Below are 288,358 nucleotides of genomic sequence, written 5' to 3'. Positions count from 1 at the left end.
GCTTTGAATACGCTGCCATAGGATCTGTAACAAGAAACCCAAACTTGAAACTCAGAAAGAATAAAATAAAAGAAGCTTGATCATTGTGCTGGAATGGCTCATGTCAAATCTTGACTCCTGAAAAGTGCCATGTAGTCCTCAACTTGAATCAATGGATTCATTCCTCAATAAATCAATGAAAATCAATGTTCTGACTCATTTAATTGGGTTCTTTTTATTTAATGTTATGTGGAGAACAGATTATATCATAGATCATATATGCAGAACTATTGAAAATTAAAAAGGGTTCACCAACCTTTAAGTCCTAGTGTATATGAGAAGCATTACTGGAATAAGCTGTTTTAATACTCCTAATATGGAAAATATATATTTGGAGGAAAAACATAACTTTTGTTCTCAAAAAGCTGACTTTTTAGTTTTTAGAAGCTAAAAGTGAGACTATCATAAATATTCATCATTAATCAATATCTTTATTTAGTGGGATACAGATTATGTACCAGTGACATTACTTCTTTAAATGTGCCAAAGATTAATTGATTTGTTTCATTACTAGAAATGAACTGTGGAGTATATTTTGCATGCTTAATCTCACTTTTGAAAAGAGTGCAATCTAAGTCATGTAATAATAATAATAATGATAAAGTTGGAAGGGACCTTGGAGATCATCTAGTCCAACCCCCTGCTCAGGCAGGAAACCCTATACCATTTCGGACAAATGGCTGTCCAGTTTCTTCTTAAAAACTTCCAGTGTTGGAGCAAAATTTTGGAATATTTACAGCCTTGTCTCATTCTTTTAACTCAGACTGAGAAAGTGAGGCTTTGCACACAGCACAACTTCCTCAATTGCTAGAAATGGATAACCTGCAGACATAGCAGCCCCCCCCCCCCTTTGGAACCCTTCTAACCACTACAGAGTTTCCTACTGCCCTGAGGCAGGAAACTTGCAGAACCTAAAATAGGCTAAACAAACAAAACACCAGAACTTGGGGAGAAGGGAAAAGCAAACAAAAAACAATAAAATATTATGAAATCATTTTAAATGCTACTAACTTGATTCATGTAAAAATGTTTACTTTGTTTTGGAAGACAGGAACTAAAATATTTATCTTCTAATATATGTCTGTGCACTTTCAACCACTACGGCAGTATGGAATATTTGACATTACAGGAGTAGCAGCAGAATAATCTTTAGGTCACATATTGCAAAAATGAAGATAGTAACAAATGACAAAATCATTTCATGGACCTCACTAATAGTACCCTTTTAGGCTTTTTTCCCCTGACCATGCTAGAAAAATCTTAATGGTTTCCTGGCCGGTTTAGAAACATAGTCTTCAGAACAATAGGGATGGAATCTTTGACAGAATTCTGCATGTATATAGGTAGTCTTGAGTTACGATGGCCACCTGTAGCAGAATTTCTGTTACTAAGCAATGCAGTTGTAAGCAGTCGTAACTTTGGTAACTAAATGACCATAAGTCAAGGATTACCTATACCCAAAAGCACACAATCATAAACATCATCGGGCAAAAATAATGTACTAATTTAACAAATGTACTAATTTAACAAAGAAAATCACAGTAACTAAAGTAACAAAAGTGTAAAGTAAAACAATGTTTTTCCTACATATCAAACTCATGAATCTATTTTAATTGGTAGCTATCTCCCCCAGTCCCAATCTAACAAGGCATGCCCCAGAATTAAGTATCATTTAGCTAGGTCAAACACAGAAAAACTTTCTGTAATTCCATAACATAAAGATCATTATGGTCAATTTTAGACTGGCAGTTGCTCTATTCCTTTACAAGCTTAGAAAGCTAGTTAAAATGATCCAGCCCAGTTCTTCTTTTGCAATGGTTTGGGTCCTGCCTAAAAGTGGTACTGGAGGAATTACTTTTCAACATCTGAATCACTTATCTATGGTGTTCCATAAGCTTCTGTCTTATCTTCCATGCTGTATAACAGAGGTCCCCAACCTGTGGGCCATGGCTCACTACCGGGCAGCGGCCGCTTGGCCACCAGGTTGCGTGGAAGGATGGCCAGTGCACAAACCAGCCTACCCCAAGTGTCCCATCAGTGCTAGCGTCGCCTCGCCCGAGCATCCCACCGGCACTAGCACCGCCCCAAGCATCCCGCAGCGCTAGGGCCACCCTGCCCTTGAGTGTCCCACCTGCACTAGTGCTACCCTAAGCATCCTGCCGGTGCTAGCGCCACACCAGCCCCAATCATCCTACAGGACTAGCGCTGCCCTGTCCCGAGCATCCCACCGGAACTAGTGCCATTCATAGCATCCAGCCAGCGTTAGCGCCGCCCCATTTGCAGCACTCGCACCCGCGCTACCCCATTTGCATGTGCTCATGTGCTCACATGCAGCGGTTTGCTTGTGCGCATGCACTCATGCATTGTCCATTTGTGCACACACACGTGGGGCTCATTTTTGTGTGTGCAGGTGCGCAGTCCATTTGCACGCACACACACAGTGGTGCCTGCCTCCCTTTCCGGGCCACCAAACCAAAAAGGTTGGAGACCTCTGCTGTATAACATCTACAGGAAATTAGTGGGGAAGTTTTGGGTTCTGGAATGGAGTGCCATGTATTTACTGATGACACCAGGCTCAATTGTTCCCTACCAATTAATTTCAAGGAAGCAATCAGTATCCTTGGATCCCTTCTAATCTTAATAGTGGACTAGATGAAAGAGAACCACCTGAAATTAAATCCAGATTAAGAGAAAAGTACCATTCATAGGAAAAAATAGACTGTAGGATTGAAACAAACATTCCCAGAAAAAGCAAATTCAGAGTTTGAGGATGCTTCCTGAACCTCACTGAGTTTGCATGTGCAGGCAAAAAATTATGTATGCATAATTACAGTTCATGAAGCTATGTGATCTTTCCTCAGTGGGTAATTTAACCTCTCCTCATTACAATCTCTCTTGACTGTTTGGATGGGGCTACCCCTGAAACATGTTTGGAAATTATAATTCAAATAAATTAGGGCAGCCCCGCTAGATATGTGGTGCAAGATATATGGAACATTTGATGCTACAATAAAACAGCTTGACATTTCCTGTCTCCTAGAGTACAAGTCACTCTATAGTTAACTTTCTCTACTGCAGTCTATAAAACAATGTTTTGCTCCGAAATAAGCAGTCTGGTTTATTTAGTCTTCAAAATGACTTGCTGTTTCAATAGTTTAGTTTGACAGTACATATCAGGAAATGACATCAATCCTATATGCACAATTATCTATGGCAACATTATATAGGCTGCGATAAGGATATTTGTGAGGTTTACTTACCCTTCTCCAAGTTTTTCCAACACATCAAACACTTCTTCAGGCTGTTTTGTACCCTTCTCCAAGTTTTTCCAACACATCAAACACTTCTTCAGGCTGTTTTGTCAAACTATCTTCATCTAATTTTCTTAGCTGCCTGGAATCAAATAATTAGATATGTTATCAGATTTTGATGGCTGGACCTTCAATATCAACTTAATTCCCAGCAGCAAATATAGTTTATTAACAAATTATGTTACCAATACTGAGCATATTCCATACATATACAAAACTGCATTTTTTAAGGACAGACAGAAGAGAGATTCTCAAAGTTCTCAGGCAGCCTGACATTTGCATCAGCTGCATCTCTTGTACTAGGAAGTATTCTAATTCATAAAATATTTTTCATCCAAAATGCACAATTAATTATGAAATGTTTTCTACAGTTTCCTGAAAACTAAGTATTCATTTTCTGAATGCAAAAATATAAAAAAAAAATCAGCAGCATATGCAAAACAGATAATGATTTTAAAAGAGGAAATATTACTAAGGTTCTATTCAGGAAATGGTGAAACACAAAAACAAGTCTTAATGATAAAGCTTTAAGATTATAGAATATAATCTGGTTCAGAATAAAAAACAACAAATACACTATCCTTCTCAAGTTACTATTTGGGTAATTGTTAGCCCAATTTTTAAACAAGCCATAATTAGCTATTTTCATATATCACAGTGTGAATTCAAATGTATTAACCACTATAAGCAACCAGTTAATTCATTTCTAAATGTTATCATAACACGTTTAGCAGCTACCTCTATTAGGAATTTTTAAACTCTGTAATTTTATTTATTTGATAAGTTTATACAGGTAATCTTTGTTTAGCACCACAATTGGGATCAGCACTAAGTAGGAAATGACAATAACTGTGTTTTCTGGCTCAAAATTGACAACACTAATCAGTTTCACACTTTTCACTTTTGTTTGCCTCCTACTCACTTCCATACCCTTTGGAATGTGTATCCCAGTGCTAGGATAATTAACAAGAAAGGAATTAATATTTTCATTTATACTCATTGTAGATAAAGATTATAAGAGAGTAAGCAGGCACACAAAGGGGGAATATCCATCAAAAGCAATGTGCTAGCATCAGCAGCTGGGAACATACTATCTGTTGTTTGCCTGATTATTCTCTTGTAATCCCTTCTTCTCCAATCTCTCCACTCTGCAGGAGAAGGGGGACAAGCAATTTCTCCTTTGTCTGATCCATTCCCACTCCTCACAAAGAGGAGAAACTGGAAAGTAAACAACATAGTGCTTTTGATGTGTATTTCCCACTGTGTGCCTGTTTATTCTCTCATAATGTTTTTCTCTTCAATCTCTCTGTTCTACAAGGGGGGGGGGACAACAGCTCAGGAACAAGATGCCTACTAATTCTAATGGCGATCACATAACTGTGACGATCATATGACTGAAGGATAGCATGGCTGTAACTTTGAGTGGTCACTGAATTAGGCAAGTCAGTGAGGGTTACCTGTGTAGATGCCCATTTCACAAACATGACTCTCTAGTCTAAGTGGCCATCATCAATTTTAGAATCCCTCATATACACTCTTTGGGTATTACTTCATTGAATAATTGCCACAGATGAAATATTCACCAGTCAATTCACATATTAGAGCAGACATGTCAAACACAAGGCCCGGGGCTGTGGTTTTAACATTAATAAGTGATTGGGTTAATTTAACAAATGTAGAAATACTCCTCTTGGAGGGTTGGGATTTACTTTTTGGATGGCATGCCTATTTAATTAATAAAAAGGTCAATAGGGTTTTTAAATCTCACATTATAAGGATTTCTTTACTTCGGGTTTGGAGGAAATATTATAGAAGTGATTTTAAAATTCCATTATGGGCTATACCATGGCATGCGATAGAAGGGATAAGGAGAGGAGTTAAGATGGATAGTGTTTCTTACGCACAATTACTTAGATGGGATGGTAAAAATTGGCAGTTAAAATCTTTGGAAGATTTAACACAAGAAAATATTATTTACTCATGGTTCCAGTAAAGACAAATAGTGGATAGGTGGAAGATAGATCGTAATGTGGGTTTGCTTAGAGAAGATAAAAACTTGTTAAAACAAATAAAAGATCAAAGACGAACTCACATTAAGAGAATTTATGGGGTGTTAGTAGAATTGGATTCAGAAGCAGAATTAGTCAAAGAATGTATGATTAAATGGGCACAAAATTTTGGTGAACCAGTTCTACTAGATACCTGGGAAATTATTTGGGTGAGGAATGTCAAATTTACACAAGCCCAAAACTTAAGGGAGAATTTTTACAAATGTTTTATAGATGGCACCTTGATCCACAAAAACTGTCTCGCATGTATCCTGACTTACAGCCTAAATGTTGGAGATGCGGATGTTTGGATGCTACCTACTATCATATCTGGTGGTCGTGTAAAAATATAAAATCTTTTTGGATTAAGATATGGTGGAATATCCAAAGAATTTTTAGAAGGAGGGTAAAATTTACCCCACAATTGTTTTTGTTAGGTATTGTTACTGATTGTGATACTAAAGAGACCACATTGATGTTAAATTTAATTACAGCCGCAAGGTTGTTAGTAGGGCATTGTTGGAAGAAGGAATCTTTGCCTATTTTGCAAGAGTGGTTTTTTAAAGTTTCTTATTTGGCGGAAATGGCAAAGATTTCGGCTTTTTTGAAGGATCAATCGCAAGAGAAGTATTTTGCGGTATGGAAAAAATGGATAGATTTTATACAATATAAGTTGGATATAAAAAATATTATTTAGTTTTTCAATAACTTATATTTAAAATTTAAAATATTTTATAGACTTTATTCTTTTTTTATTTTTTTATTTTTATTATACTTTCTTTTATCTTTTTCTTTTTTCTCTTTCTTTATTCTTTTTCTTTTTAAGTATTTTTCTTTTGATATTTATGTTTTTTTATATATATATTATTGTTAATTATTTTATAATTTGTTCAATTAATGTATTTAGATTTATTCATGGTTTATATCTTTTTTAAGATTTTTTGAAGAAATTTTAATTAAGCCTATATTCAGCTCTGGAAAGGTCGGGGGAGGGAATGGGAGGGTTGGGGAGGTTTGGGGAAGGGTTGTTTTGTTCTTGTAAAATTTTAAAAAATTTTCAATAAATAAAAAAAAACCACAAGGCCCGGGGGCCGGATGCGGCCCGCAAAGTGGTTTCATGTGGACTGCGAAGCCATCCTGGAAAGAGTGAGGGAACGGCCACTGCTGCCTTGGCCCTGGCCCAGGCCAGCCAGGAGCCAATGTACAATTTTGTGGTGGCCATCTATGCTGAAATGCATTCAGTCTTAGCTCCACAAGGGCATCCAGAAACAGCAAGGAACCAGCCCCTACTGCATTGGCCCCACCCCCTGGGTACATGCTGGGGAGGTGTCACCCTTTGTGAGGAATGAAGAAATGCACCATGCCTTGGCCCTTGCCCCAGTCCCACCCCCTTCGCCAGAGAACCTCAGATCTGTCCCACTCCTGCCCAGGCCCCCATAGGCCCCCTTGACACGAACAATGTAGAGTTGGCCATGCCCAGACAGTAGGCCACACCCACTCCATCCACACCCACCCAGTAGGCCGCACTCACCCTGGCCACACTCACCTGGCCCCCCAAGGGCAACCGCAATGCTGATGCGGCCCTCAATGAAATTGAGTTTGACACCCCTGTATTAGAGATTAGTCATTTTAACAGAAAACATTAATCCAATTTTAAAATCACTTGTGCTTATAAGATCATTGACTGAGATGGGTGGCTATAAAAATTGAATAAGTAAATAAAGTTGCTTGAAAAGTGATTACAAAGTTTCATCAGCAATCTAAAGAAATGCAAGTATATTATATGTAGGAAAGACAATTCAATGTATACAGTATAGACTAATTATGATTATAATTATCTATGTATCAAAATAGAGAAATGCTACAAACCAAGTAATACATCAAGTAATCAAAAACTAAAAAGTTTGAAAAATAATTGGCAATAAAAGAAAAAAGGGAAAGAAAATAAATTTGAGAATCCAAATTGTTCATATGCAAGTGAATATGGAGGGGCTGAGATGGTGAGACATACACACAAAACAAAGGAAACAGGTTCTTTTGCTCAGCATGTAAAATGCATTATCCAAAATTGAAAGCAGCTACAGTCTGTGATAACAAAGTTAAAGAAATTTCTGCTGATCTCAATTGTCTTTAACTTCAGATTGTTTTCCTACTGCAATGGGTAGAGTACAGGCAGTCCTCGACCATTTGTTTAGTGACCGTTTGAAGTTACAGTAGCACTGAAAAAAGTGATTTTTGATTGTTCTTCACACTTACAATCATAGCACAGTCAGAGTCACATGATCAAAATTCAGATGCTTGGCAACTGGTTCATATTTATGATTGCACAGAGGTCATGTGACCACCTTTGGCGACCTTCTGACAAGCAAATCAATGGGTAAGCCAGATTCACTTAACCACCATGTTACTAACTTAACAACTGCAGTGATTCACTTAACAACTGTGGCAAGAAAAGTTGTAAAACAGGGCAAAATTCACTTAAAACTGTCTCTCTTAGCAGCAGAAATTTTGCACTCAATTGCAGTCTTAAGTCACAGACCTGTGATGGCGAACCTATGGCACGCGTGCCACAGGTGGCACGCAGAGCCCTCTCTGTGGGCACACACGCCGTCGCCTCAGTCCTAGGCTGGGTTTTATAAAACTTTTTTGTTTTAGGCCTCTGCCACTGTGTGCAAAAATAAAAGGTTCAATCAATCAATCAATTTCAACTTCTCACAAAAAAAAAGATCCCGCAAAGTTGGAATTGATTGATTGAACTTTTTAGTCCCACTCAGTCTGCCATTACCACTGCAGCTACCCAATGGGCTATGCCCACCCAGCACCCGACGATACGTAAGTGGGTTTTGGGTTGACGTTTGGGCACTCAGTCTCTAAAAGGTTCGCCATCACTGTCTTAGACTATACTATATTTTGGTTTTCTAGATACTGAGTTACAACTCCTATTTATTTAGCTATCCGTCTGTCTATCTGTCCAATCATCCATCCAATTTAGAGGCCATTTAATTTCACAGAACGTATATATTACAAAATAAGAATAAAAATATATTGCTAAAAGCAATATTACAATTTAATGAAGAAGGGGACGACAGAGAATTAGATGGCTGGATGGAGTCACTGAAGCAGTAGGCGTGAACTTAAATGGGCTCCAGAAGATAGTAGAGGAAAAGGAAGACCTGGAGGAATGTTGTCCAAAGGGTCGCGATAGGTTGGACATGACTTTGCAACTAACAACAACAACAACTTCAGCTTTCCTTTGCATTACAGACCCGCAAAGGTTGTAAATGTTAGGATTAGTTGCAAAGTTACTTTTTCAAGCATCATAATTACAAACAGTCACTAAACAAGGCAGGTAGTAAATTAGAACTACCTGTAGTCTGGAAAATAAGAGTTCTTTTTTTCCAATATAATCTTTACTCTTTTACTTTTAGAAATATATTCATACAAACATTATATATGCTTTCAAAGGGATTTTAATAAATTCATACCTAAAATATACAGCTGGAAGACAACAATATGTTATACATGACTAGTATGAGTTAATATCAAGATGAAGCATGTGCAAGAGGTTATATTAAGACTAAAAAATTTTCAACCCAAATTAGAAGGTTGGATGAATCACAATGTATTTCTGCATCTGCCATTAAATGGTTAACATCAGACCTGTTATGATATAAACATTTAAGCAAATATGTAATATTGATATGAAATTAGCATTCTCTAACCATGCAAAATCTAATTTGACACCTGATAATCATCTTCCTAAGAACCTCTATGTTTTAAAATTAAGAATTATGATTTCAGAAATCTCATTTTCGTTTTAAGTATTAAATCTGGAAATATAGTTGCATGCAAAGATTAAGGTAATCTTTTGTACCACAGCAGAAACAACATGTCTCTTAGCATCATCAAATGTAGGTCCCGGCTGATGTAATTGGGGAGAGGTGGCTCCTCAGAAAGTTTGGTCCCATGCCACGAAAGGGTTTAAAGGTTAAAACCAGCAGCTCGGATTAGAGACAGAAACAAACTGACAACCAATTCAGCTTGAGAGGTGTAACGTGTGCTGTTCTAAGAGCACACACAACTGCCTGTGCCACTGCATTCTATACCAGTCGAAGCTTTCAGATATTCTTCTAGGGCAGCGCCATGTAGACTACATTGTAGTAATCAATTCTGGAGGTGATTAGGGATGAGTCTGTAAGCAGGGCCTGGCAATCCAGCAGCAGGTGCAACAAGTGCACAAGACAAAACTCTGCAAAACTACACCTAACCACATCTGTTACCCTATTCATCAAGCAGAAGTCATGAGTCTAAGAAGACCCCCATATTGTGTATTGCATCTGTTTGGGTCAGAGCAATCCCATCCAGCACCAAAGATGCCATAGTGCTAGAACCATACAGTCTTGTCAGGATTTATCTGAAGCCTGTTTCTCATCCAGATCCTCACAGACTCCAACTACTAGGTAAGACATTCATAGCATTGCTTGATTTGGATAGATATAATTGGGTATTGTTAGCATACTGATCATACCTCAGCCCATGGCAACAGATGAGCTCACCTAGCAGCTCACATAGATGTTAAAGAGGAGACAAGAAAGCAAATATCTTATTCTGCTTCTGGAAAATAACTTTCAAATAACCATAATTACCACTATCAAGCAGTTTGTTACAAATCTCAGGAAGTATTATATAAATGGTTCTAGACATCTTCAGATATCAAATAAATAGCAATGTTCACAAAGTACTGCCACTAACATAGCTTTTGTTACTTTCATGCCTATATTATGATCAAACTTTTTTTTTAAAAAAAGATGGGACAAAAATCTAGTAATAATTCAGGAAATTATATAATTTGCAGTCTACATATACAGAATATTTAATACTTTAAATGTTTAAGCCACTGTTTAAGCAATTAAAACTACACAAGAAACTGCCAGTATTTCAGGATTTTGACATTTTAGAACTTCCCTTTGTGCAGTTTAAGACACTGGGTGCTCCTCTACGTATTCACTTCCCCTTACTATGTTTTTAAGCAAGCAATGAGCTTTGGTAACTAAAGATACCAACTTCCTCTGTAGATGGCGTCTAAAATATCCAAAGTACATCAAAATGTACGCATGTGCGCCCATAATATTTTTAATTTCAGTTTATGCTCTACCTCCCACAGAAAAGCTATTTCTAAAAAGGCAACATATTACTTGGAAAGCCTTGCAAATCCATAAAACAAAACTTTTACTATTCACTTCTCTATTCTTCTGTTGATGGGTTAACCCCAAAACTTGGAAACCAACCTGAACTGTAGGAAGCCCTGTTTTAAACACCCAGGCAGAACTTACTTATGTCCAGGCAGAGATTATTATCTCAATCTTTGGAAAACTACTAGAGTAATCAATATGGGATTTCACCCTAGGCCACCCTCACCTAAGATGCCAAGTTCGTATCTTTAGATATCATCAGTTTTATCACACTAACGGTACCACTGCATTTCTGCTCTGATTTTTAATGAAAAATCTGTACAGTGGTACAGTGACTAAGGAAAGCAGATACTCAAAATATACATATAAGGTGACTCAATATGGTACCTAGGAATTTCAGACGGAACTTAAATCCAAATAGTTGAACTAACGCAGACCGAAGAGGCAAACAGCTGCAAAACGCAGACCCGACTCCACCAATAGGAAACAAGCTGGGCACCCAGTTTGAGACAAAGAATTACAGAAAGACGCCTGTCCTTTGAGCACAAGGTACAGGCGAACCCCGACCAGAGAAAACCAGGGGAGAAAGGTCAGAGCTTCCGCTGCAGAGAAGACCGAAGAGGAGGTCTCAGAGGCAAGAAAAAGCGCAGTGTGCACGCAACCCCCTTGCTCTATCCTCGACCATTCTTCCACCATCCTAATCGCACGGTCACGCCCTTTTCTCTGGGGGGACCCCAAAGTCCGGCTTCTCACCGGCGCGGGTGGCGCAACTGCACGGTCTCCATGGCCGCAGGAGCAGCAGCCGGTAGACAAGGGCTGGGATGATGCGGAGAATCAGAGAAGCGGCAGTCACCGGTGCTCCATCCCGCCTGCTTTCTTGCAGCTCTACTCGCTCTGACTAAAAGCAGAGGCCCCGCCCCCCAAACAGCGGCTGCACTTCCGCTTCGGAGCAGCCTATCAAGGCGATGCCCGCCGGCCTCTGCAAAAAACCCGAAGCCAATACGGACCCCGCCCACCCGGCAGCTGGGACTGACGGACGACAGCGCGGTGGGGGGGGGGGTGGATATGTAATTCACAGCCCTGCCCACGTGGTTCGCGCCAATTCTCCTGTTTTTGGAGGGCGTGGCTACGGGGATAATTAAGTCCCTCCTTTTAGTCCTCGTTTATGCACAAGAGAGGGTATGGTGGGCACGCGCTTTCCCGAAGTTTGAGTAAGATGTGGCAAACCCACTAACTTTAGAGATGGTGGATTCACACGTTGCATTGAAAGATGATTTTTCAATCATCCTGGCGGAATTAACACCTTTCGCTAATTTATATCCTTTATTACCGCGTAAGTTCGTTTTCTTGTTGTCCAGGATGTATCTATTAACACCACAAAACTAAATAAAGCACTTAAAAAAAAAGACACAAAGGACTAAAATATCCTGAAATTGTCATTTTGTAAGATCTGAGACAGGAAGTTTAAAAAAGGGGGGAGGGGGGCAGGTACAGCAATCCGCTAAGATTTTAATAATTTTTGAAAATATATGCAAACTGAAGCACCAGAGTGCAGTGCAGCCATTGGCTATCAGCGAGCCCCTGAGCATAGGTTAACAATCATTGGGCTTGTTTGGCACACAAGGACTTTTGTGGCTTATATTCCAATGTAATGTACAAAATTTTGTTAAGTCAGCATGTTCACAGTAACTGGCCCAACCTATCCCTCTAATCTACCCTGGCTGACTAAATTTTTGAGCCTACTCTTATCCAAATATATGTTAACTTTTGTACAGTGGGGATTTAACTTACATGTGGTTGCAATCTTATATCTAGGATTACTTGTGAATAGTCATGATTAGAATACTATAAGTATATGGTCGAAATATACCCAGTTCAGAAGAACAGTCCTGATTATTTGGGATTGTTATTACCTGGATTCAGTTTTTAATCCATTTACTTGGAAGAAAACTCTTGAATTAAGTGAATTGTGTTACAATTATTAAATAACACAGAGAATTAAGGATTTATATATCACAGCATGCACAGGCTTAAGTAGAATGATCTTACTGAGGCAATTCTAGCAATCCCAAGAAAAGTATTTGACATTTTAAATTACATTTAAATTCCATCAGACAACTCAATTGTCTGTGGCAGTGGTGGCGAACCTATGGCACGGGTACCAGAGGCGGCACTCAGAGCCCTCTCTATGGGCACGTGTGCCGTCACCCCAGGCCTAGGCCTTCAGCTGGATTTTATAAAATCTTTTCGCTTTAGGCCTCCGCCCCCATGTGCAAAAAAAAAAAAAAAAAAGATTCAATCAGTCAATTTCAACTTCTCGCGGGAAAAAAAAGGTTTTGCAAAGTTGGAATTGATTGATTGAACTTTTTAGTCCCACCCAGTCTGCCATTACCACCGCAGCGACGCCCACCCAATTGGCCATGCCCAGCCAATAGGCCACACCCAGACAATGGGCCACACCCACCCGGCACTCGTCGATGCATTAGTGGGTTTTGGGTTGCATTTTGGGCACTCAGTCTCTAAAAGGTTCGCCATCACTGATCTGTGGCATAAAGCTTATTAACAACAAGAGGGGGGAGAGGAAATGGTTAAGAATTGGCCCACTTTTTTGTAAGTTTGAGGAAAAATAAGAACCCAAATGAGTATGTATAAATGAAAAATTCAGCTTTGCTGAGACTTTTTAAAAATAAAATAGCTACCTTAACTGTCTGCAAAGGTTAAGGCACTCATTTTGCTTTAAGATTGGTATATCATGAAGAGTCCTGGTCTAGAAGACCTCCAAGGTTCCTTTCAATGCTACGATTCTGATTTTTTAAAAAGATTAAAAGAGGGATTATGAGGTTTAGAAAAGGCCAGGAGGGCCACTAGGAGGCTGTGTGTAGGCTGCAGACATCTGCTAGCTAGACTGTTCTTGTACTATAAAACAGAGACCTTTCACTGATGAATAGGGGCTGGGTGGCACAAACAAATAGATATCCCTAGATATAAATCTAATAGCAATTAAATAGAACTCATATTATTGTTGTGTATTTAATAATTCTCCCTTCTGTTGCATTATAAATTTCAGTAATGTAACAAATTTGGTTGGGACCACTGCAATTTATGGATATCTGTAGCAAGGCCCCTCATGGCTTAACCTTCTGTACAGAATCCACTTCCTTTTTAATAAAAATCATTCTGTCTTGGTCCAGAATTTGCACTGTCCTAGATTCCCATCCCATACTTTATTATATGCCTGTGCTAAGCTTTGCTATGGACAAAACTCAGCAGCACTTTTTCGTGTGGCTGCTGATAAAAACAGGATCGCCAACATGATCGCCAACATCCGATAACGGATATGGCACAAGAAGAAGAAAAAACCCTGATGTTATTCTCTCCCCCTTTTAATATAAATGCCACTATCTGTTGTTCACACACACACACACACACACAGAGAGAGAGAGAGAGAGAGAGAGAGAGAGAGAGAGAGACTTAAGTTAATATGTACGTTCTCTTTCTTACTGAAACTTCAGTTTCCTGTTCAGTTCATTTCTATGCAATTTTATGGGAGATTACTGTTTATAAATTTATTGACAGATTATTCCAGAATGAATGCACTGGGCTTTCCTCCCATAGAAGGAGCTCGAAATACTCAATTGGGTTCACCTCCCGGTGAGTACATGCTCGTAGTCTAATGCCCTAGCTTCATATCTTACCACTACCACTACCACCACCACCACCATTACCTAATCTGATGCATGGATTATAATGCTGAACCTTCGCTGCACAGGCGTCTTTAAAGGAGGGAGGCGGGGCGTCGGTCGCTTGCGCCGCCCCTAATTAAATCGAGCACGGAGAAAGGAAGCGTCTTCTCGTTTCTACGCCGCCAGCCGGTGCCGGCTTTTTCAGACCTCCCTCGCCTCGAGTTCATGGCTCCTGCGTCGCGAATCGCCGACCTTAAGCAAGCGGGCAACGAACAGTTCCGCAATGGGCAATACGGCCAGGCGGCTGCGCTTTACGCCCGAGCTCTGGAATTGCTGGAAGCGGCAGGTACTGGCTTGGAATTCGAAGCCCCGCAAGGCCTCGCTCGGTGTCCGGGGCGGGAAATCAGGAACGGGAGACCTCGGACTAGGACTCTGAGGCAGTCGCCTCATTGCCTCTCTTATAACCCCTTAGATAGGCATAGAAAGGGTTTTACCCTCAGCCATCGGGTCGCTCCTTGCTCGGTACCGGCTTATTTCACCAAGTCTGACTCCATTTACTATACTTGTTTCGTGTTGGAAATGAGTTGTGTGTAAGATGGGGTGGGATGGATGGATGGATGGCATTATTTACGTTTACATTCCACATTTAATTTGCAAAATCACGAAAGGCCTTTACGGATTATCTCAGAATATCTCTGGGTAATGACTTCACCCATTTCATAGGTGGGTGAAATTAAGGAGGAGAGATTCCCTGGCAGAGATGAGACTTGAATCTGTTGAATCAGCAATTGGATAGTAAAGTGTGTGGGCCATTGCCTTTAATTTTGTCAGAGAGGAGCAGAAGCTTGGAAGGACACATAATTCAGAATCGAGTCTGGCCTGGGCTTACACTAGTAATGCTATATTTCAAAACAGATTCCTGGATGAATTCCAATTTATATCAATGCATATACTCTGAGTTTAAGTCTTGCCCAGACATTTTCTTTTTTAAAAAAATAGGTTAGTGACTAATATTTTAGACTATAAAACTATAACTAAGCTTGAGAATCATGAAGTATAAATGCACAAACAACCCCACAAAGATGATTTTACCGCTACATAAATGTGGATACCCAGAATAATTTAAACAGTACCTGATGGCAGAATATAAAAACTCCATCCCATTAGCTGGGTTTGAGCGTTCTGGGCTTTTTTTTACCAACTTCTTAGGTAGATAAGAAGTGCTTTATGGTCCTCTGGATTAAAATGGAACAGCATTCTTTCTCTTGCTACATATTCTTGGAATTGCAGCCAGTGGACTACATAGACCAAACGTGGCAGATTGTGGTGGACATATAAGAAGAACTTTAGGTCTTCATAATTTCCTGGTCTTAAGTTACTGGGAGCCTCTGAAACCTCTTTCATAATAAGCTTTAGACTTATTATGTCAGCAAAGCTATCTGCTGCAGTCACAATGAGAGATTTTTGGCCACTGGCAGAAGTGAAAGTTAAGTGTGGAGTCAGAAGTTGGATAGCTCTAATGAAGCACTTTCTGTTTCTTTTCCTTTCTATTGCCCTGAGCTTCAGAGCTTTAATAGGAGTGGTTCATTTTTAAGTATTTTCTGTTTATTTCTGCTCCCTGTGTTCCTTATGGACTCTAAGGTGAGGAACAGAAATTTATCTAACTACATTCTAGCTTTAGCCTTGTCTCCCTTTGACTTATGCAATTGTAGCCTTTGTAGTTGTAGTCTTTTCCTAAACACCAGATAGTGCTTTCTAAATAGAAAGCAACATTCTATTATGATAGAACATAGGCCTAAGATATCTAGTAAATAAATGAAAGAAAGTAGAGAAGACTTAAAAGGCCTTTTGTAACATAAAGACCATTTTTAAGGACCATTTCTTTATATCTTTATAAAATGCTAATATTGTATATTCTGAGAAAAAATTTTAAGTAATTAATATATAATTATAGTTGTTTGAAAAGATCATATAAAAGTAAAGTATTTCCATAATTTGTTTAGGCATCATATTTTCTTTGTTGCTAATCATGTGTGAATAATGGATACAAACATTTACATGCTATCTTTTGAAAAATAAGGCAAAAAGTTGCTAGCTCTGTCTCTTTCCTTGAATAAATTCTACTTTAAATTGTATATAAGCATCATTTAGGTACCCAGTCTATATAAAACAGCAAAGGTAACATATGTAAGAAAACTTAATTTTTGATTGCATGTATTTCTATTTTTTGACATTTGTATTAAAAAATTATAAAGAAATCGCAGACCATATTGGTTATTTAGCCATGTTTATAGGAATATTCAACAGTACTTTGAAAGCTAGTATATAAGACTGAGTAGTGTTGAATGTCATATCAAGTGAAACCATTGGTTCAAAAAGTTTAGTAATGTCTATTCTGATCATATAGTCTTTTCTAGTCTTAGCTGGAGATGCTGATATATCTGAATCTATATAAACTACATTTCAATGATCCTTACCAAAATTATATAAAAAACGAATTTAGCTCAGTCATAGGACGGCTAGGGAGGACTAATACAACTTCCAAATAAAAAGACATTATTGATTATTGGAGTTCTTTCACAATTGGCACAAGATAAAAATGTAATATATTCAGGATAATGAAGTGATAGAGAAAATTTTGTTACTCACAAGCCACACAATTCCTTTTATTTTTTTCCCAATTAGGCTAGATAGAAATTATTGGACTTGAAGATTTATGTAGACAGCAAAAGGTATCTCAAAGAGAGGAGAGTATGCCAAACTCAACTGTACCTTACCATAGACAAATGCTGTTCTTATTCTTAGGACATGTTTGTTATAGTTTAACACTTGTCTTTATACATAGGGGATGTGAACACAGAAGAAAAAAGTGTTCTCTATTCCAATCGTGCTGCCTGTTATTTGAAAGATGGGAACTGTAGTCTTTGCATTAAGGATTGCTCTGCGTAAGTAGCTGCTCTCGCAAGAAAAGGAGAATGAAAGTAGTGCATACATCCCTGTTTTTTTTACTTTTTGGCTTTTTAATGATTGAGGTTTCTCATAATCTAGTTGGGATTGCTATAAAGAAAGTAACTAATTCTGCTTGTTCAGAACTGTGAAAAATTATCTTCCATATTTAACTTTTTTTCTATGTAGAGGCTACATATACTTCTATATATCCAGTTGTCAATAGTTTCTTATTAGAGAGAAGAGAAGACGGAAGATGGTAATCCTGAGAGTTAGATATGTATTCCTTCAACTGACAACCAGTAAATGTAGGAGAGATTTAAAAATGGATTGCTGTGCATCCTTAAGATAGCAATAGCCCTCTTAATTGATGACATGGAGTTAGCACTATACCTCTTATGTTTGGGAAATGTAAATATTAAAAAAAATGGGAATGTCATGTTTGTTATTTAGGTGCCATTAAGTTGGACATCATCCCTGGTGATTATCTGGGTAAATGCTTACCATCTTGACTTGTCTGTGCAACTGATTGAGTTGAGCAGATTTGGCATTCCAATTATTTGATAGGTGATTCAGAAGAAAAAAAATATTGTCAAAGAGTAGAAAGTTAATATTAATAAATAAATATGTATTCAGCATTAGTAAAGGTGATAAACAGCCATTTCTGGGGTGGGGAGATTTGTAATGGAGCAGCTCTTATATCGTGAGCCCAATAATTATATATCATACTCTGTTTTTATTTTCTCTTATACCTTGGAAACTTTTTCCAGAGATAAGCTGCACATAGATATTTTACCCTCTTGGATCAAATACTTAAAGCTGTTTGGATAATTCAGCCAAATTTCAAATGTTAAATTAGATGCATTTAAATATTATTTGTATTAATGGTACTTCTATGTATATAACCCTTCCAGGAATTAAATATGAATATTAACTTTTCTGCTCCCATGAACTATTGTTTTCTCCTCTGCTGATTAGCGCTCTAGATCTGGTCCCTTTTGGAATCAAACCTTTGTTGAGGAGGGCATCAGCTTATGAAGCTCTTGAACGATACAATTTAGCTTATGTGGACTACAAAACGGTACTACAGATTGATTGCACTGTACAGGCTGCACATGATGGAGTCAATAGGTAATCCCTTTCTTTGTATCTAATGAGTACACAAAAATGACTGAATGATTTGCAAATTTGATGCCATTGAGATGAATTGGACTATACTCCTACAGTCTGTGATTCTAGCCCATAATGTCTGCGAATTATGGGATTTGACATTCAAAATACTTAGCATGAATTGTAACCCTTCATACTCTAGCCTCATTTAGGTAAGGTGCATGCCATGTATAGAGGTATATAAAACGTTCTGCATTGAAAGGAAATGTTTTGGAACAAAGACTATTATTTATTTATATAATTATTTGAATTATATTCTATCCTCCAGAAACTCAAGGGGACACATTATTCTTCTTGCACCAATTTTCCCCCTAGCACACCTGAGCTAGAACCCTGTCAACACGGAGGCCATCAAATGTGGAGGACAGGCATAAACTAAATCAGTGATTTCTTGGGAATACTATATTGAAATAAACTTTCTAGAAATGGCCATAATAACTAAGAAATTATTAATCAGCCACCTGTTTGTTTTTAAGTGAATGCCATGAAATGGCTATTACAATATATGACCAATAAATCTTTGTAAACTTAGCAACCAAAATCTTTCTTCATTTATTTTCTGATAATAGACACAAATTTGTTTACCAGATAACATTTAAAAATAATTTTTCATAAATTACTTCAAAGATGGGCAGAGGATAACATGCAGCCCCAGTATCCCATTTCCACACCACCATTATGGGTTGTAAACTTCTCCCAATCTCATCAAGCATCATCTCCAAAGACCAACATCTCAAATGCAAGCGAGGGGGCAGAGAGTGCCATTATGTGTGACTGGCCTTCCAGTCAAAAGAATAATTGTAAGCCATCTAGAGTGTACCTTGGCGAAATGGGTGGCATAGAAATTTAATAAATAAATAAATAGGCTGTATTGCAATTTCTGACCTGTAAAAGTCAGATACCATCTCGTTGATACCCGACATATTTGCTCAGGGTCATTCATGGCCTCATGACCTCTCATCTGGACTGTTGCAATATAACGGTTGCCCTTCATCATTCAAAAGCTTCAACTGATGCAAAATGCGGTTGCATGGGTAATATACAGGGTATTAGATATTCGACACATGTAACATTGCTTCATGAGCTATACTGGTTGCCAGTGTGTTTCTGAGTGCAATTCAAGGTGCTGATTATTGCATTTAAAGCCTTTCATCTTAGGACCATCTTCGCCCAATTGTTTCTACCTGTTCAATTCAGTTAGGCAGGTTGGGCATCCTGCAGGTCCCACCAGCCAAGGAATGTCTACTAGTGGGAAACAGGAGATGAGCCTTCTGGGAAGTAGCCCCTGCTCTTTAGAATATTCTATTTTAAGAGATCAGGATGACCCCCAACCCTGCTGGTGTTTTGCAATGCCTTGAAGGCTTGGTTGTGTGCCCAGGCCTGGGGCCCTGAGCATATGAAAGCCCCTGTTTCCTGGCTGTATGCATCCATAGTAAAAGTTTTACTTGGTGCCATATATATTTTATACTGTTTTCATTTGTTTATATTTTATAATGTACGGCACCAAGAGTCACTAATTGGGAAAGTATTCAAGTAAATACTGACTCTTTTAAGAGCTAGTGCAAGAGACTTAAACATTTGTAAGAAGATTATTTCCTCTGGGGGTGATTCTTCATCTCTTCAAGAAGATATTGCAGCAGATAATATGCATTACAATAAGCTTAAATATAGTTCTCTTCATTTAGAATGACAAAGGCTTTATTGGAAAAAGATGGTCTTCAATGGCGCCAGAAGTTACCCCCCATCCCAACTGTTCCCGTTTCTGCTCAGAGAAGGTGGGAGCCTCCTACTGGAAGCCAGAAAGATACTCCAAGAGCCAAAGCAAGTAATTCTGGTCCTGTAACAAATCAAGGTCAGTAGCCGTCTCATCTACTAAGTGGTAAGTGACTAAAGCATCTTTAGCTCATATATACTTTTCTAAAATGTTGTCCACAGTCTCTTTCATTTTTGTTGTGTTGTGTTTCCAAGGAACCACAAATGGTATTTTGGAATGGCTGTTGGAGTGGAGGAAGAGACATTCTTTTTGGGTAGAAAATGACTGATAAAAACATGTACAAAACTTGCTATCAGCACATATCACATCAATAAATAAGCATGTGGTTATTTGTGTTCCTTAAGCTCTGCTAAACAATAGGAAACATGATTTTTTAAAGAGAATAAATAGAGTGGCATCATGTATGAATTGACTTTAGGAAGACAATTGCAAAACTTACTATTCCATGCACTACAAGTGGCTTCTAGTTCAGAGAATTAATTAATTCCAATTAACTGGAAAAACATTGAAATTGTTGATAGTTGAAGTATCATATTCTATAGCAGAAATGTTTAATTTCTGAAATGATACAGTCCGATCTTAAGTACTGTCATTCAAAGTCCTAAGCATTCAGGACTGGATTTTCGTTTTTCTCTTAGAATAATAAATATGCAATGAAATGTTTTCATTTTACTATTAGTTTGCTGTTTTTTTCTTAAATATGAATTCCAGTGCCTAATGCTGCCTCAACTGAACGAGCAAATATGCTGAAACTAGAAGGAAATGAATTTGTGAAAAAGAACAACTATAAGAAAGCTATTGAAAAATATACAGAGAGCATAAAACTCTACAAGATGGAATGCACAACTTACACTAACAGGTAATGCTTATGTAACCAAATGAAAAATAGCTTGACTGTTAAGTAATCAGATGATGCCACTGGTAGAGTTGACATCACATGTTAAATCACAATTTGATTAATTATGTGTAATATAATTCATAAGTATTATTTTACAAATTAAAATTATATTCAACTTTAAATCGGTCATAGAAAGATATACGTATTAGCTAGCATCACTATGAGCAACACTCTATGCAACTCTTATATAGCTTGCTGCAATTTTTTGAGTTATTCAAGGATGATGGCTGTTCAAATGGTGATCACTCACACTGGCCTTTGAGATTTACACATCCAGTGATATAATAAATTCCAATCTGAATTAAAAACAAAAATTACAGTCTCACTGATCTCCATTAAACTTCTACATTACTTTAGATTACTTATTAGAGATAACAAGATATAATTCAGATATGTCAATATGATGAGGAACATGAGAACTTGGAATAGCATCTCCAAACCTTACACCCCAAGGGCAAAGAATGAAATAAATGGTTTCCTTATATAAAAAGCATGGTTCAATAACAAACATACAGGTAGTCCTCGACTTATGAGGTAGTATCTCGATTGTTGAGTAAAGGGGTCATTAAGCGATACCCATATGACTGCCTTCCTCAATAATCACAATCCCAGCCCTCCTGGTTGTGGTCATTAAACAATTTCCCAGACCATTATGCAGAGAAACAGAAAGAGCTGCCGGCTGAGTTCAGCTGCCCTCCAAGTGTGGAAACGAACTGCTCTGGCAGGCTGCCGGAATGGAGCTCAGATCTTTGGGATCTGAACTCTGTTTCTGCAATCCCTGGAAGGAGTTCAGCTCCCCTCTGTGCATGGAAGGAAACTGTTCCGGTGAGTTGCAAGAACAAAGCTCAGATCTGCCTGTTTTCTATACAGGTAGTCCTCAGCTTACATCCATTTTTTGATCATTATGACAGCACTGAACGAGGAGGACTTGCAAAAAGTCCTCAAGCCACTGCAGTCCTCGATGTTGCAGCCAGCAATACTCCCTGCTGACTTCCCACAAGCAAAGTCAACAGGAAAGGGAGTCAGACGTTGTAGTCATGTATCATTGCTTAACAACAGCAACTAGAACTGCTGTTGCTAAGCGGCGCAATCACCTGGCATTGTGCTTTATCACTGTGTCACTTAGTTATGGCAATTCTACTCCAAATTGTTATCGTAAACTGATGACTACCTCTTCCATGTGGATATCTACAGTGTCATGATAGTCTGTTCCCTTAACGCAAACATTTCCAGATGTTCTGGACAGTTTTTAGTATAAATGTTTAAATGGCAAATAGCAAAATTATTTTTCAACTCCATCACATGGGAAAAAAAACCCATAGGAAGATGGAAATCAATCTCATCAGTGTATCTTATTGTATTTTATAATATAATGCTTATATAATTTCCATCTCTTACTTTGTTGTTATAATTTGAAGCAATATAATGAATATTTTTGCTATTTTGAGGCTTTCAGAAAGTTGACTGATTGATAAGACGTTACAGCTTTGCCTAATGTATGAACCAAAGTACTTTATCATAGTGTCAGGGACTGGAGATCATTTGATTGTCAGTTTAAAATTATACTGAAGGCAGATCACTTTAGTAAATATTTTATTCATGGAAAACACACCTACACATGTCCTTTATTTTTCTTCTATAGCTCTTTATTTTAGAACAGCATTTTCCTGTTCTACTTACATGACATTTATCTGTCTCTCATAACTGAAAAAGAGCAGTTCCCCCCCTCCATTTGCATTACATAGGAATAATGAATTAGAAAAGCTGCTAATAATAATGAAATAAATAGCGGTTCCCAAAGGGTGCAATGCAGTGGTGAGAATCCTTTTGGTAGAGTAAGGTTCCATTTTTGTTCTGTATGGGACTGTGAGAAAATTGCTGGTGATATTTATTTATTTAACTTATATGCCATCTATCCAAGTAAAACACACACTGGTAAAATAGCTTTGTTTTTAAGCTAGCACAAGTAAAGGGTTAAATTCAATTATACAGCATACCAAACAAAATCCAAAAAGTACATTATAACAAGGGATTTTATAGTGCTGTAAATAGTGCTGTTCTGAGAGCCAGCATGGTAAGAAGTTAAGGTGTTAAGACTAGGAGTAGGGAGATCCAGTTTCTTGTCCTCCCTTGGGCATGGAAATTGGCAGAGTGATTCAATCCTAGAAGTTGAAGAACTTCTGCCTATCAACCTGCACTGGATCAACATGATAGATTACATAACCATCAATAAAAAAGCCTTCATCCTGCAGTGGACTGATGTGGGATACTGGTTATCAAGCTTGGCAACTTTAAAATGTGTGGACATGTGCTTTCAAAACTCCACATATCTTAAAATTGCTATTATGAAAAATGTTGATGTAGGATAATAACAATAACAACAACGAAAATAGGATCAAATATTTAGTTTTCCATTTCTATTACATTTCCAAAGGGCTCAGTAATATTTTCAAGAAGACTCTGAAAATTAGATTGAAAGTTCAAAGTGCCTGTGAACAAATGCTACATGGAGGGGCTGCACTATATTTGTAAAAAAAAAAAAAATTCTAGAGAATTGTTGGCTATAAAAATTGGATTGGCTAGATACAGCATTCTACATTTTTAGAATATGTATTATCATTTATAGGCATGAATTGAAAGATGTAGCAATTTAGAGCAGCATATTGCTCAGAGTATATATAACTGCAGTATCTTCAGCTAGTAAGTGTGTAGTAACAATAAATATGTAATGGTAACAAATAGTAAGTCACTATATAAATAAAATAATACTGTACTGGTGCTGACAAATAATGCCAAATAATTACATCTATTATAATTTCACAGATATGGAAACAGATTTGGAGGACAAGCTTTTCAGAAATTGTAGATATGTTGCAAGATGTATAAAGCCTTTTGACATTTTTAACGAACTGTATTGTATAGGAGTATAATTAAAGCCAAATATTTGAAAATACAAATGGAACATTTGCACTACTAGTCTTGAAGAGATGAATCAATACTTTGAATCCTAAATTGTAACCAATTGTTTTTGAAGATATTTATAGGTTATTTTCTATATTTCAGGGCTCTTTGTTACCTGAATCTGAAGCAGTACAAAGAAGCAATTGTGGATTGCTCAGAAGCCCTTAAAATAGATCCTAAGAGCGTCAAGGCATTTTACAGACGAGCACAAGCATATAAAGAGCTTAAGGTAAAGAACTGTGGTTTTTTTTAGTTTTAAATAAGTGCACAGTCAGCATAGGGCACTCAGATTTATATTAGTTGGTAAGGAAATAATTTCATTGGGTTCTCTTAAGATTTTCAGTAAATAATATTCCTTACAATGTAGATCACTTTTATTGCATTGCATTTAAAGAACCATCCTGCAAATTTGCAGACAGCTATTGGAGCTGTTTATCATATTTTGCTGGAGGGTGGGAGTTTGTGGTTCTTCTGTGTAAGTTAAAAAGACAACTCCAAACAATTCTTTCTTTGCTTATAAAAGTGGACAGTACATACAGGGGCAGATATTATTTACAGTTAGAACAGTATGGCTTCAACAAAATCATCAAAGTATTTTAATCCATTAAAATACACCAAAGGTATTTTTCTTACAATTTTGTTTCTGTTTCTCTAGGACTATAAATCCAGCAAAGCTGATATCAACAGCCTCTTGAAAATTGAACCAGAGAACAGTGCTGCTAAGAAACTACAACAAGAACTAAACAAGCTTTTAAAATAAGATAGCTAGAACATTGTGCTTTTCTGATATGTGTTTTGTTTTTTTAAAAAGATTACTGGGATGCATTTGCAAAATCCTAGACCTGCTGATGTTTCTCTGGTTCCTTCCCTTATAAAAAGTGTCCATTCTTCCTCCTGCAGTTCTAAAAATTCTATGTTATCTCTTGAGATCTGCAAATTATTTAGAAGAGGAGCTAGGCTGCAAGTATCTCTTCTAGAGAATTGTTTTTAATTTGTCCAATGTACTCCTAGTGTGTTTGCACAGACAGAACCATTATAGTGGCTGATTGATGAAAGTCTTAGCATAACAAACAAGAAGTAAGACTTTCAAGATCCTGCTTTGCCTTAATTTTTGTCGACTAGCTTTGGTGGAGCATTTTGGTCTTCAATGTATTATTTGGAAATCTAAAAATGCTTTTGTCCTTTACTATAGAATGGCATGTTGTCCTTTCTTCATTTTATCTATACCTTTTGGCAGTTTACCTGTTCAATTCTTGGTAATTAAGCTTAATTTCACATTCTCTGAAGTTAAATACATGTTGAAATATGTTACTCTTTTTCAAAGATACTTTTTTTTCATTTTAACCTTGTTATAAGCTAAAATTCATGTGATGGAGGAGTGAAGAGAGGATCAGTTGAGAATGGCCCAATCTCAGGGATGCTTTTGCATCTGTTACGGTTGCTTATCTACAACCTAGATTCCTGCGAGCAAAACAAACCCTCAGAATAATTCAAAAAAACATCTCTGTAGAGAGGACTGAGTCATGTATGTTGGACAGCTCACAGTATCTCTCACATTGGCCATGTTTAGATGGGTTTGTTGGGCAGCTGTAATTTGGCAACATCTTCTAGGTGATTACATATTTTCCTTTCCTGCTATAGAGAATAGATAGCAGAAGAAAAAACACATTTTTTTTAGTATTCAGCCTACTATCCTGATTCTCTACTTGAGTAGGAGAATTGAACATCCACTTGCTATTTGGTAGAAATGCTATCTAAGATTTACCAATATGTCACTTTTAAAAAATCCTTACATCTTCTACAGTACCTATGCGGATGTTGCTACTCAAATTACGCTGTCTCTGCAGCTTTTCCAAAGTGGGTCTGTAGACACCCACTTAGAGCATTACTACTACTTGTCTTAGTGAGAAAAGAGCCTTGCCTTTACAGCGTAGAGACTATGCACCAAGCATAGTGAGCTGTCCATTTTGAGAAGATCCATTTTTAATGTAATGTGGAGTATGATTTGTTCCTAAAAATTTTAGAGAGAGAGGAAAAGTCTTTCCTTGGGCCTTGTTGAAAGGAATAAAGCTTGTTGCTTACAATATCAAGTTACCCTGTTATTTTTAACTTTCAAAATAAACAAGCTGTTATGGATATAAATTCAGAATATTCCAAATCTCTTCTTTTTTTGGTGTTATAATACTGGGTATCTCTTTGTTTTGAAAGAAATTTATCCTAATTTCATCCATACATTATCATTGTGTTATTTCATCCCCAAGAGGGAAAGGATCTACACCAGAAACACATCTAGCACCTATAACTGCCAAACAATACTATCCCCCCCCCCAAAAAAATAAATTTAAACCCATTAAAATCTCATAATTTGTGAAAGTTTCCACTTTGTGGGAGGTCGGGATGGGATAGTCGATCTACTTTTTCTTTGAGATATCATTGTCCTAGAAGATTTTCAACCAATCTTCCTCCCCTTTTTTTGGAAAGGTGGAGAAGGTGATCAGGCTTCAGCTTCAATGGGCCTTGGAGGAAATAAATTATTTGGATTTGTTTCAGTCAGGTTTTAGTATAGCACTGACATGGAATTAATTATCCTGGTGGATCTACATATTAAGGCAGATAGAACATCAGAAAAAAGAGCCATTACTTGTGTGGCATAAATACAGCCTAGATGAATACCCAATTTCCAGACAGGGTCTTCAGTTTTCCTTCCCTCTTTTGGAGCCAACTGGAGTTGGATCACATAAATCCCCAAACTGAGCACAAGCATAGGCCCAAATGGTAGTATGAAATATAGCTCTGGAATGATGGTACCATACTTGTCAGGAAAATAAAAGTTTATCATGAGTCTGGTTTATGGCATACAGTATGCCATAGGCTGAAAGACCCAGGGCTCTTCACAATAAACAAACTATTATCTTGCATATATATAAAACCTCAATTTCCTTTTTTGGTCACCCTCAACAGGCAAGTCAGTCAAAATATCCTAAACCAGCTCCTGGATTAGGAAGCCTACTCACAGTTACTTGTCTGGATTAATAGACCATGTTCTAGATGGGCTTCCTTGAAGGCGACTCAGAAGCTACATATGATCCAGAATTCAGCAGTTATGGGTACACCTAACTACACACATATAATATCACCCCCGCATAAGTTGCAGTGATTATTGGTATACTTCTATTATTCAAAGGGTAGGTTACTGTGTACAAAGCCCTTTATGGCACAAGGCTAGGATATTCGAAGAATTGTCTTATCTTCCTTTCTCTGCTCATCCAAGAATATCAAAAGGTTTGGCATATTCCAGGTCCCATCTATTTAACAGTGGCAGAAAGCTTGAACTATTGTAGTTCCTATTAAATAGAACATTATCCACTCAGAGATCCAGATGGTTCCAACCCTGCCAGATTTTAGAAAGTCCCCCCCCCCAAAAAAAACCTCTAGTTCTTCCCACAGTCAGCAGGTCAGGATGTTCCATGAGCCATCAGAGGGTTAATATAGGCAGTTCTCAGATTCAGCTGTTCAAAGTTACAACAGCGTGGGCAGCATGAATGGTACTTATGAAGGTCCTTGTAGTATTGGCCACCACAGCGAATTGCAAATTTAATGTCAAAATTTCTGATGTTTCCTGACAGCTTCCACAAACAAAAGTCAGTGGCGAAGCCAGCAGGAACCTGGAAGTCACAGTCGTAAGGGCCTTACTTACGGAGCCACATGGTTGTCACTAAACAATGGCAACCAGGCCTGCCAAAACTGCCATTGCTAACTGATAATGGTTGTTGATATCACACTTAGCAATAGCAATTCCAGTCCTAATAAATTTTGATTTTGGTGCGACAGATCTGTGTGCTTTTTAATGGTATTTTTTCCTTGGATTTTTATTATTTATATTCCTTTGCTGATTTCTGTGTTGTTCGTGGCCAGAATTGCTTGCAAGTGGACAGTCATATAAACTGAATAAAATAAATCCAAAAATAAGCATTTGGAAAGTTTAGAATCCACCCACAAACAAAAAATTTGGTTGTTTCTGCCATTTTTACAGTAAATGTGAAGAGTAGCATCTAAAAAAGGAGACATAGGTTGGTGAAGTGAAGTTTCAGCTATTTTTATCAAGTCAACAGCAGGAATAAATAAAATACTGGTACAGGCTCTCAAGTTTAAGATTACAAAAAAAAGAACCAGGATTGAAAAATAAATTTGCAAAAAATAACATAAAGAGTATAATTTTGTTCCATTTTTATCTTCCTACTGCATCATTGTCATATATACCAGGCTTACCAGGATTACATATGGGAAAAGTTACTTTAACAGCTATTCAGTGCAAAAAAAAGAAAACAATTCAAATCGGGCTAGATTTTTGCATGAACAACTAGTTTAAAGAGATATTAACAAAATCTCTGGTAGCATGAAGGTTTTTCCTCTCTTCAGTGGGGACTGTCCATTTTCTTTTTTTTCCTGCAATGACACATTCAGTTTTAATTGGAGAAGCCAAGGTCAATTTTTTTTTTAACAAATGCTGCTGGTTAACAGATTTTCAAGAGCTTTTTTTCCCAGCTTCACAGCCTCAGCAACAACTTCTTTTTAAATCAATAGTTCTTTCATTTCAATGTGAAAGTGAGCATTTGCATCCAATTCCTCAATTGTAAATTAAACCTGTCCTCCTAGATGGGCCTTCCTGCATTCCTTGTGCATTTTAAATCTTTTATACTATTAACATACATTTCCTGCTAAAGCTGTTTTTCTCAGTGTTATCAGCTTTAAAATGTGTGGACATCAGCTCCTAGCATTCTGGGAATGAAGTCCATGCGTTTTAAAATTGCAGTGATTGACCCTGTGCTAAAGTGTTCTATGCAATGGAAAGTAATGCTTATAAGTGAGGAAGGGGAAGGCCACTGAAACAGAATATTGACTTTGCAAAATCACAAGACACTGAGGAAATGGAAAGCTAGACTCAGCAGGTAATGCTCACTCAGCGCACCTTCATCAGGGGAGAAATGCCATTGAACTGCTCTTGTGGGTTGCTTCAGAGATCTGATGGGCTTGAAGCACAGCTACTGCTTCCTCGATCTAACAAAGGCAAAGCCAAAGACAAGATTGGAGTTTAGAACAGTCAGTTGCAGACTTTGAAATATCATTGTTTCTGCATCCAAAGAATCCAACACACATCAGGACAAAGCCTTTAAAAGGAAAAACTCCACTTGAATTTTGCTGGTACAGTAGCGCATGCTTCTCCATAGCCCTGCTGATGCTTTGATATTAGCAGTCCCAAAATTCATTGACTCCAATTCCAATTCTCCTGAAAGACCCTAAGTTGGAGAAGACTCTAATAACATATTGACACAACTCCTTTGCTACTTTTGTAAAATGGGCCCTACTCAACAGATCTGGGAAGATGTCTTTATAGTCCAGATCATCTGTTTACTTGTGGGCTCTCTCTCTCTCTCTCTCTCTCCTCTCTCTCTCTCTCAATTCTTGGCATTGAACCCAACTTCACAAGCCTTCTGATGAACAGTCTTGCTGTAAAATATTGGAAAAGGGGCTAATAATTAAGAACAATTCCACTCAAAGCCACTTTGTTATTTCTCAATGAAATTCAACGTTTTGTTTTTAATCCACACTTGAGCTTTTGAAATACATGAAACTCTTTCATGCTAATGAAGGGGAGGAAGAAAACAGATGCGACTTGGCACAGAGATAAAGCACCCAAGTACTTTTAACTAAAAAATGTTCCTGAGAACAGTGATAAGCTACGGCCAGACCATGAATTAAATTACTGTACAGGTAGTCCTTGATTTACCACCCTTCCTTTAGTGACCATTCAGAATGATAAAGGCATTGAAAAAAGGTGACTTATGGCCAGTTTTTACACTTACAACAATTGCAGTTTCCCCATGATCGTGTTATCAAAGTTTGGGCACTTAGCCATCGGAATGTATTTATGACAATTGCACTGTCCTGGCATCATGTGATCACCATTTTGTAACTTTCCCAGCTGGCATCTGACAAGCAAAGTCAATGGGGAAGCCAGATTCACTTAATGAACCTATGATTCACTTAAAAAGAGCAGTGATTCACAACTGTGGCAAAAAAAGTCAGAAAATGGGACACAACTCACTTAAAAACCCCTTGCTTAGCAATGGAAAGTTTGGGCTCAATTGTGGCTGTAAGTCAATAATTGCCTGTAGTCAATCTGTCCTTCTAGGATCAAACCTGCTTCAATACAGGTACATGAATATAGATATATAACAGATTTTCTTCCTTATCACAGTTCCTTCACACTGCCTTTTTAAACAAATCTATCATTTTCACAATCTACCATGCTTTCTTCTGACCATAGTTCTGATCCTTCTTAGAACTTATCATACTCAGAGTAGCACTCCCATATCATGCTACAATAGATCAGACCAGTAATAAATACATTATCAGTATATGCAACCACTAGATTCTAATTCAGAAATTTGGTAGCGCTATTTTGATAATGGCATCCTTTCTAGAGGCATCTGGTTGGCTACTATAGGAGACAGAACAATGGACTAGGTGAACCTTTGCTATCACTCTTCCAGTAGCCCTATGTTCATAAGGTTGAAATAGGAGTGAAGGTGTGTAGGAGTGAATACAGTTAATATTTCTAGGCTGTTGGTATGTGTTCTTCCCTCATGCTATCATTATAATGGATCACCATTGAAAAGTTAAAACAGATATGCATTTGTGGATCCATGCAATACTTAAAGGACAATTACATAACCCCAATTTTATATAGTAGCACAAAGGATAATCAGGAGATATGAAAGAACAAAGCAGGTGGAAAATCAGTCTGCTTGGTAAAAACTGAATTGAAAAACAGCCACAGACATGCTACTGAGACAAATTAACCATGCAGACCAACCTAACACAAAGTAGGACAGTTCATTCCACCTGAAAAATTTGGAATTGCATAATTAGGGCATTTTTAAGCATGGAATCCCAGTACCTTAGACTGAAGGGATTCTGGTGACTCCAGCATGAGAAGCAGATCAGAATTATCTATCTCCAACAGCATGCCTGTAATCTTTCCAGCCAGAGTGGGGTGCCTTGCATGAATTAGAGGATAGAGACGTTCACCTATGCACAGCAAAAAAAAAAAAAAAAAGATAAAATAATGTATCATGAAGAACTGTCCTGTAGGAATCACTAGATGACTTAGGCTGATTTCAAAAAACTAAGTAGACTTTATCTTGATTAAAGTCAGGTAGGAAGGCTCTTAGAAGGTATAGGCTACATTGGGAAGTTGACAAAAACATCCCAGGTGACAACTTCTGCACTGTTACCCCAAAACCTCTACACAATGTGCCTATAAAGGCATTACAAACTGAAGTTGATTGAAGTAAGCTTTATCATTTGTTTATCAAGTGATTGAAATTGGAAAACTCAAGGTTTAAGATTTACTAAGGCAATACCTCTCCCTCTTTTCTCTCCAGTACTCACTGTAACAATTTCATCTCCTTTGCTTGCTTTATTCTAAATGCTATAAAGTGCACATGGGCAACACTGAACTAACTCATGAAGCGAGATTTTTTCCTTAGCATATTTCTTGCATCTGTATTGTCCAGAAGCACTGGGGTAGAGGAGGAAAAAGCAACTAATGCTGACTCCAGGACTCAGTGTGGTGGTCAGAAGCATATAATTCAGGGTGAGACTAGAAAGCTAAGTCTGTGAAGATAATTGGATAATAATTCTCATCTCTTGCAATAGAAAAGAAGTAGTATTTTATCAGCTAAAAGATGCATCTCTCCCGATCTTTTTACTACAATTTGATTTATTCTGGTTTATTCCTATACATGTTCTACATACAGAGTTGTAGAGCATTCATTTAAGAAACTAACCTTCTAAAATACTGCATATGCCATTAGTCTATTTCAACAGCTTCCCCAAGATTTGGACGCTACCCACTGTATTAACCTTTAAGAGAACTATAAAGACTTGGCTCTTCACCCAGGCTTTGGGCTAGGATAGAAATGAACTCAGCAAATGCAAGAGCATGGAAAATTACCGTATATGACTTTGCAGCACTATGTTTGGAATATATGAACTTAATGTTTCATTTATTCTGATTTTATTTTAATGTTGTTGTGAGTTGCCTAGGATTATCTTGTATCAGATAGGCGGCCATGTGAATTTCTAAATAAATAAATAAAAGCTTTAGATAATTTGTAGAAAACATTATGACAGACAGAATTTAGAACTAGCATAATACAGGGAGTCTTTGCTTAACAATCATTCATTCAGTGACTATGATGGCACTGAATGAGTTTTCTCACTGGTCCTCATAGTTGCTTCCATTGCAGCATCTCTTCAGTCAATTGCAATTCAAGCACTTGCAACTGGATTGTAGTTACAATAGTTGTGGTGTTACATGGTCACATGTCTCAATTTGCAATCTTCACAACTGCCTTCTGACAAGGATAGTTAATGGGGAAGACAGCAGGAAGTCATAAATGGTGATCACATGACATTGCACTTAACGACCAGGAAGGATTTTGTTAATGACAGCACCCAGAATTGCCAGAACTGTAGTCATAAGTTGGTGCAGTCACATGACATCACATTGCTTAGCAATAGAGTTTTCAGTCCCAATAACTGTACTGTTGTTGAGCAGTATATGTACATCCATTGACAAGAAACAATGGATGGAAACTAATCAGAGAGAGAAGCAACCTGGAATTAAGGAGAAACTGCCTAACAGTGAGAACAATTAACCAGTGGAACAGCTTGTCTTCAGAAGCTATGGATGCTTCAACACTGGCGGTTTTTAAAGACAAGACTGGAGAGCTGCTTGGGGTTGGACTGGAAAACTGATTGATTGATGTACATCTTTTTTTAGGCAACATTGTTTTCTAAGCTAAACTGTGATAACTCAAAAGCATAAAATATTTGATTATAACTTTTTCTCTGAGAAAGTTCTGGCTGAGGGGGAAGTCCACAGTGCTGCCTATTAGAAGAGGATACACACCACTCACCAAGTATTTGTTTCTGTTCTTGAGGAGGGGCCGCAGCCAACATGGATGTGGTCAAGGGCTCCTGTCCCTGGATATGAATGATTGGTTCTACAGCCTAAAGCCCAAGAAACAAAATATACTGAGAAGAGCCCTTCCATTCCTGCTGAACAACTAATATCAATTGATGACACTCTGTGAAGAATGCATTTGTTAGAGTTTTTTTTCTTCTCTATAGCAGCTTTAATATCAGTATCTGTCCAACTCAAATCTTATCCAGTGAAAGAATCTTTTCTCCTGGCCATATTGAAGAAACAATACAATACCTTTGATTTCCATACACCATACAATAAGCATTATATACAGTAGCTTAAGTTAAATCAAAAGATGGAATGTTGTAGTATAATAGCTCCTTTTCATACAGAAAGCCATAGACCTAATCCTTAATTTCTGAAAGCAGAGTTGTCTTAAAGGATGGAAAGCTGCTGTCAATCATTGTAGCTCCAAGGTCCCCACTATGTTCTGACTCCTGGACAGATACTGAAAGTACTTTGAAGTATACTCTCAATCCTATATGTCTTTTAATGAAGATATGCTTTTGTGTAATCAAATGCAGAAGAGAACAATCTTGTATTTTAAGTATAATAATAGCACTAGGAATTTCAGGAGTGCAGTGCTCTCCTTTTCCATCTACAGGGAAACATGGGAAAGGAATGTTATTGGTAATCTGGTCACTTTACCTGGTCAACCAAGTGTGCAAACATGAACTGGATAATGATCTGGCTCACTGGTTTCTCAGTGAGTGAGTTCTCCCTGATATCCAGCTTAAGACCACTCCCAAATCAGAATCCCAGCTCTACATATCACTGCTACAATTTGCCAAATTCAGTATCTCAAAAATAACCCATCTAAGAGCAGTTAGCTTTTGCATCTAAGTGTGTATTTTCACTGTAGAATGGAAGAGTAGAGACCTGTTGCATTGGCAGAGATGTCACTGTACCCAAAGGATGGACATTCCTCACAGCTGAAGAATACTTGTACTGCGAGATACCATGTGAGAAAGTTGGAGAAGAGGATGCTCTTGCACTAATGGTCTGGGTTCCAATGTTGACTGGAATAAAACCAGAAATATTTTTGAAGAAAGGCTTTAATTGTTCCACAACATTACATGTTTATTTTAAAAAAAACGTTTAAAATAGCAGAGTTCTGCATTGCACCCAAACCTGGGAAGGTACAGATCTGTAATATCCTTGCCAGATCTCACATGCATGATACATAGTACAAAAGTGGAAAGATATACCCAGTGACACTCCAGGAAGAAAGATTACATTGGGCATAAAAACTCTTGGTGATTATTTTGTCCAAAGTAGGCACCCAAAAAGTTACATTTTCATTCGTCTGCCGTCAACACATTTAGTCCAATTAAGCCATAAATTTAATTTCTTGGGTTACACTTAATATTAATGTGTCTTATTTGTTTTAGCTTTGTGTAAACTTATTCCTTTTGGCCAACCCCCATGGGCTTGCTCGGTAAGCCAAAACAAAATCCAGATTTATATTACATGGTACTATATTCTCAGACTATATTTTCCAATCATGCTACATAGAAATAGACTTCCAAAACTTAGAATATAGGAAGGTTTTATATTTAGGTTTTATATTAAGAAATAAATAGCACATTGTAGAATTTAATGTGCAAACTTTAAGAATCATTTTCCTCCTGTTTCTGGTCAGTGATTCAAAAACCAAAGCAAGCCCATTCCCTTGAGATACATAAGTTGCATTCATCTGACGATGAGCTAACAGAAGCCCCAAACCTACCCACTCTTTGGCCAGTGGAGGGTACTCTGGGAACTTGAGTGGAGGCTTGTCTCATAGTGCTGATGTTGGAAACGAAGCGGCGAGGCGGTCCATTAGCTCTTACCATTGGCGTAGCTGCATGATAGGATGCTAACAACAATTAAATACCTTCAGTCAGAAACCTTATTTATGGATGAGATCATAGCAGGAGTTAATACCAGAATTCTGGTTCATTCTCATTACTGAACTTACAATTAAGACTACCAGTTATGGACGCTACCACATAATATGTGAATCATAGTTTGGTTGCTATTTTAAGAACATTTCTTAGTCCTATACCATGGCATTAAAGGAAGAACTTCACACATGGGCAACCTCATTTCCTTACATTCTCACACATATTTTCTGGTTAATAACATTTCAACTCACAAGGAAGCCTTGAGGATTGAGTGTTCCAGCGAGGGGCTGGGCGGACCGGGGCAACTGGGCTAGGACTGTAGAAAGTAGCTCTAGTTTGTGGCTGAGAAGAAGGAAGAGAAGGTGGCATGACAATATATATAAATGAACAATATGTTTATTTTTACTTCATTAACATTTTGAGCATATAAAGGAACCAAAATGGGGATTTTATAAGTTCTGTGATGTTTTTATTTTTGTAGTTCCAGTATTATTATAGATTGTTGCTATCCTGCACTAGGATTATAAATCTAAGCACTTTTTCCCAATCCGGTGCCTCCAGATTGGGATTTTCAGATCTAACCCAATGATTGATGAACTCATTAATGTATCCAGGCAGGTTTCATGGCAACAATATGAAAATGTTTTGCTATTGTCTTTTTATTTTCCAGTCAAGGCTTCAGTTATATGCATACAGTAACTGAATAATGTTCCTGGCTGGAGATGACTATATGAAACTGTTGTCAACCTAGTGAATTTCAAATGTATTGGACTACAGATTTCAATCAAAGCTTGGTGAATGAACAATGATGAAGCCTCTCTTTACATGCAACAATTCACTTTGTTTCTTATTTGAAACAATTCATAGCTTCTTTTTCAGACTTCTCTTATAACATTAAAATTTGAGGGCATTCAAATAAAGCTGATTAGATTTCGAAGAGCCAAAATAATACTTCTTCACAGAGTGCATAATTACCTTGTGGAAACAATGCCCATAAGAATGATGTTAGGCACTAACAAAATTCTAACTTAGTGTTACATGGTACCAAAAATCCAATTTTTCCCCATTTTTTGTTGTAATATTTTAAGGATCAAATAAATCCTTTATTTGATTAAGGAGACTGCATTTCACTCCCCATCTCTGGGCCCCAAACAAAAAGAAGCTCCCTGATGATGCCATGATATCATTGGCACACTGTAGTGCCCACAGGCAGGCACAAAGGCAAAATAGAGTCCCCAGGTTGAAAAAAAAAAGTAGTCCATCCTAATAACTTACATGCCCCAGTTATATAAATTTGATTCTGATGCCTGATGGCACATTTTAAAATATGCATCTCAAGGGAGGTGTTTTCCTATTCCTTGAGGTCTGTGCTGCCAAATGCTATTAGCTTTATTTATGTATCTTTAATGGAAGTGGTATTCTTATTGGTCTTACCTGTGGAATCGAGGACAGGAAGTAGCCTGCAGACGGTTGGAAAGAATATAGGAAAGGACCAGAAAAGGACCTCATGGTGGCCAGTCTCTGCATGTATTGGTTGGTGAGAATGGCTTTTCGCTCCTCTTTCCGTTGGGCAAGGGCAACATACAAAGGCTTAGTGCTGACGATGCGTCCATTCATTTCAGTCACAGCCTTTGTCGCTTCTTCTGGAGAAGAAAAACATACAAACCCAAAACCTTTGCTGTGTCCGCCATCTGTCATTACCTGAATGGAAAATTAAAACAAAGTCCATTGAGCCCATGACTCTCAGCACAGACAGGAATGTCCACCCTGATCAGTACGGTCAAACCAGACAAGATGGTGCTTACAAATAGTGCAATTAAATTTTGTTTTATTTAGCATATGGCATCTACAAAGGTCATGCAATCACTGATATATAACACTAATACACAAATACGCATTTACATAAAGCATCAGCGCGTTTGTGTACGTGTACAATACAATACAAGAGATAAAATATTAAATTAAGGTAAAACCATGATAAAATCTCCATAATGTGGCACCATAGAGTCACAATAGGATAGATTTTCCAATTCAATATCTAGGGAAGCTAACCATCTAACTGCTTCTGGTATGACTGCAATGAGATCATCCCAGGTGTATGAAGTGTAGACCACTTCCACGGTGGTATACCTCAGACAAGGTCCTATCCTAACAGAGCAGTTAAAAGTCTAAGCACATGGTAACAAACTGGATATTGCATCTTTACTGTCAAAAATTAAATTCTTTTGTTATATTAACAGTTGCAATTAAGAAAGTTTGGAAATATTAAAACTCTCAATTAAATTCTTGTTTTCAATTGAAAACTAACAGTTATATCCAACAATATGGAACAGATTTCTTTTCACTTTTCTTCAAGCAGAAGTCCCAGATTTTTTCCAAAACTGTAGAACAGATTTGAATATGCATCAGCTTTAGAATCTGCCTTGCTGGTGAAACAGTATATATCAGGGAAATGACGCTAATTGATTTAATTCTAAATGTCCTTCCCTGGTCCTTATTACAAGCTTCATATTATACTGTGCCCAACCTGTTACATAGTAATCAATGTATTAAATTAATTTATTATTTCAAGAGTGCATTTCAAGACTTACACACACACACACACACACACACACACACACAGAGAGAGAGAGAGAGAGAGAGAGAGAGAGAGAGAGAGAGAGAGAGAGAGAATTTGCAGAAATTTGGTTCTATTGGATAATAGAATAGATAATCTTATATATATATATATATATTAGTAAGCCATATTGCTATCCCCCTGTATTCAACAACTGTACAAAACAAGACTTGTATTTTGTGCTTTCAGGCAGAAAAAATAGATTAAAATATTTTAAATAAAAGACATAGCAATCAGAATTACTGCAGAAAATACAAGGCATAGAGGGGGTAATTAATTATAATTACATGGAGACCGACTTTGGTTATTGGAAGGTTTAAGCATATTAATAAATAAAAATCAATAAAAAATTTAAAAAGGGACAGCAGTGCAAGTGAGAGCTCCTGTGATTATTATTCCTTCCATATCATGCATCCCTACATATTAAAATTCCACTACGTTTTGGTAAAGGAAATTATGAAACAAGTTCAAACTGCATTCTGAAAGGATACAGCCCAGTACTATTTTCAGTTGGTGAGAACAGCTAGCAAGCATCCACATCAAATATGCAAAGATACTCAGATATTAGAATCTGACCTTGGCACTTGTGATGGTTCCATAGGGTGAGAATTCTTTTCTTAACTGCTCATCACCAATACCATCATCCAAGTTCTTTACATACAAGTTTACTCCCTGAAAGCAAACAAGTACAGCTTTTTGCATTCACCATAAATGATATTTAGACACGACTTTTGTAATGAATACATACATATAAGTGACATCATCCAGTATCATAAGACTGAAAGAATCTTATCTGCCATCAAGAGAAGTATCTAGGGTTTAGGATTAGCTTTATCAGACAAGTAGTCATGCTTCATCAAAAATAAAAAGTTATGCTTGAAAATAACTAGAAGACATCCGGGTCTATGTATATGTCCTCTATACATTATCTTTAAAATTTATGTAAGTGAACTTAACATTGACCTATGCTAACTTCTATTATTTGCCATTTACCCAGCACCTAAATCTAGATTACATGTTATTTTTATTGAATTTGTTCTCTAGGGTCAAAGCTACTTGCAGCCAGAAGGAACAATGCAACATTAATATAGCAATGATGATATGCAACAAAACAGAATAACAGCACCCTGAAGATCAATTACCGTATATGCCGGTGTATTAGGCGACCCGGCGTATAAGACGACCCCCGAGTTCGACGCCGGGTCGCAAGACGATCGACGCCGAGTCGCATATAAGACGACTTTCTAGGCATGCGACTCGGCATCGATCATCTTATACGCCGGAAATGACGTCATTTCCAGCGTATAAGATGACTTTCTAGGCATGCGACTCAGTGCGATCATCTTATTACGCCGGAAATAACGTCATCGGGTATAAGAATGATCGACACAGAGTAGCATGCATAGAAAGTCATCTTATACGCCGGAATAAATGTAAGTTATAACGTCTATTCGGAGATATAAGATGACTTCTAGGCATGCGACGGTGCGATCATCTTATACGCAGGAAAGACGTCATTCCGGAGTATAAGATGATCGACACGAGTCGCAGCCTAGAACATCATCTTATACGCCGGAAATAATAAATAAATAAATAAACGTTATGACTCGGCGTATAAGACGACCCCCGAGTTCGGAGGCTGTTTCATCGCTCTCAAAAGTCGTCTTATACGCCGGAATATACGGTATAATAACCAATTCACGGCAGGATGATCCCTTTAATAATCAATCTATCACCACCCTTTCAGGAAAATATTAACAGTTTGTGAAAAAACAATGAAATGGGACCAAATCTAATCTTGAGAAGAACGCTGTTCCCAAGGAGGAGGACAGCAACTGAGAAGACTCGATCTTAAGGTCCCTAAAGATGGCATTCCTTAAGAGAAAGGACCTGAAAAGACTTCACCCTTTCCAATTTTAATGAGTGGACAGAAGCCACTGGCTGAAGACAATCCATAGATATCCAAGTCCTAAGCCATCTAGCCATGTTCATATTTTATAAAAATGAGCCCCCAAATTCCTCCTGACTCCTGGATTACAATATTCTACACATACCTTCCATGTCACAAAGATAAGGAAGAGCTAATTATCAGAAAAAGTAATTAACTGAAAAGTTCCGCATTTGAGAAATATGAGGAATTTCATTTGAACCTCAACTCAGCACTTTCTGGGATTATCAGAATGTACATTTTCAAAACAGGAGTATCCATTAACCACATATAGCTAGATGATGATGATGATGATAATAATAATAATAATAATAATAATAATAATAATAATAATAATAATAGTAGTAGTGTAGTAATAATAATAATAATAATAATAATAATAATAATAGTAGTAGTGTAGTAGTAGTAGTAGTAGTAGTAAAGTTGGAAGGGACCTTGGAGGTCATCTAGTCCAACCCCCTGCTCAGGCAGGAAACTCTATTCCACCCCCCTGCTCAGACAGGAAACCCTATACCATTTCGGACAAATGGCTGTCCAGTCTCTTCTTAAAAACTTCCAGTGTTGGAGCATTCACCACTTCTGGAGGCACGTTGTTCCACTGGTTAATTGTTCTAACTGCCAGGAAGTTTCTCCTTAGTTCTAGTTTGCTTCTCTCTGCTTCTCTCCTTGATTAGTTTCCACCTGTTGCTTCTTGTCCTGCCTTCAGGCACCTTGGAAAATAGCTTTACTCCCTCTCCTTTGTGGCAGCCCCTGAGATATTGGAACACTGCTATCATGTCCCCCCTCGTTCTTCTCTTCATTAAACTATACATACTCAATTCCAGCAGCCGTTCCTTATATGCTTTAGCCTCCAGTCCCCTATTCATCTTTGTTGCTCTTCTCTGCACTCTTTCTAGAGTCTCAGCATCTTTTTTACATTGTGGTGACCAAAACTGGATGCAGTATTCCAAGTGTGGTCTTACCAAGGCATTGTAAAAACACTTCACATGATCTTGATTCTATCCCTCTGTTAATGCAGCCTAGCACTGTGTTGGCCTTTTTGGCAGCTGCAGCACACTGCTGGCTCATATTTAGGTGATTGTCCACTAGGACTCCGAGGTCCCTCTCACAAATGAATGTGAGGTCCCTCTCACATATGGATGAGCCTGACAGAATTGGCCTCTAGAAAAAGTTTTTTAAACTACTGTATTTGTTAGCTTCTGATCCAGTTATATCTTGCCAACATTTCTGGTTTTTGTTTGGGCAAAATATATACCTTAGAGTTTATACATGAGGCAAGAATCATGCAGAATAGGAAACTGGCTCCAAATTAAAATAGAGACAATACACAAAAATGAGTTTTGTCCACAGTTTGAGAACTTTTCTTGTGAAAGGACACTCTGCTTATTAACCAAAAGGCATAAAAAGAAGAGAGATATCGCTACACTTATTTTGTAACAACCCCACACTTGCTGTTCAGGAACTTTCAAATGATCTATAGTCCATTCTTCCTTCAGGCAGCCCCCATTCCCCAGCTGCCTCTTTCTGGATGAAAGCAACACAGTAGAGTGAACTTAATTGCTAGAGTCATCAGAAAACATCCAAAACATTGGATTAGCCAACAACAGTCACTTAAACTCAATCTCATCCATCTTTCTGTTCAATAGATCCCAGTACAGAACAGGAAAGGGGCAGAGTGTGAGAAGATTACTGTAAAATTACTGTTAAAAAACTCGCAATAAAATGTGTAACTGTGGGACTGAATCAAATGAGAGTCAACTATAATACAAGATGAAGAATCATTGCCAGCCATAGACAGGACATTTGAGATCATTTAGCAGAAAAGGCAATTTAATTCAATTTTTCTCCTCTCATTCCCCTCCTGGTCCCATTTCTTTCATCTGTGTCCTTTTGCCCAGCTCATTCATTCTAGTAGAGATGCATTTTGCAGTCTAAAAACAGAACTTGGGATTTCTAAAAGACATCCAATGGTTCTGTTCCAGCCACACATTGCCTTCAGCTGATATTACCTGATATCGGCTCATTCTTTCCTGCTTGAGTTGCTCAAATTTACGCTTCAGTTCATTTTGTCGTTCAATCCTCTTTTGGGCTCTGCCAACAAATATTGTTCGGTCATTGATCTTGCTTCCATCCATGTGCTCAACAGCCTGCGGTGAGAAGAGGTGACAGGCAAGGCTGTACACTTATTTCACAGGAAATCACCTCCTACTTTATCATTTCATTATAGGTAGTCCTTGACCTATAGCCACAACTAGTATCAGAATTTCCATTAATAAGCAAGGCAGCTTGTTAAGTGAGTTGTGCATCATTTTACAACTTTTGTCATGGTTGTTAAGCAAATCACTGCAGCTGTTAAATGAATCATGCAGTTGCTGAGTGAACCTTGCTTCTCCCATTGATCTTATTTGTCAGAAGCCCTTGAGAAAATCTCAAATGACAATTCTATGATCTTCGGACACTGCAACTATCCTAAAACTTGCCAATTGCCAAGCGCCCAAATTTTGATCATGTCACCACAGAGATGCTGCAACAGTCATAAATGTGAGGACCAGTTGTAAGTTACTTTTTTTTCAGTGCTGTTGTAACTCCAAACAGTCACTAAATGAAATGCTCTAAGTCACGTACTAATTGGATTTATTATTTTAATTAAGTCCTGCTTTGAACTAGCCAAAGAATGAAATGCTATCCTGCCACAGCCCGAGGAAATAATTGGATAACTAGTTCAGCCTATGACAAGATATTAGCTTTAAAAAAAACCTCTTAAATTTTTGTTATATTCCTCAAAACTTTCCTCCCACCATTACTCTTTAACAGAGAAAGGAAGACTGAGAACGAAGATCAACTTGCCTTCCGAGCATCTTGATGCTTCTCAAAATTGACAAAACCAAATCCTTTTGAGCGGCCTGTATTATCTATCATGACCTTGACACTCAAGGTCTTTCCTGGAAGTAGAACAAAAACTTTTAGGCTAATACTACAGAAATGAAGTTTTCATTGAGTGTTGAGCCACAGGATGCTCAGCTCCACTCATGGATAGTGATGGATACATGCCAATAAGTACCACATTTTATAAGTACCATATTACATTTAAACCTGTGGCTCACAGAAGAATTTTACTTCAGGAAGGTATTTTTCATGTCTTTAAATTCTGCATTAGGAAATTCAAATTTGTTTCATGGCAGTTTGAGTGACCTAGAGTTGCTTAAATCAGACGGTTATCTATACAAATCAAGTTATTATTCTCTAAATATTAGGAATCCTTTTCATTTTATATATCTTACAATGACGTCTTCCTGTTACCAAGTGCATCCACTTGGTAGATAGCTTAAGACAAATGGTCAGGTGTTCTGCATATAATTATAGAGAAGGAATTTCTAACTCTGATATTAAAAAGAGAAACCATTTTTAAACTAGCTTTCATGTAAAAATATAGCTAGCCATAATTTTATACCCTCCAGATATAATGGTTATCAGTTTTCATTCCCTAGGGAAAATAGACAAATTCAAAAGGATTAGGGGAGTTGATGAGCACTGCATCTGAACAGCAACAGATGGGGAAAGCTTTCCAAAATATATCCTTAAAACAGATGCAAAATTGTTGTACCCTTATAGCTTAGATAACGGATGTCAAACTCGCCACGTCACGTGATGTGTTGCGATGTATCACAACTTTTTTTGCATTGCTGAAGCTGGGGTGGACGCGGCTTCCGCTTGATGCAACTGGCTTAGATTATGATTTCAAATTCTTATTTCACAATGGAATGTTTTTATCTATTTGGAAGTAGGTTAGATCACATTACTGGCTGTATCTTTTGCACAAAAAAATCTGGAGCAGCATTCTAAGCCACAGTGGCACAGTGGTTAGAATGCAGTATTGCAAGCTAACTCTGCCGACCGCCAGCAGTTTGATCCTGACCAACTCAAGGTTGACTCAGCCTTCCATCCTTCCAAAGTCGGTAAAATAAGAAGCCAAACTGTTGGGGGGGGGGATATGCTGACATAGTAAACTGCTCAAAGAGTGCTGTAAAGCACCGTGAAGCAGTATATAAGTCTAACTGCTATAGCTATTTTGCTAAGCTGCTAAACTTATGCTCACAACCCTTATTTTATAAGCAACACTTTTAAGTGCCACCCTTACCAAATTTTGAGAATATTTCTTGCAGCCTCTCATCAGTCATGTCCTCTCCAAAGTTTTTGATGTAGACATTAGTAAATTCCATTGCTTTGGCTCCATATTCTGCTTCACGCTCTCGGCGGGACTTAAAGTGGCCAACAAATCTGCAAGGTCAAGATAGGAGATATGAAACCATCTCCTAAAAGGGTATTGCAAGGGCAGAATCCTTAAGGTGGCTGAGGAATTCTGGGAACTGAAGTCACAAGTCTTAAAGTTGTCAAGATTGCAGACCCGTTTTAATACACTTTGAATTGAAATCTGAGGGCAACTTGTTCAGAGAATCTAGGGGCCACATCCAGGGGTTTGGGGACTACCTATTGCCTTGGGCTATTTCTGATCTAAAAGGTCAAACCTGAAAGTAAGCTCCCAGGCAAAATACTACAGCAGCCACCCCAGAATATAGAAAACGCCTCATGCCAATTGATGTATTTGGCCTGGTAAACCTAACTGATTTCACTCTGTTGACCCTGACTAATAATTGATCTACTAAGTTTCAAAGATTCAAACAGGAGATCCTAGACCTGAACCTGGATCTTATTACATTTACCACCAACACATGACTGTTTCTTTAAACTATACTAGAATTGCAGGTTATTCCCATTGTAAAAAATACACTGAAAAAAATTTATTGCACCATTGGCTCAGGCTTCAACTTACACCTTGCTATCATTTAGCAGCATTCCATTCATTGTATCAATTGCTCTGTTTGCTGCCTCGTGAGTCTCAAAATGGACGAAGCCGTAGCCCCTAGATCCATTCTCATCACAAACAACCTGTCAAGATATTTAAGAGAAGGATGACAGAAAGGAAATGAAGCAAATCAAAACTTGGAACGGATAACCAATCCATTGCTTGCCTTTTATATTCCTAGTTCTCTATTACAAGATCTAAGAATAATAACTATCACCTACTTAACCTGAAGCCATCTAAGAATGTTGGGTTTAGGCCCCATAATCTCCAACTAATCTGTACTGTTGATGCTGGATGGAGATTACATGGCTACTGAATGGAAACATATTTGGAGAGATATCAGTTTATACGGTTCTAGAGTTCCCAATTCCAGGGAGAAGAGGAAACAATATGTTGAATCTAATCTAATTCTGTTCCTCAGAATCAGCTGCTCTTCTGGAGCCATTCTAGTAATTTTAACAGCTGAGAAACATCATCTCTTGTCCCATCCTGAAAAGATGCTGGGAGAAAGAGGGGAAATGGTCCAGAATCTAGATGCTTTGCCCAAGGGCAAAATAATTGAAAGTCTCATTAAATTGAAAACCATTAAACAATAACAGCCTGAACATTGGTAAGAAAAAGTGACACACGAATATATTTCAGACTTCAGAAGAAAATGCAACATTCATCATACAAAAAAAATAAGAGAACTATATTGATTGCACCTACTTTGCAAGAAAGAATATTTCCAAAAGCTGAGAATGTATCATATAAGGCTTTGTTATCAATGGAATCATCCAGATTCTTGATGAAAATATTCCCAACACCTGATTTCCTGAGTCCGGGATCTCGCTGGGACCACATGATACGAATGGGCCGACCTTTTATGACTTCAAAATTCATGGTGTCCAAGGCCCGTTCAGCTTGAAGAAGGAAAAATAAAAGCACATTCATTTACCAACAAATCAAACACAAACTTGGGAAATACAAATTGCAATGCATCTAACATCTAACTTTTCAAATAGTTCGAAATTACCAACACAGATTATCTCCAAGTCTTGAAAACAAGAGACAGAATATGGGTTTAAGAAATCACGAGTTTTCATGGAGTTGTAACTCAGTAACATGTGATATATCCTTCTGTAGCATATTCATTGCATTTCTTCTTTATCAAAATGTTTTTTTTTCTGATGAAAAGTTTAAATTGTTTATGTTCAGTTTGATGTTTCAGACATTAATTTACTGGGAAACAAGGGCCTTGTCAGAAATTATGAATTCAGAGTGATTTTGACAGTTACATTTTAACCATTGTTGATGTCTGACACCATTAATAAAATCCATAAAGACAACTTTGGGCATTAAAAAATAACATTTGCATTTGCAGATTATGAGTAGAAGAGATAGTCCTTGTTTCAGCACTTGCTTTCTCAAGACAATATTATTTTTTATCATTTTTTTAAAATTCAAAGCAAAATAGATCAACAAGTGGCATTTCGGTTACTAACAGAAGAGCACAGACTGCCATTAAGAGCTGGAGAAATGAAAATATCACATTTTAAAAATGGAAAAGAAAGTTTGAGTGTTAATAAGAGTTAAAGTTAAAAAAGATCACTGTCGATTTCAGAAAAGGCAGGCATAGCCACACTTCTCTGTGCATTAATGATTCACCTGGAGATGGTTACCAGCATCAAATTCCTGGGTGTGCAGTTAACAAGTAGGCTGGCTTGGTCACTCAACAGCGAGACACTGGTGAAGGGGCACAGCAATGTCTGCAGTTTCTGCGTCGCATGAGAAAAGCTCATCTTTCTTCCTCTATCCTTACACTTTCTACAGAGGGATGATCAAGAGCATCCTGTCACACAGCATCACAGTCTGGTTTAGAAGTATCACTGCTTCAGACAGGAAGGCTGTGCGGAGAGAAGTGAGGATGGCTGAAAAGATCATTGGCAGATCCCTCCCTTCTATCCAGGACATAGCACGTAAGTGTTGCTTGAGCAGGGTCCGCAAGATTGTCTGGGAGACTACACATCCTCTTCACGACCTGTTTTCCTTGTTACCTTCTGGGAGGAGGCTCCGTGATATCCGAAGCAGAACATCCAGATTCCATCACAGCTTTGTTCCATACAGTATTAACCTTGTGAACTCTAAAGCTTCCTCCTTTTGTTATGTATTCAAGATGGACAGTGATTAATATTTATATGTTACTTATATGTAAGGGTATAGGTCTATACATATGTTGTATATAGTATGTTTAAATGTGTGTTATGTATGTGTACACTTTGAGAGCAAGCAACTAAATTTCATTTTTAATGTGTACCATTGTGCCCACAGTAAAAAATGACAATAAAGTCTATCTATCTATCTATCTATCTATCTATCTATCTATCTATCTATCTATCTATCTATCTATCTATCTATCTAATACAATTATGAGAAATAAGAAATATTTACATAATGCATATATGAAACATTAGTTCAAAGTTATTATCCCTGAAAAAGATATTACATTCCTCCTCCATCTGAAAAAGGAAAATAAAACTGAAGAGGAAACTATATCCTCTCAGAAAATCTAAAGCTTTTAAAGATAAACCACTTGGGGAAAAACAGTAAAATAAAGTGCATTTTAGTATGTATTGCATTTTTGTACAATATCAATATTAAACCAAGCAAAGAAAGTTCTTACCATCAGCAGGCTGTTGATAATTTATGTAAGCATAACCTAGAGATCGTCGTGTGGCAACGTCTCGACAAACTCTGATGGACATGATGGTCCCAGCAGGTGAAAACTTCTCGAACAACATGGCTTCAGTAACATCTGGATGCAGGTCACCCACATAGAGAGAGGCTAGAGGATATCCTGGGCCACTAGCATTCATGGCCAATCATCTAGTTTAACTTTGGAAGTGAAGCAGAACCTAATTACTACTAAGTTGCATGATGTAGACTTTTGAGAGACAAAAACAACATGGTGTTGGAATAGCTACGATAGCACTCCATGTAACATCTCTATGTTACAGCAGTGCAATGAAGAAATTTGCATGGTATCAGGGGAAAAATATTAAGACTGGACTACATTCCAATATATAATTGGAAGCAAAGTATATATAAGCTCTCCACACTCAAGTCTACTTAAACTAGAATCCAATCATTTTTCAATAATTCCCATTATACTGCAATAAGACTAGGAGGAGGAATAATGGAATTCCCTGTATGCAGAAAACAAATGCTAGATGAAGAATTCTGGGAACTGAAGTCTGCAAATCATAACGTTTCTGAGGTTGAGAAAAATTGCAGTAAAATTGCTTGGTACTTTTTTGGAAACTGTTTTATCTTTTTATCTTCTTAGTGAAGTATAATGGACTGAGGTTATACTAAGCTCATTATACTTCATGATAAGCTATTATCCCAAGACTGCTAAACTGAAGTATCCCAAGGTTGATAATTTTTATGGCCAAGCAATTTTCAAAGCCAGATAATGTTATTCAAAATCCAACACTATTCTCAGAAGAAGTCATTGGTAAAATGATTTTATACTGGAAGAAGAAAGTCAGTCTTTTTCAAACTGAGTTCTAAACACTTTTGTGTCTTACAATTGCTTCCCACACTTCTGCATATGCATATATGGGAGAAATAACATATGAAGCATCTTATATAAACTTTGACAGTACACAGAGTCATAAGACTAGGACTCTGGTGAAGTTTCACTTTCTCTACAGGATATTCACTCCTAATCTCAAGTTTAATGTTCTGAAAGAGGAGGTTTAACTTCTTTCTCATATTTTCTTCTCTGTAGGATCCATTTTAGCTTACTCTACTTAACACAAACAATTATTCTATTGATGGTTCATTTGCAAAAAAAATCATTATGTAGATAAAACCTACTCTTACATATCTTCTCTTGTTCTTCTAAAGAAGGAAGATAAGAAACTAGACACTCATATTGCTTAATTCTCACTGAAGACTTTTTTCTGTGGTGTTATATAGTACAAATGGTGAAGAGTTTTTAAGGGAAACATTGGCCAAAGTACTAATGCCATGCTTCTTTAATTAGAGGATTCAATGCAATACCAGTTATTTCCCTAATTGTTCAAAACTACATCAAAAGAGAGCTACAAAAGTATTTAATCTTCCTAGGAAAATTATAAGAGCACCCTGATTCTGGACTCTGTAAAAATGATTTTAGGTTTTTTTAAAAAAACTCTCATTATCAATAGATAAACTAATATTTACATTGCCAATAATTCTTAATCATCTCTCCTTTATAATTTTCATTAATAACCTTCAAATGGTCAGGTTAAGTTGAAACTAGTAAAGTATCTGGAGGAAGCCAGGTTGTGGAAAGTTGGAAAAATGTTTTGATTTGATGTAAAACTATTTTTAAAATGGCCACTATTTCTAGGTAATTAATTCAGAAGGAACTCAACAAACTTTTTTTTAAAATGGTTGTTTGTTTCAGTTTATCCCCTATACAATTATAGCAGTTATATTAATATCATATATTAGTCTTTCTCAATCTGATATTCTTAGTCCCACAAATCTCAATCCAATATAGCCAAAAGAGATAACAGACAATTTGGGAATTGTAACTTCAGCATAGTTGGAAGGAATGAGTTTGAAAAAAGCCTCCGCCAATCACATCCTTCCCATTATGGCTCAGAAAGACTGGGAAGGGAGGTGGCATAGCCCTTTTAATTATTTCTGCATTTAGAATTATTTCAATTTCAAAGACATAGAGATCAGGTACTTTGCTGCTGGCATCATTACCTAAGAAAAGCACATACATGTTTCAGTAGATGAAACCACAACCATTTTTCAATAATGAACATAAATAAAAGAAAGCAAATATGTGCCTTAGGATCGATGTTTACTCCTTACCTTACCTCTAATCAAGTTCTATGTCCTTCCTGCCCCTAAAACATAACTTCAATACCTCACTTAGCCTGAATAATAAGATGGTTGAGCCAAAGTCACACAGCTGAATTGTGCAGCTGAGGGGACACATTAAGCACCTGTGTAGGCACAACACACTGGATTACATATCAGCCTATCACATTTTAGGACAGCTTGTTGCTTAAACCCAACCTATGCAGTTAGAGCATATGGTTCTTAGGTTATGTGTAGCCAAAAAGTAGCTTAGTTGAATAAACCATGGTTAACTTAATTACATATAAGCATTTTATACAAGCTCAACTACTGGCTGCAGGGCAGTCATAAGAAACCAGTCCATTGCAGGACAGAAGGGCTCCAGTGGATTTGGTCTATTCAGTACAATATACCTTTGAGTTTAAAAATACCACTGTTCACTTGCCTATAGTACCTCTGTCCAATTTACCTCTGAAAATTAGTTTCCCCTTCTAACAACATGGATTGATGTTTGAGTGAGTGTGCTGGGGCTCAAATTCCTGAATCCACACCCCTCTCCATCAAGCACTCACTTACAGCTATGGAAAACCACCAACAAAAAGCTCTCCTCTGGCACAGGTGCTCTCTAATGTGGATAAGGTATTCAGAATCCCATAGCCCCACCCCTTCCACTCACAGAGCAGCAGGTGTGACCATCAGACAGTTCCTGTTCCCAACATTTTGACCAAGCTGCTACTTCTCTCCAATGAATCTTACAGGAGCAGAGCAAAAGCCTGTTCTTCTCAGCAGCAGAGAGATGAAGAAAAAAAAAGGGCCTTATGGCAAGATTCTAGCTTAATGTCTTCTTACAAGAAGCTTCAACACCTACATTTTTATCTGTGGTTTAAGTCAATGGCTTAAGTAATGAGCTATTAACGTCTGAGTACAGGTAGTCCTCATCTTACGGTCACAACTGAGCCAAACATTTTTGTCACTAAGTAAGATATTGGTTAAGGGAATTTTGCCCCATGTTATGACTTTTCTTGCCACAGTTGTTAAGGGAATCACTGCAGGTGTTAAATTAGTAACACGGTTGTTAAATTAATCTAGCTTTCCTGTTGATTTTGCTTGTCAGGTCGCAAAAGGGGTTCACATGACCCCTGCAAAGGTCATAAATGTGAATCAGTTGCCAAGCATCTCAATTTTGATCACATGACAATGGGCATGCTGCAACAGTCATAAGTATGAAAAATGGGTCATACGTCACTTTTTTCAATGCTGTTGTAACTTCACTAAATAAACTGTTGTAAGTCGAGAACTATCAGTATACTTCTTGAGATCATACAATGTTCTAAGAAAGGTGTTCAGGAATGGGGATTGTCACAAAATGTCACAATAGCAATGGTGACTGAGCATTTAAAGCCATGTTTTCTTTTATGTGCATGCATGTACCATGTGCATAAAAAAAAAAGCAGGGGTTTGGTGGTAAGAGTTTCTGGAATTTCTTGATCTGGAGTTTCTTGATACTCCACCAAGGATGTTCTTAGCCTTGGGGTTAAGGAATTGTAGCAGGACCTCAGAAATTCAAGATCAAGTTCCTTTTCAACCACAGAAACTCATTGGGTGATTTGAGGTACTTGTTCTCACTGAGACCACTTTATCTCACAGTAGGGCTTTGTTAAGAGGAGGAAATGCTCTTTGCTACTTTGAACCCAAGGGAAAAGGCAGGGTATATGCCTAACAATCCATATTTTTGTCTGATATGTTAAATTCCATCCTTTTGGTTAGCTTATAGTTCAGTCTATCATGAAAACTGTTCTCAAGCATATTGTTTTGACTACAGCCAATGTTGTTTATGACAACACTGAAATTTTTAAAATTCTGGTATTCCTATATTTTAAGAATAAGAGAGGACAGAAAAATACCAGATCCAAGCATGGTAGCAAAGGGTGGGGAGTGAGGGAAAAGGAAAGCAGTCGCAGTCATGTGATTTCCACTTAGTGATTTAACACAGAACTGCATGTCCCAGCTGTGGTTGCTAAAGGAGCATCTATATATTTCTTGCCTCTCTAGTTGATATTGCAATAGATGTAGTATCTTCAACATACTAGTGTTTTCAGCAAAAATAAATCATTCTTCATATACTGTATATATGATATGCAGATTGTTTGTTATAGGAAGATCAAGCAATTTTTTCCAACTTACGGTTCTAAAATGTAAAACGCCAACATCCTAGGAGGATAGAACCTCAGTCTTGCTAAAGAAACTCAAAGAAAATCTTGCAAGCACTAACATGTGGAAAATGGGATGGGATGACACCTACATCATGACATAAATGAAGTGATTTTGATACTTTGCATTGGATATCATTACACAGATATGCCATCATGACCTTATTGTGGCTTGCTAGGAGACCAATGCTTGGGATGTGTGGCATATCTTCCAAAATGTGATCACTGATGAATCTGAATGAAATGTAATAGTAGCATAGTTCATTCATTGCTAAGGTTTATCTTAGAGACTTATCTAAAGACACTTAATCACTATATAGGCTAGAAACTATGCAATAGTATGTACCACTACATACTACATCACAAGAATATCCCCCATGAATAAAACTAATTTCACTGGGATTCACATTGGCCCAGTTTTTATTGCTGTTTTCAAAAATATTAGTATTGCAGTCAGACAGTCTGAAAGAGCTGTCAAAATTTGCTTCTGCTTTGCCTCAACAACTTAAACCAAAAGGAACATGCCACCATGGACCACTTTGAAATTGCTTTTGGGAGTCGTAGACCAGCCTGAAAATCCATTCGAGAATCTTTGTACTTCTGAGTCCATTATAAAATATAAAACCTTGTCTTTTGTAATAAATGTACCGGTAGCTTTTGAGCAAATGAGTTCATACTTAATTTCCGAAAGAATCTGGGGACCAATTTACTTTGAAATATAAAAAGAATCTAAAAATATACCAAAATATTTCTTTTTGCATTTACAGGAAATGCAAAACTATAGATGGAAAGAAATCTATGTGAAGTAGATTTCTAAATGAAAGTGCCACAGAACATATGTGTGTATAGAAACATTGAGCTAATTCCTGTAAAGAGAATTATTCTCTTATCTGGATTGCTGCAGTATATGGGGTCACTTCAGACCTACCCACCCAAATTAGTGTACCATAGCCCATTCCTCTATTTGTGAATGTCAATTCAGTTCATAGATGTCACCCATTATTTGTAAAAAAAAAAAAAAAAAAAACCCAAATCTGTTCTGAAACTAAAGTAACCACTTTGGTGTCAGGAATTGTCAGAACAACCAAAAAAAAAAAAACCCAACAAATCTGTTCTGAAACTAAAGTAACCACTTTGGTGTCAGGAATTGTCAGAACAACTGTAACTCCAGAGAAACACATTTTTTCCTCATGGTCACACAACAATCTCTGTCCTCAGGCTGTTGCCACCTAAATTCTACAAAATGTGAAGACTGGCTTTAAGATACTTTATTCCAAGAGGCTTGAGAAATATTTCTAGTTGTGTCCAGATTAAAACAAGTACTCAAAGTAAATATTCCATTTTATTAGTTCCAATATTTATATCAAAGGGCAATTTGTTCTGAAACGAAGTTTTACAAGATTAACTTTTCTGATTATGATGCAGTTTGCTTTTTAACTCCTTTTAAAAAATGTAGACTATAATGTACCTTATTTTTATACCCTTTATGAAGTACTGGTGATGTTTCCAGGAAAATTGGACAGTATAGTATAAGCTATCATGTTATAAAGTACAATTTTATTCCATGTAGAAAACCAAATTTCAGTATTTTGCTCACAAAGAAATAGTAATAAGTTTAAATCATTTTAGACCAACAGAAAAATCAGTTCATAGACATCACCGATACAATTAATTACATCAATTGCATAATCTAATACAATCATATTGTTAGGGTCCCAAAATAACAGCCATTCCATCATATTGAATGTAGCCATAATTTTATGAAATGATTGTGATAACATAAAAAAAGAGAAACTACAAACTGATAAATTTTTTTATTTTTAAATCGTTTTACACTTTCCTGATTGTGTAGGGTGAAACTAGAACTGTTTGAAAGACATACACAAATCTAGTACATCGATAACCAGGTATTTCTTTTTGCTATACTATTCTCACAACCACATGTGTGCTAGTTAATACAACCATCACAGAAGCAAACTTTAGGCAAAATACTGGTCAGTAGAAACAATGCAAAAAGAGCTACCAGATATACAGACAGGCTCGGTTCCACATTCACTACTGCATTTATCAAGCGCCAAGAAAAACTGCACAATTTGTTCAGCTAGTAGAGGGGAATTTTGAAGTCAGTGCATGAATTTTTTTTTCAGCGAACAGTTGAACAGACAGATGGACTCTATAAGCCAAGTGGAATGTCACAAGCAGAGAAACGATATTGAAAAGACTAATAAGAAAAATAGTCTAATCTTTCACTGCATTATTCATGCAACTACTACTGAATTCCAATCTTTGCCTGGACAAATTTATAATTAAACATTATGATCTCTATTTCTAAGGAAGTTAAGGAAAAGGTTATATATGAGCCTGTTATTTGTTTTGGACCAGGAGTGGCAAAAACTATAGCAGCAATAGGCCATCTGCATCTAAGCGAGACCTGTCCTCCAGCATATTTCACTTTTTACCATTACCAGAAATAAATCCCAATTACAGTGAGTTTCTAATTTAAATTACATCAGGAGAGACACAACTTGTACCAAGAACTCAGATATTTAAAGATACAGTTTTTTTCCTGGAAGGAATTAATGTTCAACTTTTTTAAACTGAAAAAACATTATTTCATGCAATTATTCTACAGCTAATAAAGCCATAAAAGTAGAATCCAAATTTCATGTTAATCCACTAGTCTACAAGGTAAATGTATAACGTATTACTGACTAAAATGATGTTGCCAGTGGCAAGAGCAGTGGACTATCTGCCCAGAGGCAAGGCCACAATTTTCTGCCACCATTATTTGCTAAGTTAGATTTTCATTTCCCCTTGGCTTTAAATGAAATTTAAGAAAAAAAATTAAAATTAAATGAGCATTTGGCTAAAAAGCAGTGGGTCCAGCATCATCATTATCATTATTTTTTAAAAAAGAAATGTCAGAATGAACATGTCTATTCAATTCACAGAAGTGAGCTTCTGAACTGGAATACCACACAGTAGATTGTTGCCCTTCCATGTTGCAGTATCACAATATAATCTCTATAATTTTCTATACAACTTTACAGCAGAATTGTACTTCAGCAACTTTGATACCAGATTATTATCCTTCCAAGGAATCACATGATTTGTATCTATTCTTTCATCATTTGAGTTTTGTAAAGTCAACTGCAATCGCAAAACCCTTAATCACAGTGTTCAGTTAAAAAAATATAAACACGGTAATCATAACTGCAAGTGTTCATAATAGGAAAGGTTCAGAATGCCATTGTTCAACTGATTTCCATTTGACATACACAGAACACCAACCAATTTTTTTTTACCCCACAGACAGTTTGCTACGTTGAGGTTGTGAAGTCGATGTACTATTCTTTTTGCTTGCCGCACAAAGGAATATAATGTGTAGGATACAGTGACATTGAACACATAGTGAAGCATGACAGACTTAGTTTTCGCCTTCTCCAGCTTCCCCTTCATCTCCCTGGTTTTCCGATGTCCATAGCTGCAACAATATACAAGGATGTTTATGTTAAAAGCCTGCAATTAATTTCACTGGTCTAAAAAGTTGATTACTGGGATATCTATTTTCTATTGACTGGGCTTCAGCATAGCACTGAAGAGAAACAGTTAACAAAGAATTAAAGACTAGAGAATATATGCAGGTAAAGAAATGTTTTCTAATATATAAAGTCTATCAATAGAAAAAGATATATTAGCAGATTGGAAAAAGCATTTACTAAGTTTTATAATATAGATATGTTTGCTGTATAAACTTTATGTTATCCCTTACAGCAGGGGTCCCCAACCCCCGGTCCGCACAAGTGGTGGGTGAGTGTGTGAAGCCACATTTGCACAAGTGGCATGCATGAAACTATCCCCTCTCTCTCCCTGCAGTTGCTGGCGGTCCACAGAGGAAAAAAGGGTTGAGGACTGCTGCCTTATAATATTTCCAAAGATAACATTTTCCACAGGACTCCAATTACCTATAAATAATAAGTAACTGCATATTTAGAAACAGTGTTAAAGATATGAAGTTCCATAGAAGTTAACTTCCATAGCCACTTTCCCCAAAGATACTTACAGTAAGATTATCTCTAAGTAGCTGCATAATCAGGGTGCTATCCTTGTAAGATTCTTCATTCAGTGTGTCCAGTTCAGCTATTGCTTCATCAAATGCCTAAAACAAACTCAAGTATTATTTGACTTGTTTTTTCTGCCATTTCCAAACAAGAAACATGATTTAAAGTTTAATTAGAGTTAGCTAAATGGGAAATGGTACTTACAAGGTTGAAATTGAGCTCTGGAGAACAGCTGGGTTTATTGTTGCTACAAGGCTTTTCTGCTCCACCTCCCTGCCTAAGCTGTTGAACTTCATTGTGGAGTTGGTAATGGTGGACCTAAGATGTTGCTTTGGCGTGACAGTTAGGTGCAGCTTAAGAATTAGTTCAAGGCCAATGTTGAGGTTGTTCTCCTTTCTCCATGGCCAGTTCTAGTCAATGTTGATAGGTGAGGAGAGCCAGCTCAAAGACCTTGATTTCAGGATGCTTCAGAGCTGGACATTCTTCCTATCCTGTTTAACATCTACATCAGGGGTGTCAAACTGGCGGCCTGTGGGCTAGATGCAGGCCATGCCCCCTAGCTCAGCAAAGGCAAAAAAGATCGCGATACATCACATGAGGCGATTGAGTTTGACACCCGTGATGTACACGAAACTACTGGGTGAGGTTATCCATAGCTTTACCTAGGATTGATCAGTGATGCTGGAGGCTGTATGGATATGGATGAAGAGGAATAGGTTTAAACTCAGCTGAATGGCTATGGGTATATGGATTCTGCATTGTTTGTTCTGACTAGTATAGCACTTCTCTAACAGAACCAGTTTGTTATTTATAAATCCCTTCTGGACTCCCAGCTCCTACTTGAAGAGCAGGTGGTAGCTGTGATGAGGAAGGCCTGCACAGATTCATCTGGTATACCAAATGTACCCTTTCTTGGAGGAATCTCCCCCCTTATAATCATTCATGTATGGATTATAATTTGATCTGCATTTTAATGAGTGAAATAAGTATTTAATCCCTTATCAATAAGCAAGATTTTTGACTCCTAGGTGTCCTTTATACAGGTAATGAGTTGAGATTAGGAGCACTCTCTTAAAGGGAGTGCTCCTAATCTCATCTTGTTACCTGTATAAAAGACACCTGTCCACAGAAGCAATCAATCAGATTCCAAACTCTCCACTATGGCCAAGACCAAAGAGCTGTCCAAGGATGTCAGGGACAAGATTGTAAACCCACATAAGGCTAGAATGGGGCACAAGACTATTGCCAAGCAGCTTGGTGAGAAGGTGACCACAGATGGTGCAATTATTCACAAATAGAAGAAACAAAATAACTGTCAATCTCCCTCAGTCTACGGCTCCATAGAACAGTGGTTCTCAACCTTTTTAATGCCGCGACCCCCAACCGATCGTAAGTCAAAGACTACTCAACCGGTCGTAAGTCGAGGACTACTCAACTGGTGCAGCACCGTTTGCAGAATGGGACTTTTAGCGGGCTCAGCAGGGCAGAGACAGCTTGGACAATTCCTATTGGCTTTTGAAAGCCAATAGAATTAGATTCTATTCAAGAAAGTCTATTCTATTGGCTTTCAAAAGCCAATAGAATAAAAGGGAGTAGCACAGCTAAGGAAAAGGGGAAAAAATGGGGGACTGCATTGTTTGGCGACCCCCGTGAAATGGTCGTTTGACCCCAAATGGGGTCCCGACCCACAGGTTGAGAACCACTGCCATAGAAGATCTTACCTCATGGAGTTTCAACGATCATGAGAATGGTGAGGAACCAGCCCAGAACTACAGGGAGGATCTTGTCACCTGGGACCATAGTCACCAAGAAAATAATTGGTAACACACTACGCCATGAAGGACTGAAATCCTGCAGTGCCCACAAGGTCCCCCTGCTCAAGAAAGCACATGTATAGGCCCATCTGATGAACATCTGAATGATTCGGAGCAGAACTGGCTGAAAGTGTTGTGGTCAGCTGAGACCAAAATCGAGTTCTTTGGCATCAACTCAACTCACCGTGTTTGGAGGAGGAATACTGCCTATGACTCCAAGAACACCATCCCCACTGTCAAGCATGGAGGTGGAAACATTATGCGTTGGGGACAGCACAACTTCATCACATCAAAGGGACGATGGACGGGGCCATGTACTATCAAATCTTGGGTGAGAACCTCCTTCCCTCAGCCAGGGCATTGAAAATGGGTCGTGGATGGGTATTCCAGCATGACAATGACTCAAAACACACGGCCAAGGCAACAAAGAAGTAGCTCAAGAAGAAGCACATTAAGGTCCTGGAGGGGCATTGCCAGGCTCCAGACCTTAATCCCATAGAAAATCTGTGGAGGGAGTGAAGGTTCAAGCTGCCAAATGTCAGCCTCGAAACCTTAATCACTTGGAGAGAATCTGCAAAGAGGAGTGGGACAAAATCCCTCCTGAGATGTGTGCAAACCTGGTGGCCAACTACAAGAAATGTCTGACCTCTGTGATTGCCAACAAGGGTTTTGCCACCAAGTACTAAGTCATGTTTTGCAAAGAGGTTAAATACTTATTTCACTCATTGAAATGCAAATCAATTTATATAACTTTATTGAAATACGTTTTTCTGGATTTTTTTATTGTTATTCTGTCTCTCACTGTTAAAATAAACCTACCATTATAATTATAGACTGATCATTTCTTTGTCAGTGGGCAAATGTACAAAAATCAGCAGGGGATCAAATAATTTCCCCCCTCACTGTAAAGCCCTTTATAGCAATGGGCTTGGCTATCAGAGGGAGCACTTTCTCATTTCTGTCTTTCTATAAGATCTGATACAAGAGGCACATTGTGCGTCCCTGGGACCTAAAAAACACACTCTCTCTGAAACAGAACCCCCATTCCCAGTTCAGACAGCCTCAACCTTGGAAGTTTAAACAACCAAAAACTCTTTTTCCCTCAAGCTCTGGAATAGGTCAGGACATGCCCTGCCTGTTTTGGTTAAGTATACCTGTTCGTCTATTACAATAGCTAAAAATAAAACAAAAAATAAAGGTATCTGTTTTCAATCCATATGTTTAGAATTAGTGTTAAGTTGGGTATAAATTTAAATTGTAGATTATGTAACTGGATCTAAATCAAAGTCATACCTTGCTTTTTCCCCACTAACATTGGAATGTAATAGAATTTTAAAGTATGCAAATTTTAGGTTACTGTTGTCTAAAGGCTATTTCCAGCATCCAACTAGCTATTTTAGCTTAATCACATTTCATTACATACATTAGAGGATAATAATTCTCAAATATTAATGTAACCTAAACCAATAACTTATGTTCCCCTTCCCCTTAATGTGTACTTCCTATTCTTCACCATTCACTAGTTTTCAATAAAATCAAGTCCTTACTGTCTTTGCCAGACTACAGGCTTTCTCAGGTGAGTTTAATATTTCATAGTAGAACACAGAGAAATTAAGTGCCAGACCAAGTCGAATAGGATGTGTTGGCTGCATCTCCTTCTTGCTGATTTCAAATGCTTCTTGATATGCCTGTTGAGAATTTGCTACTGTTGCTATGAAGAAAGATAAGTATTTTTAATTCCTCATATTAGCAATCAAGTAAGAAAGAAATAATGAAAATCTTGAACAATTAAACTGAATGTTCTTTTACAATTATTTTAGTACAGAAAACAAATTTGTTTGTTATATTTTTAGAACATCCAAAAATAAATGTTCCTGGGAAAACGTACTTAAGATTCCCATCCAAGTATTAACCAGGCCCAACTTTCTTAACTGCTAAGATTAGATAAGTTCAGCTAGGTGGCGAACCTATGGCACGGATGCCAGAGATGGCATTCGGGGTTCTCTCTGTGAGTACATGGGCAGACTGAAATTGTAGGCCTGGAGGCCACCAGTACAGAAGAATAGCAAGGATTTCCTTGGGACTGGAGCCCCACCTCTGCAGGCATGCCCTGTCTCTCAGCTGGAATTATCTTGGTGAGTTGCTGCTGACACGAAGTGCTCTACTCCTTTCTTCTCATTTCACCCCTACAGGTGACTTATATAACCATTTGTTTAGCAACCATTCAAAATTACAATGGCACTGAAAAAAGAAACTTACAACTTGGTCCTTGCACATATGGCTGTTACAGCAACCCTACATTCAAGTAATCAAAATTCAGGTATTTATAAAGGCTGCAGCATTCCAGGGTGATGAGATCACCATTTGCAACCTTCCCAGACAGCCTCCAACAAAGCAAAATCAATGACGAAAGCTAGATTTGCTTAGCAACCGCAGTGATTTGCTTAACAATTGTGGCAAAAAAATAATAATCATAAAATCAGACATGACTCACTTAACAAATGCCTTACTTAGAAATGGAATCTCTGGTTCCAATTGGGATTGTAAGTCGAGAACTACCTGTACTTTCACTGCACAGAGCTGCAGCAGAGTTCCTACTTGTGTCACCAATCCTTCTGCAGGGCTTTAACCACAAGAACCACAAAGCCTGTGCCTATTCTTTTGGTTACTTCACTACGGGGACTTGAGCTGTTCAGAACTGGGCCACAGAAGTGGCAGGTGAGCGGGCACGCACATGCCCACTTGTGCAAGCAGCAGGCGAGCATGTGCCTGCCCCTCACACAAATGGAGCTGCGAGTGCACACTTGCCCGCCACTCATGTGGAACCATTCCCCCCCCCCGTCACCAAAGCCTGGAAGGTTGGGGAACTCTGCTTCAAGAAACTGTTATTCTTCAAATGGCTAGTAGGGGGATTAAAAGCGCTTGTATCTATTACAAAGCACGTCACAGGGCTGTAGCCTTCATCAAATAAAGTCTTGCAGCACTTTCTATTTTATGGCAAAATTGCTCTAGTTGGTAGCAAAAGGGTAGTGACTATGGAGATTAGAAACTAGCTTAGGATACCCATTAAGTGTGTTGAGGAAGAGATGATGAAGATTTTGGTTTGGAGAGCAAGCAAGGCATAATTCGTGACAAGCGACTAAAAAGTTTGCTCAGTTTTAAAATCTGAGGATTTGAAGACTGAATTAACATGACCTAAACAAATCAATCTAGAAATTTCTAAAATATGATCTGGGAATTTAAAAACTCCTAATTTTGTCATCACAAGCTTAAAATATATTTTAAAAAATACTGTGGTAAGATAAAAGTATCAATCAATATGAGAATACCTAAAGTTTATATTTGATTTTACACATGCAGAATTGCAAAGGATTTTTAAAACGGGAAAATAGAAAAATATCTACAGACTGTATACTGTTTGTATACAGGCAGTCCTAATCTTACAATGGCAACTGGGACCAGAATTTCTGCCACTAAGCGATGTGTTCATAAAATGCGACTCATTTGCTTAGCGACAGAAATCACTGCAGTACCAGTTGCTGTCATTAACTGAATCTCAACAGTTATTAGGTGAGGCAAGGCAACTTCCTGCTGCCTTCCCATAATCAAAGTCAATGGGGAAGCCATCAAGAAGTCACAAGCCCCAGGCCCACAAGCAGGTAGGTGGCTGCTGCCAGGTAGGGGATGGACCAAGGGGATGGAGATATGGGGGAGGATCAAGGATGTGCAAGAGGCACTGTGTGGGTCAGGGAAGATGAGCAAGGTGCCATGTGGGTCAAGTGCAGAGGTAGGAGCTGGGGGGAAGGTACATGGGAGGGGGAGACCTACCCCAGAGACTTGCAATCTTCCCTGCCGGCTTCTTCTTTGACTTTTCTGGGCAAGCTGGCATGGAAGGTTGCAAATGGTGATCATGTGATCGTGGGGTGTTTGGCAACTGATTGTAAAGGCAAACAGTTTGTCAAGTATCCAGATTGTGATCCCATGACTGCAGGGGGTATTGGGATGGCTGGAGCTCCAAGAACCAGTCATAACCACCCTTCATTCAATGCTGTCATAACTTCAAACAGTTGCTGAACCGTCAAAGACCACCTATAGTGACCTAACAGATCCTCCCACAATGTATATAAAAAGTGGGTGGAGGAAGATGAAGCATGGGGAATTAACCTAAGTTTCTGCCTGTCTTTAGCTGGGATATCTGGAACAGCATTACCGGAATCTAGTTCCAGTCCCAGCCTGAAAAGGTTACACAATAAAATATCAATAACTTAGCGAAAAGAACATCACCACACGTTAAACTAACATATGCACAGCCCACTTCATCCCAAGATTTTAAGGTACATGGAAAATTAGATTTCTATAAATATATACAGCAAACACATTTCATTCCATACATCTGTGCCTTTACAGGGTTAAGATGTGGAGAACAAGAACAACAAGTGACTCATGCTTTCTGCTTCCCACGCATTCTGAAGTAGAACGAAGTAGAACATTCACATTTTCTCTTGTGATCAGATCTCAATTCTCCTTGCATTGGGAGCACTGGTTAACTTGGAAGGCATAAATGCAATGAAACTCACTCCTTCCCTATATTTTGACAATCCTGAGTCAATTTGTAATTAGAAATGTTGGAACAAACCTTTAAAATGTTATCTATAGTGCCTGTAGGACATCATAAAAGATACCCTACCATAAGATACGTCACTTACTTTGCTTTTTGTCACCAGATGCCACCTCTGAAAGGTATCTGTAGTAATCGCCTTTCATTTTCAAATAGAAGACTTTACTTTCTGGTTGTGTGGCATTAACAATAAGGTACTTATCTAAGAGTTCCTGAAAAACAAATTAGCCATACAATTAAAAATTCTATTTCTTCAATTTATCATCATTTATTGAGATGAATTTTAGCAAATAAATTTCAGATGTTTTATTTGTTCAGCATGAAGGATGACTAATAATGTCCTCAACACAAGCTAGACCTATATAAGCTAGACCTATTTGGTGACCATATTCACCAAATAAAAAATATGTCCTGCTTATTAATGAATAGACACACACAGATAAAACCTCTCTATCCAGAAAATAATGAGCAAACACATCTAACAAAGGTAAATAATTAATGAGGATAATTAATAAGCAGAAAAATCAAATCAACTTTAACTAATGGTTCAAATTCAAGGTTAATAAGAAAATAGACAGCCATATAAATAGTTTCATCTATCTGCTAGTAACATTTAGAGTAACCTATCATAGCAAGCCCAAAACCAGCAGGTTTTACTGACTTATCAGAAATGGAATATAAGTAAAATGACATTCATGTACATGTACAGTGAAAATAAGTTATCCCACACATCAGGTTATTTTTCCCATTCATTTTGCTAATCAGCCCAGCCTACTTTCATTAGCTAAGGTTCATAAAAGTTCACTCTTTATAGAGGGAAAATAAAACATAAGGGCAAAGTTGCAGATTAGACTGCTGGCAATTTTTCCTTTGGGAAAAAGGACATTTATAGTGAGTCTATTGTTCTATATACCTACAATGGAAGAAGGTATTCAATAGTGGAGCATACGAAAGTAATCCTAAATAGTAGAAGAATCTTAAGGCCTAGCTACCGGGTTTCCCCCAAAATAAGACCAGGCCTTATATTAATTTTTGCTCCAAAGGTGGTGCATTAGGGCTTAATTTCCGGTTGGGTCTTATTTTGGGGGAAACATGCACTAAATGCTTCTGTCTGGCTAACGATCTTAATTGGGGCTTATTTTGGGGGTAGGGCATATATTTCGTGCATCCTGAAAAATCATGCTAGGACTTATTTTCCGGTTGAGTCTTATTTTCAGGGAAATACAGTAGTGGGAGGAACTACCGTATTTTCCAGTGTATAAGACGACTTTCTAAACCAGCAGTTCTCAACCTGTGGGTCCCGACCTTTTGGGGGTTGAACAATGCTCTCACAGGGGTCACCTAAGACCATCGGAAAACACATATTTCCGATGGTCTTAGAAACCGAGACACCACTCCTCTATCCGCCCGCCACCACCCTCCTCCTCCTCTGCCGGCTCCTCTGCCTCCAGGGTGCCCTTCTCCTCCGGCAGCGCCTGCTCCTGCCGCCGCACCATCGCGCGCGCCCCAACGCTGCCCTGGGCTGGCTCAGCGGCTGGTCCGAGTCGGGTCTGGGCCGCTACTGGCGCTGCCGCTGGGCTGCTCCGCCGCTGCCAGCTGAGCGGAGCTGCAGCGCTGATCCCGTCTCCATGCCTCCTGGTTGCCCGGCCGCGCTCTGCGCCACACGGGAGCCTCCCCTGCGCCGCCTGGCCAGTCTCCCTCGCCGTCGGAGGCCGCCTCGGCCCTCTGGCACCTGGCACGGCCGTGGGGCTGCCGGGCAGGAGTGGCTCCTTCCTGGCTCATCGGGCTCCGGGCCTCGGAAGCGGCCAGGGGGTGGGGAAGAGGGCGAGGCGGCGGCGATGCCTGCATGTGCGTTGGAGGCCAGCCAGCCAGCCAGGCTGGGAGGGGATAAGCAGCACCTTCCGAGCGGGAGCTGGCGCTCCAGCCGTGCCCCTCTTTCGTGCGATGGGATGTGCAGCGTGGAAAGGGGCTCCCGTGACCCCACCGCTGCGATGGTGCTCAGGAGGCTGGAGGGGTGGGCAGGTCCCGGGGGGCAACTGGGAGAGGGCAAGAGGTGCCGGGATGAGGATGGGAGGCTCCAGGTTGGCGGGTGTGAGAGGGCAGCCTGCGGCTCCGAGGCGCGCGGATCCTCCGCACAGCTTCCGAGGCCCCAGATATGCCGCCGCTTGGCTCTCCACCAGGCTCTCCGCCAGAGCCTCCCCCCCTCCCCGGGCAATTGTGCGGAGCTGCTTGTGCAGCACCTCCCCCTTCAATCTCTGTCCTTCTCCATCTCCTTCCTTTCCCCTTCAATCTTCCTTCCTTCCTTCCATCTCCAACTCCATCCCTTCAATCTCCCTCTCCTTCCTTCCTTCTCCATCTCCTTCCTTTCCCCTTCAATCTTACTTCCTTCCATCTCCATCCCTTCTCCTTCAATCTCTCTCTCCTTCCTTCCTTCCTTTCCCCTTCAATCTTCCTTCCTTCTCCATCTCCATCCCTTCCCCTTCAATCTCTCTCTCTCCTTCCTTCCTTCCCCCTTCAATCTCCCTCCTTCTCCATCTCCTTCCTTTCCTCTTCAATCTCCTTCCTTCTCCATCTCCTTCCTTTCAATCTTCCTTCCTTCCTTCCTTCCTTCCTTCCTTCCTTCCTTCCTTCCTTCCTTCCCCTTCAATCTCCTTCCTTTCTCCTCCAATCTTCCTTCCTTCCTTCCATCTCCATCCCTTCCCTTTCAATCTTTCTTCTTCCTTCCTTCCTTCCTTCCTTCCTTCCTTCCTTCCTTCCTTCCTTCCTTCCTTTCCCCTTCAAACTCCTTCCATCTCCTTCCTTTCCCCTTCAATCTTCCTTCCTTCCTTCCCCTTTCCTCCCTCCCAATATTTTTGAGCAAGGAAGATTAAGCTTCTCCAGCGAGTATTGTTATATTGTTTTTGTGATTAATCACTATGCTTTAATTATGTTCACTTCGTAACAATGAAAATACACCCTGCATATCAGATATTTACATTAATATTCATAACAGTAGCAAAATTACAGTTATGAAGTAGCAACGAAAATAATTTTATTGTTGGGGGTCACCACAACATGAGGAACTGTATTAAAGGGTTGCGGCATTAGGAAGGTTGAGAGCCACTATTCTAAACCATGAAAATCTTCTCAAAAGTCAGGGGTTGTCTTATACGCCGGAAAATACGGTATTCTTTGCAGGATTGTTTAGCCAAAGAAGACTTCAAAAGAAGTATAAATATTTAACTTCTAGTAGTTGCAGTTGCAAATTATCTGTCATCGAGCTACACATGTGGTGGAGTACATAGACCAAAGATCAACAAGTAGTAATGTACTACAAAAATATAAAATCACAATATAAGGAAAGAAGTTTCTAGGATACAAGCCTATGATATACAATAAAATCAAAATGTGCATTTTCAATGTTTTTATTTTAACAACTTCATAGGGTCCAAATAAAAGAAGCACATTAGTGCTTTAAAAATAATTTGACAATGTACAATACCACATAGCCACCTTGCACATATCTCATAAAGCAGGGGTGTCAAACTGCTGGCCCATAGGCCAGATTCATCACAACAAAACTGCGCCCACCCCAGTGCCGGCAATGGGGAAAAAGTCACGATATATCGCGAGTTTGACACCTAGAGGAATATTTGAAAGTAATAAAGCTGATAGCACTTCATCTAGAATTGGACATGACCCTCTCTGGAATATGTCTGAACTCCATAGATAGGATAAATAGCATAACACAGCAGGCTTAATGGCATGGAAACTCGGTAACCAAGGGCTGTTTGTTTTAAGGGCAGACAGAGGTAGTCAATGAGTCTGAATTCAAAGGTTCTGGTCTGCTAGCCTCTTACAGCTACAGAACATCAATTTTGGATCATGTTTTTTCGAACAGTGACTCAATCTGCAGCAAATGATGGGAGCTAATTTCAATAAAAACAAGAAATAACCTTTGACACTATGCCGTAATCTAGCAATAAAGCTGAGGGACACTCTTGAAGACACGATCTTGAGTATTGAAAATCAGCATGTGATTGTAATGGCTATCAGTAAGGTTCTTCAACAAGAAATGGCTCTGAAAATTTAAAATTGGAATACACATTGCCCCCCTTTTAAGCTAGAGCAGGGTTTCCCCACTGGGGGTGCGAGATAATCATCCAAGGAGTGCAAAAACTTGGATTTAGAAGTTTCAAAATTATAGTATATATGCATAATTCATTATTTCAAAATTTTATAAGGGGTGCAAGAATATATCAGAAGCGTTCTAGGGGTGCGGGGTATAGAAAAAGTTGGGAGCCACTGAGCTAGAGCATCCTTTTGGGGCCATAACCCTTTCAGAATTTTTACAAGGTGAGTCCATTAATATCTTTATATTCATTTTAGCTAATATGGCTTAGATATGAGAGAATGAATTAGAGCAGTGTTTCTTAAAATATGGTCTAAGGACTCCCAGGAGTCTCCCAAGGCCTTCTCAGAGGTCCACAAACTCAAAATTTGCCAGACATTGAAGTATGTCTAGTTTAATGAAAAGAAGGACTAGGGAGCGACATGATGGCAGTGTTCCAATATCTAAGGGAATGCCACAAAGAAGAGGGGAGTCAATCTATTCTCCAAAGGACATGAAGACAGAACAAGACTAATCAAGGACAGAAGTAGCCTAGAACTAAGATGAAATTTCCTGACAGTTAGAACAATTAATCAGTGGAACGATCTGCCTCCATAAACTGGAGGTTTTTAAGAAGAGAGTACCTACCGCAGCCGCCAGCCACTCGCCAGAGCTGCAGGCCCGCCCAGCACACAGGAGGCAAAGTGGTCGGCTAGGAAGCCCACGTAGAGGTGGTAGGGCATGCCCAGGGCCAGCAGGGAAAAGGCCATCCTAAGCGGGGAAAGCCAGATCCCCATCAGTGTCATGGTTGCCCAGGCCCAGCAGAGATGGTGAGTGGAAGCAGGCAATCCTAGCTGTAGCTGCTGATGGACACCGTCAGCCCCTATGTGCTCACTGGCCTGTGTGCAGGGGCCGATGGTGTCAGGCAGCAGCCGTCCCGGCCCCTGCCTCGCCTTTCCTTGCCCCACAGCAATAGCACCCATGCCCTGCCCCCTGCCTCAGCTCGCATCACCCCACAGAATGAATCTCCTGCCCACTGCCCCACCCACCAGAGACCCCCTGGATCTCCCCCAACCCTGTCCAGCCCCCACAGGCATCCTCCCCATGAGCAACATCGAGGTGGCCATGCCCACCCAGTCTGCCATTACCACAACCATGCCCACCCAGTGGGCCACGACCCCCGAGGGCACCACAATGCTGATGCGGCTCTGGCACTTTGTAATAAATAAGTGGTTTTGGGTTGCAGTTTGGGCACTTGGTCTCTAAAAGGTTCACCATCACTGGTATAGGGCACAGGTCGGCAACCTGCGGCTCCGGAGCCGCATGCGGCTCTTTGAGCCTTCCCCTGTGGCTCCCAGCCTCCTCTGCCTTTGCAGAGAGAGACAGAGACAGAGAGAGGCAATTGCGCTTCCCTGCCTCTCTCTCTCTGTGTGTGTGTGTGTGTGTGTTTGTGTTTGTATTTTTTGTGTGTGTGTGTGTGTGTGTGTGTGTGTGTGTGTGTGTGTGTGTAAAAGAGAGTGCACTCACAGTGTTCTCCGAGGAGCTGAAAAGCTTACTGGGCGGATCTCCTCCCTTTGCTGCGTCTCTGCAGGAAGCAGGAAGGGCAGGAGAGAGCTAGCTAGCCCAGCTAGGCTGACTCAGGAATTCTGGGAGTTGAAGTCCATGAGTCATAAAAGAGACGAGGTTGCCTACCCCTGAGATTGTTGGAGAACAACTTGAAGCTTGCCAGGTGAGCAGCAGATGGGGGGAGGAGAGAGAGAGAGAGAAAGAGAGAGAGAGAGGGAGGGGGAGAGACAGAGGAAAGAGAGAGAAAGAAAGAGAGCGGGGGGAAGAGGAGTGGCAGACCAAGGGCAGAGAGGGAGGGAGGGAGAGAGACAGAGAAAGAGAGACCCTTTTGACATCTAAAATGAAGATAACACTGCATATATCCTTTTTTTACCTGTGTGTGTATGTAATTTTATTCTCTTAAAGCATTCTCTCGGTGATCATTGTTTTAATAGTATGGATATTCCCAAGAGTCATATTTTTACTTTTATTTTGAATGTGTATATGTGTGTATATATACACACACATACACAAACACACACTCTCTCTCACACACACACACACACACACACACACACACACACACACACACACACACCTATAATAAAGATAAAAAAGGATATATGCAGTGTTATCTTCATTTTAAATATCAAAAGGGTTTTGCGGCTCCCGGTATTTTGTTTTTGGTGGGAAACGGGTTCAAGTGGCTCTTTGAGTGTTTTGGGTTGCCTACCCCTGGTATAGGGCCTCCTGCTTGAGCAGGGGGTTGGACTAGAAGTCCTTCAATGTTTCCCCCCCCCAACTCTATTATTCTGTTAGGTTTGAAAAAGAATAAAATACCACTCATTTTTTTCCCCATTAAAATAAGGTTTTTTCATGAAAAATATTTTATGGCATGAATTAGAGGGACTTGAGAGATTCAAAGACAACCAAGTTGAAAAGTCCAGAGAAAGGGACACTTCTAATGGGATGGAAGCATCAGAAAAACATTAGTAGTCTGATCAAGTAAGAGGTCTGTGAGAATGCTCAGCTTTTTTCCCTTGATCCCTAGGCTCTTGTGAAATTTCTTAATTGGTAAAGTCAATTTTCTAGTTGTATCTAAAGTAGGATACTCTTTCTCATTTGCCATATTGCCTTTCCTCCTAACTAATAAAAGAGAGGATACAGAGCCCACAAAATCCTCACACAGGGACAGAAAGTAATAACCCAGTGCCACAGTTTTCTCCAATAATTTGCTTTTTCTCCACTTGCAAGAAGTTGAGTGGGCAACTGACCGCGATGAGGGCGTCTGAGAGGGAAGAAGGGAAAGGTTGATTGTATTCTCCTCACATATGCATTTCTCCATTATACGAAGGTTCATTTGGTACCCATGCTTAGCAAAAAAACAAACAACAAAAAAAACAGTTCCCATGTTATGATATCAAACTGGCAGGGTTGGTGTGCTGGGAAGAACAATCATAGGGCTGGAAGGGAACTTAGAGGTCTTCTATTCAATCCCCTGCCCAAGACGGGAATCTTTATTTCTGGACAAATGTTTGATCTTTTCTTGAAAGCCTCCAGCGATAGAGCATGCGAGGAACCCACTCTCACTTTCAGAAGTCAGGAAGCTCATTGCAAGTTATCTTTACTACCATAACTGCCAGTGATTTCTTTTGAGGCATTCTCAAAATTCTTTCCAACAGGGACAGTATTAAGCTGTCTGTGCATGATCTGATCATGCTAAGAGGTTAAGGAAAAGACAAACTGAAAAAAAGAAAAGCAAAATAAAAGTTACAAGATTGCAGACTATTGAAAGGAATTAAAATGACCACTTCTTTCTTCAGGAAAACCTGAAAGTGTGAATCTATGTAGCAAAGTAAATGGAAGGAATAACCCACTACCAGATGAAACAGCTTATAACAGGAATGTTAAACTCACGACATCACATGATGTATCATGACTTTTACCCATTGCCGGCAATGGGGTGGGCACGGTTTTGTCATGATGCATTCGGCCCGCAGGCCAGTAGTTTGACATGCCTGGCTTATAATATACTTGCAGTAATTAAGTGGATGAAACAAACAAAATTATCTGAGGGATGAGGGAAAGGGTGATTTAAAGCCATTCTGAATAGTTATCTGTCCAATATCAAGTGGAAATCTCCAAAGATTTTATTAACTGTATCTAATGATCTGTTTTTAATTTATATGTGCATATGTTACACATTACAGTAAGCCTTAAAAGATTTCTTTCAGTAAACTAATTACAAACTTTTCTTTCTGTTGAACTGTATTAGATTGAACAAGGAATAGAACTTATACTGTTGATGCAACACAATAAGTATTTTTAGAAAGAATATACTTTAAGAAGTGCTGAAATACAAATTGCTACTGGACTCTCACCAGAACATCATTGCATATGTCCTGCAACTCAGCCTCAATCTTCTCACGATATTCTCTTCCCATCTGCTGTTTTTTCTCATTCCGTTCTGTCTTCTGTTCAATGCTGGAAATGACACGCCAAGAAGACCGACGAGCACCAACCACATTTTTGTAGGCAACAGATAGTAGATTCCTTTCTTCATTGGATAGCTCATGACCCTGCTCAGTGACAGCCTTCATGGCAGCAGCCATATCATCATAGCGTTCGGCCTGCTCAGCCAATTTGGCCTTCTGTACAAGCTCACTTTTATCCATCGTTATTCCTAAAGAATAGGAAAAATCTAAGTAGTACATAATGTGCATTTCATATTCATGTCCCTCAAATCTAGAGGAAAATATTTTAATAGTAAAAGCAATACATTTTTATGTCTGAGCTAAAAAATGAGAACAGTTTGCTCTTCAATAGTGCGAAAATGACACTGAGAGGGGAGTTTCCCAGACAAGAAATAAAATTACCACAGACACCTATCATCAAGCCTGAAAAATGAGAATAAAATGTCCATTAAATCATGGGAAACGAAAAGGAAAAAGGATAAAAAAGGATTAGATTTGAAACCGTCACCTCATATTGATAGACAACAGTCAACTGCTTAAAATAGTTTAATCCAAGTATGCAATAAAAATCCATAAACAAAAGGGAATCAAACAAATAAGGATTTTTTTTAAAAAATATTTTGTGTAGTAGGCCATCAATTTCTCTAATCATTACTTTTATATCCCATACATGTTTTATCATAACCACATTTTCAAGAATTTGGTTTCACCACTTCCAGTTATTTGCTAGGATCATCAGATCCAGCACTATACTTAAAAGAAGCTTGCTATGAAATGGAATCTAACCAGCTTTTAAAAAACAGAGCACAAGATAACTGAAAAACAGATCTAATTAATAGCAGATACCCTACAATGATAGTGTGACATGCCTTCTTTCTGTAACCCAGTAAGCCTAGGGACTCAACTTTATATGCAAGTGATGGAAATACAGAACAGGCAGAAGAGCTACCTGGATTTGTGTCCAAAGTATTAAAGAAAATCAGAACCAGACTGAAATGCAGACACCCTTATATTATGCATATCCACTGAGACCTATTCTTCTTTGTTCCAATTTCATATTAGATTCTATAGGAACAGAAAGTGGAATTCCTTACTAAAAAGTATGTATATATGTATATATATGTATATATATATATATGTGTGTGTATATATATATATATATATATATATATATGTATGTATGTATGCATGTATGTATGTGTGTGTGTGTATATACACACACACACACACACACACACACAAACTCTCAAAGCATTGAATTCTAAGTTTGAAGATGAGATTAAGAGTTCTGTTTTTCTGTCCCACAATCACTGCAACACTATGGGAGTCACTATCTGTGGCTATATAAACAAGATAAATAAAAGAATAAACAAACCTCCAACTTGTAAGTCATTCTTAACCATTTCCTAAATCTCTGTAATATTTAAAAACCATTGCTATAAATCTCTTATAATCACAAATAAGAGACACAAAGATGGATATTGTTCTTAATACAATACTTTTTAGCAGCAGGGAGATAACTTTCAAAATTTTGCTTTGACAAGTAGAAAGAGCTCAGCAATCTTTGACACCAATCTAAATCTGAATCATGGACAATATTAGCTTCAAATCAATTACAATATTTTAAACTCTATTAACTCCAGATATTGAATTGTCTCATTCTGTTACCCAAATTGTACCTGCAGAATAATTCATTGTCCCTTCTCAGCATCCTGAAATTACTCTGCAGTTAAGAGGATTCTCCAGAGCAGACTTAGACTACATATAGCAAATCTACTCCACTAAATAATGCATGTAGTCTTTCATGATTAAATATTGCTCACGTGAACAAACTTCCTTTGAAATACTCCATAAATGCATATAACTTCTAATCCAACTTTTTGTTCCTCAATTTGTCATATAACATGGAATGGAAGAAACTAGGCGTCAGAAACTAGGCCAATTAACAGAACATCTTAACATCAACTTCACCTGCATCTATATATGCAGCTGATAAACAATGTGGCACTCAGAAATTCAATTAGAGAAGTCAAACAGGAAATACTGTAACAGCCAGTCACAGATATAACAAGTCTTCAATATTTGGGGATATCTCATAATGGAATGCAATGTATTTGCTACCAATTTTAGAGAAAAAATTGCAGCTAATAGATATTTCAACTGTCATTTCTGCTCACTCGGGAGTACAAAACCAAAACACTAGTTTCTGAAAATAGGAATTATGAAGGATAAAGCTTGCTAGCCACCAAAAATAATAGTTAAGGTTATTAAGGCTTATCATCTCCATTACATTAAGGAAAACAAAAATGAATTGATTGTTCACAAGCATGGCTCTTTATGTGTATGGACATTCTCAGTCATCCATAACATGGTTGTTCCAAAGGTACTTTTTCAAAAGACAACTGGACTTTGTTTTTCCTTTAAGACTTTTCACTTCTCATTCAAGAAACTGAACAGAACTGAGGAAGCATTTTTGGGACATGGCTCTTTATATCTTCTTATTCTGGGATAATTACTTTGCTTTTGATTTATATAACGCATGAACTACAGAAGCAAAAAATAAACCATTCTATCAAAGGACAGTTGCAAAATGGCAAATGTGACATATTACTTAAATTGTTTTTATTGTTATTGGTTGTTTAATGATTACATTTGTGCTACTCTTTCTCAGTCAAAAAGTATGATTAGGTTGTACTTACAGTCCCTAGCAAAAGGATATGAATGACTAGGTACAGTATTGTTTGATCAAAAGGAATGAACTTGGTTGAGATTTTTTTAAAATGATTAATTTCATGTCTTACAGGAGTTCTAGCACTTATTAAATTTTATATTTTACTGTGCCCAACATATTTATAACAGAATTTGTTATAAATTTGTTATAAGACTCTGGAGACAATACATTCCTTCAAAAAAGGTGTTTTTTTTTTTTCATTAAGAAGCTAAATGGGGCTAAATGGGTAAAGGAAGAATCTGAAAAATGGGAAACTGTTTGGAAAGAACTGAACATTGATTCAAAACTTTGGTATTGCAACTGATTATAGGAGCTTTTGAAGATAAGTTACAGTTTCAACTGTAAAAATATCATTCATGGTATTTTATTGGCTGAGTTCACACAATTTATTAAGCCATTATATAATTTGCTCGATTTTGGATTATTATACTACTGCATATTAGAAACTAAATTGGAACGGGCATTAAGGTCATTATATCCAACAACTAGATCAATACAAAAATCCAAATTAAGCATTCCTGACAATGCTTTCTAAACTTTATCTGAAAACATCTAATGGATCCCACTACCTATCTGCCTAAATGGTTCCACAATTCTTTTAAAATTTTATGTTGCCAAACCTTTTAGATTTATGGCAAATTACAATCAAATAGAATACAGTATAGTAAAATGCAGGGGGGGGGAGTTTACAATTTTTTTATTATGGGTAGTTAGATCCTTGTTTATTTTTTAGATATCAAAGAAACAACCCTAGTTCTCTTAAGAAGCAAATTCAACCCAAATTAAATAGCAAGACAAGTATCTCCAACTGTCAAATATTACTATTAGATCACGGGTGCTGGAAATCACACAATCACTCATGAATTTTAGGAAATTTGTTAGCAACAGAAACAAGAAGCAAAAAGGGGGAGAGAAATAAAAGCTTTAAAAACAAATGACAAATTTAATTCCCTTTATAATTCAGGAGAACAGACATGCTGATGCAAGACCAACAGAGGCATTGACAGATACTGCAGATTATGTGATGCTCTCCCAACAGGCAGTATCAGCTGGTGGTGACTTTTCAGGGAATGAAACAGTAGTATATCCTTGGGGCCTATTCCAATAGTGTGGCAATACATCACTTGCTCTTTATGGAAGAGCAAGTTTTCACATGTTTTACTTTTAATCGCAATAAGCAAGTCAATAATTAGCTATAGTTGATAACTCACCTTATAAAATGGATAGTAGTCTACAATACTTATTGTGCCAGCATCAAAACAAGTTTTTTCCTACATATAATACATTATGCTAATTGATAACCACATGAACAATTTATTAATTTTTCTTGGCAACAGTATGGTAGCAGTTAGGCAATGTCTTCTTCCAGATGCTTTCTGATCTTTAAGTCTAGCGCAGTGGTTCTTAACCTGGGCGATATTGCCCCCCAGGGGGCGATTTCATTTTTCAGGGGGGTGATGGAACGAAAAGGGGCGACGCGGGGGCGAAGGAACGAAAAGGGGGCAATATTGGGGCGATGAAGCGAGAAGTTTTGGGGACACTTTTGAGACTTTTTCGTACAGTGAATCGCTGTATATCTGTCGTACAAAAACATCAGATGGTCGCTATTAGTGGATTGAATTGTGTTTTCAAATGTTCCTCCAGCTAGCTTCAGTACAGAACGCCATACATATGTGAAGACGCATCACTTATCTTCATGCATGTTGCGCAGCAGCCTCTATCCATACAGTGGCGCGCCATTGGCCAGAATATGGGAGATATGGGGAAAAGACTGGAAATAAATTATTTGCATCAATATGTCCTGATGACAATTTTAAAGAAAACAAAAAAGGTGTTTGCATAAATTGAAGAATTATTTCCTATGTTGTGATTGAGAGGTTACGTTGGGGGAGGGGGGGCGATGACAATTTCCTCATTGGCTCAAGGGGGCGATTCGTTCAAAAAGGTTAAGAACCACTGGTCTAGCGTACAGCTCTAGAATTCTTTGGTAATCTTCCATCCAGTACTAACCAGGAGCAGCCCTGCTCAGTTTCTGAACATAGAAAAGGCAAGCTAAGTGCTAGCATCTCCCAAGACACTCAAAATGAACAAAATTCTGGAGCAAGTGCAATCTTTTTAAAAAATGGCTCCTCAGATCTCCTCGTTAGGATCTCTCATCCTCACAGATCCAATTGCTTTATCATTCCAACACAACTGGGGAAAGGCCTACCCATTTGCTCTGACTACAGATCCACACTCCATTCCTTTTTCCTAATGGGAATTCCCGAATGTACAATGCATGCAACAATAACCTTTTCTGTGGCGATATGTAAGATGCAACTTCACTTCTTAAGATCACTGAATTTGAAATAGAAACTCAGAATATATGCGTGATACGAACAATTCTGCTCCGGGTCTACCTCGAAGCCTAATTTAAGCCACCGTGTTTAAGGAACCGGGATCCTACCGCTCCGGGGGGGGGGGAGACAAGGGGCATTGGGCAGCCAGGAAGGTTACGTTGAAAAAGAGGCCCGCCCTCCACCCGCTCTGCGACCGCAGCGGGGTCTCCCCCAGAATCGCCGCCAAGAACGAAGAGCCCCGTCTCCGGTTTTTTACGCACAGGTGAGCACGCCCATGCCCGAGCAGCAGCAGCAGGTGACTCAGCCAGGGCGTGGCGCTGCCAAGCTTAGGTGACCCCTCCCGAGAAGCCTCGCTCCAGCGGCGAAACGGGGGCAAAAAGCAGCGCGCCAAGAGCAGGCGATTCCCTCCTCCCCTTCGCTTCAAAGGCGGCACTCCCATGGCGGTAGCCGGGCAGTTTCAGGGGAAGCGTGGCGGAAGACCCCGCGGACCTCAGTGGGCCAGTTGCTTCTGCGTCTCGGGAAGAGCGCATTCGAGAACCCTCCGGCAGGGTCAAGTAGCCGGAACCGAGCAGGCCTCGGCTGCGCTCACCCCCCTCCCTTCGGTTATATGGGGGAAGGGCAGAGCAGCCGCCGCCGCCGCTCAGCGGTGAGGGCGGGGGAAGTTCGGAGGGGGGAGAGTTTTGGCGGGACAGCGCTCACCTGACTGGGTGCGACCGTGGCGAAATGAGAGGAACGTTCGGGCCTCGGACAGCGGGCGAAGCAAGCGTGTCGGCGCGCAGCCACCCGCTTCCCTCTTACCACACTTACACACCCTGCGGCTCCTGCAGCTCCTTCCGCCGCCAGGGTCACGCCTTTTCCGGCACGGACACTCCTCTCCTTCCTCCCCGCCCCCTTTTCTTTTCCGCTAAGCCCATTGGACGAACCGGACCGCGGAAAGGAGTGGGCCGGCGGCAAGCGAGGCGAGGTTGCTCCGTAGTTAGGGCAACGGGCATATGCATTTGCAGGTCTGCGCTGGGTGGGCGCGGGGGAGGCAGAGGAGACGGGCTTTTCCAACGAAGTCGCTCCTCCCGCTGGACAGGACAGGCCTTGGCCACCGCAGGACTCTCGTTCGTTTGGCACCGCCCTTACTTTGGTTCAGCCCAGACCCCTCCTTGTCTGGGTCAGATCGACCTAGTATAGGATTTTCTGAAAGATACTAAAGGGGAACCGGGGGGGGGGAGATGCGCGCTCCCCTCTTCGCTTTTCCTGATGGTAGCTTCTCTGCCTGCCCGGATTTGCAGCTGCACCTTGCAGCCGATTCGAAACGGAACTGAAAGGCGGGGCTTGCGATGATCCGGGGAACGAGAGGAGGAGACCGCCAGAGCGACCACTAGAGGGCAGCAAAGGGATCCAGAAAAGGGGGCTCTCATCAACCTCTTGCCTTCATCTGGATTTTGCACCCCAGATTTTGTGGCTCTAGTACTGATGCTGTCAGGTCCCCAAACCCTTATTCTTTACCTTGCATATATATTCTATTTTGGGGGCCTGCCATTTTGCTAGGGGGAGGGGGAGCTCTGCATTTGCTTGGGATAACTTTCACTTTCTGCTCTCTCCTCTTGCCTTCATCCCTATGAGAAAGGAGTGTGTCTCCCTTACCATGGAAATGATTACAGAGAAACGAAACTGGAGAAGACCTTGAGATGCTGCCAACTGTGCCAGCTAACTGTTCTTCTGTCCAGCTGTGGACTGGCTGGATTCTTTGGTGGGAGGAGGAATATTGCTTAACTATACCGTTTCGAGGGGCTTTTTCCCAGATCTCACCTTGACTTCCCTACTGTCACTGACCCCTAATAAAAATATCCTTTTGAGATGATGCCTGTTTGAATAGTTCTGCTTTCTTGGGTGGTTAGTAGAAGTGGGACCTTACAGTTGGCAACCTATTCTTTCCCGCTTTTATTTCTCCCCGCAGCTGTTTGGATGTGTAAACCTCCAAAATGGTTTTCCTCTCTCAAATGCAACTATGTACTCTTCCGCTTATGGCTCCATGGGATGGGGAGGTCTCTTTGGCGAGGTTTGCCTTCTGGGCCAGAGAACTCCTGGAGAAGATGAAAGATGACTGGGCTTGCATGGGGGATTTTCCTTCTGTAATATATCTCTGATCCCAAAGGACAATTGGTGGCTCTTGTGCTTCTCAAGCAGGCATATCAGTTTTAGGCCGAGCCCAGGCTAAGGGCATCCAGTTGAGGGAAGCAACAAGCCAATCACGGGCCATGGTTCCTCATGGTTTCCAGTTGTGCTCTTGATGCTTTCCAGAGTTTAGAATAAATTAGGCTTAGCAAATGCCATAATAAATAATACTATTTGAACTCGAACCTTGGTGACAAATGGACACAAATGAGCATTTTTTTAGGCAATAGTACAAAGGGGGTTTTGCAATGGTTGTCTTCTGGAATGTTTTTTTACTTGAACCTTTGGGCTTGGGATTTCCTTGTAATCTCCCATTCAAGTACTAAATATTCTAAGTCTGACCCTGCTAGGCTTTTCAGGGTGAGGTCAGATTCACAGAACATCCTTACTCTAGTTGGAGAAGAACATGTCTACACATCACCACCTAAATCTTATCTGCCTACAGCTGAAACTGCAGGCATCATACCCACTAGGGACAGCTTTCCACTTTCTCTTCTGGGACTGGAAAGGGAAAATTGAGATAGGGGAAGAGGCAAGATAGCAATTCTGTCTTAAATCTGTTGATTGTCTCAGTGGCTATTAAGCATTGCATCATAATAACTATTGCATCATATCTTCCAAATGTTCTATGGTTTATTTTAAGCTAATACACAAGTGGTGTAAGTGCTTAAGTGGTGTAAGTGCTTAACTGAAATCCACGTTTAACCTGATACTCCCTGGGTGGCTTTTCATGTGATTCACAGGGCTGTTGTGAAAATGAAGTTGGACCCATGCCCTTATTCTCTAAATTCCTTTATTAAAAAAAGTTGATATATTAAAAACAAAGAGTGGATTTGCTTCTTCCCCCTCTACTTTCAGTATGGCAGTTGGGGCCCAAATAGAAAAAGATTCCATATATCAGCTGGTCATTTCCTGTTATTCTAATAGGAGATCCTTCTTTTATGTTCTCATCTAGATTTGTAGCCTAGTTCCTAATAATCGGGGTGGTTATTTCTGAAATATGATTGAGGCCTCATAAACCTTCACTTTATGGGAGTGCCCTTTCCCAAGTAAAAGCTCCTCACTGGACAAAGAAACATATTTCCCTGATAAACATTGATGTGGGTGGAGAAAATATATGCCTGGAAGAAATCTAGTTTGCTTAGACTCTCAGTCCCAAAGGTGCTTTTTTATGAAGCAACTGGACTTTCTTGTTTTTCTTTGAAGACATTTCGCTGAAGAAGCTTCTTGGATGAGAAGCGAAACATCTTCAAAGAAAAATAAGAAAGTCAAGTTGCCTCGTGAAACAGCACCTTTGGGATAACCATAACCTGGATGATTGAGAATCTCCATAGACATTCAGAGTCCTTCTGCCAGTTGATTATAGGAGATCATCACCCTGAAATGTGAAATAAATTGATTTCTGTCTCTGCCTGATTCTATTCAGCTAGAGGGAAATCTCAATAGTATCCTTACTTTGCCTCTGCCCATTCTAACTAGTACAATACCATCCTTGTGTCTGGGGGAGAATGACAAGGAACTCCTCTTAATGGAACGGGATGCTTCAATTGAACTTGAGAGAAGATTTATCCATCAGTTACAATTGGCCTGCCTATTTATTAATAGCTATGAAATTTCTTAGCACTATGGAAGTATTGAAAAAGGAAGATATGTGAATGAAAAAGAGTTAGCATTAGGCTTTAAACATATTAAAATAATGCAGCAAAACAGAGGTGTCAGTATGGGGGTTATAAAAAGTTAAGATGGTGGCCACAAGCATAAAATCATAATAACTGTCTGCTCTAGATGAGTTCAAATTAACAGGACCTGACAGGTTACATTCCAGAGTTCTGAAGGTACTGGCAGATGTGATCTCGGAATCATTGAACCATATTTTTCAAGGATCCTGGAGCATCAGGGACTACGAGAGGACTAGAAAAGAGCTGATGTGGTTCCCATCATCAAAAACAAGGGGGAAAAAACAAATCCAGGAAATTAAAGACCAATCAGTCTGACATCAATACCTGTAAAGATCCTGGAAAAGATAATCAAGCAACTGATCTGCAAACACCTAGAAGCAACTAAAGTTTTAACCAGAAGCCAACATGGGTTTGCCAAAAACCGATCATGCCAAACAAACAGCAGTATGCAGCAGCAGCCAAAAAAGCCAATGCAATTTATTAACGGATTGAATCAAGATCAAGTGAAGTATTAGTATGGCTTTATAAATCCTTAGTAAGATCACATATTGCATCCTGTTTTGGTCACCACAATATAAAAAGGATGGTGAGACTCTAGAAAGAGTGCAGAGAAGAGCAACAAAGAAGATTGGGGGCTGGAAACTAAAACATATGAAGAATGGTTTCAAGAATTGGGTATGACTAGTCTAATGAAATGAAGGGCAAGGAGTGATAGCAGTGTTCCAATAGCCGAGAGGCCACTACAAAAAAGAGGGATGCTGGTAGTGTTAATCTATTTTCCAAAGCACCAGAAGGCAAGAAAAGAAACAATGGATGTAAACTAATCAATGAGAGGACCATCCTAGAACTAAGGAGAAATTTCCTAACAGTGAGAACAGTTAACCAGTGGAATGACTTGCCTTCACTGGAGGCTTTTAAGAAGAGAATGGACAGCCACTTGTCTGAAATGGTATAGGGCCTGCTTGAGCAGGAGGTTGGAGTAGAAGACCTCCGAAGTCCCTTCCAAGTCTGTTATTCTGAATAAATATAACAGAATAACAGAGTTGGAAGGGTCCTTGGAGATCTTCTAGTCCAAACTCAAGCAAGATACCCTATACCATACCAGAAAATAGAACATGGGTTCTATTTATAGGTACATAAATTACAATTGAAGAAACTCTGTAAAAGAATGAAATCAATGAAAGGTAGCAAGCTCTCTCCTTTTGATTGGCCTTGTGATTTTTTAACACCCGGAAGAGAGGCTGCTTTGACAAGCGAGCTCTTCTTATTTACTCTTGTGGAATTGTGAGATAACAAACTTCTCACTCTGATCCCAGTTAGATAATTATTTCCCACTTTTGTCTTAGCTGGGTGCCCATTATCTGCTAGGCCCTTAGCAGTGTAGCTAATCATCATTAATAAATGACCTCAGAGGTTGCCTAGAAGTGGGCTTGGTCCAGACCTTAAGTATAAGGACCTTTTAAATAAATCTTTATTTATTGTAAGCATCTTGGTATCTTCTTTGGGGTTTACCTTTTTTTGTATCCAATCCACAAACACACTAGCCAGCAACAGCTCCCTTTCACTGAAGTGTTCTAACAACCATAAACTGAGGTTTGTTCGGTTTAGATTCCTGAACAAACACCACTGAATCCTTGGCCTTTCAATTCTGTGCATCCATATCAATATCACTTTCAGCCCATGGAATGACATCTAACAGCAAACACATTCCTCTTCTGCTCACACTTCCATCAGCTTTCCTCTGATTTCAGGAGCACAGGGAAGATGAATGGAAGGAAAAATTCTCTAGCACACAGAGAAAAGAATACTTGCACCCTTAAACTTCCTTTAATCTTGAAAAAATAGTATACCTGCTTCCAAGTCTATGTAGGTTTGAAACGCCTTTAAACCAAATACAGAAGCTCTCGAGTGCTTTGAAATTAGCCATAGCCCAAAGAAAATGCCTTGTACATGATGGATTATACTCAAATTGTGTAGATAATTCAAATTCACAATTTTTAATGGATAATATGCTGAACCAGAAAATTCAGAACCACTAAGAGCAAGTGTTTGTAAAGGAATGTGTGGAACTGTAGAATTTCAAACATAAATCTATCAATCTGAAATAAATATTATTTTTAAAAGAATATTTTTCTACGTTTATGCATATTGAAGGTAGCTTCAGAGGATGTGGATACCACAACAATTTTATGAATGGCCTCATATAATAGAAATCAGAGAGCAAGGGTGGAAGGCTTCAGGCATTTCCCTCAGTTGGAGGACAGAACTATTTTTGGCACAAAATAGCTAGACTAGTCATGTTAAGCCATCTTCACTGAACCATGCAAGGGTAAATAAGCCCCCAAGGGAGCTCATTCAACCTACCATGTTAAAGTCATTGTTTGGCTAGTATGATGTGCAGAATGGACAACTGTGTCCTCTGCTATTCTTAGTGTGCTAAAAGATACTATCCAATCCTCAGTGTTCAATTAAAGTTCACCTGACAATACTGGTAAGGTTTTTTTCCACAGCAGCAAGATGTTATGGGCTGGTCTTCCGCCTTGAGAACATAACAATCTGTGCAATGAATAACAGAATGATACCGTAATTTTGAGAACAATTTTACTTGTTAGATAGAATCTCTGCAAAATCATTTCAGTCCAGCAGATGGCAACAAGGCTTAGATGACTGGAGAATATTGCCTAAAATCTAAGAAAGCTATATTAATAGTCTGAGACTGTCTTGTCCTTTCAAACACTTCTTTTTGTAATTTAATGCAGTGCTGCTAGTATCTCAAATGATTTTAAAAAATTACAAAAATGTTCCTTTATAGAAATTGCAATAGAAACTGAAACAGCAGTACTCAACTGGCTTTTATACAGTGATTGATTGCATCATCAAGTTGTTGATTCTTAGCATCCACATTGATAGATTTCTGTCTCTAACTTAGTTTTTAAGGTCTTCCAACAGGCCATACATCACCACTGTAACTAAGTCCATCCACCTTGCTGCTGGCCATCTTCTTGTTCTCTTTCCTTCTACCTTTCCCATCGTTAGAATTTTCTCCAGAGCAGTGGGTCTTTACCTAATGAGTCCAAAGGAGGACACTGTAACTGAACCTGCTCATTTGAATTTCGAGTGAGAACTCTGGGTTAATGCAATGATCTATTTGTTTGTTACTACAATAGGAGATTCAGGAGTCTTCTCCTGTCTTGTACTTTTCTTCAAGACAAGAAGAAAATTTTCTTTCAAAATCCAACTTTTGCTTCCATAAATTGTCACAGGAAATGCCATGGCTTGCATGATTCTGATGTATAAAGGGTATTGACGCATCAGAGTATTTGAATATCTTTCCCAAGGTTTTCATAGATGCTCTATTAAGTGCTAGCCAGTTGCGTATTTCTTGACTGTTCCTTTATCATTGATTGTTGATCTTAAAAGGTAGAAGCTTATGAAGTTTTTATATAGGGACTTGATGTAACATTATAGATATAAATGGTATGAAGTCTTCTGCTTGAGCAGGAGGATGGACTAGCAGACCTTCAAGATCCTTCCAATTCTGTTATTCTGTTAATCTTAGTGAAGCTTCTGACTTGTCATAGGTTTGGATCCAGAGCCTTGCCTTCTAAAGATGTTGGTCTCTCCAGAATGTGTCTAGGATGTAGCAGAACCGGTCTCTGGCCAGTTCTAATTCTGAAGATCCATCCTCTAATGTTCTTCCAAGTGAGAAGATGATCATGAATCAGCTTGTGGCTTCATATTTAGATAAATTTATGTATAAAAATATGTATAAAAACTTTATTTTCCATTCACAATATGGGACACACCATACAAATTGACTAAAAGAAGCATAATCTTTGCAAAGAATCCAACTATTGTCAGGTGACATCATATGCCACGTTCACTTGTTTTAATTACCTGAAGATCCCATTAAAATTGAATGAAATGAGAATAGTAAATAATTGTAAACTAATACTCTCTACTAGAAATTACTTTTCAGGTTTCAGGAGCCATATAGGATGGACATCTGAGTTCATAACAGGAAAACCCTATCTATTGAAAAAAAGATGGCTGATGTTACTGAACTTTGGATTATATGGGAAAATTTGATTATGTACTTTTCCTGTTGCTAATTACTTTATAGAGATTTGCTAATTTACTAAGAGTACATTAGATGTCATACTATATGAGATGAATATTTTGCAAAGCTTATTCAAAATTAGATTAGACGCATCTATATAGGCCAAAGAAAATGCTGGAAGTCCATCTAGAGACCTAGTAGAAAAACTTCTGAGACAGTAGTCCTTAAATTAAAGGAAATTACCCCAAGGGTTGGGGTTTGGGGGGTAATTTGAGTATATCCTTTAGTTAATGGAGCAATTTATAATTGCTTGTTTGTGACTTGAGGATTCAGTTTGAATCTGGCCCTAACAAAATGCTTGTGTAATTCTCTCTCTCTCTCTCTCTCTCTCTCTCTCTCTCTCTCTCTCTCTCTCTCTCTCTCCTTCTTTCCCTCCTTCCCTCCCCTCTCTCCCTCCCCCCTCCCTCCCTCTCCCTCTCTACACACTCACCTTCTACATATTCTTCCTCATGCCTCTGGACCTGGTGATACAGAGCCATTTGGATTATCAGCCAATGGTGCATGTATTCTACATGACTTTAATTCTTTTTGAAACCATTTGAGACACATCTCTTTGCAATGTTTTCCATAGTTTAGTTACACAATTAAACACAATTACACAATGATTCATCAATCTGCTGTCCTCCAAACGTAATGAATATAAATATAAATATTAAATCTGGCCTTTTGAAATCCAACAGATCTGTTGTCACGAGTCACAACTCTGAAGAAAAATGTCACAAGTTTGAAGAAAAATACACTGGCCCATTTCAGTGTTTTTCAAATTTTAAGATGTGTAGACTTCTACTCCCAGAATGTCTCAGCCAACTGAAGCTGGAGCTGAAGGTCTCACATCTTGAAATGCCAGATTTGAAAAGCATTGGTTTATCTAGTCCGGTTTTTAAACAAATGATAGGTGTGTGTATTTGTGTAGCTAAAAATAGTTACTTCCTATTATATTCTAGTGAACAATTAGATATTATTTATTTATTTTCATTTGTTTTACTATTAAATAATCATAGCACAACACTTACGTATCACTAATAATTTTAAATCTCCATCCATCCCATCCATCTGCTAATTTAGGCACAGTTCATTCTGTTCTCATTTTTTCTACCTTTCGAACACAGATGTGAAAGAATATGACTACACATTTGTTCAATTTGCATTTGCCAAACATATATGCAAACAAAATGAACGTTTTCCACATTTTCCTACTTTTTAAATTCAGTTTGCAAGTGAAGAAAAACTATATAAATGCCAATATTAGGAGAAATATGCCCTTAAAAATAATAGTAGGGAAATAAATGTAAGAGAAATGGATTGCATTTGTGGTAATACATTGTTTTGCTTCCACATTTATTTAGCATATGGCATACAATGTCAGGGAAATCTACACATGCTAGACACAATGCAGTCTTGACAGTCTAGATTGCTAGTTCATTCCGTTCGGCCCTTGTGTGCCTATCTTTGGTGCACTATGGGGATGGGGGTGGGGGAAAATTAGCTTTACATCAGTTAGCAATGTTCTGCTTGCTGGATCTTCCAGGTTCCTCCACCAGTCTCGCCTTCATGTCATGATGCCTGTTGGGGGTGGTACCCTCTATCCGCACACACTAACGCAGTTAAGTTCCCCCCCCCAACACCAAAATGGTACCCATTTATCTACCTGCAATATTGCATGCTTTGAAACTGCTGGGTGGGCAGGACCTAGGGATCAAGTGACGGGAGTTCACACCATCTCCCAGAGCCGGACTTGAACCATTGAAATGAACTGCTGCCCATTTCTGGCTGGCAGTTCCAGCATCATTCAGCCTCTGCACCACACGTCCCCTTTGTTTCCACAAAGTTGGACCTTTATTTCCTCTCTTTCTTCATCATCCAACATCATCCTGTTGCTTTCTTCAGTGATGTAATTCACTTCTGCATAATGCTTAAGAATGTTTCAAGAATTCTTGATGTAGAATAGATCAGGATGATATTCTGAACAATACGTGAAAGAAAAATTTCTTGATTTTGGCCAAAGAAGCTAGATTTAAGATTAGAAAATGTATTGGTTTCTAGTTCAACCTCTTAGCCTTTGTGGTATATTACTTTGTTTGATTTTTGCAACATCTTTAGTAGAGAAGAAGCATTTTGTATTATTGCTGTTCACAGAGGAGATACAATTCTGTAACTACACCAACCTCAAACTTTGTATCTGGAAAATATCTTAAGGAAATCTATAAAAATAAGAATTTCGGAAACACTTCTGAAATAGTGTAGTAAGCTGACTTTGAAGTTAGCCCCATCGTCTTCAATAAAAGAACATTACAGAGGGGGGGGAAAAGCAGATTTGCGTCCTTTGCTATATTTCAGAAAATCTAAAGGTCTCTATGATTTTAAAAGTAAATAATCTGGGAGTACAATTGGCTTCTATTTCTGGTAAATACAGTAGTTTCATGCAAATCAGAGAGAAATCCACATAGAGAGACTTGAGCAATGCTAGGCAGAGATTAGCATATTACTTGAAAAAATATTTTCTTTAAGCAAAGTATTAATTCTATATGTCTGATCAGAACAGCTGGATGTCAAATAATAAGCTGTTTATAGTGTTTTACATGACAGGAACATTGATCAGCACCTCACATCTGTGCAACATCTACTTTTCCTATCATTTAATCACACTTAGCAATGGTTTTCTACCTCTTTTTTTCTTTTCAGAAATAAGAAATAAACCATTGCCCCAGGAGACAAGTGAGAGAGGCAACATTTATAATAGCTTCGGGGCTAGTAAAACATTAATTGCATAGTTCTGAAATAGGAACTGACAGAGGCTTACTCCTACTGGTGAGAGATAATGTATCCGATCCAAGCAGACAGTATTTGGGGAACTTTGCCTTTTGTTTTTCTGGTTCCTGAAGAAAAGTGTCAAATAAATTTGTACAAGGAACATGGCTTAAGCTTAATTATCTTCCTTCACTGACATTGAATCTGTTCAGAGCTGCAAATCTTTCATGCCAGCCAAGCAAATGCCCATTGCCGTGTTCACATTTGCACATGAAATAACAGACAATGTAAAATCATATACTAGCCTGACAAATGCCAAGAGTGCATACGATAATATCTGAAATTAGAAAACTTAGTCTATTTTCACTCAACTGGCATAAATGTGGCCCTTTCCTCCATCTTTACTATACAGATGACACTTGGCAACAATGTGACTGTGGGAATAAGTAGACTGAATATTGCTCTGGTTTTTGTCTTTGGATATCTACGCATGAGCTGGTTTTATGTCTGTAGCCACAATAATGCTTTGATACTATTGAGTTTAAAATCCAAATTTCATATACTTCAAGTTCTGAGCAAGATGACATCATGTGTCATGATGTCATTACAGAGGTAGTATGATATTTGTAATTTGCACCATTTGGGGACAAATTATAAATTATAATTTTCAAATCTCACCGGCTCAAGGTTGACTCAGCCTTCCATCCTTCCGGGATAGGTAAAATGAGGACCCAGATTGTTGGGGGCAATGTAAATATATATATATATATATATATATATATATATATATATATATATATATATATATATATACATATATATACATTGCTTACTGGTGTACACCGCTTAGAGAGTGCTTGCACTTAAAGCGGTATATAAGTCTCATAAATAAATAAATAATATTTTCTTGATGGCTATGGTATTACTTACCTGTCTGCAGATGTCCATAGCTGAGAGCCTTTGTGTCCCCATTCATCTTCTTGAGATTGACAAACTTTTTCGTGTTTTGCTCTAACCTTTCAAAATTGTGGGAATATGTAAACCATAGAAAAAAAACAGAGAGAGAGAGAGAGAGAGAGAGAGAGGGAGAGAGAGAGAGAGAGAGAGAGAGAAGACTGCTTTAAGATCTTAAGTTGGAATCTACAGTTGGCTGCCTAAATGGCCATAACTTTCTGATGTAAAGATAAACAGTTACATTCAACAAATAGTTCTTCCCAATTTACTTTCTTCAGTGACTGCTGAATTTCTACCTTTTCATATCACGCCTTTCTTTTTTTATATAAGAATTTTTTAATTAGTTTTCCAGTTTTACAATTGAGTATTTGGAAAGCAACGTGGTGATTGGGTTAGTCAATAGTTCAATAACAACATCTTTAGTACATATCTCAGGTTACATCATCAAAAATTCCTTCTCTATTTCCCTTAACATTTGCTATATCATATTTAGCTAGTAAATTTCTAATGATATCAAACTCAGTTAAAACATTTATCAATATGTTTTTGCTTATACATATCCATATCCTGTTTTTAAGTTTTACCTAATTTTAATATTTAATTGCAATATTCCAATTTAACCTTTAATATCATGCCTTTCTTCATAAATCTAGAAAACTGAGGGTCTGTATGATCAGATGAAAAGTATCCATTGTTTTTGCCCATTTCAGTTTCTAAATTAATGTCAACCTTTGAGGAACACTGGGTTAGAAAGCCAACTCTAGAACTCTGTTGTTGCAAAGTCTAATAACAGAATCTTGAGGACTTGATACCAAAGAATATCAAGACAGGATAATCTTGAGTTTCTTTCTTACTTTCTCCTCCCTTCTTGGAGCTAAGCTGGTATTTATTTAACGGCTATTGTATATCATCTTCAAGACCACCTCTGTACTCTTCTGATACTAATAATTGGGTGAGACTTATATCATATATATCAGTATTCAGAAAGTGTGCTAGTTTTACACAAACTTGTATGACTGATGTTGTTTTAAAATTGATTGCTTTCATTTGACTGGTTTCCTTCAAGTGTCATGGAGAAAATTAGAGCTTTTTGGAGAGAAGAGCACTTTGCCTCTGCTGAGTGCAGTTCTGCTGGGTGTGAAATGTTCCCCATCATCATGAGCAATTTCCATCTCATTACTGAATTGCACATTTCCATCATATTATTTATGTTTGAAGGAAACATCAGGACTTTAGATGGATGATGTCAAATGTAAACTGATTATCTCCTTGCCCCTCCATCTGGCCAAATGATTTTTGCATATACAACGAGGAGAAGGGAGGAGGGCGTAGACATAGGAAGGAGAATGTATTTACTTTGTGTACTGATGTCATTTTATCTACTTTTGCAGTACATTTCACCAACAAAAAGTACAATAAAGAAATGGCTGAGCCATATTAACAAGGTAGGCTACAATTTTTCTGGTTTCATCCATTTATCTCAGGGTTTGGGGGAGATAATTTAAAGGTAAAGCTCATGTATAGCTGCTAAGTCTAGCAAGATCAGAAACAGCCTAAAATTTGATCAGCCAATACCTTAATAAGGGACATGTGGAAATCATTCCTGCCACTTCAAAAAGTGAAGCCTCTGGTAAATCAGACAATCTGGGCAAAAGAAAAAGGTGCTAGAATGTTGAGTCTTCATTTCGTTCTAAATTGGGCTTTCATTTCATACTTAGCAATTGCTAATGTTCTTATCAGTTTCAGTGTTCCTTGCAAGAAATTTAATTATCCTCTGTTCTGAGGGCATAAATGCATTGCTTCTAGTTTTAGTCTCTATTAAGCGAAACATGACATCAGACAGCTGCTTTAAGATTTTGCAAACGTGATAAATAAATGTTCATAAGGATCATGACTTAACACTTTAGAAAGCCCTACCAAGGTATTATGCAGGTATTTGCTTGTGAAACCAGGTACCATGTCAATCCTACAGCAGAAATCAAAATGACCATAGAAAGTTGTTAAAACTAATAAAGGGGAGGGAGCAAGTATGATGCAAAAAAGAGGAGACAATGAGTTGGGAAAATCCTAACACAGAGCAAGGCTTGTAGCAGGAGAAGGTAGAAAATATCTACTTCAGAAAAAAAAACCCTAAATATAAATTCAGGCTGCTTCACAGCCATGGACTTGGGATGAGACAAATACAGGGTCCTGAGGACATGCCCTTAACTATCAGTGAGGCATCATCATATTGCTACTGAAGAAGATGCATGACTTGGCCCCAAGTTAGTATAGAATAAAAGCATGGATATTTCTTGGCAAGGGAATCTTGATCCTGGAAAGGATACTGGATTTTGCATGAAAAGCAGGCCAGTATCAAAATCCTTGGCTGATGAATAAATATAGTCTACATGCATTCATAAGTTCATTTGCAAAAGCTACTCTTTTATTTGCTCAGAGTTTATTTTTCTTTGAAGACATTTCACTTCTCATCCAAGAAGCTTCTTCAGCTCTGACTCGATGATGGGGAATGGAAGGATTTATATTCCTTGCAAACAGCTGGTCAATTGCATTCTTTTAAAGATCCGTTGAGGCCACTTGGTGGTTTATCTGTGTCCTCAGGGTCACCTGAGTAGTGCAAATGGGCGTGGAACCTTCTTGGAACTGCTGAAAGGACTGTGTTATGGAGCTGTGCTTTCTGCAGGATGTTTTCTGCCCTGTGTTCAATTTAACACAGTCCTTTCAGCAGTTCCAAGAAGGCTCCACATCATTTGCACTATTCAGGTGACCCTGAGGACACAGACAAACCACCAAGTGGCCTCAACAAATCTCTAAAACAGTGGTTCTCAACCTGTGGGTCGGGACCCCATTTGGGGTCAAACGACCATTTCATGGGGGTCGCCAAACAACGTAGTCCGCCATTTTTTCCCCCTTTTCCTTAGCTATGCTACTCCCTTTTATTCTATTGGCTTTTGAAAGCCAATAGAATAGACCCTCTTGAATAGAGTCTAATTCTATTGGCTTTCAAAAGCCAATAAGAATTGTCCAGGCTGTCTCTGCCCTGCTGAGCCCGTCAAAAGCCCCATTCTGCAAACGGTGCTGCATCAGTTGAGTAGTCCTTGACTTACGACCGGTTGAGTAGTCCTCGACTTATGACCAATTGGGGGTCGCGGCATTAAAAAGGTTGAGAACCACTGCTCTAAAAGAATGCAAATGCAACGAAGAAGCTTCTTGGATGAGAAGCAAAACGTCTTCAAAGAAAAACAAGAAAGTCAAGTTACCTCTTGAAAAAGCACCTTTGGGATTACAAATGACAATGCATTTCTTCCATCAGAAATATATAAAAAATCAATGTATGACAGACCAAAGACTAGTATTATAAATGCCAAAATTAGTTTCAAGCAAGGAAGAAAAATTCTGGTGAGATAAGCAGTTATAAAAACTGATAACTAAATATTTTTTTTTAAAAAAAAATAATCAGCCACCATGTTGTGATCATCTGGATTATCACAGCCATACACTAAATAAATAAATAAATGGTCATCTCACACACACAAAAAGCTTGGCATTGATGGGATTGGGACTGAACATTGCTTTGCACCACATTATGAAACAGAGAACGTGAAAGCTTATCTGAAGAGGTCTAAGATGGTATCTATTTTGCAATCTTACATAATACAAGCATATCCAGGAGAGGAGGAGAAAGCAGAGAAGAGCCAAAGAAAGCAGCTATTTAGACCTCCAGCCCAGGATGAGTTTGGAACTGAAACTCCTTGCAATATAAAAATGCTTTCTTCTATCCCATGTCACTAATACCCCTTAGTTACAGAGATACTGAGTGGATTGCAGATGGCTTAATATTCCAATAGCTGACAAAACCTGCTTCCTGGACAATCTGTCTTTTCACTTCTGCAGACTCAACCATTAACATTGATTACATTGCTGGTTATTTTTCTTCAAATAAGTTCACAGGCCCGTGGCTTAAAAAGAGTCCATGCTCTTGGTCTATACACTTATTCTGTTTCTAATTCCTATAAATGAGCGTTGTAGCTCTTTTGTTTCAAAAACCAGAGCTGGATGAAAGGTCAATACTATTGTTTCACTACCGCTTCTTTTTGTCTGCATGTAGATATGAATGGCTCTTTGAAATTCTTGATCAAATTTGTGGCCAAAGAAACTAAGGACTCATCCTCATATTCTGCTCATTGTGAGACAGAGTTGCTTTACAAACTATGTTTGAGGGATATATCTTCATGACAAGAGAGCCAATGTGGTTCTTGCCTTAGGGCCAGTCGCTTTCTTAACTCAGTTCATCTTACAGAATTGTTGCTGTGAGGAGGAGGAAAAAGTATTAGGTATGCTTGCCACCTTGAGTTATTTATAAAAATAATGAAAGCAGGATTAAAAAATGTCATCTCCCCCACTCCATCCCCAAACAGCTGTTGAGGCAACCTTGAGCTGTCTTTAGTTGTCTAATTTGGAAGGGGTGGGCTGTTTACCTCATCCCAAACAAAATCTCTCATGCAGACAACCATAAGAAGAGCCTGAGAGGATGCTGTCAGCAATAGGGATCTGCTCAGCACCCTTTGGCCTGGCAAATCTATTACAGAAGCCTCTACTCACCTGGCCATTGTGCCTTCATGACCATTACATCTTTGGTTGTAAGAGAGGCTAGATGTTTGCTGTATGTTGTTGTCTTGATGTGTTTATGTAAGTCCCAAAGGTGCTTTTTCAAGAGGCAACGGGACTTTCTTGTTTTTCTTTGAAGATGTTTCACTTCTCATCTAAGATATATTCCTTGCAGACAGCTGGTCATTTGCATTCTTTTAGAGACTTGTTGAGGTCACTTGGAGGTTTATCTGTGTCCTCAAGGTTACCTGAGTAGTGTAAATGAGTGTGGAGCCTTCTTGAAATTGCCTTGGGGACACAGATAAACCTCAAAATGTCCTCAACGACACTTTAAAATAATGCAAATGACTAGCTGTCTGCAAGGAACATAAATCCTTCCATTCCCCACCATCTAGTCAGAGCTGAAGAAGGTTCTTGGATGAGAAGCAAAATGTCTTCAAAAAACCCCCAAGAAAGTCCAGTAGTCTCTTGAAAAAGCACCTTTGGGACAACCATAACCTGGATGACTGAGAATCACCATAGACATTATATAAGTGAGATACATACCCAGATGAGTGATCCATCTAAAAAATGTAAACTGGAGGATTGAAGAGGGAAGGGTCTCTTTGGCTGGCCAACAATGATTTGTTGGGGATATTGACCTTAGAAGGGAAAAAAGAGAGATCTAGTAGCATAATACCATGGGATGCTCTCAGGTTAAAATTTTCCACTTTGCATTTCAAATCACTTCTTTCAATCAATCAGGCAGACTTTGGGGTGGTTGCGTATTTGACATAGGTATATCAATCTTTTATTTCTCTGACACATGTATCACTCTTCTAGATTAATAGTTGTATGAAACAATTGCATAGATGCTGCTACTTAAAGGCAATGACTTGGGAGAAGAATAATCCTGTCAAAAGCGCATACAGGTAATAATTTTCCTACCTGTAGATGATACTGGATGAGTTAGAAAATGTTGGAAATCCATCAGTAGCTGTCCAGAAACATTGTTTTTCTTCTGTTCCAGTGTGTTGAATTCTTGGAGACAGCCTGGACAAATCCCTGCAATTTTTTTAGCAAAGTTTTCCAGAAGTGGTCTGCCATTGCCTTTTTCCTAGGACTGAGAGAGAGGGATTGCCCCAAGGTTACCCAGCTGGCTGTCAACTCTACAATGAGCCTGGCTGCAGCCATCTTTCTCTTCATTCTAGGTTGCCACATAGAACGGAGGGAGGGGGCTTGCCCAGGTGCTTCACTAGTCAAAATAATCTTCTGTCCCATGGGAACCAAGGTCATCTACTTCTCCTGCAATCAGGGACTGGGTGTTGTATAAGAAAGCCCACCAAATGAATGCATTGGGAATGTAGTGATGGCATAGATTTGTGGGTGGAACATTAGACCTTGTAACTGGAATTTTTTTTGTGGGAATTTCAGACTTGGTTTCACTTTTGATCATGCTAATAAACATGTCCTTTGAGGAATTTCCAAGTCTCGGAGTTCTGCTTTATTTGTCTCTGTCTGTCGGAACCATGACACTAGCTTTGTGCCCAAGGCGGAAATAGAATAGTTTCCTGATTTCTAGTCTGATACCTTAACCACTAGACCAAATTGAAACTGTCCTTAGATTGTATAAGAGCAGCCTCATGGTTAAGGTGGGGGAAAGCCAGTCTGTAGAGGCCATGCTATCTAAGTCCATAGACTCTCCTTCCAGCTTAAGGATAGAAAAAAATACATTGATGTGACTGTGTGAGAGATCTCAGGAGGCCATTGTCTCAAATTTCTCCAAAGGGAAATAACAATTTTCCATAAGTTCTTAAGAGTGGATTTCCTCTTATGAGTTACGGTAGCAACCTTGGGAAAAGTTTCCTCATAGTATCTTCTAATGTAATTAGAGATTTTGGAAGGCAGGTAACTGCAGACTGCTGCTACCAGGGTTCTCCAAAGTGGTCCATAGTGACTCCCAAAGGTCAGTGGAACTATCCAAGGGGTTGATAAATAATAAGGGCTGGGAGGTCATTAATGGCTGGAGGGTCAATAGATGGTTGATAGGGGTTGATTAATCTTTTGGGATCTCTGTAGAGCTCCACACCAGTGTCTAGTGAGGTGGCTATGAGCAAGATTGTGTTACCCATGGTTGGATGGTCAGTGGCCAGAGAAAGAAGGCTTGAATTGTCCCATTATTGTTACTATTATTATTTATTCTTATTGTTTTAAAATATTTTTAATATTTTTCTTGTAATAGATTTTTTTTAATGTAAGCCACTCAGAATCATTGATTGATTGAGATGGGTGGCAATAGAAATTGACTGATGAATGAATGAATGAATGAATGAATGAATGAATGAATGAATGACATTGTTTTCATATAATTAATGTTTGGAGGTTGATGAACAGCCTGAAACTTAATGAAGAGACTGATGAGCTGAAGAGTTTGGGGACCCCTGATTTATAGTCTTGGACAATCTTGTTACCAAATGCTGCAAGTAGAAGAATATCATACTCCTTAAATAGAATTTTACCAATTTATCTTCTGATTCTGATTTCTAAATCAAATTTTCTTTCACCAAAGTGAATAAAAATTAAATAAAAATTGTTCCTAGTTCAAATATGGAGGCAAGCAGGACCAGGAGTAGAGGTTATACATATTGATTGGGTTTACACAGCCCATTAAACTGAAAATGTTTTGAATAGTCTAGTACAGGGGTAGGCAACCTTGGCTCTTTTATGACTTGTGGACTTCAACTCCCAGAATTCCTGAGCCAGCCATGCTGAGGGGAAAGGGAGAGGTTTCCATGCTGAGCCATGCTGGCTCAGGAATTCTGGGAGTTGAAGTCTGCGAGCCATAAAAGAGCCAAGGTTGCCTACACCTGGTCTAGTATATTCTGTGGATTCAGCCATTGTCTTAATATGGCCATCACTTTAAGCTGTAATATGTTCGTTGTAGCATAATGTATTATCTGAACACAGAGGTTTTGTTAACTTGCTTTTAGTATATTGTGCAGACACACAGCAGTTCAGCCCTTTGAGTCTAGAAATAACCTCAAAAATTTCATCATGTCAAGGAATAGAAAAGGAAAGCTTCCTGCCAAATCACATGCTCTGTTTTCTGGAGAGAAGACGCACATTTGCAGCCTTTCTCCTGCTGTGTATTTTTCCAATGAAAACAGTATTTGGCTTTTACAAATGGAAGGAAAAAATCATTAAAACTTTTCAAAGGGCATATTTTATTGCTGTTTTAAGCACTCATCTAGGGCTTTGCACTTTAGCTTGTCCTTTGCTAAAGAGCACATGCCAGGCTGATAAATAATTATCAGCTATGCCCTGCTCAGTGCCATTCAGTTAAGGTTATAAATGCCATCCACTGGTTCTCTACCACCCAAATGAGGCTGTGGGCTTTGGGCCTGTTAAGCTGTGAAAAGCAATCTAGACTGAATCACAGCAATCCAGCTACCTCTTGCATTTGCATTTCAGAGACATACAAGATTTACTTCATTCCTCTTTTAGTTAACGTATTCGTTTGCATTTAAAGAAATAGTTGTTTCTATTTAAAATGGGGTAATCCTGACAGAATGAAGCATGAAAAAAGGTGTCATGCCTCCATCCGAGCCTGACTCTGAGGACCATATGGAGTTCCCTGTTGAGGCCCAGGAGGGGGTGTCTGTGGCTTCGGAGGACTGTGGGGAGGAACAGGCTGAAGCAGGCCAGGGCCCTTCAAGTTTGGAACAGGGAAGGCAGAGCTCAGGCCAGGAGCAAGGCCCCTCCCCACCTGATCCCAGAGCAAGGAGAGCAAAGAGGAGGAGGGAACAACGGAGGCAGGCTCACTTGCTCTGGAGGAGAGCTTCATGCCCCACTTCACAAGGCACACCTGGGGAATAGGTATTTAAGGAGACGCTGTGGGGTGGGGCATTTGCTGGGAACAAACGTGAACTCTTGTGATGTGAGCTCTTGTACCTGGACTCTTTGTATTTTGGATCAAGTTTGTTTCCTGATGAGTTTTCTTGCTGTCTTCAGTTTTGCAGTTTGCAGGTTACAGGCAAGCTGGGCATTGAAAAGATCATACTTTGTTTGTTATCTATTTTACTTTAAAGAACTGTTTAACTCCGGTGACTGTTTTATTGAACATGTGCCAGCATATGTGGGGGCTGTTGGGTGAATGTTGGCAGTGTTTACAAAGACAATTATTCTGACCAGCTAATTGTTTTGTCTCCGTTTGGGGCCCTGGGTCATCACAAAAGGAGTATTTCCTTTAAAAATAACATATTTATATAAGGCCACCCAATAACATTGGTCTCTGTGTGATTCATGTATTGTATGTCAGACTAAAAAAAGAAGACGTAGGATAAATCCAAAAAAGTTCAACTTTGTTGTAAAATGTTACCCAAATATATGTTACCTACTAACATAATCTTTCTGCTACTGGTGCAAAAGGATTAAGTCTTGATGCAAGAAAATAGACTATATAAATCAGGCCTAAACTTGGGGGTTCCTTTAGTATGGAAGTTATAAAATAGCTGTCGCTGGTTTTGACTGGAGTTTAGCTCCCATAATCCCAGCCCACGTTGTTGTTGATCCTGAAATATTATTGGACTTAATTCAATTCAAATTCAGTTGGAAGACTGCAGTTGGTGAAACACAGAATAATACATAGAATAATACATTCCAATACTTTGCAGGTAGTCCTCGACTTACAATCACAATTGAGCCCAAAATTTCTGTTGCTAAGCAAGGCAGTAATTAAATGGGTTTTGCCCTATTCTACATCTTTTCTTGCTGCAGTTGTTAAGCGAATCATTACAGTTGTTGAGTTAGTAACACGGTTGATTAGTGAATCCAGTTTCCCAATTGATTTTGCTTGTTGGAAAATGCTGGGAAGATTATAAATGGTGATCACATGAACCAGGACGGTGCAACTGTCATAAATACATGCCAGTTGCCAAGTGTCTGAATTTTGGTCTTGTGACCATGGGGATGCTGCAACAGTCATAAGTGTGAAAAAATGGTCATGTCACTTTTTCAGTGCAATTGTAACTTCAAACGGTCACTAAATGAATGGTTGTAAGTTGAGGGCTACTTGTATTGTTCCTGTTGCAACAGTTTTATACACTCACTGTTTTACTTTGAGTTTTACTTTGTCTGCTTTGGGATGATGGTGCAGCATTACAAAAAATCCCTTTTGTTTTTCTTATACTGTTCCAGTATATGTATGTATGAATATATGAAAGTATGAAAATATGCCTATTTTCCCTTTAACATTGTTCCAATCTTTTTTTAAAAAAATATACAGTATACACTACCTCTCTACCTCTTGTATACAATCCTGAAATTCAGAATATAGTAATTATTTTTCTCAGATGTTTGGAATGAAAATCTGCTGATGTGGTTACATTTTTACATTTTCTGTGAAAAATCATGGGAATATCAAGCTCAGCGGCAGTAGTTGAGGTTCATAAGTAGAACAGCTGTTGATGTGTAAAGAAATTAGTATAAATCTTGTAGTAGCCCTCTAAAGAAAGCATTTAAGTGAAATGTTTATCATTTACTCTGTCCTCTGCGGCTGAATCAATATTCTTCCCTTTAAGGAGAATATTACTTCCTGTGAACCATTGTTGCTTTCTAGTCTATGTCATCAAGAATGAGCGATACATTCACATAATAAATGATAATCTGAATCCAAAGTTCTCTTTAGACATTCAGTTACAGATGTACAGTATGAAGGGCTGAGCAATCATATGGGATGGATTCCAGACTTTTGAAATCTGCAGCCCATCTCGGTTGGCAGGTCTACCCAACCTTGACAGAAATAAAAAAAGCTAAACAGGATCAAACCTTGAAGGGAGATGCTTAGGAACTATCTTATGTGAGTTAGACTGGGAGGTGTCTGTGTGGGGGGATCCTGGAAAAAGGCAATGGCCAACAACAGTATTTCCACACTGTTATCAAGAAAACAGCATGTCTGTATTTAAATAAGTCAAAACCAAAAACTAAATTCCCCTCTCTGGATCCAAAGTAACAAAGCACAATTCCCTTCTCCAATAAACAGTCATAAATCACATTCCCCAATTAGCTTGAAGCGAGGGCTTTCTCCCCAGCTCTCCAGCCTGCCAAAACACTATCAGCTCTACACCCAATGTCCTTGGGTTCCCACAATTAGTTATTATTGTTATGACTAGCTGGACTCTCATCCCTATTTCCCCTCCAAGCAGCAACTAATTCTAAAAGCAATAGAGAAAATGGCTGCATTTCCATCTGTTGTCAAAGCAAGAACATCATGTTAGCAGTGTTGACACTTTGTGGTTAACTGCAGAAAGCTGCTAAAACTAGTGTTCATTTTGAATATGTTTTCCAAAGGTCTGTTGGATTTCTTTTACATACAAGTGGAGTTTTGTGCATGGCTATCCAGTGAGAAAAATAAACTGAATTTGCAGTTTTAATTAGCCCATGAGCTAAAAAAAAATGTAAGAGAGTCCAAGAATAAGATGTGACAAAGCTGACCTATTTCTATAAGGTAAATGCCTCTAGTTACGAGTTTGTCTCAATATTATTTTGAATTAACAACTGTCTTCTTAAAATCTAGCATGAAGAAGCTCTTGTTTATGAATAAGCTAACTCCACTTCTTAGCAGCTGACAGAAATGTTGGCTTCTGTGTATGGGGATTGACAACCCATTCACCGGTGTCATCAGCTACTCTTGTGTAAGGCTATTTTCTCACCAGTGACTTATAGCATCTTCCATAGCATCACTCAGCATTGCAAATCTTGTCCTCCTCACTGTTATTTAGGACAACAAGGGTTGAATGATGCTAGAAGCTGCTATAAATGGCCAGTAGGAAAATGATCTAAGCAATATCTTAGATGCTGCTGAATAATTGTAAAATAATAATAATTATTAATTCAACTCCCTATTGGTGGTTCTTGCAAGATCATAAAGACCAAACATGCTTATCAGCATAGTGAAACAGCCTTTTTCAGTTGTGCCCTTCCAGAAGTGTTGGACTGAAATAGTTGGGACCTTGGTAACATGGCCAAGCTGAAAATTCTGGGAATTACATTCTCAATTTACTTGGAAGGTGATAGATTGGAGAAGGTTCCTGTAGAAGCTGTGAATAGCATCAGCTGGCTATAATAGTGCATTATTGAATTTGAAGAAAAAAAATAATCTACTTAGACATTTTGTACCTGTGCTGCCAAGACAATGCACAAATGTAGAAATTCAATTCATTTCTGGTAACCCATGACTATACAGCATATTTATTATTACATCCACATTTTTTCTCAATTATTCAGCGGTTTGAAATTCTTAAAGGTGAACTTATATTTAAAACCCAATAAAAGAACATAATGCTTTGCTGTTCAACAATCCAACATGTATCTTTTAAAAAAAAACACCATTTTACTATGAATTGAGAATTATGACAATTCTCATAAGTTGTCTTCTTTTTGCCTGGCTAGATTCTTAAACAGCTCAAAATACTATTAAAAATAATCCTTATGACCAAACCCAGTTCTTTCTATGTTAAGCCAGACTTCAAAAAGTAGATAAGGAAGAATAAGACAGTGTGAAAATCACTCTTAAAATGTAGCAAGAGATTTTCAAAATAATTTCTTGATTATATCCAATCCATCAAAGAAACACATGTTATATAATATGAACAAAAGCTGGTGACTCTGTAAGGATTTATCTTCATCCCTTTAAATGTCTGAAGTCATAACTTTTATGCAGATTTGTATCTGGATATAGATGTCAACCATCACATACACATGGGCCATGGGTGATATACATAATTGAGAAATTATCCTAAGCCTGTATTTCCATTTTGATCAAGCTGATCGTTATCATATCCCTTCTTTTTTGGAAAGTTTGTGGGCTGTCAAGTTGGTGTTGACTGTTAGCAATCATACACAGTAGATTTTCTCCATGATTTTTCAAAATATTGTATATTATTGAATTTTGATAATAACATTATTGAAAGTTGATGGTGCGGCTTCCAATTATTTTGAGCAAGAAACTACAAAAAATATAGCACTATGCCTTAAAATAGCTAAAAAAAACCCTTAATCAACCAAAGGAAAAATATCTACTATGAAATGAACAACCACAAAAGTTCAATCCAGCTCACTGGGTGACAAAACCCAGCCTACTTTTACACCATCAGTCCTACCAGTACCATCCTTTCCGCAAATGTTATCTTGGATTCTGAATCACCAGAAGCTTATCCATCCATAAGTCATCAATACTAGCAGAAGCAGCATACATTTCAATAATTGAAAAGACTGAATATGCCGTTGACTTGATGCTGAATCTTCTTTTATATTTTCAGGCACCTATTTGTTCACTTCCTCTTATTTGGAGAAGTCGGATGAGCTATATTTTTTTTTCCATTTCAGATGCAAACATTAGAGGAAAAAAAACCTGAATTACCATCAATCCTGTGTTTTTGAAAACTAATTTGGGCAGCTGTGATATAAATAAATTTTGGCCCAGATGAAACTTTGCTGTGATTTATAATTAGCTGAACCATCACATGCTCTATTTGTATTTTGAGCAAGGGCACTATTAATTATTACCCGGTGGAGACAGACAGCACTGGAAATTATAACTAAGCCATAGGTAAAGAACAAGCAGAAGAAAGCTTAAATATAGCTGTTTGCAGACATTTTGCTGAGTATGCTAGATGCTGTTAAATCTTGCCTGATGTTTAAAGCTAATCTGTATTTAATTTGACTTTGTTTGACTCTTTGAGAATACATACAGTATGTGGCATCAGGATGAACATTAAACTGAGCGCCCCCCCCAAAATCAAGGTCACTTTATGCACTGACCTATTAACTTCTATTTGATAGTAGTCAAATATAGTGATTAAAAACATTTTAATATTGATTATTTCTTATTTGGCGGAAATGGCAAAGATTTCGGCTTTTTTAAAGGAGCAATCTCAAGAGAAATTTTTTGTTGTATGGGAAAAATGGATAAATTTTATACAATATAATTTGGATATGGAAAAATATTATTTAGCTTTTTTATAAATTGTATAAAAATTTTTTTTATATTTTTACAGATTGTTTTTTTCTTTTTTTTTCCGTCCTTTGCTTTCTTCTTTCTTTTTTTAATCTTTTTTATTCCTTTTTCTTTTTCTTTCTCACTCGCTTTCCTCTCTTTTTTTTTCTTTTTTTAAGTATTTTTTTAATGCTTATGTCATATATATTTTATTATTAATTATTTTATAAGTTGTAAAAATTTGTTTAGGTTTTTTAAAATTATAGACAAGCCTGTATTCAGCTCTGGGAAGCTTGGGGAGGGGGGAGGGGGGGTTGGGAGGGATGGGTGAGGGTTGGTTGTTTATTTGTAAAACTTTTAAAAACTTTTCAATAAAAAAATATTGATTATTTCATTATTCTGTAAATATCTCGTCATACTACTACCTGTTCTGCATGATTTAGAAACATTTAAGAGGTTAGAATCAAAATAACAGAATAACAGAGTTGGAAGGGACCTTGGAGGTCCCTGTTCAGGCAGTAAACGGTATACCATTTCAGACAAATGGCTGACCAATCTCTTCTTAAAAATATCCAATGTTGGATCACCCACATTGCTTGAGGTAAGTCATTTCACTGACTGTCAGAAAATTTCTCCTTAGTTCTAGGTTGCTTCTCTCTTTGGTTAGTTTCCATCCATTGCTTCTTGTCTTGCCTTCAGATGACTTGGAGAATAGGTTGATCCTCTCTTCTTTGTAGCAGCCTCTTAGATATTGGAACACTGCTATCATGTCATTCCCTAGTTCTTTTTTTCTTTAAACAACACATGCTCAGTTCTTTGTATGTTTTAGCCTCCAGTCCCCTAATCATCTTTGTTGCTCTTCTCTGCACTCTTTCTATAGTCTCAACAACTTTTTTATATCAAGGCAATCAAAACTGGATGCAATATTACAAGTGTGGTCTTACCAAAGCATTGCAAAGTGGTAGTAACACTTTACATGATCTTGATTCTGTCCCTCTGTTAATGCAGCCTAGGACTGTGTTGGCTTTTTTGGCAGCTGCAGCACACTGCTGAGTCATATTTAATTTAATCATTTAATTGGACATCATGATTTATGATTGGAGATTTATAACCTTTTGTGGTTATCTTCTGTTATCTTAATTTAGGATTAGGATTTAGAGTTTTAGAGCTCAACCCCAAATATTCACAGATCTGCATTGTTTACATTCCTAGTTCCTGAACTAGTTCCTAACTAATTTAATCTAATCTTCTGTAGGACAATAAATTCCATTTTCAGGAGTCTGTTAACTAAAGATTACAATCTTTCTATCCATATCCAAGACAGAATCATCAAGGAGAATCTTAGTCTTGCAAATGTCAGAGCTTAAAAAAAAAATCAAGAGAAGGCTCTTTAATAGTCCAAAAGCTTCCTTTAGAATCAGTTGCATCTTTTTTTTTTTTTTTTTTAATTGAAAGTTTTATAAATTTTACAAAAAAGGAAAAATAATACAAAACAAGAGGCAACATATACAGAAAAATAAAACTAAACAATACATATATTAAATAAAAAAAAAACCCCATCCCCCAGCCCTCCCAAAAAAAAAAACAAAAAAAAAAACAAAAACCCTCCCTTCCCCCCCCCCTGAGCTTCCCAGAGCTTTAATTTAAGCTAAAATAATTCTAAACTGATGTGTCTTGCTCCCCTTTGACTTTTTAAGTAGACTCTCTAGATCAGTGGTTCTCAACGTTTGTGTGACGGCGACCCCATCACACAAACGTTCTGCGCATGCGCAGCGCACATGCACGGCGCCCCCCCTTGCGTGGCGCGCATGCGCGGCGGCGCCCCCTGAGGGGGGGAAATGGCGGATCGCCTTCTTTGGTGACCCCCGAAAAATGGTCGATCGACCCCAAATGGGGTTGCAACCCATAGGTTGAGAACCGCTGCTCTAGATCATGATTCATTTAAGCATATGTCATGAGCCTCATTTTATTTATGGTTGAAAGTATCAGCCTTACTAACAAATTAATTCATTTGTTTTCACTGCCCTACATGCCTTCATTCACACAGACATGAAAATAATCACATGTGTACCTGTGTTGGATAAACCTGAATTAAAAAAACAAAAAAACTTTTTTGTAGAAGTGTACGCTGTATTTAACACAATTTGTGGACATTTTTCTTTATTTAACATGTTTATAAGAAGAAAAGTAATTTTATCATCCTTGTAGCACTAGAGATGTAGGCTAATCCTAGCAATATTGAGAAACAAAAAATATTTATTCCACATTCCTAATCCAGATAGAAACAATAAATATTTCTATTGATCACTGACTTGATTACTGACTTGAAAACAAACAAGCAAACCTTATTTTGTTTACAGAATGGAATTTCTTGATTCAAAATTGAAAGCAATTTCAAATACCTCTAATCATTTAACCCACCTTTTCTTAAATATCTTTCAGCAGCACATAATTGAGGAACCAAATCAATGCATCAACAAAGAGGAAAACTTAAATGGTAACAATTATCAGCATTCATATGCTTTTTTTTTATCTCTAGCAGACATGTCAAACTCGCAATGTCACATGACGTTGCGCGATGTATCGGAACTTTTTCCCCATTGCCGGCAATGGGGTAGGCGCGGTTTCCTCATGACGCGTCCGGCCCACAGGCCAGCGGTTTGACACCCCTGATCTATAGTCAAGAATCTTAAATGAAGCAATTCTTTTGATAGCTGCTAGAATAATCCTCTTATTAAGCTGGCTAAACTCTAGGTTTCTCTGCCATAGAAATAAACACGTTTATTTGTTGTTATTTAAGTGAAATATCAATTTGCTTTAAATTATCAGGTATATGTACCAATTCAGTGATCACGATCCTGGCTTAGATCTAAATACAGAGAGACTAGTCACAATGTTCTTCTATGATCCCAAGGAATGATGCAATGTGAAGTCTGTATCTCAATAAGTCAAAGAATATTCGGTACCATGGATAGTTTACAGCACAACCTGTTTGTGACAGCATTCATTGGGTCCTTAATATGACCAGCAGCACCCCTTGGAATCTCTACCAAGCTGACCCAATTTAATCCAGACCCCCCAAAAGACTCTGACTTACAAAACTAATGTTATGAACTTCAATAATAAATAATCAATCATCTAGAGCTTGTCCGTGGCCACCTTTAATACAAGGCACTTCCCAATGGGATTGAGAACTTCAATTGTGCTTGTTTCAAATTCTGGGAGGTTTGGATGAGATATTCTCAGTAATCCCATCTTCTACTTTTCATTATTACTACTATCAAAATATTTTTCTCTGCCTAACTGACATCGTTGGTTAAAAGGAGCAAGACTACATAATAATAATAATAATAATAATAATAATAATAATAATAATAATAATAAAGTTGGAAGGGATCTTGGAGGTCATCTAGTCCAACCCCCTGCTCAGGCAGGAAACCCTATATCATTTCAGACAAATGGCTGTCTAATCTCTTCTTAAAGACTTCCAGTGTTGGAGCATTCACAGTTTCTGGAGGCAAGTTGTTCCATTGATTAATTGTTCTCACTGTTAGGAAGTTTCTCCTTAGTTCTAGGTTGCTTCTCTTTTTGGTTAGTTTCTATTTGTTGCTTCTTGTCCTGCCTTCAGGTGCTTTGGAGAATAGCTTGACTCCCTCTTCTTTGTGGCAACCCCTGAGATATTAAACAGCACCTTATCTCAGCAGCTAAAATGTTCAGCTACCACTCAAGTCCACCATTAGCAATGGAAATGCTCTGCAGGAGTTTGAACCATCAGTCTTTTGTAGTCCAAAACAGGCCACATGGTTCTAGAGTTAGAATGAAGGGAAATCCCTATATACGTTGCTTTGAACTCCACAGAAAAGATGGGATATAAATCAACCCAATAAATTTGAATTAGAAATAATGTTATTGCTTTTCCTTATGTTTAGAGAGATGAGCAGACATTAACAAAAGGGGAGACCAAATGCACAAGGCTTAACAGCAGGTTCAGCAAGTGTCTGGTGGTATTCCATCTTGATATTCAGAATCACCAGAACTTACATTAACCTTCTAGGATTCAAGCTTATTTCATCTACATATTTTAAAAGTTTCCCTTATGATAGAGAAGGCAGTCTGTGCATGTTGAACATTCCAAATAATTGGAAAGATCAAACATGTATCTCCATTTCAAATAAATTAGTGAGCTGTATTGCCAATTCTGACAAATCTGTTTCTTATTTTCCAATCTCAAAAAGGATTTGTCTTCTTTTTGCTTCTAAGTATGTTTTAATAGCTTGTATAAATATTTAGATAATTTTGTGTATTTTGAATACATACATTTTAATGCCATTTTGCAAACCATCTCTGAAAACCTTGCCAAGAAAACTTGGAGACCAGGTGGTCTCCAATAATCAGACATAATGAATGGAAAGGGGAAAAGTTTACATGTACTTTCCCAAAGGTTTAAACTTTTGTGTTTTTTTTTAAATTAGAGAGACACATTGCAAATAGTATGACTTCTGAAGGGTAACTGAATTTCAGATTACATATTGCTTTACAACACTAATATTAGATAGTGTCAAAATGCAAATCAAACCATTTCCTATCTGTCTTCCACTGGTTTTTAGGAAGTGGTTCAAAGCTGACATAACTACCTAAAAACAGTTGATGTTGGCACAATAAAGTTGGTAAATTGATGCCAGCTTTTCCAAAATGCACTACAAAAAATCTGAAGCAAATATGAAATTGGATGAGATTAGCAAAGCAGTTAAATTATTCTAAGCTAATAACAAACCTGGTCCAGATGGCTTATCTACTAAATACCATTATAAATATGATGTTGCTTAAATGAGGAGATAGAAGACTTTTCATACAGATCAAGAAATATCTCAGGCCTATACATCTATGGAAGTCATACCCCTATTTTAGGAAGTTGTTCTCTAGCTAACTGTTGCTATTTTGCCTTTGGGAAAGACTTCAATTTTTATCCCTCAATCCCATCTTTCCAAAGAATAAATGTAAGTAAAATACAAATATTCCAATACTAAATAACTGATAGGGGTTTTAAGTTTTTTATCGCTTTTCTAACATGTCAGTCACATTAATTATTTTGATTCCACTCTTCTGTGAAATGTTTGAGAATTCTAAATGGACAGAAAAAAAGTGCCATCTTGTAGCTTCCCACCAATGATGTCATACCAACCTGAAGTCCTCTACTTATTTTGAACTATAGCTGTTATAATCCCCTATTTGCTAGATCATTTTGTGTATGTGGAGAATGCTGCTGTAGACTGAAATAATTTTATTCATCTAGCACCTTCTAATACATATGGTTCATGCTGGCTAGGGAACCTTCTAAGAGTTGAAGGTTTAATATATTTTTGTGAAGCCAAATAGGGTAATGCTAGTAGCTGAGAAATGGAGTGGAGAAAGTTTGGTTTTACAAACCTAGGTCAAAGTCTTGCATCTTCCCTTTCATGAAATCCATACTTACGGTATCTGATCCCAGCTGAAATGGCCTTTCCCATAGTATGCAGTCCTAGGATTCAGTTGCATAGAATTGTCTAAGCATTTCTTTCTAGGCTTATTTTTTAAAAAAAACAACAACAAAACAAACACTTAAACTTAATTATAATTAATTGCTGTGATGCTCAAATGCCCAAGAATGCAATATTATTCAATTTATTTTATGTCATTAGGCAGTAGGTCTAATCAGTGTGGTGCAGTTCCATTAACAATGCAGCTTCCAAAACACCAATAAGGGCAGATATTTGCCAGGCCATTGTCATATCTAATGTATTAGCTTCTCTACACTCATCCCAGTGCTAACTTTCTCTCTTTAATTGCGATTTGCATGATATTGGAGAGCCCTCTAGAGAAAAACAAATCACCTGGTGCATTTTGTTATTCCAGAGTGCTACAGAATTGAGAAAAGCTTTGTTTGCTAATATTTTCATATCAATAGTTTGCACATAATAAGTTTTTATACCCTCTGAAGCAAAATGTCAGAAATGTCTCTTTAAGTTAGCTACTATATTATCGGTTAATTGTCCCAGTCTCTTTCAAAAATACTCAGGATGGCCCATATTCTTCTTTCCTTTCTCTCTCATTTTATCCATGCAACAAATTTTGTCCATTAAATTCCATAGCTGAATGGAAAATTGAATTCAAAGTTTCTTTCTTTTAGTGCAAGTCCTTAAGCATTATACATAATGGCTTCATTCATGAATAGGCTGTCTAGTTTCTACTGAATATTTTCATAAACACACAACACATAGTAAAAGCACAGTACAAGCACAGAGACCAAAATAGCAATTCTGTCCTTCTCTTTATTTTAGCAGCAGGCCACAATATTGTCATATATACATTCATACCGGATTCATCCTCCAGTGAGATGTCCCATCATCTGCCAGCACAGCCTTTTTGTATTCTTTCTCTCTTCTTTTTCTTTAAACTAAGGAATAAATGATCACATATTTCTGATCAGAAATGGCAATATTAAAAAATTGACAGAGAAACATTTGATTCTCCTACAGAAATCTCTCAATAATTTTTGAGATTGGATTTGAAATCAGTTTTGAAGCTGAAATAGCTTACCTACAATTCATCAGGTGCTTTCATTCATTTTTTTGTGATTTAATAGGCACAAATTATAAAGTCACAATACTCTTGTTAATTAGCCACTAATACAAAGATGTTCATGAAATAAACGCCACTCTCTTCCCTGTTTTTTCAGCCTCTTTTCCTAGTGCCACTTCATCAGAGCTGTCTATCTTTTCATTTGCCTCTTCACTTTAACTCCAGGACTTTGGTTCTGTTTATTCAACCTCTTCTTTGCAAGGCCTATGGCTGCAAAATTTCCCAGAAGCCATCTTGTCTTCCCCCCACCTCTTGTCTAATGCTGCTTTTGATTGATAGCTGTTATTTGAATGGCAGCTTAGTCATTATGATGATGGGGGCAGGCCAATAAGGAAGGGGGAGGAAGGTACCTTGGGGCTCTTAATCTGCTCAAGCAGGCTGTCCTTTCATGCGCTGGTTTTAATGTATAAATTACAGGTAGTTCTTGTTGAGCAGCAGCAATTGGGAACATCAACTCCATCACAAAGTGAAATAGTAGCTCACAGAAATCACAAATTTGACTGTACTTCCCTGCTACTCACTCCTTTGCCCTTTGGAATGCTCAAATAATTTGGAATGCTGCAATAATTTGCAAGAAGGGAATTAATTTGTGTTTACATTAATTGGACAGGAATGGATTACAAGAGAGTAAGCAGGCACACATAGGGGAATATACTGGGCTGTTTGTGTAGCATACTTATGGCTACCAGTGGCAGCACATTGTTTTCAATGTGTATGTGCTGCTTAGTCTCTTGTAATTCCTTCCTTTCCAAACTCTTCAGTCTGTGATTGGGGGGGGGGAGAGAAAAACACAGGTCTTGCACAGGGCAATATTACTAATCGTAATGGCAGTTACATGACTCAGGGATGTTACGAAGGTTGTAAATGTGGACATTGGTTATAAAGTTATTTTTTCAGCACCGCTGTAACTTCAAATGATTACTTAACAAGGCCATTGGTAAATGAGGATTACCTGTACTTGAAGGGGAGAGAAATACTTCAAGGCCATCTTAACGAATCATCATAAAATACCCTTTTAAAAATGATTTAAATGTTTAATCTGCTTATTTCTGCCCACAAGGTTGGTTCCCTTGAATACCTTGTATTTCAAGTTGCAACAGGGGGAACAGTTCTGATTACTATTCTTCGCAGCTCCTTACAACCCAGAAGTGAATGTGCAAGGGATGGAGCAGCAAGGTGAGTCAGCCTCTTGAAAGTGTTCTGATTGTTTTTGTTTTCCAAAACAAAATGGTCAGTTCCATTTGACAATTATACCTGAGGCATACAGTTTTCTTTTTTCTTTTAGAACAAACAGGCAAATCCTTAATTATATAGTGAGCAGGGTGGCTTCATTTATTGAGTTTTGAAATGATATTGTAACAAGGCCAGAAGCACAGTACAAACTAGTGAAATGTTATGTAATCAATTATAGTGGATGGGAAATGGCTCCTGTGGACCATTATGGTAATCAAAGTCAGGGCTCTACATGGGCAAAATCTCCAGTTAAACTCCCACAACTCATTTTCAGAATAAAAGACTGCAGGTAGGACTGATGGTAAACATTAGCGCCGGTGACTTTGAGAATATATTGATGGGCAAGTAAGGGAATTCCATGTATTGAGTTATACTCTATTGTTTTGTTTGTGTATTTATTTATATATATTGAGAAGACAATATTAATCCCAATCCATAGCTGTGGGGTTGTAGGAAAAATCTAAAGGTCATGACTATTTTGCTTACTGTTCCATTTTCTCCTCTTGGTTGTTTCAGAGCTGGAAAACAAGAGAAGTGATGCCTGCCAACTTTTGGAATCTTAGATGAATAATCACTCAGATGACCAATATTGGTAAAAAGTGACTAAATGCAATTGGATCAGTGTGGCAGCAACTGTGGACATTACAAAATCTATTAATTCAGTCATTGCTCTGAATGATACCAAATCAAGTGCTCAAGGTAGAGTACATACATAACCCTTGGTCATTTGCTTGCAATTTGGTTAATACAGTATAAAACAGCACAAACTGAGGCTAAGACACAAAATGATCAACATCCTAAGCCATTTCCTAGAAGGAACCAATTACAAGTTGCTCTATTAGCCCCAGGATATTCCCAAATTACTACTACTTGGGAGTAATTGCTCCCAGTTTAAGAACTACTGATCTAAGTATGAATATAACATATTTGACATAAGCATGCTTTTAAGAATATTTGAAGAAAAGAAAGAAAGAAAGAAAGAAAGAAAGAAAGAAAGAAAGAAAGAAAGAAAGAAAGAAAGAAACTAAGTGTATGACTGAACTATGATTCAGATCAACCCTGCTGAGAACATATATTACTTGAGGCTTTTATAAGGATTTTTCAAATAAATAATGCTCATGAGCATCTGTTTGCTATAATGGTTAAAGTGGCCAATCTAGATACACTACCAAGAGACTGTGAAGTCTAGTCCTGCCTTATGTCTAGAAATTAGCAGAGTGCCTTTAGGCCAGTCACCCTCTCTGACCCCTAGAAAGGAAGCAATGGCAAGCCACCTCTGAAAATATTACCAAGAGAGCTGCATGGACTTGTCCAGGCAGTCACCAGGAGCCAAGGCTGACTTTAAGACACAGAAAAAAAGTAAATGAAAGAGTTCAAAAGAACTGTAAAAAAAATTAAAAAAGATATTTACATAGTTTTATTAGTCAGTTTTCAGATACAAGAAATCAAGCATGTACACATGCACAATTAAATTCAAATCTAACTTGAAAAATTGCTTTTTGAAGCTCTGTTTATTTGGATAAAAATAATCAACAATAAAGATTCCTTAGAATCCAAACAAGTAACTAAATTGTGCATGAATCAACCAAGATTTACAGCTGACAGCATGCTTGTCAAAATGTTTGTCTCTGTGTAAAACTCTTGCCACCATTCTCCTTGCCTGTGTGATAATGCAAATGTAAAAGCTATTAAGTTTCCATGAATGCACAAATAAATATTCAGCATGGTTAACATTTCATAGCAATCTATTTAATACTCAGGAGAGTTTGTTGGGAAAAGCTCTGTACCTTTCTTTTGCCTGACTCTGTATTATTTCCTGCTCTTGGCTGCACTTTCTCTTCTTTTGGGCAGGACTACAGCTTTGGACTCTGTTTGAGACCTGACCTGCAAAAAATTAAAAATATCTCTTGAAAACCAGTCAGATGCTCAGCTCTTTGCGCAAATCCTCAGAACAAGGAAATGATGTCATCTCTCAGCAAGATAGAGATACGAATGGCATTTGTTTTTGTGATTGTCATTATGCTGTTTCTATTGCGGGAGAATATCCCCCACCATTATTTCATTATTATTATTAAACTTATTAAATAAATGTATATAGCTGCCCAACTCACAGACAGTGATTCCAGGAAGTGTCCACATTAAAAGCCCATAGTTAAAAATTCACAATTTAATACTCATTCATCCCCACTCAATGGTGGTGACAACAGAATCAAACAAGCCACATTATCAGCTTTGGATGGGCTCCCCAGGCCCACTGACAAAACCATGTCTTCAAGGCTTTGCAAAAAAGCAACAAGATGGGGACCAATTATATTTCTAGGGGAATGATGTTCCACAGGGAGGGAACCATCACAGAGAAGGCCCTTTTCCTAGGTGCCCCCCAGATGTAATTCTTTGGTGTTGGGACCAACAATATGTCTTGCCTTCCTGCTCTGGTGGGCCAGGTATGTGTAATTGGGGAAAGGCAGTCATTAGGCAGTCCCCTGACCTACAATGTGTGATAGCACAAATATCTTCAGAAAACATAAATTCAGGACAGAAGCAAATGGCACAACCCATAATAGGGGCCCTTCTTTTGGGTGATCTTTTGGTAGCACCAAAATTCTAAGCTGATAAAGCACCATTCAGTATATCAGTGGGCTTTTTCCCAGTGGTAACATCCTGGTTCATCCCATGAAGCAACATATTATAAAGCAGCTAGAAACGGAATGTGGATTCTCCTGACATCTTGCAGGATTGGAGTTTACTTTAAAAGGACAAGGGACATAGAGTTTTGCTTCTTTAAAATAGAACATTCATATATTTATTGAAAGCAATAGAGTATTTTGGCATCTTAAAACAGTTTACAGCTGAATAAGCATTTCTAGATCACAGACCATATCATAAGATATGTGGTGCATAATTCAGAGAGATGAAAGTATTACAGTATTTATGTATGGTGTAATTGCTGGGAGGGAGGAGAGAGGAGGAATGATGATAGGAAAAGGGGGAGGAAAATTTCTTTAAATAAAGTAGTAGTTAGATATCATATAGATCTTCTTGCACTCAATAATTTATGAATATGTGTAGAGAATCACTCTGGTTTTGTGATTAAAAGAAGAACCAAAATAGAAAGTGGATGACCGTGAGTTCTTGTTCCTCCTTAGGCCAGAAACGGCTGGATGACCTTGAGCTTGTCCTCTCAGATCAAAGAGAAGGCAATGGTGAGGGACTTGTCCAGACGGCTGCCAGGAGTCAACACTGACTTGAAGGCATTGCTCCCCCCCCAAAAAAAAAGTAGTGTAAAAAGATAAAGACACATTCCAGGCTAGCTTCATCCCAGTAACTAAATTCATACAGTTTCCTTGGCAACATTATGGAAGTCATCTGTCTTAGCCAACCTCTATGTCACCATTAGAGTATTTTTCTTATATGTTTATAGTAAGTTTAAATTAAGGAAAGACTGTATAGGCAGTAGCCATTTTACATAAGTAAAGGTTGGTTCTTGCCATTTGAAACAAATGAATCAGAATCAGAATAGAGCTGGAAGGGACCTTGGAGGTCTTCTATCTAGTCCAGCCTTCTGCTCAAGCAGAAGACCCTATATCATTTCAGACAAGTTGCTGTCCAGTCTCTTCTTAAAAATCTCCAGTGATGAAGCACCCACAACATCTGAAGGCACACTGTTCCACTGGTTAATTGTCCTCACTGTTAGGAAGTTTCTCCTTAATTCCAGGTTGCTTCTCTTGATTAGTTTCCATCCATCATTGTTTCTTGTCTTGCCTTCTAATACTTTGGAAAATAAATTGACTCCTCCTCCTTGTGGTATTCCAGTATACTGGAATACTGCTATCATGTCCCCCCTAGTCCTTCTTTTCTCTAGATTGGTCATACCCAAACCCTAGGTGCATCATGTAGAAAAACCCATGTAAAGGAAGACATATCTTATGCATACCTATGTAAGGGAGGACATATATCTTATGAATAGAAAAACACATATAAAATGCCCATTTAAAAATAAATCTGTTTCAATTCTAGATAAAAAGACATTTGTTTAACTACAAATAAGGAGGCATTTGCTTTAACATTAAGATAAGGAAACACTTGTAAAAACCTAACACATTCCATTGAAATGATCTGTAAATCTCCACACTACAAAACCCTATAAATAGGTAAGAAGCAGTTCTTTGACCACCCATCTAAAGTTACTTGAGACCTTTGGACTGAATAAATACATTTCTTTTGACTCTCCACTGATCATCTGGTAAGCTTCATTGGACTCCTAGTTCAGCATGACTGTGGGAAAAGAAGGGATCTAATCCTGACAATGACAAAAGGCTTCAATTTCTTCAGTCATCAGTCAGAACCAGCACATTTCAATTATTATCTTACTTGGGCTCTCTACCCCAAATTCTGTTTGCTTTTCAGAGAGCTCTCTTGAACAGAATCCACTTTACATAATAAGATAAAATGGCTGAAAATGGCTTGTGGAATTATTTTTCAAACTTTTTATCATCAGTGACTTTAGGAGGTGCCTAAACTCTCTTCTGCATAATGAAATAGCATGTTGCATCTCTTTATGTATTTCTGCTCTTTTGTTGTGTCTATATGTGAAAGTGTGTGATGGGAAACAAAGGACAGGTTGCATATGCTCCAATCTGAATTACATGACCAGGGGAGCAACCGGGAATGAAAGAATCAGTAATTCAATGGTATCTTCCATAATGAATACCTTTTTTTCTGGATTTTTGCCCTGCAGCCACTAACTTGATCAGGGCCGTTTTCAAACTCAACCTCTCCTGTGCAGCCTGCTACCATCATTTGGAATTTAGCACTATTTGTTTAGTTTTTAGAGAATTATTATGCTGATGGTCAAGTGGACATAGCCCTTTTGTCCAATTGAATTGGAAGGAATAATAAACAGGGAAAGAGTTTCTCTCAACCACAAAAAAGTTATCAGTTCCTATTATATGTGATGCATAATCTCAACCAATTGTTTTGTTTTTCATAAACATAATTAAGGAAGTTGTGGTTTAGTAAGATTTTTCAACCAAGTCTCATATTAATTGCAACCCTTCTATTGCTTTGTAGAAGTATTATGCCAACTTAGTAAAAATAGGTTTTCTTTTTCAGGATAAGGAAACTGGTATTTTTTAAAAAAATAGAAGTACAGCTACAGCTGTGAACAGTAGTATCAGTCACTTATTTTGATGAAAACTGTCCTTGAAAAATGTCTATGGAGATTCTCGGTCATCCAGATCATAGTTGTCTCAAAGGTATTTTTTCAAAAGGCAATTGGACTGTTTTTTTGAGGAGGAAGAAGAAAATGGCATCATTATTAGTCATTATTCTGTAAGTCTGAGTAAATTCATGTAGAGAGGAAAATGTAGCCAAGGAGGGTGTTCTCGCATGCCTTTCCAATGCTATATCCAAATTTCACAGATTTTTGATTGACATTAGGGTTGGCTCAGACACATGGTTCTGACGTCACAACTATGCATACTGAGCTGTATGAGTGACAGTTCTATAGAAGGAACAAGGCAGTATCAAGGCAGTATCTTGTTATTTTTCTGTCAAGGAGCTGACGTGCAGGCAAGACAGAATTCCTAGTAGCTCAGAGAAATTAACCTTTCTGCTTAGGGGTTTATGGTCCCAATTATTAAAATCTCAGCAGGAAATTTCAATTAGGGAGCACTATGCAAATTATTTCTTATTCTTTTTTTTTTTTTTTCCTGAGCACAGTGTAGATGAATAAAGGCTAAAGAAAGACATCCTCTCCCTTAATACTGCTGCTCAAGTAATATAGCTACTACTTTTCATGCAGGAAGAAGCAGATTTAATTCTTGGCTTCTGCAGGGAATATTGAGAGATATTCTGTTAGAAACTGGAGCATCATTGTCAGTTAGGGTTAGCATCATAAGCTGAGCTCCTAATGTTCTCATCTTTTTAAAAGCTATCAGACCTGGCTGCAAAAATTTAGATTACTACAAGATGACAGCAAAGAGCCAGTCATCTTTTTTCTGCTTGCTGGATTTTTGCAGCCTAAGTTTAATAGCTCTCAACTTTAACTGCCACATTTTCAGATTAAAATTATATGTGCCATTGTGTGCATCTTTGGCATTGCATAAACTCATACTGACAAAAGGAGAGAAAAGAAAAGAACCAAATTGGCTGGCAAGAGTAATAAGATTCTAATACTGCTACATCCAGAATGAAATCACCAATAGGAACATATATCCCTTTGGCAGAAGCCTTTGTTTAGATGCAGGTAACATTGAGAAAGGGGTATCTGATTTGATCCTCAGTCTAAATTCAGCTGTCACTTAGCTAAGAGCTGTTCTTAATTTAAATGCCTATGCATAGCTTCAATAGAATATTTAGAAAAGGCTGTACAATTTGTGATCCAGTAAATTAAACATTATATAGGTAACTGATTCCAGCTTAATAAAAGCTCTCATCTTTCTGGATACCTGGGCTTGCAGATACAGGAAGATTTGTCAAGCAGGTGACAATACAAAGGATGCAAGTGAGTTATTATTTGAGTTGGTAGGTCATCAGGTAGCAGAGTCTTACATTTAGATGAACAGTGTGAGTTCCAAGCTGAAATGCAACGTCTTCTCGTGATTTCTTCAGACCTTAGGCATTTATCCAGGCCATGGAAATAAAAAAAGGCTAAGGGACTACAGCCTCATTCAGTGAAACATCTTCTACCAATTGACAGATAAAATCAAGAGCATCCATTCACATTTATTTATTTTTAATTAGAGCATGCTTCCTTTAAAAGAAATGTCAAAGCGCCATTATGTGAGATAGCTTTGGATATAACTGGGTCTCATATACTGTTTAAAGATAATAGTAGAAATAATAAAATTCATCCTGACTCTGTGATTTTATACCATTAAGTTTAAAAGCCCAAACAATGCAAGAGGGAAAAAAGATATTTACTGGATGGCCTTACTGAGAGAAACAGACAAGCAGCAGAAAAATTTAGCCAGGGGGTGCTGAGATTTTTATCTTGGCAACAATTCCTCCCAGCCCTCTTTGGTTTAGATTTCACCCCTCTCCCAATCTGTTAATTCTCACTGTCCATCATATTTCATAAAAATGTTCATTATATATACTGTATTTAACAGGGTTGCAGAAGTTTTCAAAGCTAGCATCTTGCAGGAGGACCTGCTGGTAATTACCTGGGCAAAACCATTCATTTCTTGGCAGCAATATGGAAATTGTCTGCCATTGCTTTCTTTTGGGGTGGTGTTTGTATGTGTGCAGAGGGATTTTCTTTTTACTTCCCATCTAGCTACCAATCTAAGAATTCCTTGTGTTCTTTGATTCAAATATTAACTATGTTTATCCCTGCATAGTTTCTTCAGATCAGCCAAGACCAGCTAAGTCAGCAATTCTCAACCTGTGGGACACGATCCTTTTGGGGGTCAAAGGGGTCGCCAAGCCTCCTCCCCGTTGTCTGGATTACATTGGGGCGGGAGTTTCTTGTCGACCGCTGAAGGGAGGTGGGGCGACTCTGCCCCGAAGCGCTGCCAGTCGCGCCAATCCAAAAGCAGGATATTGGAAGGGCTCCCGTCCCATCGCAGCCCTCGAGTCTCTCTGCCTGAGCAGTCCTCGCTAGATCATCGCTCCCGCAGACTTCCGCGGGCGACCGTGATGCCCTCCAACTGATCCAGGACCCCGTTGGCACCCGCCTCCTCCGGCTCCTTCACCCGCGGCAGCGACGCCTGCTACTTCACCTCACCGCTTCCCCTCGCGCTGGGCCGAGAGGGCGGCAGAGCTGTGCAGAGCAAGCGAGGGAGCCTCCTTCCCTCCGAGCTTGGTGAGCCAGCCTCGCCCTTTTTGCTCCCCGGCGACGATTCTGCCTTTTAATGCACTGGGGGAGAGGAACCAACCCCCGCCCCCACGTTTATTGCCGCTGACTGAAGAAAGTGGCAGGTGAGAGCCGCCGCTCACCCAGGGAAGCTGGCGCGTTGGGTGGGCCGCCTGCTCGCTCGTTTGCATCAGCCAGCTGGCCGGCTGGCCAGCCTGCTCACCCTTGCTTTACTTGGCAGCTAGAGAAGCTCGGGGCTTTCGTGGACTTCCGTCCCAGGTTCTCCTCCAACCTTTGTAGGCCGGCTGGGCTGCCCAAGCCTCCCAGACTGCTCGTACCCAGTCAATAACCTCCACAACAGAGGGTTGGAACTGGTCAAAAGTTCCGCACCTCTAAATTGATCCCCGATCGGACAGAGAGGGAGGGAGAGAGGGAGAGAAAGAGAGATGGAGAGAGAAAGAGAGGGAGAAAGATAGGGAGAGAGAAAGAGAAAGGGAGGGAGAAAGAGAGAGGGAGAGAAAGGGAAAGAGAGAAAGAGAGGAGAGAGAGAAAAAGGGAGAGAGGGAGGGAGGGAGGGAGAGAGAAAGAAAGAGGAAGAGAGAGATTAAATTAGTAACATGGTTCTTAAGTGAATCTGGTTTCCCCACTAACTTTGCTAGTCAGAAGGTTGCAAAAGGCGATCACATGACCCTAGAAAATGTGTTTTTGTATGTGTGTGTGTTGTAGGGCAGGGGGAGAAGAAAAAAGGTCAGGTCTCCTTCAGAGCCATTGGTGGAGCAGCTGAAGGTGTGATTCGGCATCCATGCTTCAAGACAAAATTTCATTTATTTGTAATTGGAAATAAATATTTCACAATATATAATTACATATTGTTTTTGTGATTAATCACTATGCTTTAATTATGTTCAATTTGTAACAATGAAAATACATCCTGCATATCAGATATTTACATTATGATTAATAACAGTAGCAAAATTACAGTTACGAAGTAGCAACGAAAATAATTTTATGGTTGGGGGTCACCACAACATGAGGAACTGTATTAAAGGGTCGCGGCATTAGGAAGGTTGAGAACCACTGAGCTAAGTGCTGCCAACTAACTAGATGACATTGCCAGTTTTCATTGATTAAGTACCATCATGTTATTGTTGACACTTAGTGACCACATAGATAGATTTCTCTGCTCTGTCCCTAACCCAGTCCTTCAGGTCTTCCAATAATGCATCCATCACCACTATAACTGAATCCATTCACCTTGCTTCTCATTTTCCTCTTCTTCTTTGCTTCCACCTTTCCCAGTACCGGAGACTTTTCCAGAGAGCTGGGTCTTTGCATAATGTGCCTGACATTGGATGATTTGAGCCTGGTCCTTTGTGCCAAAAGTAAGAACACTGGGTTGATTGGCTCAATAATCCATTTGTTTCTTTTCTTAGTTCTCAGCAGCATTCTCAAGAATGTTCCCCACCAGTTCAAAATAACTTAAGTTGCTTTGTTGCAATACCTTCATTTTATATTTGGAATTTCATGGCTACTGTTATGTTTAAAAAAGTTAAAAAGGCTTCACAAAATTATAGTATAATATCTACTCCTAAAAGCACCCTTTGTCTAAATCTTAACCCAATAATTCCTTTCCAAGATAATTGTTTGTCAGATATAAAGAAAAGAATGATTACCGTACATAGATTATCCTGTGTTTACCTGTTTTCCTTCCAATCGTCACTGTTTTTTATATTATGCCTGGGAAGGAACACTGTGAGTTTTTCTTTTTTTCCAGTGAAATTCCACCTTGCCTGTAAAGTTGTTCACATAGAGATTTTAATGCTTATAATTCTACAGTGAGATTTAGAAACAACAAAGGGGGCAGCTCTCCCAAATTACACGTGGAAGATTTCAAATGAACACATGAAGTTGTAATACTGTTTTGTTTTCATAATGTTGCGTGAACCCACCCCATTGTGTTGTGTTCATCCATGGTCTGTATCTGAACCCAGCTAATAGTAGTATAATCAAATCATAGCTAAACAGATTATGAATTGATACTTGGTGATTGTCTACAATTGTGACATTAAAAATACAGGAAATTGACGCATGATAATTGCATTCATTCATCACACTAAGCAAAACTGTGTGTGGTTTTAGCTTTCTGTGTAATGTAAACACAGTACATTACATCCTTCTTTCAGTATTTTCCACTGTGTCTTTCCATTGCTATAATACATAAGCTCATTAAATGTAGCTTTACACATAGCAATGCTGCTTTATGAGTTTTGCGATCCTGGTAAGCATTAAGAAATGATAAAACTGTCTTGAGTATTTCTATTCAGTCATGATTTTTATGCTTTTGGTGCAGAGGTTTGTATATTACTAATAGTCTATACACCTAAAGATTCTAATTCTAAATTCAGCTCAAGCAAACTGAACTTTGGAAATCCACAGGAGATGGATTCATACAACATGGTATAAATGGGTATTGTTACACATGGCTTAACATGTCATGGGGGTTCTAGATTTTGGTTCATGACTTAGGATGTTTTGCAAGGCTAGCCAATTATGGCTTATTTAACAAATATGGTAAAGTAAATGATAGTTTTGCTTGTGATTCAACTTATCCTCCCATCTATCCATCCACACTAGACATTATAGGATACTTTTGTTTCTCATTGTTTAGTTATTAGATCTGCCTTTATTCCCCTTTTACAACTTACTTAATACACACCCTCTTCTTACTATCTTAACAGCTTAGTTAACTTTTAAAGAATCAAAGCAAGGATGACATAAACCCAGAGGTACTTATATTCTGATGGAACTTCATCATGGCCAAACTGAGTTGTGGATTAATTTCAGATTTTCAGCTAATGATGTTATGGTGTGAAGACATTTATCTGAGATGTAATGATCTTTTGGGGAGCTATTTAATGTGTATTTCATTGACTTAAAATATAATTCAGCACAAGAAGCAATGGATGGAAACTAATCAAGGAGAAAACCAACCTAGAACTAAGGAGAAATGTCCTGACAATTAAAATAATTAATCAGTAGAATGGCTTGCCTCCAGAAGTGTGGGTGCTCCAACACTGGAAGTTTTTAAAAAGAGATTGGATAGCTTTTTGTCTGAAATGGTATAGGGTTTCCTGCCTGAGCAAGGGGTTTGGCTAGAAGACCTCCAAGAGTCTCTTCCCACTCCGTTATTCTATTATTCTATAATCTATGAAGTGTTGCCCTTGGAAGCCTCTCACTCCTACCCTTCAAGCGTTCCTGGGCCATCTTGCTTTATATTATCCTTCGATAAGGACCTAACAGGTGGGAAATTTACATGGAATTAGACTTAAATTATGTCCAGCCACTGTGCTTGTTATTCTTTGGGGGTAAAGTGCTCATTAAAATTCAGACAGACAGTTGAAAAAGCGCCTGCCTTTTCAACACTGCCTCTATTTGTAACGCTGCCAGAGATATAAGTGGGAATGAATGAAAGTCATGTGAAGGAAGCAGATTGCCTGCACAATAACCACGCTTCCATTCTGCTAAGTTTTTTATTATGTTTTCCACCTCCTCCTATACATAGCCAAAAACATCTGTTCCACATTTTGCAAAAGAAAGCTATATGGGTCAGTCTTTTTTCCCCATAAACAAGCAACTTCTGCTTTTGCATATGTAAGCAGTATCCATTTCCAAAGATAACAGAAACAAAACGCAACAGCTTCCTATCGAAAAATCAGCTGAGATTAAGTATAATGAATTAGGTAACAAAGGAAGCTTGCCTGGTAATACATTAACAGAATTTCAAATGTCATGAAACATTGAATAATGAAATAATTTATTACCAAACAATACAGAACTAGAAAGGCACAGCTTGCCAAACAGTGCAAGCGATTAACTAGGTATTCAGATTCAATGCTTCATATGGAAATGGCTTCACTGAAAACAATGGCTCAAAGGTCCTGTACCCTAAGCTAGAAAAAACTCATGTACTTCTGTATGGATTGATGCAAAATCATCTAACCCAGCATGAGGAATAAGTAAGTAGGTTGCTGATTTTGCCATTTCTGGAAGTGGAAATCTTTCTTATATTAGATTTTTGTATTCTTCTCCAAAACAAAACTATTGAAATTGTATCTGACTCGTTTTGGAGAAAAACATGTGACAGGTTTAGGGGTTTTCACAGTATATTGTGAAAAAAAGTAAATATAGCATTGTGGCTGCCATGTTATCAATTTTTTTTTTTACCATACTCCATGGACATCCCTAGGCAGGCTTATCTCTTCACTCCTTTATTGTTCTGTATCTGAAACCTTTATATGTACAATAAGGCACAGAAGTAAGAGTTGTGGTGAAAAAGCTGGTTCCAAATTAATAAAATTCAGGAGCTGTTTTGATTTGAAAGCATTTGGGCTTCCTGTTTTTCTAGGTTACTCAAGATATTATGCACAATCTACCATTGTGAATAGAACATTTACTATAGCTAAACGTATTTATTTTTCAGATTGCTTGTCCATTGTTACATCATATGTTGGATGGAACTAGTTTCAGTATTAGTAAAAATCCAGTAGTACCTTTTCCTAAGAAATCTCTGAAAATCCTAGAAAAGCCAATTGAAGAATGAACCTATATCTTGTTTTTCATTTGAAGTTTGAGCCATTCAGACTCTCTACAGCAGCAAGAGATCCCTTCACACAAATCGAAGCATATGATGCAATTTTGCCTACACTACTTCTGAGTTTCCTGGATGAGCAATGCTCATCTTCTGAGGACAGCTGGCAGTTTTGACCCACTGCCAGCCTTTCTGAATGGGTTTCAAGAAAAGACAAGGGCGGGAAAGAGGCCTTCAGAAAAGATTGAAAGAAGCATCCATTTTTGCTGAAACCTTCATCTATGTCTGTGTCATTCAAACACTTATAACCAGTAAAAGTGAAATTAATTAAAAGATTAATTGATGTAACAATGAAGATGAGAAAGATGATTCTGGAATTCTTGCAGAGTGCTATATTTTTATAGGCAGACTGCTAGGGTTTCCTATGTTTCATTCCTACATGAAACAAAGTATTTGATACGACAAAATATAAGACCCTGATGATTAATCAGTTCTACTATTTCCCTTTGTTCCCTCAGCTACTGACTGAGTCTATATTGTGCACAGATCTTTCATCTGTCAAACAGTAAATGTAGATGTTGAAAATATTTTAATATATACATTAAAATGATACAATAGACTGCCCAACTAATTTAAAAATCAATTTTCTAAAATTAAATGCTTCCTTGAGAGATGGTATGGTATCCTAGATCTATAGTGTATCGCTTCTTCAAGAACTCTTTCTTGAACACAAAGTACAGGACAATTTTCATCATTTCCAACTTTCTCTTTTTAGGAAAGGCTGTTGAGAAGGTGACTGGCTTAAAGCTCCAAAAAGTTCTGGATGAAATGGATTATCTTGCTCCCTTCCACTCAGGTTACAGGATACAGTGTTGAGATGACATTGATGGCATTTATGAACGATTTTTGGGGGGACCAGTATGGAGGTAGAGCATCCATCCTAGCCATCCTTGATCTCTTGGGACTTTCTATGCCATTGATCATGATAACCTAGTGGCGTTTGTTTAAAATTTATGGTCATTCAGACCATATACTGATTTTTTAAGTTCTAAAAACCCTGGCTATGTCTCTTTCATGGATCCAATATGCAATTCAATGATAATCCAACATTTGACACAGCCACTACTATGGAATGGGGATATTAATGAGATGGTGAATTAAACCAAATATGAACCACTGAAAAAGAAAAGCACAACTATTATAGTGTTTTGCCAAGAAAATCCACAAGGCATTGACATCTAAGAATAATAACCTGATATTAGAAGATGAGTCCCCCAGGTTATTCTAGTATATTTTTAGATATCCATCAGGTACTGAGGAACAGCACAGAGCAAGCGTGAATATCATTAAGGTTTATCCAGTGGCTGGATTAAAGCTGAAAGGATGTGTGGTTGCTGATATGCCAAGAAGCAAAAGGAAAGTTTGGGGCTGTAAAGATACTGCTGATAATAGGATATCAAAATCATGCATACTTATTGTAAGAGCAGAAATGCCAAGACTGAACAGCAACATTCTGGTAATCAGCTAGCTGAAATGGATAATTTGATATCAGAAGAACATCAAATCTATTACAGATAAGAAAAACATAGAAGAAATTGAGTACTCATAATTATTAATAAAGAGGTGTCAAGATTAGTGCTGGAATACAATCCTCCCAAATGGTATAATTATCTCAATTCAAGTTCAAGGCCAGTGAATTGATGTCATGGTGATTCAGGTCTATGCACCAATAGAATTTAGAGAAAACAGATTAGTTTGATGATGACTTGCAACATCTTCTTGATGCAGTACCTTAAAAATATATCATACTAATTACAGGAGACTGGAATACTGAAGTAGGAAATGAAATAGCATCTGAAATAACAGGAAAAGTTGTCCTTGACGTATGAAATTAAGCAGGAGACAGACTGAAACATTCTGCTGAAGAAATTATAGTAAATACTTTGTTCTAGCCATGTAAATACTTTGTTCTAGTTCATGTAAGTAAAGATTACTTTATTTACATGAATATCACCAGATGGACCCACAAAATCAAATTAATTATCTATTGTGCAAGTTAAAATAGAGAAGTTATTTTCAATCAGAAAAAACAAGATGTGGTGCTGATCATGGCTCAGATTATGAATGCTTTGCAAAACAATAAATTAAACTTAAAATAAACAATAATAATTAGACAATAAAATATTACCTTAGCAATATTCCACATAACTGAATATTAAGGTAAAAAACAAGTTTAATGGATTAGATTTCATTAACAGAGTGCCTGAAGAATTTTAGGCTAAAACTCATGACAAGATTAAAGATGAAGTGAGCAAAAATATCCTGAAAGCTATAAGCAAAAGAATGCAGAATAATTTCTGCTGATACACTGAAAATAGATGGAAAAACAAAACAAAGAGAAAGCAAAAAGCAAGATATGGAGGAAAATATGCCCAATAAAAACTGAATTCCAGAAAACATCAAGGTTCAAAAATTCACATCATTAGTGACTGTAGATATGAGACAATGTCTGCTTCTTGGTTGGTCTACACAAAATTTTGAAGTGTGCAAACACCACAATGACAATAAAGAAGTACATTGTCAGGGACTTGGGAAAACCCAATTCTTATAACAAAAATTAAGATTAAGTTTAAATATTTTGCTTTAATAAATAATACAAAGATAACACAAAGGCAGATGTTATTGGAAAAGACTGTGATGTTTGGAAAAATGAAAAAAATAAAGAGCCTAATAAGAAACAGGATGGTAAGATACTGTCACTGATATCCTAAGCACAGCTTACAATAACTCAGTAATTGACAATCCAGGTAAAATTATGTCTATCTGATCAGATAAGGTCTAAACTGACCAAAGAACAATAGACTGTCCACTGATACATGTGTAGATAAGAGTGAGAATGTTGTGCTGAAATATTGGAGTTGCTTTGCATTAAGAAGAGGCAACTACTGTGATGAATATGCAGGGGGGAGACAAGTTGGATGGACTCAGGATAAAAAAGAAATAAAACTAAGTTCTTAAGTTTAGGTCAGAATTCTCTACATGATGCTCACAGGCGTCAATTGACCTATGCCTATTTCTGGTACAGCTCATCTCCAGGCAATTTAAAAAAAATAAAGATGGTAGATATCTTTTTTGACTGGATATACGTATTACCCAGAAAAAAAGATAAAGATTAATTGAAATGATAAGGATCATCCTAACCTGGAGGGAACACTGGTAACATCTTAACCCAGACTATGTTTTGAAAAATGAGTATTTTGTGAACATTCACATTCACCATCTCAGGCATTTCATGCATATTTAAATTTTTCAAGGCAGCCATTTTAAGAATAACCAATAATGATATTTTTTAGAAATAATGAGAGCCTCATTTTTTTATATCTGAATCTCTAACTTAAAGGATGACAGTTTGAAAGTATGTATAACGAAATGTAATAAAAGGTAACAATATGAAGAGGTTTGTGCTGTAATTGATCTTTATATTTGTATTTCATTCTTTCATGACCCAAATTTGTTTATTTGCTACTTGTCTTTCCGTTATAGTTTTCTTAAAGCTTGACCACTAATCCAAAATTAAATATTCCAGCAAAGCATAGATATGTGCATGGATTCTGATTATTTCAAGGTTTATCTTCCACTGATATACATTAACAACTCATTCATTCAGCTGACATGTTCTACTCAAGCTGATAGCATTATCATCTGAATTCAATTCAAATAGACATGTATATGATTTAAAAAGCACTGTTGTTTTTCTAGAATAATGTATATTATTGTTACTTCCTTAGCAGTCTTTAAAAAGTTTGGCTAATGTGATCTTTTAATTTTTCTGCAACATTTTATCTATTTATTGCTCTTTTACCCCAGCCTCATGATTTACAGCTATGATGGATTTATCCTGCCCCCTTTAAATCTCAGCTAGCTAGCTGCACTTGGAAGTGTAATTTCATTAACAAGGACTCTGGCATTTCTTGTGACCTACTGGCCATAAGAGGCAGTTGAATGTAGACAGAGTCAAAGATTTATTCAGCCTCTGTGCTATCACTTTGCCTCTTCTCTGTGACATTATTTCAGGGTGGGGTCCTTCTGCCTTTGCTCCCAGGACTTCTCATATACACTCTTGCTTTCTGACTCTCTTCCTGGTAGGATGCAATTAGCTAGTGGCTAGGATTTCTATATAATGTATATCTTTAAACAAATCTTTACGTATAGTTAGAAAACCTGCTCCTCTGTTGATCAGATTGGATTTCCTATCTCAGGAAGACTTATAAATTCTTTCCTTCCAACTAAACCTATCAGTAGGGCATCACTTTAAGGAAGGTAGTTTCATCAACTCATTTGGGAATTAAAGGTAAAAAACCCTGAACTCAACTCCTGATAACCACAGAAACATACCTAGGAATGTTCACAGCTTTCTTTCAATATGTCTTTTTTACCCCTTTCCAGTCTAGTTCAGGGCTTTTCAACCTTTTCACCCATTGTACTACTTTTAAGATATGGCAACATCCGAGTACCACCAGGCACCTAGCAAGGTGTTAAAAACTTGATGACCCCCCCCCCAAAAGAAAAAAAGTGATAAAGTACAGGTAGTCCTCGTCTTAAAACAGTTCACTTAGTGACTGTTCGAAGTTACAATGGCACTGAAAAAGTGCCCCCCCAAGCTACAGCCAAACAAAACACCTGCCTGCCCACCTGGCAGCACTCTTCCTCCTGTCCGAGGTTTCCATTGTTGTGAGCATTTCTGTTGAGGATTGGCAGCGGGGATGGGGTGGGGGGTGTTTGGTTTTTATTCCCCCCGTCTGCTGGGTGGTTGCAGCAGGTTTTGGTCACTTCACCAGACCCTGGGACACCGTGACCATCATAAATAGGAATCAGTTGCCAAGCATCTGAATGTAAATCACAAGACCCTGGAGATGCTGCAACATTCCAGTGATCGGCGCTTCTTCTGGGCTCAGCAGAAGCGCCAGGATCAGCGCCGAGCTCCAGCTGGAGCCTGGCACTGATCCTGGCGCTTCTACTGAGCCTGACAACCCCAAAGAAGCGCTGATCAGCTGGAAAGAGGCACTGACAGCCCTGCACTCCAGCCATCTCTCACTCAGCCTTCTGCTGTGCTGCCACCAGTTCAGCTCATTCCTCTCCCCCACTACCACTTTTCTAGGATGGTCGCATACCACCTGCCAGGTGCCAATGTACCACAGGTGGTACCCGTACCACTGGTTGAAAAGCCCTGGTCTAGTTTACAAATGTACTGTGCTAACCAAATACTAACCAGGCCTGACTCTGTTTAGCTCTCAAGACTAGAAGTCATAGAATTGGAAGGGACTAAAGGATTATCTAGTCCAAGTTTCAGCCATGGGCAGGAAAAGCAAATCATCCATGAGAGATGGAGGACTACAGCCTCTCTAGACAGATTGTCCCACTGCTCTATAAATCCTGCCACCATGAAATTTTTTTCTTAGTTTTTTTTTTTAGTCCAGGTGGTGCAACCCCTATTGCTTTTTAATTCAGGGAGCTAGGGGTTGAATAGATATGTAGGGTTTGCCCTAAAAAACCCTCTTTTCTCCAGCCATCGGATACTGCAGCTAAATAATTCCAGATGATGAATGGTATTTAATATTCCATGTCGCGCTCTGGAGCCGAACTTCACGAACCAAAAACTGGGTAGTGGACTCCGAAAGGGAGGGAGGGGGCCGCTCGCGCCTTCGCTTTTCGCTTAGCAACAACCCCCGCCAACCAGTGTAGTAGCTCAGCCCCTTTTAAGACTAGCGTCTCTCCCCCCCCCCGCCGCGCGCCCCCCTTCGCCTTTCGCCAGCCGGCTACGATTGGAGGCACTGCCTTCCAGGAATGACTTCACGGCAGACTCCGCCCCCGAAGCTGGAGTGAATGAAGGAGCGAAGCGAGAGCAGCATCCGCTGCAAGGAGTTGCAAGGGACGTAGTGACTGGGAGCCGGGCGGCGGAGGCGAGGGCGTCCAGGGACACGGGACTAAGCAGCAGGTGGTCCTCTCGCCTGCATCTCTGAAGCGGCGGAAGCGGTCTCGGTATCTGGCGGCGTCAGCAACTTCAGCATCCCAGCACTGCTGCATCAGCGGCAATCGTAGCCTGTATCCCTCTGGCCCGGGCTGGCGGCTGCAGCATCCGCCTTTTCCGACAACAGCAGCTCAGCATCCCTCAAGCCAGCCTTCTCTTCCCCTTGGGTACCACTAGCCCCGGCTAATTCCCCCTCCTCCCTCCCTCTCTCTCTCTCTCTTCCTCCTCGCCGGCGTTTCTGCGGCTCTTTCCGCCCCTCCATCGCCGCCTGGGTCCCGGCTCCTCTTTTCTCGCCGTCTCTTTCCCCCCCTCCCGTCTTGAACTCGCTTTAGCTTTCCTCCTGCCAGCCTTTTCTCACCTCCCCGAGGCTCCCCCTCAGCAGCCAAGACGCCGCGGGCTGTACTCCGAGTGAAGAATGGGGCGTCGAAGCTGGCCAAATCGCAGGCGGCGGCCGAAGCCCCCGGCGGCGCCCCCGGTGCGGGGCTCTTCATGGAGCGTTCGCAAAGTCGCCTCAGCCTGTCCGCCTCCTTCGAAGCCCTGGCCATCTACTTCCCCTGCATGAACAGCTTCGATGAGGAAGAGGCGGGTAAGGTTTGGGGGAAAGGGGACGAAGGGGTGGCGGGAGGACCTGTCCGTGGTTTGGAGAGGAATGGGGTAGGCAGGAGACCCCTACTCGCTGGAGTGAAGCCAAGGAGGCGGCCTACCTTGCAGGTAATAGGGTACCTGCAGCCCAAACTCCTTTCCCTGGAATAAAAGGCACCAACTTTCGCCAACCAGGTGCCCTCCTTCTAAAACCCCTGAGCCTCAGACAGTAGGATGGTACCCAGGGGAGGATTAGTTTTGTCCTCCCTCCGATGTGGTGTTTTGTTTTCTTTCGGTTCTTCCTTTTTGGCTGAGGGTTAGAAAGGAAAAAATAGGGTGAGAGAAAGTCTATCTTCAGTAAAGCTCATCATCCTTTCCTTGTAGTCTACATCAGGATGCATTTCAATCTCCCACCGTTGCAGCTTCAACAGCAATGAAAACCACTGTGAATGGAACTAAAAATGAGGAAGCTTATATTTCGGAAAGGCTGCTGGCTGGGGAGAAGTTCACCCACTTTTGTGAAAGCTTTTCTGCCCTGTAATATGCGGGATCAGGGCACTGGTGAAATTAAATAAGCCAGTAGGAAATAACCAGGTTTTGTGTTGAATTAGCCAAGGGCATCTTTTGGATAAGCAATCAAGAAAGGGAAAAGTGGAATCTATTCATGTCAAAGAGAGAGAGAGAGAGAAAGTAAGTCAGGGTCCCAGCTTTACCCAATTTCAAGCCTTCCAGAGATGTTGAGTGACAGCTTCCACTCAATGTGGCCATTAGCTGTACTGGCTGCTGCTAAGAGGAGTTGCTATTCAATAATCAGGCTGAGGAAAATTATAATATGCAGTGGTTGAATTCTACAGAGGAATGAATGGAATGTGGGAGTAAATGGTGGAGGAGGCTAATATATCAATGAAAGTGTGTTATAGGATAGCAGTGTTCAAATCCAGGATGGTAATAAGAAGCGTGTGTATGCATGCAGTTTCCTTCTCTGAGTTTGTATGTCTAGGGCTGCTAGCAAAGAACCAGTGATTGCTATTAGCCTGTAAGTCAGTTGTCTGCAATCTGGTGACCTCAGATATTGAAATATTAGTTCCCATAATGCTCAGCCAGCATGACTAAAGTGCAGAATACAGGATGGACTGGAGTTTGAAGTTTTGTTGGCCTGTTAATATAATACAAATGGTGTGTGGTCATGGATGCGCTGAGTCAACTCAGTCTACCTGAGTCAGTATGATGACAGTTTTATTTAATCTGGCTAATTATTTTTTGCAAGTTGCCAGAAGCAGCCCTTTGTACATGTTATCTATGTGTCTTGTGAAGCATGCCGAGCTAGATTTCAGAATTACTGTGCATGGGATTAAAGGATCATTTTTACCCATAACCAAACTCCTTACCTTTTGATTTATACTGAAGTCGGTGTATTTATAAAAACAGCATGCATATTTTAATCCTTCTATTTTACTACTCAGCCTTCTGAGAAAAACACTGAAATGCAAAATTTTAAATCTGATGAAAAGGCCTCATCTGGCAATGAATCTTTCCAAGCATTTTAAACACCGATTGTTGTCATATACTGATCAAGAATATACTGATTTGGCTCTTTGCACATCAAACATTTTATGCACATAAATAGTTAAATCATGCTAATTGAAGAAAAAATGTTTACTTAAATTTCCAAATTAAAAGAAAACTTTATTTATCAATACACTGGTCCACAGCTACAATAAAGATTTTGATTTAATTATTGGATCAATGTGGCTAAAATTCAAGCAAATATATGCATTGTTAAAATAATACTAGATGTGAAAAATGCAATCTGGGACTTGTTGACTTTGAAAAGCTGGAGATTCTTTTTTATTATTATCATTTCTTTGAAGGAGCAACAAGTTCCTGAGGGAGGGATAAAAACATTAATTAATGGATTTTCTCAATTAATGGATTTATTCAAATTTAAAATGCCAGATACTAATCTCATAGATACACTTTTTATGAGCCAGGACTAGCTGCCTCTTCCAGTACAGCTTACATTTTGTGGTCCAGTGAGATCAATTTGTAGAATGTAAGAAAAAAACCCTACATTCTAAAATTAATGAATCATATACTCTTATATTCTTAGATCTGGTATTGAAACTGTTCCCCAGATTAAAGTTTTTGAATATGGGAGAAAAAATAAGAAAAAAAATCTTTTCTTTATTTTTCCCTGATATTTCATGTGTAGTAGCTCATGCTATTTTTTTTTTTTTTGATAAAATATAAAATGGAAAGCAAGTTTGTAGATTTGCTTGCTACAACTACATGCAAACTGTTCTGCAGAATCAGAATTGCCAATTAATGAAGATAAATGTTCACCCATGCTATTGGGTCAACTGTGTTGGCTGCCTCGGGCAGCAATAAATGCTTTGGGAAGGGGCAAATTCAGATGTTTTGGGAAGGCTATACCATCTGCCTTCCACCTTCCACCTCTAGATCTTGCCATCTTCAAGCAGTGAAAGTTATCCATCAGCAGCCTTTTGAGGAAAAACTGCAACATTATTGCGCTTAAATTCCGTATTTGGACTGGATGACACGCAATTTAAATTCTTTGCCTTAATAAAGTACCCTGGATTGTATTCTTGTATGTAAACTTGTGGCTCTACCTACTTTAAAAGTTTTCACTTAGTTTAACAATAATCATCTTTTGACATTTTATTGTTATTTTCATATTTCTTTTCTAGCTATCATTTCTAATCCTTGGTCTCTCTTTTAGGAGATGGCCCTTGGTTATTAACTTTATTTCTAATCAGGATTTCTCTAATGTGACATCAACTGATAATTCCAAATTTCTTTGTCAAAGAGTCTTTTCCAAAGAAGCAAATACATTGTGTATGGAAAGGGGAAGGATGAAGCCAATTTGATAAATAACTGGATGGAAATGCACTTATTAAGCCTTCCATTAAGAAAAAGGGGGAAAAATCAGTTGTGGAGGGATATCGGTGTCCTAGGATAATCACACAAATAAACACTCATAAAGGGCATCATAGAGAGATTTGTATCTGCTTTAATTTCGAACACAGACAACTGGTCAGAACAGGACATAGAAAAACATGGTCTGAACAAATACTTTCACTAACATAAGCTAATCACTTCAAAATAACAACTGGATAAGTCAGCAGAGGAATAATTGATAACACCAAATATCTATCTGGGCCACACAAACTTTCTACCTGGGTCAGAAAAATCCTAACTTAAAATTCTCCAGATACGCTAGGGCTGTGGCTCCAGTTCTCATTCACTTCTAAATAATGACATTAAACAAAATAATTTGGAAACTGTGCATGCAGCTGGGTAACTAATTGATCATAGCTTGGTGTAGATAATGTGAAAAGAACAATATAATAGAGAAAATATAACATTTCTATCTTCTTATCCCTATTTATTAATGGAGTGAATAATGATATTAAGCTAGTGATTCCATTTGTGTGTGTATGTATGTGTTTATGGGTGCATGAGTTTAACAGCTTGAATACATGAGAAGTTTTTTGGGTCATTAATGTAGGTGATCAGATGGAAAGTAAGCAATGTAGTAAGCTCTAAAAGATTGCAGTTCAGTTTCCATAAATCCTAAGTTGCAGAGAGTTAGTTGAAAAGACAAAAACTAATACAGCCTTAATATATTTTAAATAAATACATGTACAACACACATGCTGCCAGCAATAGGTTACTGGGCAATGGTCTTGTGTCCTTTTTAATTGGGGGAGGGGAAAGGGAAGAATAATAAAAGCAAAACAATCCTCTGTCCTCTTCTGCATGTGATCTGATGTTCTTCTAGAGAGGTGCTACACTTAAGCAAATAACCAAATGTTGTAAGATAAATTCGTTCTTTAAAGTAAGGTCTTTACCCTGTAATACCATCCTTGTTATCATAATTCCTTATATTTTTTCCATTTTTTTCCTTAACATCATTTTTAATATTATGCTACATTTTGTGTGAATAATTATTCTTGTAAATTCATTTTTCATGCAAATGTACTAGGATTATTATTATATTGTTTTCAGAATGCTGAAAGAGAAATTGGGTATGTCTCAGGCTGTGCTAGCCAATAGAATGGCTTTAACAAAGTCAGATTTTCTGCCAAATAAAGTGATTTCACAACTGATATATATTCATTTATTCTAAATTGTGCTTTGTGAAACAAAATCATCTTCTGATTCATAGTTCTTGCATAGCATCTAGTAAAGATACGATAAAATGCATATTTTGACCAACAGTAAACTCTCAAATGTTTCTCAAGGAATAACAGAATGAACTATTGTGGGATAAAAGTTCTATAAATCATATAAATATAAATATTTATACAGGCAGTTGAAGTAATCATGACTCTGAAACAAATAGATAAAATAAACTATGTAATAATTAATAGCAATAGCAATAGCACTTAGACTTATATACCACTTCACAGTGCTTTACAGCCCTCTCTAAGTGGTTTACAGAGTCAACATATTGCCCCCAACAATCTGGGTCCTCATGTTACTGACCTCAGAAGGATGGAAGGCGGAGTCAACCTTGAGCCAGTGAGAATCGAACTGCCAAACTGCTGGCAGCCGGGTGACAGCAGAAGTAGCTTGCAGTACTGCATTCTAACCACAGCGCCACCATGGCTCTTAATAAGAGGAAACAGAAGAAAGACTAAAGGAGAACCAGATCTGCTTTGTTAGAAATTTCTGGAAAGACAGACCGCAGGCAACCCCATATAAAATAATGGTTTTATAGCATGTCTGAATGCATCCAAAATACTTTTGCTTATATTATTTGAGATACCTTAAGGTAGTCATTGAAAATACATGATCATTCTTCTATTATAGATGAGAGCTGAAGTTCAGTGTTAGTATCTTACTCCAGTAGGTCAAAACAAATGAACCTTGTCTAATGATCATGATCAGAGAAGCAGAAGACATTAATAGCAGATGGAAGCCAGCAAAAACAGTCAATCCCACCCATGACTTAAAAAACAAAGTTGTTACTGTTGAACTTATATAATAGACATAGAAAAGGTTCAGAAGTCTAGGTGTGTGTTATAAGTCAAAATCCTGGGTAGACCACTCCCCCAAAGATTGAAAATGTTTTATTTCCCCACACAATTTTGTATTAGTGTTCTCTCAGGCCTCCACTCCAGCTAATCCACATTTCAAAATGCAGTGCTACTTAGGAATAATAATCCACATTCTTGCTCAAAATGCAGTGCTACTTAGGAATAATAGCTGCTCCCAAGTAAATTATTCCCGCAGAACTGTTCATTACAATCTGACATTTTGGTGCCTTTAAATGTTATATGTATATGTATACATACATACTGTACCACCTAGAGTTGGTGTAAAATAATCCAAACTGTGGAGTTTCAGGAATCAGATCCTACAGTTGTGAGAATTTTTGAGTTGGAGACTGGGTCTGTGAGCGTAGTAGTTTCCAGAGATATCCTGAAGCTCATCTTTCTCTGAGAATCAGTCATTTAAGGGACCCCTGAAAAATGCTGGTTTATCAAAGACAATTTTGTGATTTATTGTTGTGATACACTAGGGAACTCCAAGGTCACATAATTGTTGCTATATTCCTAGTGATTATGATGTACTAGCTCTTCTGATAGTTAAAAGGTAGAGAACAAAAGTAAGAATAAGCCAAAAAGCAATGAATTTGAAACTAGATTGATTCCAGTGGATTCACAAGAAAGCAAATGATTTGTAAGAGCAAGAAACCAAACAGTTGCTACTAAGAAATTATGTAAGAGATCTAAACTAGGATCAATTATTTGTCACATTAGAGCAGTAATCTCTCTTCTTTTTTTCTGTAGTTTGCACTGAGGATTGTTTTAGAAAAGTATTATATGAACTGGGCTGTGAGCCAAAGTCTTAACCAAACTGTATGGAGATTAGTTGCAGGGGGATTAAAATATTAATTCTTAAAGACCTACAAAGTTTGAGCTGGCTTATCTGAAGGAAGATCTTGGCTGAGATGTTTGAAAGAGGTCTTCTTCCAAAGGATGCTATTGGGTTGAGGGCAAGATCATAGCTGTATGGTAGAGTTTGGCTTGCAGAAAGTCCTTGGATTTCCAGTTTAAAATGACCAGGTATCAAGTGACAAGAAATCTAAACCCTTAGAGGGTTTGATGAACAATATTTTCAGCATTGATTAACTTTTCTTGTAGTTATGTAGTTTATACTTTTTATTTGTATATTTATTTAATTTCTCACATAGTGGAGAAGTAATGCAAAATATACCAAATAAAATTGTAAAAATGATTTAAAGGTGTTTAAGAAAGCTCTCTATATTCTTCTGTGGCATGGCTGCAAGGCTATTTATTTATTTATTTGGTTGTTGTCATGCCTTTATTATCTTTATTAAAAAAAACTCAAGGCAATGAATATATATAATGATCCTCCTTCCTTCCCCACAACAATCCTGTGAGGTGGGCTGGGCTGAGGGAGTGACTATGTTGTCTTTCACTCCCTAAGTGGACTAGAATTCACAGTCTACTTAGTTTCTAGCCCAGTACCTTAACCACTACACAAAACTGGTTCTCTATCCCGTATGTACAAATGTATGCATTTACATGATAATAAATCCTAATTTTTTTAGGCTTCTGAATTGTTTCTACATATTTCAGCATGTGGCAGATATAGTTATAAGCATTTACTGGCTCCCTCAGAAAGTGCATTTATTGCATGGGAGATCAAATCCTATAGAACTATGGATACTGAAAGTATATTTTATATACATCCAGGTTACCTTTGTATAGGTCTCCAATTTCATTTTATTTATTTACATATTTTCCTCCAGTAGCTTAAGGCAGTGTGCATACTCTATCTCATCCAATTTATCTCATAGCACAATTTTGTGAGATAAGTTCAATGAGAAACAATGGCTGGCCTAAACACATCTTTTATGACAAGGATGGACTAGCCCATTTTTCACCATTTAAACATTACATCATACCAATCATACTTTGCTTCAAACATTTTTGGTTCAATCTGGTGTTCCCTGGATACCTTGGATGGTAACATAATTTTGTATATATGGCTGTCTCTAAATAAATTGTAGCTTCAGTGGAACTGTAGAGGAGAATGAGTTGCCATAAGGTCTGTCTTGATAGCTGCTTCAGCATTACAGAATAATAATATGGCAAAGATACTTTCGTATCTCTGTGCAAAGAGCCTATTCAATACTACTATTTTTTTTTTGAAAGATCAAAAGATCCATAATAATATCAACAGTTTATAATTCCCAGAATTCTCTGGGAGAATCAGGGACAAATTATAGCAATTTTTTCAATTGTACAGTCTGCAGTATAGCTGGGTTTTTTTTTAGCATTATTTAGAACTACAACGTTCACTAATACTTTCAGATCTTCAGACCCTTATGATAAATAAATCATGCTTGATTGGAATTATTAAGCATGTCATACTTTCTATAGTCAGTTAGTAAGAATTGTATATTAACATCTATGTTCGTTAGTGAAATATGTAAGTCTATAGTAATAGAAGTTGATAGAATAACACATACAGGTATGATGTGATCAAGATATAAACATTTTAAAATGTAGAAATCTGCACAGGCTTCATTCTGTTCTATAGGAAAACCATCCATCCTCTGAGAGTTTAGTGTTCCTCATATAATCAGTCATCTTCCGTCTGAATAGCTTCAACAAGTACTCATTTTGTTCAAATGAAATATCCCATTGAGAGAAGAAGAGGTCTATATTTTTATAAGAATTTGATTAAAACTTGTAAAATTTGCGGTTTATCTCTTCAGGAATTATATATATAATGAGTGCCCCAAATCATTTGAATAATATTCAGGACTTGCTGCTGTTTAATCAATATGCCAAAGTGTCCCCTCTCTTTCCAAAATAATCAAACCTTAGACATGTTAATGCATAATTTATGTTAGTAGAAATCAGTGTTTTACTTAGAACTTTGCAGTTCCTTGGAAAATTTAAGAGAGGACTGAGTAGAAAATTCAATTAATTTTTCTTCTTGGAAATGTTATTTCCTTTCCTTTACGTGCAGCACATAAAATGATTTGTCCTATATGTATGTTACATATTTCCCATCATTAACACAAGACGTTGTTGAATCCCCATTCATATCACTCTCTTTGTGAAGCTCCCTTGTGTTTTGTTTTGTTTTTATTTCTTAGCCAGAAAATATCTAAACACCAAGTATTCTCTGTTTTATAAGCATTTCCCTGTCGCAAAGAAACTGCACCTGCAGTATGATCAGATATTGCAATTGCATTTTTATACACTAAATCCATATATTATAAACAAAGATGAAGAAATATTTTAAAAGTTCAGTGGGAATCATTTTATAATAAAGTTATAATTTATTTCAGTTAAGGTAATTTGATACATCTACAAAACCATCCTTGCCCTTATAATTAGCCTTTAGTGCTAACTAAAGTCTGTAGTTTCTTACATTAACACCTTTAAAATCCTTACTTATTGAAAAATGGGAATAAGGGAAAAATTGTTTAGAAAGATATAAAATATAGTAGTGGTATCAGATTTAAGAAAAATATAAACCAAAATATAATTTTTTCTAGACCCAGTAAAAATAAAGTGTGGAAAACATGGAAAGAAAAGTGTTTTTATTAATATGGGCACTTCCATTTTATTTTTGTAAATTTACTAATTAATCCCATTCTTTCTGCACCAAATACTTATCCTCATCCATTGGGCACATTTCTTGTAAAAAAAAAAAATCTGCTTGGAGTTCTTTAAATGCAGTAAAACTTTGTTTCTTTTTATTATGGTTGCATGTATATTCCACATGACAAGATTGGGGAATATAATTCAAGGAAATATATACAACATGTTACAAGGCCAGTATTAAAAATATACACATTCCAAAGCTCTTTCATAATTGCAAAAGTAACTCAGTGGTAACTTCTGCACATTTATCTTTAATTTAAGCAGCAAATGAATCTGTATTTTCATCTGTGTTGACTGACATAATCTCTCTGCTTTTCCAAAAAAGAAAATGAGAACCAGGAGGGAAATAATAATGCTCAAAACCAAAACGTTTTTTTAAAATATCAGAAAAAAGTAAAACAATAAAAAGCTACCACCAAACATCACATTTTCCCTTCAAAATAATTATGTGAATAATTATTTTTCAGTTTCAATCTTTTTAAAATATCACAATGCTTTAATAGCAAATACAAACTGTATCTGTATACTTAGTATAATACTGAAGCTCTCTTTTTTAGGCATATTTTTCATTATTCTTTTTGTAGTCAGAAAAGCTCTTTAATTGATTTTAACCAACAATCCATGTAATCTCCCCTTGTTCATGAGCATAGTAAAATATATCTTCCTGGGTTGATAATTAAATGTCTATGATGATGGAGGTGGAATTTAATGAATCCTCTCTAATTGAAACTATATTGGTAAATCAGATATTTCATACCATAAGGTGTCAAACTGGAAGCCACGCCCACTCCATTGCTGGCAATGGTAAAACCGTCCCGATACGTTGTGCAATGTCATGTGACGTCGCAAGTTTGACATGTCTGCCATAAGGTCTCAGTTAAATAACAGGATTTCTCTTTTTCATATTTTCACTAATACTAATAATACTAATACTAATACTAATAATAATAATAATAATAATAATAATAATAATAATAGAGTTGGAAGGGTTCTTGGAGGTCTTCTAGTCCAACCCCCTGCTCAGGCAGGAAATTGTGCTATTCCTTCATGTTTTAAACTTCCAGATATATAAGCTTTGTTTGTAACATTTGAATGTTTTTTGTAAATTTGTTATAGTTTTTCAGAAGCTGTTAAACTTTACCCAGTTGAGAGATGGTGGTTTCTATTTTATCAGTTCTGGTTCTGAAGCTAGAAGTACTATCAGCTGTCTCTTTCCTTTAAAATGATATTTACTTAATATCAAGAGTTTTTTTTTTTTTTATCTTTAATGATGAATAAAGGAGGCTAATGTTCCATGGACTGGAGGCTTCTTCTTTTATTATCTCCCTTTTAAAGACTTATCAACAATTATAGGTTATGAACAATTTCATTACTGGATTCACAAAAGCAAAGTTTAATCATTGATTTTAACGAAATAGCACCACTGTTCTGTAGAAGGCAACAGATGCAGCAAGGTGATACCAGAGACATTTTAATTAGAAGTCCTGGTATGTCATTTCTGAACACAGAATTTGGGAGTAGGGGTATTCAAGGTGACTCTTAGTATTGTTAATCAAAAGAAATTCAGCAATGTTTTTATGTTGGTCTTTTTAGTGGATTGTTTTAATGATAGGCAATAAGTTTAGTAGAAGAAATAGGAAGATGGAAAAGGGATTAACAAAGGGATGTTAGTTACTATATTTATTTATTACATCAGTTTAATACTTCTCTATGACCAGATTGGTATATTAAACTAGGTTTTGGAAGGTGTACCTTAATCAACAAAGAGTTCTCACTCAAATTACAAATAACTGGCTTATCTTATTTTGAACAAATTGTGCAAAAACTCAGCTCTTCTGAAAAGTCTGTAATGATGGAAGAAAAGAGAAGAAGTTGTCAACCAACAGTAAAAGTGATGGACATGATTTTAGCAACAGTGGGTTGCTAAAATCAGTGGGAAATCTAACATTTGGGAAGAGATAATCTTACAGAAGGTCCAAATGTGGTCACTAAGACTCAATATTCCCTTGGTTGCAATAAAGTTCAAGTTTTCATGAAAATAAACCTCTTGCAATCTTGCAATCTAAAATAAAACCCTGTCTTTGATAATAATTAAATCATAACACAGATGTTCAGTTTAATCACTTTGATTTAAAACCTTACATTTCTGGGACTGGACAAGAAATCATTAATCTAAATGTATTTGTAGTATAGGAGGATGGTAAAAAAATATGATAGTTTGAATCTTATCAAATTATTTGAACTAAGAAGTTCCCTCGTGGCTCATACTGTACTTATCCAAAAGGCATGGGTCCTTGTATTTAAGACAGTTTCATCTACAAGGGAAAGTAATAACCTTTTAGCTTTTTAAAGATTAGCTTTAGATAGCTAGAAGGTCATAGTAGTATAAACATATACAAAAGTCCCGTATAACGACCAGTGTTTTTATCCTATCCTCTATGGTTTCCAACTCCCAATGGAGTCAGTGCTCAGGATTTTTTTTTCTTACAACAAATTTGCATGTGACATGCATATAATAACACCTGCATGTGCAAATAAATCCCTGCGCATATGCAATGATTAGAGCCTACAATCAAAGAAGGGCAGGTTAAAGAAAGGGAAATTCACTTAATATTAATTGAATTAATGACTACAGAGTAAAATTAATTGCCTGCAAAATACTGCACACACACACACACACACACACACACAAATATACACACTGTAATACTAGTAGTAATTGAACCCCTTCTGTATATGCATGCAGGAACCATTTTCACAGACCCATATAGTCTCATAGACAGATTCTCATAAAGAGGTGAAAAATACTTTGAAGAAATATGGACTCAGCAAACATGACATACTGTACTAGCCTACTTTTAATATTTCTCACTGTGTTTGATTTATCTTCACTGCAATCAGTATGAGTCTCAGGTGTTGACAACAAAATGCAATGATATAATAAAGCATCAATGATAAAAATAAACCTTTTAAAATGTATGCCAATATGAAATACCAATGCAAAACAACAGATCAGAAATACAGTACGGTCCACTGGTCATACACAGAAATCTTTTCAGTCACGATAGGTTCTCTTGAAGAATTCAGTTTCTACAATTTCCAAAAATAAATACAGGTAATCCTTGACTTATGACCGCAACTGAACACAAAATTTCTGTTATTAAGTGAGACATTTGTTAAGTGAATTTTGCCCCATTTTACAACCTTTCTTTCTCCAGTTGTTAAGTGAATCACTGCAGTTGTTAAGTTAGTGGCATAGTTGTTAAGTGAATCTGGCTTCTCTATTGACTTTGCTTGTCAGAAGGTGGCCAAAGAGGATCACCTGACCCCAGGACACTGCAACCGTCATACATGTGAACCAGTTGTCAAGTGTTCATATTTCAGTCACATAACCTCAGGGATGCTACAATGGTCGTAAGTGTGAAAAACAGTCATAAGTCACTTTTTTCAATGCCCTTGTAACTTTGAATGGTTGCTAAATGATCTGTTGTAAGTCAAGGGACTATCTGTACTTTGTACAAGTCAGGTGGGTCCATACTGGAGAAAGAAGGTAGTTCTGGAAATATTTTTGAACCCATGTCAAATTCAATAAATCTTACTCCCATGAAGTACAGTATGTGGAAGAATTCATGTTCTGATCAGTCAGCATGATAAGTTCATTCTCCCATTTTTCATTCCATTTATTGTTTTATTCTGTGCTTGGACTATGATTAGGGTCCCCAGAGAAGAACTTATGTATGCAGGAAGATAGTACCAAATCAGCTCAGCTTCATTGTGTGATGAATGTCTAAAGGGAGGAGCCTCTCTCTTGCAAATATTCATAATCCTCCTGTCCGCCCCTTAGTTATTTAGTTATTTAGTTATTAAGTTATTTAGTTATTTAGTTATTAAGTTATTTAGTTATTTAGTTATTTAATTGGCTGCCCATCTTGCTACAGGGTAACCATTATTGGTAATAATTTGGAACATTGGAACATTGTCCAATGTTGTGAACAATTTTTATGTTCCTATTTTCAAATAAAAATTAGTAATACCTCAAAAGCGAACATGTGATCTGACCATATTAATTGTCAAAATTTTAGGTCTGATCACTTTAATCTTGATACAACATTTCTGTTTTTAAAGGTTTGCCTTGGGCAGGTTAACCAATATGAATGGAAGCATAACTCTCTCCGAACAGCTGTTCAGCACAGGGGATGCTGTCCATCTCTGTTGGAATTTAGTTTCAAAGAATATGATTCCTCTGGAGTTTCTCACTGTATCTGATCATCTATTTAATAGAACTTCAAACCCAGTCATATTGTTTCATCTATCTGCTTTGCCTATGCAGAAATGGAAGAGTATTTAGTTGCAACATTTACATTACCATATGTTTGAAGGAGTTTGGAGGAAATTGCATGGGCTAAGACTATTTAAATCTAGAAATCATAAGAATAAAGGCTTCTCAAAGAGAAATGCAGGGTTAATGTCTCTTTCGGATTGTGTTTCCTTCTTACAAATTAGTTCTGTATACATATATTCTACCAGCTTCAGAATCAACAGTGCAGGCTTTTGTTTCATTTGAAATGAGAAAATGTTGGCAGGATACAGATTTTAATGATAATTACCTATTTATAAATCGAACACGAGTAAGCAGGCATCCCCTACAAAGCAATGTTGGTCTATTCTGCCTAAAGCAGGCAATACCCCTTGAAGCTCACTATGGCATACCTTATAGCAGGGACAAAAACTTAGATCTGTGTTTCACTGAGCTGTGTTCTCTCAGATGCTCTCTGCTTAATGTTTTGTGTTAAGCATATCCTGGAATGGTCACAAAACATAATTTAGTCATAAAGAAGTCATGGAATAAGTACAACAACAGATTTCAAAAATATTGCATTTTTCACAGCTGTTCAAGAGTTGTAATGGCTATTAAGCCAGTTTAATTTGAATGGTAAGAGAATACTTTTCAAATAATTATGGTCAATTGGGATGTTTTATTAGGATCTATCTATGTATTCACCAGGAATCGAAAATGATTTGATGCCATATAATCAGTCAGGATATTTTAAGCAGCAAAATCTGGCATTCAAAATGTTGTTGAAAGTGCAGGTCTTCTATCTTGCTTTGGTTCATTGAACTATATTAAAATTAATCCTTGCAGACTTACTCCCAAATTCCTTCTGGAATCAAGATCAATTAATATGTTTGAAAGAGACTTCTGCAGAAGACTGTTGTGATACACAGACATGAGCTGACTATAGGTAGTCCTCAACTTACAACCACAACTGAGCCCAAAATTTATGTTGCTAAGTGACAAATTTGTTAAGGCGGTTTTGCCCTGTTTTATGACTTTTCTTACCCATTTGTTAAACGAATCAATGCAATTGTTAAATTAGTAATCTGGTTGTTAATAAATCTGGTTTTCCCCTTCACTTTGCTTGTCAGAAGATTGCAAAGGCTGATCACATGACCCCAGGACACTGCAACCGTCATAAATATGAGTCAGTTGCCAACCATGCAACTTGGCCCTTTTATGACTTGTAGACTTCAACTCCCAGACTTCCTCAGCCAGCATGCCTGGTGTAGAAGAGCAGATAAAGCCCTGGTGTAGAAGAACAGATAAAAGTGGTCCAGGAGAACAAATAGTGTGATTAAGTATTAGGTACTTTCCCATATTGTTATGTCAACATAGGTTTAACAATGATGAAAATATGAATTTAAATTTACAGATGTGGCTGTCTTTCACAGGACATAAGCAACTAGTAGCCTTTTTGGTTTTGAACCATGTTTTTAAACAGCCAGAACCACTGTACACATGCTATTCCTGAAATTCCTTGTCCATATATTGCATCAAGTATTTAAACTATTATTTCAACTATTCCCAGGCAATGTGATAGCTGAAGATTGTGTGGTCTGTAGTCTGAACACATCTAAACCATGCTAGCCTAGAGAAAGTCTTTACAGATTTCATAAAATAAAGTTTTCAAAATTTAAAGAAGGAATGACCATTGCACCAGTAAGTCCCATACTGTTCAGTTTGGTGAAATATGGTTCTGCAGAAATAACTTTCTGATTTCTTTCTAATTTGGAATTGTATCTTATACATTTCTTTATTTCTAAGTTTTATATCATATGTTCCTTTGGGAAATCAAAATGATGTATGTATCATTCCCTCCTTCTGTTTTCTCTTACTTGTGAAGTAGGCTTAGCTGAGAGAGAATGACTAGCCCCAAATCACCCACTGAGTTTCCATGGCTAATGGTGAACTTGTCTGACCCCCTCAATCACTAAACTGCATTGGTTCTTCTGGATTTTTATAGGCAATTCTTCTTTTTTATGGAGAATTCAAATGGCTTTTTTTGCCAGCTCAGTGCAGCCCATTGTCAGGCTATGTTATCCATTCTCTTTTCAGTTTCTAAAACTAAATTTGCAAATATTTTGGTCATGTAAAATTCAGATAACACTAAGGAAGCTTTTGAGAACTAATGCATAATAATCTCTCTGCAATTTCTGGTAACCTTACCTTTTATTCAGCAAATTATTGCAAAGGAGTCTTAACTGAAGATTATAAGATTATAAGATTCTACACCTGCCTTTCTACATCTGTACCTGCCTACCTACAAACCACATCTAGGTCTGTAGGAAAAATGACTCTACCACTGCTGTTACAGCTTCCCATATTATTTTAAAAGGAATACGACAAATAAGATGAAAATGACAAAAATTCACTGCCACTTCAAAAGTACATAATTAAAGAGATAAGAACAACATTGGATTATGTCATTTGGCAAGCAGAAGACTGAATGGGAAATCTAACATTTTAAAGAAAAAAAATCCATTTGAATACGGGTAATAATGTCACTGTTTTGTAGGCTTGTGATGTGGGTGATTTGTCTCATGGAAGCCAAAATAGTGTTTACACTTAAATCACCTGCTATATATTTATTAATCAAGTTTATATGTTGCTTAACTTTCAGCAATTCTGTGTGGCTTACAATAAGTAAAAATAAGGAGAATATGGTAATAACCAGTTTAAAATAATAACAGCAATAATCCCCCAGTGAGGCACTACTTTGAAATATAGAAACAAAAGAATAAGGTGGCCTGTATCAAAGCCTGTTACAAAACTTCCAGCTCACACAAGTATTAAAAGATGCCAATACTATGATATCAAAGATAACTACCAGCTCACTGCAAGAAACCACCAACCAGTGATGTATAGCATAACTGCAATTATAATTGAAGATCATGCATGCAAAATCACAAACAAGAAAAAAAACACCAAATAGTGCACTGGCAAAATGGAAATCAGATTGGAAAACAAGATCAGCATGCTAAGAGCAAATGCAAGCAGGCTAGAACAAAAGAAAGAAAGGAAGCTGAAATACGAGAAGACCAAAAACTATCTGATCGAGAAATAGGTCAAGGAAGCATTGGAAATAATAAAGCAACAAATAACAGCCATAGTGAAGAAAATTGGTAAATATGAAGCTCAAATTGCACACCACAGGCTAAATCTCCAAACTTCAGTCAAATCAGAAATATTTCTACCACTCCATCAATGGAGAGACTGCAGTGAACCAGCCAACACCTGATAAAGAAGAAACAGTGTGGTTCAGGACACAGCTATGGGATAACCCAAAGAAATATGATAAGAATGCAGCTTGGATAAATAAAGTGGAGAATGGAAAAAAGAAGCTGAAATGAAACAGCTTGTAATTATAACAGAAATGGTAGAGAAAAAGGCAAGGAAGATCAAGAATTGGTTGGTACCAACTGAAAATGAACTGCATGGGTTTTGGCTGAAATATCTGACTATCTGACCAACTCATTGCCAAGCACTTTGACAACATACTGCAATAAGTTAAAATTGAAGATTGGTTAATATCTGGAAAAACCTATATGATAATGAGAAATCCAACAAAAGTGGCAGCACCAGCCAATTATACACTAATTACCTTCTTAACAACTTTCTACTTATTAACTGGTGGGGTAGCTGATGCAGTCTAATAACGTCTAGTTGAAAACAAGCTCTTTCCATTTGAGCAGAAAGGAAAATGCTTAAACAGCAGAGGGAGAAAAGATCAGCTCCTAATTGACCTGAAGAAACAATAGTTAGCTATGTAATCAAACATAGTTTGATTACAAACTATGGCCTGACAAAGTAGCAAGAATGGTGCATTGGAATATCTGCAGGAGATACAATTTGTCTACAAGCAAGATCTGGAGGGACCACAAAATAAATAAAGTAATAGAAAATGAAAAAGCTAAAAAAATAGACTTCAGAATTCAGACACGCATCTGCCATATAACACCCCAAACCTAAACATTGTTGATAAAAAGACAAATAATTTTGGATAGTGGACATTGCAATACTGGAGACAGTAAACACAAGAGAAAGAACTGGAGAAACTATCAAAAGGAAGCAAGTGTTGTATCAATAATGTTAAGCTCCTTGGATGCAATCCCAAAATATCTGCAGCACCACTTGAATGCCATTGGCATTGACAAAATCACCATCAGTCAATTGCAAAAGGCAGTTGCACTTGGAGGAACTGTGACAATACCTTTAACACCATCAAATAAGAATGTCTGCCTATTTCAGGTCCTTAGGAAGGATTCAATAGGTGAATAAAAGTGCCAAATCCAGTCTAAACATCTGGCTGGCTATGGGACAAACCATAATAATAATAGTAGGTCCCACTTTAAAGAAGATAAAGAAAAAGTGAACATGAAAAATGAAATGTTGTCCTGTGTGGATACAACAGCACTGTTCATACAACATATTCAACCTAGTTATAGATTTAATCTGTTATGCATTTGCATAATATATAGAAATATTAACTAGCCAAATGACTTGAGTTTGTGCTTCAGGCTAAGTCACAAATCATTAGGTTAAACCAGCCCAACTTCACATGCTGTAGATTTGCAGCTAGATTTACAAGTGACACAGCCATTCACCAGCATCAGACTTACCTAAACATATTTGAAAGGTAAAACCTTTGAGAACATACTACACTAGGCAGACAAATCAGTAATGCCCCTAATGGATGTTGGTTTTTGTGATCCTTTGTGAGATTTTTCTTTTAAAAAGGATTTCTTGGGTGTTTTAGTGCTGAAAGCTTTCAGAATGATGGGGATCCAGTAACCACACAGCTGGAATTGTCTGTCCATTGCTGTGGTAATTGTGGTGAGCTACTGAGACATTTTGATCTGAGTGGTATTCAAGCTGCTTGCAATAAAACCGCCTGTGTCAAAATGCTGCACTGTATGAGGACATTTCCATGGCAACGTGCAGATCCCAAGGTACACCGCCTTGAACTTCAGAATAGGCACAGGCTTCTGTAGCCACCTATGCAGTCTTCTCCCAGAAGATTAGCATAAAAATCCTAAACTACGTTCTAGCGAGGGTACACCGGGGAGATTATGAAACTTTGTCTGAGCAGTGTAAATAAGGTCAGACAGACTGTATTCAAGCAATCATATCTCATCATGTGGTGGTATAGTGGTACAATTACAGGAAGCCTAACATTGTTTGCATCTGATCAGATATGATATGTTTTGCCCACCTAGTAGCCAACACATTGCATACAATTTTTGTCTGAATATTCTGCTGCCTCTTGTGTTGCCAGTATTCGTACTGGGATGATTATAGTAATTTATTTAAATTGTAAAAGACTAGCCTTTTAACACTTTATAACATAACATGATAATGGCAAGCAGTCACATTTAAGTATAATTGTAATTTTTAAAATAAGGCAACAAATAACAAAACTGGGAGGAATATAAATAAAGCAAATTGAAATGTACGTGGAAATATAGTTTCAGCTCCCTCCAGGACAAAATCTTCAGTTAACTGAAGAGCATGGATGATGTCTATGGAGATGCGAGCATGGATGATGTCTATGGAGATTCTTAGTCATCCAGATCACGGTTATTCCAAAAATGCTTTTTCAAAAGGCAACTGGACTTTGTTTTTCCTTGAAGATGTTTCACTTCTCATCCAAGAAGCTTCTTCAGCTCCTAATACTCTCTTTTATTGGCTTCAATTAACTTTCATGCATTGCTAGGCATCCCTGAAATAGCAAATTTGGAGATGAGTTTGTTTTTGTAGTATGGTGGTAGTGTAACCAACCCATCTCAGATTTCAGGATCTGTTCTGAGTTGATGTTTTTTATAGCAAAAAAAAAAAAATCCTCTTGGTATATTTTACTTCATATCTTCTTTGAGCTGAAATGAAGTTCTTACAAGAAAAAAACAGACATGACATAAATCTTTGATAAAGATACTTAAGATGGTCCTCTTTATTTATTCAAAATGAAGTGAAATGAAACAAAATGAAATGTAAAAATATGTTACAACTCCATGGCATGCTCATCTGTCAGTAAAGGCAGGCAACAGATGGAGAAGTAAAGTAGGTTTTGTCATCTTCTTCCCCTTTTAATTTTTTAATTAAAAATTTAAAATGGAGAATAAAATATTGCTTTCCCACATACTGATATTTTTTTCTATATATGTGATCAGCCAAATCAGAAAAGTTGTGAAGACCCTAACAAGCCAAAATGTGTGACTGGTGAGTATTGCTAAGTTTGGTAGTAGAAGTTGAATTGGACCTGTTATAGGTAATAGATGCTTAAATAGTAAATGTTTCTGGCTTTTTGAATTTTTTAACTTTGATTTTCGTTTTAACTTGTAAACATTAACCCTGTTTTCAATTTTGCTTTTGATTGTGCTTTTAGTTTTATATTGTTTTATTATGTTGTAAACCAGAGTCATTTAGGTAAAATGAGTGGTGCAAAAATTTAATAACTGAATAAAGTGTGAAAGAACAGGATGCTTTTTAAAATTCAGACATCTCAACTTTTATGTAGTTAAAATCACATGAAGGCAAGAATAGATATGGCTCAGATTCCTCCTTTTGTAACTTGCAATTTTTTTGTGTTTTCTTTTTTTCTTTCTTTCTTGGTTCTTCATAGATAAAGAAAGTGTGAAAGGGGCACCATGCTATATTAGGGATATAATGATATTCTCCCATCATTTGGGCTGGGAAACTCTTTGAGAGTCTGGCTCTCATGATAGCACAGATTAACTGAAGTCCAGCTAAAATTTAACTTCTTGAAAACATCTTCAAAGATGTGAATAGATTTTGGAAATACCATTAATTCTTATGAGTGTCTGATTATACATTTGGTGCTATTTTGCATTTGCCTTTTCTTTGATATTTAAAGCATCAGTACAATTAACTAGATGTAATGTTACCCAATATAGGAATTCTATGAAGTCTTCTATGAAGACCCATTTTTTCCAATTACTACACACTGATTGTTTTAAGGACTACAGCAAGGAAAACAGAAGATTTCCTACTTGAGCCAGGTATGGCTATAGGGGAAAAAAACAAAAAAACAAAGCCCAGCAAAATTAGACAGTGAAATAAAGCAGATCTGATTGGATTTTGCATGTAGGCTCTTTGTATAATCTTCAGACTCAGATTATGCTAGGTATTAAATTGGATGTAACTCATATTACATACACCAGCTTTGGATGAGGGTGAAGGCCTGTGAATATGATTCTGTTTTCCTTTCATATAATGGCTAACCACAGGAGTGGGAAGCCTAAACAGAGTTTCAATCTTGTGTTTGCTGTATTTTAATGTTTGTCATAAAAAGCAGATTCTTGTCTTTCCTTTTGTACTTTAAGCAAATTTTTGTTTTTAGTTGGCCGTCTGTTCTGAAATATCCTGTTCTCTATCTCTTCTTTTTACATTTCTTAAAAGAATCAGGTTTACCGTTGCTTAGATCTGCTGTCCCTCTACCTATGTTGTTTTGCAAAAATTAATGTCAATTCAGTATGCAAGCTGACAGGGCACTGACTTTTCAGCTGAATATCAGGTATTCCTTGACACCACTGACATTTTTCCTTTTACAAGGCATTGCAGCCTTTTTATATAATGTCTGCTTTCTTCCATCTTTTTCTACAACTCTCCCTTGGTTTTGTTATGTCTTAATATTTCTGGCATTGCTACAAATATATGAAAGAATCCTGCCATTTTTGCATACAGCCTGATTCCTCCAGGAGTTTTCAGTTCCCATCCGTGCTGCATCAATATTTTATGTATTTGGGTTTTTTTTAAAAAAAAAAAAACATTACATATTAAAATATTTTCTCCATGGGTGCAATTATTAAACTGTCTGTTATGAAAGACCTTTGCCCGTATTGGCAATTGTTTATCCTATTTATAAAAAAAATATGTTCTTTACATCTGTTATGCTCGTTAACAGTTCGTCAGTATATAATTGCTATTTCATGTGCATAAGTTATTTTTTATTTTATTTTTTTTTCTTTTTCCCCAAAACATAAGGCAGCAGTATTCGGCACAATTAGTTGGAAGAACATCCTATTTAACTCATAATTTACTTCTACCAAAAATACTAAAATGCCTAGGCATCAGTTTCATCAGAAACAAAATAGTCTCTAACAGCATAAGTCTATATACATCTACTTAGAAATAAATCACAGATTGGTACTTGAGACTTAATCCTTACAGTCTTGTACAGTATCCTGTTACATGGGCTTATATTCTTTTAATTCAACGGTTCCTCTTCTAAGTACAGAATTCTAGGATAGCTTCTGATTAAAGTATTGTTGAGACCAAGCATAATCTGGTAGAATTTTCTTTTTTTAAAAAAAAAGATTAAATATTTCTGTACTATCAGATAATGTAAGAGTACTAATATGTGAAGCAGAAATTTTTCATTGAAATGTTCTGCATCAGAAAAGAGAGCCAGAATGCTACAGTAGTTAAGGCAACCAGCTAGTCCTGCCTTAAGCATGAAAGCTGGCTGGATAACTTTGGGTCAGTCACTCTCTTTCAGCCCATGACATCAGGATCATACAATAAGCATGTAGGTCAATTTCTGTCGCAACTGATGGAACAACTCTCACTTGATTTGGAAAAAAAGTAAGAGGGGGGATGCTGTACTTGCAGGAAAATGATAGGAAGAAAAAAAAAAAACGTGCCCTAGAAAAGCTACAGGGTTAAGTTAAACATGCAACTTACTGGATGAGCATGCTGCTGTATAGTTTTTGGGACAGAAAATGTGGTCGTTTCTAGTTATACACGAAGAATTCATATAGAATTAGCATATTATTCAGTAAATCTTTATTTTCTCCTTCTTACTGTTGACTTGATGTATTCAACATACTAAATCCTACACCATGGTTTATGAGACACAATAACTGGGTTTATACAATACACTGTCAAAACTAAGCACACTACATTGTTACAAAATTCTCAGTTTATAGTTCATTCAGTTTTACTTTTGGACATCCCTCAGAGGCACATATGTGTTGCATCTCCCTTGCATTCTATCTACTCCAAGACTAGATGGGTATAGCTGAAGCTTTGTGACACAGTGTGAGTCATGTTTGGCTGATTTATTAGTGGATATGCTCATACACTAGCCAATGAAATGCCAATGGTGTACCCATAAGGTCTTTGCTAGCCTACAAAAACTTTATTGAATATAGTTTGCATTGCATTGCATGCATGTACACATTTAGTTACACATTCTCATGCAAATTGGCCAAGGAGTTTGGGAGAGATGATGTGCCAATATCCAAAGATACCATGCATGAATTGTTTCAAAATGAGGTACCTTACAGCAGAATTTTTAATCCCTACTTTAAAAAAAAAAAGCTAACCACATTTGTGTAATGGTAACTAGAAATGACCTTGGCAGACAAAAAGAGGAACTGCAGACCAGACAACTGGCAGATAAGAGACAGATGTGCCCACAGAAGGAATGGGGGTATTGCAAATGTCTCAGAAGGGACCCTCCCTAGTTTCTTGGCCTGTATGTTTCTTGGACTTCAGATGTGCAAGGTTCTGTTAATGTAACCTTACAATGAAGTTAAAGCTTCTATTTCTAGGTGTGCTTCTTGTCTGGATCATCTCACAAGGCTGACAATTTGTCACACATTTCTTTCCATGTCACCTCAGCTTTCCAGATTGACCATCAGGTGATCTGCGGCATGGTGTGTTTCCTTGTTGTATGCTGCATGGTAGTTCATTTTTTTGCTGGCTATTTTGAGTTAAGGAATTCTTAGCAAATTGTTATTTGCTAAAATATTCTGATTAAGCATTCCATTTCTTTGTTCTGCTTGACTCTCAAATGTGCTTCACTGACCTAGGAAATTTAAATGTCATTCGTGCTGACATTATTGAAAATGTTTATCTCTGAGGGGTTCCCCCCCCTTTTTATTTCTGGTAATCAGTAAATGTGCAAAGATGTAATTGCATGTACCATTACTACACTGGTTTTACCCAGACCGTGCTTTTTAATAAAATGGTAAGAGATGGACATCTTGTATTAGTCTTTACTGTCTGCTGATTTTTCTATATCATAGGGCAGTGGTAGTGAACCTATGGCACAGGTGCCAGAGGCGGCACTCAGAGCCCTCTCTGTGGGCATGCGTGCCGTCACTCCAATCCTAGGCCTTCAGCTGGGTTTTATAAAACCTTTTCACTTTAGGCCTCTGCCGCCATGTACAAAAAAAAAAGGTTCAATTATTCAATTTCAACTTCTTGTGGGAAAAAAAAAAGATCTTGCATGTGGGATTAATTGCACAAATATGTCCATGGGCATCTGCCCACGGACATCTCCCACAAGGTCCTTGAGATAACAAACGGACTGCTCTAGACACAGGATGCATTCATCAACCATTTGGACAGACTCTGATAAGAACACCTGAAGTAGCCTTGCATCTGGAAAGTGTCTGTTATTTGATACATTGTAACCACCCCTATATACGTCTTTTGCTTACGCTGTATGATGTAAAAACCTTAGTAACAATAAAATAGGGTGCAAGAGTCAGCTCTGGGCTCCCATCCTGAGATACCTGTGTGCGTGTCTCATTCTCCATGGGAGACCACCTCATCTGGTGACCCCGACGTGATCCACTGAGGGATACGTCCCTGCCGACCCTTTACTTATCGCCTGGAATAGGCTTGGTGCACCCGACGAAGTTGCTGGCAACTGACTCCTCTTCGTAAGTATGGGGGGTGGAATGTCTCACGCTCAAAAGCAGCATGTGGAAGAGCTGAGGCTACTTGGCAGGAAAAAATATCTTACTGATCAGGAACAGAAATTAACCCATCACCTTTCTAAATCTGAGGCTGTTAAATTGCTTGCTTACGTATGGGCTAACTGCTCATCCTATCCGGAGTCTGGATCTTTAAAAGTAGATACATGGAGGAAAATCGGCGCTGTTCTCCATCAGTCTCCGAGAGCCCCCCCAGAGATTTTATGCCTTTGGAAAATTGCCTATACCCTGATTCAAACCCATGCTGACTCGCCTCATCAGCCTTTATTAGACCCTCCACCGTATAAAAATCCGTCTGTTATGTTGGCCACTCCCTTACCCCCTGGAGCTGGTTTTAACCCTCCTTCTGCCCCTGCAAATTTTATGGATCCTGATAAACAGCAAACAGCCTCTCCTGTTCCTGCCACGTTGCCGCCTCTCTCCCGGCCCGGAATCATCCGTGGTGCTTTTCAAAAGGCTTTAAACAATGGTGATTTAAGCGTTTCTGAACTATCCGAGACAGAGTTGTTCCCTGTTACTTACCAACAGACTGCAACAGGCTTAATAGTTGATTGGGAAGCACTTCCCCTGGCTATGATCAGAGAATTGAAAAAGGCTACAAAAGATTATGGCATAACCAGTCCCTATACTAGAGGACTGATACATTCAATTGCTAGTGCATATCGAATGTTGCCTCAAGATTGGAAAGATCTGTTCCGCATGCTTCTTAACGGAACACAATACGTAGTCTTTGAATCTGAATATAAAAGAGAGGCACAAAACAGAGCTAATCACCCAGGTTCACAATGGACAGCAGAACACCTCTTTGGAGAAGGCAATTTTGCTACCCTTAATGCTCAAGCTCAAACTTTTACTCCCTTTGCATTTCCAATTATTAATGCTTGTGTTCTTTCTGCCATGGCTCGTGTTGATGAGTCTGGCACCCCGATTCAATCTTTTTCTGCCATTCGCCAAACTGCAACTGAATCCTATGCAGACTTTGTGAATCGCTTGCAAGTTGCCATTGAGCGTCAAATTTCAAACAGAGATGCAGCAAATGAAATCCTCATAAAATTGGCTTATGAACATGTAAATGCAGACTGCCAGTCCATTTTTAAACCAATTGTTTCCAGTCCCACGGCCACCTTAGCAGATTTTCTTAAAGCCTGTCGCATTGTGGGAACCAATGCTTTTCAAATGGACATTCTTGCAGCTGCAATCCAAAAGGGGAATCAACCCCAAGGCACTTGCTTTAATTGTGGAAAACCTGGTCATTTTAAAAAGCAATGCAGAGCCCCAGGAGGCGGCGCAGCTCGACCCGCTGCCATCCCCGGAGCCAAGCCCAAAACTGTGTGCCCAAAATGTAAAAAGGGTTTTCATTGGGCCAATCAGTGCCGTTCCTCTCAGTCTAATCGGGGAAACTAACAAAGGGGTCTGTAGCTAACCCCTCTCCAAAGGCTGCATCCTTTTCAGATCTTACTCCAGCTTCGCAATGTTTTTCTGGCATTGATTTAAAATTGGCTTCTGATCTTTCTGTTACTTTCCCTAACCTACTCACAGTTGCTGAAACCCTTTATTCTGGACCCTTGCCTCCGGAAACGGAGGCAATAATCCTTCCCACACCTGTTGCTCGGGAACAAGGAGTGTTTGTGCTTCCAGGTTTGATAGATCCCACGTACAGAGACACCCTAAAAGTCCAATTTTATACCAATCTCCCTGTCACAATGAACTGGGGGGATACGGTGGCACGCTTGGTCTTATTACCACATCCAGCACCACCCATTCCAGAGGCTGCATATGCACCTCACTCTGGGAATTCTTCCTTTGATTTATTGGCACTAACAAAGCAAATTACTCCCCAAAAACTGGTGATGCCTTTTTTAATCAATGGCATTCTCTTCTCTGGTCTTGTAGACTCTGGTGCGGATGTCTCAGTCATAAGAACAGCTGAATGGCCCTCTAACTGGCCCCTCGAATCCTCACCGGCAGTCAGGGGAGTGGGAGGTCTCCAACAGGCAAGCTCCAGTAAAAATTGGCTTACTGCACAACGAATCACAAAAGGCATTTCTGCTAAATTTAAACCTGTCGTCCTCCCTCTTCACACAAATTTATGGGGCAGAGACTTACTCTCTCAATTTAATGCGAAGTTAACTCTGGAAGACTAACAATGCCTCCTTCACCCATGAAGCTTACGCTCCTTTTTGACACCCCCGTGTGGGTGGACCAATGGCCACACACTTTAGAAAAACAGGAAGCATTGCAGAAACTGGTATATCAGCAAATACAATCTGGCCATTTGGAACCAACTACCAGTCCTTATAACACCCCAGTATTTGTAGTCAAGAAGAAATCAGGCAACTGGAGAATTATTCATGATTTACGCCTCATTAACAAAATAATTAAACCCATGGGTCCGCTACAGTGCGGAATGCCCAACCCAAATATGATCCCCAAAGACTATGATTTGGCAATTATTGATTTAAAAGACTGGTTTTTTACCATTACTTTACACCCTGATGACAAACAACTTTTTTCCTTCTCTTTGCCTCAAACTAACATGTCCCGACCTACTCCTCACTATCAATGGACTGTTCTTCCCCAAGGCATGCTTAACAGCCCCACCATATGTCAAGCTTTTGTGGACGCTGCCTTGATGCCTTTTCGCAAATCCTATCCTAACTTTTTGCTTTATCACTATATGGATAACATTCTCATAGCTGCCCTGGGTCCTCCTGGCACAGTACAAACTGTCCTTCCCCAACTCATTCAGCTTTTAGCTTCTTATGGCTTTATTGTTGCCCCAGAAAAAGTTCAGACCCAATCTCCCTTTTTATATCTGGGACATAAAGTCCTAGCCTCTCATTCTGTTCCAGTACTCCCTGCCATCCACCTTCCTTCTCCTCTCACTTTAGTTGCTTTACAACAAATCTTGGGCACCATAAATTTTGTGCGTCCATTTCTTGCGCTCACCACTGCCCAATTGGCACCCTTGTTTTTGGCTTTGCAAGGCCACACTTCCCCCTCCTCTGTTGTTGTTCTTAACCCTACTCAAAAACATGTTTTTGCCTTAATCAATAGTGCCCTCTACACCCGATGGGTGGACTGGGCCATTCCCAATGAGCCTTTGTCTTTGGCCATATTTAATACTCCTTCTATTCCTACAGCTGCCCTTCTCCAACATCAAAAGGGGAGCATCTCCATTGTTGAATGGATTCACCTCCCCAATACCCCTCGCAAATCTATCAATCCACTGCCATATGTTTGCTCTTTTAATTACAAAGGGCCGTTTTCGAGCAAAATGTTTAATTGGATTTGATATTGTTTTTTTATATGTTCCCATGTCTCTTACTATATGGGAACCTTTATTTGCCTCTTCAGATGTACTGCAACTTTCTCTTGCTGACTGGGCAGGATCTGTTTCCTGTCATATTCCCTCTGACCCTCGCTTCCAACTCCTTAATAATGTTTCAATTTCTTTGCATTCTCCCATTTCCTCCTCTCCCATTCCTAACGCTGTCACCCTGTATGTTGATGGCAGCAAGACTTATGGTTCATGTGTATGGAAGGAGGGTGAACAATGGCACACAAAAATTACTCCTCCTCAAACTTCTGCTCAGCGTGCTGAACTTGCTGCTACAATATTGGCTTTACAAACTTTTTCTTCTGAACCTTTTAATCTTATTTTAGATAGTCTTTATGTATATAAAGTTCTCACCTCTTTATCTGATTCATATGTGTCACCCTCACTGGATGACTCTCTCCTCAGTCTATTTCTCACACTCCAATCCCTTCTTCATTCCCGCTCTACTTGTTTTTTTCCTGCTCATATTAGAAGTCACCAACCTTTCCCTGGTATTATCTCCGAAGGCAATGCCAAGGCGGATGCTGCCGCTTCGGCCGCCTCGACTCACCAGGATGTTTCTGTCCTTGTTTTATCTCCCATAACTCCATGGGACAGCCATTCATATTTTCATCAAAATAAGAAGGCTTTAATGAAACAATTTTCTTTAACAGCTATGGAGGCTGCAGCTATCATACAACAATGTCCCACCTGCAGCCTCCAAGCACACTCTGTTCCTCAAGGGGTCAACCCAAGAGGGACACAGAGCTGTCAACTTTGGCAAATGGATGTTACGCAATATTTGCCATTTGCCCCTTGGAAATATTTGCATGTTTCCATTGACACCTATTCAGGTTTTATTATGGTCACCCCTCAAAGGGATGAGTCTGCTAAACATGTTATTAATCATTGTATTCATACTTTTTCTACCCTGGGCAATCCAAAAGAAATTAAAACGGACAATGCTCCTGCTTATACCAGCACCTCCTTTGCGCAGTTTTGCTCTCGCTGGTCTATTGTTCATAAATTTGGCATTCCATATAACTCCACTGGTCAAGCGATCGTGGAATGAGCCAATCAGACCATAAAAAGGGCTCTAGACATGCATGCAAAAAAGAAAGGGGAAAATACCCCCGGCTTGCCTGGGATACAAAACACTCTTAATCTTGTACTTTTTACCTTAAACTTTTTGAATGTTTCTGGCACCCCTAGCTCAACTGCCACAAGCAGGCATTTTTCTGCTTCTCCCACAGATTCTTCACGCCCCCACGATCCCACCTGGAAAGGGCCTGCCTCCCTCATTACCTGGGGTCGAGGCTATGCTGCAATAGACGACCATGGCGAGATCATTTGGACTCCAGCTCGCTGTGTTTGTCCTTATATGGCTCAACGTACACCACCTCAGCCAGGCATATGAGGATCAGGGACTGTGGGCTTTTAATGCTTTTGTACGGGATGCCAGGCGCACTGCTCTTACACTTAACGTCACGAACTCTTGGATCTGCATGCAAATTCCTGGTGACAGTCGTGGTGGCCTTATTTTCCATGCCATCCCGTTCAATGAAACAGGATGGAAGCAGCTGTGGAACATAACTACAGAGACATTGAATATGACATATGCTGTGGGCGCTCGTATAATGGAACCTGCCAGATTTTGTTTTTATAGCACAGGACTATTCCGTACTGCCATTTATTTGGGAACTTATAGTAATTGTCAACAAGTTATTATATGGAATTCAGCAAAGAAATGTAAATCCATCAAAAGCAACCTTACTAAGGTAAATGACACTTATCAAAGCAATCAATGGACAAACATCAGTACCTACATGGCTTGCCTTGACATGGAATCCATAATAACATTTGCTAATGAGTCTCACCAGGGTTATTATGAGTTACCCGATATGTGGCTACTATGTGGCCGTAGAGCCTATCGCCAGGTGCCTAAGGATTGGAAAGGCACCTGTACACTGGGCCTTTTGACCCCTGCTGTATATGCCTTGCCTCATCTCCCTGATGGACGCCTGCGGAACAAACGTGATACTGGTTCCTCGGATCCACCCCTAACATTGGGTGGTAGTTTAGAGACTCAAATCAGCAGAGGGATTCTACCCAATCTAGGAGTTGCCATGAACTATAAGGACCTTCATTTGCTTAACAATTGGACTGTTCATATGTTTAATGAAACAATCAACAGCATTAAAATGATTAATCAAGAAATGGGGGAAATAAGGGAAGTAGTTTTGCAAAACCGGTATGCTTTAGATATTATTTTAGCAGCAAAAGGCGGTGTGTGTGCTTTAATTCATTCTCATTGTTGTATGTATATACATGATTTTCAACCTAATATTTCTGCTACAGCCAGGAAAATGGAATCTTTGCTCCAAAATAATCCCTTACGCAGCGATGGATCAGGCACCGTGGATATCTGGGGTGCCCTTTGGTCCTGGCTACCGGATGGATCCTGGCTACGATCTTTGATTTCTATTATAGTAACCATTTTGATATTATTTGTATTGCTATGTTGTTGCATTCAATGTATTCCCTCCCTCCTGCAAATGTGCAAAAATGTTACGCCTTCCACTAGGAAGGACGCCTTAATCAGTGAATCAAGATCCCTTCTGGAACTGAAGTGAGTAACATTGAAAAAACAGAAAAGCAGGAGATGTGGGATTAATTGCACAAATATGTCCATGGATGCATTCATCAACCATTTGGACAGACTCTGATAAGAACACCTGCAGTAGCTTGCATCTGGAAAGTGTCTGTTATTTGATACATTGTAACCACCCTTATATATGTCTTTTGCTTATGCTGTATGATGTAAAAACCTTAGTAACAATAAAATAGGGTGCAAGAGTCAGCTTTGGGCTCCCATCCCGAGATACCTGTGTGCGTGTCTCATTCTCCATGGGAGACCACCTCACTTGCAAAGTTGGAATTGATTGAACTTTTTAGTCCCACCCAGTTTGCCATTACCACTGCAGCCACGCGACCCAATGAGCCACTCCCACCCAATGGGCCACACCCTCCCTGGACCTGATGATGCATAAGTGGGTTTTGGGTTGCAGTTTGGGCACTCGGTCTCTAAAAGGTTCGCCATCACTGTCATAAGATCACTGTTGATATTTTTCACAGTCTTCAGCAGGGAATAAATGGGCTGAAGGATTATGCAGTAGAAAGAGCATTGGGGGAGAACTAGTGAGTAAAAACTTCCATTTTATTCCCTAAATCATTTTAATAAATTTCAGGAAATGCATTGGTAAAGATAATTCCCTCTTCTGCTCTCACACGGCAGAAACACACCAAATAGCCAGTTAACTGATTAACAAATTAAAATCTCTCTATCATTCCTGGCAAATGTCAGTTCTTATGGAGTCCAAACCATACAGAAATTATTCTGCAATGCTCACATCCATTTAATCTAAAGAGTCATACTTAAAGGTTATGTCAGTTAGTGTATTTGTTCTTGTGTGATAATATTTTCAACAACACTCTAATGGTTGCTTGTGGATAGTGTCATTTCATAGTTAGCCTGTGGATTTAGCAACATATGCTTCTTATAAAGTGGCAATTCACTTTTTCCTCTAGTTTTCTGATTGATATCCAAACGATGGTGACATAGTGACTTCACAAAGTAGGTTAATAATAGCATCTATTGCCTTCATACATAGATTCGTGATTTGTAAAGCTTCAGATGATATTTAAAACCAGTTTTATCTAGTCTTAGAGGGGTATGGTTGTGTAGAGGGAAGATGGAATGGCCTCGAGGGACGGGGACAGGAGGAAGAGACACTGCCAAAGCAATGGTCAGATGAAAGAAACCCAAGTCTAGGGCAGGAAAGTAATACAGAAACATCTACTTCAACAAAGATATAAGGAAGGGAGGAGGGAGGTGCATTCAAAGGGAGGTGCACTGCAAGATTCTGAAACAATAAAAGTAGTATTTGGTCCGCATGACTCTGGTTTCCTAATTTAGTCTACCTTGAAGGGCTGATAGGTTTACTATTGTTGTTGGTTGCACAGCCACCAGATGTTTAGATTGGAATTGACATTTTATCTATTTATTGAGCCCTTCCCAAGGACCTGGGACAGGCAGATATTGTTATTTAATAAGATTAAAGGTATCATCACAGGATATAAGCTATTCTAAGTACAGCTGTCTTTTGCAATTGACTGATAGTGCTCAAATGGTGTTGCAGATACTTTAGGATTGCACCCAAGGGACCTATTACTATTGGCGCTATCCTTGCTTTCTTTTGCCACAATCATTCTACTTCTATTTGCTGGTCTTTATATTTTGTGATTTAATATCCAGTTCTCTTTTTTTTTCTATTCTGCTGTTTCCAGGTGTTGCAATGTCCAATGTCCAGATTTTTTAAATCTTTCTTATCAACATTATTATTAAATCTGAGGCATTATGTGGCAAATGCTTTTCTGTTTGAATTCTAATTTCCCAGAGCACCTCAGTTTCTTAGTTTTCTATTACTTTGTTTATTTTGTATTCCCACCAATTTGTTGCTTGCAGGCAAATGGTATCTCTTGCAAATCTTCCAATGCACTCTGGTTGCTACTTTGTCATGCTGTGGTCTGTAATCAGTCTGTGCAGTTCTTGCAGCAGCTAACCAGATGATCCACTGTTTCTCAGCTTCTTTGCAGAGGTGGCACTTGCTCTCTGTTGTTGTCTTCTCAATTCTGGCTTTGTATGCATTTGTTCTTCAGGCTTGGTTTTGTGTAGCCAGAATTAGCTCCACATCTTTCCTGCTCTTAGCTATTGTTGGATCTACTTTGCCTGGTAGTTTTCTTTTCTTTTCTTTCTTTCTTTTTAAATATACTGGCCATGTAATACTTTGCCTTGCCATGTCTCTTTTGGTCTTTTGTATAGGGTAATTTGATGTCTTTGCTATTCAGTAAGCCTTCATGGTGTACTAGCTTCAGTGAATCTTCTTCACTGTCCTTCAGATATTCTTTTAATGTCCTTTTCTTCTTCTTCAAATGTACTTGCAACATTCCATGCACACCTATGCTCCACAGAGTCTGTCAACACTGCTGCATAAATGAAGGACATGATTCATTGTCATTATTTTTCTGGCCTTCCTGTCTAAGGCTTCTAGTTCAACTTGAATCCAGTCCACTATTCTAGCTCTATTTTAATGACTGGACTTAATGACTCTTGATGTTGGTTTCATAAGCATCTTGATTCCCTCAGTTTTCACTGTTTTTCCTCTGTTGATAAGGGTGCACATTTCTCCAGTTCAAACTCCTTTGAAATATCTTGGCTGCATATTAGGAAAGTGTTGAGCAGCAATTCCATTTTACATTATTTTTTTCCATATAGTTTTAGATCTGTGTAAAAAAGGTGGGATAGCTTGGCAGATATTTTGGATGTTTGATAGTCTTGTTCAGTATTATTGACAGAAGAATCAATGCAATGGCAAACATTAGTAGTGATAATGAGTCTTCTTGAAATATTTCTCTCTTGATTTTAAACTCTCTCAGTCTATCACCATTGACCAGCAACTGTGTCTTCCATTGTGCCATTGATCTTTGCACATTTTTAAATGTTTCTATTGATTTCTATTATTTCTAGATACTTGATTATCCAGTGATATTGCAAGAAATCAAATGTCTTTGGTCTTCCTTCTCTTACAGTTTCCCAAAATCATCTTATCAGTTAAGAGCTGATAGTTTGCCCCTTTACTATTTAGGTGGTTTCCTTTCTGCTCAGCTGAAAAGAGCTTGTTTTCAATTATATGCTTTTGAACTGCAACAGTTACCACACCAGTTAGCAAGTTATTGGTAAGCAGGTAATTGGCCTGTGATTGCCTGATGCTGCCCTTTTTGCTGGATGTTTCATTTTGACAGAGGTTCTGCTATTTCTGATTCTAGATGTTCTTCTTTCCAGAAGAATGGAACTGGTGCAATTTTTTTCAGGGATCCTCTTCTTACTGGACTTCTTTGTAATACCAAATTGTTTTCAGACTTTGCATTTTTACAAAGTAAGCAATTTTTCTTCCAGTAGTCCTGCAGCTGTTGGCCTTGGTTGCTCAGCCAACAATCCAGAATGCTGTATCCACTTGCCACCAGATGTCCAGGAACTCCAATGCTTAGCACAGTCCTTGTTGATCTGGGCAAGGATTGATCTGGTGTAGGTTTCTGCAAATTACATCTCACAATATTGTTAATGAGAGAGAGATACTCTTCATCTGGCTGTTCTGATGAGATTTGTCCAGTGTGGTTGAACTTCTGGCACAGCTCTCAAAGCATGCTAGCCCTACAACCAGATCAAAGTAGTGCATCACTAGAGGATTGTTATTGTTGTTATCTAAGAAAACAAAGCTGAAGAAAGCAGAAGCTGCAATATGTTGCTCCAAATTTCGATTTCTGCTCTATCACTTTATGGCATCTTCAGAATATCAGTATCTATAAGTCTCAACCAAATTTCAGCATTATTCTGTAGATAAATTATATTGTGTACACAAACAACCCTGACAATTCTGATTGCTAGAGCATGTCTGTTTTTCCCCTTAAGAGGTAATAGAAGAACTTCCATGTACTCATATGTGGGAACTTTTTTAGGGTCAATGTTAAAAACACTATAAGGATAACTCTATGTTTGCATAAGTCCTAACTCACTGAATTCCTGTGTTTCTTATTAATTTTGTATTACATAAACTAGCCTTCTGATCTGGAATTCAGATGTAGCGCTCATGACTAAAAACAATCGGTGATGGAAAGCTATCTTCTTCTCATCTTCTCTTCCCCATTGATTATGGCAAACTGCAGAGAACTGGTTAGTGAGAGCAAACATCCTGCCAGTGAAACTCCTGTTATATTACAGGTAGTCATTCACTTACAATAGTTCATTTAGTGACCATTCAAAGTCCCTGAAAAAAGTGACTGATGACCATTTTTCATACATATGACTATTGCAGCATCCCCATAGTCACGTGATCAAAATTCAGACAGTTGGTAATTGACTCATATTAATCATGGTTACAATGACCCAGGGTCATGTGATTCCCTTTTGCGATCTTCTGACAAGCAAAGTCAATAGGGAAGCCAGATTCACTTAACAACCATGTTACTAATTCAACAACTGCAGCGATTCACAACTGTGACAATAAAGGTTGTAAAATGGGGCAAAGCTCACTTAACAAATGTTTCATTTAGCAATAAAAATCTTGAGCTCAATTATGGTCGTAAATCAAGGGCTACTTGTACTTTTAAAGGGTTTGAAATATTTTGAAGGCATTTTGACAGTACTTTTCTATGTAGAACAATGTTTTCAGCTCTGCCAACTTTAAGATGCATGGACTTCAACTCCCAGAATTCCTCAATCAGCAAAGATTGAAGTTGTCAAGGCTGAAATAAAATATCTATAACCAAGAATTTAGAAAATGGACTACAATTATGGGGAAATATAAGAACTGCTATATTTATTATTGAAAAGTATTTTGGTAAATCATAAAGTTGAAAGCAGCCAGATCTGGATTTAATCCCCTTTTCAGTGCAGGAATTCCAATTAAGGTTACCTCAACTAATCTGTGCATACTATATCTCTTTGCAAACAATCCCAGAGCAGTTTCTAATATTTTGGAATAAAACCAATTGATTAAATGACGTATTATATGGAGTTAACAACTGTGGAAAGCCAACATAAAAATGTAGTTTTAAAGATGAGTGAAACAGAAGGCAACCAGCCAGGAAAACTGTACAATCTATTTCATTGCTACATTCATTCCCTATCAAGTATATAGTGCCAGAAGAAGATTCTGGATGATGGACTATCTGTGCCAGGAGGTTTGTGCAATGGAAGAAGGATATTTGAGTGTAGAGTCTGCAATTCACAGAATAGGTGAGGTGCTTAAGTTTAACAGAGCTTGAGGCAGATGAATATTACATATGACTAATTTGGCTTTATAGGGGCTCCTTTATTAAGTGCTATAACTCTAGAAATGTTGCCATAGAATTTGGTCAAATTCAGAAGAAAGATTGTCATAATTTTCTGTAGGAAATTACACTGATATATCTATTTCTGTAGACTGAAGCAAGATAAGGAATGATTTCATGCTCGGCATAAATACATCTTTCTAGATTCAAGTTTCATAGAATATTTCCTTTTTAATGCCTGCTTTATATTATTGATAGCAGAAAAACTGAAAGCACAAAATAAAATATGTTTAATTTTAAAAAGATAGATCATTTCCGTATAAGTGGCTTTTCTTCTGGTTTCTTGGTGCTTACATTGTAAGTTCTGAAGCTGTACCAGTAAGCTACTTCTATTATTTTTTTAAGGACAAAAATCTAGGCCAGATCTGGATTATATTTAACACTGTTCTGTTTCAACTTGACAACTAGTTATCAAGTTGATAACCCAAATGAGACTTGAATCTGTGAAACTCTGCAAAAGGGATGTGTTTAATTTAACTGGGTATATATAGCCACATAATTGTACCCACATTCAGGAAACAGGTTCATTAATTACTTCCACAAACAAATACCAGTGATTTCAAAGACATGGACGTAAGATGCGTGCAGAAAGGGCATGCTTTTTCTTATAGCCATTTTTTATGCTTGCATTTTCTAGGCATCTCTCTCATTTAAAATAGGTATTTTAACTGTTTTAATTCATATTTGGAATAATGGAGCTGTAATTGGATACATATGTGCAGGGTTCTGTTTTATAAAATAGCTTAGCTGAATAAAAGTGTTATTTGCTTGTAAAGCACCTTTTTCCTTGGTAATGTGCAAACTAGATCATAATACTATTATATATGTTTCAGTTAGTTTACAATTTTTGTTTAAATTGTATGATGAAGCTTGTTTTATAGATGGCATTTGATCAATCTGGGTAATTCTATTTAGGGTTTCAGATTTGTAGCCTGAAATCATAATGAACTGAACTGAACTGAACCTAACCTATGAGCTCTTCCCAATGGACCGATTCACAAAAAAACATTAAAACTTGATTTAATGCTATAAAAATTAACATGTGGCTCTTCAACCCTTTGCATCTTTGATTTCAGTTCTTTTTTACTTATAGTTCATTTGATGCAAAATGACAAATTATGATCCATCCATGTCTTTTAAACTGAATTGAACAATACCTTCAAGTCATTTGCAGGGCAAGCCTACATTTTTGAAGCCAGCTGAGATGTAACAGCAAACCATGGGCTCTGTATGACTAATTAAACATGAAGAGGTGAAATAATATGAAACAAAAGAAAAAGCCAACAGAAAAACAAAAGCACACAGTAAAAATCAGAAGCAGCAATAAGGGCAATGAATATAGCGTACAATCACAATAGACAATAAAATACGATAAAGTAACTATAAAATGTCAAAATGTAACACATCAAAATGTTTTTTTAAAGACTTGGAAAAATATAATATTTCATCTGGCACTGTACAGCCATGTTGGCGCAGTGGCTGGAATGTAGTATTACAAGCTAATTCTGCTGACTGCCAGGAGTTCAATCCTGTTCAAGGTTGACTCAGCCTTCCATCCTTCCAAGGTTGGTAAAATGAAGACCCAGGTTGTCAAGGGCAATATGCTGACTCTATAAACCACTTAGAAAGGACTGTAAAGCACTATGAAGTGGTATGTAAGTCTAAGTGCTATTGCTATTTCACCTGGCACTATAAGCCTCTCTTGAGAGACAACTCCACAGATGGAAGTTTTTAAGAAGAGACTGGACAGCCATTTTTCCGAAATGGTATAGGGTTTCCTGCCTGAGCAGGGGGTTGGACTAGATGACCAATATTATTACTATTACTATTATTATTATTATTATTACCTCTGAAAAGCTCCTTCCTCTAGTAGCCACCCATCTTGCCTTATCACAAGGTGAAAATCTTAAGGTTTTAATTAGTGAATAATTAGTGAAGATGTCCCTTGAGATAGCCTGATTGGACCTGATTACTACATGAATGGAAGGCTGTAAAGACAGAAGTTTCTAAATCTGAAAGCAAGAATTTGAGACTAGACAAGACCAGTCACAAAATATGATACAAGAAGGATGAGATGCAAGAAATTTGTTATCAGTGAAAGATAGAAGAAAGAGATATAGGATTTACACCTGAGTCTCTTATATTAAGCAATATTACTAGATTACATAGTAACTGATCTTCTTCATTAAAGTTCCTGATATCCATTATAAAAGCAACTTTTCTATATGGTACTTTTGCTGCTAACACACCTGAGTGCTGGTTGAGTATTATTATTGTAAAGGCATTCTAAAAGTTCAGGCTAGACTGCAACATTTTAAAAATATCCTGTAAAAAGGCAATAATCATTTCCATCCTGTTGTCAAGAAAACTAAATGGAAGTACCCATGAAGTCATTAAGAGTTTATCTTGATTTGATCCATTTGAACCATTCTTTAGGTTAATGCCTGTTTGAAGATGGATTTGTAGCCAGTACTGATGATAAACTATTGTCATAATAGGATTGTTCTGACCGGTTCACCAGTTAACTGAAGTTCCTGAAAGACAGTCCCATATAATAATAATAATAATAATAATAATAATAATAATAATAATAATAATAATAATAATAATAGTAGTAGTAGTAGTAGTAGTAGTAGTAGTAGTAGCAGTAGTAGTAGTAAAGTTAGAAGGTATCTTGGAGGTCATCTAGTCCAACCCCCTGCTCAGGCAGGAAACCCTATACCATTTTGGACAAATGGCTGTCCAGTCTCTTCTTAAAAACCTCCAATGTTGGAGCATTCACAGCTTCTGGAGGCAGGTTGTTCCACTGGTTAATTGTTCTAACTGTCAGGAAGTTTCTCCTTAGTCCTAGGTTGCTTTTCATCTTGCTTAGTTTCCACCCGTTGCTTCTTGTCCTACCTTCAGGCACCTTGGAATATAGCTTGACACCCTCTTCTTTGCGGCAGCCCCTGAGATATTGGAACACAACTATCATGTCCCACCTCGTCCTTCTCTTCATTAAACTAGACATACCCAATTCCAGCAGCTCTTCCTTATATGCTTTAGCCTCCAGTCCCCTAATCATCTTTGTTGCTCTTCTCTGTACTCTTTCTAGAGTCTCAACATCTTTTTTACATCACGGTGACCAAAACTGGATGCAGTATTCCAAGTGTGGCCTTACCAAGGCATTGTAAAGTGGTATTAACACTTCACGTGATCTTGATTCTATCCCTCTGTTAATGCAGCCTAGCACTGTGTTGGCCGTTTTGACAGCTGCAGCACACTGCTGGCTCATATTTAGGTGATTGTCCACTAGGACTCCGAGGTCCCTCTCACAGCACACTGCTGGCTCATATTTAAGTGATTGTCCACTAGGACTCCGAGGTCCCTCTCACAGCACACTGCTGGCTCATATTTAAGTGATTGTCCACTAGGACTCCGAGGTCCCTATTGAGCAAGGTTTCCCCTATACTATATCTGTGCATTTGGTTTTTCTTGCCTAAATGTAGAACCTTGCTTTTTTCACCATTGAATTTCATTTTGTTAGATAGCGCCCAGTGTTCAAGTCTGTCCAGATTGTTCTGTACCTTAAGCCTGTCTTCTGGAGTGTTGGCTATTCCTGCCAGCTTGGTGTCATCTGCAAATTTGATGAGTTCCCCATCTATCCCCTTGTCCAAATTGTTGTTAAAGATGTTGAAGAGCACTGGGCCCAGAACAGAGCCCTGGGGCATCCCACTACACCCTTCCCTCCATGGAGATGTGATTCTATGTATTGCTTCTTCCAGTTTTCTCCAGTGTTGTTAATATTTAAGAAGCAAGGTAGCTCTGAAATACATAATCAGGTGAGCCTAATAGTTACATGAAGTCTCTCTCATCAGCTTCCTAACACTTGATTGGAAAAGAGAATGTCTCCCTCAAGATTTCACAGTTCAAACCTTGTTAAAATAATGGCTTAAATGCGTAAGTACAGTACATAATAGCAACTTTACAGCCTCCCTTCTATAAAAAAGATAAAGGGGAGTACTTTATTTTGCTTTAGTCATTGCAAAATAATTTATTGTAAGCCATCCCATGAAAACTGTGTGTTTTTTATGGTGCTACACAAATAATTAAATGAATTAAAATTAGGTGTAAAACATTCCATGCATAAAGTGTTTTGTAGATGGGACTGCCATATTTCCAGGTGAGCCTCTTCAGCCTGAAACAGGGTGACGGACCTCAAATGTTTTTGGGTGGAGTAACTGGGAAATGGTGTGCAGTGGTATGAGGCAGTGGTGATGGACGGGGAGAAGCTAGTAGGGCAATGGATCTACTGGGGTTGTTTTCAAGGGTGGCAGTATATAGTGGTTAAGGAGTGGTGGGAAATAGTGCTGGGAGATAAAGATGAGCAGCAAGCAGTCTGTCACCCTTACATTCAAATGCAGTTTATCCCCTACCCCACCAACATCTTTTCCATCTCCCTTTAATTGCTGCTAAGTTTGCATTCAAGCAAGGTTTAGTCAACCAAACAATAGGCGGGCCAGTCAGATATGCTTCCCTTGAATTCATTGGAGGTACTGATGGGTAGCAGTTATGGGAAGCAGGAAAAGAAGATGCTGAGAAGGTTGGTGAATGGGCCAGCACATATTTGTTTCAATTTGTTTGAAAGTGTCTTAAGGTATGCTACTCCAAACTGGAAACCTGAGGTTGTTTCTGAACAATAAAGGTAATTTGAACTATTGTTTTCCATGATTTGGAAATTATACTTTCATTGGTGTAGGCTAAAATGGTTGTTAGTGTGGTTTGTTTTGTACTATTTTGCAGTTACATCACATGGTTGATGGCCAGCTATTATTCTAATATCTTTGTCACTGAATTGGTCAAACACTTTGCTGAAGATATATTTCCTCCATAGCACTTCTACTAAGGAAATGACTCATTTAAAGAAATTCATTTTTTGAACAACACTATACTGATTTTTGATCTTTAATGCACTGTTTTCAAGCTCTCTATAACCCTTCTTTTTCTCTAGTCTGAATGCAGGGACATTTATCCTCCTCAAACCATCTGGGACTTTAGGATTTCTCAAAAATAATAAGAGTTTCAGCCAGGCCAGCAGCAATTTCCTTCAGCATCCTACAATGTGATTTATCTATCTTCAGAGAGTCTAATTAATTAATTAATTAATTAATTAACTGCTCTGACTGTATCTCGGTCATATATGTTGCCGCTCCGTCATGCCTCATCCTAGTTATATTTTTAACAGCAGGGAATTGGCGGTTGGTGTGTCTCAAGTACCACTGTTATTTGTAGAGGATGGTTAGTTGCATACTTTCTTGTATTCCTCTGGTTTTACTCTTTTTAGCTATCCTTATTTTTCCTTATTTCTGTTCTGCTTTTTTTCCTCCTTCTGATTCGTCCACATTTCTTAAGCTTTTGCAGACAGACTGGTTCCATATCATCGTTCTGTCTTTGATATTTATAAAAACACTTGATAACTTAGTAGTACTCTGTTTTTCCTGATCTATACTGTAGTTTTCTATTTTTCATGTGGAGCCATATTTGCCCCACTGGAATGCCTTATGAAATTTACAAACTATTATTCTCTATAGCCATCATAAGTGAACTCTAAGGAGAACTCATTGCATCATCTCAACTTGGTACCTCCAGTTGGTTATAGCCAGCACTGGAAACCATAATCCCAGCACATTCAAAGTAGGTAAGATAGAGAAGGCTGCTCCAGAGACTGGTTTTATTAAAAAAGAAAAATATGTATTGATTTTTTAAGGTGATTTATAGCACCAGTTTTCCTCAATGTCCATGAGTAATGTATCTACATAATTTCAATATTCTAGAGACATCTTTCTACACATAACATACCTTGCATCTGTCAGAAAGTCTTTTAAAATGAGTTAACAAAATTTCTCTGTCATTTAGAGGCAGACTCAGTATAATCTTTGCTAGTTTTTCCCAGCAGGCTGTGATATAAATGGGTCACTTGTTTGCTCTTCACTCCTTCATAGTTTGCCAGTCTGTATTCATGTCAGAAGCACCTACAAAGATAACCAGAGGATTTGCTGGTGACAACACTGTTGCCCAGGGTGCACCCAATTGCCAGAAGTATTGCAATCTTCGGGGAGGCTCCTCTCATATCCCCCTTGTAGTTTGCCAATGGCCTGTTAGCAAGCAAACAGAATTATATTTGATGTACATTTAAAGCATCAAGCCATTTTCTGGTGGCAAATTTGGTGGATTTCATCAGCATGTGATACTGAAAGGTGTAATTAACAAGGTATGTAACACCAACTTGGAAAAAGAGAGAGGTGAAAATAAAAAGAATTTGAAAAGGACAAAATGGAGGTTAATGATGCATGATTAATGCCTGGCAAAATTGTTCACTAAGCTATTGTGATTTAATGATGCCTGCTCAGAGGCATAAGGAAATCTTCAGCTGGTTCATGACTTTCCTAACTTGGATCTTAAAGAATGCATGGATAAAACTGGTGCTAGTAGCTTTCTTGAACCAGAGAACAGTAGAAGTCATTACAAAGCTACTTAGTGTTTCCATTAAGAGAAGATAAATGCAGCTCTGGGTTGAACTATGACATCCTTGATGCTCTCTAAGCTTGGTTGTTTGCTTGCAGATAGCAATAGCACTTAGCAATAGCACTTAGACTTATATACCACTTCACAGTGTTTTACAGCCCTCTCTAAGTGATTTACAGAGTCAGCATATTGCTCCCAACAATCTGAATCTTCATTTTACTGACCTCAGAAGGATGGAAGGCTGAGTCAACTTTGAGCCAGTGAAACTCGAACTGCCAAACTGCTGGCAGCCGGAAGTCAACAGAAGTAGCCTGCAGTACTGCATTCTAATCACTGCACCACCATTACATCACTGCTAGTAAGTGAGGGGTTTGCCCCCTGTTATATATAGTACCTTGCCCTGCCAGTGTTGGTGGAGGGTCTAGTTTTCTCCTTGGTAGTTCATTGATTAGGATATTGTTGTTTTTTTTGATGAGGTTATCTAGTTGGGTAAACATCTGCAAGCAAACAACCAAGCACCAAAACTTCCAACCATTCATTGTCTCTGTTAGCTGGTGTATGAGATTAATCAGGAAATCTCTGAATCCAGTTCTGCTTCTGCCGTAACAAGATTCCACCATTCAGTACTAGCCATTTATCTTTCCATCCAATATCTATGGAGATTCTCAGTCATCCAGGTCATGGTTGTCCCAAAAGTGCTTTTTTTCCCCTAAAAGGCAACTGGACTTTGTTTTTTCCTTGCTGACATTTCGCTTTTCATCCAGGAAGCTTCTTAGGTCAGAGCTGATGAAGCTTCTTGGATGAGAAGCAAAATGTCTTCAAGGAAAAAACAAAGTCCAGTTGCTTTTTTGGGGGGAAGCACTTTTGGGATTTCCATCCAATATTTTCTTTCCAAAAGGAAAGTTTCTGTCCCAGCCTATAGCCGTCCTTGCTAAATGCACAAGGACAAAACCCCTTTTGAGAAATATGCTGGAGACTCAGAAGAAAACAAAAACCCTTTTAATATTGGTAACAAACCTGCCAAATGGTCCAAAAGCAACAAAACACAATCCAAATGGAGGAAATTGTCCACACGAAACACAATGCAAAACAAGGAATTAGTCACCGGCAATACCAACAGAACATGATCCCATGAAGTATTTTGCAATGGTTGCCTTCAGCAACTAGCACTGCACACACCTTCCCTTTTTATTAAGCAGCCCCAAGGCGTGGCTTCTCAATGCCTTCTCCTCCTCCCTTGGAATTGCCGTATTGACTCCCTCTTACCTGCTCTAGTTAACTGCCTTCTTTTACGAGCATCTCTAATGACTTCTAGCTGTGAGTCCTCAGAGTCTGACTCATCTTCCCCACACAGCTGTATCTCATCCTGACCACAATTGGAGGGGCCATGCTCTTCAGATTGTGAGTCTTGTAACTCATCAGAGCCTCCCTCTGACTCTGATGGCTCTCCAAACACCTCTTCCTCTTCCTCCTCTGATTCCCCGGACTCAGCTGCAGGGTCCACTGGCTGGCACGGACTCACAACAGAAAATTACTTTCAGACTCTTCCCATAAACTGTGCAGTTAATTCCATTTATGTCAGAAATACCATATTTACCCAAAGGATTTTTTTCCCTTAAGTAACTACCTGAGAATTAGGGAAAGGTCATCTTAGACTCATTGAGGATAGTGAAACACTAGAAGGTGAAAAATGGCTGGAAGAGAAGCAGCCTCCTGCTTGGAGCTTCAAGGAAGACAAACAGATTTACCCTGCTCTTATTATCTTCACCTATAAAGGACCAATGAGTGTCTGCAGTGTAGAAACTCTTCATTTCTTCTCACATAAATGATGACTGAAGAAAATCGGATTTGAAGTAGCATCTACATTGATAGAAAAGTTATCAATTGGGAATTCTGATCTTTGACACATCAAAGGGGTGGAGAAAATGGGGCATTTTGCTTCCTCAAAGTCCCACTTTTATTTTTATGGAATGTCATAGGGAAAACCATTAGTTGCATAATTTAGATCTTTTTGGGTATAGACACATCATGGCACCTGATTACACTTTCCAAGACCCCCTTTCCATACTGCACTTCCTCTCTTTTATATACTTTTCTCATATAATAATGTTAATTACTACAAGGTGGGCTTGATTAAATTGTTTTAAGCAACCATTTTTAGCATGCTGCAGTTGGATATGACCAGATCCATAAAATCCCTAGACTTTAACATTTTAGGAACTTTAACCAATTCATTCTTCATTTCCTAAAATTATCTTGGCAAAGAACAAACATAGCCACTCTTTCATCTTAGGTGAACTTATGTTAGGAGGGCCAGGTCTAGATTACAAAGCTGTAGATGATACTAGATAGCAGGCATGTTGTGTTTTTCTTTGCTGCCATCTATGGTTATCTGGATTTTTGAAGCCCAATTCTGAGAGATTTAATGTATATGCAATCTGTACTTCCTTTTGTAAGAAGAAGAAAATACTTGCTTATGCATTGTGAAAAGTGTAAGGCATTAACAATTGAACAAAAATTCACAAAGTCAAAAGTTGTTCCTTACAAACCCCATTAAGATGAATGAAAACTACATATGGCTATATATCTCAGAAGACTTTAGTACATAATTATCATATCTGATTATTATTAGTGCTATCGTGTTTGATAACTAGCTCTATAGTAGGTATTATACCCCTCTGTGTATCTTATACAAAATCAATAGAGAAGGCATACCTCTTGGGTTTCGTCAGACAATATTGCTTAATAGAAGGGACTCCAGAGCATGTTCACCCTTTCTGATCTCATAGGTGGACTGAAAAAAAAATGGGGAAAGGTAGTCCTGCAAATAATGGGGCTCTGTGCCATGAAAGACTAAATAGCTGATAACCAACTACTTAGAATACCAGCCTGAAGCCTACTGAAGCCCCACCAACACTGACAGGCAAGCCACTAGAATATAAAACTGACAGCAAACAGCATTCCTTTCTAGCCCTGATGATGTTACCTAGTTTGGGTAATGAAATGTCTGCAAGAAAACAAGCAAGCTCAGAGAGCACCAAGGAGCCCTCATGTCATCCCTGAGCTACAAATATTCTCCTTTATTAGAGCGAATATCCTTCAATCAGTGAAGAAATTAAAGCTGGCAGAGGTTGGGCATTTTAACAATACAGTCTGAAACATGCTTCTAAATTAATGATGAAGTACACATGTTTGTCCACTTCCAGCCATTTTAGAGATTATTCAAAGTTCTACAATGGCACTGAAAACAGAGACTGTTACTTTACACTCACAGTCATTGTGTATCTCCAGGGTCACATGATCAAAATTCAGGTGCTTCACAACCAGCATGTATTTACAATGGTTGCAGCATCCCGGGTTCATTTGATTTGCTATTTGTGACCTTCCCAGCTGGCTTCCAACAAGCAAAGTCAATGGGGGAAGCTGGATTCATTTAATGACTAAGTGATTCGCTTAACAACCATGGCAAAAAGGTTGTAAAATCAGGTGCAACTCATTTAACAACCACCTTGTTTAGCAACAGAAGTTCTGATCCCAGTTGTGGTCATAAGTCAAGAGCTACCTTTACTCACAAGATATAGCATGATTTTAGAATGGTCTTTACAGTTCCCAGACTTAAATATTATTTAAACTCTGTGGGAAGATCATATCTTGCAGTTTATTATACAAAGATAACTAAGAATATTTCTGAGCTAAAAGAATTCTGCAGGGAAAAGGGTGAAAAACATAACATGTAAGGATAGAAAAACTCTTGGCTGACTATGGAAAATACTTGGAAGCTGTTATTTTTTTGCTATAGGAATGTTTGGAAAGAAAGTCTAATCATAACCTGAGATATTTGCACCTGCTGTGTTCAAAGTTTTCCTATCTTGAATCCATAAAAAACTGCCATAAATATTCATTCAAGTTTGGTGAAAGATGTTGTGTTTAACATTTTTGCCATGCAAGAGATGGAAAAACTTCTATTTTCTTAGGGAATCATCAAAGCATGCAGCTTGATTAGAGGAGCCTAAATATTTGCAGACAGCTGTGCAATAGTTCATATCATGTAATCAAAGTACTGGAAAAACTAATTGGTTTAACATTAGTACTAAAGCAACATTCCTGACCACAACAAAGAAGATACACTACTGACATGTTCTATAAATGTAACTTGATGGCCTTGAAAAAGTATTTTAGTTATGGAATATTTATAATACAGAAAAGATACTACTTTGTTTATTTCAGTTCCAAGCCATCTAGTTTTAAAGGAAAAATAAATGCAGGAATGTATTTTAAAAACCTATCATATTTTATCTGCTTTTTAAAAAACTTTCCACAAAATCTTAAAGACATTAAAATGCAACACTGGGTAAATTGTAATACTCAAATTGCACCAACCCTAATAAATACAAGAGTTCCTGATGATTTACATGGGTGTAAAAATCTGCTTTGTTACATTAAAGAATTACTAACTTTTCTCTTGCTTTCTGTGTATAAAATGTCATTATTACTCTTATTTTAATGATGGAGGCCAAAAGTGTTATTTCAATCCCAGTTAATATTTACTAGATTGGCAATTTATAGCTCATCGATAAAAGCATCCCTGGGCAATTGATTCCTACATTGGAGTTATTGGCTTATGCAATTTAGGTTTGTGCCTGGCTTAGTAAATTACTTTCTGCTCAATAATTCATTGCCCTCTAACTGTTTATTGTCATTTTGATTTATTAACATGTTTGGCTGTCCTTGTACTGGGGGTGAAACAAAGTCCTACAGTCTTGCAAATTCACAGCGTTTCCTTTAAGAACACCATGCCCAATGGCTAAGAAATCGTGTGATATGCCATGTGATCTGAAAAATAAGTGGCAAAGAAATTTGGAATTCTCCCACCAATAGTTTCTTAATTGGACATCTCAGGCCACAGATGGTAGGTTGAGTGAACTTTGTCTATAGGGTTAACAATTCAGTTCCAAGCCATCTAGTTTTAAAGGAAAAACATAAGATTCTGATAAATATAGGCATGTGTTTTTTTAAAAAAACCTATCATATTTTATCTGCTTTTTAAAAAACTTTCCACAAAATCTTAAAGACATTAAAGTGCAACATTGGGTCTCTGTTCGAGGCAAGTTTGTTCATAGCCAGCCCCCTCTCCAGTTTAGAAAAAGGTGCTCATGGAAGAATGATGCCCAGGATTGTATATAAATCTCCAGAGTTAACTTTTTTTTTACAGCTCTCATTTGCAGCATATTTGAAAATTAGGAGAAATGCAACGTCAAAAATAAATTCCAGTTGCTGTTTCTACTTCACATCTATAGCTGTTGTAAAACACAGATAGAAGAAACACAATGACAGAACCAAAAAGTTGCATTTATCCATAATGTTTTGTTCAACAAATTCCCATGAGATGTTTCACATGTAATGTTGAATCATGGAGAGTGAGTGTGCACTGAACAAAACAATCCAACAAAATGTGTGTGAGCCAAGACTGTTCATAGATTGCTATTGCATGAAGGTATCCTCAAACCTTGGTTTTATCCTAAACTCATATTCGTGCAATCCTCCATTTGATGCAATGCCTGAATTAGCTTGTATCTCTTTGGGTGTGAAACCACTAGAGAAAGGAGGTAGCACCATATGAAATATGTACAGAGTTTATGCAAAGAATGCTTTTCATCACATTCAGCCAGCTGAGATCCTCCATTCTCTATTTCTCTCCTGTGCTCCCTAACTTTTAAAGCAAGCGTCTAACTCTAATGGTGTAAAATATATTTGGGACTATATGGAGGTGATGCCAATTGATTTCAGAATCCAGTGGTGTGGCTGATAAAGTTTGGGTTCACAACTTTGCTAAATCTCTTTGCTATTCCCTAATGACTTCCAAACTCAGAAGGTACTGTGCGTAGTAAAGAAAAGTGGAAAAGTGGAAGAAATTATTTGTATTAGCTCAGGATTGTATATTATTTAATGAATAGATATGAAACATTTTACTCTCTATTTAAACAATGTACACATTTGTCTGGAATCTGAGGAGAAGATAGAAAACATTACCAATTGAAGTTGTTTTTACTTAGCATTTTCTGGAAATATGTAGTCTCTTCTCTCTCTTTTTCCCTTTATTGTATCTATCTTCTTTCCTTACTTCCGTTTTTGCTCCTCCTGAGATGACAAGGCTATGGATATATTTAAAGTAATATAAATATTAAAAATAGCCCTCCTGCTTGGTAATTCTTATATCTGTCATGATGCAGTCAGTCCAACATGTGATTCATTAATTGATGCTGGCTTGACTCGGTGGATTTTTCTTGCCAAAACTGAATGTGCTGCTTTACATGTTAATAAATGACAAGAATTATGTTGCAGTAATTGCTCTTGCAATTCAACGTCTGTTTATGAAGAATGATTAATTTGCTCCACACAAGCTGTAACATGTGCTAGCAGCAGCATTAGGGTAGATGGATAGCAGAAAATATTTAAAATGGCATACAGCTCCTATTTTATTTAACAAGTATGATTCATTGCTATGTTGTTTTGGAATATAAAGAGGGAAATCTCATACTTCATAGTAAGAGGAAAAAGTATTTTTTTTTCTGCCATGTTTTTCCCTTAGTCAGTTGCAAGAATAGGGCAAGGAATAGCTAACATGCTTCAATGTACAAAAAATCTAAATAAGTTACAAGTGGAATATGATTACGCTCTGAACACATCTTGAATAAAACAGAAGGGCCTTTTGAAAACCAAGTAGGGGATTATGTGATTTCTAGAAGAACAAACTGCAAAGATTAAATAGTTCAAATGCCAATAAAAGGGCTTCACTTAAAGCTAACTGAATAGTATTCTGCTATAGAAAAAAATGAGTTCAATTGTGATTTAACATTACAGATAGTCCTCATTTAGTGACTACAGTTGGAACCATCAACTAAATCATAAGTGAAGTTGTTGCTAAGTGAAACCGCGTCTCTGCTTATGATCTTATTTTAGCTTTCCTTTGCTTTACAGACCTGCAAAAGTCATAAATCTGAGGACTAAGTGCAAATTTACATTTTTATCATTGTCATAACTGTGAATGGACACTGTAATGGCAGTTCTAAATGAAAATAGCTATCTATACCTTTTTAAACAAGACAGAAATCCAGTTCAAGGGGCTTATAACAACGGGGGGGGGGGGGGGAATCAGTATTCTCTCCTGGCACAGCATGGTATCTGAACTCAGAGACTTGTGACTCATGGAAGAAATCAGGGTTTAAAAAATTATGGCCAAAACATATCGATCTACCTTCTGTGCAGAACAATGGTCTAACTTAATCAGGATTTTTTAAATCAGCCATAATACTTTGTTCATATTTCAGACTAAGTTGTGATTATGAGTTCAGTGTTTCATGTAACATGCCAAACCAAATCATATAATGGCTTTGTTTGTGTTGGGTATAGATCTAGCTTCTTTCTTGTTAGGACTACTTCTACACCTTATCTTAGTGGGCTACAATTTAAAAAAAATCCTGTTTTGATATTGTTTTATTGGATCACTGTGTATTTAATACTGGCTTTAACTGAAACAGTCTAATATAGTTACTACAGCAGATGTTCATCAAAACAAAAAGTCAGTATATCTTCACTTGGTTTTACAGTTTTCTCTTGCTCTGGCTAAGCTGGCTCCATCTCAGACATTTTATGGCCACTTATGAGTCAAGTCAATCACATTTGCATTTATGGAAATGTTCTGCACAGAACCCACATAGACTTGCCAGAGGTCTGCCAGACTACATAGAACAAATTGCTATAGTTTATGATCTGGCAGTGTCTACTGGATGCTACAAAAGGGATACTGCGAATGCAAAATCCTACCTTGGCCAGCAAACTACTAGTGAACTTTGTACAAGTCACAATCTCTCTTGTATACTCCTGCAACTGCATAACCATAAAAATATAAGAATAATTGACACAATAATTGAAATCTGTCTCTTGGCAGAAATACTTTTCTAAATGTGGGTGGGTCATTTTTCGTGCTACATTCTTTAAAATTATAGTCTGGGTTGGTGATGTTTTACTAAGAGTAAACAGGCAGCACATTGCTAGCAACATAACAAGACCTCATTGAGTGTAGTGGTTAAAGGTTCCAGGTTAAAAACCAGGAGACTTGAGTTCCAGACCTGTCTTAGTCCTCCTCAGGCCTAGGAAGAAAGCAATGGCAAGCCACATCTGAAAAATTTATCCAAGACTGACTTGAAGGCAGCTTGATTTTTTATTGCATTAGAAATTATATTCTGCACCAAAAGAATATTTACATATTTTATTAATTGATTAAGGTGCAATTTAAGGTGTGATTTACTATTGCTGTTTTATTACCTTATTCTTGTCTGTAACTCACTGAAATTTTGATAAAGCAAACAGCAGAAAACCTGCTCCTAGCTCAGAACTCTCGTGTTTGAGCAGCATAAAAGACACAAGAGATAATCTTTACTGCAAGTTAAAGGCAGATTTGTGCTCTTAAGCAATATTTTATTTTATGTCTATCAATTTAGAATAGAATGTGTAACTTTTTGCAACCAAAGATTATGCTTAGTCTTTGCGCACATCAGGTAGAGCCAAGAAAAAGCAATGCGCTAAGTGATGACAAAAATTATATAGCATTTAATTTTGATCAAGATGTAATTAAGCTTTAATTAAATTAAATATATTTAAAATGATTAAATGTTTATAATTATTTTCATTCATTTACAAAAATTCATGTCACATTAAAATTAAAGATTTTGGAAGTGTTGTTAGGAATACTGTCAGGGTTTCTGATCATGTATCTCTGCTCTGATTCTTAAGGAGAAATACCCTGAAGTGAAAGTAATATTGTGTGCTAATGGGTTTTTCTCTATGCCATGTAGTAACTACGTATAGTATTCCCAAATGCCAAATTAAGTACAAATAAAATTATGCATTCTTAACACCAATACACCCATTTCTCTGAACTGCAGGTATTGTCAGCACCAAACCAATTATATGATAAATTATTCTTGCATTTCCTCTGGGCCAATGGAGTCTTGGTGCTTACACTGGATAGCTGCTGGCAGCCCCAATGTAGCTGAATTGGTACAGAACCATAACACAATTACAGTGCCTGTCATGAGAAAGTTCACATTGTTCCAGATTTTCAGACAGAAAAATTGTTGTACTCTATATTAAATTAAATTTCTTTGTTGACAGCACCCGCCCTTCCATAGAAATGAAGAAAAAATCCAATGTGTGTTAGATTCCCAAAAGCTCCTCAGTTAATTATGAGAACCTGTAAACATGAATAATGACAAAAAGATGACAAGAATAAAACAAGCAAGCTGCATCCCTGGCACAGCATCAAAATAATTTACAGGGCCTTCAATAATCCAGCCTCTCTGTACAGGCTGACCTTGTTTTAATCACAGTTTATTGCAGATTGTTTCCAGTGCACACTATAAATCTGTCCCCATGAAATCTATTTCAGTAGCAATAGCAAAATGAAAACTCTCCTTTCCCCTCCCTTGAGACTGCATGCTGATACGTGACAAATGAGTTTCACGAGATTATATTTAGGCACAGGTATGACATGCTTCCTTTCCATACTGCAAGCACTTGTGATGAGCCTGAAGCTATTCCTGTTTTCAGAAAAAGCAAGATGGATTTAGTTTCAGGGTTGATTGCTTTCAGGCTTGACTAATAATAGGACATTCTCTTTCTGGGGACAGATCTTGCAAGAGTGATCCATGGCATAGTAAGACAGCAAATGCCTGGCAAGGGTGTGGTGGGGTAAGCAATAGGAAAAGACAGGGCTCTAGTTTGTCACTGGATCTGTCCTGTGTCATTCAGCTTATCTGTTGCCCTCAGATGCAACAGAAAGCATTACCTACACTAGGGTAAAATTTGGGTAATTTGGGGATAAAATCCCTTGGGCCAGTAAGAAATTTGTGATCTCCCCTGAAAAAGACAAGAAAAGGTGATTATTTGGTGCAGAAAGCTTTCCACATTTCAGCAAGTACTATGTCAGAAAACTAATTTGGGGTTCTAGCTTGAGCTGGGGTTGCCAAATTATTCTTCTGACAACTATTATAACTGTTGTGGTCTCTGCTTGCAACCTTGATTATCCACTTGCTTGACCGCCCAATTTATGGTGCTGCATTTCAAGCTTTTAAGCTTCTTTTTTCTCAGGAGCTATTACATATCATTAGCTAAATTTCACTTATTAGCTTAAACCAGAGAATTATCTAAAGGTGACCATTTTCATGTTCAAGTTTTTTTTATTTTATTTGGATACTAAGTTCATTTCTATCTACCACCTTCTTCCCAGGACACAGAATGAATGTTAATTCAAAGAATGTGGTTTGAAGCTTTCTGTTGTTCTGGAAAGATAGCAACCCCCACCATCTGACTACAAATTGGCACAATTACACACTGCTTATTTCTTCTTCTCTGTCTGAATTTAATTAAATCCCTATCAAAAAGCCTTTTGTACCTAATGCTCATATGAGCACATTTGCACATTCATGTCAGAATATTTCTCTGTTCCATTTCTACAGTGGATTCAGCTAGTCTGGAAATAGTTAGGAATTTTCTGCAATGATTTTGGTAAAATATAGAACTGCCTCCATCAAGAGCTTAGAATTGTTTTCTCCTATGTTTAGAGAAAACAATTCAGCTTTCATGGTGAAATTGCCTTTCTTTGGCTGTGTTAATTGGCAATGTTGTTGTGATACTATTTGTATTTATGCAGTGTAAAACTCCTTAAGAACTCATTCTATGGGTTGCTTTATTTTTTATTCCTGCACCAAGCAGGATATTGGAGTCAATAGCATAAATGGCCTATTCCATTTTTGTTTCTCCTGGAAAAGTAGCATGGATATATAATAATATATAATAAGCACATTTTAGTAAAGCCATTGGCCTCACCTGAGTTCAGAAGTTTCAGATGATCCCAGACTACAGAAACAACTTTTTGATATTTATTCTAACAGTTCAGTTTTACCAAGTTTGAAAAACTGCATTGTGTTGAGACTCATGTCATCCAAGTCCACAAATGGTGATCTCTGGAATGTAAACTTAATTGTTCAGAATCTAATGCAGGGGTGGGGAGTGATGGCCGTTTTATGACTTGTGGACTTCAATTCCCAGAATTCCTGAGCCAACTGGCTCAGGAATTCTGGGAGTTGAAGCCCACAAGTCATAAAGGGGCCATTGTTCCCCACCTCTGATCTAATGGGCTGTCTTTTTTTGAACCCAATGAATAAAAGTAAACACTCTGATGTGTTCAGGCTGAGCAATTGTATACTTGGAAATTATTTCATTAATTAATGGTTAGTTGCCAGACCACAGCTGAAGGTCTTAGGAGACTGAAATATCATGCCAGTGGATTTTGAACATTTGAAATTAGACTTGTTCATATGCCTAGCACAATAAAAGAGAAGCTTTAATATAATCATTTCCCCAATGAGTTTTTTTTCCCCCTGTATCCAGGGTATTCTGAACATATAGGAGTATTGAGTCATTTGACTCTTTTCATGACATCTTTGTGTAGGTGGACCTTTTTGGTGTGTTCACAAATTCATTTCCTGGAACCAGGTTCTAAGATGAACAGGAAGAACTCATTAATAGTTTTTATCTCTTCTATTTTACAAAATGTGGACAGAAACGAGAGCTTGGGAGAGCGCCTAGCCTCACGCCGAAGGGCCTGGGTGAAGCGCGATTTTCTCGTGGAGGCACCCCGCGTTCCTGTTTAACTGCTCGGAAGATTGTGGGCCTGTTGTCCCCAGAAGAACTAATTTTCCTTCTGTTCTGAACTGTAATCAATGATATTTTTTCCCCAATAACCAAGATCAGGATAAATTCGCGACTGAATAAACCTGTTAACTTGAAAAAAAAAAAATGTGGACAGAAACATTGCCATGACTCAAGTTCCAGACTACTCTATGTGGATGACTGAGAATCTTCATCTACATTATAGCCATGATCTACATGGTTTTTTTTAAATGAAGCAAATAATCACAGATAATTTCATAATAATTTTGCTTTCGCTTGCTTTTTAGATATGGAAAACATTGGTCATTTTTAATGCTGTTTCTTAAACTCTTGTCTAACCTCTTGCACATGAGAACAATTTTTTAAATAAGATTGCCATACCAAAAGGTCAATCCAAAGATAATGAAACTGTATTAATACAGAAGATTAGTTCTGCCCCAAAGGAGCAGTCTAGATAGAGCGAGGGGCACTCATCTCAGCTGAGTTCTCCTTAGTCTGGCAGAAAGTGAAGAGGAACTAAAGAGCCTCTTGATGCGGGTGAAGAAGGAGAGTGCAGAAGTTGGCTTGAAACTCAACATTAAGAAAACCAAAATCATGGCATCCGGCCCTCTCAATTCCTGGCAAATAGATGGGAAGAAATGGAGGTAGTGACAGATTTTATTTTTCTGGGCTCCAAGATCACCTCAGATGGGGACTGCAGCCAAGAAATTAAAAGACGCTTGCTCCTGGGGAGGAAAGCTATGGCAAATCTAGGCAGCATTCTAAAAAGAAGAGACATCACCCTGCCAACAAAAGTGCGTATAGTCCAGGCCATGGTTTTCCCAGTTGCAATGTATGGCTGTGAAAGTTGGACCATAAGAAAGGCTGAGCGCCAAAGAATTGAGGCTTTGAACTATGGTGCTGGAGAAGACTCCTGTGAGTCCCTTGGACTGCAAGGCGTTCAAACCGGTCAGTCCTAGAAGAGATCAACCCCGACTGCTCTTTAGAAGGCCAGATCCTGAAGTTGAAACTCAAGTACTTTGGCCACCTAATGAGAAGGAAGGATTCACTGGAGAAGAGCCTAATGATGGGAAAGATTGAGGGCAATAGAAGAAGGGGACGACAGAGAATGAGATGGCTGGATGGAGTCACTGAAGCAGTAGGTGTGAATTTAAATGGACTCCAGAAGATGGTAGAGGACAGGAAGACCTGGAGGAACGTTGTCCATGGGGTCACGATGGGTCGGACACGACTTCGCAATTAACAACAACAACAAACCTCTGCTCCTTCCCCCTTGCCATTAGAGGAAAACAGTTTACATTTTGTTACTTTTTTTTTTTTACTTCCTGTCTACTTTGCAGCTCTGTTATTCTTTTGTAGTCTCCCTTCCAAGTATTAACAGGATCAATCTTGTTTAGCTTTTAGAAGTTAGTCAAGGTCACTTATTTATTGACCCTAACTGGGCTTCTTAAGAATAAAGACTCTGAAATGGTTGTCAATGACACCTTAGCTCTTCTTACACACTCAGTCACTTAAGCTGCATTGACTGCATTGTTTTTCATTAAACCTCAGGGGCATCTCGTTAGAACTGAAAGCAGCTTCAGAATACATAATTAAAGAATTCATTGCCATGGGATATAGAAATGACCAAACTGACTTAAATGGAATGAATATAGTTCTAATTACGGAGTTTAATACAAAGAATTACATCTAATACCTAAATGACATCAATGGATTGCAGTTCCTGCATCAAAAGTGGAGAACATCATCTGCCTTTGTGGGATAAAGTTTGCAGCACTAAACACAGACACACAAACACAAACACATTAGTCTGCTTCACTGGAAGCTTTTTATTGTTGCTGTTCCTTCGACTTTAGTCAATGGCTTTGGCGTCTCTCTACTAAAGACTAAGCTTTTTTGTTCATTCTCCTTCCTTCCTTGTCAAATTTATAAAATATATCCTTGTTTGCTCCTGGTATACCAGTCCACAGGGGTTAAACATGCTAATACAAGAAAATGAAAACCTGCATATAATATCCAGTGAAAACAAATCATTTTATGAACTTAAGAGTATGCAGCAGGATGTTAAGTATTCATGTCATTCGGCTGTGTTACTATTTTTATCACTTGTATTTTGAACAAAAGGATTTTTTTTTTATTCAGCAAAGAATGAATGTGTAATGAAATATCTCCTGGCAAATAATCCATTGGATTTCTGTTGTCTGCATGTGAATTAGAGAGAAAGGGAAAATTAAAAATATGTGCTATCAACAAAATCAAATTGAACCAAGCTCCCTGAGACAATAATAAAATTAAAGAATTGGAAGAAAAAAGGTGGCTGTTCAGGACTGGGGAGGCTCATCCTTGAAGTTCAGTGGATGACCTTGAGCCTCTATCCTTGTCATGGGGAAAGCTGGAGAGAACATTGCTCACTGATTGTTGCTCCTTGGAAAAAAAGTGACAGATGCAAATGCTCAAAGGTTTGGATGTGACCTCTGAAAATAAAAGCTGAACTCGTTAAAGAAGGAGAGACCTGCTAGGATTCAGCAACCAAGCTTTACATTCTTTATTCACTAAGAAGCCTTAGTATGTATTAACGTGGCCGTTTTTATGCTGCCACATCAGAAGAACGACATTAAAATCATCATCATAATGGTCATTTTTGTATGTGTGTGTATATATATGAGAAATGTATATATACAAATGATGTTGCAGTTGGCAACTGCTGCCTGTGGATGGCTCTAGATTGAGCTGATACAGGCAAAAGAAAAAGAAAGAAAGATTTCTTTCTCCCATATTTGGGCCGACAGGGTGCATCAAAAAACACTCAAGGTAAATCTCCTCCCCTTGTCTCTTCACTCCCTGATACAGCTGACAAAGTGGGAAAGAGCCTGTGGCCTAGAGGTTAACACAGCTGCCTAAGATGTAAGCAGCCCAGGTTCGAATCTCAGAAGGGTATGTTTGGCTGAAGAGAGCTAAGAAGCTGGAAATAGATATTCCATCCTCCCTTATTCTTTGTTAGCAATCCAAACAATGTATATATACAAATGATGTCACAGTTGCTGCCTGTGGATGGCTCTAGATTGAGCTGATACAGGCAAAAGAAAAAGAAAGATTTCTTTCTCCCATATTTGGGCTGACAGGGTGCATCAAAAAACACTCAATATATATAAATTTACAAGAATTAATGCATCTTTTTTAAAGTTTAAAAAATTAAAAACATCTATCAGTAAGATGGGCACTTATGCCCAAGTGACTAATAAATTATCCAGTTTGCTGTGCAGGGCCAACTATTGATTAAAACATCTACTGGAGTCCCTTCCTATAGTTATTTATTAAAAATTCCATCATATTGCATTCATAGTCGTCTATGAAAATAGATTTTCAAAACAATGGGAATGGTGACCTAGCTGGCGATGAGAAATCTGGCTTTCTTGTCTATTTCTTTAAAAATGGGCAGAAGACACAACCCACAGAAATAAACTGAGCTAGAAGACTGTTGAATGGTTTTATGTGTCTCAAGATATTTGGTTATTGCTGATGAGGACTCAAGTCATTGCTGATGCATTAAGAAACTTTTGCTGAAAAAGAAATGTTGGCCATTTCTTAATGCACACTGTGCTTTAAAGCAAAATAAAGATTCTTGGAAGGTAAGGTTCTTTATACTATTTTTTTTCTTTGTGTTTCAGTCTTGAATCGGTAGTAGTTAATTTAACTGTTAGAAAAGGTACTTCTCAAGGGAAACTTTTCCAAAGTTCTGTTAAATAAATGTTATCTAGTAATAAGAGAATAAAAGTCAAGTATGGATCTGATGAAAACTGATGATCAAAGTAAATGGAATTTATAATCAGAAAGGGAAGGTGAGAAATGGTTTTTAGATAAAAATAATAAATTACTTATTATGGCACAACTGAACAAAATAAAACAAAACTTTGGTCAACATATATATATATATATATATATATATATATATTTCTCATATAATTTGGACTGAAGCAAGCCTATGTTTTCACACATATATTCTCCCAAATATGCATGTGTGTTATTTCAATAATTTATACACTTGCAAAGTAAATATAATCTTGGTTTTTTAAAATTTGTTTTTATTAGAATTTTGAATATAATAAAAATATAAAATATATACTTTAAGATAAGTAAAAAAGTACATAAGAAAAAGAGAAAATAAGTGGAAGAAAGAGAACAAAAAATAGAATTATAATTTCTGCCCTTCTTTCTATTCAGTTGTTATCTTATTCTTTCTCTTCCCTTTTCTTCTTTCAACAAAAAGTCCATACAAGGTTTACAATCTTTAAAAAAAAGTCTTTATCAGAGCACTTCTCTAAGCTTCATCAATTTTATAATCCAATCTTCTATTGTGGCATTTCATAATTCTTCCAGATGCAGTATTAATTTCCTGTATTTATTTTCTAGTTCAATACTCATAAAACCCAGTAGAAATTTCTGATTTCATCATAATGTTAATCTGAATATCTTTTGGATACGGATTTGCCCAAAAAATTCCTTTGCTTTTTCACAAGTCTACCATGCACAATAAAAGGTCGCCTCTTCATTTTCACACTTCCAACATTGAATTGATATTCCTTTGTACATTTTTGACAGCTTTGACCAGTGTCATACATATATGATACATCATTTTATTTTAAAAAACCTCTTACATTGTAATACAGTGTAAATTTAACACTACTTTCTTACATTTTTCCCAAGTATCCATATTTATAACTAATGTTTGCAGCTTGAAATAAATGTGATCTGGATGGCATTACAACTAGATTGCTTGAAAACTGTACTCAAGCAGTGATTGTCAATAGTTGTTCATCATATTGAAGAGGTATCAAGTGGTATGCCTTAAGGATCAGTTCTGGGTTCTCGTCAGCATTTTTATTCATGACCTAGATCAATAGGAAGAGGAAATGCTTATCAAATTTGCAGATGTTACAAAATTGGGTGGCATCACTAATACTATAAGACAGAAATACAATTAAATGACCTTGATGTGATATGGAAGGATGGGCTGAAAATAAGAATAAATTGTTAACAGAGTCATGTAGAAGATTTCACTTAGAAGCAAAATTCAAATTCCAGGTGATAATAGGAGTTGTGAAAAAAATGTTGGAATAGTAGTCAATGGCAAATTGAATCTGAGCCAGCAATGTGAAAGAAAGAAAGAAAGGAAGGAAGGAAGGAAGGAAGGAAGGAAGGAAGGAAGGAAGGAAGGAAGGAAGGAAGGAAGGAAGGAAGGAAGGAAATGCAGTGCTAGATTGCATCCAGGGCTTTTTTTTCTCATAGAACACTCAGAACGGAGTTCCGGCACCTTTTTTTGGATGGAACCTTGTATGATAGGCAAGGCGGGTTGTATGAAGTGTGTGAGTTCCGGCACCTTTTTTTTTTTTTTTACAAAAAAAGCACTGATTGCATCATATACCAATTATTATTTCCAGATCATGAAATGTAATCATTTCACTCTATTCTGCTTTGCTCAGATCTCACCTCAAGCATTATGTTCAGTTCCCGACATGACATTTGAAGGACTCTGAGAAACCAGAATAGGTTTAGAAAAGGTGAAGAGGATTGAAGGATTTGGGCAGATTTAGAATTGAGAAAAAACAGCTGAGAGGGGATATTGTGTGCTTCCGTTACCTGAAAAGATTTCACATAGAAAGTAAGTATCTGTTTTCTATCATTCCAAACCGCAGGACATGGAATAACAGATACAAGTTACAGAAAAGCAGAAATTCAACAAGAGAATCAGTTACTCACAGTTGGGAAGCGTCCTTTCCATTAGTTGTGTTCAAAGAAAGGCTACAGGGCCATCTGCCTGGGATGCTTTAATTTGGATTCCTGAATTGAGACAAATATGAAATGCATTGAGAGTGGTTCTATTGTATTTAATTAATCTGATCAGGTCAAATTTAGGGGTTCTTCTCTTTGCCCTGTTCCCACCCATTTTTTGAACTTAGTACACTTTTAAAAATGTTCAGAGTGGTCTTAGCCCCCCAAAAGTATACTCTACTCCCTTGGCATAGAACTACTTAATGGGTTTAGAATGAATGGGGTTTTCAAATCACTTAATCTTTTTTAATCATTGTGTGACAGGATCCTCTGATAAAAAGCAGCAAACAAGTTCCCAGAAGACTAGAATAAATAATCATTACTGATTCAAGTTTTAGATAAGTGGTGGCTTCATCTGTAATTACTGCTTGTAAGAACTCCCATGGTGGATAAATTGATATACAGTAAGAAAGAAAGACATTGACAGGCTTTGACTTCAGCAGAAGCTGAAATTAACTGATATATTAGTGGGTCAAGCACTCATTGTTTTACCAACCATCACTCAGTGGCATTGTGTAAGACATTTTTTTTCTTGAACTGGTCATGTTTTGGTAAAATGGTTAATTATCTCACAAAATCTGAATACAGTATGAAATTAAGAAACAGGAAAAAAATATGAAAATATGAACCACATTGCAAGACAGAAATAAAATCAATAAAATAGAGTGGCTGAAAAGGAGAGTAAAGGAATTGTTGCATAAATAATAACCTCCCCATCTTATTGGCTACATATGGTTTTCATTACTCATAAAGAGAATATTTTTTTTATTTTCCCAGGAATAGAAGCAACAGGTACTCATAAAAATAAATGGATAAATCCAGGAGGTAGGTGACAGCTCATATCATCTCTGAGTATATTGAATGGGACTGAAGGAGATTGGACTCTAACATCTAACATTTTAATAGTATATGTGATACAGTTTTGAAAATCACAAGTGTGATTTTCATTAGGGAGAATTTTGTCACTTTTGCTAACAGAGAAACAATGGAGGTGACACAATTACCAGGCACAACAGTTGCAGAGAGGAGACTACTTGTCCGCTCAACTCTTTCATCTCACTTTCCTAAATAATACTGACTTTTAGGAAACAACTGTCTGATTTTCTGGAATGTGTGTTTATAGGTTATGTTTTAAAACCTGAAGAGTTTTATGGTAATACAGGTAGTCCTTGACTTTCAACAGTTCATTTAGTGACCATTCAAAGTTACAATGGCACTGAAAAAAGTGACATGATTGTTTTTCACACTTATGACTGTTGCAACATGCCTAAGGTCACATGATCAAAATTCAGATGCTTGGCAACTGACTCACATTTATGACAGTTATAGTGTCCCAGAGTCTTGTGATCACCTTTTGGGGCCTTCTGACAAGCAAAGTCAATGGAAAGTCAAATTCACTTAACAACCATGTTACTAACTTAATAACTAGTGATTCCCTTACAACTGTGGCAAGAAAAGTCATAAAATGGAATAAAACTCACTTAACAAATGTCTCACTTAGCAACAGAAATTTTGGGTTCAATTGTGATCATAAGTCAAGGATAACCTGTATATCTAACTATTGGTGTTTTAGGCATGCTGTTAATATGTACTAGTGTTACATTACTGAACACTCTTCACCCAATGTCTAAATGCCTAATCTTTTTTCTTTCTTTCTTTCTTTCTTTTCTCTCTCTTCTCTCTTTCCCTTTCCCTTCCCCTCTCTCACTTCCTCTTTGCTTTAGAAGGAGATGGCCGGAAACTGAAAGGGGCTATCCAGCGGAGTACAGAAACTGGACTGGCTGTTGAAATGCCAAGTCGAACTATCCGGCAAGCCAGTCACGAATCCATTGAGGACAGTATGAACAGCTATGGATCAGAAGGAAAGTAAGTAGTGAGCAAAGAGATGAACTTGTACATGTTGAAAAACAAGTGGTTCTACCTTCTCTGCAATTTACTCTAAATGCTTTTGATGATTTTGCACCAGTATATATGAAAAGGTGGAGTTTCCTTTACTTCATGTGCATCACTTTATATTTGTTTATATAAACTGCATGAAGCATTTTAGCCCCAGTGTGGGAAGACCCTTTTCAAGTTCTTTATGGTTTTTGTTTGTTTTCATCAACTGAAATAACCATTTAACTTCTTCTTTGTTCCAATCATTGCTCCTCATCCTAAGGCTGTCTTGAAATTTTTTTTTTTAATATAGCCAAGTGTTTTTCAGTCAGACTTGTCCTTCAGGATGATTTATAATGTTATCTTTAAACAATGTGATATCTAAAAGTCACATGTTTGGATAAACAAAGCTCTAAGAATGATCTAGTCACCTAGAGAAAGCAGTGAAATTTCATATATGAAAACCCTATTTTTAAGGATTTGGGTGGATCTTGTCTGCTTTCCCTAGCAATTATATTTCTTTATTCATTACTGATATTCTCAATTTTAGCAGTAGTGGCCTCTCCATGTCTTTTTTATGGAAAAATCAGCAATATGCTGAACTCTTTCCTCCCACAAGATCCACATCACTATTGCTTAGAGCCATTCTGCCTCATAAAAATCTGCTGGCAATCTGGTTGAATCTTTTAAGATCAAAGAACAATGATAATTCCATGCTGGTGCCTGCCAAGTAATACTTGCATTACATAAAACGTGTGCTTAATAATGTATTGTATCAATATCAAGCTGATCACCGGTCAGGATCTTCTTTTTTTTTTTCCTTTTTGAAGATAAGAACAACATTGCCTGTTCCTTGGTCCTCTGGAACTATCTTCATTGTTTGTGAGTTTCAGAGTTCATAGAACAGGACCCTAGGATGGCATCCTTCAAGGTCCTTCAAGTATGCAAATGATTTGGTCCTGAGGGCACATTTATGGCAGTCTACTATCTCTTTGCGCATCTCCTATTCTTTGCTTATATTTTCCTGTTGTTTCTGCCTTGAGGTCCTGGAACACAGTTCTTCTTGCAGGACAAAACTGAAGTAAAGTGTATACTGAGGTACTCTAACCTCTTCCCCATCACCTATAAATATCCTACTATATTATCCAAGCAGCATTTAAATTTTTAAAATTTGCTTTAAAATTCCTTTTTAACCCAAAGGCCCCCCTTTTGGGGGATCTTTTAACCTAAGTTCCTTTGGCATGTTTGCCTTTCTGACTCTCTTTTTTCAGGTATGAGCCCGTTGCTGGTATTTCTGCTTAATGATTTTACCCATCTTCCATTTCCTACACTTTTCTTTTAACTCTTAGCTTAGTTGAAAGCTCCTGCACATCCATAGCATTTTTAAACCTGCCCCTCACATTGTTTTCTTCTTATTGGAATGGCGATAATGATGTTGACTCATTTCTGGATCTCAGAGGACACAATTTTCCTCTTCTTCATCCTTTCTCCAATTGCTTTTTAAAACTGCTCTTTATATGTTCCATCCCCTTAGCAACAATCTCCTAGCACCAATTGCTGGAAATAGTCTTCTTCCCAATGTTCCAATCTCTTGGACCACTTTGAACCAATGTCCCCTATTCTGCAATTTTCCCCCTTCAATTTGCTTAAAAACAGACACTTAAGCTAGTCAGCCTGTAATTCTTTTGATCTCTTCTCCATTCTTTTTTTTAAAAATGGGTGTTAACACTGGCCACTTTCCAGTTTTCCAGTATAAAGAGGAGCATGATACCTGTTTTTATTGAAAAGTTCAAAATTTCACATTATTTAAGAATGTATAGATAACTCTTATGTGGACCTGGTGATTGTCGTTAGTTTATCAGTAAAATCTAGGTTTTAGATCCTAAAATCTTTACAGGGTTGTTTTTCTCATTATCGTATTATACTCATCACTGCCATCAAGTTGCTTTGCTCTACAACTATAATACAACTTACAGTACATTCCCCATGAAAATGCCTCCAGTAAAATAATTCTCCTGTGTAATTTTAATAATGCAGTTCTGCTCCTTGTCTGTATTACAAAACTGAGATGAACAGAAATGCATTTTTAATGCCTTTGATAGTGCTAAAAGCTGTTTGCCATATGACAGCAGATCTTCCTATTCAGGGTATTCAGACTTTTGCTTAGAAACAACAAGCACCTTGCATAATCTCAGCAGCACAGTGTGCTACTTTTACTTTCCAGCTGTGATCAGAGGGGAGAAGGCAATAACGGTGCAATCCTAAAAATATTATTACACCTGGACAAAATATAAAGTTGCTCCCTTAATGGCATGCACCTGTAGTCTTGGCAGTAAAGTCAAGAGAAGGAATGAAAGAATAAAAAAGCTGCCTCATATTCTACACCTTTTCTTGTATTGATCCACAAAGGATTCTTTTACATTATGCTGAAAATGTCATTTTGGGGGTATTTTTAAATAAACCAATGGGTCCTAAGCATAATTGTGTGAATTCATGCTTATCTGGAAACATTCATTTTCATTCTTGATAGTTTGCTTCCCTGCAGGTTATTTTCTTTTCCTTAGTAAAATGTCAGTTGATAGACATGTCATGGGATTCATGTCATGGGATTAATAGCTATTAATACAACAGAAAAAAGTGATGGCTCCATAAAACACGATAAAAGCAGAATTATTACCTTATACAATTACTTAATGAAAGCTCTCTTCCAACTTAAAAGGCTAAGGTACCCAAATTTAGACTCAGTCTCAGGTTTCTGATAGTATCTCATTGTTCCAAAATTTATAGGCAGTTTAAGGAAGGTGTGAGATATATGTCCTTAAATTTATTCCAGTATTCCAACCTCTCTTTTATTTTCTAGACTTGGACACCATTTGCTGTACTAGAGAATATTCTATCTTTGTTATTGCCTTTTCTGTGTTCAAAGAAAGGGTGGGCACTAAATAACCATTTGCCATGGAATCACCATTTTCATTTCCTTTTCAATTGATTTCTTTTTCAATTTATTGCCAAAACCAATTGAACTAAAGGATTAATAAAGAAGTGTTTGTGAAGATTTCAGTTATGGCTGACTAAATCTGTACAATGGAAAATAGTATTGTGCAATTATTTATTTAAGGCAATATGTGATTGATTGATTGATTGATTATGTGCCATTATGTTATTTTTGATTCCTAACAACCACATAGATTTTCTCCTTGATGATCTGTTCTTTCAAGTCTTCCAAGAATGCCCTGATTGCCACTGTGATTTAGTTAACGCAACATTGCTAAAGAACAAATGCATTGTATGTGTAACTTATATGATGTAATTATGGAGTCCTTGATGCTCTCTGAGCTTGCAAATAGTGATGTAATTTCATTCTTCGTGACCTATTATTTGAAGTAGTGCATTCAGAATATATGCGGTAATAATGACAATGCATCTTCTACTGTCTATTTTCCTTCATGGTCTTATGACATTATGATTTAATGTAAGAATTCATGCTTTCCATGTTGAAAGTTAAACATACAGTCCTGGCATTTTCACTAGAGATTGAATCTTCCCTGTTAGAAACATTGCTTAAAATACTAGAGTAGATCTTACATAGTAGAATGCAGTTTTCAACCCTGACTGTAATATTTTTTCAATTAGAATGAATTTAAATTCATAGAAAAGTAATTGCTTAAGGAAGCTAACAAACAGTCACCTGTCTTCTGCATTGCTTTTACCTTGAGATAGTTCATATGGAAATAAGTGCCCCTCATACACAAAGCCATGAAGCTATTAGGATATATATTTATTCACTTATAATTAATAGTATTCAGATAGGAAACCATCTCTGAAAATGTTTATTCCTTCCTTTTTTAACATGACTCTTCTCTACCTTGTCAACTATAACTGTGTTTTAGGATTAAATGTGAACTGAGGCTAATCTAATTAAAACTAATATTTATTAGGAGACCTGATGTTTTTGAGACTGCCTTCTGATTTCAAAACCATATGTGACAAAGTCAGGTATAAACCAGATCAGGTTACTGCAAAGCACTCTGCATGGGGATATCTTTATGAAATATTCATTAATTTCATCCAATGTAAAATGCAGAGCTAAAATGCTCACTGTTATTTGCTTTGTACAGTACATTATCTTGATCCAACATGCATTTGTTTCAAAGGTCTAAGTACAACTTATTTGCAGGACTAGTCTCTCCCACATGAATCTGTTTCCATACTGCATGATTTCATGCCAAACACATGAATTAAAGTTTAGTCATGTAAGAAGATCCACAGGACATATTTCACTTTGTGAAATGGCATTATGTATATATTGAGGCACATACTGAGGTATGAAAACAAATCTCCACCCAGTTAGAATCCTTCCTTTATAGAGGACCATACTTGGAGTACTGTGTACAAGTGACATATTTCCAGAAAAAATGCTGACAAACCAATCAAAGGACAGCAACAAGATGATACAGGGACTTGAGGATATCTGAAGAGAAGATTTAAGGAGACATGATAACCATGTTTGGATCCATAAGAAAAGCTATAGGGAAGCTATAGCTATAGAAAACTATTTTCCATGCCCACAGAAACTACAACCAGAAACAAATTGTAGCCACCTAGATGTTTTTAAATATAAGGAAACTTTTCCTAACAGCAGAACAAAGTATCTATGGAAGTTTTGGGTTCTATATTTCTAGAAGGTTTTAAGAAGAGGCTCTCTTGGACAGTTATCTTATACATCACAGGGGATTGGACTACTACAGAGGCTAAAACATATAAGGAATGGTTGCTGCAATGTATTTAACAAAGAGAAGGACGAGGGGGGACAGGATAGCAGTGTTCCAATATCTCAAGGGCTGCCACAAAGAAGAGGGAGTCAAGCTATTCTCCAAGGCACCTGAAGGCAGGACGAGAAGCAATGGATGGAAACTGATCAAGGAGAGAAGCAACCTAGAACTAAGGAGAAACTTCCTGATAGTTAGAACAATTAACCAATGGAACAACCTGCCTGCAGAAGCAGTGAATGCTCCAACACTGGAAGTTTTTAAGAAGAGACTGGACAGGCATTTGTCTGAAATGGTGTAGGGTTCCTCCCTAAGCAGGGGGTTCGACTCGATGACCTCCAAGGTCATTATTATTATAATAATATAAAATTATTATTATTATTATTAAAGATGACCTTTGTGATTTCTTCCAATATGACAGTTCTATTATTCTAGCTGGGCTGAATGTGATATATCAATACATGTCTAAAATTCCTTCATAGGCTTACAGACATCATTTTAGCTGGGAAGCACATACTGTAGTTAATTCCCATATCTTTGCAACCCTTTGCATATTCAGTCTATACGGTATGAAGATGGTCTTCATAATCTTTTTACGACTTTCTTTCAGGTATTGCTGCTTTTAGAACTCAGGTTGCAGTGAAGAAGGACAAGATTTATATCAGAGTATCACTGCTGTTTTTTAGATTTGGAACTAACTCTGATAGAAATTCAGTAGGCTTTTGTTGTTGTTTTGTTTTTTCAGCAGATTATGTTTGTTTTACTGACTCTGTGGGATGCTTGCAACCTCCTACCATGATTAATATTGTACTGAAACTATTTATTTAGCTACCATAGGAATAGACTGCTGAACTAGACCTTTGCACTCATTCAGCACAATTTTTATGATGCTTTCATGACTGTGTATGAAAGTATATATCTGAGAGGGAAATTTTATTGTTTTAATTATTGTAATTCTTTTGAGGGGGAGGTTGACATGGCCAGAAACTGGAGTATAAGTGTTTAGATGAAATACAAGAGCCCTGATGTGTAAGAGAGCTCATGGATCATTGCAAACACAGAAAAGATCGTTTTTCCACACTATCCTATAACATTTACCTAGCCTACAATGAGCTGACCAGACTACAGGATACCAATCAGCCAACAGCCCAAAAGGCTCAGACAGCCCACATTAATGGTATTTAAAGGCTTTCTTGTTTTTCTAATTTACTACTGGCTTGTTTTGCTTGCTGAAGCTAAGATAGCCTTCTTTAGAATAACTCAACAGTCTGCCACTGCAAGAAGAAGGAGAGATATACTCTTGTTTGATATGAGGAAGTAAAAAGAACCACACTATTCAAGGACACTTTGTCACTGTATTCCGCCTTCCCTTTCAGGTTTTATTTGAACTCTTAAAACAAAATGTTCTCTTGCTGCTTCCCTAGAGGTTGTGTGAGCCTGTTTCTCATTTACTCCACTCAAAAAGGCAACTTGAGTGGTTGAAGAGCCTGCAGCTGTTTGTTACACGTCTATTTGTGACACCATTTCTGTTCATAGCATATACAGGTGTGCTACACACTAGAAAGTTCATCTGGGTGAAGCCCCCATCCAGTTGGACTAGATAAAAGCAACATGAATTATCCAGTCTGCGGGAAGATATTTTTTATACTAGTACTAAGGGTAAATAGAGAATCTGGGAAACTGTATGTTTATTAAGGTAGATTATCTCAACATGATTTGAACCATTCTTCCCAGGTTTGCCATGTCAATTAAATTGTCATTTGAAATAAACTGCCAATAGATTTTGCTACTCTCTCTTGGTTGTTTATGTCTAAAGTTCCCTCAAGCTTTCTCACAATGGGCTACCTAAGTGCAAAGTATTGGTAGATCCAGCCTTGGATTACAGAATATGCAGGGGGGGGGAAAACTCTTGAAGACTTTTTTTGCTCTCCTCTGGTTATTTATGTCTAACCAGCCTTCTTACATAGCTAACACTTTTGTTCCCAAGAAAACACATAATCACATCTATGTAATGGAACTTGACTCCAGGGAAGCCTTCTCTATATAGCTAGAATTGTTTCCTCTTTATAGTTCTATAATGGTCATTAGTCTCTGCAGAATCTAGCCAGTTCAGTTTTTTAAATGGGATTTCCAACAACTTTAAAGGACAGTGGGCTGGGATAAGAAGGAGAATTCTCTCCAAAATTGCCTGGGAAAGGGGAGAATAGAAATACATTTAATTGTCTAAGTTATATGATATCAGAAACAACAAGAGCTAATCCCTTTTAAGGAGTAAAGCAGTAAATAAAAGGCCAGTTCTAACAGATTATTTGCTCCATTTATTACGTTAGGTAATCAGGCAACTCAGTATCCACAGATTTTGTAAAAGACCAATTTTAGAAAAAAAAATCTGGTGATGCAGCATTTAACAATTAAGACAATGATTTTCATTTACATTTTTTTCTGATCATTGGTATTTTATAAACCATGGCCCTTAATAAATAGTCTCCAGGAATAAAAGGAAGCTACTGCAGTTCTCTTTCTTTTGACTGCATGTAACCCAGTATCTTTGATTCACCTACTCTCAGTTCTCAGGTTGATGTCCGATGAACAGAAGTATGAAATTCACAGCAATGATAAACAGTATTTTTGATATTGGACATCTACTAGTATGCTGTCCATTATATTCCTTCTCACTGGCGATGGCATTTTGAATTCAGTTACATGTTGAAAACTTACTTTCTTCACTTCCATTTGGCCAAATTATTGGGGCTTCCGATAATTAAATGCCCATCTGCTACAGCTGGGCTATTAAATTTTTAAACCCTTGTAGTTTTGATGCCCTCTAGAAGTCACCCATGGTTTTGTAGTTCATAACTGGTGCATAGTCATCTTCCCGGCCAACCAAAACCACAGAATGATGATTTGAACTTCTCTTACTTAGATCTCCTTCCACTTCATTTTACATCCAGCAGCAAGCCTGTTTATGTTCCCTAATTTTTCCTTCACTTTTCCAGTGGCATGCTTTTTTTTTTTTTTTTTAGATTAATGACCACTGGGCTAGAAATTTCTTATTATTCTCTTTCAATTTGGTGGATTTAAAAAGGGCTTACTGAGTGGACTACTCACAAGAATGATGCAGGATTTTGTCACCTACTATGGTTATTGGGTGGCATGAAATATGGGAATATTCTCCCTTTCCATGAAACATCATTTTTCCAAGGTCATGGCTGGAATCTTACTGGATCTCTAATGCAAATCCTTTCAGCTAAAGTTGCTATGATTGAACTTAAAACTCTTTACACAGAAAGCCGGGTAATCTTGCAAAAGGTTTAAGGCCTTTGCTTGCTACAAAAATGCTATAATGTAAGCCCAAGTAAGTAACCAAAAGACAGGGCTTTTGAATGTCATTGAGAAGGATTTTCAACCTGCTTTTGCTACATGAACTTTTTTTTTGAGATATGGATCAATAGCTGTTTGTGGGATCGGGGGAATTTAAGAAGCTGAATACTAAGTTCTTGGTCTGGCACTGCATAGTGGTGCTTGGCGTGCAAGATCTTAGAGGCGCATTAAAAATAGATTTGAAAAGAGGTCACAAACTCCACACAGTCAATAAAAGAAATTAATGATATGTTGGACTAAACCTAGCTGTGCAAAAGATGCTTTCCACCTGCTAATGTGTCACATTTGGCACATTGAAGGGAAACTGCTTCCACTTGGGATTTCTTCAAAGCCATTCCCTGCTGCAGGCAATTTCTTTCATTAGACTCTTTGAAAACTATGACTTTCCAAAATAAGAGTTTAAAAGCAGGTCAAAAATACAGACAATTTATAAGGGAATGTATGGAAAAAATATCATTAAATTTAGCAAAGACAACAAGGTGATCTGTTAGAATATCTAATTGGTTTATGGCACAGAATAAATGCGATGCTATGAGACACTGAGCTAGGAGAATATTTACATGTTAGAAATATGTCAAATTCAAGTAGGAGAAGAGCAGGTTAACCAAGCTGGGATTAGTCACTGGTAAGCATTAATGAATTGAGTGCCCTAGTATTGCCATGAACAACTGCAACATCTGTGACACTGTTCTGTCTATTGGTGATGCTGCCGTTGCTTTTATTTGTACATGGTTACATTTATTCCACATGCTTTGTTGACATTTAATATGTTTGTGCCACTTCCTGTAAAAAAGCCTCTCAAAATGTTTAACAAAAGAAAGAATAAGAGCAATATCCTAAAAATATATAAACCATAAACAGTAGAAATGGGGAAAACACTGGAAAAAAATAATCTATCTTTTATAGCTGATCAGAAGGGTTTTCAGCAGAGGTCTAAAAGATGATGTAACAATAGGCACCTCATGAATTTCAGAGACCAGGTTATTTTGGAGCATAGCTGCCACTCAAGATTAGCCTTCTGTGACAGTGAAATCTGTAAGAACCCCATCCCCATATTATTTAGATGTTCTTTCTGACAACAAGCAAAGTTCCTAATTTGCACACTGAAGAATTACATGATCTTGTCATGATTTATTCTTGGTTTATTGGCTCGCAGCCATCTCATTGCTGTCTTCAGACTCTAGTTTGGAACATATTGACTCTCCTGATTCATGTTATATGGAGAAATATAGCATCATCAACATATTGATAACACCTGACAGAGATCTTTTGATATACACATTAAATATCATTGAAGACTAATAAGTGATCTGTTGGCAACCCTATCAATCACTTAATATTAACCTCCATGTTTATCCCTGAAACTAAGAGCAGAACTAGTGGGCACATTCATAACATCAGTTATCTTGACTGGAATCCTTCAAAAGCAATTTCAATCAATAGAGAATTCCCTTCTCTTCCAACATAAGAAAAAAAATAATCATTGACGATAGCCTTGGGAAACAAAAATTCCCCTAACCTCCCAATCCATGCCAAAGGGAAATAAAACATACTGCTTGTGCCCACATCATGCTCCTATGTTATTACTTCAGATGGTGTGCATTTGTCTGCCGAAAAAAATCAGATCATTCTGAAACTCTAGAACTGGGAGATAGGAGGAGGCAAGAATTCTTCCAAATGAGAAAATCGTCTGCTCACCATCTTCAGAGAGCCTAGCTTTTAAAACATAGTATGAGCTGTGTTATGTCCCGAGCCTTGCAAACGGCTCGGGCGTTTGCAGGCAGTTCCGGGCAGGTGCAAAGCTGCCCGGGACCAGACAGGCTGTCGCCAGCGCCGTGCGCATGCGCGGGTGCTGGCGCGGGAAAAGTATCACATTTACCCGGAAAGCGTCTATATAAGAAGCTGGGAGGTTTTGGGAGCTGCTGAAGCCATCTACTTGTAAGCTGAACGCTGAATAAAGGAAACTGAGAACTTCAACTGCTTCTCGTGTCTGCTTCCCGCCAAGGACTCAACACTGGCGACGAAGGTGGGATTGCCTTACACCGCCTGGAAAGGAAGAAGTGTAAGCTTACCCAAGTGAGTCCTGAGCGGCGGAACGGCGTCGACTCGGCAGCTACCCGCCAATCCAGTGCGCATTCGGGGGTAGGCTGGCTGATAGACCCGTCTTCTGAAGATGGCGAAAATCGGAAGGCTTTCGGAATTCGACGTCTCACATCCAGAGCGGTGGGAGTCATACGTAGCCAGGGTGGAGAACTACTTCAAGGCAAACCAAGTGAGGGAAGAGAGCTTGAAGGCTGCCACCCTGCTTTGTGTTTGCGGTCAAGACGCCTTCGACATCGCAGAAAACCTTGCAGCACCTGTTCCAGTAGAGTCTGTCAGCTACGCAGATCTGAAGAAGTTACTGAAGGAGCACTTCCACCCCAAGATGTCCGTCATCGCATGGCGCCACACCTTCGAGCAGAGGGATCAACGGCCCGGTGAGTCGGCCAAAGAATTCATCGCCGCATTACGGAAGGCCGCCAAGCACTGCGAGTTCAAAGACCTCGAAGAACGACTGAGGGACCGATTCGTGTGCGGGTTAAGGCATCGAGATCTACAACAGAGACTTTTCGCTAAAGAAGAATTGTCCTACCAAGATGCCTTAAGGGAAGTCACCGCAGAAGAAGCAGCAGGCGGCGCTGTCAAGAACATGCGGCCGATCAGAAACAGTCCAGAGGTTGCATCCGTGCACCAGGAAGATGCCCAAAGAAACTCCGAGGAGGATCCGGACGAGGAAGTCGACCGTCTCCACCCCACGACGGAAGAAAAACAGAAGGGAAGCTCTTCAGCTCCGCTCAAGTGCATCGGCTGTGGAGGTCGCCACAGGAGAACCGACTGCAAGTTCCGCTCCGCTACCTGCCGGGCATGCGGCAAACAAGGGCACATTGCAGCTGTGTGTCTGGGCGAGAAAGGTACAAACCTCAGGAAGAACTGCGCCTGAAAGGTACCAGATTCCCCAGCCAGAATAGGGTAGGTTTTGCGCTTCGCGAAGAAGCATCCTTAGGACAGGCACACACAAGCCCATTAAGAAAAAGCTGTCACTCAAGGTGAAGCTACAAGGGGTTCCATTATCTATGGAACTAGACACAGGGTCTGCCCTTTCAATTATCTCCTTGCATACATTTAGGAAGATTTGTTCCGGTAGTGGAACTCAGGCCAAGTTAAGGCCTTCTGACATTGTGTTAACGGATTTTCAAAATTCAAGAGTGTGTGTTAAGGGGGAGGCCACCCTTAACGTGCAATACAAGAGTTTTGAAGGTCCACTAGACTTATTAGTAGTAGGGGGTGAACGAACGAGTCTCATAGGACTCGATTGGTGAGGCCCTGGGGATACACGTCACAGGACTCAACAGCTTACAAACACTCGACCTACAGGAAGTCTGCAAAGAATTTGCAGATGTTTTCAGCCCCCAGCTGGGCACATTCAAAGGACCACCTGTGTCCTTAAAGCTAGACCCCACTGTCACTCCCATTAGGATTAAAGCAAGAAGGGTCCCTTTTGCTTTAAAAAGTAAGATTGACACTGAGTTAGACAAACTAATCCAACAGGGAATCCTAGAACCTGTTGATTCCAGCCCGTGGGAGACCCCCATTGTCACGCCTCTAAAGGCAAATGGGGACATTCGCATTTGTGCTGATTACAAATGCACACTCAATAAGGCATTGCAGCAACATGCCTATGCCTATCCTGGTCCTGTGGTCAGTCATATCCTGGCCTCCCTCAAGGGGGGGTGCGTTTTTGCAAAGCTTGACCTAGCTCAAGCATATCAACAGCTGCCTGTTGATGATGACGCTGCTATAGCTCAGACTATTGTGACCCACAGAGGGGCTTTCAAGGTTTGGAGTGAATGTCGCTCCTGGGATTTTCCAAAGCGTAATGGAAAACACACGGGGTATTTGCCCCTACTTTGATGATGTCTTAATTGCAGGAGACTCCACACACATTCTAGCTGAAAGGCTAAGGGATGTTCTGTTAAGATTCAGGAAGTCAGGCCTCAAGCTCAAAAAAGACAAATGCAAGATTGGGGTGCCGTCTACTGAATTTCTGGGGTTCAAAATTGATGCTGCTGGGATTCACCCTGCTGAATCCAAACTAACAGCTATTTTAGAAGCACCTAGGCCAAAGTCCAAGGCCGAACTTCAGGCCTTCCTGGGCCTCCTGAATTTCTACAATTCTTTTCTTCCTCATAAAGCTAGTGTAGCTGAGCCTCTTCACAGGCTACTAGACAAACAAGCAGTGTGGCAGTGGTCACAAACACATGAGGCTTGCTTTAACAAAGTCAAGGCCTTGCTCACTTCTAACAGTGTACTTGCACATTTCAACGAATTGTCAACGAATCTCTTCCTGTGTGCATCGCATGTGATGCGTCCCCTTACGGGGTAGGAGCTGTCCTGAGCCCCCTCAGGTCTGATGGAACTCAGGTTCCTGTTGCATATTACTCCAGAACATTGTCTTCTGCTGAGCGCAACTACGCTCAGGTAGACAGGGAGGCTCTGGCTGTTGTCGCTGGAATTAAAAAATTCCACGATTTTCTCTATGGCAGGCATTTCACGGTCTTTACTGACCATAAGCCTCTGCTGGGACTGTTTACCACACGTAAGCAGACTCCCCAAATCATTTTCCCTAGAATGCTTAGGTGGTCTATTTTTTTGTCTGCATATGATTTTTCTTTACTCCACAAGCCTGGGAAAGAAATGGGCCATGCTGATGTCCTCAGTAGATTGCCTCTGCCAGTAGTAGAAGCTGACCCTGCGCCAGCTGTCAACATTCTATCAATCCAAGCCTTGCCCGAGCTCCCTCTTTGTGCCAGGGATGTTGCCGCTGAATCAGGTACAGATCACACACTTTCACGTGTCCGTTCCTGGGTTTTGTCCGGTTGGCCTGAGCACTGCCCTAGTCCTGAGTTTCAGAGTTTCTGGTCCAAAAGAAACGAGTTGTCCCTTTCTCAGGGTTGTCTGCTTTGGGGAAACAGAGTTGTCATTCCCACCTCAATAAGGACTAGGGTCTTAGAATCCCTCCACGAGGGTCATCCTGGCATTGTTCGTATGAAGGCTCTTGCACGCAGCCACTTGTGGTGGCCTGCTTTAGATAAGGATATTGAGGCTAAGGTGCATGCTTGCCACCTGTGCCAACGATCTTGCCCAGAGATGCTCCAAGCTCCCGTGCATAAATGGGAGGAAACGCAGTCCCCATGGTCTAGGGTGCACATTGACTACGCTGGGCCCTTTCAGGGCCAGTTCTTCTTGGTCCTTGTTGACAGCCATTCAAAATGGCTTGAGGTTGTACCTGTCTCTTCCACCACCCCTGCAAAGACTATTCAGGTACTGAGGGGGATTTTTGCTGCACACGGGCTTCCAGATGTCATCGTGTCTGACAACGGCCCTCAATTTACTTCCTCCGAATTCCAAGCTTTCTTACAGGCTAACATGATTCGTCATGCCACGTCTGCACCCTTCCACCCGTCCACCAACGTTATGGCTGAACGCATGGTCCGCATCACAAAGGACGCCTTGAAAAGACTCACCTATGGGGACTGGCATCACAGGTTGGCTGACTTTCTCCTTTCTTACCGCACCACACCGTCCACTTCTACAGGGAGAAGCCCAGCTGAACTTCGCTGGGGGCGTCAACTTACTACTAAACTTGACCGGTTGCATCCTGACAGACTGCCTTCATCTACCTCACATCCTAGGGCACCTAGACAACTACTTGTGGGTGCCCCGGTTTGGGCTTGCAATTACGGGCCTGGTCATACCTGGGTCCCCGCTTCTATTTCCAGGGTCACAGGTCCTCTCTCCTACGAGGTTGCCCTGGACAACGGTTGTGTCCTGCGTCGGCACATCGACCAACTCCGCCCTAGGCGGGACTTTTCAAATGAGACTCCTGGGTCTTTTCCAGGGGGGGGAGGGGGACCCTTTGGAGCAAAGGGAAGGGCACGAGCTGCTGCCCATCTCCACTGATGGAGCCACAAACGGCCCATCCCAGAGTTCCGCGAGAGCTCCGAACAAGAATTCTATGAGCCTACCTAACTACCAGGCATCCACGCCTACTCCAGCCAGGAAGTCACCCCGGGGGCATACTCACTTTCCACACACATCACACAGCACTCCAGCAACGGAGGATACCCGGGGGCACCCCAACAAATCATTCCCCGCAAGAGAGCTGGCACACAATTCCCAAGGTTGGCCTGACCTTACCCCAAATCCTACAGGGGGTCAAACATACACAGAGATAGTCGAGGAACCAAGTCCCGACTACAACACCTCTAGCACAAATCAGGGAACACCTGAGTTTTGGGAAAGTACAGAAACCCACACAAGCCCGAACACAGAACGGGGTTCAGGGAATGGACAGCCTCCTGACAGGTCTTGGACTGACCTAGGAGGTTCTACAGAGATGCCCAGCAGTGGCTATCACTTCAAGGGGCCCGAGGGTCTGCAGCTAGGCAGGTCAACCAGGTCACAAAGTGACAGAAGCCCTGGCCTGACGAGCCCGGTGGGCGAGCAAGCAGGCCAGGCATCGGGGCACAGTCCTTGGAAGGCACCAAGGCACAATAAGGAGAACAGGCTCACATCTCCCTCCAGTCAGGGAACTCATGCTAGTAACCCAGAGCTGAGAAGGTCACAGAGAGCAAAGAAGTCTCCTAAATACTTAGAGGATTACATAACATTGATGGCTAAACAAAAGCCAGGTAACGATAGGAGCACTGAGAAGCAGAACACTGCATAAAATAAATGATTATATGTTGGTAGTAGTTTTAGCCCGGGGGAAAGGGGTGTTATGTCCCGAGCCTTGCAAACGGCTCGGGCGTTTGCAGGCAGTTCCGGGCAGGTGCAAAGCTGCCCGGGACCAGACAGGCTGTCGCCAGCGCCGTGCGCATGCGCGGGTGCTGGTGCGGGAAAAGTATCACATTTACCCGGAAAGCGTCTATATAAGAAGCTGGGAGGTTTTGGGAGCTGCTGAAGCCATCTACTTGTAAGCTGAACGCTGAATAAAGGAAACTGAGAACTTCAACTGCTTCTCGTGTCTGCTTCCCGCCAAGGACTCAACAAGCTGTACTGCAATTTCAAATAAGAAATGGCTAATCCAGAAATAAGTCAGCTAAACAATCCATCACAACCAATGTCATGTGATCAAAAAGGATCAGAGATTATTGCAAATAATCTGTACAACTGCCCCTTGTTCTTTTTTTTTTACTGTCTCCTGGTTAGCATGATATAGTAGAACTACCCACAGTCATCCTCAAAATACCATTTTTGAAGGTGGTCTGATCCAAGGTTTCAGCTGGTAATTTTAGAAGTAAGAGACAGCTTGAAGCTATTTAATTTAAATGAAACTGCAAGGCTGCTTTCACTAGCCTGATTTTCCCTAGAATCAGTGTTGATTCCTGGTGACTGCATGGACTAGTACCTGCAATTTTCTTAGCTAGATTTCAGAAATTATTTGCCTTGCCTCCTTCCTAGGTGGGAGAGAGTGGTTAGCTGACCAGGTCACCCAACTGGCTTCATGCCTAAAGTGGGATTAGAAGTCATCATTTCCTAGTTTCTAGTCTGGTACTTTAACCACCACACCAAACTGGTTCTCCAGATATTTATATACATCTGTAAGTCAATGCCTATAAACCTGGATTATACCAGATTAGAGTATGTTTTGGTAGTAGTTGTGTTCTATGATCCCAGCAATGGGAAGCTGTCCCTTGCGGACAAGGTTTCCACTTGTCTGGTTCTTGTTTTACCTTTTGGCACTACAGAGAATAAATCTATGTCCTCTTCCTTGTAATGATCATTCAAGTATTGGAAGATTGCTATAATGTCTCCCTTTAAAATAAAGGAAACCTGCCCATAAGATTTCACCTCCAAGCACTTTATATCTATGCTGTTTTGCTCTATATTCCAGTTTCTCAGCATCCTTCATGGATGGTGGTGACCAAAACAGGATGCAATCTGACCAATGCAGCACAGCCTGAAACTATCACTTTCTGTGATCTTATACCTGTTGATGCAATCCCAGATTGCATTGGTTCTTTTGGTAGATGCGGCACTGTATTGGTTCATGTTCAATCTACAGATTGCTAGGACATCCACATTCTTTTCACAAATACTATTATGCTTTTTTTAAATCTGAAGCCACGTATAATATTTATAATAGGGGAAACAATGCAACCATGCTTTAATTTGTTCATAACTCCTAATTCTAATAATTGTTTGACCATAATGACCAAATTATATAGGTCAGATGAATGTGGGCAAAAAGTATATAGCCAGATCAGAAAGATTTGGGACTGTTTTTTGGTTTTTTTTACCCACTTTCTAATAAACGTGATTTGGATTTTTAATTGATTTTTCCACCAAAAAAAAAAGGATTCATTTTGCAGTCATTTCAAAGTTCCATTAGCGAATTGATTGCTACTTCCCATATTCAGTCTTCCCTCTCTTTCTTCTCCTTCTGCAGGGTTTCTGGAAAAATGCAGACCTCATAGGATCACTGAAAATTATATTAGGGATGCCTTGTGATCAAATTTCAAGCTGAGATTGTTTAATATTGTGGTGGAATGTAGTTCAGAGACACAACACGGAATGCCTTTCCCAAGAAGGAAGGAGGCAGTTCAGTGTGAAAGTTTTGATGTGTAGGAAGAGAGCCAAAGTTAACCCTCCCTAACCTTTTACAGGTTGCATGTAATAATTATGCAAATTTGTGCTTTAATCTGGCAAGATTCCTGTCTATTGTATAGATGAGCAACAATAAAGAAACTACTTGGAACTTCTCATATCATTCTTGATTCCCTGCATTTCACAAAGAATAGAATAGAAATAGAAATAGAAATAGAAATAGAATAGAATAGAATAGAATAGAATAGAATAGAATAGAATAGAATAGAATAGAATAGAATAGAATAGAATAGAATAGAATAGAAATACAGAGTAGAATAGAATAGAATAGAATAGAATAGAATAGAATAGAATAGAATAGAATAGAACCTTGGAGGTCTTCTAGTCTAGCCCCTTGCTCAAGCAGGAGAACTTATACCATCTCAGACAACTGGCTGTCCAGTGCTCTTCTCTGTACTTTTTCCAAAGTCTCAACATCTTTTTTGTAGTATGGTGACCAAAACTGGTTGCAGTATTCCAGTTGTGATCTCACTAGGGTTTTAGAAAGTGGTACTAATACTTCATGTGATCTTGATTCTATGCCTCTGTTTATACAACCCAGGATTGTATTAGCTTTTTTGGCTGCTGCTGCATACTGCTGGCTCATAGTCAAGTGATTTATACAAATATTTATACAACCCAGGATTGTATTAGCTTTTTTGGCTGCTGCTGCATACTGCTGGCTCATAGTCAAGTGATTGTTCACTAGGACTCCAAGGTCCCTCTCACAGTTGCTGTTTTTGAGCCAGGTCTCACCAAATCTGTACTTAAACATTTGATTTTTCCTGCTTAAATGTAAAACTTTGCTTTTCTCCACATTAAAACTCATTTTGCTGGATAGGGCCCATTGTTCAAGATTGTCAAGATCCTTTTGGATCCTGAGCTTGTCTTCTGGGGTGTTGGCTATTCCTGCCAGTTTAGTGTCATCTGCAAATTTGATGAGTTCCCCTTCTAGTCCCTCATCTAAGTATTAATGAAGATATTGAAGAGTAGTGGGCCTAAGATGGAGCCTTGTGGTACCCCACTGCTTACTTCTCTCCATTTGGATGTAGTACCATTGAGGACTATTCGTGGAGTACGGTTTGTCAGCCAGCTGCAAATCCATCTGGTGGTGATGTTGTCTATTCCATCTAGTTGTAGTTTACCAAACAGTAGATTGTGGTCTACTGTGTAAAATGCCTTACTGAAGTCTAAGTATACTATATCCACAGCATTTCGCTGGTCTACTAATTTAGTCACTTTATCAAATAACGAAATAAGAAAAGTCCCCAGAGCTTGATTGAGGGTAATATGGGCTTAATTCTCCTTCACACCCTCCTTTTCTTGCTGATACCTTTCTTTCCACTCCAATGGCCCAGCAACTCTTTCTATCCTCTGCTGACCTTGTTCAAACCTGATGATACAGCACACATTGGTTCATCAGCTGCTCCTCGGGGCAGGTTTTTCCATCAGTGTAAAGTTTTGAGGAGGACTTTTCCTAAAGTCATCTGATCTAATTTTCTAAAAATCATTAGCATGCTTCTGAAATGAGTACATCATTAATTATACTGACTAGAAGGCAAAAGTGATAGAAGGCAAGAGATTGAGGGGATTTAAAAGAGGTGGCTCATTGAATTTAGCTTTGTTTTGTTCTTTGCTTGTATATGTAAAGATTAGAGAGCCAAGCACAGAGGACAAAGCCCTTGTTCAATAAAGAATGCAGAGGTTTCTTCAGGTCTGGTAGAATTAATAGAACCGTGAACTTAATATTTTATGTTATAGAGAATGAGTAGAGCCCTTCCTCCTCCCACCCAATTCCCTTCTTCCCTGGTTTATCTTTTCTGGAATGTACAATAAACAATTTTTGTCTTAATCCTTTGGGAGGGGGGTTAGTCAAGTTGCACAGGAACCTGTTTATGATTTAGTTAAGTGTGTCAAGTCAGTGTTGACCTCTAGTGACTGCATGGACAAATCCCTGCCATCTCAACCTGTCTCTAGTAGTAATCTGGACCTTCTGGAGTTTCTTTCCAGACATTCCTGTAGGCTACTTAATGTTACTCCTCCACTTTGTCTCTTTAACTTCCCTTTATTTCCAATTTCCTCAAGCTAAACATGTACATACATACATGAACATACACATAAGATATATATTAGGGCCACTAAGCATTGGCACCTTAGGTACAAAGTGTGGTAGTTTTTAGGCTTTTCCCTACTGCAGATTTAAGATGCTGCCGATCCATCATCGAGATGGCAGGAAACTATGCCAGCCTAATATTGTCTCACACTTGCCAATCCTGCCATTCTGCTCCTGTTCCAGTTCATTGTTGAAAGACGCTGGCTTGATTTTTCACAAGTAGCACAAGACAAGGAAATACACATTTCAGACTTAGTCCAATTGGAGCAGATGGATTGAGACAACCCATCCGTGGATTCTCCATCATCATGCTGAGAAAAGGCGTTCAGGCAAGACAACGCCCCTTTCTTCCAGCTTTGCCTCTGCATGTCACCAACATCTGGAAGATATATCTCCAGCAAGAATTGGGTGGGTCTGTCAGCTAGGTTACCTATTTCACCATCAACTGTATTTGTGATCTAGCAATACACAATTTGCTTTATTTTTCAGAAACAAAGAAATGCATTAAAAATGCATATGTATTATCTGCAGAGAAGTAGAAAGACCTTATGGTTTTGTCAATGTCTCTGTCCATATTATAGTGAAGCTTAATATGGACAAGAACTGAAACCTTGAGTCTGTCCTGGAACTCACTTTTAAGCTCCATTTGGAATACACATAATACCATTCTGCTCCATTACATAGTCTTCTCAAACATGACATCCTTAAGATATACTGGTATTACAACTCCCAGAATTCCAAGGCAGTTTGGGGAAGGTCGCATCATAGCAGCAGTATTTTCTATGTCATTATGAAATGGTTAAATTATTATAATTAATAATGAAAAAAGTTTTGCACAGTGTCTGTTTTGCTAATGAATAAACCCAGAAGGTCTGTAGGATAAAGGATAAAGACAAAGGGACATTAATGTATCCAAATCAAGAATGGAGGATTCTAACACCTTGGATTATAAATTAACTACCATCTAACAGCTGATGAAATATACCAGCTACTGACTGTTAACTAACTACATAAATTTGTTCTTATGATCCACACATTTGGCTTTCTAAATTCATATAATTTAGTGGAATGGAATGCTTCCTAATGTGATGTTGGAACAAACATATTTTGCAGGAAATGCATTGTTATTAGCATTTTGTTGTGCAGACTGAGCCTATTTATTTTTACACTGATGACTGAAGACTACACTTGGGTCACTTTCTCATTAGTGATTTCCACTCTCTTTATGTCATCCAAGCATCATTGTACTACATAACAGTAATAAGGACAGGTTTTGTACTATCTCAGTGATGGTAAGATGATGCCATAACGATGCTTTAGCTTCCTAATGAGGAAGAGCAGGAAGTGTGTAGCAGAAGGCAAAAACAAATGGTAGAACAGGATGTGTCACTTTAAATTGCAAATAAAGATGATGTTATTCATGAAGGTTTCTTTACATAAAATTCTGGAGCTCCTTGAACAGAATGCTAGCATAATATGCTGGGATGAAATCTTTCAGCATCCCACCATTGTTTTTTAATTTACAAGGGATTTGGAAGTAAAGGTTGAAATCTCCCCTCCAATTTCTTAAAGGATCCCCATCAATGGATTGAAATGGTATAATTTTATGGCATTTTCTTCTGCTAGATGTATTGCTCAGACATCTGACATAGGAGCTTATTGCTATAAAATTCCCAATAAAATCATATAAACACATTGAAAGCAAACATTACAATACTAAGAATTCTAAAAAAAACTCAAATGTGGACATGTTAATGTTTTCCCAAGGCCAATTTCTATAACATTAGAAACATTACACAATTCCAGTTTATTTTAAAAAATGGTCCAAAAAGGAGGTCACTGGTTTACAGTTTCTTCTAGATAATTGTTGCAAAAGCTAATAAAGACCAAATTATCAAGGAAAAATCAAGGACAGATCTTAAGGATCAATGTGACTTCTGCAAAGAAAGTCTGCAAATTTAATATTTAATAAGGTTCTATTTCTTCAAGACTGTCAAAAGCATGTAGACCAGGGGTGTCAAACTCAATTTCATTGAGGGCCGCATCAGCATTGCGGTTGCCCTTGGGGGGGCAGGTGGGTGTGGCCAAGGTGGGTGCAGCCTACTGGGTGGGTGTGGATGGAGTGGGTGTGGCCTACTGATGGGCATGGCCAGCTCTATATCGTTCACGTCAAGGGTGCCTGTGGGGGTCTGGGCAGGAGTGGGACAGATCTGAAGGTCTCTGGAAGAAGGGGGTGGGACTGGGGCAAGCGCCAAGGCACGGTGCATTTCTTCATTCCTCACAAAGGGTGACACCTCCCCAGCATGCACCCAGGGGGTGTGGCCAACACAGCAAGGGCTTGTTCCTCACTGTTTCCAGACAGCCTTGTGGAGCTAAGACTGAATGTGTTTCAGCATAGATGGCCACCACAAAATTGTACATTGTACATTGGCTCCTGGCCGGCCTGGGCCAGGGCCAAGGCAGAGGGGGCCATTCCCTCACTGTTTCCAGGATGGCTTCGCGGGCCACATGAAACCACTTCGCGGGTCTTGTGTTTGACATGTCTGATGTAGACTAAGAATTTTGCAGTTATTATTAATTTGGACTTTCAAAAAAGCATATGATTAAAATCCCTTTAAAAACCCTACATTTACTGTATAGCACAGAAGTGGAGGTCCTCTAGTGATCAATATTTAGCTGAAGAACATATATGTGGAAGGGTTTAAAAGGTAATAATTCCTTTGTACTCTGGCTTGGTACTAGAAATTGTTAATTATTTCATATATGATGCATAGTTAATGACAAGAAGTGATCCAGATTTGTTCAGGAAAACTAAAGAAATTAAGAAGATTTCATCGAACTGATGGAACAGACATCCCTCTCTACCTTAATTATGAGTAAAAAGGTCAAAGTAATATTTACAATATGGTGAACAGAATATAAAAGCAAAATACCTTATTTAATTAAATTAACTAGGAACCTGGAATTGGATAATAAACAGCTGTTAGACCTTTGTTAGGTCTAATATATAATATATAGGTTTAATATATTTAAACCACTTTAAAAAGTGATATATTTTTTCCTCTCATATTTTTTTAATAAATTAGTTTTTTAAGGTTTTATATTGTGGTTGTTTTTTTTTTTTTTTGCTTTATTCCTTTGCTTTTATTTTTGTTGTTACTTCAAACTGTATTGGGGTAATTGGGAGAAAACTGAGTCAGCCACAGATCTTGAGACTGTGGTTTATAGCTTGATGATGTGATTGGGTGTGATTGCTGTGCAAAAAACAACTTCCATGTTGGAAGTGCTTAAGATAGGAATTGAAAATAGATCAGTGGAATATCTTTATAAAAGTATATAGTGCAATGTTTAAAATACTATTTTAAATTGGTTGCTGCCTCTCAAACAATTGTATTGCATTATGCAGCTGGAAAAGATGAGAACAGGACAATCAAAACAATAAAGACACTGGAACAAATCTGCAATTAGCAAAGAGCTCATGATCAATGAGCCCAATTTTCCTCCAAAAAACAATGAGCATGATTTGGGAGACATTTTACATTAGAGAAAAAAATTATCCTTGAATAAGATGAGGGATGATATTTGATTATAAAATTATATATAAATTAGGGTTTTCCTCCCTCTCCAGCTGACTGGAAACATGAGTAAGAATCCTCTTTCAAATTGATATCTCTAGACATTGCAGACACATTTAACTGGTTCCTCTGATAACACTATTGAACTGGTTTAATCCAGGAAGATTTGTTTTATATTATTAAATTACAATTATTATATTGTAAACTTTTGGATAGTGTACAAAAAGTACCAGTATAAGAAAAAGAAGACTCCAAATAATAGAAATAGGAAGCATGTTAGTACAGAAATAAAAAAAATACAAGGACAAAGAGGTGCCAAAATAAAATTTAGAAAATTATCAGCTTATTTTGTAGCAGATTCAATATGTCACACTATGTTATTTTAATTTCTGAACAGGATCTTTAAATTCTGTAAGAGTAGATCGATTTTGCCCCCTCCCCCCCATCTCCAGCATTTTTATCCAGTATAAATAACAAATAGCTGGTCTGTGCAATATTAGAGATTTATTAAAACATTAATTGCAAATTATTTGGCTCTGCAGGATAGATAATTTGTATTTTTCTGTAGTATGGGGGGGGCAAAGGAGTACAGTTGAGAAGGGGCAAACATCTAAGATTTGCATAGGAAATTATATTTTCCTCAAATTATTTTACCAAGAAGGGAACTCTTTGCCTATAATTATCTGTACCTGCTCACACATATATATTTCCTAAATTAGAAAGAGAAATTGACTGAGAGTGACATGTGACAATCTGTATGAAAATCAATGAGAATGGTATCTATAGAAATAGTTATTCATTCTATGCATATCTTCAAGTAATTGTCGGCTATTCAATTGTCAGCCATTGTAAAGACTTGAAATAATAGTCAGTGCTAACCTACTGATTTTGCAGCTTGAATTTCAATGGAGTTCATCTGGCATCTGCTGGGCAGTTCAGTGATTTCTTGGGCAGCATGGGACCAGCACAGTTTGTGGGTCGCCAGACCTTGGCCACTACCTCTATGGGTAAGAAACAAAAAAAAAATTTTTTTTATTTTATTTGAATGTAAGTATTCATTTAGCACTACTTATCTCTGTGGTGCTTTGCAAAGAATAGGTTTGATGAATCCATATCACAAGAAGTCAGGGGAAACTACAGGGGAAGATGTGGACAAAAACAGGAAAGGAATAGGTCCTAATTTCAATGATATATACTTTGTCTTAACAGTTAAAAGGATACAGAGATTAAAAGGTTTTCCAATATTCATAAGGAAGCAACCAGTGCAATTGAGACTGACAGATTAAGCTGAAGGAGAAGCAAATGAAAAACTATATTCTCTTCAACTTAGTGTTCTGCTACTGTAATCTTCTGTTCTTTGAATGCTGTAACATTCTGTTTATTAAAAAGGACCCATTTTCTTCCTGGCTTCCCAACACTTCCTTATATATAGGATGCCTAAGGGATCTAGGCCATATTTTTCTCTCTTATCACAGACCCAAACACAGCGGTTCCCAACCTTTTCTATATCCCACACACCTAGAACACTTCTGATATATTCTCGCACCCCTTACAAAAGTTCGAAATAATGGCAATGAATTATGCATATACACTATAATTTTGAAAACTCAAGTTTTTGCACCCTCTGGAATATTATCTCATACCACCAGAGAATGCGAGCATCCCCGGTTGGGAACCCCTGCCCTAACAACAGGCATTGCATTGTAATTACAGCCTTGCTCATATTATGTATGGATGCAAAGGGGCATAATCTCTGTCACAAGGCCATGACCACCCTCTTGTAGATTTTGCCACTCTATCTCACACATGGATATCCCTAGGCAACCAACTTACATGGTAATCTATGATCATTTATTAGTTTAAAAAGAGCTCCTGAACAATGCCCTACTTTGCAGAACTGTCTATTACCATACTTTACATATTAGGAAATTATGGTGTACAATAACACTATGTAATTATGCTATGATGTTAGGGAGGGATGGAGGGAATAAAAAAGGAAAGGAAGAAGGGAGAAAAATGGATCTTCCACAGAACAATCCCTTTGGTGTTTCTCCTTTAGCAGTAGCCGATTCTTTGTAACCCTGTCGCAGAAATGGGCAAAGATTGCTGAAATTAGCCGAGGCAAGGAGGCAAAACAGAATGATTAGCAGTATTTCTGAGTATTTCTTGAGAAAAAGGTCAAAGAGAAGCAGATGGAAAAAGTGCAAGCATGTTCTTCCTGGGCAGATGGTTCCTCCCCCCCCCTTTTTTTTTTCCTTGTTGATTTAGATAATATCTCTAATTGTAACTGTTTTCTCCCATCTTATTTGCACTATTGGCCACTGCAGTATTGTTAGAGGAAATATAGCAGTTAAGATGCTGCCCTGTAGATCAAAACAACTCAGATTCAGGTCTTCACTTGACCACAGAGCTTACTGAGTGAGTTTTGGGGGGGGGTCTTCTTTCACAGCCTTATGTACCTCAAAAGGTTGATACTGAATAAAATCATGGGGAACCCTCCATGCAAACTGTCTTGAACTTCCCTAGAAAAGGGAAGTTCTATAAAATTAATAGCAATAGCATTTAGATTTATATACTGCCCCATAGCACTTTATAGCACTCTCTGGGTGGTTTACAATGTAAGCATTATTTGCATATTGGCCCCAATAATCTGAGTCCTTTTTTTACCAACGTCAGAAGGATGGAAGATTGAATCAATCTTGAGCCGTATCAGAATTCAATTCCAAGCTGTGGGCAGAGTTTGCCTGCAATACTGTACTTTAACTACTGCACCACCAGGGCTCCAATAAACAAACACAAATAAAGAATCTGAGGATTTAGGACTCACATGAATATTCCTTCCTCATGGTGTATTTAGTGCTAAACTGAATTACCAGGCTGGGTGAACACAAGATGTCTGGTAGGGCTTGGAAAAGCTATTTCTAAATGTTCCAATTTCTCCTAGAAATAATCAGTACTCAACAGACCCCTTATATTTAAAAGCCTTTTAAATGTAAAGAATCCGTTAAATATTGGTCTTTTCTATGGGATATTGGGATTAAACATTAAAACCGTTTGGCTTTTAATTTATACCTTGCTTGGTGCACAGGAGATGTGGAAATTGGATTGCAAGAACGCAATGGACAACTGGAAGTGGATATTATTCAAGCCCGAGGATTGACCGCAAAGCCTGGCTCTAAAACCCTTCCAGGTACTATATTTCAATCTCAGTTCTTTCTTCCTTTTAATAAACTGTTGTTTCTTCTCTGTGGTTACAAAATGCTGGATGTTAACAGAAGTTGCTTGATTCTAGAAAGAATAATCAGTAAGGATGAATTATTTTACAGCAATTTATTTATCTAAACACTGCAGCCACTTTAGGCAAATTGAATAGATTTTTTTTAATACTGTTGTCTAAAATGATCAGATATCACAGAGATGATAAGAAACTGATCCTGACTTTTTGGTGCTTAGGATCAACAAAGAGATTCACATATTTCAGCAGCTCCCAACCTTTTCTATACCCTGCACCCTTAGAATGCTTCTGATATATTCTTGCACCGCTTACAAAAGTTCAAAATAACGGCAATGAATTATACACTATCATTTTGAAAACCCAAGTTTTTGCATCCCCTGGAATATTGTTCCCCCAGGGGGTGCAAGTACCCCCAGTTGAGAATCCCTGATGTATTTTAATTCTTGAATCCAAAACCAACTTTTCATTACATACTAAATATTTTAGTGATAGCTGAATGACTTTAAATCCTTTTGTGAGAAATTTTCAGAGATGGATAAACACGTTTATAGATGTTTAAAATGAAATCCACACCTTTTGAAAAGTTGCAACCCATTCTAAGATAAACACAGACCCAAGTAAGACTAGATTAAGGCTTGAAATCTTTTGCCAATATTCTATTTTAGCCAGCTAGTCTATTCCTGCCAATCTCCTCCCAATAGTGCCCCTTCACCTTTCCTTACCATTGTGTAGGGTATAACCTGGAGACTAATCTGAGAAGACATTGATATGCCACTATGTAGGCAGATAGGCCAACTTTGCCAGTGACAATTTACCCAAACAATTCCTGAGTTTGCAGTGATGTTCCAGAAAAGACATGGCTGGATAGGCAGCGATGTTAGCTACTCTGCAAGCTAACATGACTGCATGGAGTAAGCAATCTATTAGGGTACTTTTTTGCTTGCAAAAGGGATGAGGAAGGTATGAGAAAGGGAAGATCAAATCGTTTTGTTATTCTCCTTATACATTTTTGCATTTTTTGTATTTCTGTTTCAAGGCATTGAGGAGTATTATTGCAATATGATGGATCATGAGCAAGAACAGTCCATCGATTGTTAAAACTTAGCAAAAACTGTTGGTTGGTATCATTTCATTGACTGACTTTATTATAAAGTCTCTTATAGAGATAAAAAAGTTCATGCAAAATAGTGAGAAAAACTCTTCCAACCATTGCTAAGAATTAGGCTTTTTATTATAATTGTGAACTATCATTATAGTTGTAAACAAATCAAGATATCACTGTGGGAAATTAATTGCACTCTGTGTAACACAATTTAATTACATATGAGTGGTCTTATGATGTGTGATCCATAGCACAAACACAGTACATGAAGATTAAGGTATATCTCTTTTCCCTTCCTACTATGATTGGAATAAAAATTCATCCCTTTGTGCAAGGGAAGAAAACCCCCTTCTTACTTTTCTTACTGGGAAACTTACTTTCACAAGCTCTCTAGTAATGGGATAAAAATTTGGTTCAATAAGAAGAAATAAGGTGTTCTGTCTCTGTGCATTGCTTTCCCAGTAAAGACTGAACACATATATATTTGCATCTCTACTAGCAGCCAATGCAACTCACAAAGATGGATGTTAATGCTACTGAACTGATTAATATTAATCACTGTATAAAGAGTTGTATTTTGCACCAACTGCAACTTCTGAGTTGCCTTCACAGGAGGCAGGCAGCTTAACTGAGAGATGAGTCAGTTTTCTGCACTTCCAGGAAATTTTGCAACTGAAAGCAAAGCTGGCTTAAAGTTCTCTGGCCACGGACCTTATCTGCTGCCCTACTGAAGCTGTGAAACCAGAAAAACCCTCAGTTTGTACAACAGCTTCTTCAGATAAACACAATTCCATTCATTCCACAATTTTATTCCTCAGATTCTTCAGATAAATACAAGTCCATCAAGCATAATAAATGAAGCAAATAGGGACCAGAAGGCATTTGTATAATATTGTCTTAATGAGATTCAGTTTCAGCTTGCTCACCCTCATCCAGTCCTTACAACCTTCAGATACTAGATCAGGACAGCCATCAAGCAAAGTACAAACTGAAATCTTTTAAGTGAAGCTCAGCTTCAGTTGAGTTTCTTGTTAGCAATACAGAAATGGTTTGCCGCTACCTTTTTCTAAAATATATCTTGACTTTTCAGCCTAGCTTATAGCCTCGATATTTCCTTGAGATTCAAGCTGTAGTCAGGTTTGATCTTCAGAGCCACTAAGATCAGCTAAGCCAAGTATTACTCTTTGCTGAGAGACACAAGTGAAGAATCCTTCTTTTTAAAACTTCTTAAAAATAAAGCCAATAACTATACAGGAAACTCTTTCCACAAAGCAGCTTCCTGCCTGTGAAAAAGCTACATGAGCTACATGATGGATTTTTTTTAAAAAAAAAAACTTTGAACTTACCATGGATCATATGCTTTTCTTCCAGCGGCATACATCAAGGCCTATCTCCTAGAAAATGGGGTTTGCATTGCAAAGAAGAAAACTAAAGTGGCTCGCAAATCTTTAGACCCCCTGTACAATCAAGTGTTACTTTTCCCAGAGAGCCCACAAGGCAAAGTACTTCAGGTACGGTGCAATTTGTTCACTTTATTTATATTCCACCTTGCCATTAAAATTGCTTTCAAGACACAATCAAAACTATGATCAAAATTCTTTAAATGAAATGAAAAGCATACCAATATTGGGGGGGGGCAAGTACCAAAATCTAATTAAGGAGCAAGACAATTTAACCATCAAAAGCCCAATGAAATGCGTTTGCTTGCTGGCAAAAAGTCGGGAAAATGCACACAAGGGTGCTGCACCAATCAGAAAGTAATTCCAGATCTTAGTGTTTTCACAACATCAGCAAACCAGTTTCTTTCTGGCTTTTCTGCAGAGTGAACTACCGTAGTATTTTCCTGCTGCAATGTTGTGTTTGTTTGAAATGGTGTAGCAGGGTGCTCTTCCTCCTGCCTGCAGAGGTTGTCTAAGGGAGATGGTATTCTGAGGGCTTTGCACTTCCACTTAATAATTCAGCCAAAAGAAGCAGAGGTAAATTTGATCAAAATTTTCTGTTTCACTTTCTCTTCATCAGGAAAAAAAATCTTATAATCACAGGCTGTTTCCTGCCACTCCTGTGAAAACATTGCTGAAGAAAAATTTATTGCCACAGGATCCTGAGCAGCAATCTTAGAGTTTGTTCAGTGTTCTAAGCATTTCAGGACAATTGAATAAACTCATAATCAGAATTGGTTTATAAGCAGCTTTTGAGATTTTGGAAAGTGAAAATAGTAGTCATGTGTAGTACTTGAAATCAAAGCTGCATTTCCCTCTTTTTGCAGGGAATTTCTGAAACTATCTCTGGTATTCCTGACAAATATGCTCCCAGCTTGTTTGTTTATTTTATTTGATATATATGGCCACCAATATGTAAGAGTAAAACATGAAAAAACTGAAACACATTCTAAAATAATAAACCATTGGAATGTTAAAACAAACAGGTTAATGAAATAGAAATAACAATAATAACAGAAGCAATTGAGGCTAACCAACACAAATCTCATTCAAGGGTCGTATACTCTGTATGGATTGATCCCATGTTCTGATGCAGTTTTAGGGCCTTGTGGAAAGAGACATCTTGATCTATTCCAGTGCTTGGGGATAAAATAGCTTTACAAGAGTCATTCAAAGGCAGTTCAAGCTTCTAGTGGAGTGCTATTACATACAGCAGGCAATGTGACAGAAAATATGTATTTCCTGGAATCCATTTGAAAATGTTACTGGATAAATGGGACTCAAAGCATGCCTGTTGGGTCTTACAGAATGGGCAGAAAGAGTGGAGAAAGGCAGTCCCTCAGACAACCAGGCTCTATAGCAGTGATGGCAAACCTTTTAGAGACCGAGTGCCCAAACTGCAACTCCAAACCCACTTATGCATCGTCGGGTGCCAGGTGGGTGTGGCCCATTGGCTGGGCATGGCTGAGGTGGTAATGGCAGACTGGGTGGGACTAAAAAGTTCAATCAATCAATTCCAACTTTGCAAGATTTTTTTTCCCACAAGAAGTTGAAATTGATTGATTGAACCTTTTTTTTTTTTTTTTGCACACAGCGGTGGAGACCTAAAGTGAAAAGGTTTTATAAAACCCAGCTGAGGCCTAGGACTAGGGCGATGGCGCGCGTGCCCACAGAGAGGGCTCTGAGTGCCGCCTCTGGCACCCGTGCCATAGGTTCGCTACCACTGCTCTATAGTATGAAAACCATGTACTATACACATGTCATATAACCAATACTTGAACTGCCTTCAGAAAAAAACCTCAGTGCCCAGGAAAATGATATATTTCCTATAATCAGCAGTCTTGCTGCAAAATACTGGACCAGCTGAACTTTCTAAACACAATTCAAGGGCACACCCCAGCCCTATAGTTAAGGATGATGGAGATATAATCAAATCAGTAACAGTTACTAGCCTGAAAACATATTGAAATATTTATAGTCCTTCATATTTATAGTCCTTCTCAGTCCCCAAGATAATAGATGGTATACAAAATGTAATCTTCAAAAACATTGTTCAGGATAACTGGCTTGAGTAATTCATATGCCTTAAAAGGGGGATATATAAAGAACCATTCCCCACTGTTTTCCATAATTAGGAACCATTCCTTTTCTCAACTGTATCCTAATTTGTTTTTCTGATTGTAATAGAAAATGACAAAAAGTGAAAGGAACCATAGCTCTATATATAGTCACTTCCATGCAGGAGGTCTTCAGTACATTGTAATTAGAGAAAAAATAGGTCAGATAGTAGGAGATAGTGAGACCCCAGCTAGCTATTGTAAATAAGAGTAAACAATATTGGAGCTAGGATGATTGAATAATATAATGTAGCTTAAAAGAGATGTCTATATTCCTATAGCTGGGCTATTAGAAACTGTCTCCCCTTATGCTAAGGCCATTGTAGACACAGATATTTATTTGAAAGTAGAAATGCAGGAGACAAACCAATAGTTTCATTTTTCCATCTTGACAATACTGGAAACATCTGATGTGAGCCTTCTCTGATATTTCCTTCAAGTTCTTCCTTTTGATGTTGATTAGATCACAGTGTGTGACAATAATTTGTCAAAAGAAAAAATCCCACAGTACTCTCTCAGCAGCATCCATCATTAGTGTTCCTGAATCAAACTCAATCTCCATCCTTTTTGTTCCCACGGTGATCGTCTGGGGAAACTACGGGCGCATGGAACGCAAGCACTTCATGGGTGTTGCTCGGGTCCTCTTGGAAGAACTGGATTTGTCCACTCTGGCTGTTGGTTGGTATAAGCTTTTTCCAACCTCTTCAATGGTGGATCCTACTACAGCTCCCCTCCTGCGCCAGTCCTCACAGCTTTCCCTGGAGAGTACAGTAGGACCTTGTTGTGACAGATCTTAATGAGCAAGGAAGTACTAAGGGTACTGATTCTGTTTTTAAGATCATGATCTCAAGGTTTTGTTTGCCTGAACGCTGTCCTCAAGTGCATTGCATCTTCAATCAGTCCCTGGGGAGTCTGAAGGTGAGGATAGCCAAGTAACCTTGATGAAATCAAAATGGAGGCCAGTGACCTTTCTCCATCCAAGTAGGAGGAGCTGTGGGGCACAAGTCCTAATTATGAAATGATGCTGATAAGACATACTTTTCTGTTTTTCATTTATTCACTGTCATCTATACATCTTCAAATCAATGTGACATCTTGAAATGTTGCAACAATTTATTTTCATTGGGGAAGATGTTCTTTTTTAATACTATTTTACAAATTTGAAAATAAAATGAACTTTGGCTATTCTTAATTATTCAAAGCAAACATCTGACCTAAATAACAGCAGTTTCAGGGAAACTGTATGGGGTTTGTAAATGTTCTTTTTCCTTTTAAAGAGTGGGAAGGAGGGAGAAAGAACTGCAAATATTTCTTAGAGCAAATTGCATTTAAGGTACAAGTACCATTGCTGTATTTTTCTCAATACTGTGCCAAATTACCAGCAGTGTCTTCTATTACTATAGGACTTAGGTCAACAATACTGCTGAAGAATTATTTTGTGGAAAGAACTAGAAAAGATTCTAGGTCACTCAGTTGCAACACAGAACATAGCAAACCACTTAACTGGAACACTGCGCAAAAATTACAAATTGCAAAATTTGCAGGGATTAGATTTATTATTGGATATGAACATTGTCAGGACACAAAGACACACACCATACCTTACGTCAGCTGTTGGTCTGCTTCTTCTCATTGTGTCTTCTTATTCCCATATTCTAGCCATGCTTTGGATTTTTAGTGCATATCTTTTGATGTAGGTTTTGGTTTCAAGGACAGTAATTTATTCCACTATTGCAAGTAAAATTACAATATAAGGGTTTGCTTTATTTAAGGGGAAGTTACAAGAAGATGACATTCCATTTATCATTTGAAAGACATTTGCAAAGGATCTTGGGAAGCTACATTTAACAGAAGGAAATTTTATTTGATCTTCCAGTGTTGTGGGGCAACCTGGTGGAAGAAGAGGAAGAGTTGGATTTTTCCAAAGTTCAGTTGCAGGAAATAGTAAAGGCATTTTCACAAGTGACTCTAAAAGCATCATGAGGTCTTTGAAATTATTTGCGTTCATATGTGAATTATTATAATGCACTTTTGAGTTAATGAATGCAGGGAATAATTAAAATTGGCATTTTGGCTTTTATGTGGTTTTGTATGCTTGTACATATAGCTAATCTATGAGTGAACATGCTCTACTCGTACTATATTCTTGATTCCTCCATGCATCATTATACAATTGTACATGTTCCAGAAGCAGCAAATAAGAATATATCTTCTACTGTGCTAGATATATTGATCTACATCTAGCATAAAGAGAATGTTTATTTTTTAGTTAACTTTGAATCAGCAGAAGAGATGGAACTATCACTGAAGGTATACAGATGGAATAATGGCTTTCTAACAAGTCACTTGTGAAAATTCTCTACTTGCAGATTACCTTTGGGAGAATTTGAAACTGTAAGAATAATTATAATGTAAATATTTTAAGTTAGCAAATAAAAAAGATAGCAATTATCAATATCAGTTGGTGGGGGATAATTTAATCATTATCCTAGATTACCTGGACATTCTTCTAAATCAGTGGTTCTCAACCTGTGGGTCGGGACCCCATTTGGGGTCAAACGACCATTTCACAGGGGTCACCAAACAATGCAGTCCGCCATTTTTTTCCCCTTTTCCTTAGTTTGCTACTCCCTTTTATTCTATTGGCTTTTGAAAGAATAGACTCCAATCAAAAGCCAATAGGAATTGTCCAGGCTGTCTCTGCCCTGCTGAGCCCGCCAAAAGTCCCATTCTGCAAACGGTGCTGCACCAGTTGAGTAGTCCTCGACTTACGACCGGTTGAGTAGTCCTCGACTTACGACCAGTTGGGGGTCGCAGCATTAAAAAGGTTGAGAACCACTGCTCTAAATGAAGGCAATAGAATTGCCTCTCCAATCTTGTCCTCACCAAATACTTAGATTACATGGCCCTAAATTCCCATCCAGCATCATGGATGTCCCTATTTGGCTGGGAATTTTGGGATTTATAGCCAACACATCTAGAAAGTAAGACTGCATTAGAGACAACTGTTTTAAAGATGTTTTATGCCAGGATTACAAATTCTATCTAGATGTTATTATATATTCCTTTTAGTTTCTACTCTAATGATTGCTATGTTTTTCTGTTAGAATGGCAACTGTTGTCTTCATTTCACAATTCAGGATTCCAAACTATGTATTAATATTTTGGAGCCATCTGAAAATGGCTTTCTAGCCTGTATTTACAGAAGAAAGTAGTAATCAGGGGACAAACAAAAAAAGCATGGCTAAAGCATGACTATAGGGATACCCATAGAATGAAATCTAGACAGTTGTATGTTATATGTAGCATTTTAATGGTTTGTAAAATAACAACCAAATTTTGATTGCAAGATCAATAAGTCTAGTAATGAACTCTGCTAGGAATAATCTAATATAGATAATAGAATATGAGAATGATGTTAATTTTAAGCATTTACAAACATAAAACCTCCAGAGTTTCAGTCTGATTGTCTAAATCTATTTTATTTATGTGCTTTCCAGAGAATTTCTTTCCACATTCATATCAGAGAATTTATGTGTATAAACTGAAAAAAGGTAGTTACAGCATAAATGCTGGTCAAAGTACGTTATGACTCTTTAAGTTTATTTTTAAAACCATTATATTGCAAGTTGGTATATATTCACATTTATGTATAGTAATTATTAGGCAATATTGTAGAATATCTGTATGAAATAGAATAGTTTAGGTTAGATTTAGTAATTGGTAGCCATGGACTTTTCTAACAATCTTGTTGTTTAGAAGAACTATAGGAAACTGATGCATTTCAGGATTGGGAACTGAAGGACAGATGTTCATGTTTTATAAATTTAAAAGATGTTTTAGTTATTTAAACTTATAAATCTGATCATATTTATATGTGTTCTGCAATCAGCTGCCAATTTTTACTGCAAATTTAAATATCTTTTATTCTTATATTTCCTTATATTCCTGGGATAATTATCAACAAAATAAAAAGTAACAAAAACTGCATTAAAAAAACCCCCAAGAATTCCAGTAAGAGATTCTATTAAATATAGCAAAATAGAATATTAACATAATTAAAATTCACTTTTTAATAGATTAAAGCCCTGGGAGTATAAAAACATTTTTTTGCATACCTAGGACAAAAAACATTGATAAAAAGTTGAGTGAGATAAAGATGATGGGGTTTTCAGTCAGTTCTCATCCTTTGAGAATTTCCGCCTATAGCTGTCTTGATTGAGAAGTAAACATTATGGTATATGATTTAATATATGTAAATGTACACCCTGCATTTGGAAATAGGCAATGAAATGTGGTTTAAATATTTATTCACTGTAATATACAGCTATATGACTTGGAAGGTTGTGAACAACAATTAATATACAAACTTGTACAGGAAAGTACCCAAAAGAATACCAGCTGCATTGAAATACTTCTGTTAATTCAAGCACATTTCAGTGTGGGTTTTAAGCTGGTTTCAAGCCTGCTGAATAAATCACTGTTGTAAAATGAGATAAAAATTGCCATTTGATCCAGAACGATTTTGAGTAGATTATTAAGCCATATGCATAATGCACATAGTGATTGTTTTTAAATGAAAAAATTGGAAATTGATTTATTGAAATTCAGATTTTATGTCCTTTGTAAGCTTGCAATTCCATTAATTGGTCTGTATACAAATTATCTGAAATTTGTTGAAATAACAGGCAAGGTTGCTAACTCCTCTGTAAAGCTACATCAGTGATAGTTTTAAATAAAAATGGTGCAAGAGGGTAAACAACTTTTATAGGGCTCTTCCAAGTTATTTTATGTGCCCTGCACCTCATTCACACTCAGAGCAGGAGAGCCAAGAGTCACAAGTAGTAGTTTCCACATCCTGGCTAAAGTCCTCTGAATCCTCTAAAAGAGAACCCAGCTGTGCACCTGGATGGGTCAGAATTTACTAGCCTTACATCAAGGTAACCAGGAAGGATCAAAAATATCAAGATGGCAACCACAACTACCCAATAACCCCAATTACCCCCACCATGAAGTCCTGGTACATGTACTACATGACAAAAAGCAGGGGGAAGGGGTACTTGTAGCCTTCTAAGCATATGGAATTTTTTTAGCCCCTTATCATGCCTAGCATTCAGACCAAAAGGCTTTCCCTGAAGATGGAGATATTATGGGAGCAGTATTATTAATTAATAATTATTAAAAAACTCTGTCATCAGAGATAATTAGCAACACTCATAGTTGCAAGAGTCTGGCAATTATCATAAATGGAAAGGAAGGTATACAGATTTGATCTGAAAACAGCCACTTCCAACCCCTACATACATGCATATATACCTATGTATGTATGTTCTTTTTTGACATCGGAACTAAGTTATATTATTAGGTGCAGTTTTTCTTTACCTGTTTACATCTGATAAAAGATGAGCCATACCTGATACAATTTTTTTTAAAACTGGGAGAGCCAAAGATGGTGTAAAAATTTGTAAAAAGAAAGATGGGATTTCTCTTCCATCTTCCTAATGGTGGAAAAGGAGAAACTAAGATTGGTTAAGAGTGAAAAGATCTGTCCGTAATAGCTTTATTGCACAGGATGTACCCAGGTTCAGGATTGAAATCTGTTTTTGAAAATGGAAACTGAATCTGGGTTTCCAGTGCCTGAGAGTACCTGATTAAATAAGTAGAATTTATTTTGAAGATGAGAGAGAAAACAAAATCCAGAGTGCTGTAGTTCAACCCATAATTTTTCGCTCTGTGTTGAGAGGTCCCAAGAAAGAAAAGAACAAATCATGTATGGTTTTATTATATATATAAAATGCCTTTTTAATGTTTCTAATACTGGATCTCTTATAAATGTACTGTTTAAAAAGTAGTCATAAATTAATGTATAGAACGAAATTCTGCAGATGTTGAGGCAGTAAGAATCTCAGTGTAAGCATGTGTAGTAGAAACCATCTTAGATAGCAGGTCAACTTTTTAATGAAATACGTTCTAAGTTTATTACAGGTTGTTTGACACTGGAGAAATATGTTCTTTAAAAACAAAAAATGCTGTATTTTTTTTTACAGAGGCTATAATTTAATCTTTTTTTTAACAGAAAATGTTTTATGCTCTTGGTATAATATTGTTTTTTCTTGTCCATAGAAATATTTTTAAAACCCACTAGAAATAAATGGATTACAGGATCATCATAACTGGTTTGTCCCACTGAATTAAAACAGAACTTCAGCACAACTAATAAGTTATTCTTGAAAGACTTTATGGATTTAGTATTAGATATTCTACAATATATTATACTTTAAACATTTTAATCTGGAAATGCAGAAATATGTAAATAGCTACCAGGAAATCTTCCTGTAGAAATTTCACTTGAAATTATAATTTAATATTATTAATATTGTATAAGAATATTTGCAATTCTTTATTAAATCACTGCTAACAGTCTTAAGAACTAAGCCTTTCTTGAAGGAATTTATGTAATTTGAAGCTGAGAAAAAAAGAGACCTACTTTGTTAATTGGTCCTAATCCTATATCCCTATAAACAAAATAAAAGTCTTTTTATAATAAGTTTAAATAGTCTTACAAGCAATAATATTTTTGTGTGTGTATTGATTGTGATGTGCAGATTGCAGTCCATGGATAGACTCTACAATGACAGACTTAGTTCTTTGGGATTTCAGCTCTGGAATAGCCATATTAATCATGATCCTTTAGGTGTGTTTTTAGTAACGCTCTGCCAATGGTTTCATTCTCAGTTTCCTTGTGCAAAGCAAATCCTTTCACTGACCATAACATTTCTGTAAACTGACTTTCATGATACAGGGTTCAATATAAAATTTACAGATGTGTCAGATTTTCTAGTTTTGGGATCATTTAACATTTGTCATTGTTATTCCAGGCTTTGTCACTGCCAAAATGTTAACTCTGAATCTCATAGTAGTACTGCCCCCTCTAATGGCCTATTTGGCAAATGTTCCTCATTGAAAGAAATGACTTGCAGTGCATTATTTTTCCTGAGCTATATTCTAATATTTCTAATATGACACCAAAGCAGAGAAATACATGCACCTTGATAAACCACAAGGATAAATCAATGGCCAAACCTGCAAACATTTATTGGTTGTGTATATTTTCACAAAATTGCAAATGATTTCTGGGAGCTTTTATCTAAGGTTTCTGCCGAATGACAGCTGTAGAAACTACTTTGTTTTTAAATAGCATAAAAAAAACCTATCACCCCAATTTACAAAATAAATATTCTTATGCTCCATCCAGTGTCCCAAAGGTGCTTTTTAAAAAGGTAACTGGACTTTCTTGCTTTTGTTTGAAGACGTTTCGCTTCTCACCCAAGAAGCTTCTTCAGCTCTGCCTGGATGGTGGGGAATGGAAGGATTTATATTCCTTGCAGACAGCTGGTCATTAGCATTCATTTAGAGAGTCATTGAGGACACTTGGAGGTTTATCTGTGTCCTCAAGGTCATCTGAATAGTGCAAATGGATGTGGAGCCTTCTTGGAACTGCTGAAACGACTATATTGTATACTGGAGATAGATGATGTCATATCCCTTCCTCTCTATTGAGAGAGGGCTGTTCAGTTTTGACATAGATGGCCTCTTTGACCCCTTTTTCAAACCAGGGGTCCACTTGCCCAAAATGTGGACTTTGCTGTCTTCGAAAGAGCAACCTTTGTCTTTTGAATTTTGTCCTGATGGGTTTGTTCTCCTATATTGTGCCATGCGTTTATGAAGCACCTTTGGGACAACTATGAGCTGGATAACTGAGAATCTCCATAGAGCTCGATCTAGTGCCAAACAAAAATGCTGAAGTGCAATGGGAAGGGGAAAAAATGAGCAGGCAAAAATCCCATTGAAACTTTCAAGATGGTAAAATATATTTTACTTTCTTGTGCTAAAATTCAGCTCAGGTAGCCCTATTTTTGGCAATCTGATGGAAAATTAAATACTTTTGTGCTGATTAATTTAATCACCAGCTACATTTAATGTGCCAAATTTAAAATAGCTGTCAGGGAACCATTCCTCTAGGCCAAATCTGTTTTCTTACTTCCATCTGCTAACTCCAGAGCCCAAACACAAAGGTAGATTATTTTCCCTAGAGAAGTCCACCACTTTAATGCCAAGGCCTTGCCTGAAAAGACACATTATGTATACTAGTGTTTCTCAATTCTAGGTAGTGGCAGATGTTTCTCTCCTAGGGCACAAAAAAAAAAAAAATATCTCCAGCCAACTCCAGTCAAGAAACATTCCACTCCATCCTGTCACCCTGATTCTACCCTGAATTAAGGGATTACAGGGTCATAAAAAGAGACTTTTATAGTGTAATGGATGAAGTAACCAACTAACTTAGTAAGCCTTGGCCAGTTTGATTATTTTATTGTTTTACATTAATGAGTAGGAAGTGGTATGTGAATGTGTTAAATAAATAAAGACTAAATATGTTCTCTTTATATGAACTGAGGGAAAGCTTGTGGAATTCCTATGTAGTGAATGAGAACATTAGATCATCTAGTTTGGACAAAAACTTTCCAGGATTTCTGAGAAGGACACAAGAGGTAATTTTTAAAAAGAATAGAAACGCTACTGATTAACCGGGAATTGCTTATACGCAAAACAAGTTTAAGCCAGAGCCTATTTATTTGGTAAAATAGTGTGCCCAGAGCCAAAATAATACTAAGAATGACTTGAAGTCATTTGATTTGTCTTGCGTTTGTCTCATAATGAAATTTTCAGGGGTGCTGCTTTTATGACTAGTTGAACATCCTAAAGCTGATCAATATATATTTGACAATTTCCAAAAAATTTCTCTCTGCTCAGCCCATATTGACTTGTAATTATAATTATGTAGTGTAATTTCCTTCTTTTTGCTTTTTCTCCCCCCCCCATGAACATTAAGTATGATTACGTAGCCAAGAGCTCCAAAATAATAAAAGCTCACATACTAAGCGCCTTTGCTTCATGTGAGACTTGATTAAGTCCAGCCTATTCCGCACTGTACACAATAACTCTAGGTATGAAGATGGTCAAAATACACTGTGTAGAAGTATGGATAAGAATGAGATCTTGGCAATCATCTAGTCCCTACTTCCCTGCTCAAGGTAGGATATGTTATGTTCATTGCCATGCTTAGCTGGTGTTAGAATTTAATAACTAGCACATGAGAATTCCAGCAGTTTGAGTAAATAAATAGGTTTGGTTTGTTTTATTGCCAATTTGCAACTACAGCATACAGCACAAGCTCTCCCCCAAAAGACTAGGGCACTAACTTCTACTAATGAATATTGTTAAAATGTTACTAAGGTGCATGAATTTCCCTGGTTGGAATTTTCTGTGGCAGATTGTTCTGCACATAATCACAATGCTGTACATGTGGCAAAGTGTGATTTCACACATAGTGTCTGGCACCTTAATGTTGGATACTGTCTTTTGTCTTTAAGGGAAGATTCTGGTATACTGTTTTCTTTGTTAATTTTATCTGGAAAATAAATTACCTGGTTGGGTAATTTATAATTAAGTGTTAAGCTAAAGAAATTGTTGAAAATAATAATAATACAATAATAAAAATCTTCCTTCATTTTTTTAAATGAATCTGAGTCTTTTTATTGAGTGCATGCTTTTTTTTTACCACATTGCATTGGAATTAAGAATAATATCATTATAACCTTGGTATTAAGTCTGTCCAAAAAGTCTTCTGACCCAAGACTGTTATTGCTGCCATAACCCTGGACATTTTACTGGTTTAAAAGTCATGTTCTCTTCCACATTAGTTGGAGGGAGTTGGGAGCAGGAATTCTAACATATAAGACACAGTAAGTGTTGGAATTAGGTAAGTGAGATATCAGATGAGATCAATTTAGAGAATCAACTTAATTGGATGGGGTGCTCGGGTTTTTTCTGGGAACTTCCTCATGGGTTGTAATGTTCTCATAAATGTTATATAATCTATTGAATAGGTAGCATATACATGTTTATAAACAAATAAGATGTATAAATGAAGGCAAATGTACATGTCCCAGGATAAGGTTGCAGGATCCAGTCTGGGTCAGTCACCTAGAAAGCTCTTCTGAACTTTCAGAGGTGTGCTGGAGCCCATCTCCAGGGATCTTCTCTCTAGCTAGATGCTCAGAAGACAAAACCTCTGGTCCCAGTGACTGACCCAGATTGGATCCTGCAAATAAGATGTACATCGCACATTGCTTCCTGGAAATGTATTCATTTCATAATATCTTCAAGAGCAACAGGCCCAATAACCAAACATTTGCATCAATCCTGGTAAACATCAGGAAAAAAAATGAAGATAATTGATCTGTCTAAAAAATATATCAATCAAAATAGTACTTTTTGGATGAATTGATCGTGTACTTTTAACACAGTCTACAAGCTTTCCAAAAGTTAAAAGTTCTTATCTAATTTTATATAGATGAATATATCATTAATTTTGTATCATGGTTTTGCCTTGTAAGAAGCCCAGAATAGCATTAATATAAGATTTAGCTTCTGGCTTTTCTTGAGGAACTCAGTACAGTATATTTTATATACTCTTTTCATTTTTTTTCTCCTTAACACTCCTTCAGGATGAGTTTGGGAAGGAGAGAAGCACCAGAGTGATGCACTTGACTCTAGTTCTCCCTATCCATAACTACTTGATACTTTAACTACTATACCACACTGTTTCCCCCACAACAGATCACAGAAGAATGTTAAAGTGGACTCAATTGTAAGTCCCAAAGTTCATAAATTCACTTGAAAGAGAATCTGAGTTCAGGTGCTTCAACTCTCATTTTTAGTTACTACAGTTAACTACAATAAAATAGTGCTCCATATTGGAACAAGGCAACACATCCAGGAGTTTTTGTTAGGGCTTAACCAGGAAAGATTAATACCCCATTTCAAACTCTATTAAACATAAGCATCTATTAAAGCTGTTTGTGCTTTTCCACAGTAATACATGCCAAGACTCAGAATAATTTAGAATTCTAGTTTAAATATTGTTTATGGTGCCAATGATGAGATAATGTTTAAAGGTAAACATTTTAGATTTTCATAGATTGTTACATCTTTTTAGTAAACTAAAGGATCTAAGGTGGAGTGTGAAGCCACAGTGGTATTTAAACAAGCATCCCCAAGAGGGAAGCTCCATTCAGAAATGTGGATTTAAATGTGCAGAATGGTGGTTGATGAAAACTCTGGAAGTTAAAGTCCATTTACTAAGACATTGGTCTGTTAAAAGGGAGACCACACTTGAAATTCTAAAAATGGGTCTTTGTAGTTCAACCTTATTTCCATTCCATTCCTGTCTGCCTTCTAACCAAAGCAGTTTTCTCCTGATTTCCCCAAATATAGTTCAGTGTTTTGTGACTACAAAGCACATTCAGATAGTCCTTGAAACTTCCAGTCTTAGGGTATTCTTCTCCAAAATATTTTTAACATTTCTTCTAAACATGATGTGATCCCAGAATTTCTCCTTGACATAGATAATGCCATAGTAGAGAGGTTATTGATAAGCTACATTGGCTGATAACATCATTGTGTTTTCACTAGACAACAAATCTAGAAAGTCTATCAAGTTGGACAAAACTGAATATATGAAACATTGATAGATGAATGCAATTGGCTTTATTTGGAGTCAATTACAGCCACATCCAAAGGTCTTACTCAGATTAACACACATCCCTTTGATCACAGCAATGTAAGATGGAATGAAATGTTGAAAAGAATGAGAGGATGAAATAAAAACCAGAAAAAAATAAAAACCAGAAAGAATAGTAAAGTTAAGTAAGAAATGATGCTAAGTTTGCCCCATTCTTGGTAATCAAAAGTTTAATAATGGAATGTGAGAGAGCCACTATAAAGTCCCCCACCCCAGTTTCCAAAGGCAACTTCAATTTCTGACAGTTGCTAGGCAACTAGTGGCCTTAGCATCAATATCACCTAGCAACATCAACATGATAATGGCAACAAACAACAAATGGGTGTTTTGCTTGATAGATCGCCAGATTTTATATGACCAGCAGTCACACTGCTTTATGGAATTAACATAGTCCACTGGAAGCCCCACTTAGAAATCCCATCAGTTCTAGCAAGACTGCAAAAAGACAACAGTGCAAAAAAGGGAAATCGTCAAAGAAATACCAAGCAGTCTTTGTGTCACAGTATCTGTTGCTGCATCACTGTGGTCATACTCAAGTATATGATCCACAATTGTTCATTAAAAAAAATCTGGATCCAGATTCTGCCTCCTGAAAATTCCTTTTAACTACAGTATATTAGGTATCTGTAACTTTTCTGAGTTACAAAGAGTTGTTTAGATCTTTGAAAACATGGTGTGAGAGTTTTCACAAAAATGGCTGCCAAAGGACTTTTTCAGTTTGCAAAATGGCTGCTATAGGAAACATAGTCATTTGCCACCTCTTCTAACCTACCATCTTAGGATGTTTCAATACCTTTGCTTATTTTTTTCTACTTCTGTGCTGTATCTATCAATCCTTTTTACTTTCTCAGAAAGCTTCCAGAAGCATGTTTAGAAATTAAGATGGTGCCAGAGGCTGTTGTTTTTAGCATGCCAGTTTCTCTTTAATTTTTTAAAACAAATTAATTTCAATGTAGGAAGCTGAGTAAGGCAGGGAGCCAAGGGAAAATGACTGGAGTCATCAAGATAAGTCAAACCATGATTTACAGTGAATGGGTTCAGATTGATTCATACAAGATCCAAACTAAATGAAGTATATTACGTCACAGTACAGGCTTAAACTGTTTTCTTACATTATGAGCTATCCATCCACTAATTGTATCAACTGCAGATGTAACTAGCCTTCCCTGAACCACATCTTCCAAGTCATTGCTAAAAAATAATGAATATCAAAGGAGCCAATTCTGATTCTTGTAGAACTACTTGATCTCTATATTCCAGTGATGGGGAACCTTTTAGAGACCGAGTGCCCAAACTTCAACCCAAAACCCATTTATGTATCATCGGGGCTGGGTGGGTATGGCCCATTGGGTGGGTGTGGCTGCAGTGGTAATGCCAGACTGGGTGGGACTAAAAAGTTCAATCAATCAATTCCAACTATGCAAGATTTTTTTTTCCCCCGCGAGAAGTTGAAATTGACTGATTGATTGAACCTTTTTTTTTTGTACACGACGGCGGAGGCCTAAAGCAAAAAGGTTTTATAAAACCCAGCTGAAGGCCTAGGACTGGGGCGACGGCGCACGTGCCCACAGAGAGGGCTCTGAGTGCCGCCTCTGGCACCCGTGCCATAGGTTCGCCACCACTGCTATATCCAGTTTGATGTTGGACCATGGTATAGCCCTGCAAGATTTGTTCCTAACAAGTTCTTGCTGACTTTTGGCCAGATGCAATCCATTTGTCATTGAGATTTAACCTTATTCAAAATAAAGAGGCATTTCCTGAACATATCCCTAAAAATCTGTAGTTTCAGTTCTGCCTTTCATCTTGTTCTTCACAATTTCCTGGTGAGAAACAACTTTTTTTTCTTTTTTTTTTTGAGAGAAATAATCCAAAAAGGAGAGTCGAGTAACTCTGATTTTCCTTTGTTACCCTGTTAGAATTTTGCCTTCTTCAATAACCGCTTCCTTTGTGAACTTATTGTCTTTCCCTTCCTTATGTGTCCTTCCTTGTTTACCAGTCTTCATTAAGCCTACAAGGCAGCGCAACCTTTGTTTCTGGATCCAGAATTCAAGGTGCTGATGTGTTTAGCACGTCATCAACACACTAGCTCATTCTGCTTAAGTCTACTGAGGTGGCAGACTCTAAGAAATAAAAGAAGTGGTCATTGTGTGTGTGTGTGTGTGTGTGTGTGTGTGAGAGAGAGAGAGAGAGAGAGAGAGAGAGAGAGAGAGAGAGAGAGAGAGAGAGACTTCCAGTAGTTGAGTCAAATGCCAGTCTTGTGATTTTTTTAATGGATGAAAATCAGGAGAGGTCTCCAGCCTAAGAGGTCCTTTGGGCTGGCTTTGCAACCATGTCAAAAAAATCTTCCAGCTTGTCAAAATCCTGAATCACAGGATGTTGTTGAATAGTACACCTCAAAGGCCCCTTCCAACTCTGTTATTGTTCTGTTCTGTTCTGTTCTATTTTCTAGTTGTTCTGCCTGTTGACCACAAGATGGCAGACATTTCTGTGAAATAATAAATCTTATTTTCAAGTATTTCCTGACTGGTTTTTCCTTAAGAATACAGTATTTTCTTCCCACAAGAACACTGCATGCAGCCTTCATATGCCATGCCAGTATAAAGATTTATAGGCATGATATCATACAGGTAGTCCTCGACTTACTACTACAATTCAGCTCAAAATTTATGTTGCTAAGTGAAACATTTGTTAAATAAATTCCACCCAATTTTACGACCTTTCTTGCTACAGCTATTAAGTGAATCACTACAGTTGTTAAATTATTAAGTGAATCTGGGTTCCCCATTGACTTTGCTTGTCAGAAGGTTACAAAAGCTGATCACCTGACCCCAGGTCACTGTAACCGTCATAAATATGAACCAGTTGCAAAACATCTGAAATTTGATCACATGACAATGGGGATGCTGCAATGATTGTGTGAAAAATGGTCATCATTAGTCACTTTTTTTAGTGCCATTGTAATTTTGAATGGTCACTAAATGAACTGTTGTAAGTCAAAGACTACCTGTATATCATACCCATAAATAGTTCTCCTTATTTTAGGGAATTGGAGGAATGTAATCAAAAATGGAATTTCTATTCCAATATTTCTTACTATGTATAATATGAGCTTACATCTGTACTGCAAGCATCTGGACAAACACTGGATGATAGCAAAGAATATTCTCATGATTCCCACATAGCGGTTTTCTGAACTTTTACAATCTTGCTGTAGTATAGTTGTGTTCCCCCCCCCCCTTTTTATTTAAAATAGTGGAAACAATAGAAAAAGGAGAAAAAAATCTTAAATAATCTCATGCATATCTATAAGCATAGGGAATTTAACTAAATATTTCAATAAAGGACAACAACGACACTAATAATAATAATAATAATAATAATAATAATAATAACAACAACAACAACAACAACAACAACAACAACAACAATAATAATAATAATAATAATAGAGTTGGAAGGGACCTTGGAGGTCTTCTAGTAGTCCAATCCCCTGCTCAGGCAGGAAACCCTATACCATTTTAGACAACGATTGTCCAGTCTCTTTTTAAAAAACTTCCAGTGTTGGAGCATTCACAACTTCTGGAGGCAGGTTGTTCCACTGATTAATTGTTCTGTCAGGAAATTTCTCCTTAGTTCTAGGTTGCCTTCTCACTTTGATTAATTTCCATCTGTTGCTTCTTGTCCTGCCTTCAGGTGCTTTGGAGAATAGGTGGACCCTCTCTTCCTTGTGACAGCTCCTCAAATATTAGAACCCTGCTATCATGTCACCCCTAATCCTTCTCTTCATAAGACTAGACAAATCCAATTCCAGCAACTGTTCCTTATATGTTTTAGCCTCCAGTCCCCTAATCAACTTTGTTGCTCTTCTCTGTACTCTTTCTAGAGTCTCAACGTCTTTTTTACATTGTGGTGACCAAACCTGGATGCATCATTCCAAGTATGGCCTTACCATGGTGTTGTAAAGTGATATTAACACATCTCATGATCTTGATTCTATCCCTCTGTTAGTGCAGCCTAGCACTGAGTTGGCTTTTTTGGCAGCTGCAGCATACTGCTGGCTCATATTTAAGTGATTGTCCACTAGGACTCTGAGATCCCTCTCACATTTACTACTATTGAGCAAGGTTTTCTTGCCTAAATGTAAAACCTTACTTTTTTCACCATTGAATTTCATTTTGTTAGATAGCGTCCAATGTTCAAGTCTGTCGAGATCCTTCTGTATCTTAAGCCTATTTACTGGAGTGTTGGCTATTCCTACCAGCTTGGTTTCATCTGCAAATTTGATGAGTTCCCCATCTATCCCCTCATTCAAATCATTGATGAAGATGTTGAAGAGCACTGGGCCCAGAACAGAGCCCTGGGGCATCCCACTACATACTTCCCTCCATGTAGATGCAGTTCCATTGAGAACCACATGCTGAGTAGGGCAGGTCAACCAGCTACAAATCCATCTGGTGGTGATGCTGTCTAACCCACATGTTTCTATCTTATCAAGTAGTAGGTTGTGGTCTACTTTATCAAATGCCTTACTGAAGTCCAAATAAATTATATCCACAGCATTCCTCTGGTCCATTAATTTGGTCACCTGGTCAAAGAATGCAGTAAGATTTGTCTGGCATGATCTGTTTTTGACAAACCCATGTTGGCTTTTGGCAATGACTTAGTTTGCCTCTAGGTGTTTGCTGATTCGTTGCTTGATTTTGTTTTCCAGAATCTTCCCAGGGTGTTGAGGTCAGGCTCAGTATCATAGTCTGGTCAGTAAGGAATTCATTTACAAAGTCCAGATTTTTAGTCCATTGAAAAATGGGTGCTATAAATGAATCTTTGTAAATTTACAAAACAAGTTAAAAGATGGGGAATCCGTTTCTATTGTCTAGTCATCTGAACATCTAAAAAATATTTTCATATTTTCTGAAAATATGAAAGCCTATCTCAAAGTACACTTAATTTTAACTATCCAGTAACATTCATAATTATGTCATTAAAGCAGGTCAGTGGAGAAATGAAATTTTAGCACAAGAAATAAAAAAATCAAATTGGTTCAACCCACCCACCTCACACTTCTTGGGGATTAATTCAAGGTAGAACTGCAAATACCAATCTATTTTGAGATCACCAAACAAGGAAAGCTCTCAGAATAATTATAGCATGTATTATCACAGTTTATTTTAAGATAATTTGTATTTTTAAATCCCTGCACAACTAATTGCAGCAGTGCTATTCACGGTAGCAGTTACTATTTTTAGCAACTTATCAAGTATGTTGACCTACTTACTCCTTCATAAATTATTAGCACACTAAAGATGAATTAAAAGTGGATTTTTAAAGCACTTGCAAACAATTTACCCAAAATGGTTTGTTTTGCCCTTCCCATTAGATGAAAATATGATTGCCTGATTTCTGATTCAGAATGGTATGAGGACATGCTAATTTGATTAGATTAAGAAAACTAGGTGGTGTATTATGGCCTAAACAAGAGACGCCTCCAATATAGGAAAAAACAGGTGGTCCCTCAGCTATTCTAAATACATCATTATTTCAACAAAACTCTAAAAGTCATGATATAATTATCTCTTGTTCCCATTGTAGTGAGCAAGAGAATCAGAATTACAATATGACAGAAAGTTTATTTAGTTCAGCAATTTGTACTCTGGAAAATGCACTTTGAGACTCCAAGGTCTTTCCTATAACCTGTTCCCTCTTCTTTTAGTCAGGGTCTAAGGCATAGACTTAGGCATAGACTTAGTCAAAACAGCTACCTGGCCTATGACAGGAAAAATAAAGCAAGATTCCTATGAAAAAACAAAATTTGAATCAGATATGTTTTATATTCAATTTGATGTCATAGAGCAGAGTTCCTCAACCATGGCAATTTTTAAGATATGATTTTAAGGTTGCCAAGGTTGAAAACCACTGTTTTAAAGGACTGGGGGGGGGGAGGTGGAGACATTATTGGCAAAACTTGATTGTTTCATTTTTTTTTCAATAAAGCACTCTGATGGGGAAAGGGAGAAAGCCAGAAATAGATATGTGTAAAAAAAAAAAAAATCCTGGGTAAGGAACAGCTTGTCTGTGTACAGAATAAAATGAGAATATTTTGGTCCAAGCAGAATGGTTTGGACAGCAGGGAGAAAAAGTTGAGATCAACAGTTAGTGGGGAGAGAGGAAGGGAGGAACGTGCTGGGAAGATTAAGCTGGAGGATATATCTCTGGTGTCCAAGAGAAACCAGCCTTGACTACCCCCGTTCCCCCCCCCCACTTTGAACTGGACTGAAATGGTTCAGGATGAGAGTTTCCCCATTTTGTGCACACTTGTAGAATGGAATAAAGTGACTAGAGAGTCGCACTTTAATTTGAAATAGTTCTTTACTTAGAGCAAGTACAGAAATATTTGACGGAAGAATACAGAATATCTTTTCTCATGAAGCTGGTCCCTCTGGATAGACATGAGGAACCACTGGAAAAGCTTAGGCACCATCCATATGTAGTAACAAAATGGACCTGAGCACTTATATCTTTTTAGAAAGCATACCCAAATTAAAACAATTGTTTGAGCAGAATCTTCCGGACAAATTCATTAAAATCAGTATAAAACTTACTTTCAATATTGATACTTATTGAAATAATTTTTCATTTCCTGGACATTTGATGTCTCGTGCTGCTGCTGCACCCACGTTATTTAAATTTCATTTTTTCTAGATTTTAATAAGGTTAATTTTGTATTTATTTAGGTGGGTTATTATATTAACTGCATAATGTTAATGTTGTCCACCACCTGGTAACTATAGCATAGAAAAGTTAAAATAACAAAACCACCTTTTGTTTGGTAATTTGCAAGTTCCCTGCCTTAAGCTTCTATAGTGACTTTACCCATTAAACAATAAATGAGATTAATAAATTCTCCCTCCCCACCATCAAATTAACATCTCTCTAAATTTGAATAAGTAAGTGTTGCTAAACCAATTTCAAAAATAACATTACTGTTATTAAAAAAATAATTAAAGGGGCCTTGATCTAAAACTCTGGCATCCATTTTTTATATATATATACTGGGCAGCTTCATTCCTTCAGATGTACTTATTGATTTTCACAGTAAATACATCTGTTGAAAAAGATGCAGCCATTTATGGTTTCTCTCATGCTAATTGATAGGAGATACAAATCAGGCCCAAAGTTGAAGCAGATAATCTCTGATTCAAGAAAAGGGGATTTCCCCCCCCCCTAAAATATCAGAATAAGCCCAGAATCAAATCATGTGTCTGATGCACAGCCTGAGATTAAATCATTGGCAGGCAAGCATAGATGCTCTGCTTCCAACTACTGCATAATAAGACTTTCAACTTCTTCATTAGTAAGACAATGTGTGTTTATAGAAACACATACCATTCCCATACAATATGCAACAAAATTGGGCTTTTTAAAAAGGAAAAGTTATGCTCATCATGCATGCCTTTCAACAGTTATTATACTCTAAGAGACTTAATATTATAAATAAGCTCACTTCACAGGTCTATATTGCAACCATAGGAGAGTGCCGAGCAATAAATATACTGTAGCAATATATTTCTTGTGAAAGGAATAAGAATGTCTCATCTGCAATATACCTGCTTTGCATGTAAAAGAATATATGTAAGACTCTACTGTAGCTAAAAAGATTATGGATTAAAAAAATCTCTGGACATTTCCCTCATCACCAGCTAGATTATTCTGGACTAGATGGGCAAATGGACTTTGTTCAAGAAAAGCAATTTATGTACCAGTATTAACAAAGATTCATATGTCACACTAAGCCAGCACTCCATAGGCTATTGAATAAGCCACAAATAACTAGGTTCATTCATCATCCTAAGCCTGATTTGCAATAATTATTCAAATTAGTTTGAAGCAATTTAGGAGCCTGCCTGCTTCTTGTGGAAGCCTGAAAAACCTGTGCCCACGTATTTATGTGCAAGTCCTATTGCATCCCCATGGCACCTTAGGAGTGGAAGTTCCTGCATTTACTGCACAATAAACTAAATTAAAAAGTAATTAACCACTGTGCCAAATTAGTCATTACACTCAAGACTGGAACTCAATGTTAAGACATTAGTGCTGCTTTTTCTGTATGCCTATTTTAATTATCTAACTGAAAAAGTGTCATTTTTCGCTCCCAGTGTTGTAGTTAACATTTCCAGTTTCAGACAATATAAACCAATACTCTATTGCACAGGAATGACCTTCCCAATTATAGAAAAGATGCTGAAGACGGGGAAGAGTCAGCATAAAATCACAGCACACATTCTATCAATGCAGGAGACAGAGAATATCTGAATTGGCCTGAATCCAAAGTCTAGGGCAGTGGTTCTCAACCTGTGGGTTGTGACCCCATTTGGGGTCAAACGACCATTTCACAGGGGTCGTCAAACAATGCAGTCTGCCATTTTCCCCCCTTTTCCTTAGCTGTGCTACTCCCTTTTATTCTATTGGCTTTTGAAAGCCAATAGAATAGATTCTCTTGAATAGAGTCTAATTCTATTGGCTTTCAAAAGCCAATAGGAATTGTCCAGGCTGTCTCTGCCCTACTGAGCCCACCAAAAGTCCCATTCTGCAAATGGTGCTGCAAGTTGTCTGCAGCGAAGGCGAGCTGTCTGGAAGTTTCCACCCCTCCCTGCTGAGCAACTACTAAAAATGTAAATAAAAGAGGACCAGGGTGGGAGGTGGGAGGCCGGCGGACGCAGGGAGGGTTGCTGGCACGCGTGGGGCCCGGTGGGGCCTTACCTCCCTTGGGCTGGGCCAGTTGGTGGCCCAGCCGGTGGTCTGCCTGCGCCATCTCTGCCGCTTGCCAGCTACGCGTTGGCCAGTATAGGGGGTGGCACCACGCACGCGTGGCATTCCCGGGCAGGGAAAGTCCTCGACTTACGACCAGTTGGGTAGTCCTTGACTTATGACCGGTTGGGTAGTCCTCGACTTACGACCGGTTGGGGGTCGCGGCATTAAAAAGGTTGAGAACCACTGGTCTAGGGGGATGCTGCCTAATGAGGAAATGTAGTTTAGGGTTTTCTGAGATGACAGGAAGAGTGCTTTGTATATGTTTTTAAGATCTAGCTTTGCCAAGAGATGGGAATAATATTTTTTATAAGCAAATATCTGCATATATTAATCAAACCAGATTGAAAGCTCAACAGAAAGGGGACTTGGGAAGAAATTGGCAATAACAGAAGTTGTGAATCACAACTAGCTGCTCTTCCTTAATCTGTTGCTCCTCAGATATTTGATCCCTGCAATTCCCAGCAGGAATGGTTGGGAAAAAGTTCCATTTGTTCTAAGCTGGAAGGGAAATGAGGGGAAAAAAATGTAACACTGATTGGGATTTGCAGAGAACCAGGAGAGGTGTTCTGATAGTTAGCACAGGCTGTTTGCCTTTCTTGCAAAGGCCACTAAGGATTGCAGACCAAATGTAAACAAAAGAGAGCCCAATGAACAATATTATCTTATGTGCCTTGTCCAGTTTTATCAGCTGAGAGAAAGGCAATTGTGAGATCCTAGCAACACTGGAAGTCTTGGAATATAAATAACAAAAAGAAGGGCTAGAAACATGCAACAGTTGTAGAAGGCAACTGTTTCATGATTTCCAGATTGAACAATGCCTTTAATTGGCTCCTGTCTGTTTGTGAAAGATGGCTATATAAAATGGTAGTGTGTTTCTTTATGGTTTAAAAAAGCTACAATGCCTTTTTATAGTCTTTCTTCCCACTCCTGCTGAATACTGTTTTCAACCCTCAAAGTGATATCACTGTACAATTTTATTTCCCACCACTGTGTATGCAAATAAGTTTCTAAATATAGAAATTTATAGCCAGAATGAAGTGAAATGCACATGGATGTGTAGTCTGAGTGATTACACTATAGATTATCATTCATACCTGGTGGACAGTTATATGGCTGTTTTCAGTGGCCTAAAACCTTTGTAAATACATGCAAATAAATACATTTAATTGAGGCATCATTTTCAGATGAGATAGGCTTTGGTGAATGCTGATTGACCTTAAAATAAGCCCACCCACCTTCATCTCTGAATAGAATTTCAAATCCAGAATGCCAAATGGGAGAGCAATTAAAACATCAATCTAAAAAAATCTGAATGGAAGAATCTCCCTATCAACATCCCCCCAAATAACCTTTGATGTTTGATGTTTAAAGATGTGCAGCACTACTGTAGACAAAGACATTTGTGGTGAGAAAGCAGAACTTCTCCACAATAACTATTACAAAGAAGCCCCGCTGGGTCACAAGTATGAGTAGTCCTTGTTTAGTGATCACAACTACAATCAAAACTCTGTTGTTAAGTGAAATGGTTGCTAAATGAAACTGTGACTATGTGACTATGCTTATGACCTTAGTTCAGCTTTCCTTTGCCTTACAGACTGGCAAAGATGGTAAATAGATTGTTTGTAAAGTTACTTTTTCATCACTGTTGTTACTGTGAACAGTCACTAAATGAGGCAGTCGCTAAACGAAGTCTGCCTGTAGTCACAAGGTAAATCTGGTTTAGCTACTAAAGTTGAGTAATTTGAACTAGAGCCCATAAGGATTCTTGGTTCCCAATTCTTGAACAACAGCAATATATCCCAGCCTGAATATAACCTGCAGAAATTAAGATGATTTGGATAATCAGGAGAAGATTTTTATCAGGAAGGACAATGAACTCTGTTTGTGTTTGATTCTTACAATAAACTTCTAGAAAGAATCCTTTCTTCCCAAGTGAAGAGCAGAAGGTGGTTCAGGGGTATAAAGAAGCATATTTGTCTTTGACAGTAAAACAGATACAAAGTCTAGTCATTCCTCCAACACTAACCAACTTTATTATGCCCCAAAGCTTATTCCTTATTAAAGTCGGTTAGACTTGAAGGTGCTCCCAAGCTTTGTGTCCATTCTTTACTCTATTGAAGAATGCTGAGTCTACAAACCTGACATCTGTACATTGTTTCTTTTAGGGTGTAGATTTCTTCAGCAAAACCAAGACAAGCTGAGCCTACAGGCTGTCTTGATGCAACTGGGTACTATCTGTATATTTCCCCCAAGGGAATAATTAGACATCTCCACAGATGTTATGGCAACTCCAAGGCACTGTGGGGCTTTACAACTTAAATCCATTGTACGCTTGGCTTCTAATGCAAACGTTGTGACATATGCAGAAGGGAAAACTACTATTCAGCATTAGTTTTCAAAGGACACTATTCAGCATTAGTTTTCAAAGGACATTGCTCAGGCAGGATTTCACGAGCTTGGCAGGAAGGCAATATACATGGATAGCCATTTCAGAATGTGCCTTCAGAGAAAAGGGGAGAGGAAAGAAAGGAGGGCACTCCACAACTATCTGACAATTCAATTCACAATTTATCATCAAAACGCATGTTCAGTAGCAGGACACAGGCCCGAGTAAAAATTAAAACAAAAACAAAGAAGTTCAAAAGAGCATGTATGCTTTCAAATAGACTTTCTCCGGACTCTGGAATGCCCTCGGCAACTGGGACTATCAGATGACAAAGTACTGCCAGGGGAAGACAAGCCAGTGTGATCCTTACCACCCAGGGAGACTTCCATGATTTTGTAAGAAATTGAGTTATAATAAACCAGATTTGTATGACAGTTGAAGGGTTCAGGATGGGGAGGATCTGGGCTTCTGCTCATCCGCGGCCTGTAACATAGGCATGTACAAAAGGAAGGGACTTTTGTAGTAGAAACCAAGGATTTGCCCCTCTGTCGCTCAGCATCATCATGGATCAATGGGATGAGGTTCATCTGACTGGTCCTGTCTTCTACAGGGAGCAAGATCTCATTTGTACTTCTGCTATCTTCCCTGGGTTTCAAGTTGATGTAATTTCTGGCTCTCCTTAAAGATGCCTTCTCTTCTTCATCCCGACGCTCATCTTCTGAGTTCATGATCAAAAATCTAAAGACTACTAAGTTAAGAAAGGCCCCAATCACTGTCAAGCCCACTAGGATATACATAAAGCTGAATGCTACATAGGGGGGCTTCTTCTGCAAAGCTTCATGTTTCTGCAGGGCAACAAAATCTCCAAATCCAATGGTGGTCAATGTTATGAAGCAATAGTAAAAGGCATGGAAGAAAGTCCAGCCTTCAAAATAGGAAAAGGCAGCTGCCCCAATGCCTAATGTCCCCATACATGAGAGAAAACCAACCACAACCATATTTTTCATGGAGACTGTTGTCTGCCTCATTCCCAGGCACTGCTTTATTTTTTTTAGCACCATCCGAACAAGAATGTTCATGCGCTCCCCAAGGCTCTGGAACATAACCAGTGTGAGTGGGATACCAAGGATTGCATAGAACATGCAAAACACTTTGCCAGCATCTGTCCCAGGAGCTGCATGCCCATAACCTGCAGCAAAACAAGGAAATAAAAAGAGGAAACTCATATTAAAAATTTAAAAAGAAACAAAATCACAGTCCACCCTATTTCAAGAACTAGCTTACTAATGCAAATATCAGGTAACTGCCTTCCTCTGTGTGGGTGACATGTAATGTCAGTCTCAAGAACTACATATTCTTCTAGGATACAAAACAGCCTTTTACAGTATGACACAAAGAGAAGATGATGAAACATCATATGCATTGAAGGATCAGATATTTAAGGATGATGAGAGGAAATGCAAACATGAAATGATATGACACCTTAGAAAAACACAAGCACTAATTTATTGGCCCAACATATGTTGATATCTGAAGAAAACCTGGTGTTAACCCATAATAAGTAGTAGAACAAGGCTTCCAAGTTCAAACTAGAGATTACTGATAACCCTTTCCAAGAATTAAAAATATTTGCTCCTGAAGATGTCCATGATGGAAGTTCTCAGCATTATACAACTTTGTTCCATTTTTCCAAACTTGATCACTGTTAAAATCCCCAAGAACAGTTAGTGAGTGGAGTTATTCAAGAGGGGAAAGTGAAATTTGTTATGTTCAATGCCAAGTTTGAGAACCATTGGAAAAATTTTCTTGTCTTCGCTATCCAATACCCTTCTTGAGTAGCCAGTTCACTAAAAGCCCACTACTCCAGTAAATTTAGAAGCAAAGATGCCTACACGCAACAACTCCAGCTTGCTCGTACACACCCATTTATTGAGTGTAATGTGAATTAGTTCCAGGCATTAAATTGTATGGACAGAAAGCTAGTAAATATTTGTCAGGTACCTGTTTTTGTAGACTTATTGGCAAAGCTGAACTATGAATTTCCACTCTAAACTTACAGACCTGGTTTACTTTAAGCATTAACAGTATCTATTATTTTGCTTGTTATTTTTCTAAATCTTTCCCAATTTTCTATTATTATTATTATTATTATTGGCTGTAGTGGGTAGACAGATAAATAAACATTTCAAATTTCATTCCTCTTTAGATTTGTTTAAAGGCATTATAAAATGATGGATTTTTTTTTCTTTTCAGTCCCTTTCCTAATGAATTGTGCTACACCATTATCTTTTTTTCACAGTTGCCAAACGCCAGATCAATGTTTTCTTTGAGTACACTAGCCTCACTGTTGCACTTTTCCTAGCTGGTCAAAGTCATGCATATATAAAATAAATATTTTATCATAACCTACATCTACATTTTACTGCTTATCCATTCAGTTTGGAAACATGTTTGGAGAACTCTGTGTAATCCCTCCCCCCACCCTCAATGAGCATCATCTACTGCCCATCCCGATCGCTACATTATCTGTGAAAATATTAAAAACCAACAAATATTAAAAACCTCACTCAGTGCTCCATGTCTTATATCCCTCCACAGAGAAAAATGCCCATCTTTTCTTCTATCTATGTCATTATTTAACCAAACTATAAGCAGCCCTATTCCCAAGTCCGGGTTTCCTGAGAAGTAAAGACAACATTGGCACGACAAGATAAAGAAAGTGGGGATCAAAAATTGGATGCTGAGAAACGTAAGTGGAAGAGAAGGTGCTCTTAGGATAGAGTCACATGCAAACCAGACATGCCAACTTGCTTTCTGCAAGGTTTGGCAGAAATAACTTTGCATGGATTCTTTCCCATTCATTCTTGTCCTCTTATCCTGTATATAAACAATGATGTCAACAATTCTTTTCCAAAGAAGAGACAGTTAAAGATACATGAATATATCACCATAGATGGAAATCATACAAATATTTATATCATTGTGGGAAGAGGGGATTCTGGTTATGGAGAAATACTTATTTTTTCTTTCAGTCAAATATTGTCAAATACCCTTTTTTAAAAACCAAAATTCAAACTCACTAATTTCGGCAGTGGGAATTGGGAAAACAAAAATATCCTAAACAGTATAATTAGCAATTAATGTGTAATTTTTAATATTTGAAACCCATTTGCTCTATGGATGCTGGGAGAAACAATCACTACCAGTTCTCCAAAATGTTGGGGAAACACAGGGCAGAAATAAGTGCCCCAATATATATATATATATATATATATATATATATATATATATATATATATATATATATATATATATATATTCTGTCCTTAAATACATCCATAGGCCCAGCTTAATAACAGCAGAGAGAATATTGCTCTTGCTTTAAGCGATTTAATTTGCATCATGCTCCATGAGAGTTGCATATGCAATAGAACAGCAGTCCCCAACCTTTGAGGCACCATGGACCGGTTCCGTGGAGAGAGGTTTTTCTATGGACCAAAGAGAGTGTAGTTTCGCATGCTGCCTGCATCTCACAGATGGGGCTTTGCTTGTTTCTGTAGCCCGGTTGCTGGCATGCCGTGGCCCAGTGCCAGTCCATGGACCAGGGGTTGGGAACCCCTGAAATAGAATAGGATATACAGGTGGTCCTCAACTTACAACCATTGGTTTAGCAACCATTCAAAGTCCCAATAGTGTTGGAAAAAGTTGCTAATAATTGGTCCTTGCACTGATGACTATTATAACATCCACATGATCATGTGAAGGAAATTTGGGTGCTTGGCAAGTGGCATGTATTTATAATCGCTGCAGCATCCTGAGGTCATGTGATTGCCATCTGCTACCTTCCGAGCTGGCTTGACAAGCCAAGTCAATTTGGAAAATCAGACTTGCTTAATAACCTCATGATTCACTTAATAACTACAGTCATTCACATAATAGGTCATAAAATCAGGCATGACTCACTTAACAACTCACTTCTGCTTAGCAACAGAAAGTCTGGTCCCAATTCTGGTTGTATGTGGAAGACTGCCAGTACACCTTTATATAAATGAACCACAGAGTGGCTATTTCTAACCCTAGGCTGTGTCACTACTTCCAGTGCCCCTTTTTCCCTCTTAGGATTGGATCAGGCAGCAGTAATGGCTGCAGGGACCAGATCATCAGCTTTTAAGTGGCAAGGATGGTCCTAATATGAACTTTGCTTACAATTTACTTTTCCAGATCAATTGGGGATGGGTGGCCAGTTACATTACAGCATATAAGATTGCAAAAGTTCCAAATTATCATTAGAAGATCTGAAGTGAGATGGCAATAATTCACATTGAAAGCTCATGAGATAAAGAGCTTATGCATCCCAATTTTCTTGAAAACTGTGAACCAGTATGAGTACACTAAACTGGCACTGATCCAGTGAGCAGTATTCACATCTTGAGCCGGCCTTGGAAGTACAGTCCTTTTCCTTTTCCTTTTTTAAATGATCCCAGTTCCATGTGGAAAGTGGATTGTGATCAAGCAGACAAAGCACCCTGTACATATTCAGAAATGCTTTTCATAATAGTTATCTCATACGTTCTGTAGTTAATTTCAAGCTAAAATTAAACTTGAAATGTAGGCTTGTTGGGGAAGCTGAGGAAAGCTCACACCTGACTGATGGCTGCAACAGTTGATTCCTGGTGGTCCAGAAGTCAACTGTGAATTCCTCAGCTTGTAAGCCCCAAAGCCTCTTGAGACCACCAAGCTACCAAGATGAGCAAGACCTTGCGGAAGGCTGGCATAAGAGAAGATAAGAGAAGCTGCAGGAAACCCCATCACAGTGACTAGGGTCATCAGTTTCTTCTGACTTCATGGGCACTGGGTCCACTGAGAAGCGTTAGACGCTCACCTGAAGGGAGGTAAACTCTCTCCACTAATGTCCTTACTACATGCAAATGCCAACTCCCCTAAACGGCCACATCTTTTAAGACCTTGCGCACAAAGCTCGGGTTCAGCCTAGAATGGATGCCTCAGGACGCCCCATGCCACCCCTACGGCCGGAGACGCGGAGGAGAGCCGGGCGCACCCCCAGGTGGCTTCTTGGAAGGGCGACAAGGGGTGGTGATGGGGCGGGGGGAAGGGAGGGTCGTCCTTGCCGCCTCGTGGCCAAAGGGAAAACGGACGCTGGGCGCCGAGAGTCGCGCACTCACCGATGGTGGTGATTACCGTGATGGCAAAGTAAAACGAGCCGGCGAACCTCCACTGACGGCCGGCTCTATGAGGCTCGGGCTCGGCCCGCAGGACCAGTCGCTCAAACTCCCGGTAGTCTTCCGCCGAGAAGCGGTACTTCCTTCGGAGGTCGCTGCGCTTCTGCTCCAGGAGGCGCTTGTGGCCGATCTCGGCCTCGGATTCGAGCGCATCGAAGACGGCGGCACCCACCAGCAAATAGGAGAAAACGCAGACGATCAGCGAGACCGTGCGGAGGTTCTGCCGCTTCATGGCGAGCAGGCGGCCGCCCCAGGGAGGCAGCATCAGCCGGGGCGCCGCATGGCCCCGCGCAGCCGATCAGACCCTCCTACGCGCAGCCCGCCATCCCCTCGCCCACCCCCGGGCGGGCTTTGCGGGGCGAGGGAGCCCAGATGGAAGCGAGAGCCCGGACTTGCCGTGGGCAGCTTCCGCCAGCAGCCCGGGTCGCCTCCCGTCCCGCCTGCCCTGCCTCGGATCAGCAGCTTCCCTAGCAGCTCTCAGCCGGGAGGTCGATTCTGCCTTCCGCCGTGGTTCGGCTCGTATTTGCGGCGATCTCCGGCTTGTTGAAGCCAGAATCTAGCGCTCCAGGCGCAGGCAGGAGCCACCACGCCTCCCCTTTCCAGCTGCGGGTGTGGGAAGAGGGGCGGGAGGGCGGGGCCGGGAGCTCTTGCGCCACCGGAGGCCGCACCCCGGCGAGCCGAAGGAGCTTCGCTGTGAACCCGCGCTGTCCTAGCTGGAACCCTGAGCGCCTTGAAGGCGGTCACGGGCACACGTAGCCTATGGAACACAGTAGGATTTATTTCCAAGTAGGCATCTTTTATTCATTGCAAACTGCACAGCTTACTTGGTCTTTGAATGACGTCATTAGGCCCAGTTTTTGTCCTGGCTCTCTTACATTTTGAGAATGAGCCCCTCTATCAGGACAAAAATTAAAGTGGCTTTTAATTGCATTTGGCATCTTTATTGCAATTTATAGCATATTTCCCCCTCTTCACTGGCAATAACTTTTGGAGGTTTTCAAAAGCTGTAAAACTGAGGCTTTGAAGCACCTCTGATTTCATATACAGCTTTTTGCTTAATGTTGCTTGGCCAGGAAAAGAACCAAAGCTGTCTTCTGTAGTTGTTGCCAAAGTGTGGTAAATTTAATGTCAGCATTTTATTAACGTATCAAACTAATGAACAGGCAATCTATCAAAAAATAGGGGCTTAAAACAAATTTAGAAAAATTATTTGATGTGAAGTATGTTAAAACTGTGAATTTGATTCATTGAGGTCAAAGCCAAAATGGTGTCAGTATAAATTTAGCTCTCAGTAATTCTTGTGATAGACATTATACTGCCTCCCACCCACTGCTAGGAGATTTGAAGAGCCCTCCAGCACAGCAGGGTAGATAAGTCACATACATGCTTGCTGTGTTTCTCTTTTAGTTCCTGTTTTGTAATTTTTTAAAATCATAATTACACCTAGCAGATGGCAAGCTTGCTGAAAACAACTTCATATATGAAAAACAAAATCATATTCTGTCAGCCTTACCAGGTGGACCAAACAGAAAACATGATCAGGTGAGCTAATTTCACTCTATTGTAAGACTACATTATCAGAATCTTCCAAGCCTGAAAGTACAATTCTCCCCATCACCTTTGTATTCCCCAAAATTAGGGAGGGTCGTCTTCTGAGCCTCTTGCCCCAGCCACTGTCCAGATGTGGAATACGCTATCTGTTATCTGTTTCCAAGCACCATCTCTTCACCCCATGGCCCAAAGTTATTTCCATATGCCATTATATATTCAGAATAAAATTTGATAACTTAATTCTGCATCATTCAGGAACTTTATGTGGAATTCAGAACATCTGTGTTGCATTAACACACCTTCAGACAATAAAAGCAGGAAGACTACTGTATAAGCCAAAGGGATGAAGTCTCATACAACAGGATCCTAAATCATGCAGGTAGCCTCAACATTTACATCTGGGTACTAACTTGATATCTGAACAGAAAATGCTTATGCATAGTGATCACTACAAGAAGGTTTCAGCAGATGTAGGTACCCAATTGTGAAGAATTTGATCTCCTGGAGAACTAGTAGGTTACGTTGTCTAAAGATTCCCCCTGCAAGTATTATATATATTTGTCAAACTGGGGGCCAGATATACCAGAGAAGACTAAGATCCTACAAGTCCAAGTCTAAGCACCATGTAGGCATACATATACATATACAGATAGATCAAGGGAGGTACATTTAATACTATCTTTTTAATCAGCTATAATTTTATAAGTAACATTCACTGAAACCTTTTTTTCCTACCAAAACAAAAAAAAAAATCCCAGTAGCATTAATTCAGTTGGATATCAAAGACTTTTGTTTTGCTGAATTCACATATAATAAGCCATAGGGTGGTATATTTGATTTTTATTGCATAGCTTTCTTTAGATTGTAAGCCACAATTGCTTTTTCGGTAAGACACTGTTAAAAAAAATGAAATTTAAAACAAGCTTTGAAAAAAATTATAGCAATTTTATTAGTACCTATTTGTAATAAAAGAACTTCTGGAGCTGGAAACTGCAGCTCATTAAATTGTAGGGTCAATGTGCCCTGCCCACAGTCCTAATGTGCCTCAAAAATTATGGCTCCTAGACACTAAAAGGTTGCCAACTCCTGATTTACAATTAGATAGAATCTGTCACTCTTTGCAGTTGCTAATGAAGAGAATGCTGTTGCTGGGTGGCTGGCGGCCTAATGTATTCTATTCTGCTTACTTCTTTGCCATCTTAGTCAGAGCATTGGGGGGGGGGTTCTTTTGGTTTCAAAGAGCAGGTGACAGCCATGGATAAGGGCCTTTGAACAGATGCATCTTGTGCATCAATTGCACTCCTGGCCTGGAGCGGGAGGCCTTTTCATGGTGATTCATGTCTTAGGTACCGTCCACCTGGATTACTGAAATATGTTCTATATGGGTTTGTTCTTCAAGAGTATTTGGAAGCTGCAGCTGGTCCAGAATGACAATGCATGTAATTTTTGGCATCTCCCATTCAGCTGCATTGTTTCCCAATAGGCTTATAAAACCAATTTAGAGTGCTGATTACTGCCTATAAAGCTCTCATGGCATAGGACCAAGCTATGTGTGGGAGCATTCATTCCCCATTGTTTCTACCACCTCTTCCAGGTCTAACTGGGAGAGCATGGTCTGGATTCCTTCAAACAATGCCATTTGTTTGTACCTGGAATATTGCCTTCTTTTTGGCTATACCTGCACTGTGGAGTAGCATTTCTCCCCTCCCCCCCCCCAAGATCCAGACACTCCAACTCTATTGCTTTTTGTAAGACTTTGAAGACCTGGCTGCTCCCATAAGGTTTTTAGGCCAGGCAGTTAAGCAAGTACTTTGCAGGGGTTATTGGGGATCATGAGTTTCTACTTTTGTGATAGTTTTAAGTCTTTGTTCACCATTCAAAGTCACTATGGAATTGATGGCTCCATAAATTGTTTAAATAAATTAACCCACAATTTTTTTCATATATTATAGTCTGACCATAAGAAAAACTCTCAAAATTCAATGCAATACAAGGATCATCAGCCATAGTAAAATTTAGGCAAAGTCTTAACATCCTTGCAACCATAAATCAATAAGGTTTCAGGTGAACCTTAAGAAGGAGTCCATTCTGTCTGCAGTCTGATTCATTCCAAGTGTTTCTCTATTTGCATTCTATTCTATCACCTATGTACCTCATTGTTTTCACCTATTGTGTAAAACGGTTAAGTTGTTCAGAGGGATACTCAGAAGAAATTGTGTCAGTTGCTTAGGCCTCTCCCATGTTCTGTAAACTGATCAGGATATCAACAACCATGTCAGCAGCTTGAGAACATCTGCAGTGCATTCATCAGGCACTACAGAGGTTCATAGCAGATTATTCTCTGAAAGTGACCAGAGAATGATCTGCCCATGACAATGGAACTACAAAGAAATTTTCTATTTTCAGATCACTGGGTCGCATTGAATCCAAATTGAATTGAAATTAAATGCCAAATCCAGTTTGTGCCCTACTGCAGATACCAGTCAGGCTAGGTCTGTGATCATCATGGCAGGCATGAAATCCTAAACTGCTCCTAAGTAGGCAATGTTAGGGTGGATATTGAAGTCCTCCAGGATAAGAGATATATTGTCCATTCTGTCATCAAAGATCATGCAGAATAGGTCAAGAAGAGAAAACATGGTGCAGTGGAAGGACAATAACACCAACTGTATCTTTTTAGCCACTCATATAGTAGTAAATGTTTAAAAATTGGAAAACTGAAATGGAACTTCTGATCAGCAAGATGGAATTCTTGCAGAGAAGATTCATATCACCCATCTGTCCTTCAGCCCTAGCTACTCAGCAGACAGAGCTAAGAGAAGCTAAATCCAGGTGTCATGCTTGGTCAGTAGTTTCTTGTGCCAGGTTTGAACATTATTCAGGAATTAATGTTTGATAATGGAAGTTTTACCAGCAACTAGTTTGGTATTAAAAACATAAGGCTATCATATCCTAGTTGCAAAACTTAAGTTGAGCGTACAACCGCTAGATTATAACAGAGTTGGTTATCTGAATCTCTTTGCTACCTGCCATTTAGTAGTCACTCAGGTTTTTGCAGTTAAACCCTAAAAACCAGGACATTTAAAACTGAAAGGGCACCTCTTCCATTGAGACCCTGACTTTCTTAGTCTGCTACTAAAAGGAAAAGTGGCCAATTAACAGCCTGCTTTCTGTCCCTTGTGACACAGAATGTATACACAGATTCAAATCATTTGATCTATACAGACAATGCCACATAGACTTTCAGTTTTCCTTATTTTATTTAAATTGAATGCTGGGCAATTGATAGGCTCTGTTGAGATGGTAAAGATGGTGTCATGCAGCTCTGCCAGGTTTTTAGCCTTTGATACTTGAAGTTCTCTTCAGTCCTAGTCTTGCCACTTGCAGCCTTGACTCCTGCCCCTCTTGGCTAGTTAAAAAAGTCAAGAAGAGAAAAGAGGGGTTTAGCAGGCTTGAAAGAGGCTCTGGGCTGCTCTTCTACAAGAGACCTGCCTTGGATCTGCTTATATTTGATGATTGATGACTATCATCCTATGTCTACCTTTATCTAATGAAGAAGCATGTGAGGAAAATCATAAGGTATAAGCTACAGAGGAAGAAATCCTGTAACTGGAAGCAATCAATTGTTTAGTTGCATAGCAGTCAAGATTCAGGCCTGGGCATGGGATTGAAATTGTATTGTCCTCAGGAAAGGAGAGGTCAACTCTGGAAACTTCATTATGAGATTTCTCTGGGTTTGGTTCTCTTCCCTGTCCTTTGTGAGAGCTAAATGAAACTATTGGGAAAAATTATGGTTTGATTTGATTTGATTTGACTTCAGTACTGCCAAACCTCAAACCAAATCTGGATGGCTCACAATATAAGTAAAACAGGATAAAATATGATAAAATAAAGCTAGAAAGAGAGCAAATCTGGATACCAATACCTAGACATAGGTAACATAGACACATTCACCAAACTTCAGGGCCAGTGAAAACAGCCATGTCTTTAAGAATTTTTGGAATGCCATCAGGGTGGAAATCATGAATAGAGGATCTCATTTCAGAGGGCAGGCACCCCAAAAGAGGAGGCAAATTCCTGTGTCTATAAAGGTGAAAATTTGATTGAATGGACCTGAGAGTTTTGCCAATCTGTCAGCTCATAGTCAGCTGGCAGAAATCAGAGCTAGGCATCCCTCAAATAACTAGGCTCTATGTCACATAGGGCTTTATAAATGTTAACCATCTGAAAGCACACTGGTAAGTAATTCACAAAGTATAGGAGAATAAGCATAATAACCTTGATAAAAATAGGTCACATCCATTGCTAAAGCAATGAGGGATGAAACATACTTTAAGTCCACATGAGACAAAAATATGCTGAAGAGGACCAGACTGGCAGTTCCCTAGTTCACAAGACTATAACACAATCAGACTTGCAAATTTCTGTTATAGCCACTCTCAATAAACAGGGTTTTAGCCTTCCTGTGGAGTTGAATTCCTAGTCTGGTCTACCTGGTGGGACAGACATCCACCATGACCTGTGCCACTGCATTCCAGACCAATTGAAGTTTCTGATTAGTCTTCAAGGGCAGCCCCATTTACAGCCTTTTGAATTAAGCAAGACATGAGGTAATGATGATATGAGTGACTGTCTGAAGAGTCACTCAGAAGAGGTGCGCAATCAAGGAAGAAGTGCAACTGGTGCACCAGGTGAAGCTGTATGAAGACCCTCTTGGCCAAGTTGCTACCTGCTCTTAAGCTGTGAATGTAAGAGGACTCCCAGATTGCACATTACTCTTGAAGGGAAATGTAACTCCATCCAAAAATAAAAACAGAAGTTCCCCAGACTTAGGCAGTCCCAACAACCACAGCTATCCAGTTTTGCTAGGCTTGAATAAGTTGATTTTCCCAGAGTTGGTCATCAAACACCTTGGCCATTCTGCAGACGCCATTTTGGGAAATACAGTGTCCAGGTTTTGGCAGCTATCTAAAACCAAAAGTGATTCATTCTGAGCATAAATTTCACAGGCATTTTATGGATCCACAAGTTTTCAAAGGACATTTGGGTATTTCCTGACAATCTGGCAGACAGTTCTATTTTGTACCTGATTGATCTCTGAATGAAATTGCTTCTGTGAGGCCTTTGCCCAGTTGCTGATCCCAACTGCAGGTCATCCAAAATATGTGCAGTAGCAAGAACATTGTAAAATCAATGTGTTGTACAGCTTAATGTCTAGGATAATGCTGCAGCCAACATTTTAGATCAACTCATTGTTCTGGTCTAAAAAAAAGAATCTAGAAAGGACTGGATAGCAACAAGTTGTGCCTACAATATCTCAGCTAGAAAAAAATCCAGACAACATTAGACAGCAGTAAAAAGATGCAAAAATATTAACGCTTTGCTGCTAATTAATGGCCATCCACTTTTTGTAGCCTATACATATATAGGCTGGGGTGGTTGTACTCCAAATTCAGAATCTTCCATTCAAGTAAACAAAAGATGACAATTCCGAATTAAATCATGGAAGGTACTATATTTTTGTTATTCAAATAAACTGTTGGCTTCCAGATGTGCCTGAACTTAGGCAGAATAGCCAGGGAGAAATACTGAGAACTTTAGTTCAACATTTGGAGTTTACCTAACCTTCCCTGCCTAAAAGATTTCTGGAAAAGATAATCAAACAACGAATCAGTGAACACCTAGAGGCAAACAAAGTCATTACTAAAACCCAACATGAGTTTGTCAAAAACAGATCATGCCAGACAAATCTTATTGCATTCTTTGACCAAGTGACAAAATTAGTGGATCAGAGGAATGCTGTGGATATAATTTACTTGGACTTCAGTAAGGCATTTGATAAAGTAAATCACAACCTACTACTTGATAAGATAGAAACATGTGTGGTCCTCAATGGAACCGCATCTACATGGAGGGAAGTGTGTAGTAGGGTGCCCCAAAGCTCTGTTCTGAGCCCAGTGCTCTTCAACATATTCATGAACGATTTGGACGAGGGGATAGATGGGGAAATCATCAAATTTGCAGACAATACCAAGCTGGCAGGAATAGCCAACACTCCAGAAGACAGGCTTAGGATACAGGAGGATCTGGACAGACTTGAAGACTGGGCGCTATCTAACAAAATGAAATTCAATGGTGAAAAAAGTAAAGTTCTACATTTAGGCAAGAAAAACCAAATGTACAGGTATAGTATAGGGGGTACCTTGCTCAATAGTAGTAACTATGACAGGGATCTCGGAGTCCTAGTGGACAATCACTTAAATATGAGCCAGCAGTGTGCTGCAGCTGCCAAAAAGGCCAACACAGTGCTGGCCTGCATTAACAGAGGGATAGAATCAAGATCACGTGAAGTATTAATACCACTTTACAATGCCTTGGTAAGGCCACACTTGGAATACTGCATCCAGTTTTGGGCACCACGATGTAAAAAAGATATTGAGACTCTAGAAAAAGTACAGAGAAGAGGAACAAAGATGAATAGGGGACTGGAGGCTAAAGCATATAAGGAAAGGCTGCTGGAATTGGGTATGTCTAGTTTAATGAAGAGAAAGACGAAGGGGGACACGATAGCAGTATTCCAATATCTCATGGGCTGCCCCAAAGAAGAGGGAGTGAAGCTATTTTCCAAGGCGCCTGAAGGCAGGACAAAAAGCAATGGATCGAAACTAATCAAGGAGAGAAGCAACCTAGAACTAAGGAGAAACTTCCTGACAGTTAGAACAATTAACCAGTGGAACAACCTGCCTCCAGAAGTGGTGAATGCTCCAACACTGGAAGTTTTTAAGAAGAGATTGGACAACCATTTGTCTGAAATGGTATAGGGTTTCCTGCCTGAGCAGCGGGTTGGACTAGATGACCTCCAAGGTCCCTTCCAACTTTCTTCTTCTTCTTCTTCTTCTTCTTCTTCTTATTATTATTATTATTATTATTATTATTATTGTTGTTGTTATTATCTGCCAGTCAAAAATTATGACTTATACCATAGCAATAAAGTCATCTTTCTTTACTCACAATACTGCTCTAGACTTGTGCATTGTCTCCGCTTTTACTTAGGGAAACATTAGTGCATGCAATCTTATTTTCTTGTCTCATAGCCCAAGAAAATATGTAGCAATTTTTTTTTAAAAAAAAAAGCTTTCACTTTTCATCTCTGACCTTGGTATGAGTATTTCACTGACAGGTGCTGTGTACAGGCTGGTATTGAGTTTAAGAGCCTACATTACTGTACCAGGTGAGAAGTCCTGGAGAAGGGTTTCACATTTAGGTTAGAATCATATGTAACAATGGCAAATAGCAAAGATTTGTATGTAGCAATTTCTGCAGATTTTCAAATCAGCAAATGTCCAAGGCAAGGATGTCCAGTTTTTCTCTTAATATTTATCATTGCTGGCACCTTGATCCACAAAAAATGTCTCGTATGTATTCAAACCTGCAGCCCAAATGTTGGAGATGTGGTTGTTTGGATGCCACTTATTATCATATCTGGTGGTCATGTAAAAGTATAAAAGCTTTTTGGATTAAGGTATGGTGGAATATTCAAAGAATTTTTAAAAGAAGGGTAAAATTTACTCCACAATTGTTTTTGTTGGGTATTGTTTCGGATTGTGATGACAAAGAGATCATTTTAATGTTAAATTTAATTAAAGGGTAAAATTTACTCCACAATTGTTTTTGTTGGGTATTGTTTCGGATTGTGATGACAAAGAGATCATTTTAATGTTAAATTTAATTACTGCGGCTAGGTTGTTAATAGGGCAATATTGGAAGAAGGAATCTTTGCCTACTCTGCAAGAATGGTTTTTTAAAGTTTCTTACTTAGCGGAAATGGCAAAAATTTCAGCTTTCTTGAAAGATCAATCGCAAGAGAAGTATCTTTTGGTGTGCAAAGATGGATAAATTTTATATAATATAAGTATGATATAAGAAAATATCATCTAGCTTTTGAATAATTTATATTTAAAGTTCAAGATATTATTTAGAAGTGTAATTATTATTATTCTTTAATTCTTTAATTTTTTATTTTCTTTTTCCTTTTTTTCTTTTTTTTTTCTTCTTTCCTCTTTCTGTTTTTTATATATAATGGAGTTAAAGTATTTTATAATTTGTTTATTGAGTGTAATTATATTTGTTTAAGGTTTATTTGAGTTTAAAACTTTTTTTTCTTTTAATTTCTAGTTAAGCCTGTATTCGGCTCTGGGAAGAATGGGGGAGGGTTTTGGGGTGGGTTGGGAGGGATCGGGGAAGGGGTTTTTATTGTAATTTTTTAAAAAAAATTTAATTAAAAAAAAATATTTATCATTGCTGTAGTAATATTGGAAAAAAAGGCTTCAGGTGACAAACAAATACCAATTCCCAAAATCCATGGAGTTAGAATATAATCTCAAATATTAGACAGGTGATATATTGTAATATTAACTAACACAATATCGCAAAAGTCAATTTTATTCATTGTTGAATATTGAATTAATATGGAATTATGCTGAATAATATTGAAGGTGAATTAATGAATTTCATTATTTTATTAATGGAAACAATTCATAGTTTTGGAGAATTCTCTGGATACAGAATTAACATCCCAAACCCAAAAATAATTACAACATATTCAGTGTAAGAAGTTATTTTTTTGCAGGAAAAATCTGACTGTCAGATAGCCCCCTCAGAGAGTAGCTTGATCTGCATTTGACAGGTAATAATTAGGAAATAAAATAATTCTGTTAAATTATGGCAAGAAATCAAGAGAGATCTCAAAAGGTAGAGGAACATGGTTAGGAACAATTGCAATCATTAAATGAATGTATTGCCCCAAAAAGATTATTTGTTCCAAATGGTGCCAATCTGTAAAGAATTTAGATAAACATTTGTGTATTTAAAATCACCCTGTGAGTTCTTGATCCCAGATCTTTTCTGCCTGAGTCCAGTATTGCTATTATCTATTTTGTTATGGTTTTATCAATTGGCTGGGCTTCTATGTTCTTTGAGCTAAATTATGCCTTACTTCATGATTATATATTGAATGGATTATAACTGATGTGATTTATTCATCATATGAAATCAGAGAGAGCACGGGGCTGGGTTCCCACAAACAAGACATTAAGCCACAAACAAGTTTAGCGTGTGGTATGAACCCAGCTTTAGTGCATTAAGAGTTGCAATTTGTTAGCTATGGATTATTAGTGTATTGTGTAAACCCAACCATTGTGCTTTCTAATAATCAATGGTTAAATAAATTGCACAATGTATGAAGCCACTCAAAGGATTGCTCCTGTGGGGTTGGCGGAAGCATCCTTAGAACCAAATGCATGCAGATCTGGGTAAATGGATTTCCTTTTGATGGCATTTGTTCCCATGCAAAATCATCTGGATGATACACAAAACTATTTTTTTTCCTTAGCTGCAGTGACAATTTTCAAACAAGCTATGCAAGTTTGCTTGTTCTTGTCAGTTTACATTTCCTTGCATCAATTTATTCTTTTCCTGTAAGAGGTGGGGAGGGGAAATTCCTCCCCCCTTGCAGTAGCAGCCATCTGCTCCAGCCAGGTCACAGTGGGCTATCAGCAAAGTGGAAAGCAAATAATAGTAATAAAAAAGGACTCACTCAGGTTTCCCCTCCCCCCCAGCACACTGTCTTTCAGAAACTGATCTATTGCTGCTATTAGTAGAATTAGATGCAATGATACGTTGACATCAAACCTTACCCTGCTCCTGAGTTAATGAAATGGAACCAGAAACCCACTGAAGCAAGCAAGCAGCGTCCTCTTGTTCCTTCTATTTATACTTAGTAAATACAGTGGCACCAGAATTACCAACCATTTCAGTGAAAAGCATACCAAAAGGACTCATTATGTTTTTTTAGAGAGAAAGGTTGACCTGCAAGTTTTCTCTCATGCTTGAATAGACTGGTTCTTCAGGGCTGTTAACAATTTTTATCATCTCTGATGCTAGAAGGAATAAGGGGTACCCTTTAGAGGGATCTTAAAATGTTTGCTTGCTCATTCTGTATGCACAGATGTGTTACATTAGACATTCTGACTGAATTCATACATGAAGCTATATCACAGTGTGTTAAGTAAGCCAAAATTGATTGAGATCACATATCATGCTAAGCCATTAAGTTTCATTTACAAACCAAAATGGCTGGATTCTCACAATACACTAAGCCGAGAAGAAACAAGCCACATTGTGGCTTAGCACAATATGTGCTAAAAATAAGAAATACAAGTAGGTGTACCAGATATGAATGCAATCATAGCACATAGTCTTGTATGTGCACAATTGAACACTCTGAATATTAACAATTTGACAGCAGGCAGAAGCACCTGACTGACCTTGTTTGGGCTTAGAAATTAAGATGGATTTAAAATTTGGATGGGAGGCTTCCATATATTAAGGGTTGTAGACTGGACTGAATAGTTCAGAAAATATTCTGGAAGAAATTCTGCCCAGAAAACCACAAGGTTCAATAGATGAAATCACTACAAGCTGAACTCAACTTGAAGGAGACTGTACTTTATGTCAAAAAGGCTAGTAGAGAATTTCTCTCTCTCTTCATACAGGAGGAAAGTAGCTTAGAGAGGATAATTATTGCTTATTACTATATGCATAGATAAGATGCACTAAAGTTTCAAAGGACCAATTGCTCTAAAAGATTTACTAGTTTTTACCCTAATGCCATTGCTGAGCCACGCTACATTAAAATATTGTCCCAGGTTCAAGGTTTAATGGAAAAATAGCAGAATAGACAAAACTGTTATTTTGAGCTATTGGATTGCCTATTGATGAGTTTGCTCTTTTCTCCTGGAATCACCATTTTGCAATCTGGAGATCAGCATATTTCATCTCTCTGCTTTCTCAGCCAAGGTTATAAGCAGCAGCTATGATTCGTCCAATCTCCATTCAGTCCCTGCATGATTTCAGTTATGAGAAAAGCCAGAATTCTTTCCAACTGCATCAGCAAAATAAAGGATAATAAACTTCACTACCTGTTCCATATTTCAAGAAACCATTCCACATTGAGGATTTAAATGTAATTTCCTTTTCCAAGCTAATAAAGAAAACCGTTCCTCTCCTTTGCTCCCTCACAACCTCTTCTGCAGGAGAAGCATAGATAAGATGCACTAAAAATGCAGTGAACAAGTTCAGCTTAATCTATTGCATTTATTATGAAGTAGTGTTCAGACTAAACAGCTCTTAAGAAGTCCCACTACTGTTATTAAACACCTTTATTAAGTTGCAAACATTATAAACTGCAGTACAACTTACGTTTTGATACTTCTTGTACATTAACGTCTTACAATAAATTTCTTGTTTTAGAACTTTTGGATTGACAGGTTTAGGCCTCATGCACTTATTTATTTTTCATTACACTCATAAGGTCATTTATCCTCTAGCTTGGAAGAGAATTTCTCAGTTGTTCTGCCAAATTTTGATCACAGTAATTGTTCTCTGTACAATAATAAACAAGGATGTACTGTATCGTCTGCCCAAAGCATAGGGTTTATAGTTCAGCAAAGGAATACATGATTCATATCTTCAAAGACCACCAATTCCATCCAGGTTTAAAATTACAGGGTGGGGCAAGATGCTTTAGGTAAGATTGCCTCTCCACCTACACCTTGTCTCTACTACATCTTCACAGATTTCTCAAAATAAAACTTACTCAAGCTTTACTTGAGAATTAATTTTCAAATATTCAATTATTGATGACATTCTTTAGAAATTTTCCATTTTTCTGAATTCTTCTTAACCTGTGGTGGTCTGAAGTCAAAACCCAAGGTGTGATGTAACCAATGCAGAACTGAAGGGTAGGATTCTCATGATTTGCAGGCTAAACATGTGTTTGACTTTGTGCTCTCACATCACATTGCAAACTCATATTCTGCTTGTGCTAAATTACAATTTTAAGATCCTCAATAGTATTGTCAAGGTGGTATCAGATTGTGAGGAATTGGCAAAATAAGAAGCAAGGGCTTAATATAGGATTTTTTTTTTTTCATTTCCAGTGAGAACTCTTGAATTCTAATCAACAGTATTAATTCAAAACAACAATTTTGAGAGCTGGAAAAGGATTTGTCAGCTCCAAGGTTTCTGCTACTCTTCTCTACCTGATGTCCACCTAATCTGTTGCAATTCCAAATCTTTCGCAGAATATCAGGTTAGGAAGGCAGTTTAAACTCTGAATTCTGCTTAGGATGGTCAGGTAGGAAATGACAGAAAAAATTCTGCTTGAGATCCTGAAGTAGTCCAAATAAGGTTTGGTTATCCAGATAGGATGTAAGTTCCATTCTAATAATTTCCAGTAAACCATCCAGACATCACATTGTCTAATTCTCAGCTGTTAATTCTGCTTGGTATTCATCTAATCTACAATCATTGTTTATGCCCCAAACCTTCTGCACAAATCTATAAACTATTGTAACACTTGAAGCCTTCTATTTTGTATTGTTTCTATACACAGCTACCCTGTTATTATTTCCTAGTTCTACTAATGTGGGTGATATGTGACTGTGGTTATTGTTCATTTAATTCCTGTTGTTATAGTTACTGTAACATTAACTCATCCTCTTGCATTGCTAATTTTCTTAAAGAAAAGTGTAGGTCAAAAGCAGCCTGTTTAGCTTACTTAAACAGATGGCTCAACACGATGGGGGGGGGATATGTTCAAAACCCAACATTGACATGGACATTATTATGGGGTATGATACGATACAGATACTAGTTTAAATGAATTTGGAGCACAGGAAGATATGTGTATACTTAAATATATTTCAGAGCAATAGGTAAGAGATGATGGATGTATCCTAAAAAAATCTTCCCATCTTGCTTTGATCCAGTTTTACTGATGGCAAAGTGAGATCACATTCAGTATACTCAGTGCAACTGAAATGAATTCATGGAAAAACATGAAATTGAATCCAGACCAGAATTTTTTAGAATCAAGATCTGAAATCTAAAAAATGGGCTGGAAAGAAATGTTCTTAGAAAATGGTGTGATTCAAAATGAGTTGGAACATTAAATAAAATATAAAATAACTGCACTGACAATGAGCATTTCATGAATTCTTGGATGACCTGAAAGATCAGTTAGGGATAGAAAAACATGGAGAAAATCTATGTGGTTGGAGGTTTGTTCTTCGAGCTTGTGGGTTGGTTTCTGAACGTTTCGTTACCAGGCTAGGTAACATCTTCAGCAGAGTTTAGGGTATGTCAATGTCAGTGTTCTTTTGTTTATAAGGGCTTTGTATGGTTAGTAGGTTTTGTGTGATCACATAGCACACTAAATTACAAACAGGTAAACTACATTTGAGCTTAACATGTTGAACAATCCCATTTAAAGACTGGGTGTATTCGCACACTATTAGGTGTATTCATATCACCATGATTATTTTAACCATGACTTGTTAAAGAGTCTGTCTTACAGACAAAGCAATGCTTATTTGGTCAATTCAGTATTTGTTTATGTGCATCCATAGATGGTTAAAGACTTGGTGGGACACAAAACTAAGCTAGAAATGCTGAAAATCACAAGCTGTGCAATCCAGTTCATCCTGGTTAACACTCCAAAACAGATAATTTCACCAACAGATGAACAGTTGGTCTATGAGCATCTAGAAAACTAGGCAATGTTTAACAGCAGATAGCATGAGTCTCTCAAAAATAAATTGTGCCAAAGTCACCTGAACTTTTTTGATAGAATGATCTGCTTAGATGATAGAGGAAAATAATGGGGATATCTAGAAGACCTTGGGAAGTCAATGAACACATATGACTAATTTAACCAAAGGATTTTACGGTTCTTCAGGTCAAAATCACATCTCCAGAATCTCAGTCTTATCAGGCAAGGTAGCACTTCTCTGAATGGAACTAAGAAAGGCCAGCCAACCAAGCTGATCTTGATTTGGGAGATTTTTGCTCTCTCTGGGGATTAAACCTTATAATTCTAGGTTACCCTTTTCACACAGCTGATAAGTCCAGCCATTTGGTTCCTTAGGCATTCTTCAAGGAATGAAATCTTAAGGAATGTCCTCTTTGTTGATAATTGAAAGAAGATATCAAAATAATCTTGCAGAAATATGCTTCATAATAGAAGAAATACCACTCAAGGGAGAATCTTCAGTATTTCAGCAGGTACTTGTCATCTATCAAATGGTATTTAGAAATCATGGAAGCTGAAAAGTGCATCACTTCTTAAGCTTATGTTGAAAGATGAATATTTAAAATGCAATTGTTTTAAAAATTCCATGTGCTTTTATTGAGACAGACTTTTTTTTTAAAAAAAAAAATCTCTTAGTTCTCAATTACACGTGGTTTTATATCTTGTATATAGAGGGAGTTTTTATAGTCTTCAGTATTTTTTTTTCTACAATTTTACTCTGTTCCTCATTTTCTTTTCCCCTCCCTGCTCCTCCCCATTTTTCCTATCTTTAAATTGGCCTTACCAAAAAAATTCCTTCATTAAATTTTATTTTGTGTTCATTCTTCTCTGGTTTGTATAATATTAACCATGTATTAATTTGGGGAGGATTAGGGTGTACAATATATATTTGATTATTGTCTATCTTCAGAATTTATAGATTTATTTTTAAATTTATGGCTGTATTTTTTTAAAAAGAAATCTTCTTTTTCCCCTACTTTTCTGGCTTGTTCTTATGGACTTATGTTCTTCTGGGCTGTGAAAGGATATAGAACATTATTTATTTCTCTTGCTCATTTCCCTAATATTAAGAGTATACAATGGCAGTATCTGCTGTAACATGAAATGCCAAAGGCCTGGGATTTCCTACCAAGCATAGACAAATCTTATGTCTTATGAGCACCCCTGGTTGCCCTATTGTCTGAGTATGTCAGCAGCCAAGCTGAGATGACAGGAATGGATTTTGCTCTGTACTCACACCCTCCAGTTGTAAATAAAAGCTCTGGGCATATTTTCCTGCTGTGGTTTTACAGTCATCTTCTCTCTCTTATGTTACCTTGAACACAAGCCCATTTTGGCTGGTATGCATTACTTCATTACAAGTTAAGCCTAGACGAGGTTCATAGGGTGCATTACAAGGAAACATTCATTCAACAGAATCAATAATTACCGTGGTTTATCAAGTGTTTTCAAACTAGCTTTTTTGTTCCTGGAGCAACTTTTTTTTCTTTAATGGCTACTAACCTGATTTTGCAAGTATTCCATGTTTAGCAACTGACCTGGGCCAGCAACTGTTCACAATTGCAACAAGGGTTTTAAAATGTAAATTTGTGATCAATCCTCATTTACAATCTTCACACATCTATAAAGCAAAGAAAAGCTGAAATAAGATTATAAATGCTTGTTCATTTATTTGTCACCACATCAAGACTGCAGCTATGAACTGTACAAGATCTGTCTGGATTTTTTTAATTTTTTTAAAAAGATGTGTTGTGGAGCTTCAGTTGGGGAAAACAGAATTTTAGACAAGATGAATGCTTAGTCTGATCCACTGACCAGAGCATTTGTGTTCTTGTTTGTTAGCCAAATGACCAAATATGTCCATTTCTTCCCCATATTACTCTGTGAGCAGGACCTTGTAATGCTTTATAGAAACCCAGACCAGTTGGCTTGTATTCATGTGCCTTTGAAGCAAGTAAGGTCAAGTCATGTTGCTCCCTAAACTGTAAATATTTATTTGGTTACTACCATTCTCTGATATGAATAGAAGATCTGATTTCTTTCTTGGAGGCCCAAGGAAGATCTATTAGTTCACACAATGACAGCTTGATATGATGGATCTTCATCCTGTTTCCAAATCTTGGGGGGGGGGAATAGTTTGGTAAGTATTATTGGTCCAGTAAATATTTATCATATAAATTTCTCCTGATGTTCTAAGCCAACTGTAAAAGGAAACTTATAGGGAAAATCAAACATTCATCACTGACTTCAGTGTCTGCTGAATGGCTCTCTTTTATCTTTTTCTTTTTCTCTTTGCAGACATTTTTATAAAGTTGTGGGTCTTACTTTTCCTATCATGATGATATGGAGAAGGCAGTTGATAGCCTGAGGCTTTATGAAGTCCCTAAACACCCTCGCTTTATGGCCTCTGAGGTCACTGTTACTGAATATTTGTAGCATGGTTCCCATCACTGGGATGGACGATGAAAGATAAAGAGACAAGGAATGAGACTTTTGAGAAAAAGATCAGTGTTTTACTTGATAATTTATTATATAATCTTCCCCTGTACATTGGCATTTAAGCCCATGTGAGGACATGGAGTCCCTGAGCCATATGCTCCTCCATTTTGTCTTCACAGGGAATTTTGGTTGACAAGGATTACAGGAAATCTTTGTAAACCACCTGAAGGCAGGACAAGAAGCAATGGATGGAAACTAATCAAAGAGAGAAGCAACCTAGAACTAAGGTGAAACTTCCTGACAGTTAGAACAATTAATCAGTGGAACAACCTGCCTGCAGGTTGTGAATGCTCCACACTGAGGTTTTTAAAGATTGGACAGCTTTGTCTGAATGTATGGTTCCTGCTGAGCAGGGAGTGACTAGAAGACCTCAAGATACCTTCCAACCTATTTTTTATTATTATTATTTTATTATTATTATTAGTATTATTATTATTATTATTATTGTTGTTGTGTTGTTGTTGTTGTTGGGTGTTGTTGTTGTTGTTTTGTGTTTGTATAATAATTTAAGAATACTAATAATCATCATAACTGAAGATGTATAATCAGGAAGGTCTGACAACGACTTAGAGACCAACGCACGGCCTACAGAAAGACCAAATAAGAACAATAGTAGGCTGGACGAGCTAAGCCCTACATGCCATACATGAAAAAAATAGCTGTGAAAGCAGATAATAATAAAACCTGGCAATGGCTAAGAGCCGGAAAATTGAAGAAAGAGACCGAGGGATTAATTCTGGCTGCACAAGACCAAGCTTTAAGGACAAATGCATACAAAGTCAAAATTGAGAAGACAGCAACAGACAGTAAGTGCCTCCTATGCAAAGAAGCTGAAGAAACAGTGGACCACTTGGTAAGCTGTTGCAAGAAGATTGCACAAACTGATTACAAGCAGCGGCATGACAAAGTACAACAATGGTGCATTGGAAGATCTGCAAAAAATATCATTTGCCTGTAAGCAAAAACTGGTGGGATCATAAAATAGAGAAAGTCATAGAAACTGATAAAATTAAACTGCTCTGGGACTTCAGAATTCAAACAGACAAGCACCTGCAACATAACACCCCAGACTTAACAATTGTCGATAAGAAAGACAAAAAGTCTGGATAGTGGACGTGACAGTGCCTGGAGACAGCAGAATAGACGAGAAAGAACTGGAGAAGATAACAAAATACAAAGACCTACAAATAGAAATAGAAAGACTGTGGCAAAAGCAAGCAAGGGTAGTACCAATAGTCATAGGCTCCTTGGGTGCAATCCCAAAACAACTGGAGCACCACTTGAACACCATTTGCATTGACAAATTTGCTATTAGTCAATTGCAAAAGGCGGCCTTATTAGGAACTGCTTCCATCCTGCGACGATACCTGTAATACCATCAAACATCCACATCTGCCTATCCCAGGTCCTGGGTAAGGACTCGATAGGTAGACAAAATGCCAAATCCAGTCTGAACATCTGGCTGACTGTGCGATGATCGATAATAATAATAATATCAATATTATCATCAGAATATTGGTTAGGTAAAGGAACCCAGTATAAAAAAATCAATTTCCACACAAGATCAAGAAAAGACAAAACTCTTTTATTTCTGTACAGAAGCAGATAAGGACACCTCTGAATTTCACATCCAGGGAGTGTGACAGATATTAGACCAAGTTATTTTTGTACAATTTTTGTATAATTTACCACAGAAAACAACAGTAAGAATTTTTTTGATCTGTGATAGTCATACCTGCGCACAAGGCAAAATCATCCCATAATACTCTATTAAGATAGTCATACCTGCGCACAAGGCAAAATCATCCCATAATACTCTATTAACTTTTCACTCCTACTTCATTTTTCATATGTTGACTACCACTGTTTTTACTATGATAATGATAAATTTTGTTCATTGCCAGATTCTTATCTGTATACCCCTAAACACTGCTAGCTAAATATCCTGCCACCTCTCTTAATTCTTGCCACCTCTCTTATTTTCCAGTAGCAACTCATTTGCAATGTATCTCAGCCAAGTATTAAAACCACATCCTGTCAGCTAGTTTGTGAGACAGATTTGTGTGCAGCCTATGCAGTATTTGTTGCCAACCTCTCTAGCTGACTCTGGCAGGTGTTAAAGAAATGTTACTACTTGCAGTCAAAGAAATAGCTAATCTAGCTAGCTAGTTTACAAAAGTCTCTAATTACTTATTAATAAGTTAATGAAAATTAGACAAATTTTCAGTTGTCCTACACATTTATTTATCTCACTCTGAATATCCTGGCACAGAATCTAAAGCTTATATTTCACTTCTATCTGACCTATATATGTATATATACCTCTGATATATCTTCTCTTTGTTCTATTACACCAATAGTAATCTTGTACTAATTGTACTTTAAATTGTACCATTGTACTTGGTGAACACCACTATTCTTTGTATTATTATATTGCTTTATATAAGATTGTTTTAAAACAAGATGGACTGACGTCATCAGCAAGTATTGCAGGCCCAATTGGCAAAAGAAAGTTCAGGACCGTATTAGAGGCCTTCATCCTGTAGTGGATAGTCAATGGCTAAAATGATGATGATGATTGTTTTATTATATTTTATGCTTATTTTTATTTATATCTATAGATATTAAGTACATACAACATATATATGTTATATCTACGAGATATAAATACAATATGCATATTTTCCTCTTTGTCCTATCAGAACTAACAGGCATGTCAAGTCCCTGTTAAATATTGTCATCTGGAGCTTGTTCTGTCCTGGCACCTGTGAAGCATCATAGCCTCTACTTCTCAGAGATCAGACTTGGTTCTGTCACTGGAAAAGGGGGGTTGGAGTGTATGGTAGAACCTGTGGGTGCCAAATATCATGAAAATAAGAAACACACCCTGAAGTTGCCAACTATATGAACCTTTCATTTTCCTGACAACAGTGCAGATGTGTTATGCTATTACTTATTTGGCAATAGTTTTTGTTATGACCCAGGTGGTCAAGGATCCTTTATTGCTCTCAATAAATGGTCCAACAAGCGGCCCTCCAACAACCAGTAAGGCTCCACCCCACGCTACCCTGAAAGTAGCCACCATGGTCCTCCAAACAACAGCCTCTATATTACAAAGAAGGTCTACAGAGTACGAACAGACTCACAGGGCAAGGTCCAGGGTTCCAAGTCCATTCCACCAGGCTAAGCATTCTATGAGGTGAACTGTAGTCCACAGTCCAGGCACAAGACAAACGGTAGTCCTCAGGGCAAAGACAAGATACAAGGCAGACAAGGCAGTTCTAAAGGCAAAGCAAAGCAAATCACCAAAAGCAGTCCACAAGACAAGGGCAAGGTTCAAAACAAAAGGCAGAAGGCAGCCCTCATGGCTAGGCAAAGCAAGAGGTGACAAGCAATCTTCAAGACAAGGCAAAAGGCACAAGTCAAAGCCTGAGGAGTGTAAGCCAAAGCAAACAATTGTTCCTGGCAAAGACTAACTCCCCACGGCTTCTCCTTACGTCACTCCACTTCAGGTGTTCCTTATGACGAGGGATGGGGCAACCTTTTCCTGAGTAGCCTTGCAGCCCTTCTCTGAGCTTGCCTACACTCCGCTCTCTATGCCCTTGGATCGAGTAGAGGAGGCAGCTATTCCTCATCTGCTGCCTATCAGCATCACTCCCTGTTAGCAGCCAATCCTCCCCTGTGTCTGTGCAGGCAGGCAGCTTTCTGTCTGGTCAAGCACCTCCCCCAGTGTATGAGGGGTCTGTTCTCAGCCCCTGGCCTCTTCAAACATGCCAAGGGAGACATACCATTCCTATCAGAACGGTCACAGTTGCAACTCCTCCTCTTCTGAACGGGTTCTGATGGGGCCATGACAGTTTTTGAATTTCTCAGTCTAGCATGTATTCTTGGTTTTCTTATAAGTATTATCAAGGGCAACCTTTTTAGATTTTTTTTTAGATCAGCAAAGTAGATCATGTTTATCATCATCATTGTCATCGTTATCATCATCATCATCTGCAGGATTAAATTTATATGCCACATGTTTCCCAGCAACTCTGGATGGGTTTTGTCTTGAAGTGCATCTATTTATTATAAGCAGTTTTGATATTATTATACTGTACATTTTTCTGTCCTCTCAAAATATTTTTTTCAGTCAAGTTCAATTCTGATAACTTCATGGATGCTCAAAGCTAATTATATATAGTGGGGTGGCATAAGGCTCAGAATGATAATATCACTGAAAAACAAAAGAGTGATTTCTAGGATCAAACTGAGTTAAGCTACAAGCCTCATTTTGATTTGTTGTGATATGACAACTTAGTCAACATGTCACAAGCCCCAACCATGTTTACGGCAATGAAACTTGAAGATGCCATAAAGTTGTATGGAATATTAAAAATTATTTTTTTGAAACAGTTAATCCAGTTTGTCAGACTTGGTTGTTGAAATCCAGATTTTATTCAATACTTCATATTTAGAAATTAAAGGCAATCGTGTTAATTACCAAATGTTAATACAGGGTTCTAGGGGTCAGGATGGGGGAAAAAAGTCACTATGGTGATTGCTATTATGGGATTGAATGTGACCTTGATTTTTTGACCCCTCCTCCATGAAGCTGCAGCTGTGCTAAAGGCCAATGAAACTAAGGGGATTGGGTTGAATCTGCAGTATTTTCTCCACTTTACTGGTTTTATTAGAACCAACATTTTACTGATTGCTATTTCATGCCTCAAATCTACCAAAAAATATATTCAGTTTGTTTAGGAAGTTTGTGTCGTTCTTGCATCTCGATGGGAGTCACCTGGATTCCTTTCCACATTTGCCTGGTGTTGGGTCCCGAAAAAAGTTCTGAATTATCTGGCAATGGACTTGCTTTGCACCTTTTATGGCACTTTTCAGATTTACTCTGGCTGGTCTAAGTATCAGCATGTCACCAGATCTAAAAGCCATATTCCGTGCTTTCAGCATCTTGCGGACCTCATAAGTCAGCTACGTTTTTTCATTCGCCCTCACAACAATGCTTTTCAGGACACAGACATTGTCTATGCACTTTTGGATATATGCAAAAAACCGTGGTGGCATACTCCTCTACATTTGTATGTTGGTTATCAGTAGTTGCTTCCTTAAACATGCCCCAATCTATGCACTCAAAGCAGTCTTCTAATGCTTCTATAACTCTCTCTGTCCAAATCCTCACCTAATACATAGAAGTGGTGATGAATTATATGCATCATGACATCATCACAAAATAATATTAATTATGAAATTTGTGTCATTTGAGCAATGACATCATAACACATATTTTATCATATACTCCTACCCACCGATCCCATAAACTCCCATGCTATTTATATATTTATATACATTAATCTAGATCTGTGTTTCTCAACTTTGGCAACTCTCAAGCTCCCAGAATTCTAGGAATTGAAGTCCACACACCTTAAAGTTGTCAAGGTTGAGAAACACTAACTCAGATAGAAAACCTGCTTTTGTATTAATCATTTTCCAAACTTTCATTCTGTGACTAAATTATGTTTTATGATTCTTTGTCTAAACTGACTGTCATATTTAAATTTGGATCCCTAGGTTTCTCAACTCTCCTAAAAGGAGCAAAAAAAGAGAACAGCCTTTCTATTTTGCCCAGTGAAAAGTTAAATGTAAGTCAGATTCAATTCTTCTAGTCACATCAACTTAAATTGTTGTTATTATCTATTCATAACCATTTGAAGTTGCAGCTGACAGTTCTTTAGCTGTTGTTGGCCTTTATACACATCAAGTTCTTCCCCAGAAGCTAGAATATCATAATATATCCGCATAGTACATATGCAGATCCAAGCAGTGTAGCCTTTTACAATTGACAGATGGAATTTTTGTCAATGCACAGATTTTCTAACTGCCATCCAAGATTTGTTGGCATAGCACCCTTTATTTGTTTGTTTGCTTGTTTGTTTATGTGTCTGTGTATTTATAATTACTAGCTGCCCAACTCTAGGCAATGTACAAAACAAGAAAAAAGATAAAACAGCTAAGTCATTATATCAAAAAGTTATATTCATTAAAATGAATGACAGCATAGTCATATTTTTTCTTTCTATCGTCTGTCTATCTGTCTGTCTCCTGCCTGCCTGCCTGCCTGCCTGCCTGCCTGCCTGCCTGCCTGCCTGCCTATCTATCTATCTATCTATCTATCTATCTATCTATCTATCTATCTATCTATCTATCTATCTATCTATCTATCTATCTATCTATCTCAAGCAAATCAATTTTAGATTTTTTTAAAGATAACATAAAGTATTCTGTTCTGGCTTTGTACCTTATATTTTCCCCCATCCCCACCTTGGTACACAGTTTAAGATGGTATTAAAAGAAAAGAAACTATTAATCATGGAACAAAGCAATGTATGCTAAAATATTTGTGGTTAAAGAGCAAAAGTTACATATGCATAAGTTTGTTCCTCCAAATACCCTAGCTAGTATAGTCACGTATTTATATAATATATGGATTTGTGAGTGTGTATATATTAAAAGATATGCATTATGATTTTGTGCAATATACCATGATGTATCCTTTCAAAATGCACCCATACATTTCTAGCTTTTTTATATAAGCCATTTTATACAATCTTATATAAGCCATCAGATACCAAAATACATCACTCCCAGCCTAAAGGGTTTTTTAAAAGTTTTAAAAAGTTTTGCAGAACTTGAACTAATGCACTTTTCACTGGCTATCTGCCCTCAGTAAGGAAAAAGAGACATTTCACATTTCATTTGAAATGCTAACTAGCCAGCTAGGTAGCAATAGCTATAGCTATATAGATATACATTAATGGCAAGTGAATAAATTGGTCTCCCACTGCCACTATAAACACACAGAGAGAGAAAAGAATACTATTATACGTAATGTATGTGATGTTTTGAATCCAGCAACTTTTAAAAATTCCAGTCTCTTCAGAGGACCTCCGTAGAAAATACATATACAATAAAGTAATAAGGGCAGGACTATGCATCAGAGTTAAAGATTAATTCAGGCAAATAATAAAATGACAATGCCCATAAATTTAGTTGTTTATCTTGCACAACCCTATCCCACAGTGTTCTATTCATTCTCACTCTACATCTTCTGCATGTTTGCATAGTGCTTCTAATTTGTGCTCCAAACTCAATTTTCAAACTATTAAAAACATTAATACTCGTATCCATCAAATGATAGGAATGTTGGAAAAGAGGGAGGAGCATTCAGACAGTAGGCATTTATGATATTCCCTTCAAAACAATCATTCAGAGTTCGCTAGATAGTGTCTCTTCGCATTCTTTATCAAGCATAATATTTGATTGCCTTAATTCCAAATGTTGGATTTTGTCCTGGAAAGAAGTCTTCATACTCAGTCTGATGCTTCTACCAAATTTCCTCAGTTGCACCCCTAAATCCTCACGGGCCAGCAAGTATAACAAAGGGTTCATGACACTATTCAGGCTAGCCAAGACTCGAGTCACTTGGTAGAAGATATAAATATTCTTTAAAGTCTGATTGCAAAATCCCTGATGTTGCCATCTCCGAGACAAGAAATTAAGGTTCCTAAAGATATGATAAGGGAGGAAACACACATAGAAAAGTGTTGTTACCATAATTGCCAATTTAATGCTCTTCTGCTTGAGGTTAGGATCCATGTTTTTGTTCCTCCTGAGGACAATGACCACATGACAATAGCATCCTGTGACAATGAAGAAAGGAATAGCAAAGCCAGTCACTGTTAAAATTTGAAAGTATAACAAATAAGGCTCCAGGTTTTTGTGTGTTGTTGAGTCATGGCACTTGTCAGGCTTGAGACCCCTTTTGCTAAAAGTTAAATCAGGAGAAAGTTGAATCATGACCCAGACCCAGACCAAAACACTCAGAAAGACAGAAGAGCCAAGTGTTTGACATCTTCCTATCATCTTCATTGGATGCACAATGTGCAGATAACGATGAACACTGATGCAGGTCAGAAAGCCAATGCTGGCATAAAGGTTGACATGGAAGAAAAGTCGAGTTAGTTTGCACCAGCTTTGGCCAAAGAGCCATACATGTCCACGAAGATAGTAGGACACAAAGAAGGGCAGTGTAATCACATAAAACAAGTCTGCAATTGCTAAGTTACACAATAGCACATTGAAGGGATTCCAGTTGTTCCTCCATGAACTTCTGCATAAGGTCCACAAGCCCAGTGTATTCCCCAAAAGCCCCAAGAGAGAGAGAATGAGGTAGAAAGCAGGCAGGAACCATTCGGTGAAATCCATATTAACTGGGCACAGAACATCAATGTCAAACGTGGAGTTGTCAGTGGAGTTGACTTGATTATCAACTTCTTTCATCCTGTCTACATTGAGCCTTGAAGGAGAAGAGAGGAAGTGGGGAATGGATCTTCTGTAAGGCAGATAGAGAGAGGAACAGTTTACCTGAGTGGGTGCAGGATGGAATTGAGGAATTTCTCAAAGGAAGCCATCGGGAGAGGGAATACTGGAAGAAGGCCAAACTTCCTCATACCTTGGCCTACTGCAGCTGATGACTCAGCCTAACAGGCCAGATAATCCAGATAATTCCAACAATCAACAGTGGAGGGACTTTAGAAGAGCAGACCTGGGATTGGATGCGGGATTAGAAAGGATTTTGCCAGCGGAAAGAAAGCGATGAGGCTTCGGAAGATAGACTGGTGGCAGTTTGGAAACTCTGCGAAGAGATTCCCTTTTCTCCGTCGAAAGATTGCAAGCATTCGAAGGTGGACCAAGGGAGGAACGAAGAGAGGGAAAGATGCAGAATAACTCCACGGTCGGGGACTCCGATCTTCGGGACGTCTTGCGCTCCGGAGACGCCGGTGACCCCGGGATCCAGCGCTGAGCGGTCAGGCAAGCTGGTGGCTGCTGAACGAAGCTTCGCGGTGCTCGGGGAAGAGCTGCGTCGAAGAAGGCAGGACGGGGGTGGGAGGGTCGGGACAGGACAGGAGACGAAAAGGGAAGGGCAGAGATTAGGTGGAACCGAAAGCCAACGTGGTACTAGTCACGGAGAAAGAGAAAGAGCGGAGCCGGGGAGGAGCGGAGAGAGTGTGGTAATAGGACTACTTTGTGAGCTTCACTTTTGGACCGAGAAAAAAATAACTAGCCGGACTTCAGCACCTGGGAAGGAAACATGTCCTTGGCGGTTCCACCAAGCAATCAGCTAAGACCGCGTTGCCAGGACCGCTGGAAAAAACGTCGCTGCATTTTACCGAAACTGAGAATGAATGAATGAATGAATGAATGAATGAATGAATGAATGAATGAATGAATGACTCCCGGGCGAAGTCAGGCCAGAAGAATTAAGCTTCTTCCCGACGGGATTGGACCTCGTTTAATTCAAGAGATAATGGAGCAATGAACTGGTTTCCCTGTTAAACTGGAAGAGCGCGTGTGAAACTTTCCTTCGGGTCTGCTGTACTTGACCAGCCCAGTGAAGATGGTTCACTCAGCCAGTAGAGATAAGCAACACTCAAGCATTCCCCTGTACTTTTAAAGAGAAACTGAGATTAAAGCACTTACTACTAAAGTACTTTCATCTATACTGGAACACAAAAATAAAGATTTCATCATCTTATGAATTGTCAGCAATTGTCCAGGGTACTTCATGACTCCCTTCCTGGAACACAGCCTAGGTTTTTTTTGTTTGTTTTTTTTTTTTGTTTGTTTGTTTTTTTTTTACTAAGAACCTCTTAGTGTGTCTGCAGAGCAGGGTAAGAAAAAAGACAAGATGTGATCGTGCAATTGGGAGCTCTACCCATTTTATGGGTGCCATTGTAAAGTCAGGCAGCTTCTAAATCTAATTTTTTAAAAAAGAAGAAATAAATGGCCCCCTTCTATTTAATCCATAACTGCAGAATGTGAGAAAACGTAAGCATTTGCAGGTGTGAATCTCTGTGACTCCCTTGGAGACTGGAAAATCTTTTGTTACAAGGCCCAATTTAATTTGTAGCCCTGTATCTCCAGCTAATCCAGGGCTGTGGTTTGCTGGCATGGTAGTAACTCCTTTTTTGAAGATTGTAACGCTAATGTCACACTCCAGAATTCTCAGATGTAAGCAATGTTATTAATAAATAAGCAATGTTATTAATAAGGATGAGAGAACTGGCACCCTCCATATAGGTATTATTAATTCTACAGATGGAAAGTTTTGACTGAGGGTTGTTTTTTTTTCCTGATTAAGCTCCTTTATCATCTGCTTTACTTGAGTGACTTGCTTCAAAAACATATTTCAATATAGGGTTACTTGAAATCAATACAGACAGGTGAATGTTTATATAAATTATGATTAATTATGATTCTTAAGGCTTGATGTGATGAGAAACATCATACCTGGTAAGGTGGGTGACCTGGTGACATCTGCATTGCAGGGGTTTTGTTGACTAATGTCACTGATTAAAACATTCAGCTCCCACTATAATACATCTCATATAACACACGAGGACCTGCATTTGAAGTGACAGTGGCTCTTTGCCCTTGCTGTGGTGATAGAGCTAATGGTATAACAGTGAACCATCTGATCGGCTTATGCAATGTTTTAAAGATTGCTGCAGGATGAGAATAGAAGGCCCAAGCTCTGTAAATGAATGCCTGGCCAGAAGAAAACATCATTATGACAGGGGTAACACTGGGGTTACCAAGTTGTTCCAATGACACCATAAATAATTTGTGGGAAGAGACCCTTAGTCCAGATCTACTGCATGTATAAGAAGCACACAAGGCTGTTCTATCTGCAATCATTTGTACTGTATATGACTGTTATCTGATTTATCCACCTATGAACTGTGCACAAAATTAATCTTTCAGAATTTCTGAAAGAAGAAACATATTTCTTTGATTTCCGGATGACATCTGCTTCCTGCGTGAGGAAGGAAATCTCATATTTTAAATAGAGCTAATCATCTGGTGCATCTGCAAGGAGCTTTGAGGATGGTAAATGACATCTCATTAATGGTGCTTCTGCAATTTATAAATGTTCTGATACTCTTGTAGTTTTGGGGAAAGAGTAAGTATTTTTGTCCTATTGCACTTTAGCAGTAGTTGGAAATGTGTTCTCACTAGAATTGTGTTGCACTTTGGATTTTTAAAAAAGTGCTTTGGAGCAGGTGGGAAATGTACCCAAAGTACATTGTCTGCTATACAAGAAAAGAGCTGTGCCCCTTCCTGAAATCACACCACAACTTTGGAGGAGAGTCACATGATTCCTGCAAATGACACAGCTGCCTTAAGGTCCTGCAAACAGGTTATTTTCCCTCTAAGTAAGCTAAGGTGTGTGTATGAGCATATCCCTTCAAGGATCACTCATCAAAGCCCCTTAGCTCCATAGGAAGCTAGAAAAAAAATTCTAATACTGTAGTTCTATGTTGCATGCAAGAAAAGGATGGATATATATTTTGCTACCAATGCACACTTAGTGACCGAAATTATGATGGACCCCCCCCCAAAAAAGGTACTATGGTCCAGTTCTGGATGACGGTACATCCTTCAACAGTCACATGATTGCATTTGAAGCAGTGGCAATTGACTTGCCTTTATGGTCGGTTGCAGGATCCCACAGTTATATGACATGATTTATGACTTTTTTTTTTTTACTGTAAACCAGCCTTTTTGGTCAGTTTCCTGCAGAAAATGCTCACAGGAATGCATTAACTCAATTAATGACCAAAGCATTCACTTTACAACCACCACATTTGGCTCACCACCACAATGTTCATTTTACAACTGCCACAGAAAAGGTCATTAAATCAAGTTGGTTACACTGGATACATCAGCTTAAGACTGTCATGACTTATGATGGAAATTCCAGGCTCCTTCACAGTCATAAATTGAGGACTCTGTAACCTTAAAGAAGAGCTGCAACCAAGACAATAGTCGGATAAAAGAACTCTCAGCCCACTTTCCAATTTCTAAAGACTGTAATTTAGGTGGTACTTATCCTCTTTCCAGGCAGCTGTTGTGCAAGATTCAAAGACTCCCTTTAATACCTGTTGCCAACTGGGCAGTGTCTGCAGAGGTTTGTCTTCCCACAGACAAAAGCATTGCCAGCAGGATAATGGTTCTTTGGACCCGGTCCTGTGGCTGGGTGATCTGGGAGTCCCTTCGTGGTTGCCAGAATTGTGGGGAGGAAAATACTCCCTGATGAGGATTCTGCCAGCCGGGATGCAACAATTAGCACTTTGACGAATAATTGAATAATGAAGCAGAGCTACTGGAAAGAAGCCTTTAATGACAAGAAATCAAGACGAGTGACATTCGGCAAAGTTTCTCAGTTAGCTAGAATGATTGACATCCAAACATAAGTTTATATATCATTTCTGAGGTCTTTTTAGTCTAACACATACTAAACCTGTGTTTGGTGATGTTTTAATCCTGTGCCTATTGATGGGGTAATTTTCCTATTTGGCTTTATTTGGAAAGAAAAGGACTAATCTCTGTTCCCCAAAAGGGAGCGGAGTTGGCAAATCTGGTTAGTTCCTATGTCTATTTGTGTTGCTAATCGGTTAATAAGTGGCAGTTATGGTGTTATGTGTCTTGCTACATTTTTGTTACATTCTTGCACCAGAGTGCATTCTATGTGATTTTGTTAATTTCAAGTGTTTGCACGTGGGCTCGCCTGAGGCTGTAAGCTCTGGAAATGAGTCAGATAAGGTTTGTGTTTTATTTTTAAAAGGATTTAAACTGTTGTGATTTAATTATTTGTTTGCGATTTAATTTCTCCTGCCTCATGGTTTCTTCTTCTATCTGGGGAGAGGGTCTTCCTTCAATGCTTTGACCTCCTTATTTTTCTGCTCCTTCTGCTGTTTAAGATGTAGTCTAGCAAGCTACATTCAGTACAGGTCTAAATGGGTGACAGCTCTCCAACAGGAAGCAAAGGAGGAGAAATCCGAAGCTGCCAGAAGAAATTTGCCAGGCAGAATTGGCAAAAGGAAGAACTGTTAATGGTTGGACTTCAACCTCCATCTGTGCTAAAGAAACACTCCCAAATTGAGCAACTTTTATTATTCAAGGAAGTTGTAAGCAGATCTCTTACTTTCTACCTGTAATAAATCTGAAGTGCTTGAATGGAACTTCAAACAGTATTTAGATAAACAACCTTAGCTAGAACTCTCTGCTTTTTTCAGAGATAATTGAATTGAATGATCTAACCCCTAATTCCATTCTCTCTTCATGCTTTTTCTCTCTCACACACACATTTTCCTGAAGCTCAGGGGAATACATGGGACTTGCTGCCCACGTGACAGATCTGTTTAAGCAGCCTTCTTCAGGACTGAAAACTAAGCAGTTCCTTTGATTAGAAATAGAATATTCTTTATTGGCCAAGTGTGACTGGACACATAATTTGTTTCCAGTGCATAAGCTCTCAGGGGACATACAAACAACAAAGTAATATAATCATAAAATACCAATAGGAAAAGATAATAGGAAAAATAAGAAGAATAATAGTAATACAGCCCTACTACTTGGGTAATATCCTTAGACAGAAAGTGCTATGAGAACTAGGTGTTCAGCAAAGTGATGGCACAAGAGATAATGTTTGATTAAATAAACATTGTGAAATGTTAAGACTAAAGTTATGTTTCATTCATATTTAATCATAGTTTTTATATATTGGTTTAAATTTAAAATGAGAGGATATTTGTAGCTATATTGAACATTGATTATTGGTGTTCTTTATAATATTGTTTTATGTATTCTTTGTTATTGGAAAATTATTCTTGGATTTTTTTGGCTGAAAAAGATAAAGTTTGGATTTTGGGATTGGACAATTAGATCAGTTTTGATTAGAGAAATATGGTTCTAAAATTATATATGCACATTTTATTTTCATTTAATAATATTTTATCAGGTAGTTAAATTAAAAATGAGTTATTTGAATTGTATTATTTTTGTATGATTTAATATGTCTTGACTTAAATTTAGAGTAAGAGGTTACTATATTGTATATTTATATGTTTACTAGAAAAATTCAGAAGTTATTTGTTTTATGTATTATGTATTTTTTCTGTTACTTTTTAATTTCCCCCCATTTTTACCCTCCCCATTTTTTCCACTTTCTGTTATTTTGATTTTATGATTATTATTTTTTTTGAAACTCAACAAAATTATTTGAAATAAACAAAGGAATGAGAGCTAAACAATTCCAGGCTCCAAACAGGCCTTTGCAAGCCTCCAGTAATGGTGTCTGGTAAATTCTGACACCTCACTCTGTGGAAACCAAACCCCTAATTCTGCTGATCCTCTCTGTTTGTCTCACTGTCCTAAATGGATATCCCCACAGAAGCACATATAATCACCTTATTTAAAGCTATCGCCAGTTTGAAGCTTTGTAGTAATTGAGGCTGTCTCCATCTGGGCCTAGGTTCTTCCCAGGTCTCCTGTCTCATCTTCACCTGCTTTAATTAAAGATTAAAGGGATTATGATTGCCTTCCATTGTTCAACTGCTCTCCAAAGTTTCCCCTTCTTCACTTAGTTTCCTATCTTTCTGAAGGTTCAGTCAGATCATCTGGTGAAGTCTCTGATAATTATGATTTAATTTCCATTCTCTCCTGGAATATTGATGGCTGCAAAGTGAAAATCCAGATACTAATTTCTTATATTGCATTGCTGCTTTATATCCTTTCCCAAGAAATTTTAATTATGGATGATCTATTTGTAGCTGGACATATTCCTTAGACCATTACTTAGTGTAAAAAGCAGGAGACTCTTGGGTCCTATCAAATCCAATATTCCTATGATTATTTTAGAGAAATGTGCAAACACAGAGCTAGCCTTTCTTTTCCAATTCCAGCTTTGCAATATGCTGCTTATTAATGCTTCCATCTACTTTGTAGACAGTCTATGGATCTCCTTGACAACAATTAATAATTTACTATACCCAGATGTTCCAGTAGTTATTGCCAGCAATTTGAATGCACTTATTGAGAATAATGATGCCTCACTATGAGCTCATTTTAAGTAGCATTTTCCCCAAAGAAGGAGCTTATTATTCTCAGGTTTGGCAATCCCAAGAGAATTGTGGTAATATAACAGATTCTAAATGGCACTGCAAGGGAATATTTTAATGGATAATTCATTTTTTGAGGCTCAATAGGAACCAGTGTGACTGATTTCATACTGATTTCACACCCACCCACACTTCTCTGATAACCCATTTTTTAAAACTTGCCTTGGGCAATCATTTCTCTTTAATTTGCCTGCTGGACTCTAAAGCATGTACCAAGTTCCTAGATGAAGTACTTGTACTTTTTGTTCATCCATAAAAGAGTATGTTCAGAGTAACAAAGAACCTTTTTGCTCTCTTGATCTTCAATTTCTATCCCAAATCTGCCTTGCATACTTCCCAAGTTATTAATACATTATTGTTATATTATCCTTATTCTCTGGGCTTCTCTGTCAAGATCATTTCAGAATGTCTTAGGTTCTCCCATATCTAAACTAGTCTGATAATTTTATCAAAGGATAAAAGAGAGCCAATGAACACTTTTCCACTTAAAACATTCATTGGGCACATTCCAATTGTTTATATAATAAAATCAAGAGGAAGAGAAACTAGGATATAATAATAATAATAATAATGATGATGTTAAGTACTTCATTCGCGTGCGAATGATGAAGACACATGGCGATGTTGAACAACTCTTTATTCTCCTTCTAACAACACCCAAGCAAAAACAAAAGGCACGCAGGCCTTTTTATATGGCCAGAAACCCGGACAATGTCAACCAATAGGAACAGAGCGTTTTCGCGCTTTGCGCATGCACACAAGGCTGGCGCTGCTATGTCTGGTCCCGGGCAGCTTTTGGAATGCCCGGGACCAATGCAACGTCCCGAGCCTGCTTTGGCAGGCTCCGGACACAACAAATAATAATAATAATGATAAAGTTGGAAAGGACCTTGAAGGTCATCTAGTCCAACCCCCTGCTCAGGCAGGAAGCCCTATACCATTTTGGACAAATGGCTGTCCAGTTTCTTCTTAAAAACTTCCAGTGTCGGAGCATTCACCGCTTCTGGAGGCAGGTTGTTCCACTGGTTAATTGTTCTAATTATCAGGAAGTTTCTCCTTAGTTCTAGGTTACTTCTCTCTTTGGTTAGTTTCCACCCATTGCTTCTTGTCCTACTTCAGGCACTTTGGAAAATAGCTTGTCTCCCTCTTCTTTGTGGCAGCCCCTGAGATATTGGAACACAGCCATCATGTCCCCCCTCGTCCTTCTCTTCGTTAAACCAGACATATCCAATTCCAGCAACCATTCCTTATATGTTAGAAGAGTGAGAAAACTTAATTGCAACAGCTAAACTTAAGAAATCGTTTTGATTTTGATGATTAGTCAGCAACTCCCTTAATTATAGAGACACTGGTCGTATCTGCCAAATATCCACAGATTCTTGGTAGAACTATTTCCAGAATCTTTTCACAACTGAACAAATAAATCAATAAATGAGTTCTCTTTCATCCAGATTCAGCCATAGTTTCATTCCATACAGCGTTAACCTTGTGAACTCTCAAGCTTCCTCCTTCCGTTATATATTCAAGATGACATTTAATATTTATTTGTTATGTATATGTAGGGGTGTGGGTCTATACATATGTTGTATATAGTATGTTTAGGTGTGTGTCATGTATGTATTTCACTTTGAGAGCAGGCAACTAAATTTCATTTTTGATGTGTGCCATTGTGCCCACAGTAAAAAAAATGACAATAAAGGTTATCTTATCTTATCTATCTTATTTTATCCTGCTATCTGGTTTTAGTTTCTAAAATTCTGTAATCTAATCCCCTTTTCCTGGTATTAAACTTGATTAATGAGATTGTGTGTGAATCTTGCTTTCCTGGTTGTACACTACTATTAAGGATTTGACACATTATGGGGTTGAGTCTCAGCAGAGCCTATTTCCATATAATTGGCCTCGGAATCAGAGTTGAATCAGAAAAGTGAACTGCCCTATGATTCTTGATCTGGCTGTAGTTGCATCGTTAGTGCTTGGATTGTTAGGACATTGACAATTATGCAGTTATGATCTTTTTGGATGGCCTGAAGGAGACTGGTATCCATATTGCTGTTATTGTATGTAGCCTTAAGGTTTCTGAGCAGGAGAAGAACATGGTGCACGGTTGTGCTGGGTCCTGTATAGCTGTGAATAGTTTCCTTACTTCTGTAACACCTTATATGTATAACTCTTAACTCTTCACACTTGCCAGACTATAATGTTTGCTGAAACTGCTGGAATTCAGCAAAACCATTTCCAGTTTGTTTGCTGGATCATGAGCTTGTTTCCTAGGAAACATTATCTCCAAGTTCACTTTGAAGGGAAAACAAGAAAAACTTTCCTGTTCATCATGGCCTCATTACACAATTGTTAAACACTCTGGCAGTTTTCACTTTGTAGATATGATTGAACTTTAGTGGAAGGATATATCACACTCTCTCAAACATCTGTTCTGCCTTCTTTTCCAGTTTTCTTCTCTGTCTTTCCCCTTCTTGTTCACTGCAGTGTCTTCTGGGACTTGTAATATTAACCTACACAAACCATGTACCAGCCCAACTAAGTATACCAGACTCAGAATGCCATTTAGGTCAGGACTCAGGACTACTTTATTGTAACAGCTGTAGTAACAGAATCTTGCAAATCTGAGTGTGCTTCTCCCTCTGTTGTGTCCTGAGCCTGCACAGACAGGCTCGGGACGTTGCAACAGTCCCGGGCATTTGCAAGCTGCCCGGGACCAGACTGAGTGGTGCCGGCTTCGCGCGCATGTGCGAGGCGCGGAAGCATGCCAGAATGTTACCTTTTTGCCCGGGGATTCTATTAAAAGGGTCAGAGAGGCCTGCGAGCCTCAGAGCTGTGACGGAGAGAGAACTACTGAAATAAAAGGCTGTTGGAATTACAGAATGTGCTCTATTCATTAGCCGTTGACTCGAGGACTAAACACCCTCCTTCTATTTATCTTTGTGTGACCTCTGGAAGGGCTTGTCTGGGATGTTTTCTCAAATGGTTTTGTTGTCCCTTTTGTCTGACCATTGCCTGGGTAGCAGTTCTTCCTCCTGCCCTTCAAGGCCATCTCCTTTGACCTCCACATCATGCCAGTATCTGTCATGTGGATTATAGTAGATATTTGAATTCCCTTGAACGATCATTTTCCATCTAAGTCCTGCCTCTAGATATTATTTTCAATCTAGTTCCAGTTTATGGATCTTGGACTTCTAGTAAAATAAAAACAAATAAAGTAGATCTTATAATTTAGCAACTAGCTGATTTTGTAGCTTCTTTAACCCTGTGAAGATCAGCTATTGTTTTGGGATTTATAGTTGATGAACAGGCAGAAATCTTTTTCTTCACTACCTATCTGGTCTCTTTAAATAGCTATTTTAAGGTATTTTTTATCCTGCCTCCATTATCTTCATAAATAATTTAAGGCTGCCTTAAATTATTACCTAATCCTTTTTCATCTTCCTATTTTTCCCACAACAATAATCCTGTGAGGTGAGTTGGCTATAGCAAATAGAGTCACATGCATACATCATACTAAGGCATAATTTCTTTGCTTTGCTTACAGAGCCAACTGCGGTTTGCTCAATAAACCACAACCAAAGAAGCCATAGCATTGTACAATGTACAAAGTGTGAATAACAAGTCTTATGCTAAGAAAGACTAAAATAAATTTATTTCTGTAACATAATTTTTCAGATGTCTGATATGTCCTCCTTTTCTCGTGCACTTTAGCTAGAGAAACAAATTCCTGCCTAGAAAAGGCAGTTAAGGATCTAGACATTATACAGCCACATGTCTGTAGTAAAGATTCCCCCTTTTTTTGCTATACCATTCTATAAGACCAAAATAAATGAACATCAGGTAAACCAAATCCTAATTTTGGATTGTTCCTGAATGCAACAATACCTTCAAATTTCTTGACAGAACAATTAATCAGTGGAACAACCTGCCTCCAGAAGCTGTGAATGCTCCAACACTAGAAGTTTTTAAGAAGAGACCGGACAGCCATTTGTCCAAAATGGTATAGGGTTTCCTGCCTGAGCAGGGGGTTGGACTAGATGACCTCCAAGGTCCTGTCCAATTTTATTATTATTATTAAATTCCCCATATTTTGAATGTTAAAACTCATTTTCTTTACTTACTTAAGACTTTTAAGACTTGCATTTAATAGACTGAAGTTATAGTAAAACAGATTTTGTTTTAATGTCTTTTGCACAAGGCAACCCCCCCCCAAGAATATCATATCAAATCAAACTTTTATTACAGTTAAAGACCAGCACAAACAACAAGATAAGAAAATAACAGATCTAGTAAACCCTGACTTCATTCTGATGTTGTACAGTACAATAGAGCTAACTCCAACACCACCTAGTGATTAAGCTTTGTAATGGCTCTGTTCCTCACAGTCTCTTCTGTTCCATTTCTTGATAGGGCTTGCATATATACGGCAGCTCTTTGGACAATGATTAAAGTGGGTGTGACCAAAGCACAGTAACATAGAATAATTACCATTGGTAATTTGGAAATTATATTTCTGTTGATGCAGAAAAATTGTATTTGCCTTCTTTGGAGCCTTATCATACTGCTGCTAACTCATACTTAGCTTGTAGTAAAGGCTTCACTTATTTCTGTTATGCTGGCATGAGATACTACCTCTATTCTCTCCCTTTTATTACAAAGCATTCTTCCTCTATTAGTTTTTTTTCTTGCCTTTTTAAAAACTATTTTTAATAGTCCAGTGATGGGATGCACTGCATTCTAATGGCTTTTTCGTGCTCTCTAATAAGGAATACTGTTTTTCCTGGCTGACAGTGCAGTTCTGTGCATATTTGTCTAAAATTAATTGCACACAGAAGATTTGTGTAACACATAACACACTTTCACAAGGAATCAGGTTCAAATTTCTGATTCTTGCAATGTCAGTGCATCTGTCCTGGGCCAATTTATTTCTGGTTGGATTTCAGTGTATTTGAACAACAAGAATAACAATAACTTCTTGAACTCTTAATTGCCATTTGCAAGAATCTGCGCCTCATCTAGCAGTTGTTTTAAGGGGAAAATATCTTGATGTCGTTGCAGCTCCTTCCCTCCCCAAAACATTGATTTTTTTAAAAAATTCAGCCACCTAGAAGCATAAAATAGGCTTTGGATTTATTAGGCTGAACATATAAGCTGTTTCATACATATTCACAATAAGTCACAATTATGTCAAATGATAAACTGTGTACCTTTTCAAAAATAGTTTTATAATTTTATTAATGAATTATAACAAACAAAAATAATATGTGATTATATAGTAAAAAACTACATGCATAATAGTGATTCAAGTAAATTGAATATGAGGGTAAAGCAAAAAAAAAAAAAACTGGAGAAAAAGATTCATATGACAGCAATATAAAGTTAATTCATTCCTTAAACTTATTGTAGCTCTAGACTATATAGAAACATACTAGTCCATATTTTCATTTTTAGAAAAAATAGACTAGTAAATCATTGTCTGAGATGAATGTGTTTAGTCATGTCACAGAGCAAGCTCGATTGTAATGCAAATTGTGTTGCCTCCTTCTATACAGATGCATGTGCAATTTATTATTTCTGTTGTCTATGAAGCAGAAGTGAGATCTTGCTTTTTCCCTCTTCTCTCTATAACTTGCAGCAGCGCAGGGTGGAGGCAATATGATTTTGGGATTTTTTGCTCCTTATGCACAGTGTTTTGAGGCATAAAGACTTTCATGTGCAGATGACCATGGATTGGCATTAATTTGCTATTGGGAAATCCCTAGATTTCATTTCATTTACTTCTCATATATATTATTTTATAAAAGCTCAAGGAGGCAAACATATTCTTCTTCTTCCTACTTTCCCCATAACAACAAACCTGTGAGATGGGTTGGGCTATGTGTGTGTGTGTGTGACTGGCCAAAGGTCACCCAGCCAGCTGTCTAAAGTGAGACTAGAACTCACAGTCTCCTGGTTTCCAGGTGGTGTCTTAAGCACCAAGCTTCAAACATGCCCAAAGGTACTCAAAACTTTTATGCCAAAAAACTGAAACTGAATGTACATCCCATAAAACTTTTAATAACCAGACACTCCACTTAACATGTGAAAAAGGGTGCAAGAACACATGGGCATACCACAAAGTGAATTCAAGGGAACTAAACATGCTGCCACAGTGAAAACTTTGGTTTTTCCATTTTAGGTTGGACAGGTTTTTTTAAGACTATGCCAAGTCAATTTTTAAGAAATAGCAGTTTGAATATTTCCAACATCTAAACAACAGGACCCCCCCCCCATTTTTAGCAGTTGTGTCAGTAGCGTCATATAAGAAGGGCCTAATAGAGCATCTGCAGTTAGAATAAAAAATGTCAAGATGTCAGCCACAATCATCCCATCAAAGTTTTGCAATTTTTAAAAAGGATGGGGCTATACTGGCATGTTTCAGCCAATATCTTGAGTTTTGTTGACCACTGCCAGAGATACTCCAGGGATCACAGATGAAGGTATCAGATGAGCAGTTTGTTCAGACAAACATACACAAACATGCATCAGAATAAATGGCCTAAAGCTTTCATCCGGGCTTTGCATTTTATTTATCAAATCAGTCTGGGGTTTTTTAGCATAACATAAATCCTTTAAATGCAAGGATTGTGTAACTCCCATAACTGATGCCAGTTCCGTTGTTCTTGGCTCTGATTCTTTCCCTTTGTAAGCTGTCTTTCAATTTTCTCATCCTTCAAACCATAAACCACAAAATAAATCTCTCAAAATATCCCTTAGGATATGTTGTTAAATTATCAGTATCCCCTGCTATTTAAATTCAGTGCTAGCTAGGGAATTCAAGGAATTGTAGTCTTCACTATCTATGCATATCCTGCTTTTATTATTTTTACACAAAGTGTATCCAACACATCTCCTTCCTCCTATTTTCTCCACAACCACCACCTTGTGAGATGAATTGGGCTAAGAGAGAGTGACTGACTCAAGGTCACCCATCTGACTTTCATCACTAAAGTGGGATTTGAACTCAAGGTCTCCCACTTTCTAGCCTGCTGCATTAACCACTAAATCAAACTGGCTCTTAAAGTTGCCAAGGTTGAGAGATGCTGCTCTACACTTGTTTAATAGTATTGTTTCCATTGATGCGTATAATAACCCTTGGAAGACAGGTATAAAAACAATAACCTTCTCCTATTTTTTTCTCCAAAAACATGCTGAGAGTAGTTATGTATAGGGAGTATAGGGAGATAATATAGTAGGACTATATCTAATCCTTTCACCAACATATTATTAGCATTAATTTTTTTCTAATACAAACATTGAAAACAATTGTATTATTAATTTTAGCACAGATCTACTTATTTTTATTTTGCTTACTGATAATTTTTCACTGCTATTCAGGTTCCACAATTTGCTGCCTGCCAATCTAGAGACAGGCCATTAGAGGGCAGGTTGACTTCATTCCTGAGTCCAGCTAAATGATTCAGTGGGAAAACCTCTTGTAGAATTAAGCAAGCACAAGATCAATTAAAATAAAAAATCCCAGCTTTAATTTTTTGGAAAAGGAGGGTGGACTGTTTCTTTTATTTTGGCCCGAGCCTATAAAATATTTGGGCTTATTTGGCCACTACGCTGTTTGCTTGGAGATCTTTGTGTGGGGGCTTCTTGTATTTTTGGAATAGTTTAATCAAAAACAATAACAGATAAAACTGGAATTATTTTAAAGTACATATTAAAATATCTCATAAAAGAAGAAAATTTGCCAGTTGGGGGAAGAACTGTCCCATTGGATATTAGGAGAAGATACAGGAGAAAAAGAAATTTGTTTAATGTCAGCTTGACCACTTTCTGTTTATTTTGGTATCTGCTGCCTACAACAGAATATTTGTTGCTTTATTCTCTAAAGTCAACTCCAAAACAATGGACTTTTCCATAGAAATAAGATGAGGAAGCTTTCAATGATATGTCTTTCCTTGGACATACTAGCAAATATGTTCAGGTTTGGTGCAATATTTTGAAATGTATAGAGCTGGGCTGCTTTGTATCCTACATATTCCCAAGCCAGGATTGTATCAAATATGCAATGCTTTTCTTGAGGAAGTGACTTTGAACAGAATACTTTCAAGCTGCTTTGGCTCAGGATTGTCTGAAGAGAAAAATCTCACCAGAAAAAGACAGAAAAACAACAACCAAGAGCTTAAATCTACGCTTCCAGGGACAGCTATACATAGACTCTATAAATTGACTTAGATCCTTTCTCATATCACTCAATAATAAACATGGTTTTGTAACCAAGCAAACACGCAATAAGAAACAATAGCTGATCTCAGGTCTCCAAATAGTGTCAGTCCTCCTGAGTAAGTTAATATAGAGGCTCAAGAGTGAACACTTTCAGTAGTGTCTAAGACAGAGATCTTCAAACTTGGCAACTTTAAGACTTGTGGACCAACTCCCAGAATTCCTCAGCCAGCCCTGAAAGTTGAAGTCCACAAGTCTTAAAGTTGCCAAGTTTGAAGACCCCTGGTCTAAAAGATTGCAATTTTGGAAATTGACTGACAAGAAGGTATAATAGGATAGATAAGTCATTTTTTAATTTATAACATTTATATTTTTATGTTTGATTGAGAGACAGGATGTCTAGACTGATTATTAAGCTGTGGTGATATCTATAGTACACAGTACCCACTAAGTAGTTCAGGACACTGTGCCAGGTTCTAACTGATAGGCATAATCTGGCAAAACTTAGCATTTACCTACAATGCTCTGGTAGACTGTGCATGGAAATATTTTTAAAGATTTTTGAACACAATTTAGTTTTGAAAACTGCTGCCAGATTGAAAATTTCTATATATCAGCCTAGATCAAAGCTATATTTTCTGTGACCTCTGGACAAATGATTTAGTTTTTTCTTTCTTCTCATCTATAAATAGGCATCATAAAGATGATGAAGTATTTGAAAATGAAATGCTTCCTGAAT

At 38.1% G+C, this 288,358-nt stretch overlaps 7 protein-coding genes and 2 long non-coding RNA genes across 19 annotated transcripts in view; 3 read left to right on the top strand and 6 right to left on the bottom strand.

Annotated features, from left to right (window-relative positions):
• The window catches only part of STK4 (serine/threonine kinase 4), a 65,296-nt gene extending 49,386 nt beyond the window's left edge, over positions 1–15,910 (bottom strand). The window contains exons 1-3 of one of the 3 annotated variants that reach the window (XM_039351313.1): positions 15,407–15,910; positions 3,352–3,432; positions 1–24 (exon numbers count right to left, since the gene is read on the bottom strand). The exon at positions 1–24 is cut by the window's left edge and continues 105 nt beyond it. In XM_039351313.1, the coding sequence (XP_039207247.1) occupies positions 1–24; positions 3,352–3,432; positions 15,407–15,432 (131 nt within the window). In that variant the 5' untranslated portion in view covers positions 15,433–15,910. Of the gene's footprint in view, positions 25–3,351; positions 3,433–11,343; positions 11,554–15,406 lie in introns of those variants that run through there. The other 2 variants (XM_039351314.1, XM_039351312.1) reach the window with 2 other exon arrangements.
• TOMM34 (translocase of outer mitochondrial membrane 34) lies at positions 14,351–26,168 on the top strand. The gene is made up of 7 exons (XM_039351315.1): positions 14,351–14,619; positions 17,119–17,218; positions 18,198–18,350; positions 20,075–20,241; positions 20,875–21,022; positions 24,125–24,251; positions 24,678–26,168. Exons 1-7 carry the CDS (start codon positions 14,499–14,501, stop codon positions 24,780–24,782), a joined length of 921 nt encoding a protein of 306 aa, XP_039207249.1. The 5' UTR covers positions 14,351–14,498; the 3' UTR covers positions 24,783–26,168.
• A 1,861-nt stretch (positions 26,169–28,029) lies between these two features.
• PABPC1L (poly(A) binding protein cytoplasmic 1 like) lies at positions 28,030–50,313 on the bottom strand. 7 transcript variants are annotated; one of them, XM_039351304.1, is made up of 15 exons: positions 47,055–50,313; positions 45,101–45,294; positions 44,360–44,475; positions 43,667–43,806; positions 42,376–42,470; positions 41,538–41,675; positions 38,157–38,252; positions 36,398–36,664; positions 35,215–35,305; positions 34,807–34,935; positions 33,957–34,096; positions 33,010–33,103; positions 30,984–31,114; positions 28,992–29,080; positions 28,030–28,468 (listed from the first exon to the last, which is right to left on the bottom strand). In XM_039351304.1, exons 1-14 carry the CDS (start codon positions 47,245–47,247, stop codon positions 28,997–28,999), a joined length of 1,908 nt encoding a protein of 635 aa, XP_039207238.1. In that variant the 5' UTR covers positions 47,248–50,313; the 3' UTR covers positions 28,030–28,468; positions 28,992–28,996. The 7 variants fall into 7 exon arrangements, with proteins under 7 accessions (XP_039207238.1, XP_039207241.1, XP_039207240.1 ...); XM_039351307.1 differs by lacking the exon at positions 30,984–31,114; XM_039351306.1 differs by lacking the exon at positions 47,055–50,313 and having other exon boundaries at positions 45,101–45,759.
• A 2,454-nt stretch (positions 50,314–52,767) lies between these two features.
• On the bottom strand, positions 52,768–75,964 carry YWHAB (tyrosine 3-monooxygenase/tryptophan 5-monooxygenase activation protein beta). The gene is made up of 6 exons (XM_039351303.1): positions 75,816–75,964; positions 69,954–70,255; positions 62,026–62,149; positions 58,867–59,030; positions 55,508–55,603; positions 52,768–54,928 (listed from the first exon to the last, which is right to left on the bottom strand). The coding sequence occupies exons 2-6, from the start codon at positions 70,245–70,247 to the stop codon at positions 54,872–54,874; spliced, it is 735 nt and encodes a 244-aa protein (XP_039207237.1). The 5' UTR covers positions 70,248–70,255; positions 75,816–75,964; the 3' UTR covers positions 52,768–54,871.
• A 19,243-nt stretch (positions 75,965–95,207) lies between these two features.
• LOC120311615 lies at positions 95,208–110,919 on the top strand. 2 transcript variants are annotated; one of them, XR_005557676.1, is made up of 4 exons: positions 95,208–95,246; positions 108,044–108,159; positions 108,733–108,915; positions 110,068–110,919. It is a non-coding gene; the product is annotated as an uncharacterized LOC120311615 (long non-coding RNA). The 2 variants fall into 2 exon arrangements; XR_005557675.1 differs by lacking the exon at positions 110,068–110,919 and having other exon boundaries at positions 108,733–109,610.
• A 15,584-nt stretch (positions 110,920–126,503) lies between these two features.
• Positions 126,504–221,228, top strand: RIMS4 (regulating synaptic membrane exocytosis 4). 2 transcript variants are annotated; one of them, XM_039351301.1, is made up of 6 exons: positions 126,504–127,216; positions 188,037–188,175; positions 211,605–211,717; positions 213,799–213,900; positions 216,419–216,557; positions 219,181–221,228. In XM_039351301.1, the coding sequence occupies exons 1-6, from the start codon at positions 127,120–127,122 to the stop codon at positions 219,398–219,400; spliced, it is 810 nt and encodes a 269-aa protein (XP_039207235.1). In that variant the 5' UTR covers positions 126,504–127,119; the 3' UTR covers positions 219,401–221,228. The 2 variants fall into 2 exon arrangements, with proteins under 2 accessions (XP_039207235.1, XP_039207234.1); XM_039351300.1 differs by having other exon boundaries at positions 188,034–188,175.
• Positions 221,229–241,604: 20,376 nt separating this feature from the next.
• On the bottom strand, positions 241,605–247,283 carry KCNK15 (potassium two pore domain channel subfamily K member 15). The gene is made up of 2 exons (XM_039351299.1): positions 246,625–247,283; positions 241,605–242,630 (listed from the first exon to the last, which is right to left on the bottom strand). Exons 1-2 carry the CDS (start codon positions 246,944–246,946, stop codon positions 241,714–241,716), a joined length of 1,239 nt encoding a protein of 412 aa, XP_039207233.1. The 5' UTR covers positions 246,947–247,283; the 3' UTR covers positions 241,605–241,713.
• An 18,663-nt stretch (positions 247,284–265,946) lies between these two features.
• Positions 265,947–267,370, bottom strand: LOC120311612. Its single transcript, XR_005557674.1, has 2 exons — positions 266,168–267,370; positions 265,947–266,117 (listed from the first exon to the last, which is right to left on the bottom strand). It is a non-coding gene; the product is annotated as an uncharacterized LOC120311612 (long non-coding RNA).
• A 6-nt stretch (positions 267,371–267,376) lies between these two features.
• LOC120311611 (P2Y purinoceptor 1-like) lies at positions 267,377–274,514 on the bottom strand. Its single transcript, XM_039351298.1, has one exon. The coding sequence runs from the start codon at positions 272,717–272,719 to the stop codon at positions 271,646–271,648; it is 1,074 nt and encodes a 357-aa protein (XP_039207232.1). The 5' UTR covers positions 272,720–274,514; the 3' UTR covers positions 267,377–271,645.
• Positions 274,515–288,358: the final 13,844 nt, after the last annotated feature.

The sequence above is a fragment of the Crotalus tigris genome, unplaced genomic scaffold (genome assembly GCF_016545835.1).
Source record: "Crotalus tigris isolate CLP2741 ecotype Arizona unplaced genomic scaffold, ASM1654583v1 scf7180000018371.15429387391:27106975, whole genome shotgun sequence".
Taxonomy (NCBI): Eukaryota; Metazoa; Chordata; class Lepidosauria; order Squamata; family Viperidae; genus Crotalus; species Crotalus tigris.
This window is presented reverse-complemented; position numbering and strand designations above follow the sequence as displayed.

What these genes read in the sequence shown, in the direction of transcription:
- TOMM34 (XM_039351315.1), top strand. Translation starts at nt 14,499, where the DNA reads ATGGCTCCTGCGTCGCGAATCGCCGACCTTAAGCAAGCGGGCAACGAA. An exon ending in GCACATGATGGAGTCAATAG is followed by an intron (nt 18,351 to 20,074) that starts GTAATCCCTTTC and finishes CTCTTCATTTAG; the next exon opens with AATGACAAAGGCTTTATTGG. An exon ending in AAGCATATAAAGAGCTTAAG is followed by an intron (nt 24,252 to 24,677) that starts GTAAAGAACTGT and finishes CTGTTTCTCTAG; the next exon opens with GACTATAAATCCAGCAAAGC.
- PABPC1L (XM_039351304.1), bottom strand. Translation starts at nt 47,247, where the DNA reads ATGAATGCTAGTGGCCCAGGATATCCTCTAGCCTCTCTCTATGTGGGT. An exon ending in AGAAATATTCTCAAAATTTG is followed by an intron (nt 42,471 to 43,666) that starts GTAAGGGTGGCA and finishes TTCTACTTCCAG; the next exon opens with GAAAGACCTTGAGTGTCAAG. An exon ending in TCAATCCTCAAGGCTTCCTT is followed by an intron (nt 34,936 to 35,214) that starts GTGAGTTGAAAT and finishes AATTGTTGTTAG; the next exon opens with CATCCTATCATGCAGCTACG.
- YWHAB (XM_039351303.1), bottom strand. Translation starts at nt 70,247, where the DNA reads ATGGATAAAAGTGAGCTTGTACAGAAGGCCAAATTGGCTGAGCAGGCC. An exon ending in ACATATGCAATGATGTTCTG is followed by an intron (nt 62,150 to 69,953) that starts GTGAGAGTCCAG and finishes TTTGTTTTTCAG; the next exon opens with GAACTCTTAGATAAGTACCT. An exon ending in CCTGTAGTCTGGCAAAGACA is followed by an intron (nt 55,604 to 58,866) that starts GTAAGGACTTGA and finishes AGTTTGTTTTAG; the next exon opens with GCATTTGATGAAGCAATAGC.
- RIMS4 (XM_039351300.1), top strand. Translation starts at nt 127,120, where the DNA reads ATGGAGCGTTCGCAAAGTCGCCTCAGCCTGTCCGCCTCCTTCGAAGCC. An exon ending in CTTGGCCACTACCTCTATGG is followed by an intron (nt 211,718 to 213,798) that starts GTAAGAAACAAA and finishes CTTGGTGCACAG; the next exon opens with GAGATGTGGAAATTGGATTG. An exon ending in TGGCTCTAAAACCCTTCCAG is followed by an intron (nt 213,901 to 216,418) that starts GTACTATATTTC and finishes CTTTTCTTCCAG; the next exon opens with CGGCATACATCAAGGCCTAT.
- KCNK15 (XM_039351299.1), bottom strand. Translation starts at nt 246,946, where the DNA reads ATGCTGCCTCCCTGGGGCGGCCGCCTGCTCGCCATGAAGCGGCAGAAC. An exon ending in CACGGTAATCACCACCATCG is followed by an intron (nt 242,631 to 246,624) that starts GTGAGTGCGCGA and finishes GTTTTGCTGCAG; the next exon opens with GTTATGGGCATGCAGCTCCT.
- LOC120311611 (XM_039351298.1), bottom strand. Translation starts at nt 272,719, where the DNA reads ATGAAAGAAGTTGATAATCAAGTCAACTCCACTGACAACTCCACGTTT.